General features: G+C 47.5%; 3 protein-coding genes and 1 long non-coding RNA gene across 7 annotated transcripts; 2 read left to right on the top strand and 2 right to left on the bottom strand.

Annotated features, from left to right (window-relative positions):
* The first annotated feature begins 82,179 nt into the window (after window positions 1-82,179).
* Window positions 82,180-173,036, top strand: KIZ (kizuna centrosomal protein). Of its 4 annotated transcripts, XM_072943692.1 has the most exons (15): window positions 82,215-82,344; window positions 82,699-85,364; window positions 86,351-86,413; window positions 89,342-89,504; window positions 98,825-98,917; window positions 112,197-112,842; window positions 113,219-113,534; window positions 135,639-135,752; window positions 142,218-142,365; window positions 149,804-149,969; window positions 150,801-150,866; window positions 160,828-160,932; window positions 163,503-163,599; window positions 171,223-171,266; window positions 172,887-173,036. In XM_072943692.1, exons 2-15 carry the CDS (start codon window positions 85,339-85,341, stop codon window positions 172,991-172,993), a joined length of 2,154 nt encoding a protein of 717 aa, XP_072799793.1. In that variant the 5' UTR covers window positions 82,215-82,344; window positions 82,699-85,338; the 3' UTR covers window positions 172,994-173,036. The 4 variants fall into 4 exon arrangements, with proteins under 4 accessions (XP_072799795.1, XP_072799792.1, XP_072799794.1 ...); XM_072943691.1 differs by lacking the exon at window positions 82,699-85,364 and having other exon boundaries at window positions 82,181-82,344; XM_072943693.1 differs by lacking the exons at window positions 82,699-85,364; window positions 98,825-98,917 and having other exon boundaries at window positions 82,181-82,344.
* On the bottom strand, window positions 87,097-95,704 carry LOC140687350 (uncharacterized). The gene is made up of 2 exons (XR_012061588.1): window positions 95,535-95,704; window positions 87,097-87,610 (listed from the first exon to the last, which is right to left on the bottom strand). It is a non-coding gene; the product is annotated as an uncharacterized lncRNA (long non-coding RNA).
* A 40,596-nt stretch (window positions 173,037-213,632) lies between the features above and the next one.
* Window positions 213,633-278,360, top strand: XRN2 (5'-3' exoribonuclease 2). Its single transcript, XM_072943690.1, has 30 exons — window positions 213,633-213,821; window positions 227,398-227,525; window positions 227,629-227,740; window positions 229,607-229,718; window positions 231,190-231,248; window positions 231,325-231,414; window positions 232,151-232,223; window positions 232,359-232,409; window positions 232,872-233,029; window positions 234,007-234,081; window positions 234,165-234,298; window positions 234,399-234,456; window positions 234,540-234,647; window positions 238,769-238,813; window positions 240,371-240,502; window positions 243,799-243,914; window positions 246,470-246,605; window positions 247,803-247,910; window positions 248,003-248,092; window positions 248,760-248,832; window positions 252,545-252,628; window positions 253,392-253,489; window positions 254,112-254,191; window positions 255,436-255,492; window positions 262,484-262,552; window positions 262,646-262,777; window positions 264,626-264,753; window positions 271,230-271,293; window positions 275,827-275,965; window positions 278,183-278,360. Exons 1-30 carry the CDS (start codon window positions 213,747-213,749, stop codon window positions 278,246-278,248), a joined length of 2,850 nt encoding a protein of 949 aa, XP_072799791.1. The 5' UTR covers window positions 213,633-213,746; the 3' UTR covers window positions 278,249-278,360.
* Window positions 278,361-284,534: 6,174 nt separating this feature from the next.
* On the bottom strand, window positions 284,535-285,825 carry NKX2-4 (NK2 homeobox 4). The gene is made up of 2 exons (XM_072943547.1): window positions 285,381-285,825; window positions 284,535-285,139 (listed from the first exon to the last, which is right to left on the bottom strand). The coding sequence occupies exons 1-2, from the start codon at window positions 285,823-285,825 to the stop codon at window positions 284,535-284,537; spliced, it is 1,050 nt and encodes a 349-aa protein (XP_072799648.1).
* Between the last annotated feature and the right edge of the window lie 425 nt (window positions 285,826-286,250).

The raw sequence follows: 286,250 nt of genomic DNA, 5'->3' as shown, positions 1-286,250 counted from the left end.
CACTTACTATAAAGCTACAGTGATCAATATATTATGGTACTGGAGAAAGAATAGATGGATAGACCAACTGACTAGAATACAGACCCAGAAACAGAGCCACACATATATAGTCAATGGTCTTTGATAAAAGAGCAAAGATAATCCAATGGACAAAGGACAAATCTTCAACAGACGATGCTGGAACCACTGGACATCCACATGCAGAAAAAATGACTCTAGACAGACAACTTACATCTCTCACCAAAATTAACTCAAAATGTATCATAGACTTAAATGGAAAATGCTACACTATAAAACTTTTAGAAGACTACACAGGTGAAAATCTAGGTGACCTTGCATTTGGCAATGACTTCTTAGGTGCAACACCAAAAGTATGATTCCTGAAAGGAAAAGTTGGTGTGTGAGACTCTATTAAAATTAAAAACTTCTGCTCTGCAAAAGACACTGTGAAGAGAATGAAAAGACAAGCCACAGACCAAAGGAAAATATTTTCAAAGCACATATCTGATGAATGGCTTGCATCTAAAACATACAAAGAACCCTTAAAATTCAACACTAAGGAAACAAACCACTCAGTTAAGAAGTGGGCAAAAGTTCTAAACAGGTACTTGACCAAAGAAGATACACAGACGGCAAGTAAGTATTTGGAAAGGCACTCAACATCGTCTGTCATTAGGAAGCTGCAAATTTAAAACAATCAAATACCACTACACACCTATTAGAATGAGCAAAATCCAATACACTGACAGCACCAAATCCTGGCAAAGATGTGGAGCAACGGGAACTCTCATTCATTGCTGGCGAGAATGAAGAATGGTGCAGTCACCCTGGAAGACAGTTTAGAGATTTCTGACAACACTTAACATGGTCTTACCGTATGATCCAGCAATCTTGTGCCTTGGTATTTACCCAAATTAGTTGAAAATGGTGTGCACACAAAAATCTGTATATAAATGTTTATGGAGGTATATATATAATTGCCAAAACTTGAAAGAATTTGCGATGCCCTTCGGTGGGTGAGTGGATAAGTAAGCTCTGATGTATCCAGACAGTGGAATATTATTCAGAATTGTTTTAATGTGCTAACAAGCCACAAAAAATATGGAGGAAACGTAAATGCATCTTGCTAAGAGAAAGAAGCCAAACTGAAAAGCTTATATGATATTCTGGAAAAGGCAAAACTACAGAGAAAGTTAAAAAAAATCAGCGGTTGTCAGTGACTCGAGGGGTGGGGGGACTAGCTGGAGCGTGGAGGATTTGTTAGGGCAGCGAAATTACTGTGTATGATGCTGTAACGGAGGACGTGTGACATTACGCATTTGTCAAAGCCCGTGGAGCTGTGCAGCGCGGAGACTGTGCAGCACAAAAACTACAGAATTCAGTCAATAATGTATCAGTGTTGGCTATTGGCTCATCAGCTGTAGTAAATGGACCACATTAATGCTAGAGGTTCGTAACAGGAGAAGCTGTGGGGAAAGGGGCCATGTGGGAGCACCCTGTACTTTCTGCTCAATTTTTCTGTCCTCCTAAAATTGCTCTAAAGAGTAGTCTGTTAATTTTCAAATGCAGTTTTGTTGAACAATCTCATGTTCGTTAAAATATATATGAGCACGTGGGCTCAGAAAGGAATCTCTCGAGAATACGAATCGAAACGTGAACCATTGTCCTTGCAGGATGGAATCGGGGAGGTTTTCCACTGATCTGTAATTTCTAATGTTTAGTATGTATTGCTTGAGTTACTTAAATACATATGAAAGAGGGGCGTTTCCTTGCCTTGAATATCAAGTTCTTGGCTCAAAGTGCTAAATGCCAATAATGGATCTTATTAATGTGAGCCTACCACGTTCCAGGCGTAATGCGTGATTCAGTCTCTTTCAGGGGATTTCAGTTAGGACTTTTATGCCCATTGCCCAGGTGGGAAGCTGAGGCATTACCTATTTTGCTCAGTGTCATCTATGTTCCTGTGATTTTGAGAAAGGCGGGACAAGCACACCCTTCTCTCTTTCTTCGATGCTGCGCTGACAGCGTTATGGGCACAGGCACGTTCCCCGTCGTTCCAGACCTTCCACGTGCATGTGGGTCAGAGGGCTCCAGCTTGACCTGGGAGGAGAGCTGTTTTCTCTCCCCCAGCTCAAGACGAATGTCCTACAAGCGTAACAGAAGACTGGGGCCAATCACAATCAAAGCTGGAGACTTCCTTACATTAGCACCGAGCACTTAGCTGAATGCCAGTTTTCTGTCTAAAGGCGTGAAAAGCAAGTCGTTGTCCTAGAGCAATGCCTCGGCCGTGTCAGAGCAGCACTAACCCTGTGTTCTGATTTCGCATTTGCATCTGGAGCGAGCAGCCTTGTGGACAGCACCTTGTCAGAGGGGACAGGAAATTTCTGCTCCTGCTATTCGTGGCTTCCCTACATTATCTCTGGGAGGGGAAACGGGCTGGATTTGGTTTTTGTTTTCATTATTCACACACCAAGACTGATAAATATTTCATACCTATGTGTAAGGCTGTTTTGTGAAAATGTTACCTTAAAAATTAACTATTGGAGAAAACTGTCATTCGAAAAGACATCTGCACCCCAATGTTCACAGCAGCACTATTTACAATGGCCAAGACATGAAAACAACCTACATGTCCATCAACAGATGACTGGATAAAGAAGATGTGGGATATTTCTACAACGGAATACTACTCAGCCATAAAAAAGAATGAAATCATGCCATTTGCAGCACCATGGATGAACCTAGAGATGATCATATTAAGTGAAGTAAGTCAGACAGAAAAAGACAAACATCATATCATATCACTTACATGTGAAATCTAAAAAATGACAAAAATGAACTTATTTATAAAACAGAAACAGACACACAGACATGGAAAGCAAACTTACAGTTACCAAAGGGGAAGTAGGGGAGGGATAAATGAGGAGTCTGGGATTAGCAGATACTAAGTACTATATATAAAATAAACAACAAGGTCCTACTGTGCAGCACAGGGAACTGTATTCAATAGCTTATAATAACCTATCATGAAAAAGAATCTGAAAAAGAATACATATATATATGTATAACTGAATCACTGTGCTGTATGCCAGAAACTAACACAAAATTGCAAATCAACTCTACATATATATATATGTATATAAATAAATAAATAAAAGTTACTTGTTGGCATGATTCTTGGGAAGCATATGGACTTTTCTGGTTCTTGAGGCCACACCACAGACAGCGCGTCTGGACCACTGCCTTGGGCTGCTTCTCCCAGAAGCAGGTCCCGAGATGAGGACTCAGGTACAAGCAGGTGAGCCTTTGGCAGGTGAGCCCTGGAAACACTAGCAGAGGGGTGGGCGGTGAGCCAGGAGGGGAAGGAGCCCGCACAGGGCAGCCCGTGGGACCCCTGGGGCTCTCGGTGGACAGGCCCCTGGGACTGAGTCACTGTGGGTTAGGACACAGCAAGCGCTGGGTACAGCATGTGGTACAGCAAGCGCTGGCTGCTCCCACACCCAGCTGAGGGTCACCACAGCCTCACCTGCCTTCCCCTCCACCTGCCGGTCACCCTGCATCTTGGTTTGGCTTCTCCCAGAAGTTAACCCCGAGACAAGGAGAGCACAGGGGAGGTGATACCAGGAAGCACGGGTGGGGTGGGGAGAAGTGAGGCAGGACAGGGACCACGGGTGATGCTCAGGTGTGTTCAGCCCACGGGAGCCTGCCGTGGAAGGCAGATGTCAAAGTCCTCGGCCCATTTAGGTGTTAGACAGCAGCGATGAGTCTCCGCAGCGTTCTCTGCTGCCTTATTCTTGGAGAAGGTGATTTGTGACTTGGAGTAATGAACATCAGATTCTCCCGGACGCCACCTGCCCACAGCACGGCTCTCCCCACCTGCCGAGTGCTGAGCAGGGGTGGCTTTGGCCGTGGTGGGACTTGTGAGAACGTGGGCACATCTGCTTCCTGAGCACAGTGGTTTCCAGAAGCACAGGAGAGCACGGTCAGGCTCGGGGCTCCCATGTGGCCACCATGTGGTCACCTTCTGGGCTGGAGGTGCTGCCCGAATTTCACTGGATGGAAGGCACAGTGTCTTCTCCTCCCAGAGATGGTTGAACAACATGCAGAGAGCCTGAGGCTGCAACCCTTCCTCCCATATGTCTCCCTCCTCCGCAAAACAAGCCGGGAACGGTGCCCGGCCAGGTCCTCTGGGTGGTCTCCCTTGGTGAACTTGGGAGACTGGGTCCAGCAGCTCAGGTGGTGGCAGGCGGACCGCCTGCGTTTTCCTAAGTCAGACGTCGCTCCGCCCGCGGGGACTCCTCAGAGGGCGCGTTCAGCGCCGCCCACCGACACGGGTGGGTTTCTGAACTACCTTCTGTGTGTTTAATCTCCAGCGCAGATGAAGAAACAGAGGCAGAGACAGAGATCGCTAGAGGGACCAACTGAAGGCTTTTTTATGAAAGGGGGTGGGGGGGGGAAACAGACTTGAAAATTTACTAACATCTAATCCTGTTAAGACTTCCTCCACCATATGCCGCACAGCGCACACTGGAAACGTGTGCTAATTACCCCTGCCGCATCGTGTGTTACGCTTTATACGCAGCCCCTGACCTTTTCGTTAATAACTTTGCATTATATTCATTGACCTGAAACAAATTGAATTCGGTGGCACTCACTCAAGAATTGAATTACATAGGCTTCTTAATTGGTCTCTTATTTATTTAAATGTGAAAAAGTAACGGCTTGCCACCTGTAATATTTTCCCAACAAAGTAAAATTAGAATTCTACTGTTTTTCCCTAGCTAGATGATTTTTTTTCAGTCACCCAGCCATGAATACACATTAGGCGTGAAACTACAGTTCCAGTGTTATCTCCAAAGAGAATCTCATCATTTTCTCTCTCATTGCCAAAGCCCTGAAAAAGATGATACAGGAATGTGTTAATTCGAGGCGATCTATGTAAATCGGCTGGGCGAGGACGGCTTCTCCGGAAAGTGGTCCTCAGAATAGGCAGCACTCCGCCTCCATCGCCGATAGTTCTACTGTTGGACCCTCCCCAGCTCCTTGGAGTCTCCGTATGTGATTAAATATACCTCCGGGTGGCAAAATCAGGACCATTAAGACAGGAATATGTGTAGCATGTGAAGATATTTTCTGCTGCATTTGCTAGTTTTTAAGTCCTTGAGCTGCATTGTCTGTTGCCTGGAGGGGGGCCGATATCTAATTTCAGGAGTTTAGTGATGTGCTCGCATCCACGGTTTCACAGGCAGCAGATACCGCCGGTAACATTGTTCTTAATACCACTCACTCATCTCTTTCCTCGGAGGATCCCTGCAAGCGATGGAAGAGATAGGAGCCGCTGGAAATTTTTGGTTTTGCTTTCTAATTCCAGTGTGAAATTAATTGTCCCAACTGCAAAGAACTACTTGCTCCTTTGCTTACTATATTTAACTTAAAAATGCAAATGTCATTAGTGGACTGATGGCAGATAAACGCGTCTCTCTGCCCGGCTTTAACCTCTATTAGTGAGGATTACGAGGACGCGGGCACACTGGCATTTTCTAAGTGTCACCGTGACAGCACTTGCTGCACAAATGCCTAGCTGTCACCGTGAGTTTTATCACGCGGTTTTCCCTCCGAATGTAGACTAATAAACCCAGAAATTACAATTGCCTCCCTGCCGAATCTGTGATAGGCGGAAATAATGATATCAGTGCCCGGCTAATCTTCTTGCCTCTGCGCTTGGTACTGTCCTATTGAGTCACCTGTCACACTCCGCTTTGATGAGACGAATTCAATCTCCCTGCTGTAATGACAATGGGGCCATTTTAATGTTTGGAAATGATTATGTGGAAGCTTCGCCGTGCTCCGTCCTGGCAAGCGAGCCGGGGCGCCGTGCACACCAGGAGAGCAGGCTCTGGCTGTCGGGCAGGTAGTGGAGATGCTGAGTTATTGGGAAAGATGCCTCATGAGCCTCCGAGGCTGGCCTTGCAGGAGGGAAGGTTGGGGAGGGTAAGAGGTGGGACCACTCTTGCAGAAGCATAGCCATTGGCTAACCTCACAGCTGTCTGCACAAATTTGTGTCTAGAAGGATTTCCCACAACCGTCTGTGTTGCTCAAGGAGGCAGGGACGGCTGGAGCTTATAAATAATTACTGTCACACCACCAGCATTATTTGCTAGGCTGGGGCAGGGCAGTCAGAGATGGGTTGTGGAGCACTTCCCTAGGACATTAACCAAATCGAATTACTCCTACCCTAGGCCTCATTCTTTGAGAACAAAAGTACTTGCTCTTTGAGAGTAATTCTGCTGAAGAGCCAAAGAATCTAACTTGGAAAATACCAGGTGTTAATGAGCTCTGGAGCAAGCAGAATCCTTACCCACCACTGGTGTCAGTTTCTAACACCACCATGGAAAACCAGCAGTCTCTACTAAAGCCAGATGTATACAAACCCAGCACCCTTACCCGTAGGTGGATACTCCACAGACATGCATGTGTGTGTTTAGCAAAGGACGTGAACTAGAACATTCATGGTACCATCCTTCATGATAGAGCCCAGCTGAAGCCCATCTAATGCCCATCAGCAGTAGAATGGATAAACCAACTGGGAATTGATTTGCAGTGGAATAGTATACAGCCATCAAAATGATTAAACTACAACCATGTGGATGAAGCTCACAAACGTGATGCTGAATGAAAGAAGCCAAACTTACAAGGGTGAAAGTGTAAAGCAGAGGTGGGTAAAACTGCTCTACAGGATGAGAAGTTGAGACCGTGGTTATCTTGGTGGTGACAATGACTGGACGAGGACACAAGGGGAGCTTCTTGGGGCTGGTCACATTCTGATCCTTACTCTGGGTGCAGGCTACACTAGTGTATTTGGTTTCTGAAATTTCATTGATTTGTGTACTCTTCTGTATGTGCATTGTACTTTGAAAGATTATCATTTTAATTGCATTTAATTAACATTTTTCAAGTAATGTAGAAGGCACATGTGCATTCTCTCTGCCTCTATAGGACTAGGGACAGAAATGTCACTTTGTAGCTGGACCTCAGGCTCCCTCACCAACACCTGCTCTGCACGTATGGGATCTGGGGAGGAGGCTCATTGTTCAGAAGTGAGAATATTCCTCTCTCAGAGGCTGGTTACAGAAAACTGGAGGGGAAGGTGCTGAGCCACCTTGCCAAAGTGGTCCCTTGTCTTTGGTCAAGAGAACTGAGAAGGTACTGGTGACCACAGGAAGTGTGTTGCTACACCTCCAGGAGGCGGAGAAGGCACCACCACCCATGGGGATGGAGAATCAATCAGGTGCCCCAGGATTGCTTCCCAAATACATCTCCTACAATCTCTCCCTGCCCTGATTCAAGTCTTAGCCTTTCTGATGCATTCACCAAAAACGAGTCACGTGAATGAAACGTGCTCCCTTGTGGAACCACCCCTTACATGTGGCTTCCCTATTTGAACAATAAAGCTCAAGGAAGCATTTTTATCTCTGGTAATCACATCCCAGAGGGACAGCAGCACACAGAACAGACATAACCCACAGTCTCTGATCCTTCTAGAAGGACAGCTCCCAAGCTCCCTGTTAACATGGGAAAAAACGTGTGCAGAAAGGAGCCATAATTCAGCAGGCAAAGTCACGTGCACTTAGACGGGGCTCTGTAATGTAAATTGCTTGGCTAGTTTCCAGAGCAAAATGGAGCTGCCCCTGGTGGATTAATTAGTCTCCAAACTCACTCTCTACCTTCATTTGTTTCTTCTGGCAGTCTGTTTTGTCCATTTTGTCTGTCCAGACACAGGGTTCATTTAAGTTAGTGGTCACCGGTTTATAGTTACAATAAAAGTAAACTGCATACACTTTTAAATCTCATTACACAAGACTCTTAGCAGGCTTTGGTCTTTCTTAAACTTGGAACTATAACAGTGCTTTATAAATAATACCCATCACCATAAAAATGGCCATGAATACACCCAATTTAAAATGATTTTCAAGAAAATGGGATTTTCTCTGCCACCTGCTAGCAGTGCAGTATCTTGGGAAATTCTTCATCCTCTCTGAACTTCAGTTTCCTCATCTGTGCAGGAGGGATCAGAAAAGCACCTACCCTGAAGGGTTATTATGGGGATAAATTGAGTTAACCCACAGAGAAGACTGGGAATGGTGCCCAGGGTGTTGGACACTCTCGATAAATGGTGGCCTCTGTGACGATGGTGGCTAGGATGCTGTTTCCTTGAGGGAAGCTCATCAACAGGCTTCCATTGCCTGGAAAGCAAAATCCACACTGACTGTGGCATCTAAAGCCCTTCACGGCCGGACCCCGATCTGCTGCTCAGCCCTGATGTTCCTAAGGGATTGGGTCCCTCCTCACTTCCTAAATCTGCTCTCTGCTCCTTTCTTTTCCTTTGATTGAGATCTAATCAACATGTGACATTACCAGCTTCAGGCGTACACCACAATAATTCAATACACACATATACTGCAAAAGGACTCCCATAGTAAGTCTAGATGGCATCCATCACCACCCACCACTACAGATTGTTTTCTTGTGATGAGCACTTCAGAAATCTACTCTCAGCAACTTTCAAATACACAATACAGTGTTGTTCACCACCGTCCCCGGGCTGTAAACGCCATCCCCGGGACTCAGCGATCTGACATCTGGGGGTTTGTACCTTTTGCTGCTCTGTTTTTTCCTTTCTTTCCACCCCTCTCCCCACAAGCATCTGTGATGGAATTTCCTTCTTTCTCGCCATTTATTTCCTCCAGCTTAGAACCTTCTGTTTCTTCAAGGCACAGACAAGAAGGGCTTTCCTTCATTAACCCTTTGCTCCCTTACAAGAACCTTAGGCAACTTGGCGGGACCTGGAGGCAGACACGCCGCAGGATCTCACGGGTTTTAGTTTGGGGGCAGAGCAGCTGTTACTCTACTATTACCTATGTGGTCCCTGTCGCTTCCCAGCCTCCCTCACAGTGTACTTTGGCCAAAGAAGTGCGAGCAGAAGTGATGTGTGACACTTCCAGGAAGAGCTCAGCTCTTTAGTCCTTCCCCTCGCCCACCAGGGCAAGCCCCGAAGCCACATGATCCAGATGAGGCAGCTATAAGATGACAGCTCTTCCGTCGGCCGGGTCCTTGCGTGAGTGGGGACAGCCTGCCCACCTGGATCGGACATCCAGGCCTTGGCTGTGTGAACCGCTGAGCCGTGTCTTCCTCCTCTGCGCACTCAGATCTTCAGAATCTGTATGTGAACGGGTGCTGTGTGGTAGCGGTTGTGTGTGTGGTTGGGGGGTGAGGCACATGCATGTATAGACACATGAACTTCCTTCCTGGAAGGCTGTGCCCTCCTAGAATCAGGGGTCAAGTCCACTCCATCTTGGACTTTCCCACAGCCCCTACAAGGTGCTGAAAATGAGTAGATGTTAAAAAATACATGTTGAATTAATTGCCCTTCCCTTTGTTTCTGAATTAAGACGAAGTCCAAATGGGTCAAGGCACAGCTTTAAGTGAGGGTGTTTTTCCCTAAATGTAGCCGTACGTGGTCATTCTCCTGCCTGGGGGAGGCCTCCCCTCTCAATAAAGGAACTCCCCTAAGAGGGCTCCGACCGCCTGGGTGAGACCGCATCACGGCTCCAGCAGGTGCCGGCTCGCCTCCTGCTTGTCCGAGACTACGCCCTGCCTCCCTGGCTGAGCTGTTAAGGCACCAAGGACACGGATTTGTGGCACATCTATGAATTTGAATAGGCAAATGGCAGCGTGCTTGTTTGAAAGCAGCCTTCCCTGTAATAGCTCTGTGGGTGTGGGGGGGTGTGTGTGTGTGGGTGTGTGTGTAATTCCCTCCATCAGTGAATCAACATGTGTCGTGGTCACATGGGCACGGAGGAGGGATTCCTGCCAGAGCCAAGCCCGTCGCAATACGGCACCCAGTGCTGGCACACAAGTCTCCTTGTGCAGACGATGGCAGAGAAGATGTCCCTGCAGTGCAGGAGACAGTTGTGTGCCTCTGCTTTATTCAAATCTGCTCTTTACTGCTCGCAACTACTGACCTCTTTATACGTAAAATTATCACCTGTGATGACAGCCAGCTTCTCGTTTTAATTTCAAAAACACCCGGTGAGAAGGTTTCAGAGTCTTCAGACAACCCTGCTCTAGTCTCCTCATTCTGTCTGGCTTGACAAAGGAAAACGTGAAAAATGGGAAAGAGACTGCCCGAGCTGGGCTGAATGGACCATATGTTTATCTATTGTGTGGACGAACTAGGGACCCAGCCAAAATCTTGGTCTAAGACACTACTGAAGAAAACAGAAGATTAATTTGGTTCAATACAAAGAGATTTGGTTTGAAGAAGACACTAAGAAAAGGTCTCTATCTAAGGCAAAAAAAGAGGTGAAACAGACAAAAAGGAATGCTGTGCCTGGGAACTTAAATTTCCAGATATCAAGGAAGTGATCAAAACAGAAGCAGCAAGCATTCGCGAAGACCGCGTGCATTCCGACATTTACCATGAAAGGTGAGAAATGTGACTCTAGAGGGCGAGGGAAACAGTGCAGGGTCATTTCCGAGGGAGGAGAAGGGGGTCCCCAGGAGGTTCGCATAAAGGGGTTTCCACGATGGAGTGAATAAAAGCCTGTTGTTTCCAGGGGTCTCAGCACCTTTGCAGAGAAGAGCTGTGCTGGGAATAAAGGATGCCAGTGGTGTCCTTGAAAACGACCCTGCTCCCAAAAGGAAAGGTGACAGCCGGCCGCTCCTGCCCACACATGCATTCCAGGCGAGTGTGTCTCATTCCTGGGGGTGTACCCCAGTTTGGGGGATGCAAAGGGGTCCCAAAGGGAGTTCCAGAGGTCACGGGGAGAAAATATGGCTCCCAGGACAAAGCACAAGATTAAGAGACACATCGAGCAGCCTGCAGTGGTCACAGCCAGAGTGGGACTCTGGTTTCTGCAGACTAGACAGAGCGGTAGACCAGCCGGCAGGACCAAGGCAGCAGGTCAGGCGGGTGACAGTGAGTGGGGCCTCTACGAGCATTCTGCTTCTTAAGACAGCTCACAAATGCTTCGTGGTCATCACAGAAACACTCTCTGTAGTGCTCCGTACTCTCTTTCTCTCTCTCTCAGTCTGGTGGCCTCAGGGGTCAGGTCAGACCCCACAGACAATGTTCCAAGAGAAACCAAGAGAAAAGTAAGGCCTTTTCTAACCCAGCCTCGCAGCTCACCTTCTCTCTTCCATCAGCTCCCTGCACCACATCGTCATGAAGATGGGTCCTTAACTCACGGGAGGAGGCGCAGGCTTCACCTCCGATGGCAGGAGTTTCAAATACCTTCCTGGTGTGTTTCCAAACGGCCGGAAATACCCTAACTGGTACATGTAGGTCCCGCTGGCGACTCTGGAGAAACACAGGATCCCTGTCTAGCCCTCTGTGGGGTGCCCCAAGCCCTGTCCCGCCGTCCTTGTCAGGAAAGCTGGTCTTCTCTCAGACCCCTATCGATCCTTCCATCCCTGCCAACCCTTACTAAACTCCTCCGGAGCCCAGGATGGGCCCTCCCTGGGGTGACTTGCTCCAGTTAGCAGGGCAGGGCTGCCCCTATAGTGCCAAAGTGACGAACTGAAAAGGAGACTATTTTAATAACCAGTGGGTTCCTGCGTGGCTCTGCTGAAGAGTAGGGCTTGTGTTTTCCTTAACCGCACTTGCTAAGAAGCTAAGATTTATATTGAACACCACTTATATAGCCAATCTGTTGAATTTGGGCTCCCCGCTCCAGAAAGCAGGCACTGAAATGAGGAATTGGGTGCAGGGGCCTTATCTGTGACCCCAGGAAGCCCTGTGAGGGAGCAGGGGAGGGAGAGAAGCCAGCAGAAAGTGTGGCGATGAACGGTTATCACCCAGGGCAACTGAGGACGCCCAACGGACCATGGAGAGCCATGACCAGCTGTCCCAGTAAGGGCCAAGGGACTTGAGTCTTTGTCAGCATCTCCTGTCCCTCATTCGCTAGAAGTGACTCCTGGGGACACTGACTCCCTAGCGCCCATGGGACGCCCAGCCTGGGGAGACGCAGAGAGCCGTTGGCCTGTCCAGGTCCTCTGTACCACAGCCTCCCAGGGAGGCCGGGGGAGCAGCAGGCCACGGGCAGGGCTTAACCACCAGCTCCTGGTACAAACACAGCAGACTTTTCACCACATCAATTTCTTTGTTAGAAGTAGGCAGAGTACACATTATTTTTCAAACACGAGATTCATGCATTAGAGTCGGTCCCATATTGCTCTGGAGTGCGGGGACCACGCCAGCCCTGGCCAAGCATCACTGCGGGACCACGGCGCGGCCCGGCTGATTACGATTCGGGCTGATCAAAAGACCGAGGAGAGAAAAGCGCTCACCTCCGCAGACCCCTGGCGCTGGCCGACTCATTACCCAGAAGCTGATTATCCAGACGTCCGCTTCTCCCCGTCCCCAGCCGCCCGCCTCGCTCCCTTTCAGGGCTCATTAGCGCCTTCGGCAGAGGAGCCGTGGCTGAGATCAGACCACAGGAGGCTCCCCACTTTCTTTCCCCTTGATTCAGGCCAGAATGAAGAACAAAGTCGAAAGTACTAACAGATGTTACCATTTTATTTCATTCTTTGAATTGTGGAAGAATATACCCAACGTAAACTTTACCACTTCGCCGTTTTTTAAGCGTACGGGTCATCGGCGTCAAGTACATTCACAGGGTTGTGCCACCATCACCACCATCATCCCCAGGACTTTTTCAACACATGGTAGGATTTGGGATCGTGTGTGGATCTGGGTTTTCCATCATGTCCCTTCCTCCCCCACCCCCCGCCCCGGTTATTCAGATATTCAAGAGTTGACTGTATTAAATAAAACGTCACTTCTGGGGAGCTAAAAATAAGTCTGTTTTTTGGTATTTTTTACATTAAACATTGAAAAGCAAGGTGGTTGTATCAGATACATATTGCTGTATAATAAACCATCCCAAATATAACAGCTTATAACAACCGTCGTTTATTTAGTTGCTACCCTAAGGAATGGCAGCCCCAGCTGGGCCCGGCTGGGTGACTCTGCCTCTTCGGACCAGATGCAGCGGATGCGGGCTGGACACGCTCGTGAGTCTGCAGTCCAGCCCCAGACCTGCTGGGGTCCGGCTGGTGTAAGATGGCTCAGCTGGGATAACGCATTCCAGCTCCACGCGGTCCAGCGGGCATATTCAACATGGCAGCTCACCAGGACTTCAAGAGGGCCAGGACGCAAGTGCCTTTCTTTTTCATTTATTCAGGTTTTTTGTTTGTTTTTTTAGAAGGGGTAGGTAATTAGGTTTATTTAATTATTTTTTTAACGGAGGTCCTGGGGATCAAACCCAGGACCTCTTGCATGCTAAATATGTACTCCACCACTTGAGCTATACCTTCCCGCCTCTTCATGGCTCTCCTTACACCACAGCTGCTACTAAGCCAGTAGCCAAAGTGTGTGATACCACCAAGCCTAGAGTCGGCGTGATCAAAGCTACCAAAAGGCACGTCATATGGAATCATGAACAAACTGGGGCCGTTTCTGTAATTAAACCGCCATACGTACTCCCTTCCAGGGCCAGAATTCTACCTGAAGATAATCATGCTTCTGAGCTCGCCTTGGTATATGTTAAAAGTACCCCAGCCCCTCTCTGAGGGCCAAACATTCTCAACAGCTGAGTTTGCAAACTGACACGATTGAGCCGGAACATCGTCTTTAGGATCCAACACAATCACTCAATCGAAACTGCATTTTCCCTCCGACCCAGCTAGGTGGAAGTCTGGGCCATTTTGTTCTATTAGCATTTTCTAGTATCTTAATAAAGTTTTCTTCTATTATATCCTGAGTCTATTGTTCCAGTTTCCTAGTTTCTTCTTCAGAAGCCGGCATCGTGGGTGCGTGGGGCTCCTTTGTCCTCCGTGTTGGTCATCATATCGGTGGTCATGATCTACAGCTGACGCTCCCATTTCATTTGGTGCAGCGATCTCAAGCCTACACGCCATCTCTTTATTTTCCAGGCTTTTGTCCTTACGGTAAGGATACAACTTTCCTCAAGCCTTGTGTTCCTGGCTTAGCGGTGCTCAGAGCAAGCCCTCCAGGGCACGAGGCCTCTAGGCTGTGATCAGGTTCCGGCTGCCCGTCCCCCACCCCTCCCCCTTGCCTTCTCTCCGGGGCTTTTCCTTGTGTAGAAGGCCAGGTCCCAGGCACAGAAATAGACCCCCAGCACACCAATTTCTTGCTCAGCTGTCCCTTCACCCCTGACCTTGCTGTAAACAGTGAGGCTCTCTCCCAGAGACAAGGGCACTCCCTGCCTCTCCGCGGGGCTGCCCAGGAAACTGGAGCTCAACTCTCTGAGAATCCCTGGTTGTGCTCTTCTTGGTGTTAGCAGATTCTCTGGAAGAAACACAGATCTTTGTGAGAGTCTGAGGCGGCACGTGTCCCCTGTGGGCTTGCTCCCTGAGCCCATCTAGGTCTCTGGCGTTTGCCAGGAGTGTGTCATAGTTTGTGGGGTGGTGCTGTCACAGGTTTCTACTTCACTGACGATCAATTGTGTTTCTTCTCTCTTTTGCCCCTTTTGCTAACTTAGATGGAGTTCAGATGAGGGGGAGGGCAAAGACGCTACCATTTTCACACCACGCCTAGATCACGGGGTCGCACTTGGACCAGGTGCAACAGATCTGAATGCCTGTGATGCTCCCACCGCTCAAGGTTGCCCTCCCAGCCATCTATCTCTATGGTGGGGACACTATTTAATGCACACACCACGTGCCTCACTAATGACGCTGCATTCCCCTCTCTGTCATAATCAGTGCTGCGTGGCCCTCGTGTCTGGGCCACTCACCCATTAATATTTATGCTTCCTGAGACTGATGGGCTGTCCCAGTGATTTGCAGGCATGAGCAGGTGCCCCTAATGGAAGAATGAGTAGGGGTCCTCTCTTGGGGAATAGCAGCTTTCAGTCTTCCTGTCACAGAAAAGAATGTGGGTTGGTGAGGGAAGTAGCCACAGGGTGATCGCCAACCATCCAGCTGGCTAACTTGGATCACTGTTGCGGGGAGAGTTGGAGAAAAGGTGGAGGTAGGAGACGCCCCCAGTGGAGACGAAGCCTCCTTTTGCCTGCCCTGGCCGGAAGCTTCCCTGCTGCCGTGAGGCCAGAGACAGAAGTTGCACAAGCCCAGGTCTTCTGAGCTGGCTCTCTTGCACACCCAGATGCCTGTCTCTGCCCCTGACATGTAGTTGGTATTGGCTTTCAATATATGGCAAAATCCAATTCAATGGATTCTGCTGCCCACGTACAGTGGCTCCCGCCCGCACACATTCAGAGCACGTCACTTCTGCAAACCATGCCCGGGTGAGTACGAGCTGGGGTGCCGCACCGTCCGCCGAGGCCCTTGCTCAAATAAGGATGCTGATTGGTTTGCCTATTGTGGTGATTTAGAGTATGTCTGCAAATGTTTTGACTCTCATCTCATCAGAACAGATGGGTCCTAACTCCCCTCCTACAGAACATGAGCTGGGTTTTATCACTCACTTCTAAGGCAAAATGCAGCAGACGTTTCTCTGAGTGACTTCTGAGCTAGGTCATCAAAGGTACAGTTTCCTCCTGGCCGCATCCACTCTCAGAACTCAGCCACCAGGCAAGCGGCAAGGCTGCGTGGAGGTGTTACAGCCACAACGTCAGCTGAGACCCAACCAACGCCAGCGTCAACCGTCAGACATACAGATGGGAGGACTTTGGGTGAATCCAGCCCCAGCCTTCAAGCTGCCCAGTTAACACCACATAGAGCGTATTTGAGTGACTCTTGCCCTATTCATTTGCTAAGACGGTCAGAACAATGTACCACAGACCAGGAAGGTTAACAACGGAGATGTATTTCCTCTGGACACTGGAGGTCCAAGATCAGGGTGGGGTCTCTACGCAGGGCAGGAAGGAAGGGTCTGTACCAGGCCTCTCGCCCTGGCTTGAGATGACCGTCCTCTCTGCTGGGCCTTCGCGTCGTCTCTCCTGTCTGCATCTGTGCCCAGATCTCCTCTTCTTCCAAGGACAGCCATCCTAGTGGACAAGGGCCCACCCTAATGACCTTGTTAAACTTAATCACTGCTAAGAAGACCCTGTCTCCAAACACAGTCACGTTTTGTGGCGCTGGAGTTAAGATTCCAACATGAATTTATTTGGGGGAAAACCTGTTCAACCCCATCACCTGCCAAGCCTCCTCAAAGTGTAGACTCACATGCAAAACAAATATTGTCATTGTTTTGAGCCACTAAAATTTGGAGCGGTTTGTTTTGCAGCAGAAGATGACCAGCACACCTAAGGTAAATGAGTGACTTGGTTCCTGGTCGTCTCAGAATGCATGCAGCAAACGCCTTCCAACAGCAGAACCACGCCGCTTGGGGATGGTGCCCACACGGCCAAGGCTGGACCACAGGCAAACACCTGGAAGACAGTTGCAGGGACCTCATGTTGAGCGCATCTCTGTCCTTCTGTTTCACTTTTGCTCTTCGATTACACGGAAGGGAACCAGTGAGGCTGCCTCCAATGAGCGAGATGAGGAGGGCAAGTTTTTGTGAGAATAAGCATAAGGCAGCAGAGGGAAGCAGTCAGATAAGCTCTAAGGCCGGACACGGAAATGGTGCTGGGCCTTGTCGCAGGTGACTCTGAGACCTGTTCGGAGCACAGGGAGGCCTGGGGCCCTCAGCACAGGAGCAGCAGCTCTTACAGCACCCTTCCCGGAACCCTAACCCTGGCTCCGCCTGGGACTAGCTGTGTCGTCCTGGAGACGTCACTTAATCTCCCCAGGCCTCTGCTTCGTACCTGTTGCAATGGGTAACACTAGCACCTGCTACACGGGGTTGTCCTCTCAGGCCATCTGCATGATGGGTGAACCATTTTACAAAGCTGGCGTGGCTGAGTTTCACTTCTGACTGTCTTCTCTCCAGCTGGTTTCCTTCAGTGACTCACAGGGGCTCCCCCCGCCCCCAGTCACTGCAGTGTGCAGAATGGATTCATTCACGCATTCCGAAATGCTTCCTGAGAACCTCCTATGTGCTAGGCCCTGTTCTAGGTCCTGAGAGTACAGCCGTGGGTCAATCAGACGCACACCGCCGACCTCGCTGGTTTTGGCCTTGCTCTCTTCCGCTGAAGTTCTACGTTACATGCCTCCTGCTTGCAATTCCCACCACTCACGGGAGCGTTTTCCCGGCTTCTTGGCGCAGATCCTTGAAAGAGGAACTCTGATTGGCCTGGTCTATCTTTTTCAAGTCAAGCCACAAAATGTTTCTAACCAGCTTTGGGATTGGTTGCCTAGGATCAGGCGGCCGCCCGGACCCAACCAATTATTTTCCAGAGCAGGAGACGGGCGTGGGCTGCAGGGCACCGCCCCAGCACGTCGGTGGCGGGGCGCTCGCTGTGCTGGGCAGCTCTGGTAGGAGGCCTTAGGGCAGCACACGAGGGGCTGGGGAGACCCCCGTGGACGCCCGCCGGAGCTTGCTGCACCCTAAGGAACCCTGCAGTTTAACCCAACCCGGGAGGTGCAGGACTTTGGAGGTCGCGCACAGCCTGTTAGCTACGGAGTCAGGCTTGGAGTCAGGCCTCGGGACGAGCATCTTGGCGCCGAGTGACGTACATAGCAAAAACAGCGAGTTCCCCCCAACCCCGTGCAAATCAGTGACATCAGAGGGGGATTTATCAGGCCAAAGGGGTGCCCTCGGCTCCTCGACGGATGACAGACAAGAGTTGGTGGAGGAGAGTAGGGTACAGCTCAGTAGTAGAGTGCATGCTTAGCATTCACGGGATCTTGGGTTCAATCCCCAGCACCGCCATTAAAAAATAAATAAATAAATAAACCTAATTACCCCCCCCAAATAAGTAGAAAATTTAAAAAAAAATTTTTTTTAAAGAGTTGGTGGATACACACTCCAGCTCCCTCACCCCATGGGTAGGACAACTCGGAGCTGTGTTCCATATCACCCCCTAGATGTTTCCAGCAGGCCTGAGCCCCAGTTGCTCACACCGGTGACCTGCTCATTAGCACCAACCTGCTGGTCTCACTTCTGTCTCTACCTGCACTTCCCAGAGTCACCCCTCAAATAAACTACTTGCACGCAAAACCTTGTCCGAAGGTCTGCTTCTAGGGAACCAAATACAAACACACCTTTCAAGAAAAACAAATGGTGGGGCCATGCTAGTGAGAGAGAAGCAAGAAATCAAGTGTGATGTCACATGAACCATCAGGTGCAAAGGTCCTTCACTGGGTCTGGAGCTGCAGAGAAGAGCAGGCCTGGGGGAGAGGCACGGCTGTCGTCAGAGGGGCTACTCGTAAACCGGATGCCCGGTGATCATTCTTAAATGCTTCATTCTGCCATTTTTAATCTCACTCATTATTGAATCATTCATAATGATTTATATGACATTGACTTTTTTCAAAAATCTTGACTAACTCTTTGACAAGAGATTAATAAAGAGTGAGACTTCAGATGTCAAGTTTTTATGAGCAAAAGTGTCCAAGGCCGTCTGTATCTCTAGATGGGGATTCTTGGCTGCATTCACCAGACTCTCCAGAGACTGAAAAGCAATTGTTTAGCTGGGCAGAGAGAGCGGAGCTGAATTAAATTGACCTGCATGCTACAGAAAGTGGCACTGAGTACATTTAAGGAAGGGGTCTCTGAAAGAAATCTATTTTATTGCAGCTGAGTGCTGAAATTATTTTAAGGAAGTGATTATCTGGCTAATCATTTAAAGCCCACGAATGATGTCAGCATGTAAAATTCAGACAGACTGGGAGAACAACAGTCTTGGTCTTAAATAAATGGCTAAATGCATCCTCGTTTCCTTCTGTGATTTTTTTTTTCTTTTCACAAACATGAATTCGACTGCCTTCAAAAGCCAGTTCTCATGCCTACATCCTGAAAAGAGAAGACATTTCCATTTGTAGCAGAATGCCAGCGCCTCTTCGTCAGACCCACACACGCACCTGAAAGCACTTTTGTTTCGAATATATCATTATTCCTCTGCAGGAAGATCTGGCACGATTCTCTTGATTTGGTGACGTTTTAAGCCTGTCTTTAATTTCAGATAACTTTATTAGAACCCCTAGAGAGGAGAGTAGATACAGCAGGGAAAGGTAGTGCTCACGATAAGAAAGGCCAGGGCGCGCTGAGACGCTTTCAAGGCGGGTTTCTTTCTGGCCGGAGTTATTAACTCTAATATGAAGTCTGAGTCTTTTCACCACTTAGGCAGAGAATGAACAAACGTGGCTTTAAAAACCCTCCGCAGCCTTTTAGGTCTGCCCGCATGCACACATGTGACTGTTGGATCACCGTGGTCGCGGTCAAGGTGAAGCCAAGCCCTCCCGTGGAAAGGCTTCCTCTCATGGGCTTCTCCCAAAGTCAGTGTTAACTGGAAAGGCAGCCCCTTTTTCTCCCTCTTCAAAGGGACCTTTATGTACTAACTCACTCCCACCTACTGTGCATGTAAATTATTCATCAGTGATACGGCCTCTATTTAGGACTTTGATCCTTTCCTTTTCCTGGATGCCCCAAGGAGCCTGATAAGGCCCGCGAGTTATCGGAGAGCCTTTGATCGCCTCACAAATGATATTTTGTGGTGGAATATCTGGCCCCCCTCCAGAGCTGCAGCACGGATGGGAAGGGGGCTGAGTTCGGGGATGCTCAGGGGTCCATCTCCTGGCATCAAACCGTTTTCAAGACACAATGGGATGGGGACCGAAGCGGGCACACTTCTCCCCTCCCCGGGGACTGTTCGCACACAACAATGAACGGCCCCCCAGACAGCCGTCCCAGCAGGCGGGGCAGCGTCACAGTGGTTCAGAGGTACAGTTCTCCAGAACTGGGTTCAGAGGACTCACACCGTCAAGGTCATGTGTCTGTGTGTGGAGACTCAGAATCCTTCAAAGTCATTTGGGGGAGAAAATGATGGATGAATGAGGAACAGAGCCCTACCCCTCATATTATCTTCTCCTCTCACGAGGTAAAAATGAGCTTTTCCTTGTCAAATGGAGTGAAATGTAGGGCAGAGAAAATGCTGAAAAGAAGAGGGAAAGGTCTGCATTTCTCACGGCCCTGAGCTGGTTCCTTCCTGCAGTTTGTCACTGAACTCTAAGTGACTGGCTCTGCGTCTCCTGCCTCCGTGTCTGGCATTGAAGCTTCAGGTGCTCCCAGTTTAGAGACCAAGGACATGGACTCCCTCTCATAATGGCGGTGTAAACCACTTTGCATTAAGTAGGAATAATAACCTTTTTGAAAAGAGTGTGTCACAATAATTACGTTTCTTGTGGCTTTGCTTTCTTCCGCATCACATGAGCAAACACATCAGCCTCACCTGAATGGATGAGAGGAGGGCCTGTTTCCACTGAGGGCTGTTCTGAGATGTAAACACATCCAAGCAAGGAGTCCTTCCTCGTGTCATGGCGACCGGGGTTCTAGGCACGGAAACAGCTGATTCCACCCACTATGTGGGATCTGCTCGTGCCTCTTCTTTCTCAGTTGATTGGGAAGCCAGACGGGCAGGAGTATTTACCCCACCCCTGTCCTGTCTGATGTCTGAGATGTTGTCCATAGTTCCACTGTCCCTTCTATTCATTTCTTTGTCTTTTTATTCGACTGAAGGTGATGTCCAATGAAATGTTAATTCTTTAACTGGGGAGCTAAACTTTAAAAAGGGTTTTAGTACTAGCTCAATATAGGTTTCCTCATTCTGGGAAGAAGCCTTTTCCAATGCATTTCAAATCCATTTTTAGAATTTCAAAGTAAAGCCTGGTAATGTTTTTCAATGATACATTCAAAATTCAACGATAACATCCCCAGTGTGGTCTGTTTTGAATCAGGTTACCTGGTCAGCTTAGTTTAAAATTGATCTCACAAGTGGTTTGAAGCGCATTTCGCCAAATGTTTATATCTAATGAGATATTTAGGGGACAGATCATTTTTTATATCTTGAACGGCCTGATGTACAAATCAGCTCATCTCTAGAAAGCAGAGGAAGTCACTTTAATTTGGCGAAGTGGAACAGATTATTGGAATCTTTTCATGTTTTCTGATAGTATGTCAAAAAGAAATCGCCTCGATGTCCCAGGAAGCAAAAATCATGAACTAACACGCACACACACACTCACCTATTCCTCACTTTCTCCCCCTGCCCCACGTGGGAGGAAGGCGAGGTGTCTCCAGAATGTGCACAAAGCGAGCACACGCAGTGCACTTGTGGTGCGGCAGTGGCTGCCATCCCTCCTGTCCCCATCTGCCCTGTGGTCCCTGACTGTGGAAAGGTTGGGTCTGATGGTGGGTACGTCCACCCAGATGTGCCCTGTGCCCAGGCCCCAGCCCCACGTCAGGCCGCTGCCATCACACATGGTCAGAGCCCGTGTTTCCCAGTTTGCTTGGAAGCGCTGCCTGATGGGATTGGACAACGAAGACCTTGATCCCTAAAGAGCTAAGTGTTTGCTTGGGACGTTTGAATGATACACTGGGGAAGGGGGCCCCGAATGAGAGAAATACCTTGGTCCACAGTCCCCATCCTCCTCCCAATCTCAAAAAATGCCTCCAAGAGCGTTTCCCAGGGCGACCACGTCCGAGTTCCCCTGCTGTTTGCCTCATAGTAGCTGTGGGGACTGGGGGGGGGGGCTGGGCAGAGGAGCCTGGCGGCTGCGGTCTGGCGAGGCAGCTGCGGGGGGCGGGCCTCCGGACCCCCGCCCTGGGCTCGCAGACCCCGCGGGGCCGCCTTGGAGGCACAGCCGCCCCCGCGCGGGCGCGCGCAGCGGGCAGAGCTTTGTCCTCGGGCCTCCCGGGAGGAGGCTGCAAACCTTCAGATCCCCGCGCAGACCCGCCGGCTTCCCTCTGCCGGCAAACTTCCCCTAATTAAGCCAGTCCATCTAATTACGGGGCGTTCCGTCAAATATTTCTCCAGATGCTTCCGAGGCAGCCTGTGGGCGCTGGTCAAAGCTGGCGAGGCTTCTGATCAGGGATGCCGGCCCCGCGGCGCGGGCGCGCGCTCCTCGCTCCCCCGCACGCGCCCTCGCTCGCGCGCTGTGCGCCTGGCCGAGGCTCGGGGCGTAATTACCGAAGTTAAGAAAACATCCCTGTAATTAGCCAGGCAACTCTAAGCACGAGACGTGGAAATTAGTCACAGCATCACAAATTAGTGTGCGCATACATTACATTCCAGGATGGTCCCCGGGGCCCGGCGTCCGCTGCGTTTGGCCAGCAACGCCCTGTGTCTCCGTAAAGCGTTCCTCCTCCAGCGAGCTCGGCGCAGGAAAGCGAGTTCTGCTTGAATTACATTCGAAAAACAATTTTTTTTCTGTAGACGGTAACTAGAATAAAGTCAGTTTCCGGGCTGGGGAAAGGGACACTGGGAAACAGTGATTTTGCTGTGGATTTTCTTTTCCTTTGTGGGCGTGCATGCACCTGGGGCCGTCAAGATGTCTCCATCTTGATGGCGACTCATCGTCTTGTTTCACTCATTAGCAGCAGGAGTTAACAAACTCTTCAAATAACCCTGATTTTGAACTGTTTTCGCACACACTCCTCTCCTAGCAAGAGCCAGGAAATTGGACCCAGGCACACACACAACAGGCATTTGCATCAAAATAATGCAGCGGGCGGAAGCAAGCCACAATCCCATCACTCAGAAGGAAGGAATAGAATACAAATTAAAGGAAGAATGTAAATTTTTTGCCATTAAGCTTCAATGACCATTTGAAATGGTGCAAGGCACAAAGGGTCCTGATGCGCATCATCTAGTTTGATTATTCATACTTGTGTTTCTGCTTGAATTAAAGCAGGAGTGCGAGAGCCTGTTACGGGGAAAATATTTGAATTGATAGTGAACTCTCACCTTGCGGTGCAGCCATTTACTTTTCAAATGAATACCAGATAAGTTAGTGCATTTTCTAATCGGCCTGTTTTCCAGTGAGTGCTGTCATTACAGACCAATTTCTTTCAGAAGTGCTTGCGAAGAAACATTAACTACTTACAAATAAGGAGCTGTCTGTCACGGGCTGCAGTCTTCGGCTCGCGGCTGAGGGCGACTCCCCCGCCCATCATGACTTCAGCCTTTTCCCTCCTTCTAAGTGAGCCCTTTAAGGTAGAGAGGGCTCCCATCTCCTGACATGTTTCCAGAGCCAGGTGGTGTCCTGCCCCCATGGAATAGCTGTGTCACGGAGCACAGGTGGCCTGGGTCCACCCGGCCCCAGGATCCTCACTGCAGAGGCTGGGCCCCCAGCGTCGGTCCTGACCCCGGCTTCACATTCAAAGCCATACCTTCAGGGGATCATCCCTTTCCGGCCACAGGCTCCACCGCTGGCAGGTGACTCGGTTCAACACAGAAACAAAATAGAGAAAGGTAGTAGATTCTGAGGGTTTGGAGGTGGAGGGGGGAGTGTCTCATTTAGAAACTATCTGCTCCAGTTTGGGACAAGGACAAGTAGGCAGACACTGTTCCTCCTAGTGTGAGGAGGGCACCGGAACATTGCGACGCCTCAGGGGAAGACTTGAAAAATATTTGTGCTTAATCAGGGAGAAAGGAAAGAAGGCTGTTATCACTCGGGGTCTGCATTTGGCATCGTAAAGAGCTCTTGGGGGTTACTTTTCTGTTGAATGTGGCTGGCTACGTGTTTGTTGAAACGTGTAGGTTGATTTTTGATCAAAAAAATATTATGAGTAATCACGGGAAAGTGTAGGGGGCACCCAGGTGAGAAGCCAGGCTTCCAGACTCCAGGTGGCCTTGCTTCCAGACCGCTTTGTTTTGCAGATTGTGGTTCATTCATCAACAGGAGAAGCCCATGGATTTGCCACAAGTGGCGAGCAAAGCAGGTGGACTGTGAGCACGTCACATGTCCCAGCCGAGGGAGAGAGAGAGGGGCTGCAAGGCCAAGGACCTCCTGAGTGGAGAGATGGAGGGCCTGCTGCCCGGTGAGAAAAGGTCCTTATCAGGTTGGGATCCAAATGCTACTTTTATTTTTAAATATAAATAAATAAATTCCCCAAATCATCTAATCCCATAACTGAATTAGTCAAAAGGAAGTGTGGGACACACAGGAGTAATTTTTTTTAATTTGAAGTCTAGTCAGTTTACAATGTTAGTTTCAGGTGTACAGCAAAGCAACTCTGTTATACATGCATATACATATTTTTTTTTCAGATTCTATTCCATTATGACTCATTACAAGATACTGAATCTAGTTCCCTGTGTTATACAGTAGGTCCTTGTTGTTTATCTGTTTTATATATAGCAGTGTGTATCTGTTAATCCCAAACTCCTAATTTATCCCTGCTCCCCTTCCCTCTAGTAACCACAGTTCACACAGGAATACTGAAAAAGGTTTTCCACAGTCTTAGCTAATTGTTATCCTCTTAAGAAACGTATAAACACAGATGTATCTAGAGAGGCTATAATGTCCAAAGCCATTTTTAAAAATCTGCCTTTTTAGCATATATATTCCTCTGCATTTAGTGCTCAGAATCCTGACAATCAATTTTTGGATTTACAATTTTTAAATAACATGGAAGCTTTGGGGTTTCAAATAAATAATTTTATATAAAGAGATGTAGGCATTTCTGTTCCTTCTATTTATTTTAAAAGTTGGTAAGTTTTCTGTGTAATTATATATAAGTATAAACACCCACAAAATATGACCGGGCAGGTAGCAAGTGGCCACGAAGTCTTCCCCTCCGTGCACCCACACCTGGCCTCTGCTAGTGCTCTCCGCACCTGACTCTGAGATTGTCCATTGCTTTGATTGACTTGCTTTGGCCAGTGAACATCAATAAATGTGACATACTCAGAAACCTGAGCAGTGTTCAGCCCTCACCCTCCTGCTGCTCCTGGACTCCAGGTGAACAAGCCTGAGCTATTCTGCTGGAAGATGAGACACACACCAAGAAGACCCAGCACCTGCCAGCCATCAGACTTGAGTGAGGTCATTGTGCATCATCCAGCTGCCAGACAGGCACGTGCAAGAGTCCAACAGAGGTCAGCCAAGCCAGCCCAGCCCACAGGAGCCACCCACCGAGCTGCAGAGTCACCACCTCGGCACGGTACTCAGCGGGCTGTCTGTGCAGAGCATGTGACCGACGCCCATTTTTGTGAAAACTCTCTTTTGTTATTGAACCATCAAAAGTGCGCACTGTGCCACTTTTTGGTGGCATATTTTTGACTCTTTCGGTGTTCCTGATTGTCACCAATTACACCAGATCATCTGACAAAGCTGGCCCCTAACCACATAGGCAATTGTATTAGAAATGACACTTGTCAATATTTTGAAGATTGAACGAAAGTGTGTGGGGACAGCAGACGCTGTCAGTGCTCTGCCCGTGTCCCCACAACTCCCTGCCATGTTTCTGTAGCCACCCCCCCCCCCCGCCGTGTGCACTGACTCCCGGCCCCACCCCCTGCAGCTGAGCCCCTGGAGGACTGAGCCCAAGTCAGCCTCCGTGAGGTTCTGCTGGATCCCAAGTCCTTGCTGAGCCGTGCTGGGCCGACTTCCTCACTCCCATGCTGAATTTGCCTGGAGTCGCTTCTGCATGAGTCTCTCACATTTAGTTTCAGGGGCTGCTGCCGGAAAACCAGTCAGTCTCAGCGGCTTTCTCCTCCAGGCCAAAGTGGTCCCCCTCCCGTCTCTGCGAGAGGCTTTTAGCTCCCTCCATGTGGAGGGCGTCCTCTGCTTGGACGAGATGTTCTGGCCCGTGGCCTCCTGCCTGCTCATGTCCAGTCCCGGTACATTACTAGCCAACAGGTCGCCGCAGGTCTGTGTGAAAGAACTGACAGCCCTCTTGCTCCTTTCCCCTGTACCCATCCTTCCTTCTGCAAGCAAATTCTCCTCTTTAGGTGAAACCTCTCCTCCCCCGCCCCAGCATGGAGCTCTCGTGGACTGACAGCGTAGCCACCCCACCCCAGCCGCGGATGACTGACCCATCCCCGGGCAAGTGACCCATCAGACCAGTTGGAATCCTATCCTGGAATTTTTCGAACTGGAGTGAAGAAAGATGGGCGGTTAGACCAGGAACCTCTCAGCACCTGTGATTCCTTCCCCTTTGACATTCAGAGAGAAGGGAGACCGCTGGTCACGGGGCATCCGCGGTTGGTTCTTGCCTTGCTCTACATCCTTATTGCCAGCTGTCCACCCACAGAGAACCTTATGCTCCCCTCTCCCCCAGAACCCCCAAACGCTGTCATCTCTAGAACCCTCTCCTCACGTCTTCTTCCCTGTAGACGTTGAATGTAACATTCTTTAAGTTACAGAAACTCACTTTTTTGGATCCAGTGATCCCTTTTTGGTAACCCAAGGACATACCATACAACAAGCCGTGATCCTGGGCATTGGGACAAGTCCTCAGGGGCGGGGGCCACTCCTGGCCTGAGTGTTCTCCCAGGAAAGTGTCTGCTGTGAGCACCTGCCTTTTTCCAGCCTCTGGACTTCCCCCGATGAAACCCTTCTTACCTTTCCAAGCCCCACTGAACTGCCACCTCCTTGAAGCCTGCCCTTGTCCTTAACCTGATGCGACCTCTCCCTTCTCAGCCACCAGTGCATTTACCTCATGTGTGTCCAGCAGTCCCATCCCTTCCATATCCTGCCTAGCGATCTGCGGACCTGTATCTCCACACCCCAGCTCTGCCACCTGCGGACTCTGTCCCTTTGAGCAAGCTCTCATTTTCCCCACCTCAGAAATGAGAGCAGGAACAGTGCCTACCTCAGAGACTTGCTGTGAGAATCAACTGAATTAAAATATACAGAGTATAAATGCTTGCTCATCGTTGCGTATAATGATGGTGATGAATTTTCTATCCTGATTTACGAGCCCCAACCATCAGGGCCATTAATCTCAGTTTTTAATCTGAGTATCACATGATACCTTATGCCATGGGGTAAACCCTCAGAAAAGCAAACAAATAATAAATTAAGTTGCATTTACTGCCACGGCCGTTCCAGTTACAGTGATGTGTCGGAAGGCGGGGGTGTTCTCCCTCAGACAGAGGGAGACGGACCCCCACCTGCACCCCACGCCAGTTTGGTGTGCAGCCAAGGCTTTCTCCCAATTAAGTCTTCCTCCCGAGTCACAGTCTATTTCATGAACTGTTTGGCACATTAGCTCAGTTCTAAGGATACTGCATTAGACTCTTCTAGCAAATGGGTTCACGCTAGTATGTGAGTCTCTTTGTGACTCAGAATTTTTTAATAAGGACCCAAAGCTGCCAATCAGACCTTTCAGACACAGAAGAACCCACATTCTACATCTTCTCAGAGATGATGTTTTAAAAGTGCCACCGGCTAGCCTCTTCCTCCTCTAATTGGGCAGATTTCAGCGTGGGCGAAGATGTCTTTTCTTGCCATTCAGCCGCTTCCCTGGCTTTCCCCATGGCGATGTCTCTCTGCCTTTGAATACTTTTCCCCTTTCATCCTTTCAACACGGGCCCAGAAGTTACGGCGCAAAGTTGCGCCAGCGCCGTGGGGAGCGTGAAGCCAGGAGGATGCTGGGTCTCCCAGTGCAGGGATTTCCAGGGTCGTCCCACTGACCAACTCGGGCAGAAACTGTCCTGTAAGAGCTGGGAAGTTTATGACAGTGTCGTACCTGCCGTGCGGTGGACAATCGTTAGTCACCAGAGCAGACACTCGAGCTTGCCTTTTCAAAGGTGGGAAACTACCCGCCTCCTGAGCCTTCTGGGGTCCCCACAAGTCTTGAGTGGCCTGGCAGGAGCTTCGGAGACCGCCAGGCAGCTCTGCAGAGCAGCCTCCAGTCCCACGGAGGGGCTGCTGCCTTCCTCACAAAGGCAGAGTGTTTGTTATAATTCAGTGGAAATCCTGGGGTTCAAATAGAGATGCACACCCGAGCAGCTCAAAGCTGGTTTTCTTGTGATTTCAGGGCAGATGCAGGGAGCAACGTGTGTGGACACTCCAGTGTTTACACTTACAGTGCTGGTGTTTGGGAGAAAAGCAACACCCACTGCTTCTGGGCCAGTTCACCTAAGTCTGTTAAATCAGCTGGGGAAGAAAGTACCTTTTCTGGAAAGTAGAGCTTCTGCCCAGCACAAAATGAATGGTGGGCCTCAGAAGAGTGAGTCCGTGATTAAAATTACTAGATCGGAAAACCCTCACTCAATTATTTGTCCTCTTTAAATCCTGATTATCTTTTTAATTTGCAAAGACAGATTTTTTTTTTTTAGAGTTAGTTAAGTGTGCCAGCTGCCCAAGTCTGTGTTGCGAACATTGGAAGGGTATTTAATGATGTTAAGCTTAAGTTTCACCTTCAAAACAAGAAAAAAAATACACCAGGGAGTAGGGTGGGCGTGTAACTTGGGTTCAAGAAAGGTTAATGAGAAAGCTGCGAAATCCTACATCACAGCCAGAAGCTCCGTAAAGAGCTCTGTCCTCTCCCCCCACCACCATTTCCAGTTTAATCTTCGGTGGGGGGAGGGAAAGGGGCGATGTTGAAAAGTAACTCATTAAGCTCTCCAGAACGCCACGTGCAAATTAAATGTGCTTGTTTTCCAAAACCGGCTTTGTTTCCTGCCTTCCACACAGCCATCTCTCCATCATGACATTTCCTCTGCCACCGAGTTTCAGAGTTCTAACTTGGGGTGGCGAGAGTAAACCCCTGTGAGCTGGACCCTGCATTTCTCCACCCCAGGACCCACGTGTTTGGATTAACGGAGACATATGGCTTGATCCTACTGAGGGGGCCTCTGGGGTCAGCCCTGGAGGCCAGACCGGCTCCCCTCCCTGGTGGTCCCTGTTGTGCCGTCTCTGGGCCCAGGGAGATTACCAAGCCCTGACTCTCGGGCGCTTGTGCATCTGACCGTGTGCGGCAGCCTGTCGGGCACGGCGGGCTGACGGAGCAGTCAAACCCCCCAGGGAGAAAGGCCGGCCACCTCCGTAGGAGCCCGAGGCCAGCCAGCCCCACAGCTTCCTGTTGATTTTCTGGACCAAGAGCCCCCAGCCACACCCCCAAGAGGACAGGTTTCAGTTCCCCGCTGGGGAGACAAATGGACCACTGAGGCCTGGATGCAGGCGGGGCAAGGCGTCTCTCTCTTATTCTTTCTCGTGGCCGCTGCTTTCGGCAATCTGGGATTTCTCCAAGGAATACGGGGGCCCTGGGCAAATCACCCTAGACTTCGCTTTGCTTCCTTAAGAGGGCGAAACTCCTCTTGTGCACAAGAGGCTTCGTGGTTACAAGACACATTCACACCCACGAACAGACTGGCGCCGTATGGCTGTTGCCCGCTTCTCTATGTTACCGATGAGGGAATGGGAACTCAGAGAGTCCACGCGATTTGTCAAAATCCCACAGCTTCTAAGGGTGGAACTGGATCTGGTCCTCAGATGTGCCAGTCCAGCCCTCCTCCTACTCCTCTTGGCTCCATCCTCTTCCAAGGCTTAAAAAAAAGACGGCATGCATCCTGCCCAGGGAAGAGACTTGAGCAGCCAACCCCACCCAGTGCTGCCCCCACCCCCCAGCAGGGCACAGCCTCTCATCGTGTGTCAGTGCCCCCCTGAGGTCCCGGCCCATCCAGCACAGGGTGGCTTCTCTCCTGGGAGCCCCCACAGAAGCCCCCTGAGCCTGCTTGCAACAACAAACACTGAGGAGGGGGGATGGGATGGAAGAGGCAATTGGCTTTTCCAAACCCAAGAGCATTAGAATAACAGGAAAATAACTTCTGCTTCCCTGCATGATGGGGGACCAAGTTCCAGACTAACCTCCCCTATAAACCACGATGGAACTGGAAAAACTGTTCTCAGACAGTGGAAGGCAGCCTAAGACGGTGGCCCTGGAGGAAAAGGAAACACACAAGGCAAGACCCGTGGTGGCCCTGGCTGTCTACCGGGGGCACTTTCCAGACCACACTGCAGAGAACTGGAGACCAAGCGGCCTGTGGTGACCTCCTCGAGCCTCACCTGTCCCAGAGATGATGATGCATTCATTCCTGGGGGCAGCTCGACTCCGACGTGAGGGGCCCCATCCTCTGCTGCTCTCCATTTTTCAAGGGCAAGATCAGCTGCTGTTGATGCCGCTAAAATCTGAAGCCAGCACGGATAGGACCTGCCATCCTGGCTCCGTGGGGATGGTCAGGGATCAAATGACACTGCAGCTGAGAAAGTCCACAGCATCACTAACTAGAGACGAGACACTGTGATCCCAGCCTCCTTCACGGCACCGACCCAGCTTCCAAACCCGCAGGCAATCCCCACACCTCATGCTGGCTGTTGGGCTCCATCTTCTCCTCCAGACGTTTCTCCAGCGCCACCAACGGGAACATGATCTGATGAGCGTTTTCACCTCCTTTCAGGCCCCACTCAGGAATACAGTGATGCTGGCCACTGCCCAGTATGTGCCACCGCCTGAGCTGCAGCCCTCTCACCTGTGTGGGATAAAGGTCCCCTCGTGCAGGCTACAGAGCGGGGAGCAGGGGGTCAGATGCACACGGCCACAAGGAACCCTGGATTGAAATCAACATTTGTTCCCCCAGAGGCTTTGGGCCAAGACGCTATGCAATGCTACCAGATAGCCGGAAGAGGGAAGGCAGAGTAGAGCTTGGGCCGTCCAGGCAAGCGCAGCCCCGCCCTGTGTCCCCCCGGATGGCCCAGCTGAGACAACAGGCAAGAGGTCAACTTGCTAAGGCTGAAACCTCTCAATGTCATTTCTCCTGTGAAATGTCACTAAGGAGCAACAGCTGGGTCCTCGTGAAATACGAAAGTCAGTGAGAAATACCCTTAAGTTTGCTTTGAGTCTTTTCTTTATAAAGATGTGGGATGGGGAAGAGAATGTTTTAGAATAACTAGAAACTGAACAATAAATAGACGGAGTGACATATGCCGGAGATAACCAAGAAGGTAAAAACATCTGCTCAGGTTTGCCCGTAAAGGAAAGAAATCACATTGCTAACAAAATTAGTGCATGACCAAGCATGCCTTCAAACAACAACTTCTTTTCACGTCGGCATCTATCCATTAAATTCCTTTGAAAACTGCAGGCAGTTTCCTGCTTTGGTATACTTGGCATTGCCGTGGAATAAAACAGGGAGATGTTTGACTTAGGCAGAAAGTCCAGGTCTGCTTGCACAATCCGGGGGGCAGTTTTGAAGTAGGAAGGAAAATAGCCTGGGTCAGGCGCTGTACCAGGAACGTCCACATGGGCGATAGAATCAAATCCTCACAGCAGCTCCGTAAGGCAAATGTAGTTGTTCCCAGTTCAGAGATAATGAAACTGAGCCTTAGAAAACTTAGATAAGGAATTGGGATCCACATCTATGTGATTCCAAGACCTCATTCCTATGCCAGCACCTTGGATTAAATAACCATGTGATCCAGCAGGTAGGTATTTTCAGGTGCCATCAATGAATTTCTCAAGAAATCCATTGTAAGGTTAGTGGTTGCCAAAGGCAGGGTGTGGGAGGTGGGAGAAGGTGGCAGATTGTGCTCAAAAGGCACAAACTTCCAGTTATAAGGTAAACAAGTCCTGTGAGTGTAATGTACATGAGGACTAGTTCACGGTGCTGCGCTGCGTATTTGAAAGCTGCTGCGAGAGTCGCTCTCAAAAGTTCTCATCTCAAGAAAAACTTTCTGCAGTCACCTGAGGTGGTGGGTGTTAACCTATTGTGTACCTTTTGCAACATTTACTTGCATCAAATCGTTATGTTGTGCATCTTAAACTGATACAACGCTATTGTCAAATACACCTCAATAAAACAGGGTTAAAGAAAGGAAAGAAATTCATCATATCCATCATCTCCTAATGGATACAAGCGTGCTCACGGCTGTGAGTTAACTAGCATGCAGGCAACTGAAGGATAAAACGAAACAAAACAAAAACCAGTAAAAATCATTTTAAACATCCTGGGCTTTTGAAGTTCAAGATGGTGAACTGAGCACCTACTTTTTGCCTCCACACCCTTCTGAGATCCTGTCCAAGTTGCAATAATGGACTTAAAAAGGTGAAACCCAAGAACAGCGAAACGAATGGGACAAAGGACGTGCCCACAGCTAGTGAGATTTCAGCACATTTCCAGAAGGCTGGAAACGGTGGGAGAGGGTCAGGGGAGGAAAGGAAGCAGGCGAAACCTTGCAGGTGGGGCTGAGCGGGGGGTCCTCACTCGCCGGCAGACGAGGCTGGGGCAGGAGGAGGCAGGCGCGGCAGGGCAGCGCTGAGAAGTGGGCTGAGCACCGGAGGACGGAAGCAGTGGTTCTCAACCCGGGCTCCACGTGGGATCAGTAGCGTCTGCCACACGGTAATGCTTAATGAGCAACTGTTGAGTGAACGGATCTCCAGGGTGGGTTGGCAAACTGCAGCCCCAGAGGAGCCAATGGTTCAGTTCCAGTCTGAGTCCACAGGCCTGAGAACCAGGAGACCCAATGGTGTGGTTCCAGCCCAAAGGCCAGCAGTCTCGAGACTCTGGAAAGCCAGCGTTTTCAGCTCTAGGCCGAAGGCAGGAAAGTGCTGATGTCCCAGTTGGGCAGGAAGAATTCTCTCTTCCTCAGAGGAGGGTTTCGGTTCTCTTCAAGCCTTCCACGGATGGGATGCAGCCCCCCTCAATTCAGGGAGGGCAACCCACTCTACTCAGTCTACTGTCTTACATGTTAATCTCTTCGAAAAAACACTCACAGAAACACTTAGAAAAAATGTTGACCAAATACCCTGTGCCTGGTCAGGCTAGCACATCAGACTGACAGCCACACTGGTTCCACGTGTGTCAACGTGCTTAAATGTGCTCCATCCCCATGGCGGAGCCCCCGGGCAGCTGCGCCTCACCACCGGGGCAGCCACAGCAGAGGCTGAGCACAAGACCGGCACGTGGACTGTTCCAGAGTCTGGCCTCTTTGCCAGAGCCTGCCGGCATCCAGAAACAAAGGGGACGGGGCTGAGGGGTGAGGGGGAGGGAAGATGCCCCTCCACGCCAGCCCCAAACCCCAGAAGCTCCTGGCACAGGGTTTCTTAGGGGCTGGCTTCTCTGTCGCATGTGTTGAAGGGCTTGAAACTGGCCTGATGTGGGAGATTTGAGTTCACAGGGCAGAAAATCCATACTCTCTAGACACCTGCTGACTGCAGGAGAATTCAAGGTATTGACCTTCCATTTAAGGCTGAGATAAGAGGCACAGATCTGTGCACCTTCCCAGAGCTGGCCAGGTGGAGGTGGACACCGATCTCTGCAGCCACCGCTCTGTGAATCACCAAATGGGCCTTTATTGACTCAAGCTGGGGTTCCACTCCCAGGTCAGAGTCGCTGACTGCATCAGCGAGCCCAAATCCCTCCTCTGCACCTGTTCAGTGGTGCCTGAAAGGGGCTGGGGCTTTGAGTAAGACACACCAGGGGAGACTCTTAAACACCCACATGGCTTCTGCCTAAGAGAATGGATTTTAATGTCGGTAGTGAAAGAGTGAAAATGACAAGCAGTGTGACCGAGGACACTTAAGCCCGGGAACCAGATGTGAGGCGTGGTGAATATTGTGGCCACACTGATTTGGTCCAGTGTTTAGCATCTAAAAGAAAAAGATGAGCTCGTTCATTGACCACATTCTACCTGACTGTGTGTGTGAAGGGGCGAGCGCGTGTGTGTGCATGTATGTGTGTGCGTGTGTGTGTGTGTGTGTGTGTACACAATCTGGAAAGAACAAAGAGTTTACAAAGAACAAAAGGACAAGCTTGAGATGTATCACAGACAGATTGAAAGCATGGTCCTACCTAACATACTGCAAACCAAACTTACACTGGAATCAGGGGAGGGTGTAGCTTTGTGGTAGAGTGCATGCTCAGTACCCACAAGGTCCTGGGTTCAATTCCTGGTACCTCTATTCAAAAAAAAAAAAAGGTCTATATTGGAATCAAATCTGTGCCCTAATCATTGTTCTTTTTAACTGAAATAAAAACTTTTCAACACAGAAAGCTTGGATGGAATTTCTATGTGGAACCATATAAAATTTGGGGTTTTCTTTTGAAATCTAAATTGGGCGCTCTATTACAAAGACACGTTCTACAAAGCACTATTTGCACGCCCCGTCGCCCTCACCATGCTGCCAGGAAGCCCAGACAAGCCCGGGAAGTCTCTGGGGAAAGGTGATCTTCTAAAGGTTTGGGGGGTTTTATTCCCTCCTGGAGCACGTTGCCTAGATAAGGTTGACTTCTGGCTTCTCAGACGATGATTTAAAATAAGACTTTCCTGAACTTTGTAACCCTATTTTGAAGGAAAGCATTTTAAGAGCAAGGGATAAAATTCAATTAACTGAGATGACAGAAAATAATCTACTAAGTGACCATATCAGGCAACTGGACGCTTTCAGACCTTTCAGAAAGGAAATAACCTATTTCTTGCCTTGTTATCTAATGACACAGGAGTTTGCTTCTCTTGAAGCCGTTACACATCTACCTAATGAGGCCCAAACACCGTCGCCAAGCAATTAGCGCTTTCATTGTGTCACTGATTCCCTTCATTTCCGCAGTTGCTGATCATCATTAGCCAATACCGTCTCCTCCAAGAGCGCATGTGCGTGTGTACACACACACACACATACACACACCCGCTCTCCAGCTGGCCGAGAAACACGACAGCTCCACTGACAGCTCGGGCCGGAGGCTGCTGGGGGCAGCCTCGGACAAGCACCAGACTCGGGCAGCCTGGGCAGCTCGTTGGTCCGGGTGTCGGTGCTGCCCGACGCTCGTCTGCCGCGCTGTGGGTGCCGTGCGTTTCACGGGTATTCACAGACGGTGGCGTTTACTAATACGTACACACACACACACACACAGAGCAAGTCGTCCTCTCCAAAGGGCCACGTCAACGTCGCTCTCATCTGTCCACGTGCTCTTCTAGAAGCTTGAAGAGCGAGAACCCTCTACACTACTCAGCCATGAAAAAGAAAGAATGCCATTTGCAGCAACATGGATGGACCTGGAGATGGTCATTCTAAGTGAAGTCAGACAGAGAAAGACAAATATCATATGACATCACTTACATGTGGGATCTTTTAAAAAATGATACAAACGAACTTATTTACAAAACAGGAACAGATCCACAGACTTGTGGTGACCAAAGGGGAAAGGGTATTTACCGGGCCGTGGCTGGTGGGCATCTCTGTGAGGCAGGACTCTTTATTCCCCTTCTTGTTGCTTCCTTCCTTGTGTGTTTAACAAGTGTGATTTTTTTTTTTTTTTTTGCCAAAAGCACTAAAGCTGTAACAAAAGAAGAAGAAACCATTGCATTTGACTGCCGCGTTTCACAGCTGAGCAAAGGAGGCTTGGGGCCGTGCTGCTGGGTCTGTGGCTCAGAGGCCGGTCAGCAGTGTGAGCCCTGGGGATGGAGCGGATGTCGCCTGCACACTCAGCTCAGAGCAGGCGAGGGACATAGCAGGCGGTGGAGCCCCATGAGGGGCAAGAGAGTAATGTAGTGTCCGGATCCATCGGCTTATTTCTGTGTGTGAATGTACGAGGGTGGAATGGTTCCGTGGATCTCAAATACTACGGAGAATTCTTGAACAAGCACTCAGTAAAGGTCATAAGGCGTACCACTCTGCAGGATAAGCTTGTAACTTGTTCACATAAACACACACCTCGGTAACTGCCGCCTGGATCGGGAGAGAGGATGCTTCAGCTCCTGCAACTTGGTGCCCCACCCAGGCAGTAACCGCACACCCTCCCCACGGCCGCAAGGCTGTCCCTGTTCTGAACGCGATCACCATCGGTGACAGATCTTCCTCCACCTGCGACAGGGCTACACCCGGAGAAACGCATTGGTAAGTTGAAAATATCCCAAGTCGAAAATGCACTTGATACACCTAAGCTACTAAACGTCATAGCTTAGCCTGGCCTACCTTAAATGCGCTCAGAACACTTACATTAGCCTGCAGTTGGGAAAAACCATCTAACAAAGACTCTCTTATAATAAATAGTGATTTATGTCATCATGTAATTTATTGACTCCTGTCCTGAAAGTGAAAGACAGTGGTCGTCTGGGTACAGAATGGGGGTAAGCGTATCATTTGTTTATCTCGTGATCACAGGGCCGCCTGGGAGCTGCGGCCGCTGCCTCACCCACATCACAGCAGCATCTTACCACTTGCCCGGGAGGAAAAGCAAACTTCAAAATTCGAAGTCTGGTTTCTACTGAATGCATGCTGTGTTCGCATCAAAGGCAAGGGAGGCGGCACAAAGCATCCTCCTCAAGAAGGTGGGAGCCGGAGAAAAGGCCACGGTCGGCGACCCAGTCGGTGAGCCTCCACTGGCCATGGCTGCTAGACCTAAAGAGTCTCCGGGCAAATCAGGAAAACTGCGCCTTTGGGGAGATGACCGGTGTCCCCTCTGATGCACCAGGCAGACGAAGCTCCCCTCCCTCTGCTGCCCCGGCCTCAGGCCGTGGCTCGGGGTTGGTGGGCAGGCATCTCAGCCCTTCCGCTGCCCTCAGGACCCCGCTGCGTCTGCCCTGCTCAGGCTGTGGTGTGTGCCATCGAGGGGCAAGAACCAGTGCTTGGGAAACACCTGCCAGCACCCGGGTGGCCGCTACCGGCAAGGCCACCTCTCCTGCGCACCGCGCCCCGGGCCGGCCCTCGGCCAAAGCCTCGGCCAGTGGTCCAGGCTGCCTGGCTCAGTCTGAGATGGCCCGACTCTGTCTGAGGTCGCCCCAAAGCAGAGCCTGAGACAAGGATTTGCATTCAGACGGTTTGTTCAGGAGCTGATATGGGGAAGCCCTGTGAGGGAGTGCTGACAGGCAGGCATGAGGAAGCCCATGTGCACTAGTGGGTGTCACCACGTGGCCACCCAGGGGTCCACCTGGGGCCGTCTGAGGAGCCAGGACACTGGTATGTTTTTCTGCCAATTCCCACCCTTCATTGATGGAGGGTCACGCCTGGTCCTCACGGTCCGCCCTGTGGGTGAGGGACCAGTCAGGAGGCCACCTCCGGGGCAGCCCGAGGGAGTGCAGGCAGGGTACTGACAGCATCCGCTACACTCCCGACTCTCAGAATTCAGATTTTTCTCCTGCTCATCGTGAGCCTCCTGGCTGAACCATGCAGATTATAACAGAGCAGTGAGTGGGACCCTGACTATAACTGATGTCCGCTCCTCCGTCACCCCAGAGGTTGGGGGAGGGGTGCAGAAAGTGGGGAAAACGTTGATGCAAAAATTTAAAAGTCCTCGGCTTGGAGCCAATAAACCGTGCTTCAATGAACTGCTTGTTCTCAAACAGAGAAGGAGCTTGATCTGGATGGTTAACCCTCACATGTTGCGGCCGCCAAAGAGCACCCCGCAAAGAATGTGACTTGCCCCGGGTGCTGCGGATGGGGAAGCCTTCCGGTGCCTCTTTCCTTTAGACACCAGCCCCTACGTACGGCCAGGCCGAGGTGTTGGAAAGCGAACTGTGAGCCCCGTCTGCCAGCTGGGGGCACACTGAGACAAAGGAAGATTCTCACTGGTGGAGACCCTTAATCCAGTCACAGTGATTTTAACACATTCGTTTCCATGTTGCTTGGACATTTCTCCATCCTTGAAGATGCTGCTTCAGAAAGCTCTTTTCTGCTTGCCACCGGCTTATTTACGGTTTTAGATTTGGCTGTAGCTCATGTGCTGCAGAGCTCCAGCCCAGCTGAGGGGAGAACTTCTGAGGGGCTCCGTCTGAGTGATGAATTACTAGGTGATGAGGCTGGAGGAGTCATGAAGTGGAAGCCTCTGTGACTCGGTGGGGCAGCTTCACATGGGATCTCTTCCAGAAAACAAAGAAAACAGTGGGTACAAGAGGACACAGATGCCGCCAAGTAATCCTCAAGGTCAGAGATCACGTTACAAACTCTTACTGTCCATAGAGCTTCTTATTTATTTTTTTATTGAAGTACAATTATATTGGTTTCAGATACACAGCATAGTGATTTAGTATTTTTGCAGGTTATATTTCATTACAAGCGGTTACAAGATAATGACTGTAATTCCCTGTGCTGTGCCATATATCCTTGTTGCTTATCTATTTTATACATAGTAGTTCGTATCTATTAATCCCTCCCCCCTAACTTGCCCCTCCCCCTGCCCTCGCCCCGCTGGTACCCACTAGTTAGTTTTTATCTGTGAGTCTGTTTCTGTTTTGCATAGACATTCATCTGCATTATCTTGTAGATTCCACATATAATTGAAGTCACATGGTATCTCTGTCTGACATTTCACTAAGCGTAATATTCCCTAGGTCCACCCACATTGCCGCAAATGGCAGAATTTCATCCTCTTTGTGGCTGAGTAATATTCCATAGGATAGTCCTGAGTGAGTGTCAACCAGTTGAGCCAACTCAGTCTTGCAGATAATGATGGAGCTGTTGAGCTTCTCGGCCGACACATAGAAAACCTCTAGGAGCAAGCCAGTGACGCCGGGTTTTCACGTGAGGGAAAGAAAATAAGCTGCGCCCAGGCACAGAGAAGGCTGAGGCTATTTGTGCACATCCTCTCAGGACACATTGGCAAGTCCACTCAGTGCCCTAAACAAATACCGCTGGACGTGCTAACCATGTGACTGACAAGGGCTTAACTTCAAGAATATATAAACAGCTCATACAGCCCAATAACAACACCACCAGCAACAATTTAAAAACGGGCAGAAGACCTAAACAGACATTTCCCCAGTGAAGACATACAAGTGGCCAATAGGCACATGAAAAGATGCTCAGTATCACTAACTATCAGAGAAATGCAAATCAAAACTGCAATGAGGCACCACCTCACACCAGTCAGAATGGCCATCATTAAAAAGTCCACAAACGACAAATGCTGGAGAGGGTGTGGAGAAAAAGGAACCCTCCTACACTGCTGGTGGCAATGCAGTTTGGTGCAGCCACTGTGGAAAACAGCATGGAGATTCCTCAAAAGACTAAAAATAGACTTACCATAGGACCTAGCAATAGATTTCTTAGAACGGTTATACTGAAGGTAAACTTCCCTTATTGAATGTGTCTTTATTCTTTTTCTAACTGATTTGTAGGACTATTTTACAGATTCGGGGTATCAGTCTTTGGTCATTTACATAGATACAGAGATAGATAAATGGATAGAGATCATAAATATCTTTCCCCACTGCATGGCTTGGCTTTTTACTCTTCTCTGGTTAGTGATTATTGACTCCATCTGAGAAATATCAGCCCCCAAGATGAGGAAGACATGCCCCTGTGCTGCCATCTGTATTTGTTTTACCTTTTATATTTATATGCTCAGTCCACTTGGAATTAGGTTTTGTATGTGGTGTAGGTAGGAGTCAAAGATCATTTTTTTTTCCCCTTTTGGGTACTCAGTTAACCCGGAATCGTTTATCAGCCTCCTGCAGCCTCCTGGCACTTGTGCAATGAAAGCACAGACTAAGCGCGTGCGGGTCTGCTCCCCAACTGCTGGCTCCTGGCTCTGTCTGTCTTGCATGCATCCCATGCTGTCTTACTATAAGGCACCAGTAATCAAGTTAATCCGTCGACTTTGTTCTTTTCCAATACTGCCTTGGCTACACTTGGCCCTTTTCACTTCCATATGAATTTTAGAATCAACTTCTTGTAAGTTTCCACTAAGAAAAGAAAACCCTGCTGATTTTTGCTGGGATTGCATTGAACCTACAGATCAACTGAGAAAAAACCAGCACCTTTATAACACTGAGTCTTCCAGTCCGTCATTGTGATTGGATTGCTTGCTCCGTGATTCTGTGTAGTTCTCTGCGTAGCTCATTACTTATTCATAAATACTTCATTTTTAGTGCTATCGGAAAAAGTGTGAGGCTTTTTTAAAATTTCGTTTTCTAACTGTTGCTAATAAAGGTAAATAAAAGTTAAGCTGATTTCGGCATTCTGTCATTGTATTCAGCAGCCTTGCTAAATCTATTTATTAATCCTAATTATTAATCTGTAGATTGCTTTAGCTTTTGTAGGTACCAAACACAGCATCTGTTTTATTTCTTCCTCTCTTCCTTCCCAACCTCCCAAGTTTTCTTTTTCGTCTCCATTTGCACTGGCTAGAATCACCAGTAGAAAGCGGAATGCACGTGGTGATAGCAGGCATCCTTCATTCATTTCCAAACACAGGGCGAAAGCTCTAAGCTAATAATAAGCATTAATAATTCGACAGTGCAGTGTCTTCTGTGGGCCATCTGCAGACATCTCATTAGATTAGGAACACCAAACATGTTTCCACGCAGTACCAAATGCCCCCGCAGCACAAAATTGCCTTCGGCTAAAAAGCACTTTTTTAGATTTACACACATATTTACCATTTCTTGGGCTCTTAATTTCTTTCTGCTTTTCTGCGCTTTTCCTTGGGCTAATTTTTATTTTCTTGAATGCTAAGGTTGCCACACCAGCTTTCTTTTGATTTGCATTTTCCTGGTATAGCTTTTTGGTGCCACTAATTTCACATTTTCTTTATCTTTCCATCTTAAGATTGTCTCTTGCATGTATCATTGGGTTTTTAAATCCAGTCTGAGAATCTGTTTTTAAGTCACATACATTTACTACAACTACCAATATACTACAAGTTAGTCTGCCTTCTTATTTTATGTTTTCTGTTTAATGCATTTTATTTTCTCTTCCTTCCTTCCTAGTCAATAGACTGAATTTACTCCTAATGACTTAAAATGAAATCTCTTCGTTCTTTTATAGCTATGGAATACTCCACTGTATGAATGTCCTGAAATTTATTTAATTCATACACTATTGATAGACAGACATTCAAGTCTTTTCCAACTATATTCCAATCATATTTTATTTCAATGATAAACCTTGTTCATACTTTCCAGTTCACATTTGTCTTACAGGTTGGCCTTTCTGGTAAGTTCTGTCTCAGGCTGTTATCCAGAAACGGTCCCTGAGATAAGCATTCTTGTGAACGTGGCTTCCTAAGACCTGAGCCCAGGAAAAACCAGCGGGAGAGTGGAGAGGAAAGACAGGGAGGGAGGCCAGACCCGGCACGGTACCTAGCAAACCGCCTGGAGGTGACTCTGGTTCAGTCCAACGGGGAGCAGTGGGGACAGTGCAGGTCCTCCCCCCGCATGACCAGGGCAGGACGCTTCTCCCATCCAGGGCTGTACGGGCTTCCCGAGGACACAGAATCCCAGAACCTCTGCTGCGGCCACGGCAACGGCAGAGCCCTGAGGAGACCTCTCTAAGCTCTTAGATGTTCGGCCTCAAAGCAAATGATGTGCTTTTAGGAAAAGCAGCGTCTAAGCAGACTCCATACCACTAATAGGTCGTGGGGCCTTAGGCAAGACACCACTTAACCTTTTAAAACCACGGTTTCCTCATCCGTAACTGGGATGATTACGGTTCTTACAGCAGAAAGCTCAGCACGGCGCCCGGCGCGGAGGAGGCAGTGACCCAAGTGGCTGCCATCAATATTTCTCAGCAGAACTTCTCTAAAACAATATCTGGAAGACTCTGAGCTGCTTAAACAACCTCCAGAAACCACCTTACAGAGCAAAGATGCCCGTGAATTTACTATTTATATGAAATACATAAACGGGGGAAAATCCATAAACCGTGAGCTGCTGGTTCCCTGGGGCCTGCAGCGGCTGTGTTGTTTTACGAAAAGCTGGACCGTACGAGATCGCTCAGGCCTTTGAGGTCTGTAACCCCGCACGAGCCCCACACTGGAAGCAGCCGTCGGCGCAGACTGCCACCTGAAGCCCAAATCATGGTTGGTATAAAGGGTTTTGATTCACGTAAATTCACCGGTAAAATCTTCATACCAAGAGGCCCTGCCCGCGGGTAACAGGGCTGCTGGGACTTGTCACGGTTGGTTGCACTCCTGCAGGGTGATGGCGTACTGGGATTAGATGGAAGGCAGAAAGGGAAGGGTTTTTCAGTTCACTTTCTCCAAAAGCAGACCCTGGGCAGGGGCTTGAGGGCCTGCAGTTGATTTGGGAGGTGGATCAGTCAAGGTTCTCCGGAGAAACAAACCAGTAGGAGACTTTATATGATGGGGAATTGGCTCACATGCTTGCGGCAGCTGGGCAGTCCCATGATCTGCTCTCTCCTTCCTGGAAACCCGAAATGCCGGTGGTGTCTTTCAGTCTGAGTATGAGGGCAGGAGGAGATGAGAAGGTGTCCCAGCTCCACAGGGAGGCAGGAAAGAAGGGGCCAATTCCTTCTTCTGTGTTTTGTTCCGTGCAGACCCTCTGTGGGCTGGACGATGCCCGCCTACCTCAGGGAAGGCCGTGAGTTTAGTGAGTCCCCCAGTGCAAACACTAAACTTCTCTGGAAACAGCCCCCACCAGATGACCCAGAAATAATGTCTAATCTGGGCACTGCATGGCCGGCCCAGCTGACACATGAAACTAACCATCACGGGAGGTAGCCCCGGGAAACACAAGTGCGGGGGTCGGCAAGGGAGAACACGGCTGCCGAGCAGGCTCAGCGCCACTGAGGACCCTCTGAGAAACCCTGCAGGATGTATCCTCAGAGAGGGAAGCTGGGGTGTTGATCCACCAACTCCCAGTGCCCTTTTGCTGAGACTTACCCCAGAGCTGCTGAATCCGTGACACTTACAGGTTTTGCCCTGTAAGTGGGGTGACCCAGCTCATGGGGTGCTGACCACAGCCTTCAAGAAGAAAAGCAGGGAGATAAAGGTGCTTGGGATGGGACGGTTCATCTATGGGGGACTATCCAGTGCAGCTGACCGGGGGACACAAGGCCGGTCACCCAGAGTTCCAGCGACAAATGCCTTGAAAAATCTATCGTGACTTCAGGGCACAGTGAAATGTAGTATCTCGTGAGCCCAACTTTTACTTATCACGGGAAGCAAAATGCCACTCTGCTGCTATTGCTTCTGAAATAAAACAAACCTCCAAAAATGTGCTCCAAGAGGGCAATTATGAGCAGTCATCCTTCCTCTTACAAAGAACTATGTCTTAGTCCTGACCTCCTTTGCCATGTGACAAAAGCCAGTATAACTTCAGCGTCTAACCACCCTGAGTCAATATTAAATGTGTCACAAATTAAGGCCAGCACCAGGACAGCATTTCGGTCACCATATCCATTACAGAAAAATCTAAATGTGTTCATCCCATCCGTAACTCTGCCCTCAAGGTTTCCAGGCCACTTCATTTTGAATTTCCTGTCCTGAAAGGGATCCCGATGTAAGCAATTCAGACGCTGGCGACGGCGGGGTTCCTCCTGAGGTCGCCAGAGCTTTTAACCACGACCTGAGGGCGGCCTGTGCTGATCAACATACCTCGGATTAACTAGACTCAGAGCGCGGCAATCACTCTCCATTCAGTCGGGCCCATCTCTGGTGAATCGTGGACGTTAATGACAGTTGCAAGAGCTCGGATATTATATAATCACTAATTACCTTCTGCGCAATTAGTGGATGCTCATCAGTGTGCATCACTGCTGGCTGATCACCGGTCCTCTCCGGGAGGGAGTAGGTGGTCTGCGTAATTTCCTGATTGTACCGGCACAGATGCAGACGCTACTGATGAACTTTGGCGACTGAGAAGAGGCCGCGTGTCTGTCATGGACAAAGGCAAGAGGGTGGCTTTGCTGGCCCCGGGCACTTCGCTTCCAACCTCAAGGCCACGAGCTTGTGGTTCGTCCCTGGGACTCGTTGCCTCCCCACCTTCCAGATGGAAGACACACACAATGTCCTGCCCAAACAGCCCCTGACAGCCTTGCACACAAAGCCGGTTAAAGAGACATGCACGCATGCACCCTCGGACACGGATTCTTCTTTAACTGACTTTCAGAGATCCGAGCTCTAAGGATTCGGGGGCACTCAGCTCTGAAGCTTATGACAACGGGAAGAACGCATCTGAAACGGGGAGGCGCCTACCCGAGTTTTAACCGTCTGTGAGTTGGGTCCTCTTAGCTGCTCAAGGGCCCGTCACAAATACCGCGGACCGAGCGGCTCAGACGGCAGAAGCGTGTCTTCTCCCGCTCCTGGAGGCTGGACGTCCAAGAGCAAGGTGTCAGAGGGGCTGGTTTTTCTGAAGCCTGTCTGCCTTGTGGGCTGACGGCCACCCTTGCGCTGTCCTCCCCTGGCCGGTCCTCTGTGTGCCTGCTTGTCCCAAGTCCCTCCTTGCGTCCAAATTCCCTCCCCTTATAAGGGCATCCTGGATTAGGGCCCACCTCAGTGACAACATTTTGACATAATTACCTCTTTAAAGGCCCTGTCTCCAAGGGTAGTCACATTCTGGGGTACTGATGGACTGGGGCTTCAACATCCGAATTTGGGGACGAGCTCTTCAGCCCATAAAGCCAGGATGTGGGCAGACAATGTCTATTCCAATCCAGGAAGCTCTTGCTGGAAGATCGGCAGTGAGCTTGGACCGCACGAACATCTAACAGGTGGGTGACAGCTGTCCTGTCCAGGTCGTGGTCGGCAGCCCACGGCCACACGTGACTCCTGAGAGCTTGAGGTAGGGCTCGTGCTACTGAGGAACTGAGTTCTTAATTTTGTTTCATTTGAATTCCTGTAAGTCTTCAGACTAAAGAAGTACAAGAATGTTTTCCTGCGAAATGCAACTTGGTTGAAGTAGTGATACATTTCACTTTAACTATTCAAAGTGCTTTGGCTCCACTGAGATAGCCTAGAAGTGCAAAATAAACGCCGACCTTCAAAAGTTGGAATGAAAAATACGTTCCTCATCTCGTGAATTATTTCTACGTTGATTATGTGTTGAAATGGGAACATTTTAAATACACTGGGTTGAATGAAATACATTATTAAAATTCCTTTCACCTGTTTCAGAAACAGCTACGGATGCAGAGGGCAAACAGGTGTTGGCCAGAGGGGAGGGGACGGGCAGGGGAAAAGAAGCAGGTGGGGAGATCAAGAGGGCGAATTTCCAGCTGCAAAATGCGTGCGTCCCGGGTGTGAAATACACAGGGTGGGGAAAACAGTAACTATGTACTGTCTTCGCATGGTTACACGTAGTAGCTGGATTATCCCGATGGTCATTTGCAACGTACAGCAATATCCGATCACTATGCTGTGTAACAGGAACTAACACCGTGTTGCAGGCCAATTACACGTCACAAACAAACGAACAGAAAAAGAGATCAGACTTGTGGTTACCAGAGGTGGTGGGAGGGGGAACTGAATGAAGGCAGTCAAAAGTGACAAACTTCCGGTTATAAGACAGATCAGTACTAGGACGTGATGTACAACATGACAAATATAATTAACTCTGCTTTATGTTATATATGAAAGTGGCTCAAAGAGTAAATCCTAAGAGTTCTCATCACAAAGAAAAGTATTTTTTCTATTTCTTTGATTTTTGTATCTGTATGAGATGATGGATATTTACTAAACTTACTGTAATCATCATTTCATGATATATGTAAGTCAAATTATTATGCTATCCACCTTGAACTTATGCAGTGCTACCTGTCAATTATATTTTAATAAAATGGGAGGAAAAAATTATAAATAAAAATGAATAAAATCAATTTCACCTGTTTCTTTTTGCTTTTTATCATGTGGCTGTAAGAAAACTTTAAATTACATGTCTGGTTTGCATTTCTGTTGGGTAACATCAGGTTAGAACTTTCATCCTCCGCTAGCCCGCTGCTCACCAGAGTTGAGTCAGTGGGTAAACTACAAGATAAATTCCTTTTGCCAAAATGATTAAAGTTCCAGGTCATTGGTGTCCTCTTTTACTAAGATTAAGATAAACAAAACCAATCATTTCTTCCTGGACACTCATATATTATTAAATCTCCAATTACTAGCCATGTTTGTAAGTTTTCTCAATATTTTCAGTATTAAAATCTTGCTAACCCATACCTGGCTTTAGGAGTCAGGAATAATTTTCTTCATAATGAAAAGAGGCTTCCTTGTGAGTGAATCCTGCTCTCCTGGAACCTTTGGCTTTTCCCCAGGACACCCTGACTTCGTTTATCCTCCCACCTCAGTTGCCAGGAAATTCTTGGATAAGTCATCTGATATTCTTTCTTTATTTCTATTTAACACGAGCTGAAAACCTACTCTCATTTCTTCATTTGCCACATGGAAGAAACGTGCTGTATTTTACAGCACAAAAAGTTAGAGAATTACAAGTTAAAAATTCAGACAAAGTACATGTTTGTAACTAGTTCAGCATAACTGGTTTGGTTGTCTCTAGCCCATTTTAAGCAGCTCAATCCCCAAATGTCATGAAGAACAGCCAGCGAGAAGGAGAGAGAACTTCTGGACACCTGACTCCATGGTTTAATTTGTCCTTACCTGAGCCATCCCCACATCTCAGCCCCCAACAGGGACTGTCTAAAATTCCCTAGAAGATCACAGAATTTATCCAATATCACAATATCACAAGTCCTGAAAGGCAGGACAGGGGGCAATAAAAGAGATGGGTTTTGCCTTATCTTTTTGTTCTTTCTGGCATCAATCAGCCTTTAGAAATAACTAAATTGATGCAAACATTTGTTGAACGGATGCCCACTTTGAAGATCATTTGCTACCCAACTGTCTTGATCATTTATATGGGTCCCAGGGAGGATATCAAAGAGTCTCCCACCCTTGTTACTCAGATAAAAGGGAGAATCAGGTGTTGAGTTTGGTTGTGTGTGTGTGTATATATATATGCATGTGTGTGCATGTGTGGTTTAATATTTGATGAGGCTTCTATTTCACATACACAAGGATTCCCATGTGAGTTTTATTTTTCTGTTCTTTAATTGAAGTGATACAGATTGAATCAAAGATGGAAAATGCAGTAAGATCCAAAAGGGAGAATTATTTACAGCCAGAAAAGTGACATATAATTATCTGGCCTGACATACATAAAGCAAATGTTTTTCCATGTATGTAGTAGCAGCAATACACGGCAGAGGGGCTTAAGTCAGAAAACACAAAGGAAAGAAAGGTTGGTAAAGATAATCAGCAGACAAATACAAAAGGTCTACCTTCCAAGGCTAAGGAGGGGTGGATAGGAGAGGATGAACATGAATCACATCCTCATGTGATGTAACAGAAGTTCAGCAGAAAATGTGGGAAGATTAAAAAAATCAAGAACATTGGGGAGCCATATTGATAAGAGTTATGGACGCACTTACTGGAAGACAGAATTTAAAAAGAAAAATCTTTGACCCATTGGTTACTCAGGAGTATATTGTTCAACTTCCACATATTTGAGGAGTTCCCAGTTTTATTCCTCCTAGTGATTTCTAGTTTCATATTCTTATGATCAAAAAAGATATCTGGTATAATTTCAGTCTTCTAAAATTTGCCAGAACTTGTTTTGTGACCTAAGATATAATCTATGCTGGAGAATGTTGCGCGTACACTTAAAATGGATATACAGTCTACTGTTGTTGGATGGAGCATTCTGTATATGTCTGTTAGAGCCATTTGGTCTAAAGCATAGTTTAAGTTCAATGTTTCCTTGTTGATTTTCTGTCTGGATGACCTGTGCGTTGCTGAAAGTGTGGCACTGAAATCCCCTACTGCTATTGTATTTTTGTCAATCTCTCCCTTCAGATCTGTTAGTGTTTTCATAGTATGTTTAGGTCCTCCAATGTTGGGTGCATATGTATTTACAGTTATATATCCTGTCAATGAATTGACCCCTAAATCATTACGTAATGTCTTTCTTTGTCTCTTTTTACAGTTTTTTACTAGAACTCTCTTTTGTCTGCTATAGATGCAGCTACATCTGCTCCCTTTCGGTTCCCAGTTGCAGGGAATATCTTTTCCCACCCCTTCACTTAGAACCAGTAGGTGTTCTTGAAGCTGAAGCGAATCCCTTGTAAGGCCTAGGTCTTGTTTGGAATTTTTTTCTCTTTTTCTTTTTCTTGATATTGTACCTATGTGAAATGATAGATGCTAACTAAATTTATTGCAGTGGTCATTTCACAATATATGTAAGTCAAACATGATGCTGTACACCTTAAATTTGTACCATGATGTATGTCAAGCACATCTCAAAAAAATGTAAAAAAGAAATAATTACATAATAAAAAACTAGACATGATGCAAATGTCCATAAACAGTAGGCTAGGTAAATAAATTGTGTCTTACTGACACAGCAATGATTGTGATGAACTACAACTACCTGTAACAATATGGATGAATCTTATAAACGCAAAGTTGCAAGAAAGAACCCAGACACAAAAGAGCAAATACTGTGTGGTTCTATTTATGCAAAGTTCAAAAACAGGCAGAACTAATTCATGCTGTTAGGTAGAAGCGTGTTACGTCTGGGAGGGTATTGACTCAAGGGGGAGTGGAAGAGATTCTGTGATGCCGGTAATGTTCTTTTTCCAGATCTGGTACCAGTTACACGTGTGAATCTACTTTGTGAAAATGTATCAAACTGTGCACTTATTATATGTGTGTATTTCAATATGTATGCTACATTTTATAAGAACTGTGAAGGGGCTGAAATTTTAGGCAGTTCATGGATGCCAGCAGAAGACATGAGACTCCACGGTCAGAGACAAAGGACTTTATTATTCACAGAAATTGTGAGGTTCTTGTTTACATCAGCTCCTTTCGGCCCCTGAATATTGTGGGGTGACATAGAGGGGGGCCAGGTGAATGCTACACCCACGCTGGGTTTGCATCAGACCTGAGAAACACTGAGCTCAGGAAATCTCAGTCTTTTTAAGGGGCTGCAAGCAAACACTGCTCAAACTTTGTCCCAGAGGTGAACATGTTCTTTATTATACTGGGCAGCAAACAAACCTGCCCTTGCCTCAGAAGGAAGCCCTCTCTCTGTCTTCCAAGGCTATTTGCTGTACAAACATCCTTGAACAGACAGTCTGGAACAAAAGCTGTCAGTGCCTCTGCTCACAAGACATGCAGTATAAATGTGAGAGACCCAGAGAGAATTGTCTCTGGATAATACTGCCATAAAAGTGTACATTTAAAAAAACTGTCTCAGTAAATCATTTCAGGGGTCAAAGATAACGTTCCTTTGACCATTCTTTTGCTCTGAGTCGAGAGGTGATCACTATTTTGGGGGTGCATTCCTTTCCAGACCATAACTGTACAATTACAAATATATATGTGTGTGTGTGTGTGTGTGTGTGTGTGTGTATAAAGACAGAGACAGAGATGGAAAGACAGACAGAGAGGGTAGGCGTGATGTGGAGTGCAGTATGAAACACGAGTTGAAAGTACACAGCATCATCTCCTAAGTGTCATTCTGCAACTTGCTGTTTTCACTTAACAAGATCTAGCTATCTTTCCCCTTCCTTCTTTCCTTGTCACTACGTACACGCATATTTCCTTCTTTCTTCTAGCCTTCTGCACAGGGAGACACAGTTTAATTAAATGTTTCTCTCTTGAATGTGTTCGGTTTTTGTTGTTTGGGGTTTGGGTTTTGGGGGTTTGGGTGGGGTTTTTTGTTTATTTGTTTTTGCTGTTACAAACCATGCTTCAGAGCCCGTTGTCAGACAGGTCTCTTTCTACATTTGTGCAAACACTTCCCTAGGGTAGGTTCCAAGGGGAAGGATTGTAGCCAAACTGCCCTCCAAAACTACTGCCCCAGTTATCTCACTAGCAGTTTCTGAGGGTGCCCACTTCCCCTTGAACTTGCCAATTTTGCACACTATTGCTTATGTTAATTTTCATCGACTGGAAAGGAGAGGAAGCCGACCTCCTGTTGGAGGACTGGTTTGCACCACCCTGATCTCCAGTAAGGCTGGGTGTATTTTCACATCTCATTTCTCAGGTCACCATATCTAACGTGTACATGCCAGGGACTGCAGTGGGCCCTTGATGTGAAGTATCCCACTTTACTCTCACAACCCACCTGTGACGTGGCAGTGAGGCAGGGCTTCTGCTCTCCCAGGTGATGGAGGGGGAAACTGAGACTTTGGAAGAAGAAGTGGGATAACCAGCTTGGATGCATTCATCTGGGAAGCATTTGTGGCAGTAAATTCTTTCTCCAATTAATTACACAATCTCTGTTCTCTTTTTCCCAGGTAAGAGAACCCAGACTGAGCAGTGACATGTCAGCTTCAGATCGGCACTTCCCAGCCTTCTTCGTAGGTAGAAATAGCCTCATGAAAGTTCTCACTAAAGAGCTACAAACACAAGTTAGGGATGGAGCTACCTCCTGCAGAGCTCCTTGGAGGGACATACTGCTCAGGCCCTTTGCCTTGTCCTCCTCCCTTCTTTCTCCTTCAGATGAGATGGCTGAAACCATGCAGCCACAAGTGACCATGAGGCCTCCTTGCAATGGAAGGGATGTTCTAGAAAAGGTGAAGTAGAAAAGACAAAAGGGATCTGGAACATTAACAGCATCTTGGAGCCCATTCCCGTCTACCCTAGACTATCCACTTCCGACATGCCCGTTACATGATTGAAAAGTGACCCCCTCTGCTTTTCTGCATTTACTGAGACAGGATTCGGACCAAAGCCAAACCCACGACCTTGACCCTCAGACGATGCTGATCACTCCTCACCACACAGCAGGGACGCTGTGACCACAGGAGTCACCGCCAGCAGCCAGTAAAGACCAGAAACATCCTGCTCTTGCTACGCTCCCACCCTGATTCCAAGTCACAGCAATTTCAGTCCCATAACACCAACCAGAGAGGTGGTGCTTGTGATGGATAAAAGTAGACACTGCCTAACACTGCACAACCTTCTTTATGGATAATATCTGCACCAGGGAGTGAAGGTTTATAGAAGAGAACACAGCAAATGTTTCAAACAGGAAGTTCCCCTTCTGGCCTCACCACTGGCTTTGCTGGGTGACCTGAGAAAATCACATCGTTTCTCTTGCTTTCCTTTCCTTACATGTTCATTAAATGGCCTTTTGTGCCGCAGGCTTGAGATGAGAGTCCAGTGGGGAAATACACATGGAAGCTTTTCAGAAAAACCAATGCTGCTCTGGACACAGAAGGAATCACTGTTTAAAGACTGGATTCCCAGTGTACGTACGTGTACACCAAGCCCGGAGAGCCTTGTGGTTATCATCGTCGCATTGTGGTGACCCCAATTTTCTCCCTCTTTTTTAGCCACTATGTTGTGGGAGACCCCAGGAGGCCCAGAAATACTGGCAGAATAGAGCTACCTAGTCACACGGAGGGGTGGGTGTCTCCCTGCATGCGCGTGTGGAAGCTTTAGCCTTTTCCTCGTTGTTTCATATATTTCGTGCACAGGATTGCTGAATATTCATTGATCTACCTGGGGCCCATGAGTGTGCTATTAGAAATGCATTGCTTATCTATAGTTTTGAAATGGTGAAGTAATTCAGCGTTGATCCTTTGCGAGATAGATTTGCTACCTTAAACCGAAGTGACAATAACTCCCTGGCTGTCTGCGGTTCCTTCTCGAGCTGAGCTGATATCCTTGATGTCGCTAACAAACCAGAGAGCGCCTGTGAGAGTCCTGTAAGTCACCATTAAATTGAAAAAGGCCCGAAAGAGCGAGCTCACTCCTGCGAGGGAAGAGAAGCGAGAAAAGGGCGAAGCGATGGTTGTGCGTGACTCACTCGGACCTGCTGCGGTAAATGCCCCTGGCCGGCTCTCCTTTCTCTGGGCTTGGAATTCTCTCCCGGAAGGTGTTCCTCCCGCCCAGGAAGAGCTGGCCTGGGGGCTGGCTAGTAAACATGATTTTTAAAGCCTCCTGAAACACAGATGGCCTTGTGTGGGCTACAAGCCTTTCCTTTTGCACACAGCATCCCGAGGTCCAGTTAGTCTCCGCGGACTGGGGATAGGGCACCCAAACAGCATGTCACTTGGGGTCTGGGGTTTTGTGACAGCCTAGAAGATTAAATAAACACTCGATGAAAGAACTTCTTTCCAAAGATGACAAGCGAGCAGGTCCAGATTTGGGCTCCTGTCGCCAAATGGAACATGCAGATGGCTCTCCCAGCATATAAGGGAGGGGATATTCATGCCGCTCTGCATGAAAGGCAAGGATGGTATATTATTCGGGAAGAAATACAGCCGTGCAAAAATAACCAGTAAAAGTGCGCCTTCCGGGTGTTTTATTGTAGATTTCCGAACGTCCTTTCATTGTTTCAACAGGAGTTGCCATTTCAGCCGGCGGCGCTGACAGGCAACGCTCTGTGACATGTTGGCAAATGATTTTACCGTTTTCCTCTCTGTCCTTATGAGTGATATTTATAGACTAAGAATTGCATTTGGTTCCGCTTTCCGACGCAGTTATCTTCAGGGGCGTGGATTAAATGTAGATCTGGGTGTTGAAAGGCATTTACATAAGTGCTGTTTGTGAACCGGAGGCCAGTACTTCTATTATCGCCAGAACATTTAAATCTTAATGACTGGCATTGTTGTCTAAAAGACGGTGTTTTTCCTGCTGAGAAACTGCATTAGATTCAAGAAACGGAGCTCATTTCCATTCTCTCGGCAGTCTCTCTAGAAATGACATGCAGTGCTTGAAACTGTTTATTTCCAAATTCAGGCCTCCCTCGCATCAGTCATCAGCTTCAATTACCGGTTTTCCGGAGCCGAGCCATCAGGCAGTCTGACACCGGGGTCCGGCCTAATTCCCACCTTCTCCAGAGTCAAGAGCATAATGTGCGGATGAAAAGGTGCAAAATAGCCCGGACTTCATTAGCATGCAGGGCCCGGCTGTTCATTTGCTGGCTGCGAAGGGAAGTTCTGACACTCAGAGCCGGCTGCCAAATGAGAAAAGTCCTCTTCAGGGGAGATGGGGTCCTCGGCGGCGAGGAAAGGTCATCAAACAGACAGCCACTGCCCTTGCTCCCTGCTCTCCAGGACGACTGATTGATTCCAGGGACACCTCATTACACGCCGGATCAACATGTTATTGCCGCGTTCTGGGACTGAACTGTTTACAAGTGTCTTTATCGCCCGCAAAGGCCTGCCCGGCGGTGCTCGGCTGCACTCATTTGGCTGTGACCCTCCAATTATGTGTTATCCGATATGTTGCTGGGGATCTTGATCTTTGCCCGGGTCTTCTCCCCGCATCCACACAGTCCCATTTACTACTTCTTTCTAACCACTCTTCGGGAAAGTAGCCATTAGCCTGTCAGCGTGCGCGCGCGTGCGCATGCGCGCTCTGCTGCCGGAACTCCGAGCATCGTTTCGCCGATGCCTGCTCTGCGTGAGGCTCATAATCAGGTGAGAGAAAGAAATTCTCTCCGCTCTCTCTCTCTCTCTCAACACGCACACACCTTTTTTTTTTAAGGCATGAGGATTACCCACACAGTTTGCAATCAGCATGCACAGCCGGGAGCCTGAGGCGCCTTCTTACCCAGCTCCCTCTCCTCACACACAAGCCCGCCGGGAGCACTGCCATATTTCATTTGGGCACAGCCACTGCAAACCACCGCTCTAATCTTTCATCACAGACACTTCTATGGCTCCACGAAAGGAAGAGTGGAACAGCAACCCGATTAAAGACTCGGGCAGAAGATGGTGCAACCTCCCTCCTCCCCCCAAAGCGGGGACGAAGCCCTAGATTAGAGAGGAGTGGGCTCTGCGATGCAGACTGGATTTCCATTTCCCTCCGGTGGTGACTGCTGGCTTCTCTCTAATGATGCTGTGTGTTGACAACTTCGGTTCATTGCCACGAATGTTGCTCTGGGGAGATTTAACGACCGCTGAAACTCTGGGCCATTTCCACCAAGTACTAAGGGTGGGGGGGGTTGCATTTACAACTCCAGTAGCCATCAGGAATGGCTCCTTAATGAGTCGGAGAACGTAGCAAAGCAAATGCCAAGAAACTTGCCTTTACGTTTCCTGGAAGAGCGTACCCCTTGGCAACGGGCACAGACTACGAGTGAAGTGAAACTCAAGACTAACTGCCTTCAGAAAGGGGACACCTGCATGTCCATTCATGCCCAGCTGTTTCCCAGATTCCCCTGGTAGTTACCTTTAATTCTCTACAGACGTTATTTTTCCATCTTTCAAATTTGTGGAGAGGAGTTTGGTAAAGTTCTCAAGTTCTTGTCCTTTCTGAAATCCCTGGGTCCTGGCTTCCTGACAAGTGACTAACTGAAAAGGCTGAATAAAGCCCCCGCATGCGGGTGCTCCAGCTCAGTTAAAGAGCCCACCAAGTGTTTGAAGACACTACAAATTCTGTGGTGTCATCAACCAACAAATAGCCTTTGGAAGAGGTGTCGATGATGGCAAGGATTGCTCTGGGTTTATTTTTGGAGACATGATTGAACGTGGAGCAGTTTGGTCAAGGGATAAAGGTAAAACAAGTGGGGCTGTTTACCAGGCTTCCCATCTGAAGAGCGCGTCTCACTGTGATTAGGATTCAGAGAATGCCAAAAAGGCTGGCTCCCAATAACCAGGGGTTACCCACAAGGAAAAGAATTTCTTTATGCACTTACAAGAGGTTGTAAAGATGAAGCAATGCAAGCACGCGGTCAGTGGGCTGTGGGGGGCTGGATGTTCTGGGCAGAAGGAAGAGCTCCTTCCAGGGTCTTCCAACAATTTTTATTAACCAGCCCACTTCTTATTTCCACCATAAAAAAAGAATTCCTTTCTGTTATGGCTTTAACGCCTCATCTTCTGTATGAACCCCCCAAACTGGTACCAGAAGATTCTCTTTAGTTAAGAAGATGACCAGTAATCCTTGACCCTCTGGCTTTCTCTCCCTTCTTTAGGAATCACACATACCTCTTTTCTGATGGTTAATAAAACAAGCAGACATCATCTGCAAGCACAGTGACGTGGTGAAATGATCAGATGGTAAGTGATGAAACAGACCCTTGTTTTAGACGTCATTTATTAAATGTAACTTTGTGCCAGGGAACTTTCTAGAAACTTAGCATACATTTACTTATTAAAAACAATCCCATGACTTGGGTATTCCTAGTCCCATTTTCCAGATGAGGAACCCTATTCACACACCTGAGTTTTCAAATGTCCCAAGGTCGCCAGGCTCATGACAGGGGCAGAATTGAAACCCAGGTGTGACTCCCGGCAGAGTCCAGGCTGCCTTCTGCCTCTCCTAGAGCCAGAGACCGTAACAAAGTCCATAAAGTGCATCTTCTGCCTGGCAGCCAACGTCAACCCACAACACGCTGCCAGTCACGACAATGTGCAGAAACCTCCATCCTCTCCACCTCTCATATCCTTGGTCACAAGGTGGGCTGTGCAAGCCTTCTTTCATTGACATAAGCAAGAAGGTTTCGATCCAGAAAGGCAATTCAGAGCACGTAGTTCAAAAGTGTGGTGGGGGTGTATATTCAGGGAGCTACAGAAGGACCCCCGCCAGTGACTAGGAGCAACCAGGGCAGTTTCATCAGTTTTCAGCACTTTGCTCATCCCGGTTGTCTGCTGAGCTTCCTTTAGTGCTTCTACTAAAGGTTTTACTGAAACACGACAACAGTACCGATTCCACTCCCCGCAGACCCCACGGGTGAGTTTTCCCACAGGCTTACTCTGCCTTCAGGACCGTCGTACCTAAGGGGCCAGTCACAGCATAGAAGGCTGGATCCCAGAGACTGGAGGAATGTCCATCCGCTGATGGCAAAGCCACTCAGATGTGCTTCATAGGTTCTGGAATCTTCCTTTCACTGCACCCGCTTCCGTTTCTCTCTTGTCCGTGAGAACTCTAGCCACTTTTGAATGCCCAGGACAACGTGTTATTCAGAATGTGTCCTGGACAACTGGCCTGGCAAACATGAGTGAAACGTGTCCACAGGGACCCCCTCTTCAGCTCTTCTTCCTTCAGCATCAGTGGCCTCCAGTCTCCCAGCACATTCATGCCACCCCAGTTTCTTCTGTGAGAAAAAAAAAAAAAAACACTGTGCTTACCACTTGATTTGTGCTAAGTCATCAGAGATTCAAATTCCTCCCCTATCACCACTTCCATTCCATCTCCAATGGGCAGTACTTGCATTTTAAAAGAGGACAAGGCGTGACACAGGAAACAGTGCATCATGGGCGGAGAGGTGGTGTTGGAAGGAGAAGCCTTCCAGGGACCGTCCAGGGGATCCAGCCCAGTTACAGACATGGCCGTTCCCGCCTGCAGGTGTATCTGTCACCTGAGCCTCATGTAGGCTGGGAGGAGTTCAGAATTACTTGATTTTTCAGAACAAGCTCAACTACAAAAGAGCCCTACTGACCTAGATCTTAGCCCAAGGGCATCTGTCGCTCCCTCCACCAGCCCCGACTTCTCTGTCCTTCCCTTGTCTTTGCACCGACACACACCAGCAGCCCACAGTGTGCTCCGAACTGTGCAAAACATTCTCCAAACTCTAACCTACAGTTTCTGCCTTCAAAGAGCCAACATGAACAGCAACAAAAGGTCTCATGAGTCAGCAAACAAGTAAGGACAGAATAACGCTTGTGTGTGGGAAGAGGCGCCCTAGGCGTTCAGACGGGGCAGAAGGCGCAGGCGGGCAGCAGGCGGGGAAGGCTTGCTATCTGAGGCAGGCTGGGGTGCAGCTTGGGGATGTGAGTACGTCGAAAGGGGCAAGGACATGCCAGGGCCATATTTGTCTTGTCTACCCCTTTCCCGTACACACCTGCAGCTCCTCCCATCAAAAGCAGGAGCCTGTCTCCATCTGCTTGAATCTCGGAAGACCGTGTGACCTGCTTTAACCAACAGAATGAGATGGGAGTGACACGTGGAGACCTCCAGTGCCACAGGTCCTCCACAGACCAGCAGCTTCCACCTCCTCCCCCTTGGAGCCTAGCCGCCATGCTCTGAGCAAGTCCAGGCCAAGCTACGGAATGATGGAGACCATGTGAAGAGAGGTCCCGGAAGATGAGAGGCCACCTGGGTCACTCCACATGAGTAAGCCCACCTGACCGTCCCTGGAGACGTGCCCAGCAAATCCTGCCTGCCTGAGTCCCCGACTCACAGGGCTGCGGGAGGTAATAAACTGCTGTTGTTTGAAGCCACTTATTTGGGGCAGTTAGTTAAGCGGCAATAGGTAAGTGGTACAGTGGAGACCAAGGTGGGGACACAGTGATGAGATGCTTTCCACATAAAAGGGTGGTGTGAATGAAAACGGACACATGTGGTACTTGGGGTGCCCTCAACTGAGTAACCAGCCTGGCTAGAGCAAGTGTTTCAGATTCGCACCTAGAATAATGTCGATGGATTAACCAGCCCCAGGTAACTCTCATGTGGGAGGGGGATGCCCTCTGCAGCGGAGGCTGTCTGCAGCGTACACCAGCTCCATGTCCAAGCACCAGCACCTGTGTTTCACTGTCCGAGGGCTTTTTTGTTGCTGTTTGGCTCCCAGAGCCCACCTGCGTATGCAGCAGGTTGGAGGTGCTGGGGAAAGGATGCCCTGCAGGAACAACCCTTCCGCTAATGTCCGATGAGCTTCAGTGCGCAAATATCCCAGCTCAGGTGGACTCACTCTAAGGCGGGTGTTCTGCACTGTGTCCCAGAGAGTTCAATGGTGGAGCTAAATCCTGGTTGCCCAGTGGTAACTTGGTCCGTGATGCACCTGCTGGTTGCCTCCCCTCCGCTTTATTCAGCCCCACTTCCTACTGGTATTTCCTGAGTTCACCTCCCAATAAACTGCTTGCATTTGGAGAAACCCAAACTAAGATACTCTCACTTTACAGTTAAGAAAAATAAAGCCAGGATGCAGATTCCTTAGAGTGAGTGCCATAACAAAGTGAACCAAAATATGCCGTTTTTTCAACAAAATAGAAATTTATTTCTCTCCAAGTAGCAATGCAGGATGAGAAGGCAGACTCTGCTCCAGGAAGTCATCTTGCAAACCCAGGCCATGGAGTGGGGCTCCATCATCCTTCCACTAGCATCGTTCCCAGACAGCAGGAAGGAACAGGAAGGTGCAAGTAGGAGATGACAATTCCTCCCATCACTTCTACTTGCATTTCATTGGTGAGAACCTAGTCACATGGGCCACGTGCAGCTGCAAGGGCTGCTGGGGAATGTAGTCCAGATGGACAGCCACATGCCCAGTGAGAAGAAAATAAATCGGTGAGAGCTCCTGACACGGGGGGATGAGGTGACTGCCCACGTGCCTGCAGCTAGCTAGTGGACAGCTAGAACTGTCAGCCTTCTGCCCACCATTTTTTTCCCTTCTACCCCCGCATTGATTCCAGCCTGACCACGGCAGGTCTCAAACGTCATGCCTGAGTCTGACCTCCTGCAGGGTCCACCTCCCCTCGTCACAGAGTCAGCCGAATAAGCCCTGGGAGCCCCTGTCAGGGTCAGTCCACACCCGGCTGCTAGACGGGGCCTCTGGCCGAAGCGAATGGCGTAGGGTCCCACAGTCCCTACCGCTCATGACCTTCCTTTTAAGCAGAGGCAGCCAGCCTCACTGCTAGCCCATGCTGCCCCATAGCACACATTTTTAAAATATCATAACAATGGCCCTCTTCCTCAAGGAAACATACTGCCATACACCACAACATACACGTGTAAACCCACAGCGGTGTGAAGGGCGCCCCTGGAGTTAGGGGAAGTTGTCAACTTGTCAGTCACAACCACAAGTCCTGGGCAGCAGAGAGAGAGGCAGGAGCCACGGGGTGGGCTGACATCTGTGATGATCGGGGACACTTTGCAGTCATCTCGGAAGAACTTGGACTTGTTCCCGTGGCTTGCAGTTATCCACAGGCTGATAAGTGCTGATGCTCTTTCCTCTCAAACACAGTGTCAGGGACAGAGATGCCCACCGAGCAACAGCGCCCAGCACAGCTCATTGCAACATGACAATAGAGGAAAGTGAGAGCAGACAGGATTGTCCAAGTGGAGGAGGGGGCATAACACGCACGAGGTCCTGGGTTCAACGCCAGTACGTCCACTAAATAAATAAATGCATAGGTAAATAAGCACACCTAATTACCTGCCCCCCCAAAAGACTGTCTAAGTGAATGCTGTTCACAACTAGTACGTGCTAACGTGCTTTTTTTTTTTTTGACAAAAAAGAGCCACTCCTTTAATACAGAATATTCATTTAAAAAAAAACAAAAAACAAAAAATAAACACCTAGCCCTGTACAGCTGCCCTTTTAAGCAGGGGGCCACCACAGGGTTTCTGCCTCTCTGAGAGGTGGCAGATGCTCTTGGCCACTCATTAAATAACTGTCCCCGAGACTGAGCTGGGATGTGAGGGCAGGAGCCCTGCCCTCTCTGGAGACGGCCCACCTTCCAGGGGACATTCGTGCATGTTTACGCCTGAATTTTTCAAATTCAGCTTGCAGCTGGAATTGGGTTTAAGCTGGCCATATATGTAAACATTGCCTTTTTTTTTTTTTTGTAAGGGGAATGGAAGCAAATGACTTGAAAGAACTTGGTAATTGGAAAGATTTGTTTAATGGCTCCTCGCTGTCTTTATCTCTCAAATTTTAAAAAACAACCCTTTTTTCCTTGATAGAAAGAGCACTGAGTTTTTAAATTGTTATCCTGCCCCTTAGCCATTCTTTAACTTTTTCCCAAGATAGAAAATATATTCCGTTTACAATTAGATTAGAAATAGCCAGAGTGTGTGCTGTGTGAGTGACTGAACATCATCTGTTACAGCATCTCCAGTGTTGCCAGTGCAAGTGCACAGGAGCGCAGGTGCCTCTAATTTGAACTCTCCAAAGCAAGGTGGTGGGCTGGACCTTGTCCCCAACAATTCCCCATTATGCTCAGCAAAACTCCCTCCAACCACAGACCTTCAGGCTCATTTAGGAAACTGTGCTGAAAATATGTGTCTAATCACCAAGAAGCCAAGCATTTATCAGGATAATCCTTCCAAACTCATCAACTTTAATGGTATCCAGACGGCTTTTCTGGAGAGGGCTCATTAGTTAAAAAAAAAACAAACAAAAAACAAAACCCCTCAAAATGTCAATGTTCTCTGGCTTTACTTACATAGTCAAAAACATAATCAGAGTTCCCTGCCTTCCTGTTTAATAGCCATTTTCTGCCTATATACTGCTTTGAAAAATAGTCGAACAAACGTGAAGAAGATAAATATCACGCATAAACGACCCACTGCAGAGGGGGCAGGTCGTATGCATACAAGCGAGGGAGAGCAGAGCTGCAGATTAAGAAACTGAGTATGTCGGTGTTTAAAATTAGAATGGTTCCCCAAAGAATTGATAATGTTCCGTTCAAGAAAAATGTTTGCAAGTCACTCGGCTGACTAGAGAAGTCTGAATCAAAGTCAGAAATTAATAAAAAGATGCAGACAGCAACCCCAGTCATAAATAACAGAGCTGATTTGTATGCTTATAAAAGCCTGCCAGGCCTGGCGGTGTCTGTAGTTCTAAGGGGGGAAATCTAATGAAATGCAAGAAGAAAATTGTAAAAATAGAAATGAATGTACTCGGTAGAAATGCCATTGTGTTCTTGTGACACAGTGACTTGTTTTCTGGAAAAGTGATTCTTCCATTGAGCCCAGGCAGGCATTGTATTCATTGTGAAGTTGTATATTTAGACCTATAGTCTGAAGGGCTTGGCTGTATTTTAAGCTCAGTGCTTCCCCGGTTCTCAGAGCACAAGGACAAAGCTCTATCATATTACTGCTTCCACACTCCTCGGGACTTCGGGGTAGTCTTCAGTGGCGTCAAGTACTTGGACTGTCAGCAGCGCAGAAAATAGAAAGTAGAGTACTGAATGGGTGAGGTGTATGTCTCAGCTGTGTAGGACCGTGTAGGCGGAGATGAGGGTCCTAGGCCAACCTCGTGTTACGGCGAAGTCAGTGCAGAGCGATTCTAGGGTAAAGACGGACTTGCAGTAAATGGAGCCCCAAGGCACAGGCTGCAAACGTTAGAGCAGTCTGGGTCTCATTCAAGAGCTGTGTTTCCTTTCTAGACTTTATACCAGGAACAGGGCTGGGCTATGGGTGCAGAAAGATAAAGGAACGTAATCACGGCCGTGAAATCTTCAGTGCAGAGACAGGGAGAGCAAAGGCAAGTGTCTAAACTCAGATCTGTTTTGAACAAGGCGGCATCGTTCTACAAGTGTCTATTTTGTCTGTTTTTCAAAATCTGGGCCAGCTTCACGTTTTGGCTGCCGTACCTGGGCTTTGTGGGGGGCTGCCATCAGGGTGGGGGCCGGGGTGTGGGCCAGGGTGAAGGCAGGGTGGAGGGAGTCTAGTCAGGAGGAGAAATGGAGAGAAGTCAGTCAGGTAAGGACTGTATTCAGTCGAAACAACTCAGCCCCGCTGCCTGATACCTCAGTGTGTTTCTTACGTATTTATTTTGGGAATAAATACTACCTACAGACCAGAAGAAGCACTACAGCAAAACCTTGGTCTCCCGCTCGTCCGCCTCCTATGTCCCCCTTCCAGGGGGAACCACCAGGACCCCTTCCTTGCCTCAGAGATGCTTCTATGCCCAAGTCCAGTCCCTCAGTTTCAATCCCTGATATTAAGGAAAAAGAGTTCCCACCCGGTCCAGTCCCTCCTCAACACCCACGTCTCCCCTCCACTCAGTGCCTGGGCAGGGGGGGCCTGCTGGGAACTCTACCATCTCCGGGTCTTTAATAGACGACCTGTGGACGCCCTGACGACCCAGGTGGGGTTTGTTTGTTTGTTTGTTTTGTTTTTTTAAGAGGCAGAATTATTACTTAATGAAATGACTTATTTTACACATTGTCATCTGCTGATGTTTAAAAGATAAGAAGACATTTGTCTGGGCGGACGCCTGAGGCTCTCGGAGGACGTGGGGAGACCCTGCCAAAACGTTTCCAAACTGAATAGTCATTGGGCTGCCAGATAATTCAGAAACTATTTGTATGAGCTGTTTATCAAATTATTAACCGCACAGATGTTGTTTGGCTGAAGAGCAGCTGAATCCCCTCTCTGGCAGCCGCGGAGACAAAGGTCTCCAGGAATAATTGGAGATGTGCATGGAATATTAAATTAATTTACTGCTCTTAATTCTTATGCAAATTCTGACCTCCGACGGCGCCTATCAATTACTCTGCGCGCAGTGAAAGAGAAGGCGACAGTTTCTTTTCTTCTCTTTGCCTTTTTTTTTTTTTAAGAACTCGAAAAAGGAAATATTTGCAATAAGCAGGCGGTAGGAGCACCGCGGAACTGGAATTATTTAATTGAATCTCCAAGTTTTCAGGGTTGTCGGTAGAGGATAAAACCCCAGGATGCAGGGGAGAGGGCGGGAGGGGTGCGGAGGGCGCAGGAATTTGTGGGTTTGACTGCACACCTGCGGGCGACGGGAAAGACCGCGAAGAGCACAGACGGGTGGTGGCAAATACAACCTTGGCCTGCGGGCGGACGCGGGCCTTCGCTATCCTGCGAGTTCAGCGTCAGCGCGCGATTATTTGGTACAAGCCCCGCGCGCTTGGCAAACCCGGGTCAGGCTTGGGAGCGCCGCCGCGCTGCTTTCCCGGACCGCTGCTTATAAGGTCCGCATCTGAGCTCTGGCTTCCTTTCCTTATCTTTTAAGGATTTTAACCCGTCTTTACAACCCCCAACCACCACCACCGACAACAACAAAAAAAAACTGATTTATTCTTTGCTTGAAAAGCCAAACCACAACGCTGTGCTCCAATGTCCAACTCCTACTGAAATCCCCGGGTGGGCCGAAATGCATTTAATTGTCCCCTGCGTGGAGAAGTGACACCCACTCTTCTCGCTGATTTGAGCAAACGCCTGGGCTTTGTCCGCGCTTGTGGCTTCGGCGCCCCGGTGGTGGGTTGTAAAACTGGGGTCTCTGAGTCTTTCATCATCTTCTTAATAAGGAAAACCAAATCGGGCGCGTAATGTCATCAGCCCTGGCTCGACCTCACCGGGACCTCGGCAGCCCGATGATGTCGCCAGCGGCCCCCGGCGCAGTCACGACGCGCCGCCTTTCAGCTCCTCGCGGTCCCCACAAAAGCCAGACAACAATATCAATTAATCATGCAGCCGGCAAACAAGGAGATTTATCCCGCGACAAACAGCCCCACCGAGAGCCGCTGAATGGGCATGATTAGCATGTGAAAAGGCGAGCAAAACTCCGCGGTTCAACAGCTAAAGAGCAATTTGATGGGGCTGGGATGGGGAAATTACTTGATTAGCGTCCGTCGGAGGAGAGCACGGTTACAGCCCCTCGGCCCGGAATCCGAAGGGGAACAAAACGCGCTGGTAAACGCGAAGACGTGGAGGCAGAGCGCGCGAGGGCGGGGAGCGCGGGGGCCCGCACCGGGGGGCGTGGACCCTGGTGGGGCAGGGAGGGTGAGGAAGGGGATGACCGGCCAGTCCCGGCCAACCCCCGAGACCGGAACCCACACGAGCCGTGACAGCTGGTGCTCACCGCCCTCACCTGGGGCTCCCAGCCGGGACTGGGCGGACGACACAGGCCTCCCCACCCAGTGCTGGAGGTCGGCTTTTCACGCGCTGCCCCTGCTCGGGTCTGAAATAAGTGAGTGCGGAGGGAAAGGCCCACCCACGCCGTCCTCGGAGGCCCCTGCGGGGTCACAGGGGGCGTAGGCTCCCGCTGCAGCAGCCTCCGCCAGCTCCAGGGCTCCGGCCCCGGGTCAGAGTCTCGATGACGGCGGTGCGGCCGTTCCACCCGTAGCTCTGCGGTTCCACTCCCGCGGGCAGAGAAGATTGGAGCCCGTCAAGACCAGTTTCCCGGCTCCTCCGAATTTAACCACCTTGTTCCTGCCTGCTCAAACAGCTATCGCGTCTGGAAGTGATTTTTTTTTTCACCAGAAAAGGGTTCCCTAGCTTTATTCCCTCGGGGAAGAGGTGGGGAGCAGGGTAGAGTGTGGCATGGAGTGAGGACGCGAGGGCCGTAGGGCAGGGGCCTGGATGGAGCAGGGCCCGGAGCGCTCCCTGGGCTCGGGTGCGCAGCCCCGGGCCTGCCTTGGATCTGCATACGCAGCGCCCGAGCTGGCGGCGTGCGAAGCTGAGGGTCGCGGCCTCCTCCCAGGCCTGGAGGGCAGGTCCGAAGGCCTGTGGCCCAACCCGGCCCGCGGTATGGCTTGGGCACGCTGGGGCCTTTTGGGGGACGCTTTTTTTCTTCTGGGGGAGATGGCTGGGTGAAACGCGAAGGAGCAGCGAGGCTCAGGGTTCGTGGGAAAAGGCCCAGTGGAAGGTGCGGGTGCACTCAGGGCCCCGGCACCCGGTCTAGGGCGGGCGCCCACGACTTCCCTCAACCCACCCCGCACCGCTCCGGAGCTAAAGTCTGCGCCAACCCCAGCGTTGGAAACTTAGTTTCCACTCTCAAGGCGCCCGTAACCTCCCCTCTGGATGCATGCCCACAACCCCCCCTCCCCGGCTCCTAGGCTCCTCCCAGCGCCAGGAAAGGGAAAAGCTTCCCCCCCAACCCCACCCCCAAATCCCCGAAGGCCTAGACTATCTCCCTCCCGGTCTCAGGACCCACTGAAAGGGTCCTTCCAGCCCACGCCCCGAATCGGGGTGCACAGGTGTCTCCGGGGTGCGGCCTTCAATTTACCTGGGGAAGGGAGAATCTAATTCGGCCTTCGTGAGGTCCATTCACGCAAATGTAATAAAGATGTCAACAGGCAGATTCGCCCTGGCCCCCGGCCGTCTTAAATTCACCCTGCCCCTTGGTACAAATGAACCAAGCACCGAGGAGTCAAATCTTGTTTTCTATAAAGGGAGGGTGGGGTGGATCACCCCCACCAAGCTAAACAACTGTCACCCAGCGAACAGACTGTTAATTAAAGCGCAGCTTGTGGCCAACTTCAAAAAGCTTAATTCTTTCTGAAACGTCTCCGGCGGTGAGTGCGCCGCGAACTCGAGCTCGCCCCCTCCTCCCTTTCCCCTTCGGCCTCGCTCTCTCCCTCTCGACCACGCGCTGGAGCCCCGTGAGGTTCCTTCCTCTTTGGTCCCCAGTCGGACTCCGCGAACCACGGCTCCTGGCTGAGGTCAGAGAGGGAGCGCCGCGGCCCGCGGGCCCGGAGGCGCTCGGGGAGCAGGGCGCGGGGCCGTGGCGGCTCCAGCTAGGAACCCTAGACCCGCGAGGCTGAGCGCGCAGACCCGGCCGCGGAGCCCCAGACCCTCGGCCGCCTCCAAGCACATCAGCCCGGTCGGCAGCGAGGCGCAACACACGGAAATCTGCGCGTCGCGCCCCCTCCGTCTTTCTCCGCTGGACACTAGCGAGCCGCGCGGCCCCAAGCGCTTTCTCCGGGCGGCTAGGGCTGGGCATCTCGATCCCAAAGCCACGAGGAACCGTCTCTAAATCGGCGGGAGGAGGGGGCGGTGGCAGGAAGTCGGGTGGCTGAATGCCTTTGCCTGAGGGGTGGCAGAGCCGTTCCCACCAATAGCGACGGCTCCGGGCTGGCTTTGTAGCTGTTTTTCCAAGTTGTGCCCGGTGCCCGTCATATGGCCCTAAAAAGCAAAGGAGGCCGCCGCAATTTATTCCAATGGGCGGTTTTTAAGATACTGGCAATTTGAACCGGCTGGGTGTTATTTAGTGCAATATGAAATCAAATGATCCTATTTCTCAAATAACAGTGTCTGTGAGGAGAAGTGAATCCTCTGAAAGGGTAATTGTCTGCTGATCGTGTTTCCCATTATACCCGATCTTGGCCTAAATGGCGTTCGGCAGCGGGGCTGAGAGCGAGCGGCGAAATCAATGCGCGAACTTGCCCTCGGGAGGCCGCGGGAAGGCGGCTGGGCTCGCGTCCTGCCACGTTGGACCAGCCGTGCCCGCGTATGCGCCACGGATTTCCACGTCATGTTGCAGGTGTCCGACATCATTAGACGCGAGCGATCTTGCGGGTGAAAGCATAAAACGAGCGGTTCCTCCTTTAGCAACTTTGGGGGTCATTGGAAATTGGGGACTGCCATCTCCCTCACAGTGTCCTGGCTTCGTCAGGCCAGACAACAGACTGACAATAATCCGGGAAATACAACCTAGCTTGGCTCTCCCCTCCCCCCATGTCAACACGGAGAACCGCGGGGTCCTTCCGTCCAAGGACACTCTTCTGTCTAGCATCTTCCCAGTCCCGCTTCCAGAACTCAGATTTAATTCCTGGAGAAGATACTGTGTCTGAAGGTGCCTGATGTTAACACGGCCTGTGGCACCTTTTGGAGGAAAAAGTTGGCCCTGAGCTTTTAAATTGTCCTCTGTAGGCCCAGCCACTGTTTTGGGTGGCTGTGTCTGAGAGAAGCACGGTCGAGGAGCAAATTTAAGGAGTGATTTTATGAACAGGGAGAAAGCGGCAGTCCGCAACCTCCACGTCGGGCCGTGGGGCGTGTCGGCGCCCGGGGTCCACAGCCAGCGCGCGCTCTGGCGACTCCTGGGGCTGCCTCTCTGCGGAACTATCCCCGGGGCAGAGGCGGGCGCAGGCAGCAGCCTGGCCCATAAACCCTTTCTACTTATTACTCAGGCACTGTAAGGAGAGCGGTCCGTCTGCAGAGCTTGCGGGCCTGGACCGGGAGGGCTCGGCCGCACCCACCCCACCCGGGAGAAAGGCGCGTCCAGGGCCACACCCGGTCCAAGACCGAGGGAGGGCTTCTGGGCGATTCCTCCACCTCACCCCACCGTTCAGACTTTTCTCCCAAGGAGGATTTTCTGTGCTCAGAATATCCTGGACTTGTAGGTAAAGCCTACGCTGTGCTTACTAATTGAGGCATTTCAGGCTGAACCTACTGTAACCAATTTGTGGCTTGTTTCTATTCCAGCCAGGCAGCCTTTATTTTTTACATTCTCTTGGGGGTGTTTTGAGACAACTTTTTTTTCCTGTGCCCTCCCCCGTACTGTGACCTCTGTTTACAAGACCATTCGGTGGTTCTGTTTTCCCCCTTTCTTGGAGCTTCTTGCAAGTATCCAGAGAAGCTGGGGGAGGATGGTAAATTACCGCATATCGGAGGAACCACGCTGAGGAAGATTCGATCCCTTTCTGCGGGGAGCAGGGGCGGTGGGGAACGTTCTGCCACCGCACCTGGAGCCCAAGGCACCGGACACCAGGCGGCCCCTCCTGGGCCTCTCTGGCTGCAGGAAAACGGGTAGACTGGGTTCAGCCCGCGGCGTCTCCTAGGACCCGGCGCCGGGCGGCAAATCCTGCCAGCATCGGTCGTCCTGCCAGGCCCGGGGCACAGCCTGTTCACCCGGCCCTCGGGAACCCCGGTGGTGGCACTTACTTCTGCTCAGCGTCTGAATGGGCCAGCATGCCGTTTCCTAGGGGCTTCTGGGGACATCTCGCCTCTCCAGGCCCTCTCCGGGTTGACTGTAAAGCCCTTGGATGCGATCACGAAGTGAGAAGCCACGATCCCTATGCCCGCGAGTGGCCTGTCTGGGTCCCCCTCCGAGACCGCCGTCCCCGCCCCACCCCGGCGCCCTGCACCGCAGCAAAAGCAGCCGCCGCCCCGCTCCGGGTAGAACCGCGCGGTGGCGGCAGGGACAGCGTGAGGACAGCAGGCCTCTTTACCCGCGCAGGCCAATGCTGGGCGTTCGCCTGCAAACCCGCGCTCCCACTTCTCCCGGAGGAAAGGGTGGCCACGCCCGAGCCCGTCCACCGTCCTTTAAGAAGGGAGTGACAGCAAGGAGTCCCCCAGCAACCTCAAGCGGGTTTAGATCGCCTTCGCGCGCCGCAGTAAGGGAAGCTGGGAACCCCGGAGATGAGCCTCGAGTTTCTGCTAGCACCCCTTCGCTCTCCCGGGGATTCAGGTTCCTGCGCCGCTGAGTAGTCCCTCTCTCCTCCCGGAGGCGCCCGGACCCAGGCTGGCGCGGACCCCACCCAGCACTGGACAGGACTAGGGGCCGAGGCCGGGGGAGAAAGGGGCTTGTGTTGGCTCAACCCGATTGCCACCTCCCCGCCTGCGGGGAAATCCTCTCCAAGTCCAGGGGCGGGGTGGGGTGGGGGAGGGGGCGGGAGGAGCTCCAGCCGGGCCAGGCCCAGCGTCCCCTCTCCTCAGGGGTCCCGGGGTCCCAGAGACTTCCTAAGGCCCTGTGGCGGGGAGTTAAGGAAGAGATTTCCCCTTGCCTGTGGCCATCTCCCGGCTCCTCCGCGCCTTTGCGGGAGAAGAGCCGGCCACGCGCCCAGCTCTACCGCTCAGACTCCCCTCCCCACTGCAAGCCACCCCTTCCCCCCCAGCCCCCGCCCCGCCGGGTGCCCCTCCCAGACCCACTGACCTTGGGAAGGCGCCGACCCGCCGCTCGCCGAGCCCCGCCGGGCGCTGCGCCGAAGAGGTGCGCGGCTCTGCGCGCAGCCGAGACCCGCTCGCTCGGCGGTGTCGGCCCAGACCCCCTCCCTCACGCCTTATAATTTAATCACACGCGATATTAAATTATCAAGCCGCTCATTAATCATCGTGCGAGTTATTGGGACTCAACACGCCGCCGCGTGTTTTGACAGCCCAGACCCGCTCCCGGGGTCGGGGAGTGTCTGGGTCTGGGGGACGAGGGGGGAGCGTTGGAGCACTCGAGAAACACTGCCAGCCCCACACGAGCAGACGGGTCTCTGGCCTGGAAAAAGATTTGGAAAAGCAAGCTGGGCTTCTGAGTTCGGTCGAGGGCTTGCTAAAAACCCAAATGCATCCCTCCCGGGCCCCTTTCCTGAATATTCGGATTTTGATCACGACGATTAAGACGGCCGGCGGGCTTATCAATCGACAGCATCTCCATTTGCGGGTTTTGCGGAGGGTGAATCTGACCTGAGTTTGTGCATCCTCATTACCTACTGCGGACGGTATGAAATTAATGCCTTTGAAATACAGATGAAATCGTATCACTGAAGTCATTTCCAAGGACAACTTTCCCCTCAGCTCAAAGAGGGCTTTCTTGCCTTTTGCCTATTATTGATGCAAATAAAGGATTTTTTTTCAGATTAAATTCTGAATTTGAGGCTTTCTTAAAAAAAACTTTCTTTTTAAAAATTAGTGTTTCACTCTAAGATTTGTTTTTAGAAATTGACTTTATTTTCTAGTCCCCCCTTTCCCTATTTCTATTAGACGGATTTTTTTTAAAGAGTAAATAAACCAATTAAATGAAAGTTCATATGATTTGATTCCATGCAATGGAAGGAGAAAGGGGTCATAAAAAGTTGTTCTGGTGGCAGAAAGGAGAGTAATTAGTTCTCAGCCTTCAGGATCTAACACACCAGCAGAGCAGTAAACCAGGGCACACCCTGCCCCCTGTAGAGGGGGCAGTGTAGGTAGAAATCTGTCAACCAGCATTTTTTAAAATATCTACTGTGAAATTAGTCTTTGAGAGACGTGTCATTCCCAGATTAAGACTTTCCCCCCATTAGCATAAACCAAGGCAAGTGTCTAGCAAGGCAAGGCCAATTCCTGCAGAGAGTGGCTGTGGCTTTAGTTAAGTTGGCAAAGTTTTCTAAACAAACCGTAGATCAAACTAAATTATTTCCCTTTTAAAAATATAGCATAAAAACCAATGTCAAACCCAGGTCGTGTTCAAAATCTTTTGCAGGTAGGTTGCATTTTACCTCTTCAACCAGAAAGTGCGATAAATTCAGTTAGCAAATAAGTGTGTAAGTCTTGACGCCGTGGCTATGCTTTACCACAGAGCAGTATCGATATTATTAAACGTGTCCAAGGCTATTCTTGAGATAGTTGCTCTCCTATTAATCTGTTGTCTGCATTTTTCTATCCTGCTAACGCAAAGAGATGGGTATCAAAACCTCAACACACACACACACACACACTGCTAGGTGAAATTTATAAATCCTAAAGAAGCTAGTAAGAGGGGGAAAGCCTTAATATGGTGTGATTAAAAAAAAAATAAACCAACAGAGGAAAAAAATGTCTTTACCCAGGCAGTTCATGCCTAGGTATGTTCTGCAATAATAGACCCTGGCTGTCCAGCCTGAGACAAGGCTCTGCTGAGGGTGGGCCATGGGCAACTCCTGCTGAAAGTCACATCTGAAGACTTTGTTTTAAAACTGGAGACTTCAGGATAACCTGAAATTATCCAGACAGAGTGGGCTGGTCGACTAGGCAGCTGTCTACTTCTGAAGTACAGAATGAGGATCAAGAGTGCTGGTGACAGGTAAACAACAAGAACCTACTGTACGGCACAAGGAACTATATTCAATTTCTTGTAATAACCTATAATGGGAAAGAATATGAAAGAAATATCTATACGTGTGTATATGTATAACTGAATCCCTTTGTCGTACACCTGAAACTAACATTGTAAATCAAGTACACATCAATAAAAAATGTTTTAAAAAAGAGTCCATGTGACAGTTGAACAACAAGGTCCTACTGTACAGCACAGGGAACTATATTCAATAGCTTTAATAAGCTATAATGAAAACGAATATATATGTATAACTAAATCACTGTGCTGTACACCAGAATCTAACACAATATTATAAATCAACTATACCTCAATTAAAAAAATAAATGAATAAAAATAAAAATACATTGTGCTCTAAGAAAAAAAAGAGTCCATGTGAGCTTGTAAAAAAAAATTAAAACACAAATGTTTTATTAAAGGACCCACCAAAAATGAGAAAAATTAATCCCTTCCATTCATTTGACTATTTTTCTTCATAATTCTGCTTTTGCAGATATCATCCCATCTGAGTCTCCCAGAAATGCCAGAGGTGTGATTACTGCTTGAGTTGGGGATGGGACACGACTCATTCATGACTCACAGAGTAAGAGCTAGAACCCACATTTCTTGACTTCTTGTCCAGTGCTCTTTCCAAACATCGGTTTAAGATAGCTAACACAACTTTGAATTTTTCGCTTTTTTAAGCCCTCTCTCCAATACTCAATAAAGTTAAGCACTTTAATATTCTGAACCTCTTTCAGAATTCAGCAAATAAGAGAAGTATTCTTGGCTGGGAGCCAACTCAGCCCTAGGTTTAGCTCTGACCTTGGACTAGTTACTCTATAACTTGAGCTGTGTTCTCTCAGAATCTGACCTTGAGACAAAAATTAGAGGGCAAGTACATTTTTCAGAGGGGATCTCAGGAAGCAGCACAGTAGGGGGAGCAGGGAAAAGAAACGTGGAAGGGAAAACAGCAAGAAACACTGAATTATCAATCATGGTACCATTGTTTGCAACTGGAGCTTACTCCTGCTACAGGAGCTTTGGGAGGTAAGGGGTTTGTAGCATCCAGCTCTCCCATTGGCTGGGTGCTAATTTCCCATCACTGCAGACCTGCCCCACGAGAGGCAGAGCAGACGCTGGCCACCAAAGAAGCTCTGAGGCAAAGAGCTTCGGGTGCTGGTGGTTGGATGGCGGGCCAACGTGCATGGAAATTGTTTGTGCCGTTGTATTTTCCAGGAATGTCTTCAGCTAAATCTCGCAGCCCATATGTTCTGCAGTGTGCCTTTGCCACTCTCCCTTCAAGGGGTGGAATCTATTTCTGCCCCTTCTTGAATCTGAGTGAGCCCCATGACTGCTTTGCCAACAAAACATGGTGGAACATTGTCCCAGCTCCATTTCCTGTTTCCTGGAATTCTGGCTTCTAGAATACTCCCTCTCAGAACCCAGCCACCATGATGAGAGAATTCCAAACCTGGAGACGAAACAGGCTGGCATGCTGGTCAGCAGCCCCAGCTGAGCTCCCAGCTGACAGCCAGTATCAACCACTAGCCACAACGGTGAGTCTTCTTGGACGTCCAGCCCAGGAGAGCCTTCAGAAGACATCTGACTATAACCATATGAGGCACCTGACATGGTTTTATGTGTGATCTTGGCCAGGCTATGGTACTGGGTACTGAGTTATTTAAATGAACACTAATCTAGATGTTGCTGTGAAGGTATTTTGTAGATGATGTAGTTAACATCTAAATCAGTTGACTTTAAATAAGAAGATTATCCTCAGTACTGTGGGTGGGACTCACCCAGTCATGATGCCTTAAGAGCAAAAACTGAGCTTTTCTGGAGAAGAAGAAATTCTGCCTCAAGACTGATGCATCAGCTCCAGCTTGAGTTTCTAGACAATTCCAAAGAAGAAAGAAAGAGAGAGAGAGAATAGAGAAAGGAAGGAAAGGAGGAAGGAAGGAAGGGAGAGAGAAAGAATTATACAGTTGTATATATTATTTATTCTGTTTCTCCGAAGAACCCTTACTGATACAGACCCAAGCAAGAACTACCTAGCTGAGCCCTGTCAGCTCACAGAAGAATGAAAGATAATTTTAAAAATCTTTTTAAAAAATCATTTATCATGCAACAGTAGCTAATCAGAACAGAATCTGACATTGTCTACTAAACCCTACTTCTCTGGACCAGTGTCATCATCCCTGCAGTGACTATCCTCTAGATTTACCTTTTAAGTCCCTTCAAACATTCTTGTTCTCAGAATCTCAGGACTCATTAATCAGAGGGACTATTTTGCTGTCAATAATTTGATAGTACACATTATATTAAGACCAAGACAAGCAAAATATGAAACAATTAATAAAAATGAAGTAAGATACTATAGACCAATTCCTAAATGGTGGAAGTTGTAGGACGTGAAGAGGTTATAGAGTTAATTAAATAGTTGGTAAGTTAAGGTGAAAGAGGCTTCATTTTGCTTTTGCTGTAAAGTTACTCAAAGAAACCATAAATTATTTCTGTGGTTTTATGACAAGGGAGGTTTTATCTGATGCTTTTGAAAAACACAATGACACTGACCTTGTCTCCAGGCTTTCTATAGAATAAGAGGTAATCATTTGCTTTGATGATGTGGCCAAAATATTCCGGAGATGTAGTTGACTATTTTAATGGAAATAACGTGAGGCCCAACTATTCTCCTGCTCTTGGAATGCCCAGGTGCATTCTTTGAGCTTTGAGGGGTCATGGGAAATCTTTGTGTTCCTCTTCCGCTCCCTCGCAGATGATTCTTTCCCCTTCTGTCCTTTTGTTGCCCAAAGATAATCATGTCACAGTTTCCAAACATGCTCATTAGAGATGTATTCCTAAGGAGAATTCAGCTTTGAAATAGTCAGGCTTCAGAAAGGTAGGCAGTTTAGAGAGTGCTGCAGAAGGACCCTCGTGGGGTGTTGAACACGGGGAAGTGATAGAGAGCTTTGGCTTCGTGCTCCTGTGCTCCCCGACAGGCTGCTTCTCTCCACACCTTTCAACATCCAGTCGGCCCAGGGCTCTCTCTCTTCATTTCATATTGTCACTTCTAGACATCTGAATCGTTTCATTCCCTCTATTTTTTACTTAAAATTCATTCCATCAATTCACAGTTTCTGCTGGGTGATGCAGAGCACTGGAAAGAGTGCCTTTCCTCATACTACAACAAACCCCAGAAAATCAGCAAGCATATAATTGATAAGTACAAGGTCCTTTCCTTGAATGCATTGGGGTGCTAATGTCGCCAGGCAACAGACTGGCCCAGGACAGGTCCAGGTTGAGACCTCTTCACGCGCAGTCCCACCCACCCTCCAGCTTCCGTGCGTCCACTGAGTTCTTCCACCCAGATTGTGCAGGAGCAGTGGGATGGTTTCCTTTTCAGCAGGGTAGTGGATTCGTGTTGCCCTGTAATAAGTTTTGAAATCAGTCTTACTTCTGCAACTGTCTTCTTTTTTAGAGTTATTTTGGCTATTCTAGGTCCTTTTCTTTTCCCTATGACTTTTAGAATCAGCTCATCAATTTCTGTAAAAGCGCCTGCTGGGATTTGGGCTGGGATTCCATTGAATCTATAGATCAACTTGGGGGGAGCTGACACTTTAACAGTGTTGGGTCTCCTGACCCGTATTTCTCTCCATTTATTTAGATCCTCTTTAATGTCTCTCAGCTATATACACACAGTCTTCAGTGCACAGAACTTCCACCTCTTTTGTCAGATTTATCTCTAAGTGTTTCATATTTGATGCTTTTATAGAAGATGTTTTTTATTTGTACCGTTTTTTTTAGATTCCACTTTTCTTAATATGCTTTTTTAAAAATTAGAGTTACTGGGGATTGAACCCAGGACCTTAAGCATGCTAAGCATACGCTCTACCACTGAGCTATACCTTCCCCGCCCATAAAGCTAGCTTTCATAACCAGCATCCTATTACACTGAGAAAATGATATCTTCTTCAGACACAGGCTACATACTGTGTAATTATACTTACATGAAATTTTCAGAATAGGAAAATATACAGAGACAGAAAGTAGACTTGTGGTAGCCAGGCACTGGGGGCCCAGAGGAATGGAGAGTGACTGCTAATGGATACAGAGTTTCTTTGGGAGTTGATAAAAATGCTCTAGAATTAAATAGTTGTGATGGTTTTGCAACTCTTTGAATATGATGAAAACCATTGAATTGTACACTTTGAGAGTAAATTTTATGATAGGTGAACTATACCTCAATTTCTTAAAATTTCCCATCAGTCAGTACTTTTGGGTGGTCTTCTGGGTGGGGTTCTGGTCCCAGAGCTGGGCTGAAGAACGTCAAATCTGGTCTTTCTGTAGAAGACATATAATTGAGTTGTGGTGATGAACTGTGGATAAATTGGGAGTTGGGGATTTGCAGATACACACAATTATACATAAAAATGGGTAAACAACAACCTCCAATGACTCTCCCCATCTCTCAAAGGGATATTCTTCCCGCCTTCTAAGAAGTGATACCGGCTTATGTTTATTGAAGGGTAACTTGACCAGACATGACGCTAAGGGCATCACACAGGCCAAATCACCACGTTTAAGCCTCTCAACAAGCCTAAGAGGAAGACACTGTGATTATCACCATTTCCCAGTTGAGGAATTTGAGAAACAGCAAGGTTAAGTAATCTGCCCAAGGTCACATAGCTTGTAAGAGGAGGTGGTAATACATTAAAATTCTCAGCCTCTGTGTTCTACCACTTCTCCAGGACAGGATGGCAAGTGCTTCTTGGAGCAAAGAGGGTGTTCTCTGTGGCAGTCACCACCCAGGCACCCTAGGAAGAAATGAAGCCAATAGGTCTACAAAGACACACGCCATAGATAATTGCAGACGATGGGAAAAGTAGAACGTTCAACATCCAGCACCCTGTCACCCCGTAAACACAAACACAGAGCTGCCCAACTAAATGGTGTTTATTATGCAAAACCCTGTGGTTTCAACCTGCCTGCGAGTTTTAAGAGCAAGCCTAGAGCGTCCCTTTGTTTCCAATCCTTGTGGTTAGGAGTACTTGTTGAACTCTGGTGAGAAGTGCATCCAAGTGGCAAACAATTATGAAATCCACCAAATGAATCTCAGCATTCAGAGCCTTCACACGTGACATCAGCACCTGCAGGGAGGCAGAGCATCCCCTGCCGGGCGGAACCAAGCCACCATCCGGTCCTGCAGGGAGAGGAGTGCTGGCTTCGATGCTCCAAGTCCATCACCTCCGAGGAGTCCTTTTGTCAACAATGGGATAATCCTGGAGACCTCATGGAAGCACAGATTCAAGGACTTCAGTGGAAATCATGGGCACGCAAGAGCTGTGCAGCAGAGTGAGCCCATCTCATTCACAACCACTCATACAGTTTTTCAGTTCTTATTTAGCTTTCGTGGAACACGCATATTTTAGAGACCCACACGTTAGTTGTTGGTTTACATGATATGAAATAAAACGTGGAAATCTATGTTTTCATTTTATTTATTGGAATTTGCACCCAATCCTTATTGTTTTAAATGAACAATTACAAATGTCTTAGAGCAAAACACTCTTAGTAACCTCCTGTCCTCCTGTATTAGTCAGGGTTCGCCAGAGAAAGAGAACCAGCATGACTGATACAGGTAGAGGTAGGTAGATAGACAGACAGACAGACAGACAGACACATAGATAGATAAGACAGATACACAGACATACCCCATTTTTTCGTCTTGACTTTATTGCACTTCACAGATACTGCTTTTTTTTGGTACAAATTGAAGGTTTGTGGCAACCCTGCACTGAGCAAGCCTATTGGTGCCATTTTTCCAACAGCATTTGCTCTCTTCATGTCTCCGTGTCACATTTGGGTAATTCTCTCAATCTTTCAAACTTATAAGGTATTATATTTGCTGTGGTGATCTGTGATCAGTGATCTTTTATGTTACTATTGCAAAGAGATTATGACTCACTGAAGGCTTGGATGATGGTTAGCATTTTTTAGCAATTAAATACTTAAAATTAAGGTATGCACTTTTTTTAGACATAAAACTATTGCACACTTAATAGACTACAGTAGAGTGTAAATGTAACCTTTGTATATGCTGGGAAACCAAAAAAATTGTGTGACTCTCTTTATGGTGATATTTGCTTTATTTAGTTTGTCTGGAATTGAAATCACAATATTTCTAAGGTACGCATATATCTATAGTTGGAGAGAGAGAGAGAGATTGGTCGATTTCAAAAGATTGGTGTATGCAGCTGTGGGGACTAGCAGGTGTGAAGCCCAGAGGGCAGGCCTGCAGGCTGGGCATTTCAGCACGAGTTGATTTTGCAGCCCTTAAGACACAGGCAGTCTGGGGGCAGAATTCCTTTTTCTTCTAGGGACTTCACTCTTTTCTCTTATGGCCTTCAACTGATTTGATGAGGCCCACCACATCATCGAAGGCAATCTGTTTTACTCAAAATCTACTGATTTAAATGTTAATCACATAAAAAAAAAATACCTTCACAGCAATGTCTAGACTGGTATTTGACCAAACAACTGGGTACCATGGCCTTGCCAAGTTGACACATAATTGACAATCACACTCCCCCTGGGGGTCACTATTACCTCCCACCAAGAATGGCATCTCATCTATTAGTTCTGGCTTTCTACTTCCCAGTGACTTGTGACCTCCCTCTCGTCCTCACCATGCTGAAACATCTTTCTGCTTTATTTCTAGATCTGCACCGTTTAAAAAAGTACCAACTAAACAGATGTTCTCTAAAATTGTAATTTTAGTAAGTTAAAATGAAACAAAATGAAAAGTTCAGTCCCACAGTTGCACCAGCTACGTTCAACTGCTCAATGGTCACACGTGGCTAGTGGCTACTGTATTGAACAGCACAGAACAGAGCATTTCCATCATTGCCGAAGGTCCCAGTGGATAGAGCTGTTTCAGATGTTTCTTCACTGTAGCTTTGCCTTTGCTGGCTAGGCCTCTCTCCTCAGACACTGACCCTTAATCTCAGAGTTCCAGGTCTGCAGTCTCCTTAACCATCTGGATAGTCACATAAATTCCTCACTGAGAATGTTTGGAAAGATAGTTTGATGTATTTGTGCAATCATTGCTTGGAATGCTTGTGTATTGGTCAGGATAAGTAATGCTACCTGCTGAAACAAACAGCCCCAAAAGATCAGTGACTCAACAAAATAAAGATTTATTTCTTGCCCAAGTTACAGTCCTGTGCTCTCTGCAGCCATTCACTCTTCTTCCAGGGTCTCAGAGTTCTCCACTGGGTCCTCTGACATCCAACTGGCCACCTAATGAAAAGTAGAGAAGACAGTACAGGTTGTAGGGGCAAACCTGGAAGTGGTTGCGTCACTTCTGCTCATATTTCATTGCCCAGACTGGGTCATGTAGACCCATTTCACTGCTAGAAAGGATGGGAAATGTAGTCTTTCTGAGGAAAAAAAATGAACAGGATGGTGATCACACAGTGCTGTATCACAGTACGTAGAAAGTGCGTATTATGTCAAGGAATACTATCCCCAAATGATGAACTATGTATGTGTAAAAGCCCTTCTGGGTCACACGGTATGTATTTTTACACATCTCATACAAGGAAAACAAAAGTATCAGTAACTATCAAACGATGAGTTTCAAGGCCATATAGACTGGAGGATGGGGAAGAGTGGACTTTGGAATTGGAAGAGGTCTGTGTTTAAATGCCAACACTACCACTAGCTGGCTAAAAACACACTGGCAGTGTGATCTTAAGCCAGTTGCTTAAACTTGTGGGGCCCTCAAAGGCCCCTCATGGGGTTTAAATGAGACAATAAATGCTTACATCAGTGTAAACACTCTGTGGCAGGAGGGGCTACGTACACGTCTACATGTGACATCACATACTTACCCCTACCTTCTGTTTTTGAGTCACCTCTACTTATAAGCTGAATTTTCTAACTGTATAAGGTGCAATGTCTACTATTTCTGTGTAGTGACTGCAAAATGAGATACTGTCCCATGTTCCTGTCTGTTACAGTTTGAATTGTGTCTCCTCCCCACCCTCCAAATTCCTATGTTGAAGCCTTCACTCCTAGGACCTCAGGATGTGACCTTGTAAGGAAACAGGGTCATTGCAGGTGTAATTGGTTAAGATGAGGTCACACTGGAGAAGGGTGGGCCCCTAATCCGATAGGACTGGTCTCCTTATAAGAGGGGAAATTTGGGGGACACACACGGGCAGATTGCCACATGAAAATAAAGGCAGGAATTGAGTGATGCCCTCTCAAAGCTAAGGAAAGCCGAAGGTGGCCCGAAAACCACCAGGAGCTGGAGGAAAGGCATGGAACAGAGCAGATTTTCCCTCACAGCCTCCAGAAAGAACCCACTCTGCCGATATCTGCAGCTCAGACTTCTGGTCACCACAATGATGACACAATGAATTTCTATTGTTTAAGCCACTTGGTTTGTGATACCTTATTATGGATGTCCTAGGAAACTGAGACAATATCCAAGCAATTATTGACTCAAATACACAGAATTTAATTGTAAAATTGTATGGTGTTTACATTCTAAAATGTAAAATCCTGATTTCAATGTATTTCCAAAATCAATTTTCCATTCATTGATCCATCGTTTTAGAGTTCCAAAAACAGCAGCAATTTCATATAAGCCACCCTAAGATCCATTTGGCTGCTGGGATAAAACATTGGCTTTCCTTGATGTTTGCTTAGCAGGGCATCAGGGACCCATCTTTAGAACTAGGTTCATTTATGTGACCTCAATGACTGGTGGTGTGACCTTGGGCAAATCCCTTACAGAGAGCCCTGAACCATTCTCCTCCTCTGAAACATAAGTGGGTGAGGCTACGTTTCTCTTGACATCCAGCTAAGATACTCTGTGGCTTACAGGAAACCTGGTCATCCAGCAGACCTGTTGGCCTGTGGTCCAGGTGAGCTAAAAGCAGAGCAGCTTACAGAAATCATCTCTGCTAATAGAAAGGGATTTAAGAACAATATTAAAAGAGAATGCTCCAGCAAATTAAATATTCTAAGTGAGGAACTCCAAATTTATTAAAAGTCTGTTGCCATTGAGAATGCATAATTTTAGCATAAATACTCTAGAAACATTCATTTAGTTTGCAAGGTGTTATTGTTAATAAACAGACCCTGCATCTAGGTTTGTCATGTGTTACTAATAAATCAAGCAAAGAATGCAAATTATAATTATTTTGAATTATCTATTTACTGTTTAATTATATTTAATTTTAGACTCTGTTAAAATGGCCTAAGAAAAATTTGGGATGCTAAAAGATGGCTTCATTTGTGTATTTACTGAAAATAATTAGTTATATTCTTTGTTTGGGAATTTTTTTCCCTTAAAAACTAATCTGGGTAGACATGGACCTAAATAAAATATCATCAAACATGCATTTTTTTTCTGCCAGGGTTGTAGCAAAATACTGTTTGCACTAAAATCAGTGAGGTAAACCTTTGCACACTACCATGGGATCAATTTAATATAATGATTTGCTATAACAATGAAATAAATGTAACATCAGTACCACCCTTAGATCCAGGCAAGAGGGCCCCTGCCCTGGCTTCTAGATATCACACAGCCTGTTCTGGCTTTGTCTGGCCATGCCGCTCCATACAAGACATGGAGGCCCCAGGGCCAGGGGACACGTTTGCATGAAGCACTCTCTCTCTCTCTCTCTCTCTCTCACACACACACACACACACACACCTTCCTAGGACACAGTCCAGGTATACACCACCCTGACATCCCTGCTCCTTTCCAAGGCCTCTTAAGACCGGTTACTTGGGTCCTTCCTGCAAGGGTGACCATCATTGGTGTGGTTACCCTTCAGCCCAAGGAACAGCCAAGAGGAGGCTGAGACGGGGGAGAGGACAGAGCTGGGACTTATGGAGTGGGGTGGGGGAGGAGGGAGACACATTTCTGACTGTGTGTATAGCCCCTTGCAGGGCAGGACTGGGCCTGCAGGAGGGGGGTGGGGAGAATTAAGGGGTGAGATGGGAAAGAGGTTAAAGAACAAAACTTCCCTGTGGTTGGTTGGTTGGTTATTTATTTATTTATTTATTTTTATGAAGTTGAATTGATTTACAATGTTGTGTTAGTTTCTGCTGTATAGCAGAGATTCAGTTATACATTTATGTATCTACATATTCTTTTCCTGATTATTTTTCATTATACGTTATTCCAAGATATTGAATGTAGTTCCCTGTGCTCTACAGTAGGACCTTGTTGTTTATCTATATTATATATAGTAGTTGGTATCTGCTAATCCCAAACTCCTAATTTATCCGCACCTTCCTCCCCTTCCCCCTTGGTAACCATAAGTTTGTTTTCTATGTCTGTGAGTCTCTTTCTGTTTTGTAAGTAAGTTCATTTGTTTCTTTTTTTTTTTTAGATTCTATATATAAGTGATATCACGTGATATTTGTCTTTCTCGGTCTGACTTACTTCACTTAGTATGATAATCTCTAAGTCCATCTATGTTGCTGCAAATGGCATTATTTCATTCTTTTTATGGTTAATATTCCATTATACACACACACACACACACACACACACACACACACACCACATCTTTATCCATTCATCTGTTGATGGATCTTTAGGCTGCTTCCATGTCTTGGCTATTGCAAAAATGCTACTATGAACATTGGGGTGTGTGTATCTTTTTGAATTAGAGTTTTCATCTTTTCCAGACTTAAGCCCAGGAGTGGGATTGCTGGATCATATGGTAAGTCTGTTTTTAGTGTTTTAGGAACCTCCATACTGTTCTCCATAGCGGCTGCACCAATTTACATTTCCACCAGCAGTATAGGAGGATTGCCTTTTCTCCACACCCTCTCCAGCATTTATTATTTGTAGACTTTTTGATGATGGCCATTCTGACCGGTGTGAGGTGATACCTCATTGTAGTTTTGATTTGCATATGTCTAGTAATTAGCGATGTTTAGCATCTTTTCATGTACCTGTTGGCCACCCGTATGTCTTCTTTGGAGAAACTTCTATTTATGTCAACTGATTTTTTGATTGGGTTGTTTGTTACTGAGTCATATGAGCTCCCCTGTGTTTTATGGAGACACATTAGTCAAGGTAGGAGAGGACATACTTTATCTACAATTTGTCATCTTGATTTATAATTATTTAACATTTCAATAGATGGTGTGAGAGTCTCCATCCATACTCTTGCTCCAGACCTGGCAAATGTGAAGAGAAGGCTGGCCTTTGAATGGTCAATTTTATATCGCAGAGCTTTGAATGGCCCGCTGCTGCTGCTGCTGATCTATTTACTAGTTTGTCGCCTAGCACACGAGTTAAGTGAAATTAATGACTAAGAAAAAACAAAAGTGAAGAATAAGAAACTAAAGAAACTCTATAGTTTCTTTTTTCCACCCTGTGGGTTTTGGAATATGGTTATCAGTCTCCAAGAAGCTTTTCCCCTACGTGGGTAATGATGATGATGCTTCCTGTGTGCTGGGCCCCCTTCTGCTACTTACATTAACGAGTCTCATCATTACAGAAAGGACATAGGTGGGCCCTGAAGGAACAGCCTCCCTGTAATATGAGGAACCCGGGACGTCAAGAGGGTGATTTGTACGTGGTCACACGGCTGGGCAGTGGAAGAAGGGACTGGAGGCCAGGCAGGGGGCGGTAGAGTCCCCGCCAAGTGTTGTACAGGGTGTTTGTCTACCGAGCTGTCTGCACAAATGTCTGCTTGCAAGCTATTTGCTAGCAACTTTCTGCTCTTCACCAACCGTTAACGTGATCCGAGCCCTAGCCACAGTCGCGGGGTCAGCTTGGGTTTTCAAGTCAGGGGGTTGTTCTTCCGTCAGGGTTGAGCATACTTGCTTAGTACTGTGAGTTTTGTCTTTGTCTTTTTTGTGCTTTGTTTTGCTTTAAGTGCTGGTAGGAGAAAAAGTTTAGCACAGTGCTGGCACTCAGCAAATTCTGGAAAGAAGGGAGGGAAGGAGAGAATGCACCTTGTAAAATTAAAGCAATCTGAGACCAAAGACAAAAATGATCACGTGAATCACTCCCGCCCGGCCTCCATTCTCTATCCAAGGGGCGGGGATCGCGGGGTAGGCTTCTGATCTGGCCCTCAGAGAAGGCCCCCGCCAGGAGGAGGGCCAGGGTCTCTCTCGTGAGAACTCTGAATGGTGAGGGGAGAGAAAGACGCCACTCACGCGGCGGAGAGGGCTGGGGACCGATCCCACAAGGCCGCCTCTCCACTACCTACCTGCAGCCTCGGCCCACCCCCTCCCCGGACGCCCCGCCCTTCCAGGCTGGCTGCCCCGCCCCTCCACGGCGTCCCGCCCCTTCGGGCCAGCCCCCCGCCCACTCGCGGCGCCCCGCCCCTCCCCTGGAGGTTTACGCCCCGCCCACTTACCCGCCCAGCCCCGCCCCCTGCGCGGCGTCTGGCGCGCGTCTACCCGCGGTGCATGGTGGGGCGGTCGCCTGGACTGCGCGGGCCCTGCTGTCCTGAGGAGCTGGCGTCTCGGCAGGATGCGTCGGGCCTCCTCGCCGTCTGCGCCCCAGGCGAGCCCAGACTACTACGAGAGGCTGGGCCGCCTCCAGCAAGGGCTGCGGGACAGGTACGGCCTCCCCGGGGCGGGGCGGGGCGGGGGGTCGGCCGGCCCGGGGCTCCGCCGCCCTGCCCCGCCCGCGGGTCCCGGCGAGGCCTGGAGCGCTTAGTTGACCAGAGACGCCCCCTCACGGGAGGGCTCGTGCGGGGGTAGCGGCCGCGTCGCCGGGTTTGCCCCGGAGCGAGAGTGGGAGTTCTCCTGCCTGTCACTCTCAGGCAGGCCCCGCTACACGCCCCGCCCGGGCCTCCTCAGGTTGTCATCTCGCCCTGACGGCCGCACCGCCTCGGCGGTGACAGGGCCGGGAGCGCGGCGGGAGAGTGAGTGTGTGTCTGTGTGTGAGACCCACGCCCTGTTGACATGCAGGAGACCTTGGGGGCCAGATCTGCCGCGAAGGGGGGAAATTTCCAGAGAGAGAAGTTCAGCCGTCGGGGGTTCGTGATACCTTGATTAAGACATGAGCGATAAGAACCACTGAAGAGAGAAGATTATAAAACAACTTACTATAAATAACTACATAAAAGATAAGTTGTTGGAACTAATATTTAGCTGCTAAATTAATTGGAGTTGGAAATCTCATTAGTTGACAAGAAAGGAAATAGGTTTTTGGATCTCTTGATAAACAAAACGTTTAATGAGTTAAAAGCTGCAGAATCATTTTAGTGAAGAGGAGAGCTGTGTGTGACAATTCTAAAATGACAGTAATTACACGTAAGGTAAAGGCAGAAATAAGTGGCTTTGAAAAGTAATTGTATTCGTCCTGTGCTAGATTTAATTCTTGTCGAATGTTTATAGAGCATCCATCACAGGCCTTCTAAATTACCCTCACATATTTTTATCAATGAACCCTTTTCTGCGTCCTGTTTTCTTCCTGACATGTGGCTGCTCACTCACCCATTCACCTCACCTGCAGCTTTGAAGAAATCACTTCCTGCAGGGCCTTTCCTGCGCCAAGTACCCATCAACCATTTCCTAACTTTTGTGCCCTCCCTTTACAGCCCTTCTGGATAATGGCTTAAGTGACATGCTCCCTGGGTAGACTGAGAATTCCAGGAGGACAGGGACCACATGTAGCTGGATCTTTAGCTCCTCTTAGAGAACCTGAAGTTGGGGAGGGGCTTGATAAATGATGAATGAATGGAAGAAATGAAGAAATCCCCAAGTCAACCAGCTGGTGTCCCAGAGTTGTGAATGTCTTGTGTAAAGCCGAGTAGCCGCGGATTGCCACTAAATAATGACCATTTTCCAGTCAACGCAGAAAAGAGGCAGTGTGATATTTCAGAGGTGTTATTAAGTGTTTGCACATACCTGATAATTAAGAGACAAGATGCCGCTCGGTTCATCAGTATACCCTTAAAGTGCTCTGATTCTGTTCCGGTCAAAGAGTAGCTTAGTTACCTCAGGCCTTTGGTTATTTGTAGCTCTTAACCCAAGTTCTAATTTTCCACTGTTACTGGTTCAAATGGCATCTTTTAAAAACTAAGTTAATTTCAGTTATCATTTTTGCTTCCTGTGCTGGAAACGATTGGCTGTTTATAGTCCTTATGGTATAATGACTGTGATGATTATTACTCACTTTATGTTTATAACACTTAATGCTTTAACTATTAAGCAAGGTGAGGCTGTTGAAATTATAGAAGGAATTTGAGTCAAATTTTATAGCCTATTCATGGTTCTGCATTTAGAGGTTTGTTTTATTTTTAAGGCAGTACAGATCTGTTACTTTGTGTATTCATTTTTCATTTTAAAAGTCGGTAGTTTACTCTAAGGCCTAGTTAGTAAATGCAGAGGCAAATAACTGGATTCAGAGGAAATGGCAGGAGAAGTATGGAAATCTACAATCTAGGCCAGGAGCGGCTGTGTGACCATGGGCAGGTCTTTCAGCTTCTCTGACCTGGTTCTTCACCAGAAATGAGGGGCGTTGAGTAATATATAAAGTAAAGCCTCAGATTTTTTTTTTTCTCTAGTCGAGCAATGAGCTGTGAAGTAAAAAAGTTGAAAATGGTGAGCAATGTCTATCATCTGTGTCCTATTTGAGTGTTTGGATATATCTTTTTGTTTGTTTGTGTTAACCAATTCCAGTGACCATAAGGACTGCGGTTCCTAAAACTCTCCAGTCATTTTAAAGGCTGCAACCCTGGGTGGTCACAGCTCCTTGACAGTCTGGACACACCCGGGTAGTGGGAGATAAAAACAACTTGCCGTCTTAGTCCTCTTAGAGGTGGGTCATTGCAGTGTTACCTGAGACAAAAACAGAATAACAAGTGGCTTGAAAGGAGAAAATTAAGCCCTGTGGCTGCTCTTTACAGACCACCCAGCTGTGTAAAACTTTGCAAGGTCCAGGTCAGGGCTAGAGGTGACTGAAACCAGGGCCTACAGGTACAGGTGCCAGGGCTGGGTGTTTAAAGATTCTGAAATAGAGATTTAAGATGTAGGAATTGCCAGCTGATCCTCCCAGTAAGCCTTTCTCTGGCCTTTTATTGGGGTAAATATCTTGTTTTGTCTTGATTTTAGAGTGGATATGAGAGTCCGCATTGGGACACTGCGGTGTGGATATGGTTGGAAGGTGACCTGTGAGAGTTCATGAGATTGGCATCCTTTTGCCTGGAGTCAGAAGGCCATGATGATGTGTTTGTGATTTTTCAGTGTTTGAAGTGTCATAGTAGAGAAGTATGACCAGCAGATGCCTGTATGTACTCAAGGTAGAGCAGGAACAAAGAAGTTTTATGTTTATTATTGAGAAGAACTGCTGCTTGGGAGGTTACAGATTCCCGTAAAAACTGGTCCTTTTTCACTAGAGGTCAAAGGTGATTTTTAAAATTACTTTAAAATAAGTTCAAGCTTGCAACAGAGAAGTTGCAAGTATTGAACAAAGACCTCTAATATTCCCCTCACCCAATTCCTCAACTCTTAACATTTTGTTACATCTTCTTTTTCCCTTTCAGTCTATCTGCCTGTCTATAAAAGCACTCGACTTTCCTGAACCATCTGAGAACTTCAGATACGATGCCCCGTCACTCCCAGAAACTCCAGTGTGTATTTCCAAAAAAATGAGGGTACTGCCTTACATGAGCACCATTTAACCGTTCTAGTCAGGAAACTAACATTGGTATCCCAACCCACAGACCCCCAGTCAGATTTCACCAACTGTCCATGTCACCTCCCAGGGGCTCTTTTGGAGACTGGGATGGCTTCCTGTTCAGCATTTTTGCTCCCTAGCCCTTGGCTTCTGCTGCTGCCACCTCCTCTGCTGCCCAGTTCCCCCGCTTCTTGCCCAGGTTTGGTGTGCAGGTGTGCAGGTGTGCAGGTAAGCTCTGTCCTCCAGCTTACTACCAGTGCTCACCTGGACATCACAGGCTAAATGCCCCAAATTTGAAGTAATGGTGTTAGGGGCCCTGGTCTCTGCTAACCATGAGCAAGGCCAGGTCTGCTTTTCAGAGGCCTCTTCCTAACACAGCACGTGCCCTGCCCAGGTCTGTCTGGTTGGAGCAGAGCCAGCCAGCAGTCTTCAGCCTGGGATGGATTTATGGAGGCTTTGTGTCTAGACCTGGTGGTACCCCATCGCTTTCAGAGATGTCTGGCCATATTGTATTTTGCATATTTATCTTGTTTATTGTCTCTTCTTCCCTCTAGAATGTCACTGCCGGAGGGTGCGGGCCTTGGTTAGCTTGTTCACCATGTCAGTCAGTCTCCAGGCCTCGAACAGGGCCTAGATCTTCGTGGCCCTCAAGACATGATACTTGCTGAATGAATCAACCTGCTTCCCAGCCTTTTATACATTTCCCCGTTTCTTTGAGAATCCTGTTCCTTTTGCTGCATATTGGTATCCTTTTCGCTTTTTAGACTTCCCTAGTGTTTTTGCATCTTGAGTTTCAAACACAGCTGGCATTTTCTGCTTCTTAGACCAGGGAAACTTTCTCACAAAGGTGTGATTTCAAAGGAGATCATGTTCTAAATCTAACTGCCTGTTACTGATCAGTATGATTAATTCATAAAATATTTTCTTTGTGTATTATAGTGAAAAGAAGAGACTGGACCTGGAAAGGAAACTCTATGAATATAATCAATCTGACATATGCAGGTAAGATATGACAGCAGAAAGTTTTAAAACCAATTTGCATATATTAATTAAAATTTAACTCTGATGTATGTTATAAATAACATAGTTGTAGTACTGTTACCATTCTCTTATTTCTAATGTGTAACTGTTTCAGGTAAACACTGCAACTTAATGTAATCAGCATCAAAAGTAAGAATCAATTTGATTAAAGTATAAGGTAAAAATGATTGTATTTTCATTATTTGGTATTTGCATTATTATTTCAGGAGTCTGTTTTGCTTAGCTATCTTAAGAATGAGATGCACTGTAGTCTTACTTACCTTTTTGGTCACAATTTAAACACACTGGATCTGTGTGATAATTAAGGTGTAATTACTGTAGGTGACCTTCCAACAAACTGTTATAGACAGGGCTGCATGGGTGTCTCATTTGTGGGTGTATGACAATGACTGTTAAAACTGTTCTGAGCCGTGGATAGTATACGTGTTATCCTTTTAGGTTATTTACTCTAACATTGAGATCAAACGTAAAAAAAATTTTTTTTATTGAAGTATAGTTGATTTGCAATGTTAATTTCGAGTGTACAGCAAAGTGATCCAGTTATACATGTACATACATACGTATTTTCTTTTCAGATTCTTTTCAATTATAAGAGCAAACTTTTAATTTTTTTTGTGTGTTTTATGGAAACTGAACTTTATCCATAAGCCAAAAGTTACCACCTTTATTATTCACATGAAGGTTTTCTGGCTATGATAGAGTTAAGTTTGTGACTTAGCCATAGCGTAATATGAGTGCAAAATGAAAACCTGTCATCCAGAAGAGAGAGAAACCAAGAATACTGTAAGAGCAAATCACCCATCAGGCCCCTCTGTTTTCTCATCTTCAAAGTGATCCTTCGGTTGTAAGTTTGTGTCCATACTTCATGGTAGGCAGCTGTGTGTTCTGGTGGCTCTGGAAGAGACAGGAGGAGACAGCAGTGCTGGAGATGCTGTGGCCTCACAGGTGGGCCCAGAGCTGGAGGGTCCGTGGCAGTTGCCACCTTTCAAGCTCCCGACTGAAGGGATGGAAGGCGGAGTGCGGGCTTCTCCCGCAGCCTGCTCCTGGGGGGCTTCCTGGCGTGGTGGTGATGGTGGTGGGCCAGGTGACGTGAGAGAGGACGAGGACCTTCACCAGGCTGCCATTCGCTGAGTTCATCCTCTCTCAGCCTCTTGTTTCCTGGGAGACAGGGGTGTTTTTTTGCTAAAAGTAGGCTTCCTTTGACTGCCCACAGGAGAAAACCCAGACTGTCTGACAGGGCTGCCTCGGCCTGCTTCCCCCAGCAGGCAGCGCCTGAGACTGGATCTGGGCAGGTGGTAGCTTATTGTAGGAAGTGGTCACATAAGCCTGGAGACGGGGCTGGTCCCCACTGTGGGCCCCGGGGCTCCATCCGTCCGGACCTTCAGATGAGCCATGGAGACGCCGCCCTGCCCCTCATTAGTGTCCATTCTGGGGCAGCAGGAGGGGGCTCCCTACCTGTTGGTTCCCGCCCCCCCGCCCCTGTGGTCAGGGCCACCTCAGGAGCTGATAACCCCTCTTCACATCCAGGCTTTCCCTGCTGCAGGCTCAGGAGAGCAGCCCCAGACAGGCTGGACAGCAGGTGCAGCCCATGCTTGTGCTGCTGGGAAGACAGGCTGAGCCGGGGGAATGCGGGGAGCGCAGGAGAAGCCTGGCACCGTGGCTTTCCAGAGCCTCTGTTATCCGCCCCGGTTTAGTTTTCATCACTCCCATGTGAAAGACAGTACACTGGGTTCCACCTCCATCACTGCCACTTGTGTCAGAAACGGCAGACGTGAGCTGCAGTAAACCCAGCCTTAAGGTTTTTGTTCAGGAGGAAAAATGGGGACAACTAACCAAGATCAGAATTATTAGCACAATAAAAAATTTCTTGACAATTACTGGCTTAGGGGTGGGAGTTGAAGGTATGTTGATTCATTTTTAACATTTCCAGCATCTTTGCAGATCTGTTTTTGAGGGTGAACATTTTGCAGTTTTCAACTTATTTTTGCTTGAAAAGAGAATGGTGAATAATTATTGAGTCAACAGTAGAAATGCTGCGTACCAGGCTCTTTTATGACTTAAATACTCGTGAAGGAGGAGGCGGCGGAGGAGCAGTGTTGGTTCTGCGGGGGGAGTGGACGGCACTGCTCAGCTGTCCGCTTGCTGGCTTTGACCCTGGGTTTGGATGAGAGTCTCCAAAGGTTTTCTCACAATTTGAGTAGAGTTACAGTCCATATATCGTAAAATATTTTAACACTTAGTATGTCATTGCAATTTCTAACAAAACTTTAAAATATCTAAGTGAGAGCTTTTAGGGCATTTTAAATTTCAAAATTTCTTGGCTTATTTTTTTTATTTTTGAGGGGGGAGGTAATTAGGTTTATTTATTTATTTTAATGGAGGTGCTGGGGATTGAACCCAGGACCTCGTGCATGCTAAGCACTGCACTCTCCCATCGAACTATACCCTCCCCCCTCAAAATTTCTTGATGTTTAGAGACTGTGGTTTATTGTTGAATTCTGTTTCTGTATGAGCAGGTGGTTTTGAAATTGTCTGTCACGTAAAAGAATGTTAACAAGCTGTCCATCTGAACATGGCCACATAGTCACTGCTCTTGAAGTCACATTTAATTTTGAGAAAGAAATCCGTATAAATCTTTATGTGTGAATGGTATAATGTGGTTTTGTATCCGTTTCTCAGGAGAGTTATGCCTAGATGTGATACCTCAGTGATGCTGCATTAATTTCCTCTCTAAAAATGCACATGTACCCTTGTCCTTTAGGCTTCAGCATTTGGGTAAAATACCTTAGAATACCCTGTGTCATTAACAGTTTTGTTAAAGAAAATTCTCCTCTTTAGACTTCTTCAATTCTAACTCCATTGTGTAAAAATCTGCTTTTATTTTTCCAGAGTTAAGCTGAAGTATGTAAAACTAAAGAAATACCTGAAGGAAATATGTGAGTCAGAAAAGAGGGCGCGTACTCGGAACCAAGAATATTTAAAGCGGTTTGAGCAGGTCCAAGCTCATGCTGGGCACTTTGCCACAAATGCAGAGAAGCTTCAAGAACTGAAGGTGACGTCTTGCTTTCGTACTATGGGGGTGGGTTTTGTGTTTTTTTGTTTTTGGTTTTTTTTTTTTTTTGCTAAAATTGGAAATTTAGCTGTAAGTTTCAGGTCCATGGCAGGCGTTAATATTCAGTTGTTCATCCTTAAGATTAGCTGTCAGCTTTCTCTGGGAATTCATTATCATGTGGCCGACTTTTTTTTTTAATTGAAATTTTTATTGCAATAATTGTTAAGTCATACAAAGTTGTAGGAAATAGTACTGAGAGATCCCTTGTATACCTTTGCCCAGTTTCCCCCAAAGGTAACAGTTTGCAGGCTGTAGCATAATGTCACAGCCAGGATGTTGGCGTTGATACAATCCAGGAGTCTGACTCGGAGTGCCCCAGTTTCATCTATGTGTGTTTATGTTAGGTAGTATGCAGTTTTAGCAGCTGCAGGTTTGTGTATCTACCATCACAGTCAAGATACTGAACAGTTCTGAGACCAGAAGGGGCTCTTACATGATGAGGTTTTAGCTGATATGAATGCTGACACCACAATACCCACTGACATGATATGGAAACATCACTGAATAAAGCTGTCAGATATTAGTATTTTAGTTTTTAAGGGGTTAGATAAAATAGCTTTCAGGGTTTTTTGTTTAAAATTTTTTATATATTCTTTTTTCACTTTTCTGCCTGAATCCACTGTTTATTCATTCAGTATCTAAATACGTATTTAGTGACTGTTGCGTGCTATGCACTGTAAGTACAAGGATTAAATAGATGTAGAACTCAAGGAGCTTGTACTCCCAATATGAAAGAAGCGTAGGGTGTTTAAGAAGAGTAGGGGAGGGTATAGCTCAAGTGGTAGATCACATGCTTAGCATGCACGAGGTCCTGGGTTCAATCCTCGTAACTCCTCCAAAAAATAAATCAGTAAACCTAATTACCCCCCCAAAAAAAGAGTCAGAAAAATGAGACTAACCATGAAAGAACTTGAGGACAACACTAGGAAGAAGGATTTTTATCTTGCAAAATTGGGAGAGTTACTGAAACACAGCAGGTGTAACTGTCATGATAGCATTTGTATTTAGAGATATAGTTAGTAGCAACATGGAAGACAAATTGAAGGAAGGTAAGCTTTAGGGCGGAAGGATCAACCAAAGAGCTTTGTAAACTGTGTATCAGAAAGAAATGGAAAAAACATGAAAATCCAGGTTCAGGCAGGAGCTGTAGGGTGGCAGCGGGTGGCAGACAGACCACGTGGCCAGCTTCTGCTCAGAGAACTTGAAAGTGCATTTTCTCAGACTTCTGCTTTAGTTGAGGAATTGCTGGAACACCTCTTCTTTGTTATATGACACAGGTAGTTAACTTAAACCGGCCTGGCCACTACGGCCCAGCGCCTGGCATGTGGTCTCTCTGGGCCTCGCGGCTGAATTTAAGCAGCATGAGGGTTCCCTCTAGGACCGCCTCCTTCCTTAGAGGGCTTTGCTTCTGTGGCCTGGGCGCCTCTGGCCTCTGTTCCCGGAGGCCGGGTTGGGCAGGAGGTGGGAGGCCAAGGGGGAGAACAGGGAGGGGAACCTGGGGGCTCTGCGATCCAGAACCACCACCGCCATCCCTGCCCTCTGTGCCCGGGCTCCCCGTTGCCTTAGGCTGTGGGTCACCTCCTGCTACACAAGTTGTGCCGAGCGTGAAGGGCTGGGCTTGGTTGTCACCACTTGTGCTGTTCGGGGCTTGTGGCCCAAGTTAACCCCCCTGCGTCTGGTTACAGGACATGTTGGCTTCAGCACTTCCCTTACTTTTTTTCCTCTGTCAAAGTCTTCCCCAGCTTTTTATTATAAAATGTTAAAGTACACAGAAAAATTAAAAGAATTACTATAATGAACATTCATGCTACAGTCTGAATGCTTGTGTCCCCCTGCCTAAATTCAGATGTTGAAATCCTAACCTCCAAAAGTTTTGTTATTAGCAGGTGGGGCCTTTGAGAGGTGCGCACGCTGTGAGGGTGGGGCTCTGGTGAGTGGGGTTAGTACCACATAATGGAGGCTGCAGAGAGCTCCTGGCCCCTTCCCCCATGAGAGCAGAGGGGGCAGTGGCTCATGACGTGGGTGGGGGCTCTCACCGGGAGGTAAGTGCCGGCACCTAGGTCTCGGACTTGCAGCCTCCAGAGCTGGGAGCGGCCCGTCTCAGCTGTGTGTGAGCCCTCCTGTCGGTGGGGGTTTGTAACAGCTGTAAATACTTTGCTGTATTTGCTTTGCCTGCGTGTATGTATTTTTTCTTGACCCATTGAAAGTATGCTGCAGAAACCATGACATTTCCTCCCTAAAACCTTGAGTGTGGATCCCCTCAGAACAAGGGCGGTCTCCTCCATTGTCATAATACTATTGTCACACCTAAGAAAATGAGTAGTGATTTCATAATATTCTTTAATGTTGAGGCAATATTGCAGTTTCTCCAGTTCCCCCCAAAAGTCTCTATTTTTCCAGACCCAGAGCCAATGGGGGTTCACACATTACATTTGGTTATTTTTTTAAGTCTCTTAATCTAATTCAGTCTCTTGCCGCTTTTCTTTTTTTTTTTTTTTAATGACACTGGCTTTTGAAGAAGGCAGGCCAGTTGCCTGTAGAATGCTCATGTTATTTCTTTGAGACGTCATTAAACTTGTGTAGTGTCCCCCATATTTCCCGTAAACTGGGCATTCTGTCTAGACCAGCTCTGCCCAGTTGAGCTTTCTGTAGTGATGGAAATGTGCTGTCTGGACTGATGCTGTTAATACGGCAGCCACCAGCCGTGCGCGGCTGTTAAGCACTTAAATGTGGCTTGCGACCCTGAGGACTGAAGTTTTGATTTTGTGAGTGTTAATTAAAGCTAAATAACCACAACTGGGTCTACACGTGTCCTGCTGCACCTGTCAGGAGCGTTACGTCAGGCGGTCCTAAAGCGAGGCTGAGTTTGGTGCCGTGGTTAACATGGTGATCTCCAGTCTCTCTGTCGTAAGGCACCTTGTTTCCCTCTGTAAAGCAGTAAATTATCTGTAGCGTGGTGGTTTGATATCCTGGGAATACCTGTTCCTCAGCAGCCTTTTCCCTAGTGGTTTCAGGACCCTTAATGATGCCTGCGCCAGTTATAGTGGAGGTTGTGAAGCGCTGTTTGTTAATTCCATCTTCTGCATCTATTAGCTGGCGTTCTTCTGTAAAAAAGAGCTTTCTTTCCTTCTGTCATCTCTCTCTCTCTAATCACCATGGACTTGTGAATTTGTATTTAGTCAGTATATTGTAAATTACTGTAATTATTCTTTTGTTGTTTATATTTTCCCAAATTTTGCTAGTGAGAATCTCTTCAAATTAGCCCCTTTATCCTTTTGACATGACCCCATTAATTCTGAGCCTTCTTTGTTCTTGGGCACAATGTGTTCCAGGTTTACCTTATACTTCCGTGCCTCAGACGTGAAAGTGGCCTCTTACCCAAGGAGCTGCAGTCCCTTTGAGTGGGTGAAGGTATTTAGAAACCAAGATCTGGAGGCTAGATGTGCCCAAGGGGTAGTGAGTCTTGGTGACAGCACTCCACATTGCTTCTCTCAGTACTCAAGCAGAATGCTTAGCTCAAAAGCAGTTATTATCAATATTGTAAACCTCTTTTCTTTTCAGAGGTTGCGCAGGGAAAATTAAAGTGGTGGACACAGCAGGGAATTTCTTCTTCCCAGTAAATAAAGGAAATAATAGAAGTTTTCCTCTTATTTTTCTTATTTTCTTATTGATGCTGTACTTAATTGTTTGTCGCATTATAACCAAATGTGAGAGGGAGCAATTTGAAAGGAAGCGTCATCCTTCGTAAATATTTGTATACTGAGAGCGCTTGTTGCATATGATAGGATGTGTTTAAAAACCTTATCATGAGCTGCTAAATAATGTCAGGGTGGGGAACCATTTTAAGGAAGAGAATGATAAACTAAATTTGTAGGACTATGTAAAGCTCTATTCATAAATATCATTCAAAAATTACATAGGTGTTTCTCTTTGAATTTTGGACAAGAAATGCCTTTAGAAAGAAATCTGCCGATGGCATAAAAGGGCAGATCATGTAGCAGCAGTCGGGAGGGATGTGTGTTCCGTGGAGAACTGTACTTTGGCTGTGACCCTGAGTCCAAGGCTGGATGCCTTACGTTCCCAAGAAACCAGACACTGATGCCCGTGACACCACTGACTCAGCAAGCCGTGGGTGAGCTGAGCATCCGAGCAGGCTTTGTCTCTGGTGTCTTCCTGCCTCTCCCTTTGTGCCAGCGTCCAGGCGTAGCCTTAGGGGTGCGGAGCCACCTGTCTCCCTCAATCCCACCCCACTTGGCTCTCAGGTCTTCATCTCTTTGCTGACTGACCTCAAGGAAGTCTTTAGGTGCCAGGTGTTCTGAACATACACTCCAAAATACCAGGGTATTTTCCCTTGAATAGAGTCCAGTGACTGCAGATGGACCTCTAACTGGTGAAATTCCAGAAAGTGAAGCCAAGTGAAGCAGTGCGAGAGAAGTGGGGGTTTTGCCCAAATTGTATGAACGTTCCTCCAGGAGCATTTGTGTTCAATAGCAGAGGCGTTCTGAAGATACAATGTCATTATTTAAAGATGTGGTTCTTACTGAATTTCGCCCTCTTTGTAGGATTAGAACATCTTAATTATAGAATGTTGAGGTCTTTTAAAATGGGCTAAAAGCTTCGAAGCTCAATGGAGTTTTTTGGATTTTATTTCTTATTTGGGGGCCTATAATTATTTTCAGGACTTTATAAGGATAGTGATGTCATGTAGTTTTGAAAGTACAGTTTTGTGGCTGTATTGCTACTAGTTGGATTGATAAAGAGGCTGAATAAACTCACTTCATGAATGTCAGCAGGAGTATCTTCACAGAGGTGAAGACTGTGCCCTTCTCTCCCTCCTCCTGCCCCCCACCCCCCGACTTAGCAGCGTTGGTGGAAGGGCCTCAGCTGGTTCTTAGAGCAGTTTTGCTGGGATGCCCTTTGCTCTAATCTCAGGTTGGTGCTCTCCAGAGCTGACCCTGAGACAAGGGTTCCGATGTGAGGGGCCTGTTTGGGAAGGGCAGGGATGCTGGTCGGCAGGTGGGGAGCGGAGACGGAGGATGGGTGGCAGAACAGGAGTGTTAAGTCGACCACCATGATCGGCGCCTGGCAGGTGGTTCAGAGCACCTGGGACAGACGTACAGGGTGCCTGAGCATCCCTGACTGAGGATGGGGGGGGGAGCTGACTGACCACATGCTCCTACAGGCAGGGTGGCCTCCTAGCTCCTGAGGAGCCGTGAGCACAGAGATAAGGGCGCTGGGCCGTGGGTCCTGTGTGGAGGGTCGCCAGCGGCTGCTTAGCCTTCCATGTTATGTGCCAGTGTGAGGCTGGCATGCTGGGCACTCAGGCAGGGTCCCCAGGTCGGGAGGGTCATTGTCTGGTTACGCTTCTCCTATGCCTGAAATCCTCGAGTGCCTGGTCTTTTCGGGACAGAGCCCAGATGCTGGCCTCTGCCCGCACACCACCCCACGGCTTCAAAAACTTCTGACCATGCACACCAGCACACACATGCGGTCCTTCTGTCTCGCTCACACAGACTCGCAGCTGTTCCTGCTTCCTCTCCCCAGCCTGTCCCCGTCCACCTTCGCCCACCACCCCCATCCCTCCCTCCTGTCTCTGCTTGCTCCCCGATTCCTGTCTCCCTCCCCATCTCCCCACCTGTCTCCTCCACATCCCCATCTCTTCCCCTCTCTCCCTCCCCCACGTTCCCCTCCACCCCCACGTTTTCCCCACGATTCCCCCATCCCCCACCCCACATCCCCCCATGCTTCCGCCACAACCTGCAACGTCTTTATATCCCACACACGTGCACACTCTCGCTCTCTTTGACACACTTGCTGAATGATTTGGATTCCCTTGAAAGCACCGCATTATCTCCTCCCTCCTTCAGCTAGAAGGCCTCTGTCCCTGCCTCCTGCCTGGCGTCTGTGTCATAGTGAGCTTGCTAGGCACTTCCCTCGGTGCCGTCCTCGTTTCCGTGTCTGTCTGCCCACCTCACGGCCAGCTCCGCATCTGCCGTCCCAGCACGCTCCGTGTCTGGCCCAGAGCGTGTCCTGGAGTGCGCACCCAGTAAGCACTCACTGAAGTTTTCCCCGTTTCTGTCCTCTCTTATGGACCATGGACAGCTGAGTGAGAACGGAGGTGATGCTGACTGTGCCCCATGGTGTTCCTCCAGAAGCATTTGTGTTTAATAGCAGAGGCGTTCTGTAGATAGAATGTCATTATTTAAAGATGTGGTTCTTACTGAAAATTCTGTCATCAGGTTCTATGTGCCTGTAGAGGGTAAAATTTGAGGAGAGCAAATGTTTTGAGCTCTTACTCACTTCCTCCTAATTGTTGTGACAGCCACTGTGGGCAGACATGACCTTCAGGCTCCTGGAGGACAAAGTCTGGAGCAGATCCCATTTTACCAACCAAATGTTTTGCCTGTTAATGTGTACTGGTTGAATAAATAAATATCCCACCATATCTGCTGGTAAAAATTCAACATCTAAGAAGCCTGTATGCTGGAAAAAAATAGAAGAAAACACAAAGACTGTGAATTGTAGCTCCATGTCTCATATTCATCTGAGAATCAAACCAGACAATTTACATAACTCTGTGTAGCCTTTCTTCACCTGTAAATGAGGAGGCCAAGCCAGCTGATCTTAAAGCCCTGTGCAGCTCTGTAACAGAGAATTACTGTACAGTCCCAAAGACCAACAAAAACAGAAAGCATATGAAAAAAAGGTAATGGTGGTGCTTTCAGGAAGGTGGTAATGTGACAAAGGGAAATTGAAGAAATGTAAATAAGAATAAAGGAGAACAGAAGGAACACATTGGAAAACGGGATGAGTCGTGAGTGTGGAGCTATCCCAGACATAAAAGATCTGCCAGAGCCTTCGCGTCCTCCTCCTATGACCCCAGATCACCGTCAACAGATTTCATGAATTGAGCTGAAATGAATTGCCTGTACAGAGTAAGGATGTGAACAGGACAGGCCTCCTATATTTAGGGGCAGCAGCTAGCCCAGGGCCACGAAGCAGTACAGCACAGAGCCACTTCTTCGTGGGCTGATTCAGTGCTCTTGGGTTTATTAAAACAGATTTTCCTAGGCGAGTTGCTGGATGCAAGGATTGTCCTTAGAGAGGCTCTGGGCCTGCAGATGCTTCTGGGGCCTGAGTAGTTTGGCCCCTGAAGCAGCCAAGCTGACCATGGGGAATCCAGGCCACATGATGAGGGAATAGGGCCCGAGTCTGCGCCCGGGAGAAAGGATACAGTGCAAGGCCTGATGTCTCGTGGAGGCAGAAGCAGCACATGGGACCTGATCAGAGAAGAAACAGGGAATAAAATGTGAAAGACTAATGGCTGGAGAAATAGGTGCAGGTAGACACCTGCTCTCCTGCTTCATTAGGCATCTTTAGCTAGCAGGTCTTGGAGAGATTCAACTATGTAGTGTTTTCCACATAAACTCCCCCTGCCCCCCAAATCATAGCAGAACCCTTTGCTTAACTACAGGTAAAAGAGGAATTGGAACTGGGGAGCCCTGTGGCTTCTGCAGAGCACAGTTGAAAACCCCTGCTCTCCAGTGTTTAGGAGGTGGGTTGGATGGATAACAACCAAGTACTGCGTATAAAAATAAAAGGCAAAGAAGACGAAACAGTGCAAATCCATGGGCCTCAATCATGCAGAGTTAGTTTGTATCAGTTACCAACTTACCACAGTAACTATTTCAATTTCAAAGACAACGTACAGTTTTTATTTGCATTATTCATTTAGAGGAGTACTTACAATTCAGTAAATTTTTCAGATGCATGGAGAACACTCTACATTGGACTCTTGAAGACACTTCCTCACTGTTCTTTGTGAAGCCCTAATGCAGTCACCACTTTTTTGCTTCAGTGAAATGAATGGACTAATACTTATATTTCCATGAGAAAGTGCTCTGTCTTTAGGAGCTATTACCAAATGATCCCAGAATGAGGAGATCAGGTGTGATGCCCAGTGCATGTTTACAGCTGATCTCAAAGAGCTTTTGTAGCCACAGGAACAAAGCATTTTTGCTTAAGTTTATTATGTAATAAATCTGTTTGTTTTGTTTATTTTGTAATCTGCCCCTGTCTCTTTTTAAAGATACTTTCTCTTGGAATTTGTAGAGTATGCCTGTTTAAAGCTCTTGGGTTAAAAATTAAATCTCTCTTGAGTTCAGAGGAGTAGGTATAGAACAGAGAGATATAAATTGTAGTTTCTTAATTGCCTTATTTCTTTATCTTTTCTTGGCTTATTTCATCTTTTGTACTGGCCTTATGAAACTTATTTAATTAGGTATCTGTTTATATCAGTGCTGCTATCTGTTGTGTTAATAGCATTCTAATAGAGAAAAAAGAAATCCCTGCTTAACTGTAATTAAAAATGGGGCAGCTGTAATACCTTTTAAGATATTTTGAGGGAGGCAAGTCAATTTTGGTTATTATTGTCTGTTCATTTTTTGTATGCCAAAACAAAGGCTCAGAAAACAAATTGCTAAAAAAACAATTTTCTAATTTGATTATCTCAGAGGAGTGTTTCTAATTGCAATGCATCACTGCCTAATTTAGAAAATGTTCTGATACTTATCTGTGATGGACCACAATCAGGGACTTTTTAAGGCTTTAATTACCAACATATGAATCAAAGTGCTTTTTATGCCTTTTAAGAAAAAGTCATTCTATGATGGAATCACTTTCATCAATTCTAGTGTGATAATGATGCAGACATCTTTATGTCCTTATTAGCACCAGAGCAAACTTGATTCCTATGGTGCTGATCACTGATGTCTACAGTGTGTTTGTATTCATGGAAAACAGAATTTATTTTAAGTTGATGATCTAGCGGATAATATACTCTGTTGCTGTGACTAATAGGACCATAATATTATGTAGAAATCATACAGATAAGAATTCAGTAGGATTGCTTTCTTTTCCTTTTTTAAGGACAAAACTTTTCCGAGAAAACACTGTGTAATGTGTTACTTTCATAATAAAGTAACTGGATTTTCATGGTAGCTTAATATATCAAGGTTTTATTTCCTAAATTGATAAAAGACTAAGTAAAAAATCCATCAAGTTTTATTTAAAACATGTAACGTCTTACAGAATTCATAATGTGTTGTTTGTGAAACCGTTCTCTAAGGTAAGTTGAATTTTCTCAGTAGTATTAGCCTTTACTTTCTGCTTCGTTCCTAGTATGTGGTAAAGACTGAAAACATAGACAGGTGCTAGTTGTAATAATACCCTTCACAAGATCAAACTCTGCTTGTCTCTAGATTGAGTATGAGGCTCAAATTAAGAAGATGCAGCTACTCTCAAAAGATAGCCTGGGGGGAAAACATGAACTGAAAGATGAAGACAGAGAAAAGGTAATAAATTAAATGATAAACTTTCTGTTAACAGAGGATTTTTGGAGGGTTCATGTGTTAAGATATTGTTTTAAGTAAAATCATTTTATTACAAAGATCTTTTTGATTAAACCTTAATTGATTATTTAAAGACATTTGTTTATAGAGTATTGTTTTAATATCTTGTTCAATTAAATTTGCTGTAAGGCAGTCACTGTGGGTGTAAGATAGATTCCAAAGAAAATCTCAGTGTTGTTGTAGGTGAAATTGTGTTTTCTAAAGTAATTCTTTGTAGCTCTTTTTTTCTTTGGTCCAGAATGTTTTAAGCGAGAAGTAAACAAAATGTGGCATTTTGCTTCTTTTCTTCGTATACATAATTTCATACATTTTAACCTTCTCATAGATAAAGTGGAAAGAGAGGACTGCATATCCAAGCAACAGACAAAAAGAATGGCAAGAAATACTTAAATAAATTCCGCTGTGTCTGCTGTAATGCCAGCTTCTAATCCTTCCGCCCATCTCCATATAAATGATTCTGTTCAAGACCATAGATGTTTTCTTCACTAAAAGCAGTAAAGCTCTTTTAGATGAAATGTCTGAAAACATCTTGTAATAACTTGGAGCATGCTGGCAAGAGTAGTCACTTGTGACTGTGTGAAACCCCCTCAGCCAGGCGATACTGTAATAAGCAAAAATGGCAGCGTCACTCCATTATTCCGAGGAGCCCGCGCGCGCTGTCCCTTAGGCTGCAGCATTCATTAAGAAAAGCTTGCTGGGCCGAAAGCTGGGGACAGATGATAACGGGATATGATTTTCATATTTAATGCTTTCCTTGGAAGAGAATGTGTGCGACAGATTGATAGAAGAATCAGCGGCTACTTTACTGAGAGACTTTCAGGTCCGCCCTGCAGCTACCGATGGAATCATTCAGCCAAGAAATTAACTTTTTCTCCTTTTACCTGCTTTATGTATCTGCTAAGCAGGCTGCCTGGCTGCCAGTGAATGTTATTATGCAGTTAACTGTTTGGTATTTAAGACTCTTATCAGAAAAGAAACAGAGGCCACACGATTTTGTTTTTATAGTAGGAGTAAGGTTTTAGTTTTTCTTTTTTCTGTGCATTAGCAGGCATTAATCTGAGTGTATAGGAAGTTTTAGTTTTTCTTCCCAAAGATTAGAAAGTTAAAAAACCTAGAATTTAGAGCATTCTTTAAACTGTAAGATACAAAACCGCAAGCTCCAGCAGCTTTGACCCATATAAAAAGGCCTTAAATGATAAATGATTTCTGTGCCATTAAATGTACACCAAATGTGGTAGTTGTGATAGACTTCTGAACCATTCAGGCAGCCTTTCTGTTTGACATTTGGTCATGAAATAATTGGCATGTTTTTTCATCTATAAACCAATTTGTTCTTTCTGTGCCTTTCCTGATAGACACAATGTTAGTGTGGTGGTGTCAATGGTACTTAAGTAAAACGGAAGACTTTTTTTCCTATTTGCACTACTGATTCCTTAACCTTACATATACTTATATAGTCTCCTTTTAAGTCATATTTAAAATTAGGGCAAGAGACATGCAGCCAACAATTCCTTAAAATATTGCATAGAATAATTAGAAAAGTGTTTTTAAAATTGTCATCTCCTTGAAAGCTTTGACTGTCAGCTGTATGTAAGAATCAATTAGGTAATGTTTTGAGACATTTATATGCTGCCTTTTTCAATTTCCTACTGATGTTTCAGCACGTGAAAGGTGAAGACATTTCAGCACAATCCAGAATTAGCTAATCCTTGTTATATACTGACCCAGAACAGCTCCGGATCACCTGAGTTCATTTTGTTGCTCAGTAGAACCCATGTTCCTCCTCCTTGTGCAGTCCTAAGGGTTAGTCTCTGTGCCCAGAGCACTGGGCTCCAGGGACTGGCCAGATGCTGGTGGTTGACTTAAGTAAATCGTTGCTGAGCACGTGCTCTGTTTGAGAAGCCACAGTGGGTCCCTCTCAGAATGATGCAGTGCCTGCCCTCAGGGTGCTCCCCACAAAGTCATGTTCTTTCTGTGGCACCAGATAGCACGTGCCAAGTGCCAGTTACACGGGGCAGGCCACGTGAGCCACATGGAGAGAGAGTAATCCATGGCTTAGTGGGGCGGGTGGTGTGTGGGCTGGCGAGGACGGTGGGCAGGTGTCAGCCACTGGGGATGTGATAGACATTCTCGGGTCGGGAGAAGTTGTGAGCAAGGATGTAGAAGCAGGAAGCCCAGTGGGTGGTTGTGGGTCTGGCTGAAGGCTTACGTTCTTGTCGGGAAGTGGGAGAAGTTGAGCTTGGAAAGGTGCATCATGGAACTTAGTCCCAGGCTCGAGGACTTGAGGTCGTCTCCTGGAGTCAGTGTGCACGCGTAGAGGCAGGTGGAGGAAGGACTTGTGCCTGGGGCAGTTGCGTCTGCAGCCGGGCTGTGCGGGATGAGCTGCAGAAAGGGGCTAGTGAGGCGGAGGAAACCAGGACATCTCACATGTGTTCAGATGTGAGGGCTGAACTGAGGGCCTGACTTGGGGTGGAAAAAGCTAATTGGGTGGAAAACGCTAATGAAGGGGACAGGAGCTATCAAGTTAATGATAATTCTGAATTATGGAACAATATGTCTTTAGAAAGTGGTTGTGCAACTTTTCAACCAAAAGAAGTAACCTGGGTGCTCTACTCAGAAGAGCCGTCAGGTCAGGTCATAGTTGCCTTGTTTTCAGTGTGAAAGTCTAGCTTGGTTCACAGTGTGTCATCCAATGTTTCCTGCACCCAGTGGCTGCTCCAGAGAGTCCTGTGGGGCGTCATCATTGGCCTGCTGGCCCCCAGGCTTGTTTCCAGGTGAGTGTACTTAGTAGCCTTCGCTGGTGATGGTTAACAGACAGCAAGAAGACAAAGTGCAGGCCCCGTCTGGATCCTCACAGGTTTTACTGCAATACGGTAGTCCTTCTCCTCTGTTACACATTATCTTTTTCTCTTTTGGCGTGAACTCTAATTCCGTTGGTCTCTAGGCATGCTCTTCTTGTTGCTCAGTTTTCGATATCAGCAGTGACTAGAGCATATACACAGCACATGAACACATAAATTGTACCGAGAGAGACGAGATGGCATTTGTGAGTGAGAGCCTGGATTTGGGGGTGGGGGTTGTGAAGTTTCTTTGAACTGTTATACTGTGAAACATATTCTACTAAAAGCAGAAGTGGACTGGATGCTTCACAGAAAGATTCTGTTCTCCCAGGGCTGGAGAACGTGAAGGACCAGAGGGGAGCATCACAGGGCTGAAGGCTGTTTGGGGTGCTCTGCTCCCACGGTTGGAAGCTTTCCTGCAGGGACCATGTGACAGTGGTTATGCAGGGGGTTCCTCCTGCTTCTAATTCTGGTAGCATTAGATAGTTGATTAACTTGCCCAGGACTGTGCTGCTAGGCAGAGCCCACACTCTGACCCAGACCACGCTGGCTTCAGCATCCGTGTTTCAGCCACCCTGCTGTACTGCCTTCTAAGGTGGTGTTGGCCAAATGCTCCTCAAAAGTTGGGAGAAATTCCTGGTGGAATAAAACCAGCCTAGCTGTATCGTGTGAAGTATTTGAGTTACTCATTTAGATGGTGCGTTTTCGCCTAACCTTGGGAGAGAGTGAGTGGTAATATTCCAGCTGACCCCGGTGCTGCCCGAGTTTGTACTGGTTGAATTTACTAAGAAGTCAGACATCCACCTGAGATTCATTATTAGGAATTTTTATGGTTTTTCTTTCAGAAAAGTTGTCGTTTAGTAACGCAACTTGAGTTTAACTTTCTCAGTTTTGAGTATTGTGGCACAGGCGATGGGCACTGGGGTCCTTGTGTTTGGGTTTGACTCCAGTGACCAAGAGCACATTGTTCAACCTGGCTGAACCTTGCCAGAGCGACAGTGATACCATGGTGGTTGTGAGGGCTAGAGAAGTTAATGCATAAAAGTCGGCTGGACACCTGGTGCAGGACAAGTGTTCACTGACCCTGTGGCCACCCTCCCCGCCGTCACTGTCCTCATCGTCTCCTTCTCCACTAGGTGACCATACAAGGGTGTGCCGGCTTTTCAGCATGTACCTTCAATAGTGGAGAGGCCTGCAGGGGGACTGGGCGGAGGGTGGGGAGGGGAGGTGCCTCTGAATTAGCGAACGGGAGGTAAAGCTACCTGGTGGTAACAACTGGTCGTAGGTGATTTTAGGTGATTACAATACAAAATAACTTACAGAACATACCTTTGAAGCCTAAATTTAATAGATCCATTTTAAAATTTTGGTAGTTCCATCCTCTGTTAGCTTGAATGGCCAGTAACCTCTCCTTGTGTGCTCGCTCGGTTGTCAACATTCAGTTGCATCTATAAGCTCTCCCAGTGGCAGAATGAAAGAAGAGTTAAAAACCACATTGTCGTGATGCCCTCGTCAGCCTGGGCTGCCACGACACAGTGGCACGGACTGGGTAGCTTAAACAGAAATTCATGTTCTCACAGCTCCGGAGGCTGAGTGTCTGGAAGCAAGGTCAGGGTGCCAGCTGGGGTGGCTTCTGGTGAGAGCTCTCTCTTTGGGCTGCAGATGGCTGTTCTCTCTGTGTCCTCAGGTGGCTTCTCTGTGCACGTGTGTGGAGAGCGATCTCTGGTGTCTCTGCCCCTTCTAAGGACATCAGTCCTGTTGGATTAAAGCTCTGTCCTTGTGACCTCACTTAACCTTAATTACCTCCTTAGAAGTCCGTCTCCAAATACAGTCACATTGGAGATTACGGCTTCAAGATGGGGGGGCGCACAATTCAGTTTATAACACACAATAAAGTAAATAATTCCTTCAGCATCTTATATGTAAATTTTTATTAAGGAATTTCTGGCAATCTCAGTATGACTTAAGGACTTGCTTACGTAGAAACTAAGAACAGTAATTATATTGTGTGAAAAGCTGGAAATTAGGCCTGATAGCTCCATTTTGCATTCTGCATTCACCTTAGTACTTACCAGTTCCCTTGTCTGTGGGTAAAAAAATTAATATGTTAAAAATAAAGATTACCTTAGCATTCTGCAAAACATGAAATATAATACAAATGTATTTTTCACAGTACAATAATAGTCAAGAGTCACCTGCTCTGAAAGCTGTCATTGATTTCCAATCACATCGTTAGAATAGTTCTAAACTTGCTGATACCTCCATAATAGGTCCTCTCCCCTTCCCCCAGTAAAGATGAACTCCTGATTTTAAAAGTTACTTTCTGTTCACTAATAAGCATTTTCAAGTGTATTCATTTGCTTTGCTGTCACTTTCCCCGGCTCCCAATATATAGTCAATTTATTTAACCTAAAGAAAAATTATCCATTTCTTTCATCCTCTACCTCCCACCTCTGACAGCCATCAGTCTGTTCTCTGTATCTGTGGGCTTGGTTTGTATTTGTTTTAGATTCCACATGTAAGAGAGATCATACAGTACATTTCTTTCTTTGACTTATTTCACTTAGCATAATGCCTCAAAATCCATCCATGTTGTTGAAGATGGCAGGATTTCCTTTTTTATAGCTGAATAATATGCCATTGTGTATTTTTACGACAACTTCTCTATCTACTCACCATCAGTTATACTTAGGTTGCTTCTATGTCTTGGCTATTGTAAATAATGCTGCCATGAACCTGTGGTGCATATATCTTTTCAAGTTAGTGTTTTTGTTTCATTCAGTTAAATATCCAGAAGTGGAATTGCTGGAACATATAGTGGTTATGTTTTAAATTTTTTGAGGAACCTCCATACTGTTTCCACAGTGCACCAGTTTACATTCCCACCAAACAGTGCACAGTTTCCCTTTTCTCTACATCCTTACCAACACTTTTCTTTTCTTTTCTTTTCTTTTCTTTTCTTTTCTTTTCTTTTCTTTTCTTTTCTTTTGTTTCATAATAGCAGTTCTGACATGTGTGAGGTGATACCTGTCTGTCGTTTTGACTTGCATTTCCCTAATAATTAGTGATATTGAGTGTGTGTTCTTGTACTTCTTGGTCATCTCTGTGTCTTCTTTGGAAAAATGTCTATTCAAATTTTTCTGCCCATTTTTTAATCAGATAATTTTTTGCTCTTGAGTTATGAGTTCTTTATACATTTTTGGATATTGCCCCCTGACAGATAAATGATTTGCAAATATTTTCTCCCATTCGGTAGGTTGCCTTTTCATTTTGTGGATGGTTTCCTTTGCTGTGCAGAAGCTTTTTAGTTTGATGTTGTCTCACATGTTTATTTTTGCTTTTGTTGCTCTTCCTTTTGGTGTCAGATTAAAAAATTCATTATCAAGACTTATGTCAAAAAGCTTATCACCTGTATTTTCTTTTAGGAGTTTTATGGTTCAGGTCTTACATTCAAGTCTTACATTCATTTGGAGTTAGTTTTTGTACATAGTATAAGGTGGTGGTCTAGTTTTTCTTTTGCAGGTGTCTATCTAGTTTTCCCAACACCACTTAGTAAAGAGACTGTCCTTTGCCCATTGTATGTTTTTGTCTCCTTTATTGTAAATTAATTGACCATGTATATGTGGGTTTATTTCTGGGGTCTGTATTCTGTTCCATTGATCTTCGTGTCTGTTTTTATTCCAATACTATGCTGTTTTAATTACTATAGCTTTGTAATATATTTTGGAATCAAAGAACTTATATATCAAAGAGCATGATGCCACCAGCTTTGCTTTTTTTTTCTCAAGATTGCTTTGGTTATTTGGGTCTTTTGTGGTTCCATACAAATTTTAAGATGATTCTGTTTCTGTGAAAAATGCCATTGGAATTTTGATAAGATTACATTGAATCTGTAGATTGCTTTGGATAGTATGGACATTTTAATACTGATTCTTTCGATCCATGAGTACAGAATATCTTCCATTTATTTATGTCTTCTTCAGTTTTTTCATTGGCATCTTATGGTTCTCAATTTATAGTCTTTTACTTCCTTGGTTAAATGTATTTCTAGGTTTTTTTTTTAATGCAATTGTGAATGGGATTGTTTTTTTAAACTTTTCTGATAATTCCATTATTAATGTATAGACGCTCAACAGATTTTTGCATACTGATTTTTGTATTCTGCAACTTTACTGAATTGGTTTATTCTACCAGTTTTCTGATAGAATCTTTAAGGGTTTTCTATATATAATACATATCATCTGCAAATAGGGACAGTTTTACTTGTTCCTTTACAGTGTAATTGCCTTTTATTTCTTTTTCTTGCCTAATTGCTCTGGCTAGGACTTCTGATACTATGTTGAATAAAAATGGCAAAAGTTAGTATCCTTGTCTCCTTCCTGATCTGTGAGGAAATGCTCTCAGCTTTTCACCATTGAGTATGATGTTAGCTGTGGGCTTGTCATATATGGCCTTTATTATGTTGAAATATGTTCTCTCTGTACCTGCTTTGTTGATAGTTTTTTTTTTTTATCATAAATGGATGTTGAATTTTGTCAAATGCTTTTTCTGCAGCTATTGAGATGATAATAGAACTTTTATCCTTCATTTTCTTGGTGTGGTATATCACATTTACTGATTTGCAGATAATTGAACCATCCTTGTATTCCTGGAATAAGTTCCACTTGGTCATGGTGTATAATTCTTTTAATGTATTGTTGAATTCTGCTTAGTAATATTTTGCTGAGGATTTTTTCATCTGTGTTGATCAGGGACATTGGCCTGTAGTTTTCTTTTCTTGTGGCAGCCTTGTCTGGTTTTGGTATAGGGTAATACTGACCTCATAAAATGAGTCTGGAAGAGTTCCTTTCTCTTCTGTTTTTTGGAAGAGTTTGAGAAGGATTGGTATGTATTCTCTGAATGTTTGGTAGCATTCACTAGTGAAGCTCTCTAGTCCTAGATTTTTGTTTGTTGGGAGGTTTCTAATTACTGATTCTGTGTCATTACTAGTCATTGATCTGTTCAGATTCTGTTTCATCCTGATTCAGTCTTGATAGGTTGTATGTTTGTAGGAATTTATCCACTTCTAGGTTGTCCAGTTTGTTGGCATATAGTTATTTATGGTAGTCTTATGATCCTTTATATTTCTGTGGTGTCAGTTGTAACATCTTTCCAGTATTTTTTAAGAGACTACAGATGGATAACTGTGACAGGAAAAGGAAGAACTGAACTAAAATCTTGGATTATAGATTTACCTCAAGCACTCAACTACAGAAAGTAATAGGAAGACCTAGAAAAGGTGATCATTATGTCAGATCCTTAAACACTGTCACATGCTCCTTCCTTTGGCCATAACGTTTGTCTCTCAAAAAACTTTTCAGTTACTAATATTATTCCACTGTCAACAATAATGTGAAAACTGCTTTGAGAAGACACATAATAAAGCAAGACCACCCCGTTTCCTATTGCAAAGCAAACAAAATGACAGACTATCTTGAAAAAAGAAAAGAAACACCTGTCTTGATGCCTGATCTCAGCAGGTGGGAAGGCTGCCCACCTGTGGAAGCCCTGCTGGTATTTTACTGGAGCCAGTATTTTACTTTGCAAGTGTTGAGCCACTTCACATGTAGCATTGCCTTGTAGTGCACGGCAGTTAATTTTTGCAAGTTTCTTGTACTTTTTTTTTTTTTGGTTTTGAAAGTTTAAATAATTGCTGGTGGGAATGTAAAATGATGCAGCCGCTTTGGAAGACAGTTCACAGTTCCTCACAATCTTAAGACATGCTTACCATATTACCCAGCAACTCCACATGCCAGAAAGGTGAAGACCTGTATCCATACAAAATCTTGTACACAGATGTTCATAGCAGCAGTTTTCTTAATAGCTAAAAAGTGCAAACAATTTAGATGTTCATCATCTGACAAATGGATAAACAAAATGTGATATATCCATTGCAATGGAATGTTACCAGTCATTAAACAGAATGAAATACTTACACCTGCTACAGTATGTGTAAACCCTGATTGTGTCAAATTAAAGAAGTTAGTCAAAAAATATTGTGTAATTCAGTTTATATGAAATGTCCAGAATAGGTAAATATTAGAGACAAGCAGGTAGGTAAATGGTTGCGTAGGACTGAGGGAGGATCAAGGAGGATGGGGAGTGATTGCTAAAGAGAATGGGGTTTCTGTTTGGGGTGATGAAAATGTTCAAAAGTTGACTGATGACTGCACGACTCTGTAAATATACTTTAAAAATCTTGAATTGTATACTTTAAAAGTATGAAATTTATGACTGGTGAATTGTATCTCAAACTGTTTTTAACAGTTTAAATCAAGTTTAACAATTTAATAGCAACTTAATTTCAGTAGCATGCCAAAACCTCGATCCTATATAGCTCCATTCCTTTTCTGCTCCTTTATGATATTATTGTAATACAAACTGTGTTTTTATATCTTATATGCTGCTCGACAACATAGATTTACAATTATTGCTTGATGAAGTTGTCTCTTGAATCATATAGGAGAAAAAAGAGTTACACACAAAAAAAGTATTTATAGCACAAATACAATGTAGTTACCCTTACTAGTGCTATTTATTTCTTAATGTGGACTTGAATTACTGTGTAATGTCTTTTCATTTCAGCCTAAAGGACTTCTTGTCGTATTTCTTATAGGAAAGGTACAAGAGTGACAAATTGTTTTTGTTTAGTGAGGAACATTTTATTTCTCCTTCATTCTTTTTAACTTTTTTTTTTAATTGAGTTAGAGTCAGTTTACAATGTTGTGTCAATTTCCGGTGTAGAGCAAAATTTTTCAGTCATTCATGAATATACATATATTCATTTTCACATTCTTTTTCACTGTGAGCTACCACAAGGTCTTGTATATATTTCCCTGTGCTATATAGTGTAAACTTGTTTATCTATTCTATATATACCTGTCAGTATCTTATAAATCTCGAACTCCCAGTCTATTCCTACCCACCCCCCTCCCCCCTGGCAACCACAAGTTTGTATTCTATGTCTCTGAGTCTGTTTCTGTTTTATATTTAAGTTAATTTGTCTTCTTTCTTTTTTTATTCCACTTATGAGTGATATCATGTGGTATTTTTCTTTCTCTTTCCGGCTAATTTCACTTAGAATGGTATTTTCCAGGGACATTCATGTTGCTGCAAATGGCATTATGTTGTCATTTTTGTGGCTGAATAGTATTCCATTGTATAAATATACCACAGCTTCTTTATGCAGTAATCTGTTGATGGACATTTAGGTTGTTTCCATGTTTTGGCTATTGTAAATAGTGCTGCTATGAACATTGGGGTGCAGGTGTCTTTTTGAATTAGGGTTCCTGCTGGATATATGCCCAGGAGTGGGATTGCTGGGTCATATGGTAAGTCTATCCCTAGTCTTTTGAGGAATCTCCATACTGTTTTCCACAGTGGCTACACCAAACTGGATTAACTTTTTTTTTTAATTGAAGTGTATTTGAATTACAGTGTTGTGTTTCTCCTTCATTGTTTGTTTTTTTTGTTTGTTTGTTTTCTTGTTTTCTTTAAATCTTCATTTTTGAAGGAAAGTCTTGATGGATATAGAATTCTTGATTGCCAGTCTTTTTCTTTCAGCATTTTGATTATGTTATCCTACTGCTCCCTGGCCTCCATGGTTTCCAATGATAAGTCACCGCTTACTGAGGATCCGTTTTATGTGAGGCATCCCTTCTCTATGTTTGCTTTCAAGATTCTCTTTTTCTGACTTCCAGCAGCTTGATGATGGTACATCTAGGTGAAGCTCTCTGAGTTTGTTACACTTGGGCTTGTTGAGCTGCTTGGATGTGTAAATTAATGTTTCTCATCAAGTTTGGGAGCTTGATGATGTCCCACCAGTCTCTGAGGTTCTGTTCACTTTCCTCCACTCTTTTTCTTTCTTTTCCTCAATCTGGAGACTCTGAATTGACCTATATTCAGGTATGTTGATTCTTTCTTCTCTGCCTGATTCTTTCTTCTCTGCCAAGCCCCTCTACTGAATTTTCATTCTGCTGATTGTACTTTTCAACTGGAGAATTTCTATTTGTTTCTGTTTTTTAAATAATTTCTATCTCTTTATTGATCATCTCTGTTTGGATATATTTCTCATACTTTCCCTTAGTTCTTTAGACATGATTTCCTTTAGTTCTTTGAACGTATCTAAACTAGCTGACTTAAAGCCTTTGTCTAGTAAGTTCAACGTCTGCCCGTCCTCAGGGATGGTCTCTCTTGACTGCCTTTCCCCCACTCTGTATGGATCGTGCCCTCTTGTTTCTTTTAATGACTCGTCACTTTCTGTTAACATTTGGACATTTTAAATAATAAAAATATGGCCACTCTGAACATCATTTTCTACCCCCGCCCAGAGTTTACTGTTTTTGTGTGTTTGTTTAGTGACTTTCTGAATTAATTATGTAAAGTCTGTATTCTTTGTGATATGTGGTCACTGAGGTTCTGTTCAGTTAGCTTAGATACCAGCCAATGATTAGACAGAGCTTTCTTTAAATGCCTGAAACCAGTAAGTCTCACAGTCCTTGCCAAGGGGCTTTGGGTGTCTTTTGGGGCACACCTTCAACACTCATCCGGGCAGTTTACAGCTCCACCTTAGCCATCACATGAGTGCCAGTGCAAGCTTCAGGGTAAGCCTGAGGTGAGAGCCTAGGCCCTTCTCAGGACTTCTCCTGAGCTGCCCGTAGTCTAGATTTCCAGTAGTATGTTGGAGCTTTCCAAAGCCCCCTGTGGACATCTCGTTCACCAGCTTTTCCTTTTACGTTATTTCAGTTACCCTGTTGTTTGCCCAACTGTTACCCACTGCCTTAGGCAGCCTCAATATTAAACAACTGCTTCTGATTATTTTTAATAACTGCCCCTAGGGGAAAGGCTGTCTGCATGATGTCCGCTCTAAGTCAGGTTAGATAAACACAGTCTTGTGAGGGTGGTCTTGCGGAAACTCACTAGACAGGTCAAATCACGACAGCTCTCTGGCAGTGGGCTTTGAAGGGGTTCCGATCCTTCTTTGCTCCCTTTCAGTGTCTATAAGGCTGCTGATTTCCAAGGTTACTGTAGATCTGAGGAGGGGTAAGTGGGAATAGGGCAAGTTAAAACATGTGAGGTGCACTGTTCTTACCACTATTCAGATGTTTTTCTTGAATCAATGCTCCGCAGATTGCTGCAAGCTTTTGGTTAATTTCCAGAGTTTGAAAAGGTATTCTCAAGATGTTTTCCAGTGTTACTGTTTCTTTTACAGAGCAGAGGACGTTGAGAGGTCCTTGTTCTACTCTTTCTCTGACATACCTTTTCAGTTGTTTTAGCTTCAACGTTGTTTGTTTTATCTTTGGAAATATGAGAGAGAGTATGTTTGAAGAGAAGTGAGTCCTGGCGTCTGTCTCAACCATGTGAATGGCATGTTCTCTCTGAAAACACTGGCCTCAGTTTTTCCATCTGCAGAGGAGGTGTGCAAATGCATCTCTCCATCTCTTCTCCCGTCCTCTGTGGATTAAATGTGTTATGTATTTGGAGAAGCTTTGATCCCTTTGGAGGAAAAGCAGTTAACTTCTCTAAGGCTGCAGGACTGTTACTTCCCAGTCTGCTTCCCATTGTGTGCCCCGGATTGGGCCACTGAACCAACTGCTCTGTTCTTCTCCGCACTCCGCCCCACCTCTTTCTAAGGAAGGGACAGTGCTCATTCTCTCCGTAGACATGCCAGTAAATTTAAATTGCTTTAAATGTCTTTAAAATTTCTTCAAGTAGTTCAGGAAAAATTGCAGTTGTTATTTGCAGTTTGATAGGAAGTTATGGTTATTTTGCACACATGCAGTATATTTTAATTCAATCATAAATATGTGGTTATTAGAAGTTTTTTTTTATTACACACAATACTAGAAATAGAGTTTTGAAAGCCCCAGTAGTCCTTTACATGCTACCCCTTTTCTTGGTGTCAAGTACCTCCCTAGCTCCATCAACCCAAGCTTCTCTGTGGAAAGTGGTTAGAACTCACAACTTACTTTTTCAGTTGTGCTCAAATATACTGAACATAAAATTTACCATTTAAACCAAGCTGAAGTGCACAGTCCAGTGGCATTAAGTACATGCACGTGCTTTGCAATGTAATGTATGTATCTCTTTTTGAAAAATACAGATTCCACAGTTCCTAGACAATGTTTGCCTTGTGAGCCAACATCGTTATCACAGGTAAACAGTGTGGACTATGCTGTTTTGGTCATTCATTTTGCAGGAAGCCATGAGCTTTGTAAAATGTGGGAGGTGTTGATTTCATAGGTCAGGCTGCCTTTACCTCATTTCATTTCTGAAAACAACTTAAATAACCCAGTTGTTCATACACAGTATGTTTAACTTGCATCTCTTTTTTGGTGCTGCAGGTTGTAATGCCGGCTGAAATTAACAGCCAGACAGCCGTGTCAAGAGGATTGTATCAGCCAGCAACAACCTTTATGGGCCACCACCTGTCAGCCGTCTCGAGCATGGGAGATTTCAGTATGGAGCAGAAAACCCCCCAGCCCACAAAGAACTTTTCAATCCCTGACCCACGTTCACACCGGCAGACAGCCCAGAGCAGAAATGTGACAGGCAGCTGTGTAGTACAAACTAATAGTGACACGCGGTGCTTAAGTAAGTCTGACAAAACAGATGGAAAGACATGTCTTCAGATGGGTGAGAAAACGCCAGTCACAGCTGGCGCATGGTCCGAGGAGGAACAGACTCATTGCTTGGAGACGGAAGGCAGCACGCGTCAGGGCAGGAGTAATTTATCTGAAGGCCAGAAGTCTGTTGAACTCCATCCCCCGTTACGGGGGAGATTAAGTCCAGAGAACAGAGCCAGTGACTTAAAGGGTGACAGTTCCAGCAGATCCGAGGGATCCGAGGGAGCAATTCTGACATGGGAACATAATGAAGTCGAGGAAGACAGAGCCGGACTGCCAGTCCCTCCGGCATCAGCCTCAGAATATGGCACATCTGAAAACAAGTGTCCTCCAGAGAGGCCGTCTGCCCGGGCAGCTTCCTCAGGTGGGGCGAGAGGCTGCGATTGTCTGCTGATTTTTGTGGGTATTTAGTTTCTCTGGGCGGTGGTGGTCTTAGGTAAGAATACAAATACTGTCTAATTTTATCTTTGTCGAAAAACAAAGTTACTTTGCCAACAAATTCCATTCTGATGAGTTCTTAAATACACATGTGGAAATACTTTTGCAAGTAAGTTCTCTGATTTTTTAAACCCACTGTGATTTTTTAAAAATTTTTCATAAGTTTTAAAATACTGCAAATAGCTGTGGATTGTTTCTGCACATTTCTCATGGATGAGGAATTCTTCTCTGTGAGGTAGAACATCTTACCCACTTCTCCCTGAAGTTCATGATCAGTAATCTGTTTATATCCCCTGTGACAGATCATCTTCCTCGTGGGGACCCAGAGTCACAGAAGCCTTTCAGGAAAATGCAGGAAGAGGAGGCAGAGGAAAGTTCGATCAGCAGTAGTGACCTCACAGTGTCTGTAAGTGAAGATGATCTGATTTTAAAGAGCCCAGAACCACAGCCAAATCCAGGTGACAACGTGGAGGGAGAAGACGGAACCGAGGCCTTAAATTTAATCCTCTCTGGGCGAGAAGGAGATGCCCCACTCACAGGGAAACATCATTGTATTTTGCAAACCCTGAGCTCTCCTGATTCAAAAAAGGAATCTTCCGCTAACTCACCAACAAGAGAGTAAGCCGCTCGGTTTTGGTTTTTTTTACTGTTCTGTTTTTAATTATAGGCATTTTCAGAGACCATTTCATGGGGAATATATTATGGAACACTCAGCCATGAAGGTTTAAGCTCCGTAAGTCTCACAAATAGTCTTCTAGATAAGGGGTAATTTTCTTTCTTTTCTTTTTTTTTCCTTTTTTTTTTTTTTAATGAAATAGCTTTGAGAGTCTGAATATCATTGAAATCATGGTCCTTGGCAGTTAATAATTGTATCTAAACAATCCATGGTTAATTCATAAGTCATTCTCCCACCCCATACCTGCCATCCTTTGAGAAAGTACATCATTTTGGAGTTGTTCTAACACAAGCGACAAACACTTAAACTTGCTAGGAAGTCAGCTTTAGAGACTAAGAACTTTGTGTCTAATTGATTTGCGTAATCCTTATATCCCTTGCCATAGTGTTATTTTTGTCATATGATTAAATATGAGTTAATAAGGTTTTCTAAGCCAGTTTTCCTTTTCTGAATGTAAAAATGAGGACATTGGAATTTTTAAGGTTAAATAGGAACATTAGTATTATATATCTTGAGTACTTATAATATCCAACTCATAAAAGCTCATATATGATGGTTTTTACTAGTAATTGGAGATACTTGGAATTACAGAAGATGTAGAAACTGTTGAGAACCAGTCCTACAATAAAAGTAACACTAATGGCGTCAGTTCTCTTAAGGGTGGAAGGAACCCAAGTCAACAGCCTGAGGTGGGGCTTGCCTTTCACAATGAGGAAGCCAAGGCCAGGGGCACAGGAGCGACACACAGGCCTGGGGCTGGCCCCCCGGGATGTCGGTGCACCGTGAGGCTGTCGCCCTTTACCCTTTCTTCCCAGCTGCCCCAGCAGCAGTGAGAAGGTGGTGGGCGTCCTTGCGTGGGGGTGTGTTCTCTTCAAAGCACCACTGTCCCTGTTCATATGTTGCCTCTTAACCGCTCATTATCTCCTTACGGTGAGAAGTTTGATTCATAGTCTGACTGACTGCAAACTGATGTTTAAGAAATGCTGACTAAGAGCATCCAGGTACAAAGTGCTTGCGCTGTGGACGGAAGAACCAGCATGGCTCCTGCCCTTGGGAGGCTGGCTTCATTGCAGAGGCAAACCAAGTGCCTTTTCCTAGTAACAGCACGTCTGTCTCATCACAGAGGTGTGGGTGCTACGGACATCATCAGACACTTTATTACTAGAGAGAGAGCGCTTCTACTGTAGGCTGGTATTTGCAGGCTGCTTTTTACAGCAGCTCACTGGGCAAGTTAGTCCTTCGGTAGGCTAACTGGAGGACTAGTGAACCTCCCAGGGCTCAGTCTCTGTCTGCCATGAAACAAGTTGAGTATGTGTGTAGAATTACAAATGTTCTATTTCCTGTTGTCCTGTATGAATGACGTTTTCCTCTGACTTAAAACCGAGCTCCTTGAAATTTTGGGATCTGGTTTTCCAGATTTGTTGGAAAGTGGAGGTACTTGGGGAATTTTTGAGTGTTTATCTTAATAAAATACCTCAGAATGAAAGGTCAGTCAGCAGTGGTTGTTTTCTGTGTCTGTGTCACCCAGCTTGAGCCTGTGGGCTTTGTGTGGTGAAGGTCCTCCCCACGAGGTGGTGGAAGGTGGTTCTGAGTGATGCTGGTTGACCTGCCAGCGTCCTCTTATTTCCTCCTCAGCATGGGCCCTTCTCCTTTGCTCTGACGGGTCATTCTTAACCTGAGGCTGTGGCATCCTACTTACCAAGTACCACTGTGACCTCAAAGGTCCCTATCTCAGTTTACTTGAGGATCTGGAGGGGGCCTGGAGAAAAGTTCCTCAAATGAATTTTAGTTAACAGAGGTGAAGAGGTGGGACAAAGGAAGACACACGGAAAGATGTGACCAGGAAACTGGAAGCTCCAATTTGATGGCAGCGATGATGGTCGCTTCAGGCACACCTCGAGATGTTCTAGATCAGTTCCAGGGCCCCACGATAAAACGAGTATTGCAGGAAAGCAAGTCACACTGGTATTTTGGTTTCCCGGTGTGCGTAAAAGCTGCGTTTTACACTATGCTGTCGGCTGTTAAGTGTACAGTAGCCCTATGTCTAAAAAACAGACATACCTTAATTTAAAAATATCCTATTGCTAAAAAATGCTAACCATTATTTGAAAATGCAGGGTTACCACAAACCTTCAATTTGTAAAAAAAACGTAGTATCTGCAAAGCTCAATAAAGCAAGGCCTGCCCAATATTATGTCTGGTGCCGCTGAGTGGTGGCAAAGGGTCAGGAAAGGTTTTATACAGGTGACGATGCAGCATCTTGAAGGCTGTACAGGCTTTGAATAAGCAGGAGGAAGGAGTGGGGTAAATTGGGTCTGAAGGAAGAGTATGACCAGGAGTGCAGGTACGGAGAACACAAGGAGCAGGGCCGGCAGGGTGTGACTAACAGCGCTCTCGGCAGGCGTTGTTATAGCAGAGGGCTGACGTGTTGCCTGGCACCTGGTTGAGAAAGGCCCTGAATATCCAGCTGATTTATTTAGGTTCATCTCTGGGTTTCACAGAACGTTGAAGGCTCTTTTGAGAGAAGAGTAGCATGGTGAGTAACTTGACTCAGGAGAAGTAATCGGACATCCATTAGTTTCATCAGGTAGACGCAGACGGAATTCTGAGATGGCCCCTGAGATCCCTGCCCCCTGGCGTACACCTGTGTAGCCCCCTGGCCTCCAGCGCCCGCGGGACTGTGAGTTGGTGGAGCTCCCCCGCATGGCAGGCTGTTGTATGACAGGTTTAGAATTTTGCAGAAACAATGAAAGTCTCAGATCAATTGATTTTGAGCTAATCAAGAGGAATTATCTAGAGTGGGCCTGATGTAAACAGATCAGGCTTTGGAAAGGACTGGGCTCTTACAGAAGTCAGAGAGATTCAAGGCCGCTGAGATATTCTCCTGTTTACCTTGAAGACACGAGCTGCCATCCTGTGAAGGTGGGTGGTGGGAAATGGTGTGCGGCGTCTGGGAGCCGAGGGCCTCAGGCCTTCAGTCACAAGGACCTGAACACTGCCAATACCAGTGAACCTGGAAGCAGACCCTGAGCCATAGATGAGATTGTGCCCCAGCCAACACCTCAATTTCAGCCTAGTGACACTGAGCAGAGAACCCCGCTAACCTAGAACCAGACCCGGCACTGTGAGATAAATTTGTGTTACGTCCTTAATTTATGAGGCAGCAGTAGAAAGTTAATACAGTTGACAAATTGGAATCAAAGATTATAACTTTGCAATGGGTAGAAGTCACTCCGCGTAGTGACCTAAAACGGCTGGATCAGACGTGTTCTCGTGACGACAGGGTGGCGGAGTGAGCAGCCCAGCAGCCAGTAACCTGCGCTCGTCCTTCCCTGTACCCTCACCATCTGAGCAGGTGTGTTTCACACAGGGCCACGTGCGGGTGAGCAGGGGTGGAACCTGGGAGACTGGCAGGGACCTGGAAAGGTGGGTGTGCACGTCTGCATTAACCAACAAGCGGGTTCTCTTGCACATGTTACTGCTCTGGTTCTTTCTCTAGTGAATGAGCAATGTATTGAGACTATGTTTTGTGTTGTGTGTTTACGGATACATGATGTCCGATATCCATCCACCTTTGCAGTGTCACACAGAAAAGTTTCCCTGCACCGTCCACTCATCTCTCTTTCCTTCTCATCACCCAAACCCCTGGTAACAGGGATTTTTTATTGCCTCTGTAGTTTTACCTTTTCCAAAATGTCATATATTTGGAATCATACTATATGTGACCTTTTCAGATTGGCTTCCTTCACTAAGCAAAATGCATTTTAGATTCCTTCCTGTCTTTTCATGGCTCAATATCTCATTTCTTTTCAGTGCTGAATAATATTTCATTATCTGGATGTACCACGGTTTACTTATGCATTCACCTACTGAAAGACCATCTTTGTGGCTTCCATGTTTTGGCAATGATGAATAAAGCTGCTGTAGACTGTGTGCAGGTTTTTGGGTGGACATAAGGTTTCAGCTCGTTTGGGACAATATCAAGGAGTGCAGTTGCTGGATTGTACGTGAGACTGCGTTTAACTTTGTAGGTAACCAACAAACTGCTTCCAGTGTCTTTGCCATTTTTATCCCCATGAGCAGTGAATAAGAGTTCCTGTGGTTGTCCATCCTTGTCAGAATTTGGTGTTGTCAGTTTTCTTGATTTTAGCCATCCTAATAGATACGTAGTGGTATCTCATTGTTTTAATTTGCAATTTCCCTGATGACGTATGATGTTGAGCATCTTTTTATGTACTTATTTACCATTTGTATATCTTTGGTGAAATGTCTGTTCAGATCTGCCTGTTTTTTAGTTGGGGTGTTCATTTTTTTTATTGTTGAGATTTAAGTCTCTTTGTATATTTTGGATACAAGTCCTTTATCGCGGAGAGAATGTGTTTTACAGATATTTTCTTTCAGTTTGTGGCTAGTCTCTCTATTCTCTTAACAGTGTCTTTTTGAGAAGAGAAGGTTTTGTGTTTTTGTTTTGTTTTGTTCTGTTTTTTCAAGCCATTAGGAGTGGCCAGCCCTCAGTGAGTGCCGTCCCATTACTACTGCTGAATTGAGCCACTCGAGGCACCCACCACCATCTTGAGAGCCCCAGAAGGTTTTTATTTTAATAAAGACCAACTTATCAATTTTGTTCTTTCATTGTGTTTTTGGTATTATATCTAAAAATCATCGCCAAACCCAAGATCACCCAAATTCCCTCCTATGTTATCTTCTAGAAATATTATAGTTTTGCATTTTTACATTTAGATCTGTGATCCATTTTGAGTTAATTTTTGTGAAAAGCATAGGGTCAGTGTCTAGACTCATTTTTTCTGTGGGGGTATCTGTTCCAGTACCACCTGTTGAAAAGACTATCCTCTTTCCACTGAATTCTCTCTCCTCCTTCATAAAAGAACAGTTGGCTATATTTGTGTCAGTCTATTTCTGGTCTCTGTTGTGTTCCATTGATCTATTTGTTTCTTCACCAGTACTGCACTGTCTTGAGTATAGTTGCTTTATAGTAAATCTTGAAGTCTTGTAGTATTCAGGCCTCAGACTGCATTTTTCTTTAGTGCTGTGTTGGCTCCTCTGAGGTTTTTACTTTTCCCTATAAACTTAGAATCAGTTTGTCAATATCCAAAAATAAATAAATAAATAACTTGTTGGAATTTTGACCGAATTGTGTTGTGTCCATAGATGAAGTTGGGAAGCACTGACATCTCAACAGTGTTGAATCTTCCTGTGCATGAGCTTGGAATCTCTCTTCATTAGTTAGATCTTCTTTGATTTCTTTCATCAGTTTTGTAGTTTTCTCCATGTAGTTCTTGTACATATATTGTTAGACTTTTTCTTAAATACTTCTCTTTTTGGTGCTAATGTAAATGGTATTGTTTTTTTAATTTCGAATTCTAATTGTTCATTGCTGCTATATAGGAAAGCAATTGGCTTTTGTATATTAACTTTATATCCTGCAGTACTGCTATAATCACTCATTAGCTCCAGGGTTTGGGGGTTTTTTTTTTTTTTTTTTTTTGGTCAATTCTTTGGAATTTTCAGCATAGAAAAGCATGTCATATTTGATTGAAGATAATTTTATTTCTTCTCAACCTACATGTCTTTTATTTCCTTTTCTTATTTTGTTAGTTAGGATTTCTAGGACAGTGTTGAAGAGGAATGGTGAGAGGAGTGGTGAGAGGGGACATCCTTGCCTTGTTCTTGCTCTTGTTGGGAAAGAATCTTGTTCTTCCCCATTAAGTATGATGTTAGCTGTAGGCTTTTGTAGGTGTTCTTTATCAAGTTGAGGAAGTTCTCTTTGATTCCTGGGATCCTGAGTTTTTATCATGAATGAGTGTTGACTTTTTTATATGCTTTTTCTGTACCTAATGATAAGATCATCTGATTTTTCTTCTTTAGCCTTTTAATGTGATAGATTACATTCATTGATTTTCAAATGTTGAATCAGTCTTCTGTACCTAGGATAAAGCTCATTTGGTCATGGTGTATAATGTTTTATACATTGTTAGATTCAGTTTGCTAGTATTTTGTGGAGGACTTTTGCGTCTATGTTCATGAGAGATACTGATCTGTAGTTTTCCTTTCTTGTAATGTCTTTATCTGTTTTTAGTATAAAGGTAATGCTAGCCTTACAAAGTGAGTTAGGGGGAAAAATGAGTTAGGAAGTATTCCCTCTGCTTCTAGCCTCTGAAAGAGATTGTAGAGAATTGGTATAATTTCTTCTTTACATGTTTGGTACAATTCACCAGTGAACCCATCTGGACCTGGTGCTTTCTGTTTTGGAAAATTATTATTGATTCAATTTCTTTAAGTTAAATGGTTCTCCTGATATTATCTGTATCTCTTTCTGTGATATTTGGTAGATGGTATACTTCAAAAAATTGGTCCATTTCATCTAAGTTATCAAATTTGTGAGCATAGAGTTTTTACTATTCCTTTATTTTCCTTTTAATGTCTGTAGGATCAGTAATGGTGGCCTCATTATTTCTGACATCTGTGTCTTCTCTCTTTTTTTTCCTTGGTTAGCCTGGTGTTATGGAATGTTTCTGTTCCCAAATTTATATGTTGAAGCCCCGGTGCCCAAGTGACTGTACCTATAGACAGAGCCTGTGAAGAGGTGATCAAGGTTGAATGAGGTCAGAAGGGTAAGGCCCTGATCCTACAGGGCTAGTGGAGCCGTTATAAGAAGAGGAAGAGAGAGACACCAGAGCTCTTCTTTCTCTGCCATGTGAGGACACAGAAGGTGGCCAATGTACAAGTTTCATCAGGAACCAAATCAGTCAGGACCTTGACTTTGGGCTTCCCTGCCTCCAGAGTTACGAAAAATAAATTCCTGTTGTTGAAGTAACCCAGTTTGTGCTATTTTATTATGGCAGCCTGAGCAGACTGATATGCCTGGTTAGAGGTTTATCTGTTTTGTTGATTTTTTTTTTTAAGGACCAGAACCAGCTTTTTGTTTTGTTGATTTTTCTTTATTTTATTGTTTTCAATTTCATTGATTTCTGCTCTAAATTTTATTATTTCTTCTGCTTATTTTGGATTTAATCGGCTTCTTTTTTCTCATTCCCTAGGGTGGAAGCTTACATTATTGATTTTAGATCTTTCTTCTTTTCTAAAACAGGCATTCAGTGCTATAAATTTCTCCATAAGCACTGCTTTCATTGTGTCTTACAGATTTTGATGTTGTTTTCATTTTCATTCAATTCGAAATATTTTTACATTTCTCTTAATACATGGGTCAAATGAGAAGTCTTATACAGAAATACATTGTTTAAACTCCAAACGCTTTTAGATTTCCTATTATCTTTCTGTGATTGATGTCTTAGTTTAATTCCATTGTGATCTGAGAGCACACTTACTATGACACTTTTTGTTCTCCTAACTTTGTTGGGGTGTGTTTTATGACCCAGAATGTGGTTTGTCTTGGCAAATGTTCCACGTGAGCTTCAGAAGAATGTGTATTTTGCTATTGTTGGATGAAGTGTCCTATAAATGTCAATTAGATCCAGTTGAATAAAGGCGCTCTCCATTCCGCTGTATCCTTGTTGACTGTTTACCTGCTGGACATAGCAGTTACTGATGGAGTTGTGTTGAAGTGTTCAACTGTAATAGTGGATTTATCTTTTTCTCCTTGCAGTTCTACAGTTTTTGCCCGTGTATTCTGACGCTCTGCCGTTGCATGCGTACACGTAGAGGATTTTTATGATACTGTGTTCAGTTTTGGGTGTTTATCCTGCTTGGGGTTCTCCAGCCTTCCTGGATCTCTGGTTTGGTGTCTGTCATTAACTTTGGAAAATTCTCAGCCATTATTAATTCAAATGTTCTTCTTTCTCTCTTTCTTCTCCTTCTAGTAGTCTCATTACTTTAGTAAGTTTTATAAGAAACTTCCAAACTGTCTACCAAAGCAGTTGTACCATTTTGCATTCCTACCAGCAGTGAATGAGAGTTCTTGTTGCTCTACATCCTCACCAGCATTTGGTGTTACCAGTGTTCTGGATTTGGACCATTCTCACAGGTGTGCAGTGGTATCTTGTTGTTTCAATTTGCATTTCCCTAATGACACGTGATGTGGAGTATCTTTGCATATGCTTATTTGCCATACGTACATCTTCTTTGTTGAGCTGTCTTAAGGTCTTTGGCCCATTTTTAATTAGGTTGTTAATTTTCTTACTGTTGGGTTTTAAGAGTTCTTTGTATATTTTGGATAACAGTCCTTTATCAAATGTGTCTTTTGCAGATATTGTCTCCCAGTATATATGCCTTGTTTTATTCTCTTAACATTGTCTTTTGCAGAGTAAAAGTTTTTCATTTTAATAAAATCTAGTTTATCATTTATTTCTTTCATGGATCCATGCCTTTGGTGTTGTATCTAAAAAGTCATTTCTATACCCAAGGTGTGGCCAAACCCTAGGTCTGTCTTCTCTTAGGTTATTTTTTAGGAGCTTTATAGTTTTGTGTCTTATGTTTAGAACTGTGAACCATTTTGAGTGGATTTTTGTGAACTGTATGAAGTCTGTGTTTAGATTCTTCTTTTTTTTTTTTTGCATGTGGATGTCCATTTGTTCCAGCATGTGAATGAAAAGTTAACTTTTTTTTGTCTAGTTATCCTTCATTTGAAAATATTTTTATCTTTTTTTTATTGCGATACAATTGAAATATAACCTTATATATATATTTCAGGAGTACAACATAATGATTTGATATTTGTTTACATTGAGAAATGATCACCACAGTAAGGCTAGTAATATCCATCACCACATATAGTTAAACATTTTTTCTTATTGTGAAAATTTTAAGGATTTACTGTCTTAGCAGCTTTCAAATATATAATGCTGTGTTGTTAACTGTAGTCACCGTGCTCTATGTTACCGCATCAGAACTTATTTATTTTATAACTGGAAGTTTGTACATTTTACTGCCTTACCCATTTGGCCTCCTCCCACCCTTTGCTTACCAAACCACCAATCTGTTCTCTGTATTTATTAATTCGGTTTTGGGGGGGGGGATTCTTCATATAAGTGAGATCATACAGCATTTGTTTTTCCCTGAGTGACTTGTTTCGCTTAGTATAATGTCCTCAGAGTCCATCCATTTTATCATAAATTGCAGGGTGACTAATAGTCCCCTGTAAACATGTACCACAATTTCTTTATCCATTCATCCATTGATGGACATTTGGGTTGCTTCCATATCTTGACTATTGTAAATAATGCTTCAGTGAACATAGGGATGCATATATCTTTTCAAGTTAGTGTTTTCATTTCCTTTGGATAAATACCTGGAAGTGGAATTGCTGGATCATATGGTAGTTCTATCTTTAATTTTTTGAGGAACCGCCATAGTGACTGTACCAATTTACATTCCCACCAGCAGTGCACAGGTGTTCTTCCCTTTTCTCTGTATCCTTGCCAACACTTGTGATTTCTTGCCTTTTTGATGATAGCAATTCTAACAGATGTAAGATGATATCTCACTGTGGTTTTGATTTGCATTTCCCTGATTTCTAGTGATGCTGAGCACCTTTTCAGGTACTTGCTGGCTGTCTGTATATCTTCTTTGGAAAGATGTCTATTCAGATTCTCTGCCCTCTGCTATTAAGTTGTATGAGTTCTTTATATATTTTTTGGACATTGACCCCTTATCAGACATATGATTTACCAATAATTTCTCCTCTTCAGTGGGTTGCTTTTTAGTTTGTTGCTGGTTTCCTTTGCTGTATAGAATTTTTTTAGTTTGATGTAGACTCACTTGTCTATTTGTGCTTTTGTTGCCTGTGCTTTTGGTGTCATATCTAAGAAATCTTTGCTGAGAACAGTGTCAGACAGCTTTTCCCCTGTTTTCTTCTAGGAGTTCTACAACTTCAGGTCTTACAGGTCTTCAATCCATTTTGAGTTGATTTTTGTGTGCTGTAACATAAGGGTCCAGTTACATTCTTACATACACATGCATGTAGCTATCCAGTTGTTGACAAGACTGTCGTTTTCCTATTGTGTATTCTTGACACTCTTGGTAAAGATCAGTTGACTGTGTGCATGGATTTACTCTGTTCCATTGGTCTCTATATCTATATTTATGTCAGTACCAAATATTTTGATTACTGTAGCTTTGTAATATGTTTTGAAATCAGGAGGTGTGAGTCCTCCAGCTTTGTTCTTTTTTCTCAACATTATTTTGGCTATTCAGAGTCCTTTGTGGTTCCGTACGAATTTTAGAATTGTTCTTTCTTTTTCTGTAAAAAATGCCACTGGGATTTTGAGAGATTGCATTGAATCTGTTGGTGACTCAGGGTAGTGCGGCCATTTTAACAATACTAAGTCTTCCTTTCCATGAACACGAGATGTCACACCATTTGTTTGTGTTTTCTTTAATTTTTTCCAACAGGGTTTTGTAGTTTTCAGTGTGCAAGTTTTCTGCCTTTTTGGTTAAGTTTATTTTTAAACAGTATCTTACTCTTTTTGATGCTATTGCAAATGGGGTTATTTTCATAATTTCCTTTTTAGATTGTTTGTTGTATAGAAATATCACTGATTTTTGTGTGTGGACTTTGTATCCTGCAGCTCTACTGAGTCATCAGAGTATAAATGCATTTTAAAGCCGGGGCCCTGAGAGGAACGTTAGGAAATAAGCACACGGGAAAGCAGCCCACGGCCTGAGTCCACATCCAAGGTCAGGGAGACCAGAAGGAACCAGAAAGGAGTCTGGGAGGAGTCTGCAGTGAAGAGTGAGGAGGACCGAGGCAGGGTTGTACTGCAGATGCCGAGTGGGGTGGTTGGGGTGGGGTTTAGAGAGACTGAGTCACCTTCCCAGGTCACAAAGCTAGCTGGAGATGGAGCTGACACCCAGATTGACTCATGCCCTAGGTCCTCTACTCTGCCACGCAAATCCCCGCCGAATAGTGCTGTTCCTTCTAAAGCACCAACTCTGTGCCAGGCACTGTGGGGAGACCTTTATTTCTGGTAGTCCAGTCGTTCTGCTGTCATCATCATTTTATAGAGGTGGAAACTGAGACACAGAGAGGTTGTGTTCAGAGTCACAGAGTGGCTCAGCGTGCTTCGAACTCAGCCGTCTGGGTCCAGAGCCTGCACTCTCAACCGTCTCCCAATAACGCTCCACTGCCTGCCTCCCTGAGTCACCAGGAAGGTTGAATAAGGAAGCTCAAGAAGCAAATAGATTGTTTAATTAGGAAAAGAAAAGAAAACCAAGCAGTGGCAGTTTGGCCTCTGGCTCTGTCCGTGTTGATTTCTGTGCCTTCCAGCCTCAGACAAGCGGACAGCGTGCCCGCGCCTTCCTCCGCCCCGAGGGCTGCGTGCCGAGTTGCTTTGTTCTTTCTCCCCCGGCGTACGGCTGAGGGCCAGAGGGAACGCTGCTTTTTAAGCGAAGTCGGATGAAAGCCTGGCTTCCTCGAGGCTATGGAAATGCCACCACCTAGATTGACTCTCACCCGGTGATTTTAATTCAGCCCCTCTTGAAAGGTAAATACAGGAGGGAAGTTGTCGCATCTGAGGAAGGCTTACTCCTGGAAACCATGTCACCTGGAGTAATGGGCCACAACCGTGTCCTTCCAGAACTTACCCAGAGCTCACGTGAAGAGGGGCTGGAAGCGCGGTTATGAAGTCAGCGTCCTGCAGGTGTCTGTTCTCAGCTGCTTTTGTCCTTCACTGTCACTTGTTTTTCTCTGCCCCTCGACACAGGTGCCCCCCTGAGCTTTTTCTTGTCACCCCACATGTTCTGGCGTCTGTTCCCAAAGTCAGGTCGTGCATTGCACTTTTGGAAAACTAACCCGGTGCCGGCGGGGCAGGGGCAGGGGTGCTCGCTCTGTCCGCGCGTCCTTCTCCAGTCGTGTCTGTGCCTCCCCTGTTAGCTCGCCTATTTTGAACTGAAAAATCTGAGGCTTTTCCTTATTTGAGTTTAAATTTTTTAAAGGTTCATAACCAGGTTTCTAAGAGGGAGGTAATCCTGAGACCTGATTGTCAGCCAGGTAGGCAGTAACTACAGCCGTTGTCACCACATGTTGTGTGCGTGCAGATGTTAAAAGAAGTCTCCATTGGCCAACCCCAGCCCTCATTAGAGGCTGCTAGCCTCGGTTAGAAGAGGGGTGACCTGGAGCGAGGGCCAGGGTAACACTGAGGACTCATGACAGTTACATCCTGAAGAGCTTTCACCAGCGACAGGCTGGCTTGTGAAATTTCCCGCAAATTTTGTTCGGTTACTTGTCCCAGTTCTTAAGTGCTTATATGTATACGCAGGTTTTCATTTATTTTGGGTAAATTTTGAAAATGTGTAGTGTACCAGAAAGAGATCCATTTTCTAAGTTTTCAAATTTATGAGCATATTATATTTTAGAATTTTTCCTGTGTCAATAATCATGTATCATGTTCCCTTATTTCTTTTTCTTTTTTTTGGAATGGTCAGCCGTGTAGTCTGACATGTGTACACACTGCAGAGTGATCGTTGTCGCGCCCCCCGTACAGTTGACCCCCTTCACACATTTTCCCCCATTCCACTTCTGCCCTAATCTGATCCACTAATCTAATCTCTGTGTCTGTGAGGTTTTTTCTTTTCTTTGTTTCATGTCCCCTCTTTTCATTTATAATTTTTTGTCTGCCCTATTTTTTCATCAAATCCTGCATGATATTTGTCTATTTTATTTTTTCAAATAACCAGATTTGATCCCATCTGTTGCTTTAAAAAAATCTCTTTCATTTCTGTTATTATCTTTATTATTCCCTTTTTACTTTCCTCGGTTACACTATGTGGTTCTTTTTCTGACTTGAGTTGAATGCCTAATTTCCAGTCTTCCTCATTTTCAAGCATATGTTCTGAAGGCTTTGAATTTCCCTTGACGTACTACGTTTCTGCACCCCACGAGTCCCCACAAGTAACACTGTTGGTGTCATTCAGTTTGATAAGTTTAATTATCTAAATGTTTACAAGGATTATACTTTTAAATAGGCATTATTTAAAAATGATTTTGGGGGTTAGTGTAGATCAGTGCTTAGTATGAACAAAGTCCTGGGTTCAATCCAGGAAAAAAGAAAAGTTTTTTTTGTTTTTTGGTTTTTTTTTTTTTTTCAGTTTCTAAACATATTGGGGGAAAGGAGGACTATCTTTTCATCACAGATTTCCAATTTTATCACATTTTTGGCAGAATGTGCTCTAAACAACAACTTTGTTGATTGGCTGTAGCCAGTTTTTTTCAGATGCCTGTGGATGCTTGAAAAGACTGTACCGTGAAGTCTTCGTTGGGTGTGGGGTTCTGCGTGTCCCCATGAGCTCAAGCTGGCTGACTCCATTGTTCTAATTACCTGGATATTTACTAAATTTCATTTGATCTGTAAGTTTCTAACCTTTCAAAATCTATTGTGAATTAATATTTTTACACTCTTCCAGGACAATGTAAATACCTTAGATACTGTATCTTCGTTATTCCCTGTGGGTCTGTTTGTATTTTCTTTTATTTCTCTGTTTTTAATCACTCTGTCTTGTTTTTCTCAACTCTCTTGTCATTTTTTATTGGATGTTGTACAGGAGTGTTTTTGGAGTGACTGGAGGCCTAGAGCCCTCTTCCTCTAAAGAGGGTTTACGTTTGCTCCTCGCAGCGTCTGAGGCAGAAGCCGACCTGGTTCATTTTCATCCAGGTGAAGACTGAGATGATCTGAAGCCAGGCTTCAGTCCCTCTGAGGACCAGACAATTTCTGTCTCACCATTATCTGTAGGAAGTGGCCCTTTGCATTTCCAGCTCCAAATGTGGGTGATTTATTAAGGTTCCTTTTCCTTGGTGGTCCTGGACTCGAATTTTTATTCTCCTACTCTCTGGGGTCATTTGGAGCTCCACTCAGCTTCTCACACTGCCAGCTGCCTTCTCAGAAACTGACACATGCCCTTCAAAGAAAAGGAGCTCCAAAAATTACTCATCTCTCTCAATTTCCTTTCTCCCTAGACTTTGATTCTTTGATTCTTTACTACTTTCTCTCTCGAGTGCTGTCAAAGACGCGTTTTGTGTTTGCTGTTCTTAGTGCAGAGACTGCTGCGCTACCTGGATGGCGCTGCAGGAAGCTTGCCACGCGCACCGTGTAAGGTAAATGCTGCTGTGGAAGTACGGCAGGCGTGCAGAAAAGGGCGTGAGTCTGGGGGCTGCCGCTCGATTGACTGTCACGGAGCGCATACCCCGTAGCCTCGCCCAGGGAAGAAACAGCGTCGACGCCCGAGGCCGCCCCGACCAGCCCCGCGCCCCTTGCCTGCTTCCCCCTCACAGTAACTGCTGCTGGGCTGCGCCTTCCTGTCTGAAGGCCTCAGAAACCAGGTCTCATTCGGTCCCTTTCAGGTTTAATGGTGAAGTGCATAGTTTGGCCAAGTCGTTTCTAGTTTAGTCTGCCTTCACCTTTAAGTCTCGCCCGGGGCTGGCTTTCTCCTCTTCCGTCTCGTCTCTCTCCCTGTCATGAGCCCTCTCACGTCTGTTAACAGTTTGTCCCTTTAGACTGTGCACAATGCTTGCTTGTTTTCCTGTGTGTGGTTTCTCGAAAGCCTTCCAAACTCATGACCATCTGCTGACACACAGAATATGCAGTTTCAGAATGTGGCTGTGCTTTATGCCTATTTATGAAAAAGTACCCGGGATATGAACCTGTTCCCTTTATTTCTCCTGTCGGGCTAGCCCTGCCCCTAGTTCCCTGTCTTTAACTAGAGGTGACCACCAGGAACAAGTCAGGAATTTACCTGTTTGGCTGGGGTTGTTCTCTTGCTCTCTCCTTGGCCAGACATGCTGAGAATTGGCAGGAAGAATGGCAGAGCTGCGACCTTTGGTGGCTGTGACCTTGGCTCTCCTTTTGGCTAGTACCGCGTTGACTAACTGGACTTGACCTCTGAGCTCTCCTTTATTGCCTTCATCAGGTTTGGTTTTTGGCACAAGCACCTGGTACAGTGGCTGGCACGTGTTGGCAGTTTGATAGTTAATTGACAATGAATGGTGCTGTGATGGGATGGTTCCAGAAGTCAAGACTCAGGGAAATATGTGAGGTGAAACAGGAGTGGCCAACCCCCATTTTTTTAAAATTAGAAATGAACTTGGCTTCTGCTGCTCCTACTTCTAACTCTTGGTGTTTGGTAAATTTAATTTCTAGCATCAGAGAATCAGAATCATGACAAAATGGGCATTTTACTTACTCACCCTTTTTCACTGAGAAGTGTTGGGTGTCATGCCTTAAGTATGACTGTGTTGAGCATCAGGACACAAGGTCACCGATAAGGCCCCAGAACGCAGGGTCCAGCCAGAAAATAATCATCCAAATGGGTGTGATAAAAGTTTTCCTAAAAAGGGGGATACCTTCCAGAAACAAGATAATCAGAGTTGAAAATTTATCTTAAAGGAAAGTATAGTCTAACCGCTGAGGGAGCGTCTGAGCAGGCTGTGTGAGTAGCTGTCAGCCTGCAGCCGGGTCGGGAGGCTGGAGGCAGGACCGGGGAGTCACGGGCTCAGCACTGCTCTGGGGCCAGGGAGCCGAGTCCAGCGGGGATGACGTGGGGTGGGACAGTAGCGTTTTACCACACTTCCCCTTGGCCTGCCTGACATCTTTAATATCAACATGTTAGGGACAGGTTTAGGGGGTCAGTGAGCTTGATACACTACTAGTGATCATAATCCCAGCCGGAATCACCTTTGAGCACTTCGTACACCGTATCTCGCTGACTGCAGCATCCCTGTGTCGTGGAGCTATCGTTACCTACATCTGCTGATGGGCGCCTGAAATCTCCCCCTGCGACCGTGCTCCGGTGAGCCAAGTTCTCCTGCACCCCGGGCCAGCTTTCTGGGTTTGGTGGCCCCAGAGCTCCCTCTCCTGTTGCTCTCCCAGAATGTTGATGGGGCGGCCTCTTACTTTCTTAGACCTCTTGGTTCTCTCCCCTCCTCACTTTAAGTGGAAAGATTCTTTTTTCAGCCCTTTATTGTTCCAGTTTTGACCAATTTAGAGCTCACTCCCAGCGATTTCTTCTCAAGGCAGAATGCTGCTGTGAGACTCCAGGGCTCAGGGCCCAGACTGGCCCGCACCCTGCAGGCCCTTCTCTGCACCCTTGGGACAGCCCTACGGGCCTGCTTCCAGACTGGCTCTCCCCACTCCACCTGCTGGTCCTTCGGGTGGTGCCACTGAGGGTTTGGTGTTCTTGCGTCCTCAGGAACGTCACATGTCCCTTGCTGCCCCTCCTCTACCAAGCAAGATGGAGGGGAGGGGAGGGAGGGGTGAAGGAGACGGAGTTGGGGTAGATGTGTCGCAGACCCGCTCCTCTGCCAGCGATTGGGCTGAATCCTGCTGGGGGTGTCGCAGAACTGGGCCTCTTTCCGTACAGATTTGAGATGGAAAAGTAGTTTATTCTGAGTGGAACAAGTTTACCCTTGGTTTCAGAAGTTGGAGGGAGACTCTGGGAGTCAGGCCCCAGTTGTCTTAAGACCCAGGTAAGGTAGGAGAGACCGGAATGTGGCAGGTTTCCAAGAAAAAGGGGCCAACAGCCAGCAGGCCTCGGGGGACGCCGTGGGCAGGTGTTGCCATCAGTGAGCCCGGCTGGCTGGAGTCCCCCAGCCCAGGCCCCAGAGGCAGCTGTGGAAGCCCCCCTGGGGTAGTCTTTCTGCCACCAGCGGACACTGCAGAGGGCGCCCTCTGCAGGCCTGGCGGGGCTCAGCAGGGGGCAGGCCATTACGCCAGCTCGGGGCTGGGAGGGATGCAGGAGACTGGTGAGGCCTGGTCCCCTCCTCCAGCCTGTACTGCCTTGTTGAGGTGCCTGAGCTGAGATACGAGTGCCAAGAGCCTCGTCGAGACGCCAAGGAGGCAGAAGGGAATTCTCTGTTCCGGGGTCTCTGTCAGGAGCAAGGACAGCCTTTGGTGGCTGTCCCGTCCCCTCTACTGACCCCAGTGCTGTCCCGGGCCGGCTCCACGCATGTCACCGGCAGAAGTCACGGTAATGGGCTGAGATGGAAGCAGCCTTTTTTGCAAAAAGCCAGACCGTAAACATTCCCTCCTCTCCCCGCCTCCCCGTCCCTGTGCCCCCAAGTGTCAGCTCCGGGGTGGTACAGGAGCAGCCGGTGGAGGATGCCAGGCGATGCCCTTGGCTGCAGCTTCTCCTTCCCTTCCTGGGCTCCATTCCCTCAAGGCCACTGTCCAGACACAGCATGTCTCCACTGCTCTGACCACGCCATGTGCCCACGCCCTGCGTGGTCCCGGGAGCACAGGTGTGCCCCCAGCTCGTACCTGGATCCTGTGCCCACCTGGAGCCCCACCCAAGGTGGGTGAGTTCCAGTGGGGACGGGGTCCTCAGAGCAAGGCTGAGATGCAGCCTGGGGGTTGGGGGCAATCTGCACACTTTCCTCCTCTCTGTTGCTTATGGCTCACGGTACTTCCAGTGTTTCACTTCTGTTCCTCACTTCTGAAGAGCAGACTTTGAGCCGTTGGTGGCGGGCTTCTGGGAGAACCAAATTCATTTTAAGGTGGGATTAGAAAAGGAAGACTCAAGCTGGATGCCTGCGTGGGCAGGCCTCCCCCAGCGAGGACTCTGTGGGGAGTGCGTGCGGTAGGCCAAGCAGGTAAAACAGCTGGAAGCCAAAAGTGAAGCAGAAGTGAGCGCTTAGTATGCTTTCTTGTACTTTTGTACTTCATCGCACCGTGGGGAGTCCTGGTTGGGAGACGGACAGTGGTACCTTCACGTCCGAGGGGTGTGAGCAGGCGTTCTAAGTCCCAGTCTTTCATGGCTGTCTGCTAGCTGTCTCACTTTTTCTCACTACCTTCCTTCGTCAGTGTAAGTTCATTTTAATTTGCATGTCATTTTGATGGACTGAATGTCTGTGTGAGTCTGCTGCTTGGGAGTAGATGTTTTCCAGCCTTCACTCTCAGAGCAGGGAGGGCTTTTTCTGAGCCAAGTGGGGAGCTGGAGCCCCCAGAGTCCCAAGGGGAAAGCGCGCTGAGACCAAGGGCCCTGCAGCCGCCACCGGGGTCCCCGGCCGCTCAGGGCGCGTCCTGGCTTCAGGCTGGGTGTCCCTGTTGAAGGGCAGAGGGAAACACCCATGAGAAATTCCGGCCTTCCAGTGGCTCCTTAAGGAACTTAAAGGAAAGAAAGAAAGAAAGGCGGCCTGGGAGAGGGACTAGTTCTGAGAATTGCAATGGGGCAGGATCAGGTCTGTTTTGAAGCCAACGAGGGGGAAAAGGCACGGGTTTGCTCACGCAGCAGGATGTTAGCGCACAGGGCGGGACGGCGCCGCGAAGCCCAGCCCGGTCCAGCTGTCGGCCTGGTTGCTCTGTCTCCAGGTGAAGAGAAGGGGCCCTTGTTTCCCCGGGAAAGAGAGGAGCCTTGTTTGCTGACCCCTGGTCCCGGCCTGCTGAGGACCGCCCCTCCTCTGGCCTTTGTCCTCGGTCCCCTCCCCACCCCCCTCCTGGCTTTGTGCGCCCTTCAAGTGGCCCCCTGGGAGGGACCACCCAGGGGGCTGCACAATGGGGCTGAGGTTGCCATCAAAACATGGGCCTGGAGGCCAGCCTGTGAAAAGAGAAGCGCTGTTGAGCTGTGTGTGTCTGTCCTTCCTACAGCCGTCTCGTGTGCAGACAGAGCCCCTGATGAGCTTCACTGTGGCCGCACGTACAGCTGCTCCAGCAGGCGGCCGGCGGGCTGGACAGGGTGGCTTCCAGTGTGTGTTCCCAGGGCGCTCATTCTGGATGCGGTTTATACGTTCACACGTCTGGATTCCTGGTCGGGAAGTTTGATATCAGAGCAAACAAATCGCGCTGCCTTGATGAAACTGTTTTATCAGCCGTCCTCAGTGTTGGAGGCTGGCGTTGCTCTTGGGTGAAATTTGTCTGTGATTTTGCTGAACAAAAGCTGGCAGCCCGGGATTCAGCCCTCAACAGCATTTACACCTCTGTAAAGGGATTAGCTCAGGCCGATTGTTACCCTGTTTAAATCTCAATTTGCATCTTCATGGAAGCGGCGCTTCTCTGGGCCTCTCTGCTTCTCAGCTGTGTTTGGTACCTGTGGGTGGGAGGTCAGGGAGGTTTTCTCTGGTTGGTGTAGGTGCTAAATTGCTTCGGGAGGACCAGTGAGCGACACACATTCAGTTGGCGGCTCAGGCTTTGACTGACAGCCGTCGGCTCCGGTTCGTTAGTTACATTTTGCAGCAGTTGTGGGCTTTGAGCGTTTGGTGCGTGAATGCATTCTGTTACTTGTGCTTAAACTTAAGAACCTTCATGGGTCTTAGGAGAGTTTTAAATGTTGTTCATCATAATCAACGAATTTCCTTGGGAATTAAGTGCAGAAAACCAGACCTAGGAACCGATGAAATGGTAGTTTAAAAATCATCTTTTCCATCCAGACCATGTGTTCTTAGTATAAAGATCAAAGCCACCTTATGTTTTGGAAGGAAGGTGGGACCGAAGCCAAGAGGAGAAAGAAGTTGCGTTTCCAGCCTGGGGGTTTCTGCGAGTTGCGGCGGCCCAGAGGGGCAGGTCGCCCGGTCGCCTCTTCCCACCTGATGTGTTGGGTTATTCCTCAGTTACAGGCTCACACGCACGGCCACCCCTACAGTGATGTCTGTTTGTTGTTGCTCATTCTGAAATAGTTTCCTCCCTAAAACTTTGCTCTGGATGTGACCAACTGCTTTATGATTTTTTAAGCTCATTGAGAAGACAATAAAACGTGTTTCTTAAAACTTTTTAACAACGAACATTATATTATGTAAATTATGTAAGCAGACTCAGCCCTACTTATAGTCAGTGATCACCAGGCCATTTGAGACTGACTGCTGTCTCCTGGAGAAGATAAAACCCCAGAGTCAAGCTCGCAGCTCTGCAGCTGAAGCACGGAGTTCTGAGGCCCCCGAAGATGACACCCCCGGCCCTGTGTGATGGTCACCTGCTAGAGTTAAGGGAAAGTTTATTTTCCATTTGCCAATAAGTAATTCTCAGCTTGGGATACTGAAGGCAAGAATCTAACACCTTTCCTCTTACTCTCTCATTAAAAAAGTGTACCTTGCGCATTCACTTTAGCCTGGCATAGAATTGTCTCTTTTAAATTATATCCTAAGTTCTGTGTAACTGAAAGACGGGAAAGAAGCTTTCTTGGAAAGCAATTACTGTAAACTTGGCCAAAAAGAGTTCTATTTATTGTATGCTTATCTGTTGTTGGATAAAATACAATGCACCTCTTTCAAGGGCTGCTCACGCTTCTAGCGATTAGTTGTCATCCAGCAGGTTTGTCCTCTTGCGGGACTTTGCAGAAAACAAACAGATGGAAGAGCCCAGGCATTAGTGCCAGGCTGGTCCACAAATCCTGGGAGAGACTGGACACAGGCTGTCAGGCCGAGGCCCTCTGGCTGGATTATTTTGTAGAAAATCAAACAGAAGGCGTGAAAGAAATTGGGATCTTGAATCCTAAAATAGTGTTTTCATAACACATAGTCTTTAATCTTTAGCTTTATACAGTGTGTGAATTACTTGGGAGAGTTATTTTCAGCAAAAGATTGATGGATATTTTGCAGACAAAGTTTGATATCCCATGGGGAGATAACTGTTAGAAGTCCTCGACACAGACCAGCTCATCCTTCAGCCAGACAAGCGCTGAGTTAATCTGGTGTCCACCCCAACTCCGTGGGGACAGTGCTTGTGGCCGTCTGTTGCTCACTCGTTGCCAAGCCCTGGAAGCCCCCAACTGGTGTGACACCAACATATAAAAACAGACCATGACAATAGGTGTGTCGTGAATTTCTCTAATCTTATTTTAATCGTGGCCTGTCAGTCAGCACAGCATCATGAAGTGTGTCTTCAGCACCTGTGGAATCCCACATCCGGTTACTGTTCTCGGCAGGCTCTTGGTTTAGTCGACAAGACTCGGCATCCAAGGGTAATGGCAGAGTGCAGGGTGTGGTCAGCCTGGTGCTGGAGAAGCTCGGGACGGGAGGGGTGGGAGGGCCAGGAAGATGCCTGTGAAGGAGGCAGCCAGAAGCTCGCAGACAGGCGGGAGGCCGGCTGGTCTGAGCGGGCCTTCCGTTTGATTGATCAGATTGGAAAAAATGGAGGTTCTGACTGGACGAGCGGGTGTGATTGAGCACTGCCCCCTGAGCCCCGCTGTGGTCCTGGGTGGCGTGGGGGTGCAGGTTCCGGCATCAGGGCTACCGTGTCCATCCGCAGTGATGAAACCACTAACCTGCTTTCTCGAATCGTCATTCCTAAGAATGGCACAGATGAAGTGCTCGTCCCTGCAGGGGGCTCCCCTGTGCCCCCACCACTAGGCGCACCAGTGCTTCCCCTGTCGCCTGCTGTCCTCGGGTTTGGGAGAGGTGCAGAAACGTCAGGCCCTGGCCCTTGCTCAGGGTTTGCCCCTGGTCTTTTGATATTTTCTTCCATAGCTTTTTAGAATCACGCTCTCCCCCAGACAGACCTTTTTTTAAAGGAAGTTACTGACCAGTCTCTTTGGAGGCTGTTGTGGCATGGTGACGGACCTAACCTGAAACAGCGGCCAGGTGGTTGCACTCCACCAGCCCCAGGTAGACTGCAGGTGGGTGATGAGGGCCACTTTCCACGCCTTCCTGTTCTTACCAAGAATAAAGAAAAATGTATTGCTGTGGGATCTGAAAGGAGAAATAATAGTCATTTTTCTGCATTCAGAAACCTGTACTTCATTCAGCTAGCAGTTTTCCATTTCTTCACAGTGACAATTTAAGTAAATTTCCTGTGAGTCAAAGAGATCTAACTTTGTTATGATTGACAATATAAAATTAGTCTTTTCTGCTGTTGAGATTATCTGGCGTTCCTATCAGGTGCAGTGTGGAATGAGATTGCACAGCTGTGGATTTGAACATCATTAAAGTCTTCAAAGGGTTAAAAACTACTTCCTCTAATGGATTTGAAACTGCCACATCCACACAAGTTTTTCAAACTGCCCCATCTTTGTGGAGAGACAGTCTTGTCACTGCATTTTTATGTCTAGATTGTGTTACAGATATGTCAGTAAGCCAGGAAGAACCACCATAGATTCTAGAAGCTGGCCGTCTGCACTTAAATGGCCCCTCACACGGCACCTGTTTTATTTTACAGGCTCTGTGGTCACCGTGACACTCTGAGAGAAGACCTTGAAGCCTACGGAGCAGCTGTCCTTCACCAGCTCCCGAGGCTCTCCCCCGGAGGTGGCAGCAGTGAAGGACATGACAGGTACCACTGCCACCAAGCTGCTCCTGGGGTGGGCGGCGCTTCCTGTCCCCGAGGAGGGGCACAGAACCCCAGTCCGCACGGTCAGCACTGCGCGAGACTCGGGTAGCCGACCGTGTGACTGTTTTACAGACCTCACCGTCTGCTTCTTTGTGAATGTGTTTGTTTAATTGTTAATTGGATGTGTCCCTCCCAGTCCCAGCTCACAGTGGTGCTTTCAGGCGTACTCGAGGGGAGGGAACACGCGCTGGCGTTGTCTGGCGTGTGCGCATCTCAGTGAAACAGTAGAGCCGCCAGCTACAGGCCGGTCCAAACCTTGATGGGTCCTGAGTCTCCAGGGCCGTGCTGGTGATACAGGCCCCCAGGTATGTTCCTGGGCCGACCTCATGCACAAGCCCTGGGAGCCTGCTAGGAGTGCGTGTTCTCAGGGCCCACCCCAGGTCCACTGGATCAGGAATCTGGAGGTGGGGCCCTGCCATCTGGGTTTGAGTGAGTGGGTGAGGGGACTCTGTTCCCTCAAGTTTGAGAGCACTGCTCCAAGGATTCGCTGTGACTGCTAGAAAGCTGGGCCGCTGTGGGGGGCGTCGGGTGGGGGGCTGAGTTGTGTGCAGGATCGTTGGCTTACATGATCCAAGGTTCTTGTACGTCTGCTTCAGTGAGTCAGAAATCTATACCATCCGGCCATCTTTTCAGCTGTCTGGGTTTCTTCTCATGGCCTCAGAAGCTTTGTGGCACCTCTGTAGGCTTGAATACATGAAGTTACAGATGTGTAACGTGTATAATGGTTTGCCCAGGGCTGGTGTCCGGTGCCAGATTCGCGGTGTGTGAATGTTACCAGTGTCCTCACCCTGATTTTTATTTGGAGGACTGCATACATTTCCTCTTATAAAATACACCCCCGCCCTTTCCTAGCAGAGGACAGATTCCTGCTCAGGTGTGGCCGGCAGGGCAGCGTCTGTGAGAGCCCTTCTGAGAGAGCGAGGGGGCCTGGGTCTGGTGGTCCCGCGTCCAGCATTGCTCTCTGTCTTCCGCGAGCCCCACAGGCCCCTACGTGAGCGCTGGAAACAGGGAGGAGGACGTGATCTTCTATGTGTTGGTCCATCAAGGCATGAGGGGAAGTCAGGGTAGCGTCTCCAGAAGGACCTTGTCACGTGGCCCTGTTCTGCAGGCCACACGTGGGGGTCACGAGTCTGGAATGTGTTTGCACTGCCTTCTGCGTTGTCCTCCGGCCTCCAAACTACAGAGAATGCTGGAAGTGACCTTCCTGGTCAGCACTTCTTCAACTTAGAGCGGTGCAGGGCAGTGCACGGAGATCCTTGTGCACGTTCTTATCCTGTGAAATGAAAAACGGCAGCCTTAAATGCTCCTTTACGTGGGGGTGGAAGAGACTGTCTGGGGAGGGATCTTTCTGGTTGTTCAGTGGCCACGGTGGGGCTCTGTAACCCACCCCCGCTGCTTTCTCACTGCCTTTTGTCTGCTGATATACTGTTTGGCATAAACCACAGTTGTGGTACGTGGCGTAAAAAGCGTATATGCATGTATAATTCTCTTTGCAGACTGACTTGTTAGACCTAATGATTCATTGTGTGACTCTCTTAACCTGGGCTGCCAGACTGACTTGGGTGACAAGACATGAAAGCCACATCTACTAGACGAACGTTTGTTACGTTTCTCAACATGCATAATAGAGCGCTGATTTCCATCATGAGAGGCTGCATTTTACATGACCATTGATCTACAGTTCTGTGTAAATCAGCCTTCCCCAAGAAATGATCCTTCTTTACGACCAACACAAATTTTAAAATTAATATCTGGAGCCTTCAGAACTGTTTCTTTGCCACAGTCATTTTTTAAAGCCAGATAACAAGTCAGGAATGCTTGCTAACGTCACTGTTATGTGCTGCCACAATTAGAGTCACCCTGTGTGTCATGACTGGGGATGTGGTTTATGCACACTGATTGTCCCTGGGTCACTCTCTAGCCTCAGAAATAGTGCCAAGTGTCTCCATGACCTGTGAGAGCAAGCTATCAGGTGGTAAATGCGGCCTCTTTCTAGCAGGTGTCAGTCATGCGTCGCTCTCCCCCTCCAGTGCCTCTCGGCACTTGGGACTTACTGCTGGGTGTTCCCCTAAGTGAAATATTTCTGGCTGCTTTGTGATGTCTCTTGGACTGAAGCAGTCAGCTGGTCATTCCAGAAACACAGACTTGAAGAGAATGACCTACTTCCATTCCTTAATTGTTAATGATGTTGGTGTCACAGAATTCTAAGCCAGGCAGAATGCACAGGCTCCAGAGAGCTGGGACTCTCACTAACAGCCTGTGCACAGAGCCGTCCGTGTTGGGTGTGGCAATGGCCCTGCTTGTGCCCCCAGCCACGTGTTGGCAGTCAGCATCTTCTCTAATCCCATCTGTGAAATGGGACACCTGTCCTGCAGCATACTCTGAGAGACAGTGTGGAGACTTCTGAATTCTAAGTCGCAAGATGAAGCATCTTAAAAGGAAAAACAAAACCACTGCTATCATCCTATTATTGATTTTCACTAGGTTAAGGATTTTAAAAATGTGTTCATTATTACCTCCTGGAAAGTGTATTTTACCATAAAAGTGATTACTTACTAAGTTACTTTTTCTTATGTGGAAACCATAGTGAGACTCCCCAGGACTTTGTTTTTCCCAAGTGCAACTAATTGTCTCTGTCAGGGATTACGTTCAGATGCAGTCACCCAATTGTGCCGCAATGTAAAGCTGAAAAACTGAGTGAGCTTTATAGTGTTTGGAGAACAGTATGTAGAAATCTCTTTATTTTATTCCGCTTGTGTTTAGAATGAAATTCAAGGTATTTATTACTTTGCGTTTAAAACTTTGGTCAAATTACCAATCTGTTGTTAATCAGTTGCAGTTAGGAAGTGTTGGAATATTTGCTTAAATTGCAGTTTTCTGATTGGAAGCCATTCCAGGTATGTGAAATTAATTATAGACTATTTAAAGCCTATTGTTTTGTTTACTTTTAATTGGAGGAGTATATTATTGAGCTGACATCACGCTTTGTTTTCTTCTGTGTGGCATTGATAATTAAGAAGTTTCCAATGTAAAGTGTAAAAAAGAGGAAAAAACTCCTTTAAGTCCTTTGCACTACTCTGCAGACTTTCTGACTTGGTGTGTTTGTGTCGAACCGGGGCGGGACTCCACGCAAGGCCAGGCGTGGCCTGTGCCCTCCTTGTTGCTAAGTGTCGGCTTAGCTGTTCAGAAGTCACAGATTCTAACATTCTTTTTGTTTTGTTTGGGAGGGGTAATATGTTTACTTATGTACTTGTTTAATGGAGGTGCTGGGGACTGAACCCATGACCTCGTGCCTGCTCAGCATGTGCTCCACCTGGGAGCTCCACCCTCCCCCCCCCTACACCCCCTCCACCCCCCTCACCCTCCCTGGTTCTAGATTCTGGATATTCTTCCTCCTCCAAAAGCTCATGTGCTTTTTGACCCCACGCAAGCCAGTTAAAGGGTTTTGTCCTTTTGTGAAGCAAGTATAATAATTTTAGGAACCTTAGCTGATTCTTCCATGCCAGGACCCAAACCGTGGTCACAGTTGGCGGAGGTATCAGTAACCAGAGTCTCGCCTCGACTTTCTGCAGAAATCACATGTATCCATCACCAGAGAGACTGGTCTCTGATAATTCAGTCCATCCCAACTAATTTAACTCATCGCTTTCAAGTTTAATTCAACCTAACTAAAAACATGTTTTCAGGCTCGAAACCCAATTGATTAACTCATTGTGAGGAATATATCTGCTGACTGGACTAGAATTTGCTGATGGCCTGTGAGCGCGTTTTCCTAGCCGAGAACTCTGTTGCAAAACTGCGTATGGGGGTGGGGAATAGCTCAGTGGTGGAGCCCCTGCTTAGCATGCACAAGGTCCTGGATTCAGTCCCCAGTGCCTCCATTTAAAAACAGAAACAAAAACAAGTACAAATGCAAAGGTTGCTTCATTCACATAGAATCAGAACAAAGGAGTCGGGTGGCTTTATACATCGGTGAAGTCTAGATGTCTCCAGGAAAGGCATGTCCCTGAAGGGGCTTTCTGCCAAACCAGCTGGAACCTTAGGATCCTTCTGGGAAGTTTTAAAGTAACTTCAGGTGTTCCAGTGATGAACCCCACTGTCATCACATCTCGGGAAAAACCAGGGTTAGGTCAGGCAAAGGTTGTAACAATTAAGACTTATTAAAGGAGGTTCTGAATTGTACCTGGACTTTTTCCCCAACACTTCCCCAACATTTTATTATGAAAATTTCCAGACATACAGAAAGTGAAAAGAACTGTACATCCACATACTCAGCACTAAGATTCCACTGTTGACATTTGATCACACTCCCAAATCTGTCTCTCCCCTGCCCACCCATCTGTCAGTTCCAGCCTTTTATTCCAATGCATTCCCAAGTAAGTTGCAGATATTAATACACTGGTTTTTTCACTTGTACTTTGAAATGTTTAAACATCCACAAAAGCAGATCGAATAGTGCAGTGAAGCCCCATGTACCCCCACCCGCATCCACCAGTTGTCAGCAGTTTGCGGGTCTTGTTTGATCTCTTTCCATCACCCACGTTTTTTTCTTGAGTAGTTTAAAACAGACAGCTTTCTTCACTCAGAAATACTTCTGTCTCTAACATACAAGGATTTAATACTTTACCATTTAACAAAATTCTTTATTACCTAGTGCTTGTTAGTTTGCCTTGATTGTAGCAAAAAAAAGTCCTGCATTTGCTGTGTTTGGCTCAGGATGCAATCAATGTTCCCTGTAAACTGGCCGTTAGGTCCGGATACAGGATGACATTCCAAGCCAGTATTTTGGCAAAACAACATCACAGGCCTTGACTCCTCATCCCACCTCCTCGGGCAGCACGTGTCCGATCGTCCTGTTGTTCCTGCTGCCCGGACCCGTCCGTGGACTCAAGCGCTGGCCGACTGGTGCCTCTGGCACAGAGCTCGGCAGCACGCAGGTTTCTCAGGAGCGTGATCCTTTCCTAGGTGTGGTCCTTAATTTGCACTTGCACCATGGTGACTTTTCTAACTCAGTCATTTCTTCTGCATTGATTAGTTGGAAGAACTTTCCCCATCAACTGCTTGGTAACTCTGAAGTTTATTTTTTAACCACAAAGGCAGGATAAATGCTTGATTATATCCCTTTACTTAACCAGTTTCCAGAATAACGACCTGTTACCCGAGTGGCTTCCACAGGCTGGCTGGTTTGTTTATATTTTTAACTGTGGTAAAAGCACAGAGCTTACCACCTAAACCACTTTGAAGTGTGCTGCTAAGTAGTGTTAACTGCATTTCCATGGTTGTGCAACAGATCCACAGAACCTTTCCGTCTGAGGAAACTGAAACTCTGTAGCCATTAAACAAAACGTTCCCCTTCGCCCTCCTCCCAGCCCCTTGCGCTCACTGTTCTGCCGGACAGCTGCGGAGTCGTGTGGCCGTGGACTGCTGCCATATTTGCCTCCTTGTGACTGGCTTTTCTCACTTAGCACAAGGTCCTAAAGATTCATCTGTGTTGTAGCATGTGACAGGTTTCCTTCCTTTTTAAGGCTGAATCCAAAGGTTTTCATTATTTTTTACAATTTATTTATGTATTTAATTTTTAAAAGAGCTCATGTATTTTTATATATTTGCTGTGTTTCAGTCCATTGCAGTCATTATTCCTTTGGTGCTCAAATTGTCCTGTCTTTGGCCAATGGGATCCCCTTCAAGATAGCCCTAGGGCCTTTGCACACAACTCAGTCATCTTTGAATGCTTCCTTCCTTTTTGCAGGGACGGGGTGTCTGGGCTCATCCTGTGCATTTGCTGCCCCAGACCCAGAAGAGGGCATTTTTCTAAGCGGCCCTGATCCCTTTTAGTGTCTGAATATCATAGTCCAGGCAGCAGCGTAGGCTCACTTTCTAGCTCTCCTAATGATGTCTTAATTTAAAAACCGTGGCAAGCGGCCCAAGGTAAGAGTGCAACAGGAGAAACCATAGCTGAGATGGAAGTGGCGTCCATTTCTTTTAAGCACATCTGAGAGGAGCCTGGCCACCTCGGCGGTGATCTGTGGCCACAGCCACGCATCAGGCCACACTGTGAGCTTAAAAGACATCAGCTGCCGAGCTGCACCACACGCCACCTGGGCTAGATGGTAGCAGCGCCACAAAATACCTGGATCCTGGTGTGGATCCAGTGTGGTGATGGAGTTAAGAATGCTTGCTAGCAAAGAAATCGTAATGAAAATAAAATAAAAGTTACCAAAAAAAAAAGAAAAAGAAAAAGAAACATGGACTCTGGAAACACCCTTAGCCCAGCATACATTAGGTTCTAGACTTTGCTGGGTAAGCTGTCTCCTACTAACTTGATTATGGGGCCTTTGAAAACGCGGGGCTCTCATCAGTAACCCAACGCCACAAATCCCTAATGTGTCCTCTGCTCCTGTTTTGTAGGTCTGAACGAGTGCCAGCCTCAGGCTTGCCGAGGGCAGGACTGGGTCAGCATGCTGCCACCTTGAAAGGGCACGACAGTTCTCTCCAGGAAGGGGCCGCTCAGCTCTCTGAAGCTTTCCCAGTCAGAAGCATGGACCAGAGGACAAGGGTTAGCAGTTCTGTTTTGTTTTTAATAAGTTTCAGCATGTACAAGTTAGTCATTTGAGGAAATAAATTATGTTCTTAACGATGATTAACATATTTTTAAGAAATGGTAAGTTATAAGTGAGGTTTTGTGGTTTGTTTGTTTGTGTGAACTCTCTGATCTTTTGCTCAGTGTTTTGTGTAGGAGTCTCAAGTCCTCACATAAAGTTAATTCCAGTCCTGGAGGTAACCCAGTTAAACATACCTACTGCAGCATTTTCCCAAGGAACTTAGAAGCTTCTTTTAAAATTCTGGTTTTCTTTCTCTTTCCTTTAAAAATGCTGCCTGGTCATTTATGCCAACTCGGCAAATATGTATTGACCGTCTCTGTCCATAGGCATCAGCCCAGACCCATTAGAGGGAAAGACAGAAGTAAAATGCAGCCCCTCCTTTCAGGGAAGGAGAGCATGGCTGGGGATGTGGACCCTCTGAGAAGGGAGCAGGCTGATGGAGAAGCAGTGACGGCAGACTTCGTGTCTGAGGGAGTGGAGGGCAATGTGGAGCGACCTTTAAAAGACAGGTTGCTGACGGACAAGGGCTGTTAGGAGCCAAAGAACAGACGAGGAAAGCCAGCACTTTTCCGGGAGAAGGAGTTGTTCTCTGTGGTGAAGAGTGGACGGCAGTCTGGGGACGGGGACGAGAAAGGGCAGGGCAGCCCCAGGCGCACCGGGCAGGGCTGGCCCAGGCTGAGGGGCTGGTGCTCGGCTGAGAGGAGTGTGGAAGGTCACGCAGCTCTCCGAGCTGGGCTGTGGGGGTGCCCTGCAGGGCCTCCGGGAATGCCGCCGCCTGGACTGGGAGGGGATGGTGGAGGAGGGGCCTGATGCGGCTCAGACTTGGAGCCCAGGGAGAGACTGGGTAGATTCCCAAGGAGATGGGAGGGGAGGACCCAGAGCCCAGGTTCCCCGCATCCTGGTCTCCGTTGTTCCCTGGAAAACCATGTTCAGAAACTTGGCCTTCCTTCCCCCAAGTTTAATGTCCTGTAGTTTGTCTTGTTTCAAAGTATGTTCTTTCATCCTTGTACATAATGTAGGGCTTTCCGGCTTTCATCTTTTAAAGTTTTTATTTTTATCACATGCGAAGTTCAAGGATCCTACGTATGCGCCTCCTGGAGGCAGACCATGTCACCTGTCCCAAAGCCACAGCCCCTGTCGCTGTGCAGTCCAGACCCGCTGCCATCATGCTCCAGCCTCTCAGAGCACCTCCAGCCCCCCAGTGCCCCCCTCACCCCTTTAATTAAAAGAGAGTAGAAGGACTTTAAAGCATTCCAAACATACGTACATGGGGGGATGCAGTGAACTCACCAACCCACATTCGCATGTGGATACCCCTGTACCCTGTTGTTTCAGACCCCCTCTCCTCTTCCTCCTCCCGAGTTCCCCCTTCTGCAGTGATGACTGCAGGTATAGATCCAGCCCTGTGTGCCCTGCGCAGACCTGCCCTTTTCAGATACAACCTTGTGCGCATCCTTCCTGCACGTTTTCCTTCTCCTGGCTTACTTTATGTGCGCTGCAAGAAGTAACTCATGGTTTGGTTTGGTTTGGTTTGGTTTGGTTTCAGTGTAATACCTTTTGTGTGAATGTTCTTCACGAAAGAACGGTGTTCTTTAGGAAGAACAGAGGCTTTTCGATTCATTCCATATCTACTGATAAATGTAGATGTTTAGAAGGATTTTGTTTTCAGGTTTTATTACCCATTGTATTTTAGTACTATTCTGAAACAGCGTCATTTTCTGTTCTTATTTGCTGCAAATACATCACATTTCAGCCATGTCAGTGGTGAAATAAGTATTGGTCCTTTGCCATCAAATCATCTTAAAAGAAAAAAGATGGTGTTTATGTTAGAAAACTTATTCTAAGTTCCAGACAACCAATTCACTCATAATTTTTCCAGTAATAGCTCTGTTACTAATGGGAAGGGACTGCCCAATTAATAAATTAAGCATCAAATGATATTCTGCCTCCCCTAGTGGGTTTTTTGTTCCTTTTTAAATCATCATCTTAGTGACAACCATAAAAATTACCAGTAAATGAGTGACAAAATCCATCCTTGAAAGTAGAAGTCAGCAGGTGGTTTCTCAGATTGTTGGGCTGTAGCTGAAGAAACGCACAGCCCTGAAGAGCAGCGCTCCCGGCGTGCTGTGGGCAGGATGGGGCTGGCAGACACGAACACAGAATGGTGCTGCCGGCTCAGGACGGCTGCGACTCAGGAGTCATCTTTCTGTGATTAGCACAGTCACATGTCTTCAAGTTGTTTCCCTCATGGAACAATATATATATTTGGTAAATAGTATGGGTTAAATATTTCTTTGTAGATAAAAATCTTAAAAGTAAGAGATTTTCAGAATTTAAGGAAGCTCTACTAGAAATCACTTGGTTGAGACTTTAATGAAGCTCAGGAGTATTTACTGTGATCTCTTGGGTAAATGGCTAATTAAACAGCTGCATGTAAATGATGTTTACCTGTGGGCCCCTTGCTGTCTGCTGCAGTCAGTCCCGTCTCTTGAGTAAATACATCAATAAAGCCTCCAACACCCGGATTATGTCCCCTGGAGACCAGATAAGAGCTGCAGCACCCGCCTCACCTATTAGGCCGTTAAGTAACTGAGCCGCCCACTTTTAAATCAGAAAAATTTGTTATTACTTTGGGAAAAAAAAGTGAGTTGGATGCTTCATTAAAATACAAAGTATGTTAGTACTCCTTTTCTCCTAAGTGCTGTCTGCTTCCACCCAGGGGACCTCCTGCAGGCAAAGCAGAGCAGCCCCTCCACCCCTCCCTAAGTGAGGGCTGCTGCTTCATTCTTACCTCCTGAGTTCCTGCTCGCTGGCTCACATGAATGCCTCCCCGTTCCTTCAGTTGCTACACAGATGAAATCTCCTTCCTCTCTTACAATTCAGATAGAACCTAAGTGATGATGCGTGTGTTTCTCTGTGAAACTGGAAGATGACGTCCGGTGTGCACAGGAGGGTCTTGTGGGAGGGTCAGGTGAACCTGCAGGAGGGGAGATGCTGCGTGCTGTCTGCACCCGTCGTGTTTCATTGTCTTGCTCCTCTGGGTCTGCGTCAATAGCGCGGATTTACATATGGGAGGTAATTTTATTTTATCAAGTGTTTTCATGTCCACTTTGTATTTGTACCACCCATTGCAGAAATCAGATGCTTCTAGAGCTAGCATGTTTCTTAAATAAAACTAAGGGAAAAAAACAAACTTGGAATAGTAAGGTAAACAGAAGAAAAGAAAATCGTCTGTTATCCGACTCTTGAGTATAACCCTGTTGACATTGCGGTGTGTGGTGGTTAATGTTTAACATCCTGACAGTGTGTGGTGGGTGGTGCTGTTTGCGTGCTTGGCTTCCTCATCCCCACTTGTCACGATGAACGTGCTTTCTTCCCCCTAGAGGTTCTGCATCACGCCCGACGGCTCCGCGGAGACCCCTGTGTGGCTGCGCCACCGTCTCTTCCACCAGGCTCCCGGTGCTGAACACTATGAGTTGTTTTTCATTTTTCCTCTAGTTTCAGAGCACACCTGAGCAGTTCAGGTTTTACAGCCACTGCTGTTTCCTGGGAGTGAGCTCCTAGATGGGGCAGTACTAAGTCAGAGGGGGCTCTCGGGTCCTGCTCTGCGCTGCCTGCTCCCACCTGCGCGGTTGTCAGTTAACCAGGAGGAAGCAGCTTCCCCTGAGCTCTTTGTGAAGCGGGACACTGTCTACTTTTATTTATTTGTTTTGGAGCACCAGATTGAGAAGTGCAAATGACAGCCAACTTCTGTTGTTCACTTGACCTTTGCATTACAGTTGAGGTCAGACTTTTCCCACCCATTTGTAAGCCATATGTAGCTCTTGTTTTATAATTTGCAGTTCATGTTCTTTGCTCATTTTTCAATTAGGTTAGTAATATTTTTTTTCTTATTGACTTGTGGGAACTATTTTAATATAAATTTGTACAATTTGCTACAATTTTAATCAGTTTGATTTTCACCTTTTATTTTTCTTAATGGTGTTTGGATACAGTCTTTTCCATTAATATCTTCATCCATCTATTTATGCATTTGAATATCACAATTTATAAGTTTCTGGATGTAAATTAAGAGTCAGCCTAAAAAAATATGAAAACAAATATATGTATGTATATGCATGACTGTGATGCTGTGCTGTATACCAGAAATTGGCACGTTGTAATTGACTGTACTTAATTAAAAAAAGAGTCAGCCTAGATGACTCCTAGGGTTCTAGATCTAGAACTTTGAGAAAACGCTAGTGGAATTGAGCCAGTTAATTCTAGGTGTCCCACTAAGTGTAATTCACAAGGTGATTATTTTGCACAAGATCTGTCAGCCTCAGTCATCCTGCAGGCAGTGTGCGCCTTGGCATGAATTCCCAGCACTTTCTCCTGGCTCCTGGGAGGTAGGAGAGTGAGGGACTAGTTTGTTGGCATTGACTTTGGCTGCAGACCTTGGAGAACAGTCTCCAGTCGCCCCTGCCCCGGGCGCCAAATGTATGAGATGAGCGAGAGCCTTTGTCAGCTGACAGGTGAGCTGACACTGCACACAGTCCATTCGTGAGCACCACCAGGGGCCATCTTTGGTGGCATTTTTCAGAGAGAGCACCCTCCTTTGCAGAGCCCCGGGCCCAGCGGGAGCATGGGGTGGGCATGGCGCCTGCTTGCTCTTCTCTGGGCTTTGGTTTCTGGGCAGGGCGGGTCTGGGTTCCTGTTGTCGGTGTCACACTGCAGGTCCCTTCAGACTGGGGCCTTCCTGCCAAGGGGCCCTTCCAGAGGGCCGCAAACAGCACATCTTGAGAATGCCTCGCAGGTGTTTTCCTGACTCTGCACGTGTTGCTTTCTGCTGGACTTTTGAGTGGACCTTCTGACCGTTCGTTGTCTGAGGCTGACTTTTGTTTCTGTCCCTGCTCATCATTATCCCCTGTTTCTTGTCAGGTCCTCTGCAGATGACCCCCCGGGCAGATCTGCCCTCTCTCTGGGCTTCATGGTCCAGCAGAGTCAAGCCCATCATTCTCATGTCGTCGTGCGACCGTCAGAATCATGATAGATGTAAAATACTCATCTTTGAGAAATGATCTCTAGAATTATCTTAAAACATGAGTCCTTTTATAAACACTCCTATCAAAAAAGTAAGAGAAATCCTGGAGATGTGAGTGTTAAGATGAATAGGATAAGATGTATGAAATACATGAAAACCTGCAATGTTCCCAACACTCATGTTACCGTGGTCACTGTGGTTGAAAAAAAAAGGCTCTGTGTAGAGCTGCGGGCTGGTGTTCTCACCCAGCTTACAGGGGCTTGTTAGAAAGATGTTTGCAGGGTTATTATAGCAAGTTAGTTTGGTTCTTTTGAAGCCCAGTTGGAACCCAACTAAAGCAAAAGAAGCTCTTATATTAAGGGGATGTGTGAATCATTGAGGGACTGGTGAGAAGCCATGCGAGTTACTGACAGTCTAGAACATTCTCCATTGTCTGTAGGTTCTACAGTAGAAAGAGCAGAAACCTTCAACAGGCCTTTACAGCTTTATTCTTAAAATGTGTAAGACAGTGGTTGTTACGAAGTCATGCCAAGAAATTATTAGTTACAGTTAGTGCGTAAGTTCTTTTTGTTCATATTCTAAAATGTTTTTTATGTATCCAGGATTATTGGGCACACGGAATGGGAGCTTAACTCTCTGTGGGAACAGACAAACCAGACCAGGACTGGCAGAGAGCTAGAAATGAGACCCACTAGGCTGGTCCAGAGAGCGTACTGACTGTTGGGAGGTGGCAGGTCCTGTCTTCTGGACAGATGCTGGTAGCAGGTGTGGTGCAGTGGTCCGTGTGGGTCCATGCCGCTGGGGTTGGGGCATTTGGCAGCCAGTGATGGGGACCAGCCCTGGCCTGAGCTTCCAGGAAAAGGCTGTATCGTGAATCTCTGTCTGCAGAAACAGGGACTCTGTACAGGTCATTCTACAGAGTTGTTAACAATGAGAGTCAAACCCGAGGCCATCTTTATACAAACGGAGGAAAAGCTCCTGGTTACAGAAACTGGACAGACAGGAAGACTAACCTGATGCCAGGTTCTTTGGTCAAGGAGGCTAGGACTCCTTAAGTCGCCTCCAGCCCCCAGGATAGGCCAGGAGTCCCAGAGGCCAGCTGGTCCTAAAGAGGGCTGGAGGCAGGAGCCTTGCAGGGATGTCGAGGCCGATGGTGGTGGCCTCGGAGTATGTTCAGAGCTGGACTTACAGGCTAGATCCCCCTTGTCTGCCTCAGGGACTCCCCCTGACTTCTTTCTTCACGGCCTCCTCCTTGGTTTGCTAGGAGGTTACATTGTTACTGTTTCACCCTGGACTGGGGGTGACCTGTGGGGCCTTGTCCAGCTCCTCACCTCACCTTGACCTGCAGGGTCTCGTGTCCACCCCCCACAGGCTGGGCTGGGCCCTGGCCTATGTTTGCTGCTGTAGTCAGCTCCATGGAAGGGGTCACACTGCCACAGAGGCTTTCCCTTGCAGCCCTGGGCAGACTTCCTCGTCCCAGCAGGAAGAGAGAGACACGTGTGCTCTGGCAGCCAGACGATGTCACCACTGGTCGTTCACCTCTGGTTCCCAGTGTGTGTCTACTTCCTGGGAAGAGTGCTGGCCTGAAGGTAACCAACACCGGTATTACTAACCTGTCCTGTTAGTGGCCCCCTTTTCTCCTCCTCTCAAGTGGGCTGTGGTACAGCTGCGCCCAGCTCCCTGCACAGGACGTGTGGGGCGACGCGGGTGAGACAGCTTGGTGCCCTCAGGAAGCAGACAGGCAGCTCGGGGCAGCTGAGTCCCCGCACTGCCCCAGACTGAGAGGCAAAGTGCAGTGCGCCTTTGTTCTGACTGAAGGCTGTGACCTCCAGCAAGACTCGTTCTCTCTTCACTCTGGTGTATCCTCCTCAGCCCCAGCCCCGACGTTTCTCCACAGTCTGCCCGTTGGGAGGAAGTTCAGGGGTTGTTTCTAGAATGGTGACACCACAGGGCCGTGTTTTTCCAGATCTCCTTCTCAGTCCAAACCAGCTCTGTCTTGGATGCCTGAAAAACAGGATACATGTGAGAAAAGAGTAAATCTTGGACAAAGCAGCCCAGATTAACAGAGGTGGGCACGTCTCAGATACGTACCCCCAAGTAGAAAAACACTGCATTACATAAGCTTCAGTCTTCAAAAAATGTATTCTTGTGAATGTAAGTTGTTGGGAAGAATTAAATTACGCTGGAAAATAATCAGATGTTCTTTTATCTTGAAGGCATTTTAATTTCAGTTAAATGTCAGGAGGCAATTCATTCCTCAGTAAAGCTTGACCTAAAATATTCATATTTGTAGCCTGGGTCTTTGAGACCAAGGGGAACGTGGCTACTGTGTGTTTTTATGTCTTGGTGCTTTCTTTGACACCCGGCAGGCGGTAGCATCACTGGAAGGGGCCCTCTCAGAGGAGCAGGACGGCAGGTCGGCTGTTGGCAGCAGTGAGTCATCACGCGGGTCGCTGTCCACCAGGAGTGACAGGAGTGGAACAAAGGACGCAAAACCCGCTCTGTGGCTCAGCAGCTTTCCTACCAGGGGACAAGGTAGCTGTCCTTAAGGGTCCATCCAGCAAAAATGTGTTCAGAGTCAGCGTGACACCCCGTTTCCTGATGTGTGCCCGTCAGACAGCACTGCCTAAGGAGTGCCTCCGATTCCGGATGCAGACCCTGCTACCCGTTTAGACCCCCTTCCCAAAATCGATGCTTTCAGCCAGTCTCACGGGAATGGGCAACCTGATTGCAGGTCTGCAGTTCTGCTGGTTGCCAATGAGGCGTGAAACCTTAACAAAACCAACAGTCGACAGTGGATACTTCTGATCATCCCACAGAGAGGAAGATGATTCCACTAAAATGATTCCATAAAGCCCTGTGAAGTTTTTGATAATAGAATTTACTCATAATTAGCGAACAATCTTTTTAATTATAATAGAACTTTATAAAAGTCTAAACATGACTAAGACTCAATGAATTTATGACCCCTAAAATGTAATACCCAGTTTTTAGTATCTAGAAATTGTGATTATCGTAGCATTGCTGTTAAGACATGCCCTAAACTGCTAGGGTGGTGTTTCTAAGACCCCGAGGAGCTGCTTAGGGCGTTCAGAACTTGATCGTGTGCACAGGCTCACTTGGGTTGAGCCCCACCCAGATTCGATGGATGTCAGGCTTAATTATTTTGCATGAAAGCAGTATGGAGATTTCTTAGCTTTTGAATAGGTTTTCTTTTAGGAGTAGTCTGTTTCGGACCAGAAATAAACTAACCCCAAAGAGGAGGTGGGGAGGCAATGAAAATCAAAGGAATGCAGCTAAAAAAACCAAAGGCCTGTTTCAGCAACATAACCCTGAAATGTGTTTTATCATGTGTTTGGTTTTTAGATGTTTCAAGTATCTATGGAGACGAGAGCGAGGAGGAGAGTGTGGCAGCGGGGGTGCCGGTCACAGGTAACGTCGTGGCTGAGGGCCTCAGAAGCGGAGTCAGCCTTCTTAGTCACCAGAACGTTCTGGTTCATGGTTGTGGACTCCGCTAAGAGCCAGCGCGTCCAACTGCCACGTGCTGGAGCTTCCGTGAGCGCTCGGGAAGGGGGTGGGTGACCATGTCTGCTGAGTTCTTCACAGTCGTGCTACACCTTCACACACGTGAGCGCCCCCGGCATGAGCCTCCCAGCACCTGCATCAGGCTCTGCAGGGACACCCAGTCACTCTGGGGCAAACGACAGTTGCTTCTGATTTTTCTTTTCCTTTCCTGTGATAATTGGATATGTACTGTCATAATAAGAGCAGGGAAAAGTGCCAGACAGGATGCTTGCTGGGGTCCCAGCTACAAAGCCCATCTGAGCATTTAAACATTTCAGCGATGAGGTCTCCTCAAGACCCATTAAGACTTCTGCGCATGTGTTAGGCTTGGTTAGATGAGATCAAAACGTCCTCGCTTGTTTGAGTTTTAGGGCAGCCGTGGCGGCAGTTAGTATTCTGAGCAGACTTCTGTTTGGCGCACGTCGAAATTTACTAGTGCCTTATTTTGTAAAGTGGTGCGCTACTTCATTATAAATTCAGAAGTCTGACTTTAAATATTTATACAAGTAGATAGACCGGGGCATGGGGCACTGAGGCATGCGTCTGCATGTGTGGTAGTTTTGCGGTTTATAAGCAGAAAGAATGGCTTTCTTGTACGGCAGTACAATTCATGGCCTGGTGATTAATTTTTAAATCCATGTTTCTGTGATGAACTCTTTTTTTGAAAAAGGAGTTTATAGTAGAGCAATTATTGTGTATATTCTGCATCACATAGTATTTCACCCTAAAATACAGAGGTTTTCTTTTCTTTTAAACATTTTCCCAGTGATATGTTTATTGCATTGTTATTCCTCATTTTGAGAAAACTCAGAGAGCTCCCCGTTGGGTTTTATCAATAGAATTAACCCAAGGAGCCTTTGGCGCTTCTCTTTGGCGTTTACCTTTGCGAGCGGCAGCAGCTGGCGGCCTGCTGGGGTCAGGAGGGCTTGCTGGGGAGACTGAGTTGCCTGCTCTGCCTCATCCGTTCAGTGTCCTTTCCAGTCGCCCTTCGCTGCGAGTCGGGGACTTTCCCCAGAATTAACTCAGATGCAGTTTACCCATGGGATTTAAAAAACTGAGGTATAATTGACTCAGTTGTCTCAGTGTCTGGTGGACACCATACTGACTCACTGTCTGCGCTGCAAGACGGTCAGTTCAGCACAGTCGGCCTAGGGAACGCCTGTCACCACTCAGGAACAGGTTTGTCTCCTTGGAATGAGAACTTGTAAGGTTTACTCTCAGCCGCGCTCAGATGTGCGGTGCAGTATTGCCAACCGTAGTCACCACGCTGCACGAGACATCGTCAGGACGTCCCGCTTTTGTAACTGGAAGTGTGTGCCATTGACCCCATCACCCGTGTCCCTTCCCCTCGCCTCCGGTACCCCCAGTCTGTCCTCTGTATCTGTCTCAGAATTTCTTTGTAAGAGAGGAGATAGTGAAGTAGCAGGGTTTCAGATCTCTCCTCGTGTGGGAAGAGGTGCGATGTGCCTGGAAGTCGTAAGGGCTGTGTGCCGTGAAGAGTTTTAGAGAAAGTGTAATCCTAGTGTCCTGCCATTGACCCATCAGTAAAAAAAATGCTTCGTGCCTGCTGTGCGCCAGAGGACTAGACACAGATAACCTGGGAGACTTGCAGAGAACTTCCTGAGCTGGAGAGCCTCGGGTCCCGCCCCACGGCCACGCCCCCCGGGGTTGGTGTCGAGGGCTCGGGCGCCCAGCCGCCCGACGCCGTGGCTGTCTGTGGTCACAGCTGCTTTGACCTCTCGTTCTTGACCTTGGTCTCGTCATTAAATGTGTGTGTCTTTTGCCATCATTATTTGGAGATTTGGCCTCTGGTAACGTAAGGCACGCATAGAGTTTTGATTTGAAGTAGAGTCTGCCTCCCACTCTATGACGGTTCTTTTGAGGCTTTCCTTCATGTGGGGGCTGCAGTCCTTCTAGAATATTCCAAAGAAAGGAACATTCCAGAGGCTGCTTTGGGGAAACCCCTGTCCTCACGAGAGGGAAGAGTGGTCCACAGAACGTTAGCCCTGCTGGCTGTTCACAGGAAGGGTTTCGTTTTCACATAGAAGAAAGTTATCTGAAACGAGTTCACGCTTGTAAATGGTTCATTGACAAGAGTCTTCTGAAAAGTCTCCACTGCGCACTGTGCAGAGGGCAGAGGTCCTGGGGGTCTGACCCCAGCGTGCTGTGGGGCCCACAGAGATGGCGGCCCTGCCCGGCGAGTCCCCCGGAGAGCTTTCAGGCCGGTCTAGCTGCACGTCCCCCAGGTGAGAGGTTCTCTGCCACCTGCTTGAACCACGGCAGGGAGCGGCTCTCCCAGGGCGCGAGGGGGGCTCTTATTTCTGGCAGCTCTGATGCTGCTTCTTATCTCAGTGCCTGTGGCTCTCATTCCCCAACAGTGAAGGGACCAGACGAGCCAGTGCTCTCAGTCATCTTGCTTCTTGCCTGCTGCTCCCCCCAGCGTAGGTCTTCTGGGCACAGGGCTCATCCTGAAAGAGTTTGCTGTCACTCTGAGGCGTCAGCCTTGTTAATCACCAGCATGAGACACTGGCTCCTCTCTGTGCTGACATTTACAAGACATCTTTCTGCGCGCGCGCGCACACACACACACAGTAAGCGTGGCCACAGCCCAGGGTCTGTTAACACAATCCACACAGTCTAGCCCTTTCATTAGCCTAGTTGTCCACACTGAAGAATCCAGGTAGAATATCAGTAATGTGATTAGCTGTGACTGTGTGGTTTTCTGTACATAATAAATAGAATATAGATTGCATATATATTTCACTTTTTACTTGGGCAGAGTCCTGAGAGTACCAGGGACAGCCAAAGCCTGGTCCCTTCCCCGCCGAGTCTCCGTCACCTCTGACCTGCGCAGCGGCCCTGCAGGTGAAGAGACCGTTCTGCAGACAGGCCAGGGTGAGGGCCCTACTCAGGGCCGTAGGATCAGTGTGTCAGGTCCTGAGTCACACTCAAACCTCAGGGTTCAAACCTGCAGCCCCTTCCATCCCGCCACCCTGCCCCTTTGGTTTTACCGGAGAGGCGCCTGTATCAGGGTGTCTGGACCAGCCAAACGTCAGTATGTGTCTTAACAAAAGGTGAGGTTTGCAAGGACGGTTTTGAGAGCAATGATGAACAAAGCCTAGAGGGGTGGGAGCTGGCGAAGACCTCCAAGTGAAGACCACCCCGGTGGCCCTGGTAAGGAGGGGTGAGCCTGAGGACATGAGGCCTGGGACACACGCAGGAAGCAGTGGGTCAGGTGTGTTTCCCTGGAGCACTTGGGCCGGGATGGAAGAGAGAAAGTCTCCCTCTGAACTGCTTATACCCCCAAAGTGAAATCTCCCACACTGGCAATTTTATTTGTTTTTGTACTAAACTTACCTTTGAGTAAATTCAGAGAGTTTTAGTTTGAGCAAATGATGCAGCTTGTGCTAAATGTCATAAAAGCCCAGCCCCCAACATGGTGTCTGGCACACAGTGGGCACGCAGTTTGTCAGGCGAATGAATAAAAACGAGAGTATTAAGGAGTTTCCTTGATCACTTGTTGATTCAGGCCAGAATACTCTCAGTCACTCACTCCACCGACACTTTTCCCACCCCACGTGCCCATCCTGGCAAAACGCATCTCCTTAAGCTCCATGTGAAAAGGGCTCTCAGCTTTTATCTGGAGAGGATTAAGCCTCTAAGAATGTCCATTCAGCCTCTCATTCTTTTGACACCAGTTCTCTTGGTCAAGCTGTGTTGAAAGTGGCTGCCTGACTGCCATTTCTCACTGATACTCTTTGGCAAGCCGAAGTATTCAAGGTCATCCAAGGTACGTCCACTTAGAGGCTTTGTGGGAGGTCAGCAGAGGCGTGAAGGGTGCCACTTGAGGTTCTGGGCAGTGCTTCCCCGAACGTTACTGCGTGAGTTTTCCATCAGATTGGGGAAAGGCTGGAAATAGACGATGGCCACATTGTCATTGGTGACTTGATTTATCCTGGGAGAGAAAAACTGGGGTGACAGCTTTGGACGGCTGGGGTCCAGGGGCATAGCACTTCCCTGCTGAGCCGTCACCGAGAAGCCGCATCACCCGTTCTGTCCCAGAAGTGCATAGTCAGTCAAGTCAGGGTGTCTGGGCTGTGCCTGGGGCAGGGAGCCCCCAACTCAGGCAAGGCCCCGGGAACCACCGTCTGCCGCTGGATTGTCCCTGGCCCTGCCCATGTGGCCCCGTCCCTGTGACAGGGGTTGGGCTAGTGGGGCTTCACCCCTGGGGCCTGCTGCTCACATAGCCAAGAACTCGGTGCTCAGGACGTGGCAGGCTGGTGCTGCTCTGTGCCATGGTCGTGGAGGAATGGGAGGCCCCTTTCTGCAGAGCGCTTGACTCGGTGCATTCAGGCAAGTGAACTCAAGGCGCCTGTGAAACTCCCGCAGCCGCTCAGCAGAACCCTGTGCCCCAGCCACACCCCCGACCAGTTCCCACGAGCCCCTGGGGGCCGAGACCAGGCAGCAGGCTTTTGTAACAGGTGACTGCCTGGGTTTGAGAACGTGGGGCTGGGGTCTCAGAGCTGGAAGGGCCCTTGTAGGTCACGTAGTGAGACACCCTCACTTGATGCAGGTGACTCAGGTGGAGAGAGGAGAGGCTGGGCTTTAGCTGTGTCACCACCACCAGGGACAGGGAGGGTGCGCTCTGCCTGGGGCCGCCGTGACAGCCTGCACTTGCTCGGCTCCGGGGGCCCGAGCCTGAAATCAGGGTCAGCAGGCCCTGCGAGGCTCCCGGGAGGCCTGGTCTGCTCCCGCCCCTGGTGGCTCCTGGTTTGTGGCTCCAGGACCAGGTGACTCCACTCTCTGCCCCAGTCGTCACATCGCCTCCTTTTCTGTGTCCCTATGTCCTCATCCTGGCAGGACCACGGTCACTGGATTTAGGGCCCACCATAAATGCAGGCTGGTTTCATCTTGAGATCCTTAGCTGATGCATTTGCTGGGATCCTGTTTACAAATAAGATCACATTCTGAGGTTCTCAGTGGACATGAGTCTGGGGGGAAAACACTGTTCAACCCACTACAGAGTATGAGGAGAGATTTCTTCTTTTTGAATTTCTAGCTCCTGGTTCATCTTGCACAGTGATTATTCCTTGCCCTCCTAGAGGTGATGATGATGCCAATATTGTCTTTATTTCCAGTTCTTCTCATTTTATAAATCATTGAGTGCAAACTGCTAAAAATGTTGTTTTTAAGAAACTATTTAATTATAGCAGTAACATACAGCTTCCTGATCAAGATAATCAAAAGTTAACAATCCCATGACCTTGAGGGTTGAAGATTCACCTCCCGTGACTGAGCATTGGTGAGCGGCAGCGCCGTGGTTATGAGTTTGTGTGTGATTAGTATCAGCAAAACTGCTTCAGTTCAGTGTGGGAATGTTATCAAAGGCCCAGGGAAGCCTGGCATTTGACTTCAGGTGTGATTGTTGACTTGCCCCGGAGAAACTCGGAGTGTGATGTGGACACCCGCCCTCTGCAGCAGCGGCAGGCGGCGCACCTGAACCAGGAGCTGCTCTGCCCCGCGCACCCGGGGCTGCGCTCCAGGCCGGAGAGGCGCCGGGCGGGAGACACGCGGCCAGGCCCGCCGGTGGAGCGGGGGTTCCCGTGGGAGGTCTGGATGTGGAAGGGGACTGCCTGTGGGCCCGGCCCGTGTGTCTCACATTCACATGGATGGATGGCATTAAAAACAAAATCCTGAGTGTAGATGCATCTTCTGTGTTTCAGGATTGTGGAAGCACCCTTACCCTAATGGCTTTGAGTAGATTACTGGACAAGTGATTTCTGTGTTTTAAGTAATAGTATCTTAAGAACTAATTTTAGAATTATATCCCACAATTTTTATTTCATTTTGCAAAAGCAACTGGGTTTGCTGCATTAGCGACACATCTGGTGCAGTGTGCATAGAAAACTGACGTGCGCGTAAAGTACATGGGGAGTAACAGCCCTGAGGGGCTCGTGGACAGAAAATATTTTTTGAAGTTGAGTTGAGAATTTCTATACATTTCTTACAGGAATGGTAATTATCGTTCCTGACTCAGAAGTGCCCAGCTATTTGTCAGTTCAAGGCCGTTTTTCCAGCTGTAGTGATAGTATTGTCCGCATCTCCTTTTGTTGTTCCCTTTCTGGGCCCAACTCTTCTTTTTTTCACGAGGGATTTCCGCGAAAGCCACGGCGGACCCTCTGCCTGCGAGCCACCCTTCCGAGGCTTGTGAACCGCTTGTTCATCTGGCTCTTGTAACGGGCTGTTAAAAGCACTTGTTCATCAGATATTCTCTTTTTCTTTTTCTCTGTAGATTTAGAAGTATTTTAGCAGGTGTACATTTGCATATAAAAGGACGACGGTAAGAAGTTGGGCTTTTTCTTTCTCTCCTCAGCATCGTCTCTCCTGCCCCCTTTTATTCAGCACGTTTTCACTTTCTGTTTCCATTTCCTAGACACCAAATGCATATCAAGAAGGGAAAAAACAGTCTCAGTGATCATTCACCACTTTGCAGGAAGGTAGATGACTGGGTTCAGCCAGCTTATGTAACGAAGGAAGGAAAAATGAATTTACCTCCTTGTGTCATCAGTCTGGAATTGATAGCAAAGGTTAGATTGACGCCCCTGGCCCCCTTGCCTTACTTTGTATTTTAAGCTGCAGTGTTTCCTACTTTGGAAGCTAAATCCTGACGCAGCTCTGAGTATCGCCAAGCCCCCCGGAGCAGAGAGCCAGCGCGAGCTCTCCGGGGCACCTCGTCGACTGTCGTTGTCTCCTTAGAAATCCCTGTTTTCTCTCATTGTTTGCACTACTCAGCATCATTACTAACGGGAGGAAGTATTTCTCTGGAGTTCTGAGTCACAGGCTACCATGTGAAGCCTTGAGGGGCTGCGTGGTCCTCGAGTTGGCGGGCATAGGGTCCTCGCACCTTGGGCCTGTGTGACCCTCGTCCCCACCCTGTCTGCAGCAGGCTGGCTGGAGCATCTCCATGTGCTCCCGTGGCTCCCGTCTCTCCCCTCACTCCTTTCATACCTGTGGGTTGGCGGGGCTACGCCGTGCGGCTTTTACCCGCTTCATTCCTCACTGTCCTTCTTTCTGAAGAAGTCTGGGCCTGCCATGCCGCAGACCTCAAGGCCGGAGCCCTGCCTCAGTGCAGCGGGCATCCTGGCTGAGGCTTCTGGGCTGTTCCAGGAGAATGTCTGAACTGTGTGAGCTCCCCTAGCAGAACGTGCACTCTTGCCCCCAGAGAGCCTGAAGCCAGGGCCGTTTGGTGCAGGCAGCTCCGTCCTGCCCCCCCCGAGCAGCTGCTGTAACCTCCCTGGACGCTGTGGCCCGGCTCGGGCAGCTCTTCAGCTGAGAAGCCTAGACTGACACTAGCCTGTACCTCGTGGCTGAAGTTTCTCTAAGTGTTCTTGTGCCACTTTCAGTGAACACATGAAAAATTGCTCACTACTGTCTACTTTCAAGGCTGCAGCTATGTTCTGTTCAGCCTGTGCAACGTTTTAACTTCTAAAAGCACAAGTCCGGCAAAGCTTGGCCACTTTCCCTGCTGGCAGCCATTGGCTGAGGCCAGAGGACAGCTGTCCCCACTGGACTGGGCACGAGGTCTCCAGCAGGCTGCAGGTCAGCCCTCCCACTGCTCCCCGAGCTGGGTCACATCTGTCAAATGCATGCGGCCCCAGAGTGCCCACACTTCCAGACCTGCCCTGTCCAGCCTGTTCACAGAGCCTGTGTACCCGAGCCCTTCTTCCTTTGGTTCTGCACAGGCTGCAGTCTTTAACCTCTCCTGGTTATATTTTTAACCAAACTTTAATTTTGTTTTCCCTTTTTGTTTCATCTCAGTCCTTCACGTGTTACTCTGTGCGGCTCTTCTGACCAGACGCTCTGGGCGCCGGCTGCTGGGGGTCCCTCCTGCTGCCCCGCGCAGTGTTCGCTCCTCCAGCTGAGCGCACTGACGCTGTTCCTCTGCAACTCCACTCTGCCCTCGCACCTCACAGGACGGGAGGTGGGGCAGGCGACGGGCCTGGGTTTTGCCAGCCTTTACTACTTGGGTCAGGGCAGCCACATCCCAGACAAAGGCGCCAGGGCCCTGCTTGGAGAGGGGCCCCAGGAGGTTCAAGGACCGAGTGCCGGTGCGGAGCCGCGGTTGGGAAGGGCGTCAGAGCGGGCGGGTGGGGGGAGCTTTCTCCCTCCAAACTCCTGTACCATTGAAAGCAGACTCGGCAGCCTTGACGGGCAGCCCGTGAAAGGGTCCACATCCTTCAAGAAGGAACCAGCGTGGAAGGTGTGCGGGGCCTGCCTTCTGGGCACGTGGCCCCTGTGCTGGCTAGCTCCCTCCCAGTCTTCCCTCCGGGGCTCAGACCAGTAACGAGACAGTCTTATATTTGAACGGCATACGGACTCCCCCTGTCTGAAATCACCTCACAACCACTAGCTTGATATTTTTCACAAAAATCCTCTCCTGAAAATAAATAGCACGTGTTTCCCTGGTTTCTGAGAAGCTGAGGGCTGGCTCCCTGGAGTCAGATGATTTACCTGAGGCAGTGGACAGAGGCCACCCCAGCTCCGCCCACCAGGAGACTTGGTTTGTCAAGGAGCTGCTTTTTTTTTTCCTTTCTTTCTTTTTAAAAAAGCTCTTTCTATCTTTGCTACCTTTTCCTTGACCAAACAAATTTAACTGAATGTGGAAATGGCAGAAGGTCACTAAGGCCTGGCCTTGTGTCCTGAGAGCTAAAACACTGTTTGGTTGATCTCTAGAAAATAAAAACAAAACGGCATTTTTACCTCTTGAACAGTGCTCCTTTACCTTTTTAGAATTCAGACACTCCATCTTTGATTTTATTAATACCTTCTCCGTGCTCCCAGAATCACGTGATGAGGAGTCTGAGGTGGCAGCTGGGGAGTGGCGGGACGCCGCCCCGCTGAGACACCGCGGCTGGAGACACCGCCTGTCCTGGGCCCGCCCCCGGCAGGCGTGCAGAGAAGGCACTCAGGGCAGCGCTTCCCCTTCTGCACGTGCTGCCTCTGGTGTTTTCTAAACTGCATTTTCAAAATGCTAATTCCACGGTACACTGATTTCACAATCCAGCAACGTTAAAAAAAAAAAGGTTGCCTTAGGGTTTAGTATAGTCAGAGGGAAAGAGTACCTGTTTTGTACATATTTTAATTACATAGCATTTCCCACTCCAAAATGCGATGCTCACTTTAAATGCTTATTTTTGTCTTGATCTTTCTCAGAAGGGCAGGGTAAGTTGTATTTTCATTCTTAAGTGTGATGGTAGTTTTACTCCAGTAATTAGGGGTTCGTGGTTAAGGTCTTAAGTTGAGCCAGCAAAAGCAGGAGGGCAGCCGACAGCCAGCGCCCCGTGCTGACCGCAGGAGCCCTTTGTCTGTGCCCACGGATGCTGCCTCGCTGGGTGCGTCTCTGCTGAAGCTCTGCCTCTCTGCCCTCCGTTCCACTAGGGCGTCCCTGGGACTCGGGCAGTGGGGACGCTTGCGCCACCCGCGGCTGTCACGGGACTTCTATTTCCTGCTTTTCCCAGCGGTCTTTCCTATTCTGAGAGCGGGCCGCGGGGTCTGTGGGTTGTTTCCGTTGACATGCAGAGGTTTTAGGGTGGATGTAGTCCTGCTTGTCTGTCTGGTTGACTGTGCTTTTGGGGTTGCATCCAAGAAATCCTGCCCAGTCCAGCGTCCTGAAGCTTTTCTCCTATGTTTTTCCCTCTAGTTTTAGGTCTTACCTTTAAGTCTTGAATCCTTCCTGAGTTGATTCTTGTGGATGATGGAAGGTTGGGGTCCACCTTCCTCCTGTTGCACATCGGGCGTCCAGTTTTCTGTGCCTTTTTCTGATCTGTAGAAACGAAAGCCTACCAGATGTTGAAGCTGTCTACCCTTCAGGACGGCGCACGCCAAACTGAAGACAGGCTCCAGAAGGCGGAGGCCTCTGTGCCGCCACTGCCAGGTAAGCAGGCGGACAGGCCAGTGTCTGGGAGGCCGGGCTGCGGCCAGGGCTGCGTTCCCGTCAGGGGAGGTGCTCCCTGCGTTGTCGGGGAGGTGCTCCCTCTGGGAAGGTTTCTGGGCTTTGCTCTGTAACAGGCTGTCGCGGGGTCGCTTTTCCAGTCCTTGACAAACAGGAGTTTGCAAGAGGCCTCCCTCCAGGGTGTGTGCTGGCGATGGCCTCACGGGCCCTTGGACTGTGCCAGCCATGTCCTGAGGGTGCCTTGACCCTGAGCGCCACAGGAGATGCCTCCAGTTCCTTCTCTTCACACATCTTCCAGTTTCTTAATCAGCAGCGGGGAGTGTCGTCTGGGCCTCCCCCGTCCCAGAATGCTGGGGGACTTGGCGTTCTTTAAATGGAAAGACTGTAAGTCCCAAGGAAAGCTCAGTTTTAAGCTTAAATGTAGTTCCTTCAATCTAGGATTTTTGTTTTTTAATTGTAATTTTCTTAGTTTTCTTGTATTTTGTGTTACATTTTCATTATTTTTCAGAGTTTTTATTACCTTCCATTTAGTAAAAGTTACTTCAGCTCCCTTTGTAAGTGGATTAATACAGAAGGAAGTACACTTTAACGACTTTCCTATTTTCATATAAACCACCGTGCTGGAATTTCACCCATCACAATGAACAGTGAATTCTTAATGTCACATAATTCCCAGTCCATATTCAGACTTCCCAGTTGCCTCCAAGATGTCTTCATCAGAGATTGTTTTTTGAAAGGGCATACTTGGGTACAGCAGACTTCGCTGCCTGTCCTTGGCGAGCTGTTTCCTGGGCAGCACCAGTGCTAGAATTAGTTGCTGCAAAATTCAGTTACTTTGGTGGCTTTGAGGGTTCAGGGAGCCTCTGCACATTCAAGAGAAGCCCCCGGGAGGGCTGGCCACGGCGGTGGTGGTTATTTCAACTCCTCAAGCAGGAGACCTGGTAGTTTGTTAAGGTACAAATGGGCTCTGCCCAATGGAGGTCTGCATCGCGCTGGGAAGACGCAGCCCTTGTGAGCCCTTCCCTGTTTGCTCTCATCACCTTCTTCACATTTGAGTCACAGAATCAGTCCAGAGGGGTGTCAGAGTGTTTATCCAACCCCCTAACTTACCAGTTGGCCTCGCTCAGAGCATTACAGCCTGCTAGCAGGCACATGCGGTTTGGAAGGTGGCGCTGCAAACCCACTTGGTGAGACCAGCTCAGAGGGTGGTGTAGTCCCTCGGCCGCGCATCAGAAACTGCAACACTGATAACATGCTGACAGTCCACCTGCTTGTCTGCTAACTTACCCGTGTGAAGTGATGCACACAGTGCGGGTTCTGCAGCCAGGCGCCCCGAGGTTCCGGCCCCTTAGTCCTCACTCAGAATTACACCATGTGCTTCGCAAGGTTCCAGACTCCCCAGCGCTGGGCTTAGATGTGCTTCTGATCGTGTTGGCTGTCGTTGAAGTTCGATGCTGCCCTGGAGTTTATCTGGCATTTGGTCACGCGTCCCTTTTTTATTCTCGCCCACGCCCTGATCCTCAGGACTTCGCTGAGCCCCACAGAGAAGCAGGAAGTGGGCTGGGAGGGCCGCAGCAGGGCTGAACTTCTCCCAGAGTCACAGGCAGGGCTGGGTGTGCACTCTGAACCCGGAGCCCCCAGTCTAGCCGCCATCAGGGAAGTACACGTTCCAGCTCCTGTCTGTGCCAGACGCTGGGTCTCTGGCTCTGCACCTGTCCCTGCGGAGAGCCACTTTGTCCTCGTGTCTGAAAAGACCTGGTCTTGTTAAGGGGGTGCAGACCTTCCTGGGGCCGAACATGGACACGTTGTTAAGAGAACGGCTTTGCTGCAGAGGTTGCATGCAGGCCGGCGGGGCACGGGTTAGGAGCCCAGCAGCTGCGTTTTGCCAAGATGCTCATGCGTCTCTATCTGAGATCCTGGCTGCCCACCCGTTAAGAATCAGCCTTGTGGCAGAAACATCCAAGGCTGAGGGCACCCAGGACACAGAGGTCAGGTGTTGCCTGCTCGCTGGGAGCACCATGGGGACAGCCTGGGTCCCCGGCTCCAGGGAAAGGGGTGGACAGTACATCTTCCCCGCCATCCTGTCCAGGCTGGTCAGAGGTGGCCTTGGTGGTTTTCAGTGGAGACTTGTTCTCTGCAAGAGAGGAAAACAAGAGGCTTGGGCAGAGGGGCTTCAGGATGGGTGGGCTGTAACCGTCATCTGGAGGGGTCGGTTATCTCCGAGACCCGGTCCCCAGCTCCCGGTGTCTGGGCAGCGTCGGGCAGCCAGAGCCTGGTGCCGCAGGACAGCCACGTGCCCACACGGGTCTTGGCCATTTGAGGCAGTGCCCTTTGAATGGGTTGATTTCCTACTTTTTGTGGCTTCTGTGTAGGCCTCACAGGAAAGCCCCCTTCCTTCCCATCTCCGCCAGCGTGGCCTTCCTCAGCCTTGGAGGCGCCTGGCTTTCGGTAAACAGCTCATCCCCTGTTGACGTTTGTTTCACAAGTTCCCGGGAGGCCGCGGCGGGGGGAGCCACGGCCCCGCTCACTCTCCACGTTTGTGCTCATCACAGGTTTGAACGCTGGCAGCAGGACGTTCCGGACAAAGACAGCTCGCAAAACCGCCTCGGAAGCTAGCTTTTCATCTAGCGAAGGGAGCCCTTTGTCAAGGTAAAGTCGTGCGGGCCTTTCTGAACAGCGGCCCCAAGATGAGAAATGTCACTTCTCCGTGAACTACACTCTGGCTGGTGTTATGTTGTTGTATGACTCGATGGAAGGTTACCGTTTGGGTTTTTGTTTCTCTGAAATGACAGTTGAAACTTCAGTCTACCTTTGAAAATATTTGCACCAGGGCCAAGTATTGTCTTGCAGCTGCTGTTTCCTTGGTTTAAGACTCAGTTGACACCTCAGTGAACCACAAATTAGCGTCTACAGCTGCTCCCAGTAGGGCCTCTTAGAAAGCACACAATGGAGGGTGTCAGGCAGGGCAGGGAGACGTGGCTCCAGAGAAAGGAAGTGGCCTGTTCTTTGGGAGACGCGGATATGTGCACAAGCCGTTGCTGGGCACTTGCTTTGTGCTCCGCGCTTTTACCAAGCATTTGGGCTGGGTGGTTCTTTCCCTTTGTGATACTTTCTTGCTTATTGTCCATAAGGAGCAAAATTTCTCTTTTTGCATTTGTTGAACTGTAGCAGATCTTGTAAGTTTTCGAGCCCTAACAGGGGAGTCGAGGGCTAGATTTGTCATTGGGGTGAAATGCCACGCCACGGCGTTGAGTCACGTGGGGAGAATTTATGGCTGTGGAAAGCGGCAGTCGTTGGTGAAACAGCTACCTTTCTGCGTTGGGCTAAGTGTCATTTAAGATAGCACAGGTCTGCATTTGTAGTAAGATTTCTCCTCAAAAGATGTCTTTAGGTGATTGTGTTACATTTGAATTAACTGCTCACCCCGATGAAATTTTAAAACAGGAACTTTACATTTCTGATGTCCAGTAAGGTAAAATTATTTGTTCAGAAATGTGTTTTTACAATGGAAAAAATTTTCAGTTTCATTTATGTTTTGAAAAACATTACAGTATTTTCAGGACCTGGAATACATTTAAATGAGATCAATTCTTTGAAATTAAGTTCTTGCTTTCAGAAACCTGGTAAGTTTGATTTTAGGGAACTACTTAATTTTGGAAATTATTTTTAAGATCTGGGTTGTCATCTCTGTTTCTGAAGGAAGTGAGGGTGCGTTCGGGGCAGGAGGCGCTAAAGCGAGGCGCTAAAGCGCAGCATTGCTCATGGCTGTGCCAGATGCAGGGTCGACGGCTGCTGCAGGGACCTGCAGGAAACAAACTCCACAGGAAGTTTCAGGGTTTGATGTCGCCGTTTGGTTTAGTAACACATCCCTTTTGTTTTTAAAGATTGTTAGAAGTGTTTGTTTCCTTTATATTTTTGAAGCACTAAAAAAACCCAGTTCTTCTTAAACCTTTTAAATATATATTCTTTGGGCAAGCTTCAGTACACTCAGCAAGCAGTCGGATTCTGTAGAACGTGTTCTCAGTCTGATCATTTCGCGTCTTGCATTTATATTCTATTATGAAATCAAACTTTTTTCCCCTTCAGTTTGAGGCGGGGGCCTTTTGTTAGTCCTGTTGTTTCTGCATGAAATTAATTTCCTGAATCACAGGTAATAACATCATCCCTTTTAAGGGAAAAAAAAGCCTTTAAGCAACCCGTGGTTCTGGGTGCGCCGCAGAGCCCCGGGCGTGGGGTGCGTGGGTTCGGCGCTCTGCGTGTCGCCTCCTGGGCCTCGTGCCGGGCTCCGTGGTGGTCGCCACCCTGGGCTGTGGAGAGCCGGGCTCTGCCGCCTGCGCCTAAATTCACTGCAATTTCGTAGCGGCTTACGTGCAAGGCTCCCACGTCCCGCAGTCACTCCTCGTGCTTTATTGCTTTTACAAGTGGTCTCGAAACCCAGTACTTGAGAATAAACATGGCAGTGCGGTGCTGCCGCAGCACTTCTACGAATTCTTCTTTGCTCTGTTTTGTCAGTGAGCTGATGAGCAACCTCAAAAAAAAAGACCCTGCTGGACCTTAAAAAAAAAATGGCTTCCTCTGATGTCCTGGAGACCATAATTATGATGTGCTAGTTAAGCCCAAACTACAGCTGAGGGATTTTACTTTAAAGCAGCGGCTTGGGCGCAAAAATGCATTTATAGCTCTTTGTCTGCACCTCATTATGTGTGGGCCTGATTCATTAAGTAATTGGTTTGCAGTTGTTTACATGAGTATTAAGGCCTTCCTTTCAGCCGCCTTTGAGAGATACATTGTGCAAATGTTGCCTGCGATGAATGCAGAATGAGGGCCCGAGGGTCCGTCCTATTGGCTAAACAGTGCGCTCTGTTGAAAAGCCAGAGAAAGGGATTGGTGCTGCTTTGCATAGCAATGACTTTCTTAATAAGCGTTACAGATTAATACACACCAGCTATAAAAGATGCAAAGAGATACTCTTAGCACATTTATCCCTGCTCATTTCATTGTGATGGTGGTGGGGTCCCGGTGCTTTCATATTCCCTCTGCCGGAGCCGCGGCCTCCATGCATGAGCCGGAACAGAATCCGGTGTTTATTGTATTATAAATCATGGGCAAGTAGGCAGATCGGCAACAGTTTATTATTAAAGATTCTTTCAGTGTAAATCTTTTTCCACCATTGTCTTTGCTTCAGCAAAATCATTTTGTGGTTGAGTGGGGATGAAAGGATGTAGGAAGGAGTGAGTCCTAATAGGACGCGGCTCTCAGAGTAAAGCCCACTTGTCCCCTTTTGTTCAGGGTGCATGCCAGAGCTTCCTCCCCTGCAGACACTGCCTCCCGCGCCTTCCCGGGAAGCCGCCTCACCCTCCCCATCCATTTGTTCAGCGGACAGTGTATTTTAGCCGCCAGTTTTCTGGCTTGGATCAAATGATGTTTCACCAAAAGGAAAGGATGTGCTTGCAGCCTGACTGGGGAAGAGGTAGAAGAGGCACCCTGCCCCCTACACCCTGGGGGCCGCCGTGGGTGGCCTTCGGGGCAGCCCTGCAGCCACGGGAGCGGCCAGCGGAGGGCGCCAGGCTGCAGCCAGTGCTCGCCGTCTCTCCTCCCCCAGCCCGTGTGCCATTTCCCCGGGGAAATGTGAAGATCACTAGGAACCAGCAGTCCCAAGAAATAAAAATGAGGTCTTCCTGCAAGTCCTCTGGGTTCTAATATAAAAGCCCCATCTCTGTCTCTGGCTTAGCAAATCTACATTCTCCATAAATTCTCCCAATTTAGCAGCTTCTTAAGTATTCCACACGTTTCTTGCCATAAGCCCGCCTACTTTATTTTTTCTACTCCAAGCTCAAAAGAACAGTCTCTGGTTTGATAGCTGAAGGGGAGGAGTAAAGTTCCCTGAAAATGGCACCTGCAGGACCCCCGGCCAGCCACCAGGGGGCACTCAGACTGTGTCAAACTGTCCTCGACCTGGCCGGCCTCTGACACTTCAAAGGGAGGGTTCAGAGGTCTGTTGGCGCACTTGTTGGGATTTTTTTTTGAATTTTTAAATTTTTTTTTTTGCCTTGTATTTTTCAGACACACGTCTGTTTAGAAGAAAATTCTAGCAGAAGATGCTATGAGACATTTTAATTCTGATTGTACCTAGCAGTCAAAATCATTAAAAGTTACAGAATTCAGTGTAGAGCCCACATCTGGAAGGTTAGTTATTATTTTCAGGCCTCTAACAAGAGCCTCGAACCCACTGTCCCCAGCACCACATACCGAGTTCCCCGCAGGGCTCTCGGCGTCTCGACGGACGTGGCCTCAAAGCCACGGCAGCTTGGCATGCGTGTGGGTGGCCTGTAGCTACTGCCTTCCTTCAGAAATGCAGGGGAAGGGCGCAGCTCAAGTGCTAGGGCGCACGCTCAGCACCCAAGAGGTCCCAGGTCCAGTGCCCCGTACCTCCTCCAAGCAGAAATCAATGAAGAAACCTGACTGCTTCCCCCTCCCCAGCTCGGAGGCAGCCCATGCGCTGCAGCCCCAGGACCCTCCGCTCGCCTGGCCGCCCGGCTGCCCAGCCTCGGCCTCAGCCTCGCACTCGCGCAGCCTGCTGCTCGGGGGCTTTTCTCTGTCAGTGGTGCTCGGTCACCGCTGCACTTTGAGTGTGTGATCATCAGTGTCCGGTCCTGCTGTCCACAGAAGCGTTCTTCTTTATAAAAGCCAGGTGCACGAGAGCCTTCGCCTCTGCAGAGTCAGGTACCCCGGCGGAGGACCTGTATCCCATCGCGCTACCCACATGAGTTGCGGGGGCCGGGGCACGTGCACACAGACATCAGCTTTGGTTCCATCCTGTCCGCACATGTTCTGCACCTCTGTTTTTTGGGAGCAGGACCTGGATGAGCACCCACCAGAGTGTCTTCGGGGTGCTGGCCTGCCCTCCATCCAGTCTGCCAGTGAAGGGATGTTTGTCTGCCTCCTGGCCCTGAGCTGGATGAGGGTGGGGGTGCCCCAGCACGTGTGGGGCCGGAATGTTACCCCCAGTTCTGCCACCATCAGTCCTCAGCCCTCCCCGCAGCCCCCTCTGCAGTGGCAGGTATGGTTTTGGTGTCTGTCCCCAACCCAAGCATGAGAGCCCTGAGGGCCGAGGTCAAGCACATCCTGTTTGTTGCTGCCACAGAGCACAGAGCCCGAGGCGTTGTCACCTTGTCACCTGTGTGGTATCTGAGGAGAGAAGGAGGGAGTGAACATGGAACCGCTGCCCCCTGAGTCCTTGCCCTGCTGGTGGGAGGCCTGGAGGGGGAGTTTCCCGCCCGCCCGAGTGCTTCTGTCCACCAGCTCCTGGAGGAGGAGGCTTCATGCAGCCCCAGCCTCACCTGTCCCTGGTCCCCTGCAACTGAGCCCCACCTTCTCCCAAGCAGGCTCGTACAGCCAGGCTGCTTCCCTGGCCCCCACTCCCCGCAGGGCCATGTCTGAGCCCTTTGGATGCTCCAAGGGGGCCTTTCTGCTGATTCACAGACCAACCTGCTCAGGAGGGGAACTTGCAGGGCCGAGGGAGTGGCCTTGGGCATGACAGCTCCCGGAAGCATCCACCCCCTGCCTCCTGCTTTACCGCTTCTCTGGGGGGGCGGAGACCATGGTTTGAACATGTGTTTTGTAAGCTTGCGTGAGCTGGGAAGAGCATCCCGTTCCACTCCCGCCCCACCCCGCCTAGCTCTGTGTGCTGAGACACATCCCTCAACCTCTCTGGACCCCACCACCCCCACCGTGAAGGCCCTGGCTCGATCCTCCAGACGCTCTCAGGTCTCTTCCTGGCTGCTTCTGTCTCACTTTCGTCTCTACGTGCTGCCCGCAGGCAGAACTGAATGCTAGCAGACGTCCTTGCCACCTTGCTTTGTACTCGTGTGGACCATTTCTATCGGTGGTGTTGGCCTTCTGTGCATAGAAAATGAACAGGTGACTGACGCTTACAACTTTGACTATTTTCTTTAGTGCCCAGGTCACTGGATCACGGCCCGGGCTGGGGGCCAGGCTTACCGTGAGACCTGCAGTGAGACCCTGGCCGCCCGCCTCCATGTGGGCAGCACAGACGAGGACAGAAGCGCTTGGCTGCGCGTCGCCCTAGCTCCTTATCAACAGCGAGGGAATTTACCAGCAGTTACCGAAATGCGTCACAAACTGAGACGGCTTGATGGACGGGCAGAGGGAAGACGTGACTGGGCCGGCGTGGCCCGCACTAACTGGAGCCTCTGACTGGCGGGCACGTGGGGCTCACTGGGCGGTGGAGGGGACACCACAGAGACCGCTGTCCTGCTGTGACGAGGCCAGGGATGCGCTAACACTGACTCAATCTGATCAGTTCTCTGTGCTCGTAGTGCAATAAGGCATCCAGGCTAATTACGTAAGCGTGTGGGGGAAATGCCCGCGTCTGCTCCCCTGGAGTCCAGCTGTCACCGCGACCGGCCAGTGCGGTGGGCTCCTCGGTCAATGCTCGGGCAGCACCCCGCGGCCGCGCTTCATGACGGCCCCGCAGTCCTGGGCCTGGGCCCTGCCTGGTCCCGTGCAGCCGCTGAGGCCGTGCTCACTTTCTGTGGTTGGGGAAAGGCCAAGAACAGCGCCGCACGACCCCTGAAGGTTACGTGAGAGTCAGATTTCAGTGTCGCCTGGACTAGGGTGGTGGTAACACAGCCTCACCTGTCCCTTCCTAGCTCATCCAGGGCTGGAGGTGTGGCAGGGACCGCTTGCCGTCCAGCTCTTCGCAGATGCGTCCCCGAGCTCGGGCAGGGGAGGTGCTCGGACCCCAGGCCCCGCTGACGGCTCTGTCCGCTCCACGGGAAGCTCTCACGCCACCCTTTGGGCCCCGCCTTGGCCTTCCACGTTCCGTGTGACGCAGAGGAAGAGGCGTTGACCTGGGAGTTGTGTGTGGTAAAGACCAGCCTTGAACTGCAGTGTCAGGTCGACTCCCAGAGACGGTCTCCCGAAGGGAAAAGAAGCCGCCCCGCAGGGGAGAGGGCGACGCAGGGAGTGCGCGGCAGCACCTTCCACCCTCCGCGCAGCGACCCCGTGTTTGCTTGTGGGAAGAAGCGTGAACAGCCTGACTGAGCTCACGTGGGAGCCGGGTTTCATCTGACCGAGGGGGCAGGTGCAGCTCAGGGGTGGAGCACGTGCCCAGCGGGCACGAGGTCCTGGGTTCTGTCCCCAGTGCCTTTATTTAAAAAATAAACCTAGTTACTCCCCCCAAAAAAAAGAAAAAGGGAAAACAAGCTAATTTTTTTTTTAAATTGACCAAATGCCTTCAGGCAAGGCCCGTGCACGGTGAGGGCCATCTGTCCACTCCGCACACTCTGAGCACCCACTGCATGCAAGCTCGGGCGCCGGGGGGGCTGCGATGCTGCGGTGCTGCTCCTGTGGGACAGATAGCCCGGGGAGGGTCACATGTCAGTGACACAAATGGCTGTGAAACAGCAACTTCGATGAGGACTCGGGAGTGAGGCCACACAGGAGGGTCCGACGAGGTCTGGGCATCAGCCTTGGACCCTGTCCAGGATTTAGTTCTTCTGCCAGAAGCGCAGGGGAGGCACTGAAGTGTTGTAAGCGAGGAGGCAGAGTGATGAGATTTGTGTTCCACAAGCCCGCTCTTGCTGCCGAGGGAAAGTGGGTCGCGGGGACCAGGGGGACGTGGTGTCACCCGTCAGGGACTGTCAGAACTGTCTGGCGAGAGATGCTGGCTTTGCGAGCGGGTGGGGTGGTGCACAGGGAAGAGGGAGGACCCTGGGAGGTGCTGGGGGTGGGCAGGGCCTCTGGTGGGGCAGAGGAGTGGCCCGGGGCTTGGGAGGGACTGGAGGGCGGGGGTCTGTCGGCTGAGACAGGAGAAGGGCCGTGGGTTGGGTGGTGGATGGGCGAGTCAGCCGGGAGGTGCCCTGGTGGCCGAGCAGAGTGAGCAGTGAGCTCTGGGCATGCTGTGCGCTCAGAGCCAGGGCTAGGGGCCCGGCGTGTGCTCGCCTGCCTCTGTCCCTCTGGGACGTCCTCGCCCGCTGTCACAGCAGAGTCTGGGGTGCCTTGCTTTCTCCGGGACCCCGAGGCCGCCCCATCCCCACAGAGGTGCACTGCGGGCCCTCCTGGCCGGGCATCTGCAGGAGCCTCCGGCCTCGGGGGTCCTGATGCCCGCGTGTTGCTTTTAACACCCAGGGGGGAAATGTAGAGTTCCTGGCCAGGTGGTGAGGCGCGTGTGCTGCTCCCCTGCCGCGCTCACGGTGAAGGTGCTAGCCTGTCTTTTTTCAGGACTCAGGTTGTGTCTTTATTTTACAGGCATGAAAACAAGAGGAAACCAACTACCAATTTAAAGTCTAAAGGTAAGAGAGCTAACTGGAGACCAGACTTTGATTTTGCGTTTTAACTGAAAGAGTGGTTTGTGGTGCGTGGGTCATCTGCACGCTTGTGGGCCGCAGCCTGCCTGTGTCACAGGCCCTCCAGCTCTCCTGTGGCGGGGCGGTGGCCTCAGAGGGGACAGGGGCTTCTCTGAGCACCGGTCTCCAGGGCCAGGGCTGTCTGAGGATGCTCGGGGCTGTGGACCACAGTGCAGGGCATCCTGGCCCCCACACCAGTGTGTTCCACCATGAAATGTCTCTCACCTCAGTCCCTGTCCTCCCTGCGAATGCCCCCGAGTACCCACTGCTCGTGACCTGCCGGCTCTTGCGGAAAACTCCCCCACCCTCCCCGCTCCCAGCTGCCCTCTCCTGGCTGGACACCCACCTCGGAAGCCCCATTGTCCTCCCTGCCCGCCCGGGGAAGAACAGCCAGTGCCCCGCCGCCTGCAAGGCCCCTGCCGGCGTCTTGTCCTCTTCGGGTCCAGCCATGGGCGCTTTCCCACTGCGCCACACTTGTGCCTCAGTGCCCTTGCTCCTGCTGTTCCTTCTCTGGGACAGCCCTTCCATCCAGGGAGCTCCTCTGCATCCCTCAGAGCCCTCCTTCCGTCCAGCGCTGGCTCTCCCCGGCTGCGCCTGGTCTCCCTCTCCTCCTGTCTCTTAGATCTTCTTCCCAACCCAGAGCACAGATTTGAGTCAGACACCCTGGGGGGACTCCTGGCTTGACCACCCCCTGTCGCTGTGATTGTGGCCAGTTACTTAACCTCTCGGCCTCAATTTTCTCAATAAAACAGAGACTTCGTACTCACCAGGTTGGGGCAAGGATTAAATGGGGTGTATGAAAAATCACCTCAGAGCTGGGCAGAGCCTGTGGGGCTGCAGTCACGGTGGTCAGTGTCGGACCGCCAGACCCCAGGCAGCTCAGAGCCCCCAAGGGCTTCCTGTGGCTGAAGGAGCCAGCTCAGCCCTCACGGGCGACCTGGAACCCAGGGAGCTGACCCCTGCTTGAGAACAACCCCAGCCAACCAGGGCTGGAGCTGGTGGATAAATGGCCCCCTTCCTTCCTCTCCTGCGGGAAGATTTGGGGAGAGTCCGCAGCCTCTCAGAGCCCCACCCCCACCCCCGCAGGACTGACCCCAGCTGTCCACTGCCTGCCCTGAGAGGGGCCTCTGTCTTCCCCGGGTCCCTATCCCATCATGGGCCCCAGGATCCCCTCCCAAGTAAACGTGTGTCTGTGGCACCCTCGCTGCTGCACCTCCCCACGACTTCCCTCCTCTCGGCTCTATTGAGGACGGAGGGGCGCAGTGAGGTGTCCGGGCTGATGGAGCCCCCAGGCCCCCTGCTTCCGAGTCCTGATCATGCCGTAGAGAGTTGAGCAGAAGGGAAAGAACATGCTCTGCCGAGCATTTTCCGTAACAAGGTGTAGACTACACAAAAATGGGCGCGTTTGTGCAGGGCTGAGCTGTGTTCCAGGCACGTCTGGGCAGGTGCGCCGCGTAGGGGCCTGGGAGGCCGGGCCAGGCCAGGGCTCCAGTGACCCGGTCGGGCTGCTGAAGCCAAGCTGGCCCACGTGCAGGGATGCTGACCAGTGTCCGGTTCCTCTTCCAGCCTTCTGGGGAGAGTCCGATGACAGCAACTCAGAAATCGAAGCTGCTTTACGTCCAAGAAACCGTGACACACCCACTGACGATTTTGATGATTTTTATGACTTATAAGCTGTAACACCTGTTGGAAATAAAGCCTTTCAGCAAACTAAAACCCTGTGTTCAGATGGAATGGTCGCCATAAACGTGTTCTTTTGTGTTTTCTAATTGTTAATTGGGACCATGTTACTATTCCAGTGAAATTTCATGGCATAAATATGAACTGGCACATTTGTTAAATGTTACCAAAAAGCACAGGGACGACCAGCCACAGCGCTCATCCATCTTAGGCTGGTTCCTTTGTAGAAACATTCATATGCAAATTCAGGGCCCAGAATGGCCACAACAGCCCTGAGAAAGCTGGAGGACTCACACGTGCCCGTTTTGAAACTTACTAAAAGGCCGCCGTGATTGAGAGCATGGTGCCGTGCACACATACATGGATCAGTGAAGCATTACTGATTTATATAGAGTCTAGAATTGATCATCCAGAAATCAAGTCTCACATTGATGGTCAATTAATTTTCAATAAGGATGCCAAGGCCATTCAGGGCGGGGAGAAGTGGTCTCTTCAACAAGTGATGCTGGGGACCCTGGGCGGCCTCGTGCAGAGGAAGGCAGGTGGAGCCCACCTCACACTGCGCTCAGACCGTAACTCAGCACATCAAGGACCTCAGTGTAAGAGCTAAGCTGTCAGACTCCTAGAGGGAAACGGGGGGAACCCCTTGTGACCCTGCACTGGGCGGTGGTTTCTCAGCAGAAACGACACCACTAGCAACAGAGAAAACACTGTCACGTTCCTGAGAACGAAGGAAAGACAGACAGGGTCACAAAGCAGGGGCCCGAAGGAGACGTGACAGCACAGTGAAATGTAGAGTCCTGGGTGGGATCCTTGAACCAAAAAATGGACGTTAATGGAAAAGTCGGTGAAACCCAAGTGAGTCTGGAGTTGAGTTGATAGTAACGTCCAGTGTCGGCTTCTTAGTGTAACACCCCCCAGATGTGCGGGACGAGAAAAACGTGCCTTTAGGGGACGCTGAAACCGGGTGGCACCTGCCACCTGCACACGGATTCCCCGTGCGCTTTCTGCGGCTGCTCTGTGAACCTGAAGTACGTACACACACGCGCGCGCAGCTAAAATGGAATGCGTTTTCTTTTTCCTTTTCGGTTACTTACCCAGTGACCCTGGTTTAAAATTTAAAGAGCTGCTAGAAAATTTCCTTTTACGATACATTGTAGGGAAGAGAAGAGAACTGACTTTAAAACTCTACTAAGCAAATGGCAGCGCCCAGGGCCGGGCGCCGGGCTGCATGCGGGGGCGCAGCTCCGGGGCCGCAGGGCCCATCTCTCAGGTGAGGGCCGCACCGCAGCCTGGCTTCACCACCTGCGTCTGCCTTTCACTCGGACGACCACCGCACTCGAGACTTCCAACACCAGATTTGGGGGCCAGGGGTTCCCACATCAGCCAGCTCTCTGACACCAGCTGCACGTCCCGCCGTTCAGGGCAGTCTGACCCCGGAGTTAGCGCCGACCCCACAGGTTCGCAGCTCAGGCCAGACTGACCCCACTCCAGGGGCCCCCAGGTCCCATCTTCTGTGCGACTGGCCCGCAAATGGGTCCCCACCGTCCCTCCTAGGGTTTGATAATTTGCTAGAATGGCTCATAGGACCCACTGAAACCCCTGCACACGTTCACCACTTAATAATAAAAGGAGATGATCGAGGGCCGAGGTGAGCACGCAGGTACCGGGAAGTGCCCCGCGGGGCGCTCAGCGCCCAGGAGCCTGCCGGCCACCTCCCCGGTGGCTGCACCCCGGCTTCATCACGCAGGCACGGCCGACTCAGTACCTCCGCTTTCAGCCCCGTCTGCTCGCCGGAGCCCAGGAGGCCGCGGCTGAGAGTTCCAGGGTCCTGATCACGGCCTGGCCTTCCCAGTGACCGGCCGCACCCTGCAGCTGCCCAGGAAATTCCCCGGATCTCAGCAGCTTGGTGTCAGGAAACAGAGACCAGTACACGTTTTTCTACTGTTTGATGCTGGTCTTCAGGCGCACACATCCAGCTTTCACGGGCTGAGTTAATATGATGAAATCAAGCCCCAGAGCCCAGAGCGCGAAGGATTAAATCCTGGCCATGGGGTGACCGCCTCCCAGCCCCTGCCAACCGGCGTGCAGACGCGGCTTTACCATCTGCCCCACCAGCAAGGCCTTCCCGACACTTCCCGTGTGCTGGGCACGGGGCTCATCCCCGGGGACACGAGGACGGATCTGACCGTCACTCCCCTCCGGTGTCCACACTCCAGCAAAGGAGACAAAGCCTGCAGTGCTCCACGTGGTGGCCACACGCTCTGGTAGCTGCCTGTGCCCCCAGAGCTCAGGGGCGCCAACAGACCATTCCTCTGGGGCTGCCTTAGGGAAGCCTCGCATGGGAGGTGACATCTGTGCGGGAGAGGGTGGAGCTGGAGGGAGCAGGAGTCTCTATGGGCAGAGAAGGGACAACTTCAGGGCCCAGAGCCGCAACAGAGCTCATGTCGATGACACGGTCGCTACGTGAAGCTGGTGCAGGACACGTGGGCAGGGTGGCAGGGAGAAAGGGGTGGCCGCAGGTCGGCGCCTCCACGGTGTCTGCAAAGACGACGCAGGCCCTCCAGGAAGAGCATGAGAACCCGGGAGGGTTTTGATATAAGAGCAACTTCAAAAGCCAGCAGGATGCTGACACCAGCCTGAAAATAATGTGCTTACAGATGCTGTTTACAGTGATAGAACTTGCACGTCAAAAATCTTAAAATTTTTAAGAAATTAGTGAAAGATGACATTTTAAACAGCTATTGACGGTAGTGGACTACATGTTCATGGGCAGGAAGATTCGATCAGATCACAAATTCTGTCCAGATTGATCCAAAAAGTCAATGCTATTTCAATCAAAATCCCAACAGGTCTTCTTCAGAAACTGACACGCTGGTCATTAAATGTTTAAATAAGGGAATTAAAGGTCCAGAAGGGTCAAGACAGCTCTGAAGGACAGGCAGGAGGAGGCCTGGCCACGGCAAACACCAGGATTTATTATCAAGACCGTAATCAGGCCTGTGGTCTTGGCCCAGGGATGGAAACGTGGAACAGAACAGAGGCCCCAGAAAAACTCCCAGGCATGAGACCTGGGTCCAGACATGTCGTTTCAGAAATCCATGAGGCGGTAACAGACTTTGCAATGAATGGTGCTGGACCCGCTGGCAATCCACATGGCGAAGCACGAAATTAAATGTGTTATTGGCAATCATAAAATATTTATTTTGCATCAGTTTCTCTCTCAGTGGTTAGTGACATCTGTAGCCACCTTTTGTTTGCTCCTGAGAGAGCATGTCCCACACCTGCTCTGCCAGCCTCGCACCCCCACCCCGGGCTCAGGAGACAGCCTTCCCTCTGCTCCACTGAGACTGAGGTAGAAGCTCTCTTGCTTTCCCCTCCTGGCCATCTCTTAATACCTGGCATCTTCTCTCTTTCTGGGTTAGAGAAAATAAAGGCCCTTCTCCTTCCCTCACTGTCTTATTCTCTCCCACCATCCACCCACCCATCGACCCATCCAACCATTCCACCTACCCACCCACCTAATCGTCCGTCCATCCATCCATCCAGGGCACATTTAATGCCTTTCCACTTCCTCCAGTACCTTTTTTCCTACTTAAAAAAAAATTTGATTACATATACTTCAGCTTTATTGTCTTAACCATTTTTAAACGTACAGCTCAGTGGTATCTAATACATTCATAATGGTGCACAACCACCTCCACATTTATCCCTGTAAGTGCTGAAACCCTGTTCCCCGTTACATGTCCTCCCTTCCCAGAGCCCCGGCAGCCACCAGCCTGCTTTCTGTCTCTACAGCTTGACGAGTCTAAGTGCCTCATAGAAGTGGGATCACACAGTATTCGCCTTTCGGCACCTGGCTTATTTCACTCCGTATAACATCCTTAACATTCATCCATGTTGCAGCCTGAGTCAGAATGTCCCGTTTCTATGAGGCTGAACAATAGTCCATGGTATGTATGTGCCTCTTTTTGTTTCTCCATCATCCATCAATGGACGCTCGGGGTGTGTCCGTGTTTTAGTTACTGTGGATGAAGCCACTGTGAGCGTGAGCATGAGCAATTCCTCTTTGAGAACTTGCTTTCAGCCTTGGGGGTAAACGCCCAGAAGTGGGATTGCCGGCTCATGCGGTAACTCTAGTTTTAGTTTTAAAAGGAACCTCCACACTGTTTCTACAGTGGCTGCACCATTTAACATTCCCACCAGCAGTGCACGAGTGTTTGCATTTCTCCACATTCTCATCAACGTGTTATTTTCTGGGGTTTTTTTCCAGAAGCCATCCTGGTGGGTATATGGTGGTAAAATTAAATTTCTACATCACCCTAAACATGAGGGAAATTCCAGCTGGAATAAAGAGCCAAATGTGAAAAGGAAAACTTCAAAACTGTTAAAGAAAAAAAAATAGGCCAAGTGTCTTTAAGACTTCCGGGCAAGGAAGAATTTCTTAACCCACACAGAAGATGCACAAAGTCATAAAGGAAAATGCTGGTAAACATCACGCTGAAATTAAGCTTTTCTGTGTGACGAAGACACTGGCAAGAGGAAAAGACAAAGCGTGGGCCGGAACGTGACACCTGTAGGGTGCCTGCCCGTCACAGCCCTGCAGCTGGGGTACATAAAGGATCACATGTCAATACGGAAACTAACTCAGAAAAACGAACCAAGGGTCGGAATGAGAAATTCACAGAAGAGGTAAGCCGAGTGATCAGTGAGCACCAGAAGGCACACAGACTTAGCAGTGAAGCAAACACTTCTCACGCCCGGCAGCCGAGCCGAGGTTCCAGGCAGACCGAGTCAGGAAGGACCCGGAGGGAGCAACCTGCACACACTGTGCTGAGCACCTTTGTAATATCAAGCAAGGCTGCAGGTGGCATGTGCCCCGCGACCCTGTGATTTCATCTCTGAATGTCTGCTTTCCAGCCAGAGCGTCCTACACAGGGATCACCAGGCAGGAGCAACGTATCTGATCCAAACGGAAACTTCGTATCGATCTGAACACTTGGTAGGAAAGAAAGACTGTGATGTTCCATTAACATGCTGCTTATACGCGGAAATGCACACACTGGGCGTGCTGGGTTAAAATGTTCCTGAAGTTAATTGCATCGGTTTCTTTTCATGTTTTTTCCTCCCCTCCCCCTTTTTATATTTTTTAATGTGGCTACGAGAACATTTTAAGTGACCTTTATGAGCCCAACGTGTGGCTTTATTCTGTCTCTCCTACCAAAGCTGCTGTGGAGCAACTCTGACACAGAGACACGCTCCAAACGTCAGCTGCCGTATTGCTCGAAATGGTGAACGTTCGGAAACATTAGCACCCGCCCCCAGGAAAGCTGTAAGACGTATGTTGCTGGGGGATTTGTACAGTTAATAAAACACACATGAAAGCGAAAAGCACGGAACAGTCCAGCGTGTGGCTGATAGAGAGGAAAGGGTTCACATAAAGTGAATGTGCAGAACATGGGCGGAGGGCCCCCGACACCTCCAGGAGGGCGGCCGGCTCCGGGGTGAGACGGGGACCGCAGGGGGGCGGTTCACACACAGAACACCGACGCCCCAGCGACTGCTTATTCCTTTAGATTAAAAATCGAATATTCCAGGCAAGTATGGCTGAGTGTCAACAGCTGCCACTGTTTGTCACATCTGGGCAGTGACTTCATGTTACGTCCTTCTCCACACTTTTGTGAGCTTCACATAGTTTGTAAGTTTTTTAAGAAGCAGGTGGTGAAGTGTTTTGCACCCCAAGCAGCAGAGCACAGACTTGGCTCCGCTGGTCAGTGTCCAGAAGCCACTGGGGGGTTTCAGACAGGGAAGGAGATTTCCATTTGGATCGAGCACCTTGGCCGCCGCGCTTGAGGCTCATCCAGTTCACCAGCTGATAGAACTCAAGAGAAATATTTCATTGCTTCGGGCTCACTCGCCCCACGATTTAACAGCTCAGGCTGGGCTGTGTGGTGCTGGCCGGACAAGAGTCAGTCAGTGATGGATCAGCAGCTGCAGAACAGGTGCCAGGGGCTTGGATGAAATGGTGACAATGGTGGGGACATAAAAGCTGGTGGCGGACATCCGGGGAGTATTCATCTACATGAGCTTTCCTGGAGGCTGATATCCTGACTGCATCATTAGCACCAGGACCAGGCCCCACCCAACAGCCTGCAGGCTTACCTGCTGGGACCCCTGAGGCCAGACAACGTCCTGGGTGGGACCCAGCCCCGTCAGTCAGCAGACAGGCTGCCTAAAGACCTCGGGACAGTTGCCTCTAGTCATGGCCCTGCTCACCCACGGGCCAGGACCCAGCTCCACCCACCAGAGGCCGGGCGCAGACCCCTCCCACCAGGAAGCCCACAGAAGCCCGCAGACCATCCTCAGGGCCAGGGGGCAGAGCCGGAAGTGAGAAAACAACAGTCCCGCAGCCTGGGACCGGTCGGCTCCTGGCCCTTGGGTGACAAGAGGGGAGTGTACCTCTGGGACACACAGGACCTCTCATAAAGAGGGCCACTTCTCCGAGGTCAAGAAACATAACTAACCCGCCACGTAGTAAACATAAACGTAGAACTTTAGACAAAATGAGGCGGCAGAGGAATTCCAGACGAAAGAACAAGACGCAAGCCCAGAAGAGCTAAGTGACGTGGAGCCGGGCAGTCTCCCCGAGAGTGAGCTCACAGTGACGGTCGTGAGGATGCGCCAAGAACTCGGGGCACGAATGGGTGCAGAGAGCGGGGAGTTAGAAGTTTCAAACAAAGAGTGAAAAATATAAAGATGAACCGAACAGACTTAAAGACGCAACAAGTGGAATGAAAATGCACTACAAGGAACCAACAGACGGAGGACGAGGCAGAACAGGCCAGTGGGCTGGTGGACGCAGCGGGGGAGGCCACTGCCGCAGGGCGGGGTGGGGGGTGAGCGGGAACGGGAAGGCTCAGGAGGGCCCTGGGGCGGCATTAAGTGCACGACACTCGCCTTACAGGGGCCCGGGGGTGGGGGAGGCTGAGACAATATCTGAAGAGATCACAGCTGGGAACTTCCCCCACCCGGGAAAGGAAACAGCCAAGTCCAGGAGGCACAGAGTCCTGCACAGGACTGATCTGAAGAGAAGCACACAGAAGCACATAGTCTTCAAATGGGCAAAGGTTAAAGATAAGGAGAAAGTATTAAAATCAGCAAGAGAAAAGCAACAAATAGCATACAAGGGAACTCCCACAAGATTATCACAGCTGATTTCTCAGCAAAAATCCTTCAGGGAATGGCAGGAAACTTACAGTGATGAAAGGGAAAAACCTGCCACCAAGAATGCTCCACCAATTCCCTGACCGGATGCACAAAAATAAACTCAAAATGGATTAAAGACTTAAATGTAAGATCAGATACAACAAAAGTCGTAGAGGAAAACATGCTCTTGGACACAAATCACAGCAATATATTTTTTGAACCAGCTCCTAGAGTAATGGAAGTAAAAGCAAAAATAAACAAATGGGATCTTATTAAACTTAAAAGCTTTTGCACAGCTAAGGAAACCATCCACAAAATGAAGACAACCTACAGGATGGGAGAGCATATTTGCAAATGATGCAACCGACAAGGGACCAATTTCCAAAATATAAAAACAGCTCATACAACCTAGTATAAAAAAAGCAAGCAACCCGATCAAAAAATGGGCAGAAGACCTAGACATCTCTACAAAGAAGCCATTCAGATGGCCAACAAGCGCATGAAAAAATGCTCAACATGACTAATGGCTAGAGAAACGCAAATCAAAACTACAGTGAGGTATCACCTCACATCAGTCAGAATAGCCATCATTAAATAGTCTACAAACTGTTTATCTGGAGAGGGTGTGGAGAAAAAGGAACCCTCCTATATTGTTGGTGGGAAAGTAAACTGGTGCAGCCACTGTGGAGGACGGTATGGAGGTTCCTTAAAAAACGAAAAATAGACTTACCATGTGATCCAGAAATCCCACTCCTGGGCATATACTTGGAGAAAAATATAATTCAAAAAGACACATGTACCCCAATGTTCACAGCAGCACTATTTATAACAGCCAAGACATGGAAACAACCCAAATGTCCAACAGATGACTGGATGAAGAAGATGTGGTATATATACACACAATGGACTATTATTCAGCCATAAAAAAGGAATGAAACAATGCCATTTCATCATACTAAGTGAAGTCAGACAGAGAAAGACAAATCTCATGTGATATCACTTATATGTAGAATCTAAAAAATGACACAAATGAACTTATTTACAAAACAGAAAGAGACTCACAGACAGAAAATAAATTTATGGTTAACAGGGGAGAAAGGGGAGAGGGAAGGATAAATTGGGAGTTTGGGATTGGCAGATACAAACTACTATGCACCGAATAAACAACAAGTTCCCACTGTAGAGCACAGGGAACTATTTTCAACGGCTTGTGATGAAAAAGAATGTACATGTGAGTGTGTGCATGTTTAACTGAGTCACCATGCTGCACACCAGAAACCAATCCCACACTGTGCATCAACTATTCTCAATTTTAAGAAAAAAGTTTCTAAAAAAGCACGAACGTATTTAACTGGCCTGTATTTTCCTCTTTACACATGCACAAGAGTGAAATGATTTTTTCTTTTCTTAATTTAAAAATTTTTTCATTTAGAAAATATTTTTCCAATTATAGTAAAATACACATAAAATTTACATCATTGCCACTTTCGTGTCCGGTTCAGTGGCAGGAAGTCCATTCACTCTCCAGGGCTGTGCTGCGTCTGGTGCCCCTGGAACTCTGTGCCCCAGTATCACACAGTAACCCCCATTCCCAGCCCCTGGAATGAAGCCGCTCTCCAGGCCTCACACCAGCACGGCTGACGGGGGCCCCCCAGCCCTCAGCGGACGCTGGCCCCAGGGGTGCGTGGACAGCGCGGGTCCCAGCTCTGCGGGCTCCGCCGTGAGCAGGGCGCGCGGCAGGGGGCGGGACCATCACCCCACTGTCTGTGCCGCCAACGTCCCCCAGTCCTGCTCCTGGAACACACTGCGGAGGGACTGTTCTAAACAGGGAAACCCGATCAGAGGTGAATGCTGCCAGTTGAACCACCAAAGTCGACCTTACTAAGCTCTGTCCCCAGGACCCATCCCCGGAGCTCCCGATGGAGGCCTGTCCGGGGTCTCCCATCACAGCGGGAAACCACACATCCCCCAGGACGAAACCCTTCCGGGGCCAGCCCGGCTGAACGCCCTACGCAGACAAGGCCCATAAAGTCTCCTGCTGCGTCTGGGACTCGGCTGTCCCTGAACTTTCCATCTCAGTGAATTGCTTTTCTAATCACATTCCTATTCCAATGACCAACGTGCCTCTCTGCCCCTCCCAGACCTTCCCCGCTGCCACCTGGTTGGTCCCAGCTGCTGGGCCTGCGGACCTACGAGGTGTGCCTACGCCCCGTTCTCTCTCACGTGTCAGCTCGTGAATTCCCTCCTCCTTTTCCTCAAGAGAAACAACTACAAACCCTAGCCGCTGTCATCCAGCTCTCAAGCTTTCATCCGCTTCCCGGATGCCTGTCACCAGCGCCTGTGTCATGAGCAGAGTGCTTCGGTGACGCTCACATGTTGATGTAGCGAACTGGCGAAAACATATTAAAGGGGATGGCGGCACCACCAGCCCCAAAGCCAAGCAGATAAGGACTATATTACTGGAGAACTCACCCTGAGTGACAGACACTGAGCTCATCCCGTGCAAAGAGCCATCAGTATTCAGCAGCCAAGATCGCAAGTCTAACCGCTTTGGGCAGTGGTTTTATACAGTGACTTCAAAATCTTCCAGAAATCTCTGGCTCCTGGAGGTAGCTCCCTGTAAATCTTTTCTTTTGAAAGATACGGTGTTGTCATCTGCCTCCCTTGGCTAATGTTTCCCATTTCCTCCGGCCAGGCCAGCCACTGACGCCAGGGCTGATATTTGATGACAGATGGCTCTGTGAGCTTGGGGAAGGCCACATCTCACTTTTGGAAGGAGGGCAATGCCCAGGTTCCTCTGGAGCCTCATTTATCACACGATTATTCCGCACAAGCTCATTTGATGTAAAACATCCTGCCAGTCAACTTGATCTTGCTCTTCCCCAGCTGTCGGGCTGGCAGCTCTGAGATGGAGACAGATGATACTGACAGACAGGACGCCAGCCATCTCCTGCCTTCCCAGACTTAAAGCCGGATGCGTCCCAACCGAGGGAACGTGCTGGAGAAAACAGCCAGCAAGACGCTCCGCAGCCCCCTGCGCTCAGTCACCGCGGTGCTTTCCTGCGGGGCGTTTGTAGGGCCCTGTTTCCAGGCCTTCCTCGCGCTTGTGAGCGCCCTTACGGCCACGGTAGGAAGTCAACTGAAATCAAACTGCACGGCTTCTTCCAGGGCCACGAGGATGGCAGTCAGCCTTGCATCCCAGTCCCAGTTCTTGCCAAGGACCAGTTCTTTCTCCCTTTTCAGAGATGCCTGCACCTGATCTCAAGGATCAGACAGTTCTCAGAGACATTTTTGCAATGCCGTAAGAAGTAACACTCTCTCACTTAACAAGCGCAAGCAACGAACATCAGCTAACGGTACTCCTGTTTGCTGCACTGCGCAAACACACAAAGGGCCGCCTGTGCGTGGATTCAGTCAGGAGGTTCCCCGCAGGCAGAGTCTCAAAGGACCAATAGGAGTTTGGCAAGTGGTCTGCTGGGGGTTCAGGAACTCTGGGCATGCGTGTGATGCGAGAGGCCCGTGGCCAGGAAGTCATTTTTACCTGTGAGCTGTTAGAATTTTCTCATTCCCAGAGAGCTCGTGTTGGGCTCCCGAGTCTCACGTGGTGAGGCTGAGCCTCAGCAAGTGCCCTTGGGAGGACGTGGAGGAGAAAGACTATTAACACGCATGTGGGAATCAGGGCACAGGAGCCACGTGGGCACTGAGGACAGGCAGGGGAGAAGCTTCAGCTATGATGCAGTGAGAAACTCGTCCTACGTGTCCAGAGGGCAAGGATCCAAATTGGCAGAGGGAGGAGTCTGGGAAGGTGGTGGACCAGGAAGCCCCAGGAATCGGTCTCCTTACCTGTCTCTGTACTGGCAGAACGTGGACGATGAAACTGCCCTGGGGCTCTGGGGTCTACATCAAGGCTCTAAACTTCTGGAGGAGGGCTTGTGTGGTAAATTACAGCTAATTTTGGCCAATTTCAGCTCCCAGCATGGTGGCAGATGCCCACCCCCTGACACCCCTTATCCACACAGCAGGCAGCTGTGCCTGAGTTCCTGGAGCAGCTTACGGGCAGCTTTGGGAGCCAGAGCAGGCAATGAGGACCTTGACCTCCAGAAAGTGGGGTCTGTGTTCTGATTGCTCCTTCTGATCTTGGAGGTGCAGAAACTAGGCAGGTGGCCCGTGCTGAACCCCTGCAGTGCTGCAAGCCCCTCCCCGTCCAGCTGAATCAACTTCCAGGGGAATCAAAGGGCCAGGAGCCATCCCCCTTCCCCTTCCCTTTGTTTTTCCGCTTTTCCCTTTTGGGGGCCAGATATTTAAAATCCAGGACTTTCGCAAGGAACCACAAATTCGAGGGAATTTATAAAGTCACCACGTAAGCCCAGGAAAATACTCAGGCTGAAAAAATACCTGAGAAGAACGTATGTTTATACCTCAGGCTGATCCCCACCCTATACATGACCTAAAACAAGCAAGACAAAACAAAACAAAACAAAACAAAAAAACCATCCAACCCCGAGGAAGGGGAAGAATTTGATTTCCAGACTTACTACATTATTAGATTCAAATGTTCAGTTTTCAATAAAAAATTCACAAAGCATACAGGAAAGAACAACCCATTCAAAGGAAAAAAGAAAAAGAAAAAAAGAAACCAACAGAAACAACCACTGAGAAAGACCGAAGGGCAGAACTGCTAGACAAAGACGACCGCCTTAAAAACGCTCAGAGAACTGGAGGGAGACACAGGGAGTCAAGAAAACAACATACGAGCAAAGTGGAAGCATCAGTAAAGAGACAGGAAACCCAAGAAGGAATTCTGAAACTGACAAGTGTATAACTGAAATAAAAAATTCACTGGAGGGATTCAAAGGCATATCTGAGCAGCCAGAAGAAAAAAAAATCAGTGAACTTCAAGACAGGACAATAAGTTATTGAGTCTGAGGAACAGAAAGATAAAAAATAGAAGAAAAGTGAACAGAGCCTAAGGGACTTGTGGGACATGATAAACTGGACCAACAAACACATTTGGGAATCTCAGAAGGAGAAGAGAGAGAGATAAAGGGACAGAGATTATTTGAAGAAATAATGACCAAAAACTTTCCAAATTTGATGAAAGACATGACTGTAAATATTTAAGAAGCTCAACAAACTCCTGTAAGAGGAGCTCAGAGACCCATACCAAGACTCATTACAGTCACGCGGCAGAGCAGCCAAGAAAGAGAGAAGCTTAAAAGCAGCAAGAGGGAAGTAACACATCCCCTGCGAGGGGTGCTCCGTCAGGTTGTCAGCAGATTTCTCACCAAAACTTTCCACCCAGAAGGCAGTGGGGCAGTTGTATTCAAAGTGCTGAAAGGAAAAAAACTGTCAACCAAGAACCCTACATCCAGCAAAATTGCCCCAGAAATTAAGACATTCTCAGATAAACAAAAGCTGAGAAAGTTGGTTTCCATTGGACCTTCCCTGCAAGGAATACTGAGGGGAATCCTGCAGATTGAAATGAAAGGACACTAGACAGTAACCTGAAGCTGTGTGAAGAAATCAGTATCTCAGTAAAGATAAATACATGGGCAATTGTAAAAGCTAGTATTATTTGAAACTTGGTTTATAACTCAATTTTTTATATTCTACATGATTTAAGAGACTAATACATTTTTTCACAAGCATTATTTTAGGAGAGCTGGTCAAGATGGAGGAGTGGTAGGACCACAAGCTCGCCTCTCCTCATGACTACAGCAAAGCCACAGCTGACTGCTCAACAACCATCGGGGGAAAAAAGACCAGAACCTAGCAAAAAGGATCTTCTGCAACTGGAAACATAAAGCGGGAACCACAGCAGGATGGTAGGAGGGCTGTGCTCACAATAGAATCAGGCCCCATTCCCCCCGGGTGGCCAACCCACAAGCTGAAGAATAATTAAGTCGCAGAGGCACTCCCACAGAAGTGAGAGCTCTGAGACCCACATCAGGCTCCCCAGCCCGGGGTTCCAGCACTGGGAGGTGGAGATCCCAAGACATCTGGTTTTGAAGGCCAGCAGGATTTAACTCCAGGTGCCCCACCGGACTGGGGGAAAAAGACTTCATTTGCCTGGGAAGTGTACTTTGAATCTCACGTGTACCACGTCCAAGGGCAGAGACAGTGATTTTATAGAAACCTGGGCCAGACCTGCCTGCTGGATTTGGAGGGTCTCTCCTGGGGATGTGCGGCACGGCTAGGGCTCACTCAGGGGACATAAAAGCTGGTGGCGGACATTCCGGGAGTGTTAATCTACATGAGCTTTCCTGGAGGCTGACATCTTGATTGGATCATTAGCACCAAGACCTAGTGCCCCAGAATAGCGAGCGGGCTTAAGGCTGGGAAGCCTCAGGCCAAACATCATATAGGCTGGGAACACAGCCCCGCCCAGCAGCAGACCTCCTGAGCCACAAAGGTCTCTAGACACAGCCCTACCCACCAGAGGTCCAGGACCAAGCCTCACCCAGCAGTGGGCAGGCACTGGATCCTCCTGCCAGGAACCCTGCATAAGCCTCTAGTCCAGCCTCATCCACCAGGGCAGATACTAGAAATAAGAAAACAACAATCCCAAAGCCTGTGGAAGGAATCCACAAACACAGGCCAGTCTACACTGGGAGCAGCTGGACCCTGGTCCTTGGGTGACAATGAGAGACGCGTACTACTGGGACGCATGGGACGTCTCCCACAGAGGGCCACCTCTCCAAGGTCAAGAAAAGTAACTAATCTACCTAAAAATACAAATAGAAAGAAAGACAATATGAGGTGGCAGAGGAATATCTTCCAGGCCAAGGCACAATAGAAAATCCCAGAAGAAATACGTGATGAGGAGATAGGCAATTTATCTGAGAAAGAGTTTAGAGTAATGATGGTGAAGATGTTCAGAGAACTCAAGAGGAATATAGATGCACAGAGTGAAGTTTTTAGCAAAGAGTTGGAAAATATAAAGAATACTCAAACAGAGTTGAAGAATAAAATCACTGAAATGAATAATACACTAGAAGGAACCAAGAACAGACTAAGTGAGGCAGAAGGAGGGATCAGTGAGCTAGAAGACAGATTAGTGGAAATCACCACTGAAGAACAGCAAAAAGAAAAGAAACAAGGATAGTTTAAGAGAACCCTGGGAAAACATGAAGTGCATTAATGTTCACATTATAGGGGTCCCAGAAGGAGAAGAGAGAAAGGACCTGAGAAAATTTTTGAAGAGATACTAACCAAAAACTTCCCTAACTTGGGAAAGGAAACAGTCACCCAAATCCATGAAACACAGAGAGTTCCACACAGGATCAACCCAAAGAGAAACACACCAAGGCACTTAGTAATCAAATTGACACAAATTAAAGATAAGGGGAAAATATTAAAAGCAGCAAGAGAAAAGCAACAAATAACATACAAGGGAATTTCCATAAGGTTATCAGCTGATTTTTCAGCAGAAACTCTACAGGCCAGAAGAGAGTGGCACGATATATTTAAAGTGATGAAAGAGAAAAACTTACAACCAAGAATACTCTATCCAGCAAGGCTCTCATTCAGACTTGATGGAGAAATCAAAAGCTTCACACACACACACACACACACACACACACACACACACACACAAAACAGCTTCACAGATAAACAAAAGCTGAAAGAATTCAGCACCACCAAACCGGCTTTACAACGAACGTTAAAGGAGCTTCTCATCAAATCCCAAGAAAAGAGAACAAGAAGAAGAGAGAAAAAGACCTACAAAACAAAGCCAAAACAATTAACAAAATGGCAATAAGAACAAACGTATGGATAATCACCATGAATGTAAATGGTTTAAAAGCTTCAACCAAAAGACACAGACTGACAGAATGGACACAAAGACAAGACCCACACACACGCTGTCTGCAAGAGACCCACTTCAGAGCTAGAGACACATGCAGGCTGAAAATGAGGAGATGGAAAAGAATATTTCATGCAAACGGAAACCAAAAGAAAGCTGGAGTAGCAATATTTACATCAGACAAAATAGATTTTAGAGTAAAGGCTGTTACAAGGGATGAAGAAGGACACTGCATAATGCTTCAGGGATCAATCCAAGAAGAGGATACAACAGTTGCAAACACAGGGGCACCTCAGTATATAAGGCGACTGTTAACAGACATAAAAGGAGAAATGGACAATAACACAGTAACAGTGGGGGACCGTAACACCCCACATACATCAATGGACAGACCACCCAGACAGAAAATCAATAATACAGGCCTTAAATGACACATTAGACCAGATGGACTTAACTGATATCTACAGAGCATTCCATCCGAAAGCCACAGAATATACATTCTTCTCAAGTGCACGTGGAACATTCTTCAGAATTGACCACACGTTGGCCCACAAGGCAAGCCTCGGTAAATTTAAGAAAATTGACATGCCAAGCATCTTTTCTGACCATAATGCTATAAGGTTAGAAATCAACTACAAAAACAAAAAATTGCAAAAACTGCAAACACATGGGTGCTAAACAATATACTACTAAACCACCAATGGATCACTGAGAAATCAAAGAGGAAATAAAAAAATACTTTCAGACAAAAGAAAATGAAAACAATGATCCAAAGCCTCCGGGGCGCAGCAAAGGCAGTTCTCAGAGGGAAGCTTATAGCGACACAAGCCCACCTCAGGAAACAAGGAAAACCTCAGACGACCTCACCTCAGACCTAACGCCGCCGGAGAAAGAAGAACAAACAAAACCCGAAGTTACTAGGAGAAAAGAAATCATAAAGATTAGAGCAGAAAAGAAATGAAAAAGAGACTTTAAAAAAATAGAAAAGATCAATGAAATTAAAAGTTTATTCTTTGAAAAGATAAACTAAATTGACAAACCTTTAGTCAGACTCTTCAGGAAAAAAAGAGGGGCCAAATTAATAAAATCAGAAATGAAAAAAGAGACGTCACAGCTCACGCCACAGAAATACAAGGGACCATAAGAGGCCACTCTGAGCAAGTGTACGCCAATAAGAAGGACAACCTAGAAGAAATGGACAATGTCTTAGAAAGAGACAATTTGCCAAGACTGAACCAGGAGGAAACAGAGACTATGAATAGACCAACTGCCAGTATTGAAATTGAATCAGTAATTTAAAAACTCAACAAACAGAAGTCCAGGACCAGTTGGCTTCACAGGCTAATTCTACCAAACGTTTAGAGAAGAGTTAACCCCTGTCCTTCTGAAACTATTCCAAAGAACCGCAGAGGAAGGAACACTTCCAAACTTATTCTATGAGGCCATCATCACCCTGATGCCAAAACCAAATAAAGATACCACAAAAAAAAGAAAATTACTGGCCAATATCACTTATAAATATAGATGCAAAAGTCCTCAACAAAATACCAGCAAATCAACCCGAACAATACATCAAAAGGAACATACACTATGACCAAGTGGGATTTATCTCAGGGTGCAAGGATTTTTCAATATCTGCAGTCAATCAATGTGATACAATATATTAACACATTGAAGAATAAAAACCTTATGATCATCTCAACAGATGCAAAAAACGCTTTTGATAAAATTCAACATTCATCTAGGATAAAAACTGTCCAGAAAGTGGGCATAGACGGAACATACATCAACATAATAAAGGCCATATGTGACAAACCCACAGCTAACATCATACTCACTGGTGAAAAACTGAAAGCATTTCCTCTAAGATCAGGAACAAGCAAGGATGCGCACTCTCACCACTTTTATGCAACATAATTTTGGAAGTCCTAGCCACAGCAATCAGAGAAGGAAAAGAAAAGGAATCTAAATTGAAAACAAAGAAGTAAAACTGTCACTGTTTGCAGATGACATGATACTATACACAGAAAATCCTAAAGATGCTACCAGAAAACCACTAGAGCTCGTCAAGGAATTCAGTAAAAATTGCAGGATACAAAATTAAGGCACAGAAATCAGTTGCATTTCTATACACTAACAACAAAATATTAGAAAGAGAAATTAGGGATGCAGTCCCATTCACCATCACATCTGAAAGAAAAAATATCCAGGAATAAACCTGCCTAAGGAGGCAAAACACCTGCACTCCAAAAACTGTGAGATGCTGATGAAAGAAGTGAAAGATGACACAGACAGATGGCAAGATATACTGCGTTCTTGGATTGGAAAAATCAATATTGTTAAAATGGCCATACTGCCCAAGGCAACATACAGATTCAATGCAATTCCCTATCAAACTACCAATTACATTTCACACAGAACTAGAACAAAAAAATTTGTATGGAAACACAAAAGACCCCAAATGGCCAAGACAGTCTTGAAAAAAAACAGAGCTGTGGGAATCACGCTCCCAGACTCCAGACTGCAGTACAAAGCTACAGTAATCAAAACAGTGTGGTCCTGGCACAAAAACAGACACAGATCAATGGAAGAGGATAGGAAGCCCAGAAATAAACCCACACACTATGGTCAATTAATCTATGACAAAGAAGGCAAGAATATACAGTGGAGGAAAAACAGTCTCTTCAGTAAGTGGTGCTGGGAGAACTGGGCAGCTGCCTGTAAAAGGCTGAAATTAGAACATTCTATGACCCCATACACAAAAATAAACTGAAAATGGATTAAAGACCTAAGTGTAAGACCAGAGACTATAAAACTCCTACAGGAAAACATAGGCAGAATACTCTTGGATATATACCATAGCAATATGTTTTTTTAAACCAGCTCCTGGAGTAATGAAAATAAAAGCAAAAGTAAACATATGGGATACAAACAGCTCATACACCTTAATATAAAAAAACAAGCAATCCAATCCAAAAATGGACAGAAGACCTAGACATCTCTCCAAAGAAGACAGATGGCTAACAAGCACATGAAAAGATGCTCAACATCACTAATTATCAGGGAAATGCAAATCAAAACTACACCTCACATCAGTCAGAGTGGCCATCATTATAAAGTCCACAAATGATAAATGCTGGAGAGGCTGTGGAGAAAAAGGGAACCCTCCTGCACTGTTGGTGGGAATGTAAATTGGTACAGCCACTATGGAGGACAGTTTGGAGGTTCCTTAAAAACTAAAAATAGACTTACTGTATAATCCAGCAATCCCACTCCTGGGCATATATCTGGGGGAAAATATAAAAAGACACTTAGTGTCACAGCAACACTATTTACAACAGCCAAGACATGGAAACAACCTAAATGTCCATCAATAGATGACTGGATAAGAAAGATGTGGTAAAAGAATGTGACAATGAATATAAGTATGTTCATGTATAACTGAAAAATTGTGCTCTACACTGGAAATTGACACAACATTGTAAACTAACTATAACTCAATTTAAAAAAAAAGATGTGGTATATGTATACAATGGAATACTACTCAGCCATAAAAGGAATAAAATAATGCCATTTGCAGTAACATGGATGGATCTGGAGATTGTCATTCTAAGTGAAGTAAGTCAGAAAGAGAAAGAAAAATACCATATGGTATCACTTTCATATGTAATCTTTAAAAAAGACACAAATGAACTTATCCACAAAACAGAAACAGACTCACAGTCACAGATAACAAACTTGTGGTTACCAGGGATTAAAGTGGGTGGGAAGGGTAAACTGGGAATTTGAAATGTGCACCTCTTGGTGTGTGGTGGAAATGTCAGCTATCTTGATTGTGGTAGTGGTTTTCATTGGTGTATACATCCATCAAAATTCATCAAATTGCACCTCTGAAATACGTGTAGTTTACTGACCAGAAACCACACCACAATAAAGGTGTTACGAAAGTATTATTTTTAAAGCTGTTATTATAACTTTGGTTTTGTTATTCTATATTTTGTTTAATACAAATTTTAACGTATTAATGCATAAAAAACTAATTACTAGTGTGTTCTGGACACAACAAAAAAAGACATAATTTCATAACACCAATAACTAAAAAGGGGTGAGAACAGAGTTGTTCAGGGGCAGAGTTTTTATATGTTATTGAAGTTAAGTTGGCATAAATTCCAACTGGAGTGTTGTCATATTAGGATACTAAATATAATCCCCGTGGTAACCACAAAGAAAATAGCTATAGAACATACACAAAAGGAAAGGAGAAGGAAATTAAAATCTCACTGCCAAAATCAACTAAACACAAGAGAAGCCAGTAATGCAAGAAATGAGGTACCAAAAAAGCTGTAAGGCATATAGAAAAAAAAATCAAAATGATACAAGTCTCTCCTTATCAGTAATTATTTTAAATGTCAGTGGATTTAACTCTCCAATCGAAAGGCAGAGATTGACGGCATGGATCAGAGGAAACGTGACCCAGCTGCATGCTGCTCACAAGACACTCACTTTCGATCCAGAGACACAAATAGGCTGAAACCGACAGGATGGAGAAGGATCTTCCCTGCAAACAGTCATCAAAAGAAAGCAGAGGCGGCTGTAAATAAGTCACAAAACGACAAACACTGTGCGGTTCCTCTGATCAGAGGGAGCTGGAGCAGCCACATTCACAGAGACAAGGAGTGGCACAGTGGCTCCTGCCGGGCTGGGAAGAGCGGGAGCGGGGAGTTAAGGGTTTCAGGTGTGCAGCGTCTGCAGCGTTCTGGAGACGGGACAGTGGGGATGGTCACACAACAGTGTGGATGTACTTCACGCCACCAAACTCTTCACTTCCAGATGCCGATGATCGGTACATTTATGTATATTTTACCATTTTTCAAAAGTGCTAAGAAATTTAAGTTTTTTAAAAATCCAAATTGGAGTCTTTATACTCCTAATGTCGCAAATGATAGTCTTTTTTCACAAGTGTGCGCCATGGTCAGATAGCTTCAGGAAACACCTGACGTCACATCCCCCGTGCACACGAGCTTCTTGAGTCCTTGGGGAGGGGCTGCATAAGGGAACCCTTGTTTTCCCCTTTCCCGTGGAACAACTTGGTCACTGCGCTTCCACGGATGTGGCCCGGTGTGATCGGGGAGATGTCTGAGATGCGGTCATCTCTCGTGTGCCCCGGTCCTGTGGTTGCTGGCTCACAGCTCATTTCCTCCGGCCACCGCTCTGCACTGCTGTGGGTGGTGTGCTGTCCACCTGGTGGCCCCCAGGAGCTCCCTCCTCCTGGTCTTTACGTCTTCTGAATCTGGCCCGGCCCTGTGACCTGGAGCCAGGACTGAAGCTGAGGAAGGCCTGGCAGTTTCCACTTCTGCACTTTGAGGGGAGCCAGGGCCGGGAAGAAGTCTGGCTGCTCTGAGCCCAGAGTGGGCTGGGCGGAAGCCCACGCTAGCCGCGTGCAGAGGACAGATGTGTGTCCGGGAACCCAGGAACCCAGCCGATGGCCAGGCGTTCCGTTCGGCCCCCGCCCTCTGGGGCACCACAAGCGGCGAGGCTGGGAGAAGCAGAGATGGGATACCCGCCCCAAGTACAGGGAGGGAGCAGCCGAGCCATGGCTGTTGGAAGTCTCTGTGCCTCGGGCGGGTTTATCCGCAGGTGGCAGGCGTTCACGACGGGGTGACTCCCACCTGCTGCGACTGGTCCTGAGCAGATGGCTGGGCCTTCTGACGACCTGCACGCTCTGTCCCCATGGCCACCTCCCCTTTGTTCCTGACGGCCTGCATCCCCCAGCCTGAGTCTCGAAGAAGGAGGCCCTCTCCCACCAAATCTCAATGTCACTATCGTACAATTCAGACAGTTAGCAGTAACTCAGTAAGGCCGTCCAACAGCAGTCCCTCCTCTAACTTCACGACTTGTGCCCCCAAATCTCTCTTACAGCATTTTTTTTTAAACTCCAGGAAGCCTAAGGCTTACTCATTGCAGTTGGTTTTTATAGACGTGAAGAGTTCTTGACGGGGGAGGGAGATAGCTCAGTGGCAGAACATGTGCTTAGCAGGCACGAAGTCCTGGGTTCAATCCCCAGCACCCCCATTAAAGAAATGAAAAAAAAAGAAAAAAGAAAAGAACTCTTGAAAGGCATTTCACTGACAAAAAAGATCACAACTAGAAGCCATGGTGTGGTTCTCACCCGGGCAACTCTGGGCTCCCTTCCTGCCCTCCTCCCTCACAGGTCGTGGGCGTCACGAGGGCCACCACTGCACTGCGGTTGGCACCACTCACCTAGCCTAGGTGAATCAGGGCCTCCCCGAGCACCACTTTCACTGATGGTTGCACATAAACACCTCGAGCCCTCGCTGTTTGGTGCTTGGCTTCTTCGTGGGTCTCATCCCAGATTAATTCTGTTTCCTGGTGGATCACTGGCTTCTGGGTAGCAAGTCCAAGAGCTCCCCCACCATGGGAGCCTCCGGCCCCTTCACGTCTACCTCACGTCTACCTTTTTTGAGTAGAGATGAATCATTTGGGTCAGGGGTGCTTAGAAAGTGTGAGACCTGGGAGTGGGAAGGGGAGAGGAAGTTGACAGTGTTTTGCAGCAATGGTAAGAAGAGGGTGAAAGAAACAACCCAGGGCGTTCCTGCCTCTGCTGGTGGGAAAGGCAGGCAGGCGTCCGCAGGGACAGGCAGGAGCTCAGGAGGCAGGAGCTCAGGACGCGGGAGGCTGGCAGCACGAGTCAGGGCAGCAAACACAAAGGTTCCTGCCCGGAGAAACGGGCGTAGGTGCAGCAACCACTCTTCTCGGTTTGCACATGATCTGGCCCAAAGCCAGATAAACCCACACGCTTCCAGCTGGCATTGTGTGGAAGGAGCCTGGGGCGCCGACTGCCTGTACGCCACGCGGGGAGGCAATATTTTATTCTAATAAATGTAAAAATGCTTACAAGCACTTCGGGAGGTTTATTTGTGATCTCAGTCCTTTTAAGGTGGTGCTCTTTCCTGCGAGCCCTCTGCCCAGAGGGAAAGGGACTGTGACCTTGGTTTAGCCAGTTCCTGCCTCTGATCCTCTCCCCCAGGAAACCCCCAGAAAGCAAAACGCTGCAGGAGCCCCGCGGCTGCACTAGGCCTGGGAAGTCAGATGTCCAGCTGGCTTAAATGCTCACCCGTCCTCCTGCGGAAGCAGCCCTGCGAGAGCCCGGAAGGGACAGGCTGCAGTCCGGGCTTCTCTAGGGCCTCAGGGGAAAAGCCACTGATTAGAACCGGGAGGTCGGCGGCACCCCTGCTGGGCAGCCTGGAGATCCCTGAAGAGCCTCTTGGCCCAGTAGGGCTCTCGAGTCCCGCTCTGAGTGAGCAGAAGAGAGGCAGGCTCTCCCCTCGGAGGCCGATCTTGGCCTGAGCTCATCAAACACGGAGCGCATGGTTGGATCTTTACGCTGCCTGGTCAGAGGAGTGTTCATCACAGCAGGCAGCGTCATCATTTCCTGCAGACGTCTGGAGTTCAAGTCATTCCAAGCCTCTCTTGTCCGACAGTGGGAGCCGACGTCGGCCCCCGTGAGGCCAGAGCCGCACAGCGGGTCCCCGTCTGCCTGCAGCTGTGGAGCTGGCCCGTGACCCCGCTTGACCCCTCCGTTCTAACTCTGCGTCTCCGTGGAAAGCAGCCAGCTCCTTTTCTAGGGCAGCAGAAAGCTTCCGTCTGAGACATTAGGCAGATACCAAATATGATCGTAGCTGCCATTTAGGTTGAAGGCCATCCTTCCCCACCCCGGTGATCACAGACAGGACTCTGAGGTGGCCAGGCCACGTTCCCATCACGAGGCGGGGTGCGGGGTTGCTCCCTGACCCACGAGAGGTGACCACAGATCGGGGAGCAGCCCCCTGCGCCTCTGTCGCTGCCCATCAGCCCTCCGCCCCCGGCCTCCAGCGCCTTCCTCACAGGAGCGTCCACCTGCACTTCCCTTCGCTCCGTGCCTCGGATTCCCCGCGTCCTCACCTGCCAGGTCCGACTCCACAGGAGAAAACCAGCGCCCCCAGGACTGCGCTGAGACAGAGCCAGGCGCGGGCCGGGGGACCGCCGCGGCGGCGAGCAGGGACGTATCTTTGCTCTCACTGGCACTGAACTCATTTTCAGAAGAGGCCATTAGGTTGAGGTGGCTCTCGCGTCCGCACAGCCGAGCTGAGCAAACCAAAACTTATACCTGAAACGCCTCCAGGTTGAGACATGAGAACCTAAGGGCAGCCCAGCGCAGGGCAGGGCGGGGCGCGGGGATAGGACGGATGCTGTGGAAGGGTCCCTGCAACGAGCGGTAAAGAAGCCTGAGCGACCTACGCCCAGCATAATGCGTACAGACACGGTGCTGCATCATCACCCCCAAACCTGCCAAGAGACTGCGGTCTAGTCACTCCACCCCCTGGAAAGAAGTGGTAACTATGTAACGGGACAGAGGTGCTAGTTACCGCTACAATGGTGATCTCATTACCATACACACAATGCATCAGGTTAATAGGTTGTTCACCTTAGATTTTCGCAATGTTTTATGTCCAAATACACTTCAATTAAAAAAACATTTGCTTTGCTTTCAGCTCTTCTCTGTAAAAGTCTTTCCCAGCTCCTGGTGGCGACGTGCTCCTTACCGCTTCCTTCTTGTTTGATTTTCACTCCAATAAACTCTTAAAAATCTTAAGATGCCTCAGCGTTTTTGAGGGGGTGGGAGGCCGGGGGTACTTAGGTTTACTTGCGTTTTAACCCAGGACCTCGTGCATGCTAAGCATGCGCTCTACCACTGAGCTATACCCTCCCCACCATGCTCAGCGTGTCTTTTAATACTGTCCACCGTGGATTTTCTGAGGACACAGAACACTACTTGGAGGCTCAGATTCATCTGCCTGCGTGGTTCTGGGCCACCTGCGGCTGCTTGAGCCCCACCGGGGGCAGGAGACCTGCCTCCGAGTCTGAGGTGCTTCGCTTTCTTGCTCTCTACCCGTGCTCCCAGGGAAGCCAGCTGGCTTCTGCAGCCCCCACCCTCGCCCTTCTCCCTGGAACAGTGGCTCCCAAATTTGAGGGACATCAGAATCAACAGGAAGGTGTGCTCAAACGAGACTCCTGGGCCCCACCTCCAAGATTCAGACACAGAGGTTTAGAGGGGACAGGGGCTCGTAACAAGCATTTCTTACAAGTTCCTGGTCCAAGGACCACACTTTGAGAAGAACTGCCTCACTCCTCTGTGGCATCAACAAATTATCCTTCACATCTGGCTTTCTCGGCACTCTCACACTTCGGGCAAACCGTGTCTCCAAGACATGCGACAGAAGAAACCAACCGCTTTTCCCCTGAAGTGCGTTTGGCAGGGGTTTCCTGAAGTGACCCTGGAGGGACCCGGGAGAGGATGCTGTGCCTGAGTCCCGTGCCAGAAGGATGCTTTCCCCCAGCTGCGAGATCGAGCTTTGAGTAAGTTTCAAAAGGTAATACAGAGAGAATTTCAGGAGTAAAGGGGAATTTAAACTTTACTGGCTGGTTCACCTGCCTTTTGAACACATCTGTGAATAACTTCTCTTTCAAAGTCCTTTAATCAGTTGTTTTACCCACAGAAAGCTTTTCCCCATACAAACGGTACCCCACGTGATGGCTAAGTAGGTGTCCAAATGGGTTTATAAAAGCTTACCCATCCCGTCGTATGGCTGAGAGTGCTCATTCTGCACAAAGCAAAACGGAGGAAAACATATATACTTCATAAGACACTTAAACAGAGTACGTCAAAATTCTTTTTAATAATCATTCTACAGTGAGTTAACCACAAATAATTAAGATGTAAAAGCAAACCAAATGAGATAAAATTCAATTTTATGTGGAATGTTGGTGTTGAAGGAAAGATTTGTTGTCACAAGACGGGGAGCTAGTGGATAGACCAACGGAGCACGTGGGGCTCTTAGACACGGACACGTCTGGGTCTTCATTAGACTGCATTTCATTTCTGAACTTAACGGGCTTCGAGGGGCACCTTGGAGAGATGGCTGATTCCAGCACTGGAGCAGGGGAAGTTCAAGATGAGCTGGAGGGGGGAGGGTGTAGCTCGGTGGCAGAGTGCGTGCCTAGCAAGCACCAGGTCCTGGATTCAATCCCCAGTACCTCCATTAAATAAGTAAATAAACCTAATTATCTCCTCCCCTCCCCCCAAAAATAAATAAATAAAGATGAGCTGGAAACATCTTATTGTGCCGGAAAGAAAAGACATACTCTAAAAGCCATGAAAATATAGCAAAAGGAAGCAGACGCTAACTTGAAGGGGCTCCCACCGACCAAACTGGAGCATCAAGATAAATAAGGGCAGGTTAAACTATAAATAGGGATCCACTGGCCCATGGCAGTTTACGTACACACACAGTGTGCATATATATTTACACACACACATAGTTTCAACATTAGAATGCCAACGGATACTGCAGAGTTTATACAAATTACATATATATTATTGGTGTATCTGTATATACCTACGTGTGTGTGTACGTATGTGCAGAAGCATACATTATCAGGTGGCATTCTACTATAAAAGGAGCTTCCCTTTCTCTCCTGTTTATGTCTCCACAGAGCGCCAAGTAATGAATGTAGGAGGAGTGACGCACTTAGAAGCATCTCCGCTGCGCAGCTGTCATAATACTGAGGCAGGAAGCCAACACGAGCGCATGAGCATTGATTGAGAGCAGGACATTTACATAGTCTCAAACTACTCCTTCTCAAGTTGCTCCTTAATTACAAAGAGAAATATAGGAACTTTATGGTGGAAAAAGCAGAGATCAATGTTAAGGCCACCAGCACAGGGCACGTGGACCCGAGATGCACGGAGAAGAAAACAGCTCCCTTTCTGGGCAGTTACCCTCCAAATGCATAATCCAACAGCCATCATGGGGACACGCCAGCCGGTCTCTCAGAGGGACTTCCTACACGAGGACTGGCCTGTACTTTTAAGAAATGTGAAGCTCAAGAGGACAAGGAAGGAGGAAGAACCGTCCCAGGCTGAAGGAGGCTGAAGACAAGGCAATCCAGTGCAAGTGTGTGGTCCCCGACTGCGTCCTGGCTGGGAAAGCGGCCGTAAAGGAGGAGGCTGGGCAGACGGCAACACGGGGACAGGGAACAGGGAACGCTCCCTTAGTAAAAGTATTGTATCAGTGGTTTTCTTGATTGTGATCACTGTGTGAGCAAATTTATCTGTTCATAGAAAACGCGCTCAGATACTGGGGAGTAAAGGAGCATGTTACCTCTAAGTCGTACTCAGATGGCTCAGAAAAGAGTGTGTGTGTGTGTGTGTGTGTGTGTGTGTGTGAGAGAGAGAGAGAGAACCATAAAACAGACGTGGGAAATGATTACAAGTCATGAGTCTGAATAAAGAGGATACGGGATTCTTTGTACTATTCTTGCAACTTTTCTGAGGGTTTGAAATTATTTCAAAATAAAACACGTTTTCAAAAGCGTCAGTTTTCTTTTCCCTGATACCCGGCACCACTAACTCTTTTTGGAGGTCACTGTCAGGGAACCTCCTCACGCCCGAGGGGAACAATGTATAAGGGGCTTTATTCAGACGGCAAAGCAACTTCTTCACCTTCATCCCACGGTGCTATTTGGGCTGCTTCTGTCTTGAAACTTCCTAGTTCTGAGCATGAAGTCTCTCCTAAGCGCTCAGGATTTCTTTCTCTTGTTCTCATCGAGGGTCTTTGGCCTTGATTAGGACCTAGGCCTCAACAAGTGGAAAGTGAGTGCTCAGGCCTCACATCCTGTTCTTGCAACCTGCAGACACCCCGGGCTCCCATGCTGACCATTCAGACCCCATCAGTCTCTTCGCTGCTTCTCCAACTCTCCATCCATCCTGTCTGGGGGCCTTTACACTGGCTGGTCCCTCCGCCTATATCCCTCACTCCCTTCCTCCCCAGGGTCTTCCCCCTGTAGAATAAGCAAAACCAATGCAGGACAGTGAGAGAGGAGCCTCTGGTGCGGGGGAGGCACCGACTGCAAAGAGCACAAGAGAACCTCCTGAGGGGATGAAATGCTCTGGTTTATTCTGGATGGTGAGCATGGAGTGTTTTCTATCATCTCTTGTGCAGAACCAATTGCCCCTAAACTCAGTCGCACAAAACTATTGTCATCCCTGAGTTTCTATGGCAAAGGAATTTGGACAGGGCACAGTGGAGACAATTCATTCTGTGGTGTCTGGGACCTCAGCCAGAAAGCTCAAAAGCTGGGGACTGGAATTATCCAAAGGCGGGGACCTCAGCTGGGGCTGTCGGCCAGAACACCTCACACGGCCTCTCCCTGGGGCTGCTGGGTTTCCTCACAGCATGGTGATGTGGAGAGATAGAGAGGGGGGAAGGGGTGAAGGGGGAGGGGAGGAAAGGGAGAAGGGGAGAGATCGAGCCAGGTAGAGGCTGTCTGCCTTCTCTAACCCACCTCAGCAGTCACACCACGTCCCTCTTGCCACACTGCATGCATCGGAGGATGGCATTTTGGGTAGAGAGGCTCGTCACAAACCCGGCAGAGGAACTCAGCTCCCGCCTCCAATCCTGTCTCATCCCTCAGCAGGTGTTTCAGGGCGTGGGGTGGGCACCACTCCGGCAACTTCCCACCGAGACAGGGAGGAGTCCTCCCTTGGGCTGGGGCATGGACCTGGAGTTGGAAAGATTCCTGAGTTCCAAGTCCTGGTCTTACCTGATTAAGATCTCATTCCCCAAGGAGTTCAGGAGCGGAAGCCTGGAAACCAGGCCCTCTGGGGGGACATGCAGCCAGCTGCCTACTTTTATCTGAGTAGGTTCTGACTTTAGATGTGGTATTAACATATATATAAAACCAAAGCTATGGGCCACTACATGTCTCTCTTTCTGCTGATACCTGGTCTAAAGCAATTTTATTGTCTAAAAATGCAATAGTTACAAAAGGAGAGAACTTGAGGTCATAAGGTTGCAGCTGCCAGTAGACACTGCTCTAAGGATGGCTGGTGGTGTCCGGAGCATGATGCAGCTCAGAAAATTAGAGTTCTCAACAGTACAGGAATGTGTCTAAAATCAGGTCCACAGTGACCACCTAGTTTTACCCTGGATGTATGAACCACAGCTACTCCGTTTTGACTTTCAAATGCATTCCCCTCCTCCAGGCCAAAACAGATGTACAATGTCTGTCCAAAAGGCCATAAAACAGGCCGCTTTGGTCAGTAAAGTTTACATCAAACAATGCACAAGGCAGAATGACTTCCCCATACCTCAATGTGTGCAGATTTTCCCATCATCTCTCCTTTTGATTACAAATCTTTCGGTAGGAAAAGCCCACATTCAACCACGTTCAGTTCACCAAATGCCATGTAATCAACCCCCCTTAGCAACGGTTCCATGAAATCAGTCTCCAGTAGACCCTTAAATATCTTAGCCATCTCAGTGGTACCACCTAAAGGAAGCTGCACTTGTCAAATGCCCTCTTTACAAATCCTCTTCAAGATGAAGCAGCCCTGCAAAGCATCAGCTCAACCGTCTATAAATGACAGAAGACCCAAGAAGGCAAGGCAAATGGTCTGACCACCAAGTCCTTGACAAGGAGGTTTAATCAAGTTGCTGTGACACCCAACATTCTAAGGGAACAACCAGAATTATGACTGCCAGCATTAAACCAGGACACGTCCAAATTTCAGAAACTATGTGCATTTCCAGAATGTCTGTATTAATGACATTCACCCACACCACGTAGCCTGAGGAGGTTTATCACTCAGTTGACTATGCTTCCTGTGCAATTCAGCATGTCAAGCCGTCCTAGTTTAGTGCTTTTCTCTGAGATGCCTCAAGGGCCCTCGGAAGCATCCCAAAGTTAGCTGAAGTCAAAAGAACGTTAATTAGAATTTCATGGGACGTTTATCAAAAATCTCAAAAAGTTTCACACGGTCTGCTATCAGAAGCAATCCAAGTAAACTTGTTCTCTTAACAGAGAGGAACCAGATCCAGTCCTGCACCAGCCTCCTTTTAATAACAAAATCCTTTCACCCAATTAAATTCAACCTCATCTCAGCCCAACCACGTGCAGAACTCCTTTCTCAGGGCTCCCTCTCTACAAACTTTCCACAACTTCCTGTAGCCACATTAGTTTGTCCCTTATTTTTTCCCATCTAGAAATAACCAGTTCTAGGACTAAATGCTTTCTTTTAAAAAAATGCAATTCCATTCCTCATACTATTTTTTTTTAACTCAAAGCATATCATCTTATATTCCTGTTGTATATTGAAATGGTTCCTTTATTATTTTTAGCAGCTTTAGTTACATATTTAAATTAGAACCCCCAACTGTTAAAAATCTCAGTTTCCAGTGATTCAGTATCTTATTTTATTTGGGAATGACCTAGCTTTCAACTATTCAATAAACTTTCATCGTTTAATTTAATTTAGCACAACCCTAACATTTCAAGTTACCAAATATCTGGAGAGATCATTTCTAAGTAGACATTCTTAAAGCAATTACTTCTAAAGAGCTCACCCAGAAGCTCACTTGCATTTAATTCACTTATAAGAATTTCAACGTACCGAGTTAATTTTTTTCTTTCTGCTAACAAACTCTGCAACAGAAACATGAACTTACCGACCCTCAGTAAATCTAGGTACAGTAAGAGACAACTTTACATTGATTATACCAATAAGCTTAAGCTAGCTTTAATATCAGATCCGTATTGCATATTTCCTAGATCATGGGAAGCTGAAATCTCTTCTGTCTAGCTTTTTTCACACTTAAAAGTAAGTGCTTACAAATTAAAATACTTCCAAGTCAACTAAATAGAGCTCATTTACAAGTTAGTTTTTCACATAAAGACAGACAGAACCAAGGATCTGTTTTTCCACTTGAATTAAAAAAAAAAAACCAAAAACTTTTTTTTTTTTTTTTGAGCCCAGGTAGATCATTCACGTCTCAAAGACTCAGGAGGAGAAAAGCAAATTCCTCCTCTAACTGTTTTCACAAAACCCAACCATCGTGGCTGTATTCAGGGATTTTTTTTTTTCCTGGTTCCCAAATATCCAGTAGACATGCCATTTATTCACTCACATTCACACTTTCAGTAAAACCAGGTAGAACAGGATTTGGACTCGGGTACTGAGACACACACACACACCCTTAAGACAAAAGACAAATTGCAAACGGCCCGCTTTGATATAACAGCAGGGCCGTCAGGCACCACTGTTCTCCGGATCTCAGAGAGAACTGAGCCCACAGTGTTACAATAAAAAGTATCATTTTCTTTTATTTATGGGAGCATAGCTTAAGATCTCCCGGTTTTGCAAAATATTCCCTAAGGCGACTATATCCTGGAACAGAGCTCCAAGCAGCCACACTGAATTATTCACAGCTGATGTTATCAAATATCAAACAATCAAGAAAACAATCCAAAACAGTCTCTCAGGGTCACAGTTTCCTTGGCCCCAAAAGGGAGATTCCCAACCAGCACCCATCAATCCAAAAGGGGAGAATCTCAACCAACTCTCCACCCCAGGTGATGCCAACGCCATAGGGAGGGATACCCTGGACTTGTCCCATGCGAGCCCTGCTACTCAGCAAAGACATCTCAACCGGCCAATGCAAGTACTGATACACACATGTACAAACAAACACAGTCTCACAAACAAAGGATCAGATGAGGTGTAGCCCCAAAACTCCACTTCCACTCCCAGACAGAGGCTTCCAGAGTGGCCTGGCCCCCCTCTAAAAGAGAACAGACCCAGAGTGGCTCCCAGTGAGCCCAGAGTGGTTCACTTCCCAGGAGGAAATGAGCCCAGGTGGAGCGGGTAGAATTTTCCCATCCTGCACAAGCAGGAGTCGCTTGCTCTAAAACGATACCACAAAAACACAAACAACACATAAGCTATGGTCGCACAGACAATCAGAGGTGTCCATCTAAAAATCCCACTTCCACTCCCAGGCGGGGGTCTCCGATCAGATCCTCTCATCCCTCAAAAGAGAACAGACCCAAAGTGGCTCACAACGAGCCCAGGTGGCTCACTTCCCACAAGGGGATGAGCCCAGATCGGGTGGAGAGAATTCTGTGTAAGCTGGAGCCACTCACCTCCAGCGACACCGAATGCAGATGCAGCCTTGGACGTTTCTCAGCTCCAGACAGACTCATGCTGGGTCGGCCGGCACCCGTCAAGGACGGTCCCTCTCAGTTCCCTGGAGCGAAATGAGCTCTGGCAGCTGCTAGGGAAGGGGCTACCCCTGGCTGGGGTGGACCTGCCACGAGCACAAACTCCTAGGCTGGCTTCATCAAAACTGTTACTGAAGGCAAGTCTGTGTGCTGATGCACAGTGAGGCAGAACAAACTGGAATGTTGGGCTTTGGAGTAGAAAAAGGTTAACTGCAGAGTCATGCAAGGAGCATGGGTAGCTTGTGCCCAAAAAACCTGAGCTCCCTAAAGCTTTTCAGCTGAGACTTTTTAAAGACCAGCTGAGGGAAGGGCATCCCAAGCTATGTGGTCAGCTGTGCACAGTTCTCTGATTGATCACCATCAAGTGGTCCTTAGGTGCCAGATAGTCTGGGGTCTACATGCCTGTGATCATCGAATAGTTGATTTCTTCCATTTGGTGGTGGATTTTAGCATCTGAAAACTCAGGAAATCTGCATGAGATACTATTATCTGGGTCCTTCTGAAAGGAGCTACAGCAGAAGATATGAGGGAGGAGTCTGTCTCAGGAAGGCCCCACAGAGTCTTGCTTGTTTACAGTATCTCCCGTCTTTGCTCAAAGCAGATATTCACTAAATGTTTGTAGACTAAACCTGTGAAGAGAGAGCCCTCTGTACTCCCCTCCCTTCAAAGCGGGGATTTCAGAAATCCTAGAAACATGTTTGGAATGCTTAGAGACAAATACAATTTCAGACTAATGTTGTCTGTGAAATTTGTCTTAAGAATGTCGTGAGTCACGCATCTGAGTTGGTGCCTAACCCTGACCATTTGGGTGGTAGGTGTGTGGTCACAGGGACAATGAGGCAAAAAGAGGAGCTGGACTAGTGCAAATCCATGTGCAGACCTGGAAGTACTGTCATTTACGTTTGGCTCAACTGTGGACAAGCAAGTAATTCAACGGTGCATGAATGAGTGAAGTAAGTGTATACCAGGATGGTAAAAAAGCAAAGTAAAGGCAGATGGTAGAGGATGAAAGACACTAGTCCAGAGTATGGATTCCTCTCCATAGAAATCAGAGAGCCTCCCAGGGTTTTTGACAATGACAAGAATGCTCACGGAGGCCATTTCTATGATCATCAAACATATGTTTAGGTAAAATGGTACAACTACTTGGAAGACAGTTTGGAAGTTTCTTACAACATTACAACAAGTTTCTTACAGCACCTACCAGCAACCCAAATTCCCAGTATTTGCTCCAAAGAAATGAAAGTATTTACGCACACACACACACACACACACAACTTGTAAATGGATGTTCATAGAAGCTTCATTTCAAAAAACTGGAAACAACCCAAATATCCATCAACATGTGAATGAATCAACAAATTGTGGTGCCTCTATACAGTCATAAAAAGACTGATTCACACAAGGTGGAAGAATTTCAAAAACATAATACTGAGTAAAAGGAGTCAAACAACAGACTATAAATGATAGCTTTCATTTATAGGAAACTCTAGGAAAAAGACGAATCTAACAAAATGCAGGTCAACAGTTGCTGCTCGAGGCTGGGGGTGAGGAGGGAGTTGTTACTGCATGCACAGGAGCACAGGGAATTGTGGGGGGAGGGGAGGGCAATGCACTTGTTCTGTATGTTGGTTGTAGTGGTGGTTTCCAAAGTGCGTATCTTTGTCAACATTCATTGAACTATACACTTAAAATGTATACATTTAAATATATATAAATTATATCTCAGTAGAGTCCCTTAAAAAAAAAAACTGGGCACAGCACTGCACAAGGCAAAAGGAGGAGACAGGAGAGACTTTCCTACGGTGCTGGTCCTCTAGTATGAAGAGGAGCTGCAGCCCGGGACATAAAGGCCCCGCACTTCAGCACCATGGACAGCAGTGTGGCTTCCGCGGCCAGAAAGCGCAGGACTGAAAGCAGACGAGCGTGCGCATGCGTGCGGGGCTTGGGGGCGGGCTCTAGTGAAGCTCGCTCTATCCTGCTCGCTCCTCAAAACAGGTTCCCAGTCCCGCTTGCCCTGTAAATTCTTGCTCGACTCCCTACTCCCACTAACCTTTTCTTCTTTTTCTCCTCTGAACTCTTTAACAGTAAGCTGTGTTTGTTTAATTTGATGGAAAATAACTGTGGCCTCCCCTTTTTTTCTTGAATTGCTATTCTAATTGCTTATTGCTTAGATAAAAACAAGGTCCTACTGTATAGCACAGGGAACTATATTCAGTAACTTGTAATAGCCTATAATGAAAAAGAATATGAAAGGAATATATATATATGTAAAACTGAATCACTATGCTGTACTCTAGAAACGAATCCAATATTGTAAATCAACTATACTTCAATTAAAAAAAAAAACCAAATGGCTTATTGCTACTTAGCTGTGAAGGTGGTTATGCCTTATATCATCCTCTGCAATGTCCTGACGAGAGAATCATACTCCGGATCTCCCTCAGTTCCTTGGCTGGAGCAGACAGGCAGTGTTTGCGGGTGTTTCTGATTCGTGTTGATTTTCTGTTCCAAAAACTGGACTCTGTTAACAACTTGACGTCAGGAAGAAACATCTACAATTCTGTTACGATCGTACTTAGGGATTAAGTAGAGAGATCTTGGGGTTCGTGTGCCCCTCAGTAATTCATCTCCACTTCTATTGTAATTGACAGACCACAATTTCTACCACAAAGCCAATACCTTCTTCAGGCAAGGTCCCCTCTGAGGCAAACTGAAATCGAGTTGATATATTTCCCTGATGATTTCTTATCTCCATGATTTTTATTTTAGTCAGGAATGTCAGCCGGGGCAGTCACATTTGTATTCCAAGCCTGCCAACTCTGAACAGAAAGCAGGTGTCCACTAAAGACACACCTTAACAAGGGGGATTAGACGTTCTAGTGAAAGGCAGATCAGTGTCCCTCGTGTCACTATAAATAAACGTCTGGGCCTGCTATCAGCTTGCAGGGTTAAGGTCGCACCTTCAACACTTCTGAGTGCTTCACATTTTATTGCCCTTTAAACGAGGCCTTTTCCATCTATTTATATGCCTGGAGGGAATTACTACCGTTCATCTCCTTGAACATGTGACTTCCGTAAACTTCAGGAGACAGAATGTCTTTTTCTTTAGGAGACAATATAACCTGGGGCCATAAACAGAAATCTGCCAGAATTTCCTCAAATACCACATTATGGAATGAAATACACTGAAACCCTTTCATGGCGCTGGATCTAGGACCTCTTGTACCTGCTTTACAAGCAAATCATGTGTTAGCAGACTTTAACTGTTTGGGGCTGTTTCAGAACATGAGATTTGTCCTCAAAACCTATGTAACAACAAGTATGGATTTCAATTTGTGGTTCTGGTCAAATCCTGTTCTTTGAAACTGAAACACATACAGCCAACGCTTGCTAAAACACCAGTCATAGCTTATTCACACTTACACGTATACAGCATCCTCTCCCATAGTAGCTGAGGGTTACAAGGCCCATGGGATGCCTCGCCAAAAAACGATGCTTCCTGGTTAGAGAAACAGAGACGGGCGTGCAAACAGGCTCTAAGACAGCCACAGAAAGGTAGTGTGCTCAACTCAGTCTAACCCAGAGTTCCCAAGCCATCTGACTACGGACACACACCCTGTTTTCCCACACTTTGGGTATGCTGTTTGTTGTTTTACGTCGTTGGTTAACTTAAGGTGTGAGCAGTGACTGAGAAAGTTTAGAGCTAAATGTACATATTGAGGCCTTAAAAAAAAACAGACACATCTTTCAGTCAGCCACATTCCTGCATTACCTTTCTGTACTCACATTTCTGAGCTGCATTCTGAAGTTCAGTGAGGACAGGACTGCAGATGAACAAACATGTTTGGTACGTTTGCTCACCAAGGTCATGTCCATTTGTACGTGGTGATAATGACTTCACGTGGCTTTAGGTTGCCAGGAGCATTTGAGACAAGATCAGAATATATCAAAATCATGGAAATCTGAACAAGGAGCTTTGGGTGGGCTCTAAGAGCAGAAACTTGCAGACTCCATTTCCATTTTCATGTTCTAAGACAGAGGTTCTCAAAGTTTTGGGGCTCAGAACTCCTTTATACACTTAAAAATCATTGAGCATCCCAAAGAGCTTTTGTTCAAGTTAATTACAACTGTCAATACTTGCCATGTTAGAAATCAAATCCGAGAAAAATTTAAAATACTTAAAATACTAAAATAAATTATTATTAATTCACTTAGAAATGACAAAAAGCCCATAACATGTTAGTATATTTTTATGAAAATAAATTTTTTCTCAAACTCCCCCCAAATTAGTGAGAAAACTGGCTTTGTTTTACACTTTTTGAAATTCTTCAGTGTCTGGCTTAATAGAAGGCAACTGGGTTGCCCCATCTGCTTCTGATGTCCAGTCTGCTGAGACGTTACATCACACGGCCTCTGAAAAATTCCACTGTACACTTGGAGAATGAGAGTGAAAAGGAAAACCACACTGTAATATTATTAGGAAAATAGTTTTAACCTCGTGGACCCCCTGATCGGGCCTCTGTGATCTTAGGGGTCCCTGGACCACATTTTGAGAACTGCTGCTCTAAGAATTCAATTCAGTAAATATTGACCATCTACGGAATGCCCACAAGACACGTCCCCGCCTCTAGGGAACTTACAGTGTCTCCTTCCACACACATCGCCTTATTTCCATCCAGTCTCACCGAGATTTCAAGACTTGCTGTCATCCTACCTCCTCCCTGTCATGTGTGATGGTCCCATTAGGTGGCTAGATCTCTGTCTTTTTAAAATGTCTGTAGCAATTATCGTCTGTGCAATTCACTTGGTATTTCAAATCATATGCTGTGGTAGCTTAAATACTACGTTGTAAAATTAATGATACTTAAATGCTGTGATGTAGAGTCAACACATCTTATGTTACATGATAAGAGGATAAGTGAGGAAAGAAAACAAAGATATTTGCTTTGTACACACACACCAACAAACACATTCATAGCAAAATAAGAAGGAAATATGGCAGTTACAGTGCTGGTTTCTGTAGGTGGTCGCTGGCTCAAGGCTGGTGTTCAGAACCGCCTCCTTCCTTTGCCAACACCACATCCCCCTTGACTTCATCAAGTGCTTTCACTGGTCTCGGTTCTAGACTTGGATGGGGTGGCCCACACCTTCACTCTGGAAGGGTCTGAGCCATTAAGCAGTCCTGCCTGAACTGGGCTGTGGCGCTCTTCGCTGAGTTTAATCACCGGGCATGGCAGAACTAAGAGAAGCCCCTAGGCATCTCCGGTCTCCCAGGCGTACTCTTCATCTCTTCTGAGGAGCGTCAGCCCCTTTGCCCCTGGTATGCAGGATCAGTTGCCCCAGTCAGCACAGTAACTCCCTCCCTGAGTGTTGATTCAGAGGCAGGCGGAGCCCGAAATGACCCAGGTGGCAGTCAACTTCCAGGTCAATGGAATCAGTGTGTGTCTCCTGGGGGAGCTATGACTTTCCTCCCTTTGAAACTAAGACCTCTAGATCAGCAGAGTATGCAGTTGAGGGAAAAGGAAGCAAATATTTGGCTAGTAGGTCACTAGGGGTAATAGTGACAGGTGCCACTCCCAATTCCCGCCCTTTCCGGAACCCATGGCTTCTGACTGTGGGAGAAGAGCAGCAAATACGGGGCACGTACAGCCTCCTGGAGACCTTTGTCCAGCTCTGTAAGGTACTGCCACCCAACTGGCCCTGTAATAGGGTCTCCAAAAGGTCATTCCACGGCTCTATCAGGCCAGCTGCTTTGGGGGGGGGTCATGGAGAGACGGGGAATTTCATAGACACGGGCCATTGCTGCACTTCACTGCTATGCAGTGAGTTCCCTGTCTAGGGGCGGTGCTGCTTGGAATACCAGGCTAGTGGATAAGGCACCCCGCAATTCCAAGGGTGGCGGTTTTGGCAGGAGCACTGTGGGCAGGGAAGGCAAATCTGTATCCAGAGTAATCGTCTGTTCCAGTGAGAACAAGATGCTGCCCCTTCCATGATGGAAGTTGCCCAGAGTAATCAACTGGCCACCAGGGAGCTGGCTGATGGCCCTGAGGAAGGTGCTATATTGGGGATTCGGTGCTGGTCTTTGCTGCTGGCAAGTTGGGCACACAGCTGCTGTAGCCAGGTCAGCCTTGGCAAAGGGAAGTCTTTGTTTCTGAGTCCATGCATAACCTCCATTCCTGCCACCATGGCCACTTTGTTCATGAGCCCACTGGGCAACGACAGGGGTGGCTGGGAAAGAGGCTGTTATCCACAAAATGTGTCATGCTATCCAATCGGTTATTAACATCCCCCTCTGGTGAGGTCATCTTTTGGTGGGCGCTGACATGAGACACAAATATGTTCATGTTTTTCACCAATTCAGGGAGGTCTGTTCATGCACCTCTTGCCCAGACCTCCTTGTCACCGACTCCCCAGCTGTGTTCCTTGTTCCTGACCCTTCCATGCAGCCAAACCACTGGCCACAGTCCAGGAGCCAGTATCACATGCTGGCTATTTCTCCTTCCAAGTGAAATGAACAACCAGGTGTGATGTTCAAAGTTTTGCTCACTGGGAGGATTTCCCGTCACCTTGTCCTTCAGGGATGTCCAAGAAAGGGGCTGCAGGCTGCAGCCATCCACTTTTTTTGGGGGGGGGGGCTGCATATCCTGCAGAACCATCTGGAAAGTAGGCCCAAGTTTTCTCCTTCCTTACATTAAACCAGGGCAGCTCCAGCATTTCTAACTCACTCACTATGGGCCACTGTTTTGTCCATGTTTCAGCCAACTGACCGACCACACCACTAGAGACCTTCCTAACTCCCTGAGCCACATCAGATGCAGGACCCCTGCTCTGTGGGCCCGCATCGGAACTCTGGCCTGATACAACTTTAGGTTCCGTCTGCCCTCATCCTGCACCCTTGGTATCAATTCCCACACATTCTGTGTATAAATAACAAAATCTAGTTCATACTTTACCCTTAGCAGCCTGCTGGGACTTGTACCGAATTATAGGCTGCTGTAGATAGGGTGGAAGTCTGTGTCCTCCCCAAATTCACATGTTGGAATCCTGACCCCAAGGGTGGTGGTGTTAGGTGGGGCCTTTGGGAGATGACTGGGTCATGAGGGCACAGCCTTTGCGAATGGGGTTAGTGCTCTTGTGCAAGACACCTCAAGGGGATCCCTCACCCCTTTGGCCACGTGAGAAGTCAGTGAGAAAACGCTGGTCGGTGAGGCAGCAGACCCTCACCAGACATAGAACCTGCTGGCTCCTTGATCTCGGACTTCCCAACACCCTGAATTGTGAGAATTACATTTCTGGGTGGTGGGGGTATAGCTCAGTGGTAGAGTGCATGCTTAGCAGGCATGAGGCCTGGGGTTCAATCCCCAGCACCCCTACTGAAAAAAAAAGAAAGAATGTCACCCAGCAAACAGTATTTGGTTATAGCAGGTCAAAGATTATTTTCTATAATGACAATGAAAAGGAGGCTCTAAAATGAATTTATAACCTTTTACAATCATTCTGGGTTCTGTACATTTCATATTATTCCTCATATTAATGTAATCCAGATGTCAGCTGGGGGCCTTCCTCTGCCCCCCTGGAGGTCTGGGCAAAAGTGTTTCAAAACCTCCTGGTTCCCAGCCTGCAGAAGTTCGAAGACTGGCTCAATATTCCCGCTAATTTCCAATGCTTAAAAAATCCCCCTTGCCTCCTCTGGCCGTTGAACTCTGTTATGTAGCCTGGCACTGTGTTCTAGACCACAGTGACCCCAACACAGGACTCATTCTCTTTTTCAATTTCGACAACAACCAACACCCCCCCCCCACCACCAGCAAGCCTGAGTCTGGCAGACACTGCTGGAAACCCTGGGCTGGGGAAGGTGTCGCGCGCAGCACTTCATCTACATCCTCCCGTCACCTTTCACGTTTCCCCGCTTCTCTTCCTTTCAGGCCTCGTTTCCAAGCGCCCCAGATTCCAACTTTTGTACCTCTTTTCCTCAAAGCAATGTCAGCCCCTAGGTGAATTAGCTGTGTATTCCCCGGATTCTGTTACTGGTTTTTTGAACTCTTTAGAGAAACTTAGCCCAAAACAATTTAGGACCAAAGGAGAATTTACTGGCTCATGGGATTACAGGACGGGTTTACCAACTAAACTGCAGGAAGAGGGGTTCAGTTAAACTCAAAAGCACTGAAACCAGGGAGGACATCTGCTTCTTCCACTGCAAACTGGTAACAAGCCCTGTTCTCACCTTCCAGCTTTCCGCCAACCCGGAGGGGCTGCCTCGCCTTACTTGTGGCTTGAAGTTCATGCTGGGCAAGGACTCTCCATGGCCCAAATGCCCACCTGTCCACCCTCGTTCCAACTACCTACCGCGTATGTGCCCCTAAGAGCGTGGCGCCCTCCAGGGACCCAAATACTCGAGGAGGGGCTGGTTCTAGGGGTAGTGAGGGATTTCACCACCACCAATTTCCCATAAGAGTTTTGGCTGTCCTTAGGTAAAACACGGGCTAATAGCCTTTCCTCTAATGTCCACGCCAGCCAGTTTAAACAGGGCGGCATCGGGCCACAGAGGAGGGGCAAGGACCACTGCACGCCAGGTGGCAGGGAGAAGTGCTTTTACAGAGGCCGCCTGACGTGAGCCTTTGGGACTGAGTGTGAGTGTCAAGCCACGAGGGGATTCCAGGGAGACGGACTTCCAGGCTTGAGCAAGTGGACCGAAATACCCTCCTCTTCCACGCCTCCCTTTTTATATGCTGAAAATATGTATCTGAAGCCGTCAGCAAACAAAGGATAAAAGTATCTTAGTCCAAGGACGGAGAATTAAGTGATCTTTACTTGGACTGAAACACAAACTGTGTGAACAAGCAAGTGACTTAACCCCTCTACAACCAACCTGCCTTCTCACCCTTCATAGGAGGTTGGTAAGAGCACCCTCATAAGGCCCAAGTGACCCACAAACGAGACAACCCCTCAGCCAATGCTTCAGCACGTTGTAAGCGCTCCAATAAATGCCAGAGAGCGATGCTAGCGATTATTCTACACTCATAAATGTAACTGGAAGGCCGAATTAGATGCCAAACGCTGGCCACATACCATTTTATAACTGTTTAAAGTGAGTTATTTATGCAAACCAGCCATCATTAGTGCAGAATACTTTTAAAAAGTACGTACTGTGGCACAGAACTGAGAGAAACCGGGAAGTAGACGTAATGAGGCCGTGCAGATGCTTAGATTCTACCGTGACTCGAAGCGGGTGAGAGAGGAGACCAGACCGGCCAAGCCTCCCCGGGGCCTGCGGAGCGCGGGCGGGAACTCCCCCTGAGGGGCGGCCGGGGCGGGGGAAGCTCCGGAGTGGGCTCCGTGCAGCCCGCGCCTCCCCGATGCGGCCCCAGGTCCCGAGCCCCGCCCCGAGCCCCGCCCCGGGCCCCGCCCCACCGACGTCCCGCCCCACACGACCCCGCCCAGTGCAGCCCGACCCTCCTTCCCGGCTTCCCTGGCGGCGCCGCCGTGACCTCACTTCCTGTCGCCGGCGCGCACGTGGGAGGAAGTGCCGGTGCCCGCGGCCCCGCTGCTGCCGGTCTCTCTGGTTACGTCCGTCCGCGGGCCGCGCCGCCGTCTCTAGCTGCGCCGCCGCCATGGGAGTCCCGGCTTTCTTCCGCTGGCTCAGCCGCAAGTACCCGTCCATCATTGTCAACTGCGTGGAAGAGAAGGTGAGGAGGCGCGGGGCGGCCGCGCCAGAGCCCGGAGCCCCGGCGCGTCCAGGCCGCGGTGCCCGGGGTCCGTCGCCCGCCCCTGGGCGCCGTGCGGGGGCCCGCGCTCCTCTCCGCCCCCAGCAGCCGAGCCCGACGCGCGCTGGGGCGCGGGCGCTCGGACTCGGGCCTGGGCGGGGGTCCTGGGCGGGGCGAGGGCCGAGCGGGCCGGAGCTCGCGGGAGGGCTGCTCCCCGCCGCCCGCCGGCTCCCGGGCCGGAAGGCCCCGCCCACGGCTTTGTTCCCTCCCGCTCGGCGCTGTCGGGGTTTCTGGAGAGGCTCCCGGGCTGTCGGTCGGCGTGCGGCTGGGCGGCTGAGTTAGCCGGTGAGGGTGGCGGGGGTGCCGACGCCAGCCTCTACCGACCTGGGGAAGTAGTCCCGGCGGCGAGCTCTGCGCTGTTCCCTGGCCCGGCCCGAATGGTTTTCTGCTAGCGGGAGAGGCAGGTCCTGCGGAGAAGGCGGCGCCTTAGAAACGTCCGGGACAGGACAGCGGTCCCCCAGGTGCCCCTTGTCTAGGGGCCGGCCTGCTGGACCGCATGCCTTTGACAGTTTCAGAATTCCTGGCGCACCTGAACGGGACACTTGCTGCTGTAGTTTGTCAGTGTTACGTAGACTTCTGGCCGGTTTTGACTTTTGTGTTTATCGTTTATGTGGTTCCGTCCGAATTCGATTTTGTACTCTGGATTAGACTATCCGGATTGGGAAGGTTCAGGGCCACATTATGTTCCTCCCTGCTTCGGTTTTGAAGGACGTGCTCGTCCGACACGGGGAACTTTTCCCTTAGGCTGGGTGAGATCTTGATTTTGCTTAGAATCCGTCCGAGGAAGAACTGAAAGCCTTGTTCTTATTACCTTTCCAGTACTCTCCGTGTTTTTCTCAAAGAGAAACTGTTAAACTGAATGCTCATTTCCTTTGCTTTTAAAACTTTTATCGAACGTTATTAACTTTACTTGCGTCTTAACAAATTTCTACTCTCCAGTGATAACCACTTTTAACTATTTTTGGTTTTATTGAATTTTAGCAAGAATAGAAGAGGATGTAGTCCCATACACAGCCCTCCCCCCGTCTCCTAAGCACTAGCTTCATTTCTCTATTGGTAAACTTTGTAACTTGTGTGTTCTGTTATTTTTTTTTAATTCCATCTCCTATACAAAGTATCGTTTGACCCTTTGCTTTCAAAGGTTAGGTGTTAGCTTTTCTACCTCTGTTGCCCTTCCTGTCAGCTGACCTTCTGCCTTGCTGGCCGCCAAAACGAAGTTGTCAGGCCTCTGGCTATACAGGTTTGTTTTAAAGGCTGAAAAATCAGATGGCATTGGTGATTATTGTCACTGTGTAGATTCACAGTATGTGCTGTGATTCCGTTTCTTCCCTTGTGCCACTCTTGTCTTTTGTTGTGTGGACTGTTTTCCACTACAGCTGGTTCCCCATCCAGACTCTCTTTTATCAGGTGTTGTATCAAGTCCTCTTTTTAACTGCTTGAGGTCTTTATTCCTGTTGCTGCCATGCTTGGTTATGTAGGCTTGCTGGAAAGCTGCTCCCGGAGATTTTTAAAAATCCCTTCAATTAGAGGTACAATTTTCTAATCATTATTTCTCTTGGTTTAAAACCTTCCTTGTTTTTTATTTTTACGTGAATTCTTAAGGAGTGTTGTGTGAGTTTTCTAAGTCCATACTACCCTTGTACACATGAATGATCATGAGCTAGGCAGAGCTTGGGTTTAAAAATACTTCTCCTCAAAACTTTAAAAACGTTGTTCTTTTGACTTCTGTCGTCCAGAATTGTTGATGAGACGTTGAATGCTAACTTGATTCGTTTGTTTAGGTAGCATTTATATAGTGTTTAACATGTGCTGGGTGTTTTGCAGATTAATTTATTAAATCCTCATAACAGCCACATAACTATTTCTCCTCTTCCTCCTCCTCCTTCTTACAGATGAGAACACTGAAGCACAGAGGGCTTGAGTGTGTCTCAAGGTCACGTGGCTAATGTGTCAGAGCCAGTGTCAGAGCCAGGAAGCCCCTGGTCTTCATGTCTGTGTTCTTTTGCTTTCATTCTTTTGTAGTTGTTGTATTTTTCTTTCTGAAATTTGTGAAGCTCTTTATCCTTGATGGCATAAGATTAGGTACTTAGGTAGAGATTTTTTTTTTTTCAATTAATTTTGATCAGTACTTGACTGACTCTGAGTCTGGAGGCTTGTGGGGAATGCTCTTAATTTTTTTCTTGTTTCTCCTTTTCTCTGTGCCCTCTGTGAACTCTGAATACCGGTCCTCCTAGATTGATTTATTTTTCTTTTTCCTCTCTTCTCTCCTGCCTTTCCCTCGAGATATAATTGACCTACAACAAACTGCACATATTTAACAATGTAGAATTTAATACATTCTGACTCATGTGTCCGTGAACCTATCACCACAGCCAAGATAATGGCCGTCACCTCTGGAACATTCCTTCTGTCCCCTGTTGTTGCTCCCCACAAGCCCTCCCTGCTGCCCATCTTTGTTGAGACTGATTTGTTTCTGACTCTCCGTAAGTTTTCATTTTCTACTGTTTTGTATAAGTGGAATTATACAATATGTATTCTTTTTTTTAACCTTTTAACTTTATTCAGAATAATTATTTTGAAAGTGTTCCATGTTGTTACTTGTATCAGTAGCTTTTTGGGGGTTTTTTTTGGAATAGTATTTTGTGTTGTGCATTTATCACGTTTTGTTTATTCATTCACCTGATTGATGTTTGATGATTTGGGCTTTTTCCAGTTTTTGGCCATTAAAAAAACTTCTGTGAACGCTGGTATACAACTCTTCGTGTAGGCACGTGCTTTTATTTCTTTAGAGAATACACCTAGGAGTGAATTGGTTGCATTGTATGGTAGGTGTCTGATTAAAAAAAACTTGCTAGACTGTTTTCCAAAGTGTTTGTGCTGTTTTATTGCCACCAGCAGTGTGTGAGAGGTCTGATTGCTCCGCTTCCTTGTCCACACTTAGAATGGTTAGTCTTTTTAATTTTGGCTGCCCACTGTGGTTCTTTCTTGCATTTCCCTAATGACCAAGGGTGGTGAGCATCTCTTTGGGTGCTTATTTACCTTCCATATATATTCTTGAGTGAGGTGTCTATTCCGATTTTTTGCTCATTTTTAAGTTGGGTTGTTTGTATAATTGAATTGTAGAGGTTTTTTTTACATATTAACATGTATTTTTTGCAAATATTTTCTCTTAATCTGTGGCTTGCCTTTTTATTTAGCAGTGCAAAGAAGAGCAAAGTTTTTAATTTTAGTAGAGTCTGACTTTTATATCCCTGCTTTTTGTGGTATATTTCAGAAATCTTTGCCAAAGCCAAGGTCACCAAGATTTTGTCTTGTGTTTTCTTAGAGCTGTTTTATACTTTACTTCATCCTGTGCTTTTTTTTAAAAAATTTTTTAAAATGGTGAATCATACTGATTTTTAAATGTTAACTGCTCTTTGCATTTCTTTGAATTAAATCTCACCTGGTCATGGTGTATTATTTTTATATACTCTTGGAGTCAATTTGCCAAAATTTCCTTGAGAATTTTTACATTTTTGTTCAAAAAGGATATTTATCTGTAGTGTTCTTGTAATGTTTTGGTCCAGTTTGTTTTTTTTTTTAGACTTAAAGTTTTTTAATTTTTATTAATCATTAGTTGTTTAACTACTGAGAATTTTTATCCTTTCTTTTTGGGGGGCGATAATCCGTTGTTTGTTTGTTTGTTTAATGGAGGTACTGGGGATTGAACCCAGGCCCTCGTGGATGCTAAGCACACGCTCTCCCACTGAGCTACACCCTCCCCTCCTTGTCCAGTTTTGGTATCAGAGTAATCTTGGCCTCATACTGAGTTGCGAGGTGTATGCCTTCAGTTTTCTGAGAGTCTCTGTGCAATTCCTATTACGTCTTCCTTAAATATTTGATAGGATTCACCAGTGAAGCCATCTGGACCTGACATTTTTGGGGAAGTTTTAGCTACAGATTCAGGTTTTTGGATAACCATTGAGCTATTCAGATTATCTATTTATTTTTGAATGAGCTTTTGTAGCTTGTGTCTTTCACATATTATGCTCATTTCATCTAAGTTGCCCATTTTCTTGACAGTTCATAGTATTCCTTATTAATTTTTTAATATTAGTAGAAAATGTAGTGATGCTGCTTCTCTCATTCCTGACGCTAATTTTGTCCTTTCTCTTTTGTTCCATTATCAGTCTGGCTAAACTGATCTCAGAGAACTAGCTTTTGGTTTCATTGATTTTTCTCCATTATTTTTCTGCTTTCTGTTTCATCAGTTTCTGCTCTTGTATTTATGACTAATTTCTTATGCTCATTTCGAGTTTAGCTGTGTTTCTTGTCCTTCTTTCTTGCCTCTGCTGAGTTCGTTGCATAGATGCTGCTTCTCCGAGTGCCGTACGCTGCCTGCCAGCCCTGCGCCAGGAGCGTGCCCCACACACTGACACGTTGCCTTCATTTTCATTCAGTGAACAATACCTGCTCGTGTCCCCTTTGACCCATTGGTTATTCAGAAAAGTGTTACTCAAGTTTCAAATATTTGGAGGATTTTTCAAGCATTTTTTTTCTGTTACTGATTTTTAGTTTAGAGAACCTTCTTTCCATAATTTGAATTATTTTAAAGAACCTACTTTGCAGCATGTTCGCTACGTGCAGTGGCCCTCCCCTGGTGCAGGCACAGAAGGGGCTCCAGTGCCTTTGACCCAGTGCCAGGTCCGCCCGGCTTCAGAGATTGTCGAGCAGTGCGGGCCCCGAGTCTCACCGTCTTCACGCTTCCCTGGTGACTCAGCCAGGAGCTGCTGTTGAGGCATCCTCCTCCCCCATGACCAAGGGGAAGGAGCTGACTTGTCTGATGGCCTGTTCCCAGAAACATCTGGAAGATACAGCCAGAGCCCTCCACCATCAGGATGAGCAGCTTGACAGCATAGCCAGAGGCCTGGACAGGATGGAATCTGCCCTAGATGTGGCTGACAGGTTGTCGCTTTGTAAGCGGTCCAAACTGGAAAAGACAAGATAAAATTGTTGCTATATGCAGATGACATGATACTGTATATAGAGAACCCTAAAAGGTCCACACAAAAACTACTAGACCTAATCAAAGAATTCAGCAAGGTAGCAAGATGCAAGATTAATGTACAAAATCAGTTGCATTTCTTTACGCTAACGATGAATCAACAGGAAAAGAAAGTAAAGAAACAATCTCTTTTAAAACAGCACCCAAAGTAATAAAATACCTAAGAATAAATCTAACCAAGGAGGTGAAAGACTTATACATGGAGAACTACAAAACATTGATCAAGGAAATTAAAGAAGACTTAAAAGAATGGAAAGATATCCCATGCTCTTGGATTGGAAGAATCAATATTGTCAAAATGGTTGTACTGCCCAAGGCAATCTTCAGATTTAATGCAATCCCTGTCAGATTACCCAGGATATATTTCACAGAACTAGAACAAATCATAATAAAGTTTATATGAAATTACAAAAGACCTAGAACTGCCAAAGCATTAGTGTAGAAAAAGAATGAGGCTGGAGGAATAACCCTCCCAGACTTCAGACAATACTACAGAGCTACAGTGATCAAGACAGCATGGTATTGGTACAAAAGCAGACATATGGATCAATAGAACAGAATAGAGAGCCCAGAAATGAACCCACAAACTTTTCGTCAATTAATCTTTGACAAAGGAGGCAAGAACGTACAGTGGAATAAAGACTCTCTTCAGCAAATGGTGTTGGGAAAACTGGACGGCAGCATGTAAATCATTGAAGCCAGAACACTCCCTTACACCACACACAAAAATAAACTCAAAATGGATCAAAGACTTAAACATAAGACAAGATACAATAAACCTCCTAGAAGAAAACATAGGCAAAACATTCTCTCACGTACATCTCAGCAGTGTTCTCCTAGGGCAGTCTACCCAAGCAATAGAAATAAAAGCAAAAATAAACAAATGGGGCCTAGTTAAACTTACAAGCTTTTGCACAGCAAAGGAAACCATAAGCAATACTTTGATTTCTTGAATTTTATCTTCCTGCCCTTTGTGAATGAAAAATGTTGCCTGCCATATCAGCAAACAAAGGGTGCTGCATCAGCCACTGCCACAGCCCCCAGTGGTGAGCCCAAGGGAACTTGGGATGGAGACAACCATGGTGCCCACTGCCAAGCCCTCAGCGACAGAAGCCACCGCTAGTGGTGCACCCTGAGGGGACTCGGGATGGGAAAGATCAGGATACTAGCCCTTGGGAGGGAAGGTGCTCATCAAAGGAGTGATTTCGGTGAGCCCAGACTCTTGCATCTTCCCATATGTAGAAAAGCACCAAGTTCATTAACTTGAGATAATCTGGTTTTCCTTAATTAACAGTGGTCTTTTGATGTTCTGGCCACCTGGTCTTTGTTGCAAAAACCCCTATTTACCCTGGCTCCCCCCCTTCCCTCTTCAGAGCATTCCCTCAGAGCTATCTGAGAAGCTGCCTCCTGCACCTGAAGTCCTCAGAACGTCCACCTAATAAAATATAATTCTCAAAAAACAAAGAAAAAACCTGCTTTGTGTAATTTGAATTATTTGAAAGCTGAACTTACTTGTTTTATGGCCCAGAGTATGGTCTTGATAAATGTTTCATTTTAATTTGGGAAAGACACAAGCTCTGCTGTTGGGTAGCGTGTTCTACAAACGTCGTCCTGCTGGGTGTTGGGTACGGGAGACGTGATTGTCTGTCTCTTGTTCTGCCAGTAATTGATAGGGGTATGGAAATCTATAAAAATTTTTTAGATTTGTCTGTTTCTTCTTACAGCTCTGTTGCTTTTTGCACCTTGCATTTTGAAACTTACTAGGTGCACAGACGCTTAGGAGTGTTAAGTCTTGTGCTGAATATGCTCCTTTATCATTGTAAGATGGGTAATATTCTTTGAAATCTGTTTTGTCCGATATTAATACAAGCAGATCTTTTGACTAATGTTATCATGGTCTACTTCCATCCTTTTACTTTTGGCCTACTTGAGTCTTTATATACGAAGTGTTCTTAGTAGACAGCATATAGCTGGTTCTTGTTTTTATATAAAGTTTGATGATTGCTGCCCCTCTTTTTAATTGTGGCCAAATATGCATAATGTGACACTTGCCATTTATATATAGAATTCTGTGGCATTAAGTACATTTGCAATATTGTGAAGCCATTACTGTTTGTCATTCCTAGAACTTTGTCATCATCCCAAACAGAATCTGTCTACTCATCTAAATTCTCTGTTCCCTTCCCCTTACTTCATGTCTTATGAATTTGCCTGTTTTGGACTAATATAAGCAGAATCATACTATTTGTCATTTTGTATCTGGCTTCTTTCACTTTGTCACTTAGCATAATGTTTTCAAGATTCATCCATGTTTAGCATGGATCAGGGCTTTTTTTTATTAAGGATCTTTGAAGCTGTTTGAAGTATTTATATGCAAATATGTGTATAATGTATAGGAATTTAAATGTTTAAACTCTTCATATGTTGAAGTTTTATAAGTATACGTATAGCTCATTAATTTTCACGAACTGAAGATGTGTGACTTGCGCCCAGATCATGAAGCAGAGTATTATCGCAGTGTTAGTACCCTGGGACTCAGGGCTTTGCTCCCTCCTACACGGTGGCCACCCTACAGTCATGTCTCCTGATAGCAAAGAGTGGTTTTGGTAATGCTTGTATTATTGAAATTGTCTGTTCCTTTCATTTTTATCATTTATTATAAGTCGTGTGTATTTTCATGCTGTTATTAGGTATATATATGTTTCTAAGTGTTGTATCTTCTTGATGGATTGACCTTTTTATCATTATCAAATGCCATTACTTCTAGTAATTTTTTAGGTCAGTTTTGTCTGATATGAGTGCAGCCACTCCACATTTCTTGTGGTTGTTATTCTTCCCCATCCATTTACTTTCACTCTGTATGTGTGAATCTCAGATGTGTCTCCTGTAGACAGCATATAACTGGGTCAATTTTAATCCAGTGTGATGGTTGTCTTTTGATTGGATTATTTAATCAGCTCACATTTAACATTATCAATATAGTTAGATTTGTGTTTTCTATATGTATTTTTAGTGTAGCATTTAGATTTCATTAGTGATCTTTTTAAAAAATCTGTTTTAAGTGGTCTAGGGTTTACTGCATAGATCTTAACAGCTTTAGATTTATACTAGTTTAAACCCAGTAATATATGGAACCTTTACTGCTGTATGACTTGATTCCTAGTTTCCTTTTTATTTGGTCTGTCGTTACGTGTATTATATGCATTAATGCTACAAGCCCAACAGTGCATTGCGAGAATTACTCCTTTACCATCTGCAGTCACGTCCACAGTGCGTTGCAGTTTGCGTCTCCCCGCCGTTTGGGCTGTTACCAGGAGACGTATCCCGTTTGTACTACATTGTGTGCTGTGAGCTGTAGTGGGTTACACAGTATCATTTTATACAGTTGCATTTTTTTTGCAATAGTAGTTAAGAAAAGAAAGGATATATATCTTTACTTATTTTTGTCCCATACGTCTCTCAGGCTTTGTTCACTTTTCTTGATCTTTTTTCCTCTCTGCTCCCCAGCCTGCATAATCTCTATTAATCTATCTGAGTTTGAGTTTAAGAATTCTCAGGAGGACGGTATAGCACACGCTTAGCATACATGAGGTCCTGGGTTCAATCCCCAGTACCTTCTCTAAAAATGAGTAGATAAACCTAACTACCTCCCCCTAAAATAAATAAACAAACAAATAAATAAATGTGCAATTTTAAAAAAGAAGAAGAAAACACGAAGAAAATTCTTTCTTTTGCCAGTTCCAGTCCACGCTTGAGCCCCTCTGATGAATTTTTTTTTAGTTGCTGTGCTTCTCTAACCCCAGAGGCTCCATTTATTTGTTCTTTATACTTCTTGCCTTTGTTAATATTCTCTACTTGATACAAATTGTCATCCTATCTTCCTTTAGTTCTTTAACCATATGTCTCTCGTTCAGTGAACATGTTTATAATGGCAGCTTTAAGCTCCCTTCTGCTAAAGCTGACATCTGGACGCTCACAGGTGGTTCCTTGTGCCTCCGCCTTCTGTTTCTCTGCTGTGTTTTGCCTGGTAGTTTTGTTGTGCTGGTGGTTTTTTGCTGCAAAGAGGACGCTTTAGGCAATATATTTTAGTGACTCTGGGTGCTGGTCCCTGCAGACTCTTCCCAGGTGTCTTCCTGGTTTTTGTGGTCATGTACTGGCTGGGCTACGTCAGTCAGGTGTGTCCTGGCTCCGGCGCTGCCCCCCGGGGGCACGGTGTGGCGCGCCCACAGCCCCCCTGGGACGGCCGTGGCACCGGTGGGGCGTGCTCCCACTCAGCCACTGGGCTGCCGGGCGCAGTCTCCATTCAGTGCTGTCCGTGGCACTGCTGCTTTCAGCAGTGCCCACGGCACGCGTTCCTCTGTGGCCTGACCCTGCGAACGTGTGGCTCCTTCCAGGGACTCGTTTCTGGGATTCCCGTTCCAACCCCGGGAGGGCTCCTCCCGCCATATGACGCCGTGGTGCATCTGCTTCTCTGTTCCCGTGCCCGTGGGTGCAGACTTCTCCTTGCAAGTGGGGTCAGTTCTGAATTTTCCTAGGTTTCTGTTCTGACTAGATTACCGTTTGCGCCTCGGACTGTTTCCAAAGGCTTTAAATGTTTTGTTTAAAAGATTGCCACCAGCTCAGCCGGGGCAGGTGAGCCGAGCTCTCCCATGTGCTGTGTCTTGGAGGGTGAAGGTCGCATTCACAGGTCTTGGGTGCTCTGCGTCCTCCGCGGCTCTGCCCGTCGTCCCTGCCACGCGTTCTGAGTGGTCAGTAAGTCCACGTGGGATCTAGTGAAGCTACAGTTAATCGGCCTAACATGAGGCTTAAGACACCAGCCCTGAATCCAGACGACTGGGTTCAAATCCTGGTCTCTGCACTTGGCAGAAGGGTGACTTTGGAAGGACCCCCAACCCCGCTAAGCATCTCTGTCCTCGTGTGTCAGCAGACTGTTCTGTACCTCCTGGGGCTGTGAGGGGAGAGGGAAAGGAGCCGTAGTAACAGGCCGTGCGACGGTGCCCGCCCGGTTTCCGTGCTCTGTGAGCGTTCGTGGTGATTAGTCCGTGCTGAGTAACACTAAAAGTGGAGACCTACTGTGCATACAAGTTGGAAAAACACTCATCACTGAAAGTGATAAGTTTTTCTACTGGGCAACTGTGTCAAAATTTATGGCCTGAATTTTTAACCAAAATACTGTAATTTGAGTATTTTGGTAGCTTTTTGACCCTTTCTCTCCAAAATACCACCAGTTTTGCAGTTCTTCCCTGGAGTTCCGAGCTGCGTTAAGGAAACCCTCAAACCAGGCTCTGCAGTGTGGCATCTGGCGTCCAGCAGCGGGAACCCCCTCACAGCGGAAGCGCAGGCGTGGCATGGGTTTTCTAATGCTGCTCTGAGATGCGGTGCGTTTACTTAGCTGTTACTAGTGGTGGTTTCCGCCTCACGTTTGAGGAGCCAGGCAGCTGCGCAAGGCTGCCTAGAAGGGTGGATCGCTGTGAGAGTCACTTTAGGGGTTTCATTCAAAACTGTAGAGTGTGTTTTTATACTGATTCACTGTCTGTGTATTTGTACCATCTTTACTCCTGTAAAGACGTCCTTTATCTTGATTCTTCGGTATATTTGTGCACAAACTGGGTAATTTCTCCACTGCTTAGTTGGGATACGTGTCCTTTCCTTTGTGCCTTGAAGAAGGGGGCTTCTGGCTGCGCAGAGCTGCCTTGACCTCCGAATTTTGGGCAGGGGTACCCCGTCCCTCCAGCCAGGGCGCGGACGGCCCTTCCTCCCCAAGCACCGTGTCCTCTGGGAATGCCTGTCTCCCGTGGGGCCTGAGAGGGCGGTGGCGGGGGAGCGTGGGGCTGACCCACCCAGCTCTTCCTGCTGCTGGTGCTGATGGCCGAGCAGAGGGTGTCCTGTGAGCCCCAGGCCCCGAGCCCCTGTGTTCTCCTCCTTCTGCACGTTTGCGATTGTGTGTTCTGATCAGATCTGCCAGTTTTTTGCATTTCAGGCCCCCCCTGTCCCGGGGTTTCTCAGTCACAGACAGCTCTCCCTTTGGTTTTCCAGTACAGTTACGCAGTTGTGGTTGTTTGTTTTCAGTCTTCTGTGTGGTCTGGGGATGGGAAGGAAGCTGCAGGTGTGCTCAGTTTATCATCTGGAAAACCCAAAAGATAATGAAAAACTATTTGAAGTGAATTGGGTTTAGGGTTCAGATTAGCTGCCTTTGGATCAGTGAAGCATCTCTCTTGAACCCAGCAGGAGATGCACTGGCCTTGTATTTGACAAGGCTCTTGGAGGATGAGTTCCCTTGTTGAGTAGCAGCATCTTCTCTTGAAAAAACAAACATTAATTTACATAATTAATGTGTTGAATAATATATCCTCAGGACTCCTGAGAGGAAAATGTGTTCAGTTTTCTTAGTGGGAATGCCTGGAATCCTTTGAAAATTAGGACCGGCCTAGCCCCGCCCCCAGGCTGTACTGTGTAGGTGGTGGGAGTAGAAATTCTCCTGCAGCTGCACTCAGCGCTCAGTGTAGCATGCTGGTGACCTCCTGTTGTTGTAAACAGTCTCGTTGGACCACAGCCACACCCATTCGTGTCCATATTGTTCATGGCTGCTATTACTTTAAAAGGCCCATTCCCTGCTTCTGATCAAGCCCCTCTTTGCTGATTCATGGGGTGTGTGCCCAGGACATTGATAGCGTCTCCCCTGTTTGGCCCTTTAGTCCCCTTAGTTACTCATTTCTCCCAGTTGTAAATACAAGCTGAAGTCCAGTCTCATTCCTCCCCTCTCAGAGATGACCACTGTCCTCAGGTTGGTGTTTATCATTCCTGGCTCTCTGTGCCTTTGCTGCACACGAATTTATCCCTGAACAGTGCCTGATGCTGCTGTCTCTGCTTTGTGACTTTCTGTAAGCGGTGGACTGCATCGTTCCTTCGCACCTCGCTTTACTGGCGTAGCAAGGTGTTGGTGAGCTTCCAGCTCTGTTTCTTTGAATCTTACTTTTGTCTGATATTCTGGTATATGGACATACCGCAGTTTCTAATCCATTCTTTGGGCTCTTTTTTTACCTAGTTAAGTAGACCTTTTGTTTTTATTTCGTTTTTTAAACAACTTTATTGGGATATAATTTATATGCCATAAAATTCACCTGTTGAAAGGGTACTGTTTAGTGGGTCCAGTACACATGCGGTTGTACAACAATCACAAGTATCTAATTTTAGAACATTTTCATCACTCTTAAAAGAAATGTAACCATTTCCAGTCACTTCCTGTGTCCTGCATCCTCCCCCACCTCAGATTGAGGCGCATCTGTTTCTGTGTAAAGATGCGTCTCTTCTGGATCATGTCAGTGGGATCGGTTATGGTCATTTGTGACTGGCTTTCATTAGCAGAATGTTTTTGAGGTTCATCCATGATGTAGCATGTATATGATAGGCCTTTAAGTTCTTCACAATTTTTTGTTTTTACCAGTGATACTTTGTGTTATTTATAACTTTTACTATTAATAAGAATAAAAGACCTAAGAATAAAAACCTGTCTCATATTCTTATCATTTGCTGAAGTTCTGGAAGATAAAGAGAAAGGTAATGCTTATTGTAAAATACTGCTGCCTGCCTGGAGGGGTGCACGCCAAGCAGGCCTCGGCCCTTGAAGAACTTGCAGCGCAGGTGGGGGTTAGAGCGGCCAGTCCATTGTGAAACCACGGGCGTGCAGCCAGTGAGCAAGCGAAATGGTGAGGAAATGCAGGAGCAGTGAGGTTCCTGGGAGACGTGTGCAGAGTGTTACAAAGCGAGCAGCGTAGACCCTGGAGGGTTCGTGAGGTTTCGGGAAGTGAGCGTTGAGGGAGCAGGCAGGGGGAGCAGGGGCAGTGCGAGGGGTAAGAGCGGCTTCCCAGAGCCCCAATGGGCTGGGGTGGCCGGGGCAGGAGGCTCGTCAGGGCCAGGCTCACTGGTCTGCACCTGCTCTGGCAGGCATCGGAAAGACCAGGCAAGATTTAGACACAGCCACGTTTGTATTTAAGAAAGAAAACTGACTGACGCATAGAGGGTGGGCTGGAGACAGGGGAGTCTGGAGGTGGGGCCGTCCCTGCGAAGGCTGCTGCCATCGTTTGGGTGAGAGGTGGTGCCTAATGTTGGTAGCGGGGATGAGAGGAGGTGAAGCGAGAGGCATTTCTCAGGGTAGATTGACAGGACTCACTGATAAAGGGTGGGGCGGGTGAGGGACACGAATTCAAAGATGGCTCCCGTGGTCTCTCACTGAGACCGCTGAATGATTTGGGAATCTGCTAACTATCCCCCGTGTAGTCAAGATTAACTTGTGTTGAAAGCTTTAAGGAGTAAAATAGCTTCTCATCTGATAAATTAAAGATTACAGTAAGTATTTTATTTCCAATTCAGAAATGAAACACGGGTTCATACTGAGCCTAGGATGTGTCAGTTTCAGACTTGAACAAACCACCCCGAATTATCCCTTCCTCACAGCCGAAAGAATGCAATGGCGTGAAGATTCCCGTCGACGCCAGCAAGCCCAACCCAAACGACGTGGAGTTTGATAATCTGTATCTGGATATGAACGGAATCATCCACCCCTGCACTCATCCTGAGGACAAGTACGTGACCCGCTCTTGTCACTGACCTTGCAGACGGCAGAGGGGACGTGGCAGACGGCAGGGGAGGGCTGTGTTGCATTATACTGTTTGCTTGTCATTCCAGACCAGCACCCAAAAACGAGGATGAAATGATGGTTGCGATTTTTGAATACATCGACAGACTTTTCAATATTGTGAGGCCAAGACGCCTTCTCTACATGGCGATAGATGGAGTGGTACGTGCTGAGTAACTTAGAATCCTCTGGTTTTGTTTTTCCTGTGTCCCCAGTGTCTAGAATGAAGTCAGGTAAATAATGAAGAACGTTGATTGTGGTAAATTTGAGAAAGAAAGCTTCATCTTTCATTCATTCAAACTTTGTGCGTGTGTGTGCACGCACGCGCGCTCCTGTTTTGGGTGAGATACCGTGAGGTGCTGGGGCTGCTTGTGGGGCTGTTGCTTTTGAAGGGCTTGTCGCTAAAGGGACAGAGACGGTTAAATGAATAGGGCCGGTTACTCAGGGCCTTCGCCCACCTGCACTAGACCACATGTGCAGACACGTGCAGGGCTCTGAGGGAGGGGGAGTCAGTGCCTCAGGGGCGTTAGGAGACAGAGAGGAGGGGGCGTTGGCCCCAGCGTTTGAAGGGTAGAGAATAACTGGAGATGGGGGCAGTGGATGGGACAGCGTGTGGAAGGAGGACCTCCAGGTGTCTCAGATGTGTCAGGTCAACACCCTTCCCGGGTCTTTGATGACACTGACACGTTTGGGTGACTGCCGGTGTTGGGACGGGAAAGCAAAGTAGAAAGATGGGCTTGAGAAGGCTTTTCCTGCCACGCTCAGCTTGGATTCCATCCTGCAGGCGGTGGGCAGTCATCAAAATAACGTAAGTGCGGAGTAACTTACTCAGGTAACAGTATCAGGAAGCTTACACTGTGAATGACTGCCAGACTGTACATCAGAGTCCATGGAAATTAGGGTGAATCGTGGCCCTAAACTTATTCAGCTGTATGCACATAGATTCCCTTTCTTTTAGATTTAGTAATCTTAGTGGCTAATGAAGTGATTTCATAAATCCAGGAAACTTTGGGTCCCAGGAGAGTAACTTTTCTGTGAGATTCTCTGTACTCAAAGTCTTATTTATTTGAAAACTTAACTTTCAATTAAAGCCTAGGAAAGAATAAAGGGAACAGGAGTGTGTCTTATTTGAAACATATTCCAGTTCACGTTAGCTCAGCGTCTTGAAGGCCTTTCACGTTACTCCAGAGGGCCCTTCTGCGAGATCATGTGTGCAACATGCACACGCGTGTACCTGTGTGTGCATGCTCTTGTCTATAACATATCAGTGTAGAACTCGCTAGCTGAGAGAGCTAGGTGAGGTGGTCTCGTTTTGCAGGAAAGGGAGCTGTTTAAAGAGGATATGAAATAACTTACTTTACGTAGACAGGATACTTGAGAGTCCCTTCTAGCCCCAGACTCCGCTCAGTGATTTCAAAACCTTATGTCCTTCAGTCCACTCCACTCATCCTGTGGTTTAAGTTTATATTTGCTTAGAGTGATTGACAAGTACGTTTGAGTAAAACCTTGTTCCCTTTATACCTGCTGTGCCTCGTAGAGAGAGTGGTAATTATGAACCTGATTGTGGGAAGTACAAAAAGGTTTTGGTGGTCTTGTGAATCCCACGTGGAGACTGTCCTTCCTTTCAGACGTGGCAAAGGGAAGGTCTTCCAGTCCGGGTTCGTGCTAACAGCTCACTGCGTGCTGGCTGCATCTTTGAGCAAAGTGAGCTTTCCTTCTTGGGTGTCTTGAGACACCATAACCCAGCGGACCCGGCATTAGGTCGGGGGCCCTGCGGTGTTAATGCTGTCGGGTATTTGTCCCTTTGGCAGGTCACTTGCTCACCTAACTGAGCTCGACTCTGAGATGCTTGGTCCAGATTTGAGCTCTCGGGATCGCCTGTCTGTCACAGAAGGACTGTTTAGACTTACTACTTAGCTTCTATGTTTTAGTGTATTATTTTTGTAAGACCAGCCGATTCAAAACAGTGCACGGATCTCGTGCACGTGTTTGGAACGGCACACGTGAGTGTGAAATACGCGTCCCCAGGCGCCCCGCGCGAAGATGAACCAGCAGCGCTCTCGGAGGTTCCGCGCGTCCAAAGAGGGAACGGAGGCGGCGGCGGAGAAGCAGCGCGTCCGGGAGGAAATACTGGCAAGAGGTAGAGTGTGCGTCTCCGAGTCGGACTTCTTACAAGATGTGTGCGGAAGGGGTAGGGGGCAGCTTCCCCCCACAGATAGCTAAGATTTTAATTTAATCAGGATCCCAGGATACCCAAGGAAAATTTATATCCACTGTTGAGGAAAAGTAGTTAACAGAATCCTTTATTCTGTTAATAAGCTTGTTCATTTCCAAACGCTGTAGTGATAGGGAAACTGGGGAATAGAGAGAAGGAACCCCTGCGGGGAGCGCAGACTGTCAGGGTCGTTGAAGGCGAGAGCAGCTCTCAGCTGACTTCCCTGTGTCTGCAAAGTGCAAGTACGTGAGTGCTTCTGACTCCCTTTTCCTCTGGGTCTGTTAAAGAGCTACAGTTCCGTGAACATTGTCCTCAGATCAGTGTGGGTGGCTTGCTCAGTGCTGCTCCTTAGAACCCAGGACTTGCCAAGGAGGCCTGGGGCGAGGGGACCGTGTTTCCGGGCTCTCCCCTGGCCCTGCACATCTCAGTGCAGGCTGGGGCAGCAGGTAGGGAGGGCCCCGCGTCCCTTCAGTTTCGGGAGGGGGCTGTGGAGTGGAACGTGGTCATCTTTGCAGTTCCTCAGAGCCTGGGAATTCCTGAGGGTACAGAGGGAGGAGCTGTCCTCAGAGGAGGACTGCCAGGCCCCCGACGCCCGCGGCACTGCTGCTCACCAGAGGCCTGTGTGCCAGGCGGGGCCCGGCCAGCGGGGTGCGTGCGTGGTGTTCTGTTCAGGAGGCAAAATGGTAGACCAGGGAAGAAAGCCACAGTTTATTGGTTCAGGATGTTGCGTTCAGCAGGTGGAAAAAGAGCGCCCAAGCCTGTCGTGACAGTCCCTTTGGTGTCACTTCAGCTTTGCTGGGGGTGCGCTGGTCTCTGCGCTTCAGCTGCAGCTTGTTAATACTCTCAAACCTGTGTGTATTTGTAACAGAATTGAAAGCTATCTTTCTTAAGATGTTAAGAGATACGTTTGTGTCTTGAGAAAAAGCTCATCAGTGATAGAGGAAGAAGTAGGATTTTAAATTCCCTCTAGCTGGTGGTGTCATTTCTTAGCATATAAAGCCGTGATAAACTCTGCATATTAATTTTGTTTTCCTAAGACCCCTTTATCTTAAGAACTGTTAGCAGTATTAGAACCCCTAGTGTGTGTGTGTGTGTGTGTGCGCATGCGTGCGTGCGCGTGCTGCTTCAGGGGCATTAGGAAGAACATAATTTTTGTTTTTATAACACAGTATGTATCTTTTGTGTACCATATGTTGTTTGGCAGTCATGTTAAATCTTACTTTAAATTTGAGGGAAGGAATCTTCCTTTCTTCAAAAAAGGGCAACGTTGTTCCTCAGGTGACAGCACTTCTCTTTCTTTTTTATTTGAACTTTTTGTTTTGTTGTTCTGGCCTAATACTGACTAACTTACTTCACTTTTTATGAGGAAAACAGAGCATTGTTCCTTTTTCTCTAGGTGGCTTTCTTCCTCCAGAAGAAATAAAAGAGAGGTTTGACAGCAACTGTATTACCCCAGTAAGTGGTCTCATACTTTGCTGGCTATTGCTAACTCTTAAACGGTAGGTTAATTTATTTCCTTCTGTCATTTTAGGGAACTGAGTTCATGGACAATCTTGCTAAATGCCTTCGCTATTACATAGCTGATCGTTTAAATAATGACCCTGGGTGGAAAAATTTGACGGTAAGTTTCGCATTTTGGTACTCCAGAAAGATGAGGGGGATGATTTGAGGCTGCACTTTGATATGTCTGGTTTTATTTGTCCTTTTCCCCCGTAAAATGCTGGTTGACTGAGGACAGAGAAGCTTCCAGGGCTGTTAGGAATGGGGTGGGTGCCCTGCGTGGTCCAGGAGTAGGCAGCTGAGCTTTGTCTCTGTGCCAGTTACCATCACTGTGAAGCCGTAAAGTGGGACTTGGGATTTAAAATATATGTATGTGAGATTAATTTCTGTTACCAGAAATCAGAATACAGCAAAATTAGTCATGGGGCTGCCTTTAAAGAATAGCTGTTTCCTAAGTATTTAAGTAAGATTTAAGGCAACTTTTATGTAATTTGAGGTTCATGAGCTTGTTTCCCTATTAATTGGGCACAGCACCTTGTATTTCATGGGCGCTCTCGGGGCTTTTGTAGCTCTGCGCTGTGTACTCGAGCAGCAGCGGAAACAGTGGGAACTTGGGAGAAACTGATCTATTTTTCTAACGGCTCAGTTTGACCTAAAGATTTCATGTTTTTAATATTCCATGTAGTAAATTAACCAGTGAAATAGTTTTGATGTCTAATACATAAACACCTTACTAAGAAAAATTTCCAGTTAGTAACACTCTATTAATAGAATTATCCCAATTTAAGATACTCAGTTCTATTGATTTTTGTGCTAGAAAATTTGAGGCGGCTGAAAATTTTTTTTGCTTTTTGTAGGTTATTTTATCTGATGCTAGTGTCCCTGGTGAAGGGGAACATAAAATCATGGATTACATTAGAAGACAAAGAGGTAAAGCACGCTTGTAAATGTTTGATTATATGTTCACTTGAAAAAACAAGCCGTTGTGTAGAAAATACTTGGTGATATGGGATACCGCCTGTGGGGTGAAGTGCACTGATGTAACTGCGTGTCTTCCCTCCTCAGCCCAGCCCAACCACGACCCAAACACTCACCACTGCCTGTGTGGAGCTGACGGTAAGCTGCTTCTCTGGGGTCTGAGTCTCTTGGATTGAAACATAGCAAGTCGATGGGTGGGTGTATAGTGATGGATTATTTGTGGTTGCCTGGAAATTCTAAAAATTTTCTGTTTGAGAGGGAACTAGAATGGAGTTGTTTAATCTGTGATTAATGTTCACTTATCTTTAATTTTTTTTTTTAACATTTTTCACCCTCTTCGTATGATTGCATATGTCTTTTAAGTGGAAAATTTCCAGATGCTTGGCTCTCGAGTGGCAGTCTGTGTCCTAGGCCCGCGTATCTGGAGGCTGCCCTGTTTCCTGCTAGGGAGCCTGCAGGCTTTGCGGCTGTGCTGCCTCTGCTCTTGTGCCCGTCTGGGCTTGTCTGCGCTGGTGCCTCGCGTTGCGGTGATGTCTTGCTTTGTCGCAGTCGGGGCCTTCTGAACGTTCCCACTGTCACGCGTGGTGGTGTTGTTGACAGCTGACCTCATTATGCTCGGCCTTGCTACACATGAGCCCAACTTTACCATCATCAGAGAAGAGTTCAAACCGAACAAGCCCAAACCGTGCGGGCTCTGTAATCAGCTGGGGCACGAGGTGAAGGACTGTGAAGGTTTGCCAAGAGAAAAGAAGGGGAAGGTAAGAACTTTGAGATGCCAGTAGCCTCATTTAAATTTTTTTAAATTTTATTTTTTACTGTGATAAAATAAACGTAACAGAAAACATACCATTTCAACCATGTGTAAGTATACAGGTCAGTGGCGTTAGGTATATTCAGGTGCCTCATTTTAAGAATGGCTGGAGCGGAGACCGTGGTTGATTGGGTTTTTGCCTGCTTGCCCTGTCACCCTGACAGAGGTGGTCTTCCTCAGCTCTTAGAGTAACACGTTCAGAGCCACGGCGCACTCGCTCCTGCTCTCCACGGTCTCTCACCCAGCTTGTCTCCACGTGAGGCTGAGGTCTCGTGGCTAATAAAGCCCACTGCACACGATTTGTTGGTAGAAGTATTTATCTCCAGTGGTTATTCTTAAAAGGAACTATGAATCAAATATTTTAAACTTCTTGGTGCTTCTAAGTTACTCCTAGTTGCTATATATTTGGGGTTCACTTGATCACCATCCATTCTCTTAAAGGGGTTTCTGTTTTAAGAATATGGTGCCTCATTAAAAGGCATGTTGAGTGAGAAAAGCAGCTGATAAGTATACACGTTGACAGAGAACGTGAGGTGTTCATCAGAATGTCGGTACTGGGTGGGTGAGGGTCGAGTTCACAACACAGCCCTCTAGATTTGGCCTCTGAGCTAAGGTTTTTTGTTTTTAAAGGGTTGTAAAAACAAAATAAAACATGAAAAAATATGCAACAGAGACCGTAAATGTCCCTCCAGGCCAAAATATTTAGTGTCTGGCCCTTTACAAAAAAACATTTCCGACCCCTCGCCTGGGTGTGTTTCAGATTATGAGTGATTTTTATTTTTCAAATGGTTTGGTGAGTTCTTTTTTTAGTTAATACTTGTAACGTTAAGCGGGTCTGTCTTTAGAAAAGCCGCAGTATTTGCTCGGTTGGCGAGAATGCAGGGCTCAGAGTAGATGGGCTGAGTCTTTCCCCCCTCCCTGCAGCACGATGAGCTTGCAGACAGTCTTCCTTGTGCAGAGGGCGAGTTCATCTTCCTCCGGCTCAGTGTGCTCCGCGAGGTACGTAGCCGTGGCCCGAGCCTGGGGCTCGAAGGTGGGGTGCCCCTTGGCAGCCGTAACGCGGCGCCCCTTGTCGGTTGTAGTACTTGGAGAGAGAGCTCACCATGGCCAGCCTGCCGTTCACGTTCGACGTGGAGAGGAGCATCGACGACTGGGTCTTCATGTGCTTCTTTGTGGGGAACGACTTCCTTCCTCACCTGCCGTCCCTGGAGATCAGGTGTGTGCGCGCGCGCGGAGGTCCCCCGCCGCCCTCGCAGCCTTCCCGCCTTCGCAGTGCACGCTGGTCCTAATGCGGAATGTTTGTTTCCTGGCGGCAGGGAAGGTGCAATTGACCGTTTGGTTAACATTTACAAAACTGTGGTACACAAAACTGGGGTAAGTTCACTCTTGAATAATTTCAAAACAGAAGTATTTGCTTGTAAAAGGAGATCATTTTACATGTATTTTATCACTTACAGGGTTACCTTACAGAAAGTGGTTATGTCAATCTGCAGAGAGTACAGATGATCATGTTAGCAGTTGGTGAAGTTGAGGATAGCATTTTTAAAAAGAGAAAGGATGATGAGGTAAAGTGTTTCTCTTGCAGTAGCTCAATTGCTCCTGTCTCTAATAGGCTATGATGACCTGTGATTGTCCTTTTAACCTCTCTGAGCGCGCTGTTAAATCATTACAGTGTATCAAACACCAAGGTGATCACGAGTGGCCAGTGCTTTGACTGTGGTATAAAGGTTGTGCTGCTTGCTGTGTGGAGCTGTGTATTGCACACTATGAGGGTTGCATTGTAATTTTTTCTCTTCTTACTCTTAACTAAGATGTAAATCCAAACATCTGTCTAATCAGTGGGACATGAAATGAGAATTCCACAGCTAGAAGAGTGCTGGACTTGAACTAGTGGCTGCCGAGTGCTGTAGGCAGTGTTTCTGCTCTGGATCTAGGAGCTCTGTACTCTGGTAGCAGAGTGGATGGGGTCTGGGTTGGATTGCATCCGCCAAAGCGGAGACTTACAGCTGTAAGAAATGTAGGCTTAAAAAAGGAAATAAAATCACAAAGCACTTGGGAATTGGCTTCATATGATCGGGTGAGGGCTCAGGTGAGGAGCCCAGGTCTCCGGCTTGGGCAGTGGGGAGGTTGTGGTGCCGTTCACTGAAATAGCAGGTCCCCCTCATCTACCCAGGAGAGCAGGATGGGATGGGGATGAGAAGAGATACTGAGTTTGAGGGGCCACTGGACACCTGAGAGGAGGGCAGTCCGTGGACCAGTTGGATGGGTGCATGTAGAGCGCTTGGCAGCAGACTCTGAAAGGAAATGTGAGAACCACTAGCAGAGGGGAGACACCTCACTGTGAGAGTGAACTTGAACTCCCTGGGAGTGTGCATGGAATGAAATGCCTCCCGCGGGGCCCTCAGGAGTGCGGGCGCTTTGGGAGAAGGTGGGATCTGTCCCAGGGAGCTGGGAGGAGCCCCCAGAGCGGGGCGCTGGTGCTGCCCAAGGCGTCAGAGCGCGATGGACAGGCCCCTCGTCCTCGGCCAGGGCTGGGGCACCCCGGGAGCCAAGGGTGGAGGGGCAGCTCCGGGAGGCAGAGTGGGTTGGAGGGTGACTATGGGGGAGTGGAAGGGAGGCGAGCGGTGGGTAAAATGAGCAGAAAGGAAGTGAAGGAATTACCCTCAGAGACTGATTTTCTAAGTCATGTGGCTGTTGAGCGGTAGTAACGTACCAGCACGGCTGCATTGCTCCATGGTCTCCCGGCTGAGCGAGGATGTGCTGTATCTGACAGGAGTGTCTGTCCCTCAGCTCTGCGGCCTGGGGCTGGCGTCCTCCGCTGTGGAACTCTGGGTACCCCTTTGCAGAGCAGAGGGAGGTGTGCTTTCAGAGCCTTGGGTGCTTGGCAGGCTTCACATGTAAAATTCAAAAAACAGACCTCGCTTGGTCTGGGGTATCGCATGTCTGCCGGAACGGCCGTTTTTAACTAATTCTGCACCAGGCACAGTGGCTCCACTTGACCTGCTGCCGTTGATGCTTAAGAAAAAGCTGTACCTGCCATGTGCTACTCGGCGCACAAACGTCATGCCAGGAAAGTCCTTCTACGTGGCTTCAGCGGGCTCCGTCCTATTAAATATCGGTGTTTGGTGTTGGGGGGGATGTGTGACCCTGGATAGATACCACGGTGCTCTAGGGTTAAGTATGTGATTCGTTTTCCCGCTGGCCTGGCAGAGAGGACATTTCACAGCTTTGGGTCTTTTTGGCGTCCGTGACATTGTGTGACGTCTGTCAGTGTGGTTGAGTACTGGGGAAAATTTATGACCCCTCAGAGATTCAGTATAAATAAGTATTTGGGTGCATGTGTTTTCCTGGAAAGTGTGTCTACGGCTTTTGAGAGATTTCCAGAGGAGTTCATAGGACAGAAAAGGACTGAACACGAGTAGGATCTGTGTGCGGTGGGCCTGCTCTGCTTGTGTGACTGCCTCCCTGAGAGACAGCGGGCCAGAGAGGAGACCGGGGCTACATCTGTGCTCGCTCTGAGGCTGGGCGGTTAGGTCGGCGCGATGCTTGTTACTCCGTGAGCTTTGGTGTTTGCCTTTCTTCTTGCAGATGTTGTTTATTTGGCAAATCCTTATTAAGTGCTTACCATGTGCCAGGTAGTATTCTGAATGTTACCGATACAGCAAAAATCAAAAGGACAAAAAAAACAGACGAAAGTTCTGACCGCGTAGAGCTGGCGTTCTCCGGGGGAGATGGACAGTAAACCCAGAAACGAAGTGAACTGTGTCATGTGTTTGAGAGTGATAGGTGGGGGGAGGGCACAGCTCCGTGGTAGAGGGCTTGCCCAGCACGCACGGGGCCCTGGGTTCAATCCCCAGTACCTCTGTTCTATGTAAACAAACCTAATTACCTCCCCCCTCCAAAAAATGAAAAAATAAAGCAGATGAGGAAGCGTCTGGGAAGGCAGGGTGGGAAGGCTGCCGTCCTAGAAGAGGCGACTGGAGAAGGCTTTGCTGACAGACGGCTTAGAACCAAGAGCTAAGGATGTGAGGGGTCAGCCATGCAGGAGGGGCATCCCAGACAGAGGGAACCGCTGTGACAGGGCACGAGCACACACGGGTGTCCATAGAACGGAGGGGCCAGTGTGGGGGGGGCAGGAGAAGAGGTTGGAAAGAAGGCAGAGGCCGAGCTGAGAGATCCCTGTAGGTCGTTAACAGGACTTCAGCTCTCAGTCTACATCTTGTAACCATAAACGTGATAGAGGTGTGATACGTACTGTACAGCGATCCCTCTGGCTGCTGTGTGGAGGCAGCCAGCCCATCGGAGCCAGCATGGCGGCAGTGAAGAAGGTAACAGGTGGCAGGATTCTGAGCATGTTTTGAAGCTGGAACCAGCAGGTGTGGCTAACGGATTAATCCTCGATGTGAGACAAGAGGTGTCAGGAATGACCCAAGCATTTTTCTGAGCAGCTGTGATGGGAAGCCTGGGAGGGGCAGCACTGGGGGTGGGGATTCCACTTTGGACGTGTTCCGTTTGAGACACCCAGGTTGGGCGATGAGTGGGCAGAGGTCCTGGTAGGAGAGTCGTCAGCAGGTAGATGGTGTTTAAAGCCCCGAGACTGGATGATTACTTCCGTGAGAGCACAGAAGTGGAGAGGGCCAAGTGTCGGGCCCAGAGAGCCACCAGCACGAAGAGGCTGGGGAGCTGCGTGGAGACGCAGCAGGATGAGAGAGGAGGGCAGGTGAGTGCAGGGTCCTGGCGGCCAGGAAGGGAGGGCCGTGGTCAGATAGGAGAAGTTTCCTTAATGGTGGGGCAGAGGCTTGATTAGGGAAATGGGCGGTGTTCACGTCTCAGGAGGTTTTAGGGCAGCCGGTCACCACGTGTTGGGGTGCAGCTCTGGTTCAGAATTCCGTTGCAGGTGGTGGCTCTGGCACAGAGGGGTGGCAGTGCAGCGAGTAGGGTGACCACCCCAGCTGTCACTTCAGTGCTTTCTGAGGTAAAGGAGGCCTTTGAGTGACCCAGTATGTGGGGAGCAAGATCAGCCCTAAATCCTGCCTGGTTGAAACCATGGCTGCATTTTGAAAACGAGTGCAGGGGCCTGGCCCCTTTCCTGTGGGCCAGCTCAGCCCGGAATAAGCAGTGCAGACACCTGTGTTGTCTTCCTGTCTTTGATCGACATCCTGGACTTGGCGGGGTAGGATTTGCGTAGCGCCCCACTGCTCTCCAGCCGCTGTGCCATACGTGTCTCAGGGTTAGGACCTGTCAAGCCTCATTATTAAGTTGCTTTGTTGACTCTCTTCAGTGGTCATCTTGATGATTAGCTGTATTCAGTTACAACTTAAGAGACTTGTTTTCTTATGTGTGTCTTCTCCACATCGGCAGCCTATTCACTCCAGCGTGAAACCAGGGGTCTTTGTCATGACTCTTGCATTCTTTCCTGAAACGGTGTGAAAAACAATCTGAAAAAAAAAATTAAGAGGAAAAATTTAAATTGTATCTAAACTCAGTCTAGAACGCTCTCTGTCCATCCAGAGTTCTGCTCTGCAGCACTTAGAGCGCACGTTCCATTGCCTAGTTTAATTGTGTGCCTTGGTTTCTGGGGTCTTCCTTTAAAACTTTAATTGTCTCCTGAATCATTCCTGGTAATGTTTAACTCTTACATTTTTGTGTAATTATTTGACAGAATATGTGGATTTTATACTTTTAGGACAGTTTTAGAAGACGACAGAAAGAAAAAAGAAAGAGAATGAAGGTGAGTTTTCCCGAATTCCACAAGACTGGCAGTGGTGTTAAGTTCACAGCTGGGGAGGAGGATGTTCATTACTGAGCTTTTTATTCCTTTCCCGGGAGGGGTTGGTTAGGGACTTAGTCCCCACCCAGCTGCCTTCTTACCTGGTATTGACTTTAAAGAGATCCTTATTTATTGCCACTGTCCTACAAGCCATAGGGAGTCTGCAGGAAACACTCGGTAGGCAGGAGCGGGCAGGTGACACTCAGCTGTCTGAGGTTTTACAAGAGTCAGGTGTTGTTTTTGTGGTAAGAACAGTCGACCCTTGTGTCCCCTTGCAAGCCTGTATTGTCAGGCTCATCTTCCTAGAACAAGATATCAGAGCCCTGTTGTTTCTCTGCTTGGAAGTCACCAGTGACCCTTGGTGTGGCTGCTGTGCGCACTGAGGTCTGGTCGGGCCCTGGCCGCCAGCTCCCCCTGCTCTCTTCTCAGCGCACCCCGTCCCTCCTGACTTGGAGCCTTGCCTCCCGTTGGCCCCTCCAGAAGGTGCCTGCTCCGGACCCCGCACACCTTGTCGTCTCCCCGGCCTCCCTTGCTGCTTCTGCTTGTAGGCTAGGTTGAGCAGTCCTTCCCTTTATCTCTAGCGATTCTTGTCTTCCTTGTTGAATTTTAAACTCATGCAGTTGAGAGACTGCCTTTTATTCTCCTCTTTCATGGGGTTTGAGCAGTTTCAGGAGCCCAGAAAGGAGAAGAGTAGAGTTACTTGTTGTTGCAGGACGGTTCCAAGCCGCTTAGATTGGGAGGAACGTATTTGGTTTCTTCTTTATGTATTTTTTACTTTCTTTTCAGTTAGTTTTTTTATTGAGACATAGTTCATGTAGCAGTACATGTTTCAGGTGGACGACAGTGATTCACAATTTTTAAAGGTTATATACCATTTATGGTTAGTATAAAATGCTGGTTATATTCCCTGTGTTGTACAGTATATCCTTGCAGCTTATTTATTTTATATGTAGTACCAGATATTATTTTGTGTCAGTAGCTATCAGTCAGCCACAGCTGTCACCTACTATAGCTGTAATCATATCTCTAATTGGCAGTAAAGAGTTAAATTCTAGCAAGGTGAAGGGTTAATAGAAGCTGTATTTCCTACGGAGAAATCAAACTCCTGACTTTTTTTTAACCATTAAGGTAAATGTTATATTTGTGTTATTATTTGTTATTTTTATTTGCCTAAAATCATGTCTTGAACGTGTTAGGAAATTGTAGGTAAACCCAGCAGAACAGCCTAGTGAGGCTTGAACACTTCCTGCGTGGAACTGAAAGTAGCTGGCACTCAGTCTGTGCAGTCGCAGCAGAACGGGCGCCACGTGTTCCCTTGGGGCAGGGTTACTGCTGCAGACTTGTTTGCAGGGCAGGTCGCCTTCGTGTCAGACGTGGATGACCCCGTGATGCTGGCAGAAACCCGTTCTGCCCTTGAAGTGCCCACAGTGGGGACCATTCCCACTGCCCTTGTTTCTGCCTGTCCTCTAACTGTGTTGTGATTTAATTTCTACATTCGTTTATTTCCGTTTGTGTTAGAGAGATCAGCCGTCTTTCTCCCCTGGTGGAATATTAACTCCTCACGCCCTGGGTTCGAGAGGTTCACTAGGATCTCAAGTGGCCAGTAACCCGAGACAAGCAGCCTATGAAATGAGGATGCAGAACAGCTCCGTAAGTGACTCGCCTCCGTGCACACGGAGGGTGGGGACTGTTGCATGCCCCTGCCGCTGTGTGTGAGGTAATCCCTTAGCCTGGAGTGGTTCTGTTTTGTAGTTTTTCTCAACTTCCTTTGCCTTGAGATGATGTTAATTCTCTTAAATCCATCTTTATCAATATGATAACACCTAAGTGACGTGGAAGAGAAGAGCGTGCGCATGAGCATAGACAGCCCCATAGCTGCGCATGCCTGTGACACGGCCGGGCCACGGCGCCCCCTCTGCCCAAAGGCACGGCGGCAACGGCGCCGGGAGCACGGGGGAAGGCCGGCTGCCTCTGCGTGGGACCCGAGAGGAGGGCCTGCCTTGCCTTCCAGGGCTCGGTTCCGGGCCTTCTGCAGAACAGTATTCCTCAGTCTGTTCAGTACAGGTCTCCTCTCCGCCTGAACCCTCGCCAGCCCAGTCAGCGGACAGAGCGAGGGGGTTTCAGGGCCACTCTCACCGCCCAGGCTCTGATTGCTCCCTGTTTGTAAACCCCCTGCATGTCAACTGAATGGATGTGCCTCATGGTACCCCTCTTCGTCTGAATTTGTCGTCCAAACTGCAGAAGCAGGTGGTCCCAGCCAGCGAGGCTGTGCTGTCTACTAGCTCCCTGTTGTGCTGATGAGATCAGGAGCTCCAGGCCCGCGGCAGGTCGGCGAGCAGGGGTGCGGGAACTACCGCACAGGCCACAGGGAGTCATAGCCGTTGCTCACTTCAGGCTAGTAAGCGTGAGAGGGAGTTCTGTAGGGGGAGGAGAAGATGCTGTGTGCAGTTTTCCTGTGGTACACCCGAGGAAACGGCATAGATTCGGACACTGAAGTTTTGCTTTTCTAGTAGTTATCCTGCTGATGCTCGCATCCCTTATTACAGGGCAATCCCATATGTGAGATTTTTTGCCATATCGAGAGACTGATTGAATTTATATTCCCATATATTCTCAACTAGATGTCTCAGGACCTTAGATTTGGAATCTGAGAAAGAAGGTGTTGCATCTCCTGAGAGGAGGCGCTTGGGTTCCTGTTGTGTTTTTGTTTGGCTTGGTTTTTGTTTTCTTGTCTTATCCCTTGCTCATGAACAGGGTGGGGTGTGGAGGGTCAGAGAAAGGGGATGCAGTGAGACCCTTGAGTAGAACAGTAAAGGCTGATGTCTGTCATTCAAGGTCACAGGGACTACAGCCCCTTAGAGTGGGACTGGAAGTGGCCGGCGTTCTCGGCCATGAGAATGATAGAACGCTGCTTTCTTAATGTCTGGGAGGCAGGTGGGTTTGAACTTTGCCGCTCGTGAGTACCCTGAGGAGGGCTCCAGTGGTGTGTTCAGGCTCCACAGAACCCGCCCACTGTTGACGATAACCCCTGAAATGGTGTCAGAGTCGGGAGGCTGGTGTTCACCTTGCTTATTTGATCCTTGTTTAATTCCTCTGGACACAGTTATTTCTCTTGGAGTCTTTGCACAGAGGGATTTCCATCTAGAATGTTCCGAATTTAAGGAAGTCATGAAGCCATGTTACCGGTTCATTTAAAGATGACCTTTGGAGTTCTGGGTTTGTTGTTCGGCGTGGCTTTCTTTGCCCTGTTTTTTTGGAGTTGTTGGAAGTGTTAGTGCATGACGCGTGTCTGCCGGTGGTCACGTGGCTTTTGTTTCTTCATAAGTATGTGTTTTTAATCTTTACATTCTGATGCATGGTTTCTTTATTTCTCAATTTAACAGAATTTGATTGCAAAATGGCTTTTTAAAAAAGACATTTTTTGTGAATTAGTATGAATCTGGTATGTTCAGGAAAGAATCCTTCTGTTGGCAGAGACAGAGAAGAGAGAGTGGAGGTTTAGCATTAAAGAGCAAACACCCACCTTTTTTCTTTTCCTCAGAAGTGTGTTTTTGTTATTTAAGGATGGAATTTATCTTTTGTCAATACGGGAAAGTTTGCTTTTTACACAGCTTCTTCTCGTAATTTTAATCCAGGTGGATTAGCCTGGGGTTTAAAAGGTAGCAGTGATGGCTCAGTGAATCAGGTGTGCTCTTGATCTTTCACACCTTTCGTTTCACTTAATCCCGGCAATAACCTCTGAAGAGGGAACACTGTCACCGCCGCTCCACGCTGAGGCTGCGGCTTCAACTGCCCGGAAGGGTGACCTTGTGCCCCCGGCTCAGATCTGCCCGAGCACACCCATCTCGCTTTGCGGGTGCAGCCGTGCGCTCCTGGACTGACTGCCTTACTGGTTCTGTGGAGGTTTGGGGACAGTGTTGGCCACACGGCATCATGAGTGAAACTGACACTATACATTTTTAAAAGGAAAGTGTTTTAAACTCTATGTGAAATACAATTTTGTTTTGCTGTAACAAACGTTCTTAGCCTGTGGTGGGAGTTACCTTTATGCTAAGGTTTTAGCTACAGTATCATTAAAATATCTTCTTGAGCTCTCAGTTTAAAAATAATTCAATTTACTCGAAATACCTAATATACTGTGAATAACAGAAAAAACCTTTACCATGAAAACCTTTTCTGCCACTTAAGTTTTTGGTCATTTAACATAAAACTAAAGTTGCAGATTTTAAATTTTTAATTAAATATTAAAATCCTGTAGGCTGCTCCTGTCTTCATTGAATTAGGGACAGAAGGAAGAGATGGTAGTGAATTTAAAGTGATATCTAGGTCTTTGAAGTACTAGTAAGGTGTGCATTTTTCTAAGACGACCAATAGAGTTTTATGTCTACATTGAATTTTAAAACAGTATGTGTAAAATAATGTGATAGTTATCTGGCAGAGTCTTGCTAAACTGCTGCTTTCCAGAGGGGTTGTACTAGTTTGAACACGTAGCATTTAACTTCATCTTCACCAGCTTGACTATTTTATGTATTACTAATTTATGTATATGTGTATTTTCCCCCTTTACATAAAGTTTGCTATTTGATGGTAGAAAGTGATCATGAATTCCTAAGAACAGGGAATCACCAAAGGAAGACAATTTAAGTAGTAGTTTAAAAAAAATCTATAAAATTAAAATTTTCGTTTTTCTTCTGAAGCAGTTTTTACCCTCAGAATGTTCAAATTCTTTTCAGGTTCAGCGCAGGAAGCGTGGCGCTGTGTTACTCTTGGGGGAAGTGCGACAGGCCAGATCAGTCTTGGTGTTTTCTAAATACGTTTACCATGCCTGTTTACCAGCTCTTTAAAAAACGTAGTAGCACGAAGCATGGTGCTGATAGCGGCTGGGTGTAACTTCGTGTATGAAATGAATAATTAAATCCTCCTCTGAACATCGTCCTTGTCTGCAGAGTCCTTCGGTGTCTCCTAACACGAGCTTCACCTCTGACGGCTCCCCGTCTCCGAGAGGGATTAAGCGAAAAGCGGAAGACAGTGACAGTGAACCTGAGCCAGAGGATAACGTCAGGTGAAGCCTTTTTTTTGGTAGCACTTTGTTAGCAAATTGCTGAAATAGAGGCAGTCTAATTAATGCTGTTTAGCCTAGAGCCTCGGTGCCGTCAGATCTTTGCCCGTGATCTTTTTATCCACCAGTAATTACTGTGGAGGGTTGGAACAGCCAGTCAATTCCAGGGAGAGGAGTAAGCTGTAGCCGTTAAACCCAAGCATGGAGATTAGTATGCGCGTGGGTTCTTGCCCTCCGAGCCTCATTCCCTCTGAGACCAGGCCCCGGATCAGCTAGACGCGAGGTGCTGAGCTCGGACTGTGCGATCTGCACGCTGCTGTGCTGAGCTGGAATCTGTGAGCTGCTTAACCCAGAAGGCTCAGTTACTGTTGGATACATAATGTGGCTTGCTTTAGTCTCAGTTGAGAAGTTTTTCCTCAAGATGAAATATGCAAAAGTCATTTGGTTAAGAAATAAATATGTAGTTTTAAAAGCCGCGGACTTGCATATGCACGGTTCTGTTTCATTACACAGTTTTCCTTTAGCAGTATACTTACCCCCTTATAGTAGGAACCTTTGGTTCTTTAATTGGTCGAGAAGTTTGAGGTCATCATTATAGTAAGACTGCCAGCCTCTGCCGTAATTAAATCCAGGTTTGAATCCTGGGCTCCAAGTGCAGAAGGCCGACAGTCTCAGTAACTCATTAAGAACTTAGCAGAATGGTATGTTTCAGAGTTAAGCAAACAGCAGTGGTCCACAGTTCACCCTGCTACACGGGGTGTCGATGCTGTATTTGTATTTGTGGTTAGAAACTTGACAGCTGTCATGTGTGATTCTGTGCTTTCCAGACATCCTTTGATGTCAGATTCTGAGATCTCTGGTGACCTGTAATCGAACACTTACCTGACTTGAGTTTTACCGCTCTGCTTCTGTAACAATGGCTTTTCCTCTGAGAGTGTTTTTTGTTTTACTGTGAAGCCATCATGATCAATACTAGCTTAATCGTTAGCTTGATTTATTTAGTACTTTATCATTTAATCCTTGTGCTGAGTATAATCGAGGTAGGAATGCTTCTATCAGGAAGTACTTGAGGGGGGAGGGTATAGCTCAGTAGTAGAGCGCATGCCTCGCACATGCAAGGTCCTGGGTTCAATCCCCAGTCCCTCCACTAGAATAAATAAACACCTAATTACTGCCCCACCCCCAAAAGAAATGCTTGGGATTCTTAGCATCTATTTTGTTAATAGTTTCTATAAAATGGTGACAGTCCACATTACAGACGGAGAATCCTTCTCCTGGTTGGTGTTCTGTGAACCCATTGTGTGTGTGGGGTATGGGGTCCCCCACTGTCCCAAAGTGGAGGTGCCCGTGACACCTCTCATAGCCACCGTGCCGTGCAGTGAAGCAGCAGTGGCCTTAGGACACATCTGCCAGCAGATGCACAGAATGAACGGAGATAAAGCTCCGGCAGCTGGATGCTGGCTGCGGTTCCCGGGCAGGGCTTGGCGGGACCACTCCCGCTGCCCTGTGACGGCTCGCAGGAATCACACTGAACGTCATTTCCACTTTCTTTTTTTGGTTAAAGCAGAAATCCTCCTTGGATTTCTTTCGGTTAAAGAAAACAGGTATTCGTGTAGGTCTTTTGCAAAAGCAGAGTGGTGTAATGCAAACTTTTGAAAAGCAGGGCACACTTGTGTCCTGAAACACGACCGCAATTAGTGTGTGAGACCGGGCGCCCGGCAGCGGGCAGTCTTAGTGTAGGCTCGCCCTACCTGGTGTTCCTGGTCGGGCGGGATTTTTTTTCCCTGCTGCTTTGTGTTCCTTCAAGGAAATGTTTTAATCTCTTAGAGAATGAGAAGTGAGTGCTTAGGAAAACATATGCTCCGGGTGAAAAATGCGGTTCTTCACGTTGTATTTTCAGTGATTAATGATTGTGTAGTGAGTTGACTGACCTGCCTTTGAGTTTTATCAGAACACACACACACGCCTGCCTGCCTGCCTGCGCGTGCCCAGCCTTGCCTTCGGCTGACAGCTCTTAGCTCAGAGCGCCTAAGGCCCAAGGGGGGTGGGAGGAGTGGGTTAGGTAGACACTTTACTCTTTTATAAACCACCTTTTACCTCTAAACGAGTTACCCAAGCAATTTTTTTTAAAGTAATTTAACTGACTTTTTTGTACAGTTTAAATATATTTTAACAAACTGAGGAACTTGCGCTATTAAAAATACCTGCAGTATTTGAATCTTTAAATGTAATTTTAGAATTATTCCACAAATATGAACATTTGAGCGAACAAGTGTTCTGTCTACTTTAGTGACTATTCTTTTTTAAAATGTGGTTCTATAATGATTTGATTAGAATCAGTGTTTGAGTTTCTGATGTTTAAATGTCTTTAAGTTGGTAATAAATCCTGTGAAAGTAGACTTTTTAGAAATTAAATGAAGCTGTGTTTGTTAACATTACTGTTTAACTTATTTACACTGCACCTGGATATTAAATATACATTGATTTGGGTGATGAATAGGTAGACAGTTACCAAAAGTACATTACTTGAGCATGAACTGGCTTTGCCTGGATTTTAGACTGTGGGAAGCGGGCTGGAAGCAGCGGTACTACAAGAACAAATTCGACGTGGACGCGGCCGATGAGAAGTTCCGTCGCAAAGTTGTGCAGTCTTACGTGGAAGGGCTCTGCTGGGTTCTTCGCTATTATTACCAGGTACAGAGGGAATGCTTTCCTTTAGAGCTCCAGCTTTTAGTCATTTTAGGAGAATAGTTTCTGTAATAATGTGTGCCATTGAGCTATATTCTGAATTAAACCTAGACTCACTTTTTTTTAAGCTTTTTGTTTAGAAATTCATCACTTTAAATAATATTTGTTTCTAAACCTCCTTGGGTGTTAATATACAAACAAAGCTAATGTATGTTGTGTTGAAGGGCTTCCACATCGGGTATCGTTGAGTGTACTTTGTCTTCCAAATGATTTAAGTTTAGTGTTCTTTAAAATTGGAATGAAAAAATACTTGAGTAGCTAATAGATAGGCGCTCAGTGACTGAACAGAGGACAAAGCCTGGAAAATTCTGGTAAGAATCTGAGGATCTTGAATGATACCACTTCCTCCTTCCTCGCGGCCTGTGATAACTGAGCTGTCAGACTGGTGAGAGGCCAGGCAGACACGTGGGGCTGTGGCGCCGGCGGTTCTGTCTGGTTTTGTGCTCGGAGAGGGAAGCAAGTGAAGTTTGGTGTGATCTGAGAGTAGGGGAGCCTAGGAAGTAGAAAGTAATGCACCAAGTATCACCTATAAAGTATTTTAATTTCATGTTTTACTCCTGCTGAGATTTTAATCCACCAGGCACAGGGTCCAAACACATACCAGGAAGACCTCTCTTTTCTATGAGCATAACTTGCTTTTGTTTTGGGGGGTTTTTTGGTGGGCTTACTTGAATAGTTTTATAATAGAGAAATTTGTCACTGAAAGTATAATAGGGAATTGTAAGGTAAGACTTTTCCCTATTTTATTCTCAGTCACGGTGCTGTCCCCTCCTGGCCTGTCGGCCCAGGGAGTGTCAGCTCAGCTGCTTTTCATTGTGTTTGATGACAGCAGCTCCAGAGTTGTAAAAAATGCCACCAGCCACATTTTAAGGACGAAAATCTTCACCAGATTGTGTTTGTTAATATAAAGTTTGGTATTAGCTACTGATAATTAAAGACATTTTGCAGTATTTTTTAAATCAAGGGACCATTGACATGAAATTTTAAAGTTCAGATTTAATCTAATAACTTCTAGGACTTGTGGAAAAATTAACAGAAGTCATGTGTTTTATAAATGGAATGTTATAGGCTGAATAGTCGAGTCCTTCTTTCTTTGTCTCTGTGTCACTGACATCATTGTGGGTTTTGCTGTCTGGTGGCTAGGGCTGTGCGTCCTGGAAGTGGTACTACCCGTTCCACTACGCGCCGTTTGCTTCAGACTTTGAAGGTATTGCGGATATGCCCTCTGATTTTGAGAAGGGGACTAAACCGGTAAGCCGAATTATTTAGGGCCATAAAATTCATAGAATTCTGGCTTAGATAAAAATTGTGTGTCAGATGTTGAAGTTTTTTCCTTTTTGCAGTTTAAACCACTGGAACAACTGATGGGGGTTTTTCCAGCTGCAAGTGGTAACTTTCTGCCTCCGTCATGGCGGAAGCTCATGAGTGACCCTGTGAGTCTTTCAGTGCTTTGAGGGTGTTGGGACCTGGGTTTCTGTCATACATTTTACTAGCAATAGTCACAATTGCTTTTGCATCTCGTCTTTAAGAGCGTGAAGTGCAGAAACAAATGAAAGTATTTGAGTTCTTCTGTATATTTTTCACTGCTTTTTTTTTCCTGCTTCCCTTGGCCATCAGTACCCTAACCAGTAAATAAAATTGATTTGTGTTTGGGGAAAATTCTTAGAACAGGTGTTGTGTTCTCAGCTTCCCTGTAAGCCATTATTTTTGTTTGTTCCAGCCTTCGTGGTGGCTGCCAGAGCTCAGAAACCTGGCCCGCCTGGAATCCCCTCCAGGCTGGCTTTGTGCCCTGGGAGGCGCGAGACTCAGCTGGGAGGTGGGGTGGTCACAGTCAGTAAGCTCTTCACTGCCTGTCTTGGGTGCACAGCTGTCCACTCTGGAATTCTATAGTAATGCCTCTTTTTCATCTTTTACAAATTACAGTTAATAAAATTACTTATTTTGTTTCACTAAACTTGCAATTTAAAGAATACCATTTTAAAAAGGAATGAAAGCTCGTTTTCTTATCAAGCCTGATAACATGATCAGAAGTTACATTAACACCTTTACAAGAGAAATGTGTGGCTTCGCGTTTTGAGTCTACGTTTCTCCCCGGTGCAGGATTCTAGCATAATCGACTTCTACCCTGAAGACTTTGCCATTGACTTGAATGGGAAGAAGTATGCATGGCAAGGTAAGGTTTAGACATGAGTCCTTTTTGTTGAAACAGTTTTCTCTTTTTGCTAGAACTCTGAGCAAACACGATTTATGGGATAAAACGTTTCCTGTAAAAGATAAATATTTTAGAATTACATGTGAAAATTTGATATTTTTCCATCCCACCTGATTAGCAGTGATTGCTAGTAATTTTAATAGTAGCATTCTGATAAACAGTAAACTGGGTTGAAATAGGTTAATCATTATTTTTTGGATCTCCTTGTAGTTAATGGGACTTGGGACATGCTCCTTTCAGTCACTGACCCCTTGTGAGGCTGCTGAGGGACGTAGAGGTGTGAGCATGCCCTTGTAGAGGTTTGCTCATACTCCAGGGACACTTTTGAAAAATGTGTTAGAAATTTAGTTTAAATACTTGACATTAATCATAATTTAAAGTTTATTTCTTATTTGTATATTATTTTCTCATTTCCTCTGTTCACAGCTTTTGTAAGAATGACAATATATGAAATTTGTACTAAATTTAAGATGATACTTACCTGCTCAAAAATGCATGATGACTGATTGTAAAGCACAGTGAAGTCTCGCACAGGCAGCCAGCCAGCTGTCGTGCACCAGACCCCATTCACCAAATCATGTTTGCCTCTTCTTCCACCATACGTTTTTCTAGAGTAGTAAGCATGTTTGGTAAAATTACGTTTTCACTCTTTTTCCTTGATTATTCCCCGTGGTGCAGAAGACCTGTGAAATGCCTCAAAGAGAGTTGTGGAGCAAAGGGGAATAGAGAGTAACTTACAGATCGAAGCGATCACTTGATGAGGTTTTAGGGTGGACTCTTGGTGTCTGTAGTAGCAGGAGTTCCCTGTTACTTCATAGCGGAGTGCTGACGGGCCTGTGTCTTGTCGATTGTAGGTGCTGTGCTCTGTGGTCGTGTTTTCCAGGTAAATGGATTGAGCTCTTTGGTTGTTTTAATACGTTTGTGGAGTAATCAGAGAGGGAGAGGAGGCGTAGAAGGACGGGTAGTGAAGTGAAGATGTAAGTGCATTTGTCTGTTTGTTAAAGTGTTTTGTTAAATGAGTAAATACGCAAGCGTGCAGGTGACCGCTGACTGTCACTGTGGTAGAAACCGTCCAGAGGAGTCGTGTCTGTTTTGGAAAATGGTCTGTTCAGGTCCTTTGTCCATTTTTGAAACGGGTTTTTGTTGTTGTGTCGCAGGAGTACTTTATATGTGCTGGACACTAATCTCACCAGATACGTGACGTGCATGTATTTTCTCCCGTTCTGTGGGTCATCGTCTTCTGTTGATAGGGTCCTTGAATGCACAAAAGTTTAAAATTTTCCAAGTCCAGTTTTTGTTGGACTATTTTGTTGTTGCCTTTGCTTTTGGTGTCACATCTAAGAAATCACTGCCAAATCCGGTGTCATGAACTTCCTCTGTGTTCTTCTGAGAATTTTGTAGTTCTGGTGCGTGCATTTAGGGCACTGGGCCATTTTGAATTAATTTCTGTGTATGTTGTAGGGGAAGGGCCCAGCTTCATTCTTTTGCGTGTGGATGTCCATTTTCTCAGCGTCGTTCGCTGAGACGACTGCCCTTTCCCCGGTGGATGGTCTTGGCACCCTTACTGAGAATCAGGTGGCTGCGTGTGCGGGCTCATTTCTGGGCTGTCTGTCTGTTGCTCGGTATATCTGTCTTGACGCCAGTACCATGCTGCCTTCGTTTCTGGTAAGCTTTGAAATCCGGAGGCGTGAGTCTTTCAGTTGCATTTTTCTTTTTCAAGATTGTTTTGGCTTAAGATTCCAGGTGAATTTTAGGCTGGGTTTAAACTCAGATCTTTAATATTTTTATATTTTATATAAACATTTTCATCTATTAGGTTCTAACAAGAACACACCGTTCTTGAGGTAAAATGCAGTCCTGTTGGGAGAGGCAGTCTTTTCTTCACACATGTCTTTAAAACCCATGCAGAGTAATGATAGTCGTTAGGTTCTTGTCTGAGTACATCTTAAAATGGTAGAAGGGAAACATAGCTGGGTACTTTTCCAACGTTTATTGAACATGTGTTCTTACCAACATTGTATGTAATGGTAGCAATGTTGTGTTTTCATATTTGCGTAGTACGGAGAGAAGGACTGTATAGCAGAGACATTCCGAATGCTGTGTATTTTACATATGAATGGAAAATTTAAGTAATCTGATTGGAGTCCCACAGTGGCAGAGCTAAGAGCTGAATCCGGAGAGTCTGACCCCTGTGTCTACCTGCACGGTACTGCCGTCTGGGCCGCCTCTGGGTTGTGGAGAGGACCGAGTGAGTGAGAGCATGTAACGGGGTGGGTGCTCGGGAGGGAGTAGCTGCTGTTGTCCTGGGTGCTGTCGGCTCGTCCTCCAGCGCTGCCAGGGCCGCCGGGGTCACGGCTGGTGCGGGCGCTCGGCTGTCCTGGCCGGGGTGGCGTGTGTGTTGCCAGGAGGACCAGGTGGTTGTCATTGGCCTGCAGGTTGCTTCCTACGTGGAGTTAGCTTCTGGCGCTGGCATTGTAGGAAGGCCTTTCTGAGTATTTTAGGTCCTAAATCTGGTAGGTAGAAGACAAAGCTACATAATGTTGCTGTTTTTTCATGATACAACTTTTTTAGGTGTGTGACTAATTAAACTTGAACAGCTTTCTAGGTTTTTCCATCTGAGTGCTTACTGGTGATTGAAATAGCCTGACTCAGGATAGACGTTAACAACCTTGAAATCATGTTTTAGGCGCTATAAGATTCCCACTAGAACTTAGTTTCTTTTTAACGTGAGAAAATACATATATATTCTCCTCACTAGGTAGTACAATGGCACACGTTTCCTAACTTTGAAAATATGGTAGCTAAATAATTAACGACTTTGGAAACCTTTCATTTCTCATCACTTTAAAGGGAGTCATCACAAACACAGCAGTTTTGAGTGGCAGTAGTTTCAAAATTATTTAGCTCTATTTGGCATTTCTCTTTGCTGTTTACCTTAAAGTTTTTATTTGGCCAAAATGCTATTTATACTATAACAGCAGAACTTAACGCGCTTCGTAACTTCCTACGTTTCCTGGTAGGAGATAACTGTGTTGCTGATGCACTTCTTTGGTGGTCGTGCACGTGGGTCCAGGTAAAACACTGACCTTAATTCCAGCACGCGCCAGACGACAGCTTTCAGCCTGAAGATGAGCATCTCTCCTACCCTCCCCAAAGTTATTTAAGCAAACAGGTCTCCACTGTTTGTGTGTAAAAGCTGGTCTTCAGGTTTCAACATGGAAACAGTACTATGCGGTTTTAGAGCTGGAATAGACATTTCGAATAATCTAGTTGAACAACACTTACGAGTATTCCTGTTGAATGATCTCAGCAGGAAGACACCAAGGTCCTAGAAGGATGAATGGTCAGACCTAAGCCCTTGGGAGGTTGGCCGCTTGCCCGAGGGCGCCCAGTAAGTGAGGCTGAGAAAGAGACTGGTGTCTCGGCCTCTTGTTCATTTAATTTAGAATTTTTATTATCACAGAGTTAAGCTCAAACATGGTTTCCCATATGAGCCATTTTAAGGATGGAAATTTTGGAATTTTTTCTTTTACATTTGAATTTTGGCTGAAAATTAGAGCTCAGTTCCAAAGTGTTTATATTAGCAGGAACATCCTATGAGAACTGTTAGCTTGGACCAGCTGGAAATTAGGTGACTAATAGCAGCGCGGTTGGTGTGCATTGGTCTCCCCAGGTGTCGCGCTGCTGCCATTCGTGGACGAGCGGAGACTGCGGGCCGCCCTGGAGGAGGTGTACCCGGACCTCACTCCCGAAGAGTGTAAGGCTGCACTCACCTGGTCGCCGCTGAGTCTGCGTCCTACACGCGTCACGTTTCCTTCTAAAATCTGACTTTCCATTTGTCAAATTTTTTATAAAAGGGGGCATAAATCATTGGTTTTAACTTCTTTGTAACAAAAGCTGAATTTGTTTTTTAAAATTTATTATCCATAAATTGAATCGTCACTAAATGAAAATCTTAAACTGACAGGTGTTTGACTTCCTCCATCTCCCTTTTTCCCTTCACCTGCCCCCAACCCCGGCTCAGTACCAGTAACTTTGCTTGAAGATTGTGACACGAGAGTGCTTGCTCATGTTATTTTTCACAAAAGTGGGATTTTGTCGTTAATTCTGATACTTAAAATGTTGGGAAATTGCAGGGTGGGCTCTTGGAAAATTTGTTGAATACCAGTGTAATAGACCTATAGAAATAATTCCTCTGTCAACCATCCTTAGGATAGTTTTTGTGCTCAGGTGACACGATGTGTGTCTTGCAGTGAGATGCTGAGCTCCGCAGAGGGAAGGAAGCGTGGGCCTCCCCGTGCAGCCCTGTGCTCAGCCGGCTTTTAGTGATCCTTTCCTGACTGTCACTGATCTGTGAAGCCTTTTTGCTAGTTTTTTTTCCTACAGAGCCGTGTCACATATTTAGGCCTCTTGCTGTTAATTTATTTTTCATAAACTTTATAATTAAGTTTACAAAATTTGGATGCCTTTTACTGCTTTTGCAAGTACAGCTGTCTGATGCCCCTCTCTCCCTCCCCCAGCCAGGAGAAACAGCCTGGGCGGCGACGTGCTGTTCGTGGGCCGGCAGCACCCACTGCACGACTTCATCTCGGAGCTGTACCGGGCGGGCTCCACGCAGGTGCGGCGGCCACACCGTCAGGAAGCGTGTTCGCGTGGTGTATTTGTTGGGTTGCTTCATCAGGGTACACTTTTTACATTTTGGTAAAATATAAACAGAATTTACCATTTTAACCATTTTTTAAGTGTTTAATTCTGTAGCATTAAGACCATTCACAGTGATGTGCGGCCATCACTGCAGTCCATCTCCTGAACCTTTTCGTCCTCCCAGTTGGAGGCTCTGTACCCAGTAACCAGTATTAAATGGCACCTCTCCACTCGCCCTCCCCAGCCCCGGTGACTTCTCTGCCACTTTCTGACGGTGAATTTGCGTGACTTGATCCCTCACGTGAATCGCATCGTCAGCATTTGTCCTCCTGTGTCTGGCTCTCTTCACTTAGTGTAATCTTTCAGGGTTCAGCCATCTTGGGTCAAAATTTCCTTCCCTTCATGGCTGAGTAAGATTCCATCATGTGCATACACTGCATTTTGTGCATGCACTCATCCGTTGGTGGGAACTTGAATTGTTTCCACCTTTTGGTTATCAAGAGCAATGCTGCTGTGAACACTGGTGTGCAGGCGTGCGTCTGAGTCCCCGCCTTCCATTTTTTGGGGTGTATGATCAGGAATGTGTTTTTCCACAGTCGGTGGATGTACCACCTGAACTCTGTCACGGGATTCAAGGAAGGTTTTCTTTGGATGAAGAAGCCATTCTTCCAGATCAGTAAGCATTCATCTGTGTGTAATTGGGGCAGCTGGGAAGATGTTCAGTTGTTAGCATTTTTGCTTTGTTGCCTGAATGTTTCTTTTCCTAGTAATAATGAGAAAGTAGTGAGAAAACAAAACAGCAGCAACAGAAAACCCCTGGACTGAAAAAGACTTGGGCTCAGGGCTCAGCTCTTCAGCACAGTAGCCCTGCCGCTACCCTCTGAGGAGATCCACGAGGTCAAGACTGTTTTCCTAATACTGCCAGGGTGTTACGATGCTGTTTGCCCTTCTCGCTCTTCCTCTCGAGTGTGTGGTGGTTTTCCAGAGGCTAAATGTAGTTTGATAACGCAAGAGGTCGACTCAGAAGTGGATAACAGAATCCAGCTATTAATACTAACATTAAGATAGATACTAAGCTATACATTGAAGAAATTTAAAGTAATGATAGTCTTTTTTGTTTTGCTTTGTAAAATGTAGTTGTTTTTCATTTAAAAGTTCTTTAAATTAATATTAAGTTTATTCCTGAGGTTGTCTTACTAGATTTTTAATAATAGGTTTATCACTGTTATTGTTAAATTAGAGTATATTTTAAATTACTTAGTTTTAATTTTTAATAGGTAAATAATGATAGCTGCAACCAACATGAGCAGAAACTCTTGGGGTCTGCAGTTGTTAAGTGCATAAAGGGGTTCTGAGATCAGAGTTGGAGAGCTGCGGCTCAAGGGTGTAGGTCCAGGAGTAGATCTGCTGGTTTTCCAGAGTGGTTACACTGGTTTATAATTTCAGTGCCAGTTTTTGGGAGAGATTGTTGCTCTGGGGTCTTGCAACCCTTGGGACGGTCAGGACCTTAATTTTTGCCCACGTGGCGGACCCTGGTTATCTTGTCCTGATGACAGTTGCATTTCTCTGATTACTGATGAAACGGAATGCCATGTGGTGTATTCCTTAACTTTTTGGGTTTCCTCGTTTATGAAATAGCTGTTCTGTTCTTCAGTTCTCTGTCCCCTCCCCCTTTTGTTTTGTAGGTGTTCCTGTACAGATTCTGATACAAACCCTTTGCCCATTAATTGTTTTCTGTTAGTGAGATTACAAACGAGGAAGATAGGGTCCTTGTTTAAAGATAGGTGGGGTTATATTGCTTTTTGCTGGTGCACTTTAACGGTTTCCTTCCTCAAAGCCTAACGAGCAGCAGCGTCTGGCTGCTGCTTGCGCAGAAGGAGCAGCTGACAAAGAGGCGGCCCTTGTCTCGTTTCTCTTCAGGGTGGTGTGCTCTCCGGTTCCCTTGTTACGGGACCTGACACAGAACACCGCGGTCAGGTGAGTGTCCCGAGATGCACGGCAGCCGCCCAGGACGCAGCTGTGAACTTGCACGTGAGCTCAGGAAGGACCTCCGGTTCACAGGGAGGTTGTGGCTGTTACCCACCAGCGCTTTGAGATCGGCGAGTCCCCGTGTTGCAGACCTCAGAGCAGAGACTCTTGACTTTAAATTATGTATATTGTTAAGGCTCCTGATTTAACAAGCCTGCTTCTCTGCTTTCCAGTTTCCCCTGACAACCCCTGATTCTTCCTGGATTAGGGAGGGGGTTCGCCGTGGGGGCGCAGAGACCCACGCGCTTGTGACCATTTTAATTACATTACAGTCGTGGCCCTGCGGAGTCTGGAAACAAAACTTCTGTATACTGGATTTTGATTAAGATGAAATGGAAGGAATCTGTGGAATTTTTTGTCAACAGTTGTTATAAGGACTGATATCTACTGTCTGGAAAATTTATAGTTCATTTCTTCAGTGGTGACAGCATTTTCTGCTGAGTATGTAAAATGTTTAGAATGTAAAAAATCAGCGGACGCACCACTCATCTGTGTGGTTGTTGTGTGTAGTTACTGACCCCGGTGGCAGGTTTGTGTTCGTTTTCTTCAGTCTCTAGACGGAAGCAGGGCAAACGCTGTGCTGATTCAAGGACTGGAAGCTGCTCCTGAGTGCTCCCCCCACGCAGTCGTGCCATTTCCCGCTCGCAGCGAGTCTTGGATTTCTTACTGTGAAGTAGAAGCGTGTCTCTTTTCCCGCCGTTAATGGGTTTAAATAGCAACTAGGCTTTTACTTAAGGAAAACTGTTGTGAATGTGGAGTGCTTCCCAGATGAGTTGCTTTTATTTACCTTCACCCAATTTCTGTTTATCTTTACACATTATTGTCCTGGCTCTTTGTCTTCGGGCTTTTGTTCAGGGCGGAGTTGCGGACCCTCAGCCCGGCTCTGTGTCCACGGCACACAGGCCGGCCCGGGCAGCCGCGAGGACTCCGTGCGTTAGGCCCCGGGGGCCCGTTCTCCCCGCCGGTGCTCTCCGGGTTGCCCCGTGTCTGCCCGTGCTATGCAGTTTCTTCCTTGTTTCCAGGGGCCTTCCTTCCCAGCCCTCTAGAAACAGTCAGTTCTACTTAACTTTCTAATTAGTGTGGAGACTTGCCCAGGGGAAGAGCTGCGAGGCTGAGGGGTCCTGGAGGTTTGTTTGTGTGGTGGTGGTGGTTTCGGAGCCTGCAGGGGCCTTTGGTATCATCCAGTGCCTAGTGTTTTCACAAGATAATTAAATTTATAAAGCAGATCTCAGATCCAGGTCTATATTCAGGTATATGTTGAAAATAACTTCGTGATAAGATTGACTTAATTGAGTTGATTTCCTAGAGATTCATGAAAGAGCAAAGTTAATTCTTAACCTGGTGAGGTAGTTCTCTGTTTCCTCGGAGAGGTGTTGTTGAGACCAGGACCCAGTTCACTGTGGTTCGTGGCGTGTGTTTGCTTCCAGGCTTGCTGTGTACCCCAGTGTCGTTTTTGCTTTACAGACAAAGACCTGAAATTGTCGCCGTTGGCGCCAGTGGTGTCCCTCTTTCTGGACTCCTGGCCTTTCCCATCCCCTCTCTGTGTTGTCCAGGTCACAGTCTAGATCGATGAGCTGTGTCCTCACGCTGGCTTCAGGTGTGTCCTTCTCGTCACCTTAGATCTTGCCTGTGGTGTTGAGAAAGTGTATTTTAGAGGTTATTGAAGTGTCTTGAGTTCACAGAAGGACCCTTGAAGGATACAGCCAGCTGTGACCTGGGATTGTCTTAGTAGTGACTCTGTCAGCGATTCAGCACGCAGTGGTTTACCCTTGGTGAGAACTGCGCTGTTCCCCCTGGTTCTCCTCGTCCTGCTCGTCCTCTACCATGGCAGATTGCCTAGGCGTAGTATTTTTAGAATAATTCTTTGTGAGCTTTAATTCTGTAAAACCTGTACATGGTTTAAAATTATAAAAAAGCTGTCTTCTTGGTGCAGCAGCGCAGTTTTCTGCTCATCTGGGCGAGTGGATGCACACCCGGCTTGTCTCGGCTCGGACCGCTGTCCGCACCTGCTTCGTGGTCCTGCCCCTGGGCCGCCTGCTCCCCGGGTGCCCAGATGGAGGAGCTCGGTTCTCACTTCGCGCTGCTCTGTGTGTCTGCACCGTTGCTCTGCAGTAGTTTTTTCTTAAATCATTTTGCGTCTCTGGCTTCTCCCGCGGAGCCTGCTCTGCACGTTCTTCTCCTGGGTTGCTGTAGTGCCCTCCCAGCTGGTTTTTTTCCTCCCACCTCCTTTCCCACTGAATCTGTTGTCTTCCCCTTAAACACTGCCGTCCCTCTGGGACCTTGATTCCTGCTGTAGTTTGGCAGAGCCCAGGGCTGTGCCTGAGTCCCCACCGCTCCGGGGTGCCGCCTCCTTGCTCTCCAGGTGGTGCCTCCCGAGTGCCCGTCTCTGTGCCGTCCTCCCGCTGCTGGGAGGGCTCTGCCCTTTGCCGCCTGCCCTCCACTGCTTGTCTGCTCTTCTGAAGGCAGCCTGTCATTTAGATAACCTTCATGGGTGTCACTTTCATGAGCAGCATTCTCAGGGTCCTCTTTTTCTCTCCTGGCACCTGGCATCCTTCTAAACCCAGGTCAAAGCTCGGTTGTTGGTAGTGTTAGAACACGTGTTTGCCAAAGTCTCCCAGGAGCCCAAACTTTCTTCTTCAAAGGGCTGTTTCTCACTTTCTGTGTTCACTTGTGGATGGAGCAGGCACGGGATAGGATGTTCTGTCTCTTCAAGGGGGTTTTTTTAAAATGTGGATGTACGTGAAGATGGGTTTTTTTAGTGTAGCCATTACTGCAGTGTCCCTAAGACTCCCAGCAGGTACTTGGAATCCCAGGCCTGAAGAAGCACAGCGCGCCGAGCAGCGCCAGCCGTGGTGGTGGGGGGCGCTCGGGAGGGGGCACCTTCGCTGCCTGCAGTGCTGAATTCCCAGGGCGCGGGGCCGGGTAGCCTCTCCTGGTGGGCCGTCAGAAAAGGCATCTTAGGTCCTGTGAACTCTGTAAGTGCCCTAAAATGTCAGGTGTATGAACCATGACGTTTCCCCTGCAGGAGCAGCGTGCACCGGGACGCTGCGTAATGGCGTCAGTTATGGAACGTGTCAGGGAAACACAGAGTGAAAATGAACCTTGTTATTTGGAGTTTTCTGCTAGCACACTCCAACGGTGCTAGCACTTAAAGCAGCCTTTCTGAGGAGAATTCTGAGAGCGAGTGGGAGTGGGCAAGTGTTACGCCTTCTCGTCCTTTTCTATGGCGACTTAGCCGTGGTGTTTTCTTCTTAGGGCTGCTGTTTAAAGTGCTGCTTGTGACACAGAAGCGCTGTTCAGATTCCTTACTTCCAGCTAGGCTTTGGTTTAAATTTTTTATTTATTTTGTCCTTCGTGTGTTTATGAAGACAGTTAAGTGATTAAACTAATAGGGCAGTTACCCACCAAGGAAGGGACCCATCGTACACCCGTGTGGGAGCTGGGCTGGAAGCTGGAAGCTTAGCTGGGTGCGTGGGCACTGTTCCACCTGGGAGTGGCAGAAATACTCCTGTTTCACTGAGCTGGGAGAAGCAGTGTGGCCCCACACTCGGGTCTCCGACCTCAGCCTGCCCAGAGGCTGCTGTTACCTCATCTCCTCCCTCCGGCTGCCTCTCACTGCCTCGGTGTCACTGCTTCCCTCCCCTGCAGAGCTCTCCCCAGTAATGCCTTGTGCTTCTGGTCGTGGAAAATGGTCAGAGAGCAACCTGTCTTCTCCTCTTTGTTACTTTCATCATTACTTACATATTTTAGCAAAATGAAATTATTTCTGTTATTTTTGATGCTCTTTCTGAAAGAATTGGAATTACATCAACCTGAAAAAACCACAGGAACTTTGAAAGTTTGGATCCAAATAAAAAGTTACCCGTTACCCTTTGGGGCTTTGTCTGCGGATTCCTGCCTGAGTCTGTTTGACTTGCAGGGGGTCTAGGTTGTGGCTGATGTTAACCCCAGGGGGCAGTACAGTAGAGTTGTGTTTTAGCTCTTTACTTTCTAAAAGCATCATAGTTCTTAGTATGTATTTTGAGGAACAAATTGAAATACTAGAATGTGTCAGCCAGCGGAAGCTTAGTAACTCTTTTTATGAGAGAGTAAGTCTTCAAATTGTTCTCCAAGATCCAAGGGAAAATCTTAATCTTTCAGATGAGAAGTTGTGTCCCTTCTGCAGGGACCTCCAGACTTCTTTTCCGAGACCCCTTCATGCCTCCTGCCGGCTGCCCCGTGTGGCACGTGCAGGCCACTCTACAGAGCACGGCTCTCGGAGGGGAGGACCCTGGAGGTGGCTTCCCTCTGTTGGCTTGGAAAGTTTTTCCCTTTCCGAGCAGCAGCGTGAGTAATGGAATTTTTAAAGCAGTTTTATTGAGGAATAGTTGGCACACAATAAACTGCACATATTTGATGAGTAAATGAATTTGCTTTCCCAAACGTTAGTCTCAGCTGTCTTATTAGACCTCTTGTTGTAACATTGTCCCTCAGGAGAGATTGTCCCATAATCTGGGACTCTCTCTCCTTCCCGGGAGCCAGTTACCTGGCCGCTCCTTCATTTCTTAGACTCACCTCTTCCTGGGCATGACCTCAAGCCCTGCCCCGAATATGGCCTTGCTTCCATCTCCAGCCCTGCCTCCCCCTCTGCTTGCCCCGCACTCCCTGCCCAGAGGCGCACTCCCTGCCCAGAGGCGACATCACGCCCTTCTCTCTCACACTGGGTGGCCGGGCGGCTCTTTCTGAATGGCAACTTGACCCGCATCCCGCGTCCCTCCCTCACCGCGGCCTGCAGTGGCTTCCCCCCACCCCCCCACCCCGCGGGCCGCAGAGCCGCACACGGCGTGCTCCAGCTCAGCCCGCCGTCTCACCACCCACTTCTGTTCACGTCTGTCTTCATTCCAAGCCATCGCTTCTCCCCTGGGGCCCCACCTGACAATTAAGTCTCGAGAACTTACAGCATTTGTCACATGAATCGGTCTTGGCCCTGCGCCTTTAGAGGGGTGCTGGTGACGTGTCTCCCCGGGGAGAACCGAGAGAGCAGTCTCTCAGACCCTGTTCGCGGGGCTCGTTCTGTCTCTCCCAGAGCCCCGCCCGGAAGGCCGCTCCCGTTAAACAGAGCTGCTCCTTGGCTCGGTCCCCCCTCCGTGTCTTTGTTTCCTCTGTCACCCTGCGGCCAATCCTGTCCTGCCTTCAGCCACAGCCTGTTGGTCCCGCGTGAAGGAGCCCCCTCCGCCCCCACGTGCGTGCAGCCCGCACTCGGGAGGCGTGTGCACACCTGAGCGAGCGTCTTGCCTGCGCCCGTGGTTGTCTTTTCCACTCTCCTCCCTGCTGCACTGTTAGGAGACATTTGCTGTTTCTTTTCCCAGTTAGAAGGGGCGGCAGGCTCGAGGCCTGGTCAGTGTCTGTGCCCTCCAGTCCCACCGCGAGGCCACGCGTGCAGCGGGCACTCTGAAACGTTGTTAGGTAAACTGCAGAAAGGCTCTGCTGACGCCGGGAGAGCTGCTTTGAGATCCTTTAGTTGCAAGTCTTGCTTCACTGCCGGTTTTCTGTCTTCACTTTGTATCTTTAAAGTCCTAACAAACCCGCACGCTGAGACGTCCCCTACCGCCCTCTTAAACCCTCCGGCCTGCCGGTCTTGCCTGGCCCTGCCCGAAGCCGCCTCGAGTGGCGAGCTTCTGAGCTGAAGACAGTTGCCGATGGGGAGGGCCTCCCAGGAGGAGCAGACTGAGTGAATGAAGTGTCGGTCAGCTGCCCTGAGCTCATGGCATCTTTATTGTAAATGAAACTATTTCTGTGTTCTTTTACCAAGTACCCAAAGATGCAGTTAAATCCTACGGCAGTGAAAATTGTCTGTAACAGGTGGGCCCTTAATTATTTACAGTGTCAGTATTTGAAGAGAAAAAAGTTAGCTATCTAAAATGTCAACCAGTTCGGTAAAGCTTTTTTAACTGTTGCAACTGTAATTTGTAATCTTCAGAAGAATTTTGGGAAATATGGAAAAAGCACAGAGGAGGAAAGGAAACGGTTGATTGTATGAATGACCTTATGATGAGTATGTGTCCAGTCTGCAGTGTGTGTATTTTCCCCATGTCATTATGTATTTCATTGCTACATTTAAAAAAAATTCATAGAGGATGCCATTTTTAGAAAGAACCATGGTTCTTTAACCAGTCCACTACTATTCGTAGTGTTCATACTCTTAGGTTTTACAGTTTTCAACATTGTGAGCACTGAAGCTGTGAGCAGCCTTAAGTATAAACCAGGCGCATATCCAGGGCCCTGGGAGGGGCATGGCTGTGTCACCAGCACACACACACGCCCAGCAAGGTGGTTTGACCCAGCTTGTAAGAGTCTGAATGTACAGCCTTCACGTAGCTTTCAGATTATGACTCTTAACATTGTTGAAGAAGCACACGTTAGCAGAGCAGGCTTCTAACCCGGGAGGTTTCGTTTCTTCCCCCTGTGGCTTCTTTGTGGTCGTGTTTCTGATTTTGCAAATACTCCTATTGGTCTTTGCATCCTTCTTAGAACAAGAGCTGATCTTCCCTAAGATGCTAGGAGGAGAGTGCTTGCCAGGAGCCAAACAAAAGGAAAGGTGTTTCTTATTTCTTGTTGCTGTAAACCTCTTCGACCTGTCTCTGACATCATACTGGAATTTCTCAAGCATCGGGCAGGCAGTTTCTGTTATTGCTCTGTGATCACCCATAATCAGCTAGAACACGGCTCTTCCCCAGAAAGTTACCCGAGGACTGTCCTAGAAATTAGCACCAGTTTGGTGGGGAAGATTTTAGCCATTTGGCCGTTTGGCAAAATCTACTGACAAAATAATTTTTAGAGAAGATTTTGAATTTTAGTTATTCTGTTTGAAGATCAAAAGTACCTCTAGAAGTAACTTTAGATAATAGTCAAGCGGGGCCAATCCAGTGACATCACTTAATCCTGTGTTGTTTTCTTCTAGTATTAATTTTAAAGACCCGCAGTTCGCTGAAGATTACGTTTTTAAGGCCGTAATGCTTCCGGGAGCAAGGTGACAATGCAGTTACAAAATATACTTTCTGGGTTTGTTTTCTGTGAATAATGATCTTCCCTATAATGAAATACTGTGTTTTCAAATGGCTAGAAAACCTGCACCGGTGTTGAAACCCAGCGACTGGGAGAAATCCAGCAACGGACGGCAGTGGAAGCCCCAGCTGGGCTTCAGCCGGGACCGGCGGCCCGTCCACCTGGACCCCGCGGCCTTCAGGACTTTGGGGTGAGTGGGAGGTCCTGTCTGTGTGTGCTGTGCTTTTCCTGGGTCTTCCACAGAGCGTCAGCCAGCATTTAGGCCACGGGCATTTGAGACCATTAAACACAGCCACTTTGCAGACATGTTAATGACTTTGATACTTTTTCTTCCTTCATTTTAAAAAATTCCCTCCTGCTACTTTGGTTGTGTTGCTTGAGATTTCCATCATTTTCTCCTAAGAGATCTCACTGTCTCTCTGACAGTTATTTCAGAAGAATAGAACCTTCTCTCTGCCCTCAGCAAACTCCAGCCTAGTCCCGTGGGGCCGCATGGCCCAGGGCCTCAGTGCCCGGAGCCACTGCTCCTGGGTGGTGGCCTCCCCGGCGCTCAAGTGGCCGTGTCCCACCGGTGCTTGAGTTTGCAGCTCTTTGCCTGTGAGTGGGATCAAGTCTCTTGATACGTCTCCTGGTCATTTTTATTTCCTCTTGTGTGAATTTCTGATTCTGCCCTCTGCCCTTGTTGCTGTCAGACTGTCCTCTTCCTGGAGGTAGGGACAGCTGTCTGTGACAGAGAGGGACTTTGAAACAGTGACAGGGAGAGCTAGGAGAAGAAGGGCCGCGTGTGCGGGTGAATGCTGGTGAGCTCCTGTTCACGAACCGACGACGGGAACTCAGATACTTCCGATTCACAGGGAAACCCTGAGATTCGGAGGGGGCTTCACCACCGTCGGCATGTCCTTTCCACAGTGACTCGTAGGGGACAGCGTGGCGTGGTGGTGAAGGCCACGGGCTTTGCATCCTGTCTGGATTCAGACGATCTGTCCACCACTTGGTGTCTTTGTACAAGTTACCGAGCCGCTCTGTGTCTCCATCTCCTGTGTGTGAGATGGGAATGACAATGACACCTGCCTCACGGAGCTGTCGTGGGGCTCTCTGCGTCCTAAACACTGTGTGAACGCTTGCTGTCACTGTGCTGCTTTGTTTGGAAGTCTACATTCTTAATAGCAAAAGAAAGGCAAATCTAAAATATTCTTAAGATATCTTTTTTGCATTATTTCAGCCATTTTGGAAAGCAGCATAGAAATACCTCTAAGTAGAGTTTTCAGTTCTGAAGGTCCTCTGAACTTCTTTTGATCCGGGTTCCTACTTGGAATTTACCCTGAGAAAGTGGTCTCAGAGGAGCGTCGTTAGGGCCCATGTGTGCGCTGCTAGTGCTGAGCGAGCGGACAGGCGCGGCGCAGTGTGAGGCACCGGAGCGTGCGAGTGCTCCGTGGGGGTGCGCGTCTCACATAGGGAGGCTGCGACGGATACCGGGGGGATGTTCGGTGTCATCGACCGAAAACCGTAAGATAAAGAACAGTAGCATACACAGTTGCCCCTTGACAGCTGCTGGTCAGCGGCACTGACCCCCGAGCAGCTGAAAATCTGTGTGTGACTTAGAGCCCGCCCTCCGCCCCATGGGCTGTGCAGTGCTCTGGTACTTACTGCTGGGGAAATCCACGTGTGAGTGGACCTGCACCGTTCCGAGCCACCTTGTTCAAAGGGCAGCGATACAGTGACAGCAGCGGTGCGGCTCTCTGAGGACAAAACGAAACACAATGCAGAAAAATAGATGGCCTCAAACTACTTCCTGCGTAAAGTAATTGATAAATACTGACATGCTTGTCCGCTAAGAGTCTTGGTGTGACAAGCGAGCACCGGTTGCTTGACAGGCTGTCGCCGTCGTCAGGCAGTGTTGTGAGCCTGGTTCGTTACCAGTCGTTGAGGTTTCCGTTGTCTTAGTCCGCGGTGTGGGTGAGACGGGGGCGCGATGTTGGCTGCGGCGTGGTGGCTGTGTCTGGAAGTAATTTCTTTTCTGCTCGGGGTCCTTTCGTAGCCACGTCATGCCGAGAGGCCCGGGAGCCGGCGTTTACAACAGTGCTGCCCCACCACCTGCGACCTACCAGGGGAGCTTGTACCGGCCGCTGCTGAGAGGACAAGCCCAGATCCCCAAACTGATGTCAAGTAAGTCTGCATTTGTTGGTTATTTTACATGCTGAGTGAAGTACTGCAATGAAGGGCGGTCTCTGGTCTTTATGGCTGGGAAGATTTATTGTGTCGGTGCAGAGATAGTGGGCTCACAACGTTCAGAATAACTCGAAGAGAATACTCCACGCAGAACCTGTCAGGTGTTTGTATCTGATCTGTTTGTAGCTAATTGAATACTGTGCGCTGGACTTCTTGTTTTCATTTGTAAGCCTACTGAGTGGCCTTAAGCAGGGAGGGGTATGCGGGGCCCGCTGCTGATGGTCCGTTAACACCAGCAGTGGAGCGGTTAGGTCAGGTGCAGCAGATCCGGAACCGGAACCACTTAATTACTTGGAAAGCAGCAGCATCCCTTTCTTCGTCCAGATTGTGTCTCGGTAACTACCTGGCAGGACGACAGGCATTGCCTTGGGTAGAAATACGCCTTTACCTTGGGGTTCTGTGAAGACCTTGGCCTTTCCCTGGCCCCTTATAGCTTGTTTTGTGGACAGAAGTGGATCAGAAATGTTGACCATGAAAATAATTACATAGTGTTTGGATTGCAGCGGAAATGGGAGGAAATAGTTGAATGTTAGGCTTCACGGATTTTGCATCAATGTCAGATTGTATCCCCATTTGATGTTATTTTTGAGCTCCGTGGCTGTGCTCATTTTTAAGAAGGTGTAAGTCGTGTGCCAGGTTCTCAAAGCCACTTTCTTCGTGAAGCCTTTGCTTCTCCATTCAACCAGACAGCCTCAGCATGGCGGGCAGAGACAGTGTGGCAAGACGCTAACATTTGTTAAATCTAAGCGTCAGATCATTTAAATTTTTTTCTGAATGCTCCAACTAGTTCATAAAAATTAAAACTTAAGAAACGCGCCGTTGAGCTAGCCGCCTCCCGGTGACGTAGTAGAGCACCGTTCTTCATACTTCTTGCCCTCCTGGGAGCCCTTCTTGGTGATGTGCCTGCTTGAGACTCTCGTCCGTTTTTCCGCAGGATGGTCTTTTTCTTTCTGCTCCGTAGGAGTTCTTTTATGCTCTGGGTGTGAGAGTTTTTGTACTGGAAATGTCTTTTCCTCTTGCCACCTTGCCTTTTCCCTTCAGGGTCACGTGAAGAGCAGAGGTTTACGCCGGCGTCCGGGGAGTGGGGGCGAAGGGCCTGTGGGGGTCCCTCGTGCTCTTCTCGTAGCTTTTCTGTAGGTCCTAAAATCACCCCAGTAAAACACGGAGGACAGAAACACTCCTAGATACTTGATGTATTTTGATGTTTTTGTAAGGAATATCTTGTGAATGCCATTCTCCGGTTGCTTGCTTCTGTATAAAGAGCTGATTTCTGAACATTGACTTTGTGTCCAGCAACCTCACTAAAATTCATTTATTCTGTAAGTTTGTATGTTCTTTCAGACTTTTTCTCTACTGAGCCATGTCTTCTGCAAATAGTGACAGTTTTATTCACTGTCTAATCTTAGTGCCTTTTGGTCTTTTTGCTTGACTGCACTGGCTGGGACCCTGGTGTGACTGGGTGTCGGTGGGGGGGGGCATCCTTGTTTCAGTCCCAGTCTGAAGGGGGAGCTAGTCCTGCTTCGCCGCTGAATGTGGTATTTGCTGCAGTGCTTTTGTTCATAAATAGCCTTTATTAGACTGAGGGGGTTTCCTTCTGTTCCTTGTTTCTAGTGGGATTTGAATTTTATCAAATGCTTTTCCTCCATTTCTTGGGATGGTAGTTTTTTTGTCGCATTCTGTTACATGGTGAATGACACAGGCTGGTTCTTGACTGTTAGACCGAGCTTGGCGTTGCTGGAATAAGCCTCATTCTTTGTGGACGTCGCCTTTTGGATGTCGCTGCCTTCTATGTGTCAGAATATTATGGGGTTTTTTTCATCTGTGTGTTACAAGAGATCAGTTTATAACTTTCTTCACACACTCTGGCCTCAGAAAACAAGCTAGGAGTGTTTCCTCCCTTCCTGTTCCCTGCTAAGGGCTACTTGACAGTTGAACGTGCAAAGTGAGGGTGAGAGAAGACTTGGGATGAGGCTCTTGGGTGCACTGTGGGCACTGGGGGGCGAAGGAGGCTTTTAGCAGAATTTGTAGTCTCTAATCTGGAGTGGTCACTGCAGGGAGCACGCTGGTCACAGCTGTGTGATTAGCACGGATAGATGCTGCCAAGTGCCAGGAAAGAAAGCTCCTGGTTCTGTGTTTTCCCAGTACTCTCTACGTACAGCTCAACGTAAGGTTTGGTTTTTCTTTTCTTTAAGTTTATTGTCGTTAGGATTTTTCTGACATTTTTATTTCATGGTCTCTTGTGACCTCTAGATTTCATGTTTATGCAGACAGAACTCATCCCTGCCTGTCCGCTGGCCAGTCGGTCTGTCCATCCACCCACCCATCCACCCACCTTACCCATCCATCCACTCACCTTACCCATCCACCCATCCATCCACCCACCTTACGCATCCACCCACCTTATCCATCCACCCACCTTACCCATCCACCCACCCATCCACCCATCCACCCACCCATCCATCCACTCACCTTACCCATCCACCCACCCATCCACCGACCCATCCACCCATCCATCCACCCACCTTACCCACCCAGCCATCCATCCATCATATTCATTCATCTCTCTGTGTCCTGTTCTAATTGTATCTGATCCCTCACACTTACGTGTATATTTATATGTATTTTTGAGTGCTAAATGTTGTACCCAAGACCTTTTCTTATTTTCTCCCCACAAATCTGTTTGTCAAGACACTTACTACCAAAGTACATGTGTTAATAAGTATGCTGTCTTGATTAGATGTGTGTAATAATGTGAATTCTAAACTTTGAAAATACTGAAAGTAGTTTGCAGAACCCCAGGCCTGCCTTCTTGAGACCCTGAGCTTCGGAGACGGCTCTCCTCTGGCCCTCCCGACATGAAATGACCTGGAGCCACGTCAGCGGGCAGCACGCGCCCTGGAGCTGCCGAGAGCGCGGGGGGCTGAGAGCACGGCGGCCCTGCGGCCTCGGGCGGCTTCTGCCGGCAGAAGCCCCCGCGCGCTCGTCTCTCCGGCGCGGAGCGCGCCCGCCTCCCAGGAACGCCGGGGCCGTGGGCTCACGCCAAGCGCTTGGAGCAGTGCCTAGCGCGCGGGCAGTACTGCGCAAGCGCCCAGGGAGAAAAGGTCCGCGTCCCTCTTCATAGAGTTTTGAACTTTAACATTTGGTTAGACACTGTTTTGGAAAGTTGAGCTCTGAACCGTTTCTGCAGCCTTTTAGTTTCAGTGTCACAGCTGCTCCTCACGTGGTGCAGAGTTACGCCCAAGCAGAGCCTTGGTGACACTGCCAGCTCTGTCCAGTGTCTGCCGCAGGCACTCCTCTCGGTCGCTCTCGGGCTTGGCTGCGATGTGTCCGTTTTGGGCCGATGGCGACGGTCCGGGCGCGGGGACGCGGCGCCGAGCGCTCGGCGTGAGTGGGGCGGCCGCGTGTGCAGCGCGGGGAGCGGGGTCCGTCTCGCCGCGCTCCAGTCGGGAAGCCTGTGCGGGAGCCGCGTGTGGGGAGGGGTCGCTGACCGCAGGTGCGTCAGGTGCGCGGGGTCTTCTGTGACGGCCGCGCTGGGGAGGGAAGCTGTGGCTCGAGGAGCTGTGGGCGAAGGCTTGGTGCCTGTGGCCTCAGAGCGTGAGGAACGGATACGCTGTTCAAGACCAGAGGGCGAAAGCCGCTGTCGCTTGTCCCCTGGCTGGCACCTGTCTGAAGTGCAGTTCCCTGCCTCAAGAGTTTTTCGTCCCTCTCAGGCGGAGCTCCTGCTAGAGCCGCACAAACGGAGGAGGATGGGCTTGTTTTACATTCCACTTCATTACTTCTCAGCCAGGAAGTACTCCTGCTTTACGAACACTTAAGGGCCACATATATTGCTCAGAGCCACATGAAGAGATTTGCTTAGAGGCAGCCTTGAAGCTCGTCTTTGATCCTTTTTATTTTTTCTTTTTTGGATTGAAAGCAAGAGATATTTAAATGTGTGACAGAGTTTTTTTTTTTAAGTCTTAGCAAATTTTGCTTAGGTTTTAAACAAAAAAACTATAGTTTTTGCTTGTGCCAAGCTTACGTGAAAGAGAAAATTATCCCGAAGGTGAGAAATAGTAAAAGCAAAACAGGGCGGGAAGCCCCAGGCATATGGGACTTGACGGGGGGACTTTGGCCGCCGTCTAGGCACTTACCGGTGTGTGGTCAGACTACCGAGAAGCGTCCCCCTCCAAACAAGAACGATTTGTACTTGGCGAGCTGTACTTTCCGGTTCCACTTAGAAGCTCTGTTGTGCTCAGCCTAACACGTGGCACATTGGGACCTGACGAACATGTACTCTGGATGGTGAGGGCTTGCCCTCCACTGACACGGTTCTGGGAGGAAAGGCACCTGCTCTTTCCCTGCCTTCATTTTTTATAAAACACTAGGGTAAACATTTCTGAAGACTTTTCTTAATGTAAATGTGTTTTAACATTTCTTAGGGATCCTATGCGGATGCTTTTATTGGTACCACGGAGGGAGCATGTGTCCCGTGAGGGTACCGTATGCAGAGGCACTGTGCAACCAGAATCGTGGCATTAAGTCTTCGTGGTAAAAAGGGGCACGTTCCCAGGGGACCGCCGTGCCTCCGGGATAGGAACGCGCAGAGCGAGGCAGGGATCTGCGTGAAAGTCACTGTGTTTCTTTTCTGACTTCTGTTACGTTAGTTAATTTTGTATATGTAAGACATGAAAATGAAATGCTTCTGGGAACATTTTAACCGATTTTCACTAACCTGGCTTTTGTACACCACCTGAGTAGTTACGGCCTACAAATTCAGCCAAGCAGTGATCAGAAAAAGTGGCCCAAGTGCTGGGTTTCCTTTCACTAGATTGCTTTCCCGGAGCTCAGGGACAGTCACGATGCATCGCAGTAAGTGTGTCCTGAGTTTTCCCATAGAAGGAAACCGCACAGGCGAGATGATTCTGTCTTGTAAGAGTTTCTGGTTTTTCTCTCTTCTAATTGTGCCTTCTGACAGTGTACGTCTGCATAGTGGATCAGAAGTTACTCGGCCTGGGCTGGGGCCCTGGCCCCGCTTCCTGGCGGTGAGGTGGCTTCCGTCCAGGCTTCGAGCATGCGGTGACCATGGCTGTGAGGCCTCCTCAGCGTTGCTCTCGGCTTGAGCGCCACCCGTCTGGTTGTTAAGAGAGAAGCGGGGCCTCATCCAGGTCGGCCAGGGATGCTGCCTTCTCCCAGCTCAGAATGCAAGACGGTGGTGAAGGCTTCCCGCTCGCCCTGGCCGGGGACCTGGAGGCCGTGGCTGCGGGTGGCGGCTCTTGGCGGCAGCTCCCCAGGGGTGGTTTGCCCACAGAGGGGCCTTCGTGCAGGCCGGCACCGCGGCCAAGGCGAGGCGGAGAAAGCCCAGAGCAGAGGAGCCCAGTGCTCCCGGCTGCGCGCGCTGTCGGCGCCGTGGACCTTACTCATCCAGTCTCCTTCGCGGGGGTTTAGAGCACGGTGCTGCTTTCCTTCCCTTTTTCTATTCTTCAAGGAAACCCAGATAGCAGTTTTGGGTTCCTAACCAGAGATAAGCTTTCATTTCTTCTTTCCTTTAAGAAAGTAATTTCGAAAAGCATGTTTCTAGTTTGTGTTTCCATTAAATGTGAGCCTGAATACATTATGGTTAGCCTGTTGTCCCTGGGTCTCGGGAGTCTGGAGGAGGTTCCTGTCCTTACACGGAGACCTCATTAGACAACTCCTGGAACAGCTGTTTTAATTAGGTCACACTCAGACCCTGCTGGAGGGTGGCTGAGGTGACTGGGACTGGGGACCAGAATGGCGGTTGTTTGACATCAGCCTGCTGACCCATCACACCGTTTACACAGAGGGCCAGCAGCCTCTTCCTTGCAGTTGGATGTTGCCAGCTTAGCTCTGTGTTAGGGGAAGAGGTTTGACTGTCAGAAAACAATAGGAAAGTGGGCAGTCCCTTTATGAACATGTCTCCTGGCCTGTGCTGGAGAGAGAGCTGTCTGCTTCCTGTTAACAGAGCCAGGCAAGTCAGGGCTCTCATAAAGTGGGCATGTTTGGGGCAAATGTTAGGATTTCTATTAAAGTTACTCTTCATTCAGTTTGTATTTATGAATAAAACTGAAATCCCTTTTGTACGGCATTCAAAATATAAATGTAAAAAAAAATGTACCTTTACACACACACACACACACAGCAAGGGGGAGAGAAATGTGTAAGTTTAATGACCGTGGCTTCTGAAACTGTTCATTCAGCAAAGGGAAAGTAATGTAACGATCAAATGTGCTGACTCTGTTGGTTCCGTGTCTTTTGACATTTCCAATTTATGTAGTTATGCTAGTTATTTAGTTTATAGTCTGTCTCCATTTTTTTCAAGAATTTTTCATTATAAGATATGTGGGTAGCTGAATAGTGATTACTTGTCAAAAAAAAAAAGTATCCTGTTTAACCCTTTCCTGTTTGCCTTCCAGATATGAGGCCCCCGGATTCCTGGCGGGGTCCTCCTCCACTTTTCCAGCAGCAAAGATTTGACAGGTAATATTGAAGCAAACACGACTTTCAAATGCTTTTTCACACCAGCCTTTGAGCTTTGGGCATTCTCGGTGGTTTGAAGCACACCTTCTTCTCCCTCTGGATAGAGTCTCGTGTGCGCGTCCTTAGGGAAATAGCTGGTTTGCACGTTGGAGTAGGACTCGTGTGCATACGCTTCCCTACTTTTCTTGGTTCTTGGCCTTTATTTTATTGAAGCTTTTGAGGTGCCCTGAAAAATGCAACACAGAGAGCTTAAAATTGTATTAGGTTTTGGTCAGGCTAAACAAATTTCTTTTTAGAAGTTCTGTGCAGCTTAATGAGGCATAACTAATGGTGTTCCACTTCTATCATCTCTGCGCCGGCGACACAGCGTCAGTACAGACCAGCCATTGATTCTCGCTGCAGACCTCTTGAAGTCCTAATCAGCTTCTTTGGTGCAGCTTTTTCAGGGCCGACAGGCCTATTGTGGTGCAGTGTCACTGCAGGGCAGTAGTTATTAGTTGCCACTGAAAACAGTTTCTTTAACTACTTAAGGCTGAACTGAATTAAACGCAGAAGGGTCTCAGGAGAGGATTATGGGATCTGCAGTCTAATAAGGCCGGCGGACTGGAAGGAATGTGACATGGTTTAATAAGGAGGGATGTTTGACATGTGTTCTTCCATTGATAAGTTGTGTACTCCGGAGTCAGGTGGTTTCTGCGCGACCTGACAGCTAGGCGTGCCATGAATAATTATATTAACATCTGAAGAATAATTTTTTAAGGGCAGCTTTAAAGTCCATCGTTTCACGCTGGTTTTGCCAGCATCAGTAAATGCTGAAATGAATTTAAGCCCCGTCATAGTAAGGCTTCTCTCTCAGCCCTCCAGTTCTGTTCTGTTCTGTTCTCTCCTTGCATTTTAGTGGTCTGATCTGTTCACATCTGAAAATGAGTCAAGTGTTGTTCTTTGAACAGGGTTACAGCCTGTTTGCCCTTGAAGAAAATTTTTCTTTAGCGACTCCAAAACTTGATTTCATTATTTTTTCCAAGAAGATAAAAGAAATTGTTATTTGGTTGTTTATTAATAGTACCAGCTATTTGGTGCAAGCTGCATTTTGATTTAAAAACTGATACCGCCTGTATTTACGTTTTGTGTTCGGCATGAATGCTTAAAGTGCACAGTATATACTATTTCAGCATCTTCAGAGTAGCACCATTTTCAAACAAATTAAATCCATAAGGGGTAAATTTTTCCTCAATTACATATTATCACATTCAAACTGATCTCACTTTAAATAACTTTCTGCATTACGTTTGTCGTTTGATTTTAAAATTTGGTTTCCCCACTTTGTTGCTTGCTTTTTCCCCCATATTATTTTTAATCACTGATACTTACCATCTGCTTCTGAAGTGCCAGCCCTGGGCTAACATGCTTTTAGAAACGCGAGTTCCCTGACTTCCCTCGCAGCCCTGTGAAGTCGATGTTGGTGTTTCTACAGATGGGGAGACTGAGGCCCACAAAAGTGCGGCAGTTAATCTGAGGTCTTTCTTCCATAGCATTCTTTACCAAGGAACTGTTCCCTGGAACAAAACTCCTTGGGACAACTGACTCCAGAGTCATATTATGTAAAACCTCCGGACTTGTCAGGAGGCGGAGGAGCCCCTCCCCGCCCCCCGGCCCCAGGCACCTTCCTCAGTCCCAGAGCTCGCCTTCCTTCTACACAGAGCAGATTTCCTTACGGTCACCACTGTGTGTCCTGACACCCTTTGTCTTTGTCCTGACCCACGTACTGTCTTCCTGACCAACTCTGAGCCCAACAGATTAGGGACAAGTTTGGGGGACATTTTTGATTTAATTTTACTCGGAAACTGAAATCACACCATAATGCAAAAGTTAAATGTGAGCAAAACAGAATCTTACGTCTTACATTGTGGTCATTTAAGAAATACACCGTTTATTCGTAAAGAAAACAGCACTTGAGCGCAGCCTCCACCTCCTGCACCGCCGGCCGCTCAGCGCGCGCAGGAAGCCCCTCGCGAAGCCCCGCCGCGCGGGCAGCGCCCTCACCGCTGGCCTCACGAGGCGCAGAGTCACTTTGACTTGGCTGAGGTGTCACAGCTGGTGGACAGAATTCTTACTAGGACCGGGTTTACTGACTGTTATTATTAGTTCAGTGCTTTTCCACTGCACTCTTCTGAGCTTTTGGTTGAGAACCCTGTTGGAGAAGAAAACTTTGTACCTTTTTTAAAAAAAACTACATTGTTTCTTGAGTTATTTCCTACTTTGAGATAAAATTTATAATTCATAAATTCATTTCACTTCACAATACACGGGGAACACCCTGGCCTCGCCCCCCCACCTCCCCACAGCGACACCCGGCAACCGCGGTGTGGGTGCTGGGCGGGGCCGCACCTGCCCCCGCCTCTGTCTCCTTCTTGCCAGTGGAGGAGGCTCTTTTCCGGCCAGATCCAAGGTGGCTGTTCCATTTTCATTGTACAGGTGCTAAGCTCAGTTAGTCACAGAAGAGTTTTAAAAGCTGATTTGCCGTACTTGCAAATTAGAAATGCCCCAGAGGGTAGCGCGTAGCCGTGGCGCATGGCCAGCTGCTTTCCAAAACAGTGGCTTAGAAATTTAAGATTATTGTTGCCGTTCCTCATTCCAAACGCCTCATGTAAGTTGCCCCCGTCCACTTAAAACGTGTCATTCTCAGTGCTTCCATCCCAGATTTAAAGTGTATTTTCCAGGGCAAATTTCAGCTTGTAAGTATTTGCAAACAAAAAGGAGAACTTTGTGCTTTTAAACTGTGGCTTTTTTCCTAACATTTTTAGAACAAAATCACTTAAAATTGCATTTATAATGTGTTTTATCCAAACCAGCAGATCTTCCTGAAACTCAAGTGAGTCTTATCGTTGTAAAACCAAAAAGAAGAATAGATCACATTTAATCCAGTGTGTGGGCTGCACTGCTGTCTGGCAGTGGCTCTTGCCTTAATGGCCCGGTTTCAATGCACCTCCTTGGTCACAGCGTAAACCTTGAGCCTGCAGTCCTGCAGAGGCCAGGCAGACCACGCCGCTCTCTCTGTGTGGAGCTGCTCTTGCTAAACAGATGAGGCAGTCTTGCTAAAATACCTTTGTATCAGGGAATGCAAAAGCTAACTGGCAGCCCTGAACATATGCGTATTCTTTCTGAGACACAGATTTTTCATTTCATTTTATTTCACTTGTATTTATTATAAAGCAAATTATATTATTAGGACTGTGGTTTCACCACTAACCATGAAGAACAGCACTGGCCTTTCTAGAGTCCTTTGGAGAGCTGTTCTGGGCTCATCACACAAAGTAATGATCTTTGGTGTTTAAAGAAAAAGGGCAAGCGCCACAGGAAGGGAGGAGGGGAGAGGGTGGAGAGGGTGGACTCGGGCTTGAATGGCTGTGAGGAGAGCGCACTGCCCGGTGAGCCCAGCTTCGCCACCCCCCCCCCGCCCCGAGACCTGGGAAGGGAGATGCATGTGCTAACGTGGTTGTAGCTGCTCCCAGCTGGTCAGAGCTTCAGCCCATTTAAAGTTTTATTGTAGCTCCTCCCAGTGTCAGTAATGGCCCCAAAGCTTCTAATGTTAAAACGTACTGGAGGATCCTGCTTCTGCTTATTCTGTGCAGTGACTGTTCTATAAGGTGGAAGTTGAGGAAAATGCGCCAAGGATGTCTTGCGTGGTGATTGCCTTTAGAGGGTAGATCTTTGCTGGATTATTTACATGATAGTTTTAAATTGTTATGATTTGATAACATCATACCTGTTGCTTTGTATCTGCAAAGTTAAAATAGGCACTTGAAGACAATTAAAACATTTCTTTTGACTAGTAACCTGGGCCGGCACACTGGGTTACAACGGCTGTTGAATGTGTTCCCGTGTAAGCTGCACACCCAGTGCCAGTCAGCCCAGGCCAATTAGTGCTCATGTTGCTAGGTCACCGTGGTCAATTGAAAGCTGCATCAATAGAACTTGAAAAGGTTTCCTCCCGATCAGACCTTCTGACATATTGAGCAGAATAATGGATGGGAAAAAACAGCCAAGGTCCCTACCCTGGATTCAAAATACTCAGCAGTAAGAATTCATTTGCAACCTGCAATTAACTAGAAAGAATAGACTCCAAGAACGAGCCTGGACTTTTTCAGAAATAAAGCCTCATTCTCCTGTCTTGTACATGTTTACTCTTCGGATAGCATCTCACAGGTTGCCAGCTTGGTGATCTTGGGTCCGAATCTTTAAGTGACTGAAAAAGGAAATTTTACAGTTGAAGGCAAACAAAATATTTTTTTTAGTCAGACCTTTCTGATTCAAGTGGGTTTAAACACCCTTTTAAATAGTCTGATACTTCGTGAAACACCTTAAACCACAGTAGGTACGAGGGACACAAAGCCCACTCTGGTGCCGCGCATCACACACAACGGCTGCAGGCGGGCGGGGTCGGCTAGAGTTTGGGGAGGATACCCGCCAGTTTTTAGGCTTTGACTGTGTGATGCACGTGGCTTTTAATGCAGACGTTATGCTTTTCCACAGAGGTGTTGGGGCTGAACCTCTGCTGCCGTGGAACCGTATGCTCCAGACCCAAAACGCAGCCTTCCAGCCAAGCCAGTACCAGATGCTCGCGGGGCCGGGCGGGTACCCACCCCGACGCGACGATCGCGGGGGGAGACAGGTGACGCAGCGCGGGTGTGGGTGGAAGCTTGCTGCTCCCTTTGCCATGCCTCTTGGGACTCCTTTTTTTTAAATATTTCAATTAAAACAGCTCGATAAGGTGTTGGTAGAATAGCTCGGCGGAACTTGGATCCCTCGTTAAAAATGTATATACGTGGTGAGTATCTGCCCCCTAAATACGTTCTACCTTGAGGATGCTGAAGAATTTTCAGACCAGAAGCCCCTTTACTCACAACAGTCTGACACTTAGTGTGCTAAACACGGGCCTCACCAAAACGCATTGCTTATCCTTTAAGGAAGTCGCTTTTTGTTTTAATAGAAACTAGATCTCCCAAAATAAATGGTAATTTTCTAGAAGCTGAAAGTAACATCACACCTTTCAGCTCCTTATTCCTCCTAGAAGTTTTCTGTCTTCATTCGTTTGCTCTCTCTCTTCATGGACAGAAATCTCCTGCATGATTTTCCATACACGTTTTGCTGTTTTCACTAGACTTAAACAGCTGTGTCTACTTGAGTGAGCACGGCAGCTCCTGGGCAGAGGCAGCCCACGCGAGCTCATTTCCTTCTCTTTCTAGCATCCAGTTTTAGCAGCGTTTAAGCCTAAGGACTGTTTGCCTGGCCATTTGCAGCCTGGCCAGTATTCACATGCTCTCTCATCAGATCCTTGCCAGAGGGCGGGGCCCGAGCGCTGGGGCGCAGGGCGCGTGGTGTCGGCGGGCCAGCACCTGCGGCCACCTGCCCTGCTCTTCGAGCTGCTCGCCTGGCGCCGCCTGTGGGGCCACGGGCATTCGTTATTCTTCCGGCCCAGGGTCTTGCCGTGTGTACCTTTGCTCTGACAGCTAAGAAAAGTCTTTTTTTTTTCACACATTTTTGGTGTGTTCATAGAAGTCTCAGTTCACTTTACAAGAAAGTAATCATCTTGTCTTTCGAGAAAATTTTATTCTAGTTCTTTAGAATCATTTCATAGACTATTACTATGAATACTGATGGCCCAGAATCACTAACACTGGTGTCAGCAGAGCCAGTAGGCCGAGACCGTTTATGGTACAGGTGGCACTCAGCGACCTAGAAAATGCACACTGCTGAAAGGGAGGCGTGCCACAGCTGCAGGAAGCCCTGGAGAGCGGGCCGTGCTGTCAGCTTGGCTTCCAAGTCAGGAGTTAAAACTTAAACCTCTTGCTGTTTGGCGGCAGAGCTGGGACGTCTGTGACCCCTGCCCCCGCTTCATCGCCTCTCCTGCCTCCTTTAGGGGAGACCTTCCCTTTAAAGGGGCTCTGCTGCTACAGGAGGTAAAATTCTTCTTCACTGAGAAGACATAAACCAGTTGGTACATTTATAATTCTTTTAAGACTTTTTGGAAGTACATGTTTCTGCTGAGATTTTTTTAATTAAATCACAATTTTGAAGCACTATTAAATTATAAAAGTTCATTGTTAAAAATGAAATTATGATTTCACTGCATTTTTAGTGGAGTTATATGGCTAAAGAAAGCCTTAGCCTACATACTGTGGCCTTGAGGGTCTGCACATCCTCATCCTGTACTGTGAACCAGTGAAGTGCCCTGGGTGACCGCAGGGGGACGGGTCCATGTCAGAATCCCAGAGGCCTGAGGGGCATGGTGACGGGGGAGGCGGCACGTCTTGTCTGTAGGCTGTACAGAAATGGGATTTGCAAGCATATGAGGAAATATGTTGCCAGTAATTGATGATGTAATGAGCTGACGTGGTACGCTCTATTATTTATAGCTTAACAAACAAAAAAATGCCTGTAATTAATAGCTCATTAGGCCTCAGCTGCAGCAGCCAGGCCCCTGCCTTGGTTAAGCACGAGGACTTTCTGGAGGTGGTGCGGGCGCCTCACACCGCAGTGTGGCTTGAATTGCTGTGGGGGGTAGGGAGGAGGGAGGGCCTGCACAGGACACTTGACTGTCCTTCATTTGTGTGCATTTTAAGGAATTTCTTAAGCACTTGTTGAGGCTTGTTTGGTTAGTAGTCAGTGATGGCATTTATGCTAATGTCCACCTTTGCAGCCAGCTTCCTGTGAAGCTGCAGACCAAAGCACCTGTTTGTGGAAGCCCCCACGTGCCGTACCTTTAAGACACAGCCACCTTTTTGATGGTGTGTCTTTCCATGGAGAAGTGAGATTGATTTCTTTGCAGGGGTGTTAATCCAGAAACTAAACTCTTCATTTATTTTGCTTTTCTTTTTTTTTCCCCCAGGGATATCCCAGAGAAGGAAGGAAATACCCTTTGCCACCGCCCTCGGGAAGATACAGTTGGAATTAGGGTTTTGTAAAGCTTTCCCAAATCCTTTCATCAGTTCTACAATTTTATGCTATTTGTGGAAAGATTTCTTTCTCAAGTAGTAGTTTTTAATAAAACTACAGTACTTTGTGTATTTCTTTTAACTGTGTATATTTCTACTGATCCGATCTCACTGTTTTATGTTGCTTTCCAAAGGTGTGTGTTGCATAATGCAGTGGATCTGAATTTATTATTGCTTGTAAAACACATTTGGTGGAACAGGAATACTGGTTTTTCATTATGGCTAAAAATCAAACCAGCTGTGGATTTCAGAACACAGTGTATTCTAGATCATCTAAGAGCCATGCTGATTTTTAATGCACAGGAATTAGGTATGAACTCTTGAGCTGGAACCCTCAGCCAACTAGAGTGTATATTGTTCAGTATTTCTTTGGGAACATTTCATTAACGTACTTGTCATATGGAAATTTCTGGACTTTAGTAAAAAAAAAGACAAAACAAAAAACAAAACATTCCAGTCTCTTTTGTTGTTGTTGTTTTACAGTATTTCAACTTTGAAAATCTTGGCCAAGCATATGGTTTCTTTAAATGGATATTTCAGAAAACAGTTCATTTCTACAATTAGATGTCAAGAGAAAGCAGTGCAGAAGTAGCCTTTGAGAGGCCGTGGGCAGCAGGGCGGCCCAGCCAGCCTGTGTGTTAGCGTGTGTGTCCGCGGCTGCTCTGGCCAGCCGTGCGGTCTCTGTGAGAGCAAATCGTTCACGTTTCGTAGATTCCATGTGGACTTGTGCTGCAGTTTAAAGGACTTGGTTTAAATCTTTAAGAGAAGTTGGAAAGTTCGGGGATTGGGTGAGTGAATTGCTGGGAGAGACTGAGGTGCAGACTTCCCAGGTACGACGTGGACGAGCTGCGGGGTGAGATGTACACCGTGGGGAATGCACTCATCATAATGCGGCGCCTTTGTACCGTGACGCCGGAACCTGCGTGCTGATCACTGCGCGGCGCGTAGACGCCTCAAATACCTGCGGACCTGGAGCCAACACAGTGCGTAGGCCAGTTACACTGCAGTTGGGAAAGTGCACAGAACACAGTGGGAGGGCATGAAAAAAAAGAGAAAACTTGGAAAGTTTAATTCCTAGCTAAATAGTCTATGCTGCTTGGCATATATTTTGCATTATTTCACAAGAGATTTCAGTTTGTACTCATTTTTTTCCTGCTACTAAGCACACTGTGATTCTTTACATTTGTGCTTGCAGGTCACACACAGCACTTCATATGCATTTTTCATTTGCCACAAAAAACTTAGAAGCACGTATAACGACTTGCTGCTGTTTCCATTTTTCCATTCTAGCCTCAGACTGTGAAATAAGGCTTCTCTTTGACTTTCTGACTTAGGACATTTTTGCTTTAATAGTCAACAAAGGCACACTTGTTACTCTTAAATCTATTTGGAAAAAAAAATCCCACCTTAACCTTGGATAGGAAGGTATTTTGAAGCTACTGTGTTCATTGCTGCTGATGGGTGAGTAGAGCAGGGTTCTTTATTGTTGCGATAAAGAGTCTCTCCACTGGGAGTTAACACACCCGTTACATACTTCCTTCACGGTACGCTAAAGTGGTGGTAATGTCTCTGTTAAGCTATCTTGCAGATGATAAAAAGGTGTGGCACCTAAACCAGGCGTCGCCTATTGCAAAGAAGCCCATGTTAACGTCTCGCTGTGTGGAGCCTCACGCGTACCCCTGCCCACACCTCCACGCGACCTCCATTTTCTCGGGTCTTTACTTTTGGTCTGGTTTAATTTTGTCCTAAGCTATCCTGTGTCTGTAAAACAACCGTTTTTGACTTGGTTTTCCACCATTCCATGTAACAGAAAGCCTGATGGAAAACTGACCCCCTCTGGCCGGCGGTGAGCCCTCACCTCCGGACCTGCTAACCCTTCACCCTCGCTTCCTTCTCTCTCTCCATCTCGTTCCAACTTGTCCCCACTTTTGAATCTTCTAGAAAGATGCCCTGTCACTTCAACAAGTAAACACTTTTTACAACTTTAAATGCACTGTTTAAAGCTATAAATATCACGGCCATATTCGGATGTAAATGAAATCAACGGGTCAGTTTTATTCAATTAACTATACGCCATCATGTTGTCTTTAAGTGGGGCCAAGTCTTTCGGGGCCTCATCTAAGACTGAAGAATCTCCGAACGTGGGAATAGCCCGACCTTATCGTGGCGCTGAGAGCCCCTGATGAGCCCTTGTCATCCCCGCAAAGACCAAGTGAGGTTTGGGCACAAGGCGGTCCGCGCGCTGCCGTCCGGTGGCCGTGCGCGCCTAGGAGGCCGGCGGCTGCGCGACCGACGGGCGGAGGGCGCGGCTCGTCCCGCGCATCCGCCTCCCCCCGCCACCCCTGGGCGCGGCGCGGCCGCTTCTCCCCCGGCCCCGCGCCGTCTCCGCTTCCCGCGCGGGTGCAAACACCGCACCTGCTGCCGAGGCTGCTGCTGTTCTACGTTCCAAGTCTGCGCGGAAGCGAATTCAGCTGCGCTTCCAAATCGAGGATGGAGACATCCTCCGAAGTCCGCTGGAGCCCCACCCCCACTCGCGGGCGGGAGCGGCTGCCCCCAGAGCCACGGGGAGCCGGGCCCGCCAGACCCCTGCTCACCGGGGGAGTCGAACCAGCGAAACGACAAACGGCCCGTTCTCGATGGATTTCTTGCGCGCTCGCCTGCGTTGCTTGTTTCCTGATACTGCATCCATGGACTGAGGGCCAAAGAGGGAACATGCTTCAGTTTCTGGGTGTGAAATGGGGATACAGCCATTCACTGCTGCAAAATAGTCTGCTAGAAATGCCTAAACAATTACTGAAAAAGGAGGTTACGTGGAATTTAAAAAAACTGAAAGAAAAGGCATTTCATTCAATTGCAGATGAACATTCTAAAGCAAAAAATAAATGAAACCAAAAAACCTCTCTCAGAAGCTTCCTTTACCTCTGGACTTAATAAAAGTGATCTTGAAATCAGAGTTATCTCAATACTTACTGGAGAGCGAATTCCCGACCAGACGGGCACGCATTTCCCAGCCTTCCAGTCTTCTTTGCCTCTTCTCCAGATGCTCACGAGTTCTCACTGGCAGTAAGAGTCTATTTATTTCTAATAAGATGTATCTCATTGGATTTGGGCATGGCAAGTAGCGGTATTTTTAAAAACTGGACTTAATTAACATACAGGGTTTTATCCACTCATGTTAGTGTTATGTTAAGCAGCTGGGCAGCATCATTCATGGTTTGAACTACATCTGAAATTTATTTTGCTACCAAATAGTGCATTGCTTTATGCACAAATTCATAACTAAAAATGCAACCTGTGGGTCTTGGTCATTATGGTTCACAAATTTATTCTAGAAGTTTTTCTAAACCATCACTACTCAATGCAGCTAACAAAGCGAGTCTTCAGAAGGTGCTTGCATTTACCAAACAGGATTGTGTCTCTGATTTGCTTTAAATTGAAAGTAAACAGTCAATAGCTGAATGGAGTTTGAACACAACATCTGTGTTGTTAAAAGTCTGATTGACTACTTGTTCTGAACATTAGGTTTGAGTTCTAAGCAAAGCCTTAAACAGAAGACAGCTGGGTTACACCCCCCTCCCATCCTTCCAGATACAAAGCACTCTTCCTGTGCCGTCAGCGTTGCGCGAACGCACGCGCACACGCACGCACGCACGCACTTTATATCCCAACACAGATTTCAGAAAAGTACCTGCAGTCCCTGCTGTTCCTCTCTGCAACTTTGATCCTGGATTTTGGTTTCTGTGCTTCAATTGGTGAAGAACAAGTTAGATTGCCATAAACCCCCAAAACATTTAGGAAAGTCTCACATCTGCAGTTAGCATTTCTGAAACCTAGTTTTGCTGCAGCCTCTGCTAAACCATGGAGGGGCTTTGTTCCTCTCAGACCCTGCGCCAGCCCTCGCTCTTAGCTGTGAAGACACTTATCCTCCTCTTCAGTTAATGAGTTTCACCTAGTCTGGCCGCTTGTGTTTTTATAAAAGATCTGCAAAGCACTAATTGCTAAAGAAGAAAAAAGCTCTTGTTTTGCATTCATCAGAATGTGGAATTCTATAGTGAAAACATTTCCTATTTCAATGTTTCAAAACTCAAATTTATCCTAATTTCAGGATGTGCACACGTACACTCAGCACGTTCCTGGGTGCAGAATGTTAAGCCCTCCAGCAGTTTCTTCTGGCTTGGGTCCTTTACTATTTAAAAGAATGCTGAAAGGAAAAAGTTGTGCCTACACCAAATACACGTCCAGAAAATATTGCATAAAGAAGGCTGTTTCTTTTTAATGATCTTTTTGATAGAGAGTTCACTTAGTCTCAGTGGTTTTTGTTCCAGAAATTAATTATCAAGGAAAAAGCTGTCCGTGCAGACCTTTTTCTTCAAATATGTTACTTGGAGCCTCTAGTCCATAAGCCTTTTTTTTTTTTAAGTAGTGGGCTATACAGAAAAAAATTACAAGCCATGTGAACTTCTGGAATACGTTTTCTCAAAGTAAAATTTCAGAATTCTGGTACCACTAGGAGGGAATCAAATCGATATAAACAAGCATTTTGAAGTTTGGCACAGCAGTAATTGTCACGCTAGCTTGGTTAACATTTTGAAAGTCAATTCCATTAATATGCAAAAACCCAAGTTGGAGGAATTTTCTGTGGGTGTATTGCATCATTTTCACATTACTGTTTCTGCAAGAATTATTTCTAAGATGTTTTAAAAGTCAGTTCTCATTTTATAAAACTGCATTCACAGTCCCTTGATAAAGGCTTACCCCCTTGCCCTTGTGGTTTTTTTCCCTTCGTGAAAGGAACTGGACTTTATTGTTGTTATTTACTATACAACATGCATTTTGAGAACGCGCAACTTCTAAAACACCTTCTTAAGAATGCACTTAAGAAAACACCCAAACAACAAAGTGAAATAAAATACTTCAAACTGTAATTCTAAAACTTTGAACGTATAAGAAGTCTAGGGTCTCTGGTAACTCTTTGGACCATTTACGAATCACACTGTATCCACATCATGTCTTGACTTTTCATCCATTTCACAAGCTCACGTTCTTCAGCTTTAATTTTTTAAACTGAGCTCTGTTGTCACTTCATGCCAAATAGTGTGAACCAAAACAAAGCTGTACAACTTAGTGAAAAAGAAATGACCACTTGACTTTTACCAAAAAAAAGCATTTAAGGTTCTTTTAAGTTATATTTAAATATCCTTTGAAACATAGGAAATATAAATTGGCATATTAAAGAGTAAATATATTATTTGTACAAGAAAACAACAAAATCGGTGTGCAACCCCTTTTAAGTTCTAAATATGAGGAAATTATAAATACTTATTCTTTACATACTGATTACAATTCAGTAACACCTTATTCTCTTCCTTCTTTAGGTATGCTTTGAAATGTAGATTAATTGATGTCTATTTTAGCAACTTTGCGTACCGGTCCTAGTGTTTTACCAAGGTGTTCACATTCAGACAAGCAAACGCTTTAGAAAGAGCACATAACATGCCTGCAGAAGGCAAGGGCGTACTTATTTCGTCCGTTGATTCTGGGAGGCCAGTTTCCGTACAAAAAGTAGTTTACAACCTTTCCTTCTTTTGATGAGCTGCGTCCTGGGGGAGGGAAATCCTCTTTTAGGGTAATATACAAACACTCATTTGCCAGATAATGATCAAAACATTGAAAAATCAGCATTAAATTAAAAAAGCTGTACCGATCTGTATAAGCAGTGTTCTGATTATGTTTATTCCATTTCTCTAAGTGGCAGTAATTCCTCGGCAATAATGTTGCTGTGTGCGTGATCCACCTTGAGCTACAGTTCAATTTACTTTCCAAACATTAGTGAAATTGCACTTAAAGGGGGAGGGGCTTCGAAAATTAATCTCCCAAGATAAGTTCCACTTCAAGAAGAATTAAATCGTTAAAGCTGGGTTGATTTTTAGAGCTACAAACACCAAGTTTCCAACGCTTAAAGCTCTGAGAGCTCTGGCTAGGAACGCGGTGGATGTGGACTCAGCCGGCTTTTCACGTAACTTAGGAACCTCAGGGCCTCCCGGCGAGATTTTCATCCTTCAGCCCTGGGGCTGTCGCTGTCCCCACCCCCAGCCCGGAGGCTCCGAGCCTGCCCGTCCCCGGGACGCGTTCGTTCTCTTCCGATCGCCGCGTGCACAGTCCGCTCGGGCGCGTCTCCCGTCGGCCCGCGCCGTGGCTCGCAGGCCCTCCGGGCCGCAGGCCGGACCCCGCCGGGCGCCCGCGCGGTCACCACGTCCTGCCGTAGAGCAGGTTGGCGCCCAGCACGCCGCCGCCGTAGTCCCCGGCCGCCGCGGGGTCCAGGGCCGCCAGGCCGCCCCCCGGGCCGTGCAGCGCGGGCGGGCTGGGCGACAGCTCCTCCAGCTCGGGCGTCGGCGCGGGCGGCTGCGGGCCGGCCTGGCCGGGCGTCGGCGGGCCCGCGCCGTTCGGGCAGGGCTTGCCGTCCTTGACCAGCACGGGCACGGCCACGCGGCGCGGGGACGGCGGCGGCGCGCCCAGGCCGGCCTCCTGCTGCAGCTGCTGCGCCGCCTTGTCCTTGGCCTGCCGCTTCATCTTGTAGCGGTGGTTCTGAAACCAGATCTTCACCTGCGTCGGCGTCAGGTGGATCATGCTGGCCAGGTGCTCGCGCTCGGGGGCCGACAGGTACTTCTGCTGCTTGAAGCGCCGCTCCAGCTCGTAGACCTGCGCCTGCGAGAAGAGCACCCGCCGCTTCCTCCTGGGCGCCGCCGCCGCCGCGTGCAGGGGCGCCAGCGACTTGGCGGCGTCCGCGATGCCCGTCAGCGACCCCATGCCGGCCACGTTCACGCCCGCCGACGGCCCCATGAACCTGGAGACTGGGGAGGGGCCCGAGGGGAAGGCCGGTCAGCCAGCGGGGCTCTGGCCGGGCCCCTGCGCCCCCCGCGCGCCCCCGGCCGGGCCCCTGCGCCCCCACCCCGCGCGCCCCGGGACCCAGGACCCCCCGCGCGTCCCCGGCCGGGCCCCTGCGCCCCCCGCGCGCCCCGCGCGCCCCGCGCTGCGGCGGGAAGAGCCCGCGCCGTCCGCTGCCCTGCGTCCCGCGCTCCTGGCCCCGCTCACTTGACGAGTAGCGCGGGTCCGCGTTGGCGCCGTACCAGCCGCCGGCCGCGCCGCCCCGCATGCCGTCCGCGTAGGCGGGCAGCTCGCCCACGCTGCCCAGGCCGCCGTTGCAGTAGCCGCCCACGGCGCCGTGCGGGAACTGCGAGACGCCCGGCGGCATGTGGTAGGTGGCGGCCGCGGCCGCCGCCGCCGCCGCCGCCGCCGCTGCCGCCGCCGCCGCCGCCGCGTTGTGGCCCGCCATGGCGTGCGGGGGCTGCATGCCCGCCGCCTGCGAGGAGGGCCCGGGCGGCGGCGCGCGGTAGGCGGCGGCCGCGGCCCCCAGGGGCGCCCCCAGGCCGGGCGGCGCGCCGTCCATGGCGCCGCCGAACTTCTTGTAGGTCTCCTCGATGGGGCTCAGGATGTCGGACACGGAGAAGGGCGTCGTGTGCTTGGGGCTCAACGACATGGCTCGGCGGACGGCCAGGTAGGGGGGCCCCGGGCGCGCGCGGGCGGGACGCGGCGGCCGCTGGTGGCCGCCACCTCGGCCGCGGCGGCAGCGCCTGGGACCAGGAGTCGGCGGCGCGGCGACCCCCCGAGCTGCGGGATCTGGGGTTTATTTTAGTCCGGCGCCAGGTTTACGACAGACTCGGGGGCGGAGCAACATCCCAAACGAGCAAACAATGGTCATTGACATCTTTTTCTCTCTCACCCCCACCTCCCCACAGTGCAGGCAAAAAAGGTAAAGGGGGCAGTTGGCTGTTCCTTGCGAAGATCACCCCCCTTTGCTTTCTCCATCTTTCCCTCCCCTATCCCGGTGGTCACCCCCGCCCTCGAGCCCCAGAATCAGAAACTCCGAGGCGAGGCCGGCGTCGAGGCTTGGTGTGAAACGCT

The sequence above is a fragment of the Vicugna pacos genome, chromosome 19 (genome assembly GCF_048564905.1).
Source record: "Vicugna pacos chromosome 19, VicPac4, whole genome shotgun sequence".
Lineage (NCBI taxonomy): Eukaryota > Metazoa > Chordata > Mammalia > Artiodactyla > Camelidae > Vicugna > Vicugna pacos.
The sequence above is the reverse complement of the archived record's forward strand: the minus strand, read 5'-3'. Positions and strand labels throughout refer to the sequence as shown.

Bases quoted from the DNA above. Each gene is read 5' to 3' on its own strand.
- KIZ (XM_072943691.1), top strand. From the start codon at position 82,256: ATGCGTCGGGCCTCCTCGCCGTCTGCGCCCCAGGCGAGCCCAGACTAC. The intron at 113,535-135,638 runs GTAAGCCGCTCG...TTTATTTTACAG, and splicing joins GCTAACTCACCAACAAGAGA to GCTCTGTGGTCACCGTGACA. The intron at 163,600-171,222 runs GTAAAGTCGTGC...TTTATTTTACAG, and splicing joins GAAGGGAGCCCTTTGTCAAG to GCATGAAAACAAGAGGAAAC.
- XRN2 (XM_072943690.1), top strand. From the start codon at position 213,747: ATGGGAGTCCCGGCTTTCTTCCGCTGGCTCAGCCGCAAGTACCCGTCC. The intron at 234,299-234,398 runs GTGTGTGCGCGC...TCCTGGCGGCAG, and splicing joins CTGCCGTCCCTGGAGATCAG to GGAAGGTGCAATTGACCGTT. The intron at 243,915-246,469 runs GTGAAGCCTTTT...CCTGGATTTTAG, and splicing joins GAGCCAGAGGATAACGTCAG to ACTGTGGGAAGCGGGCTGGA.
- NKX2-4 (XM_072943547.1), bottom strand. From the start codon at position 285,825: ATGTCGTTGAGCCCCAAGCACACGACGCCCTTCTCCGTGTCCGACATC. The intron at 285,140-285,380 runs GTGAGCGGGGCC...GCCCCTCCCCAG, and splicing joins GGACCCGCGCTACTCGTCAA to TCTCCAGGTTCATGGGGCCG.